This window comes from Budorcas taxicolor, chromosome 2 (assembly GCF_023091745.1).
Source record: "Budorcas taxicolor isolate Tak-1 chromosome 2, Takin1.1, whole genome shotgun sequence".
Classification (NCBI taxonomy): Eukaryota; Metazoa; Chordata; class Mammalia; order Artiodactyla; family Bovidae; genus Budorcas; species Budorcas taxicolor.
The window spans coordinates 169,180,474-169,468,831 of NC_068911.1; the positions used below are offsets into that span (position 1 = coordinate 169,180,474).

General features: G+C 42.8%; 6 protein-coding genes, 1 long non-coding RNA gene, 9 other non-coding genes and 2 pseudogenes across 35 annotated transcripts; 9 read left to right on the forward strand and 9 right to left on the reverse strand.

Moving 5' to 3' along the window:
• Positions 1 to 12,054: 12,054 nt before the first annotated feature.
• On the reverse strand, positions 12,055 to 12,187 carry LOC128044066 (U11 spliceosomal RNA). Its single transcript, XR_008199044.1, has one exon. It is a non-coding gene; the product is annotated as a U11 spliceosomal RNA (small nuclear RNA).
• A 601-nt stretch (positions 12,188 to 12,788) lies between these two features.
• Positions 12,789 to 42,927, forward strand: TAF12 (TATA-box binding protein associated factor 12). 5 transcript variants are annotated; one of them, XR_008201216.1, is made up of 8 exons: positions 15,935 to 16,087; positions 27,348 to 27,432; positions 28,114 to 28,365; positions 29,971 to 30,048; positions 34,066 to 34,180; positions 37,578 to 37,666; positions 41,640 to 41,938; positions 42,796 to 42,927. XR_008201216.1 is itself a non-coding variant. In XM_052659409.1 (8 exons), the coding sequence occupies exons 3-8, from the start codon at positions 27,361 to 27,363 to the stop codon at positions 41,673 to 41,675; spliced, it is 642 nt and encodes a 213-aa protein (XP_052515369.1). In that variant the 5' UTR covers positions 15,935 to 16,087; positions 20,430 to 20,575; positions 27,348 to 27,360; the 3' UTR covers positions 41,676 to 42,778. The 5 variants fall into 5 exon arrangements, 4 of the variants coding, with proteins under 4 accessions (XP_052515376.1, XP_052515369.1, XP_052515361.1 ...); XM_052659409.1 differs by lacking the exon at positions 42,796 to 42,927 and adding an exon at positions 20,430 to 20,575 and having other exon boundaries at positions 41,640 to 42,778; XM_052659401.1 differs by lacking the exon at positions 42,796 to 42,927 and adding an exon at positions 20,430 to 20,551 and having other exon boundaries at positions 41,640 to 42,778.
• Positions 42,928 to 49,754: 6,827 nt separating this feature from the next.
• Positions 49,755 to 51,045, reverse strand: RAB42 (RAB42, member RAS oncogene family). Its single transcript, XM_052636275.1, has 2 exons — positions 50,807 to 51,045; positions 49,755 to 50,178 (listed from the first exon to the last, which is right to left on the reverse strand). The coding sequence occupies exons 1-2, from the start codon at positions 51,043 to 51,045 to the stop codon at positions 49,755 to 49,757; spliced, it is 663 nt and encodes a 220-aa protein (XP_052492235.1).
• Positions 51,046 to 56,622: 5,577 nt separating this feature from the next.
• Positions 56,623 to 59,471, forward strand: LOC128043252 (uncharacterized). Its single transcript, XR_008198939.1, has 5 exons — positions 56,623 to 56,930; positions 57,372 to 57,416; positions 58,334 to 58,418; positions 58,749 to 58,797; positions 59,358 to 59,471. It is a non-coding gene; the product is annotated as an uncharacterized LOC128043252 (long non-coding RNA).
• On the forward strand, positions 57,494 to 57,628 carry LOC128044047 (small nucleolar RNA SNORA16B/SNORA16A family). Its single transcript, XR_008199027.1, has one exon. It is a non-coding gene; the product is annotated as a small nucleolar RNA SNORA16B/SNORA16A family (small nucleolar RNA).
• Positions 58,101 to 58,231, forward strand: LOC128044056 (small nucleolar RNA SNORA44). The gene has a single exon (XR_008199035.1). It is a non-coding gene; the product is annotated as a small nucleolar RNA SNORA44 (small nucleolar RNA).
• Positions 58,446 to 58,571, forward strand: LOC128044063 (small nucleolar RNA SNORA61). The gene has a single exon (XR_008199042.1). It is a non-coding gene; the product is annotated as a small nucleolar RNA SNORA61 (small nucleolar RNA).
• Positions 59,213 to 59,286, forward strand: LOC128044075 (small nucleolar RNA SNORD99). The gene has a single exon (XR_008199053.1). It is a non-coding gene; the product is annotated as a small nucleolar RNA SNORD99 (small nucleolar RNA).
• A 1,444-nt stretch (positions 59,472 to 60,915) lies between the features above and the next one.
• Positions 60,916 to 82,760, reverse strand: TRNAU1AP (tRNA selenocysteine 1 associated protein 1). 3 transcript variants are annotated; one of them, XM_052662762.1, is made up of 9 exons: positions 82,628 to 82,719; positions 81,893 to 81,990; positions 75,897 to 75,996; positions 75,233 to 75,285; positions 72,813 to 72,944; positions 71,181 to 71,300; positions 68,126 to 68,288; positions 67,887 to 67,920; positions 60,916 to 61,160 (listed from the first exon to the last, which is right to left on the reverse strand). In XM_052662762.1, exons 1-9 carry the CDS (start codon positions 82,652 to 82,654, stop codon positions 61,024 to 61,026), a joined length of 864 nt encoding a protein of 287 aa, XP_052518722.1. In that variant the 5' UTR covers positions 82,655 to 82,719; the 3' UTR covers positions 60,916 to 61,023. The 3 variants fall into 3 exon arrangements, with proteins under 3 accessions (XP_052518722.1, XP_052518727.1, XP_052518733.1); XM_052662767.1 differs by lacking the exon at positions 81,893 to 81,990 and having other exon boundaries at positions 82,628 to 82,760; XM_052662773.1 differs by lacking the exon at positions 71,181 to 71,300.
• Positions 82,761 to 87,176: 4,416 nt separating this feature from the next.
• On the reverse strand, positions 87,177 to 118,289 carry RCC1 (regulator of chromosome condensation 1). Of its 11 annotated transcripts, XM_052658168.1 has the most exons (15): positions 118,158 to 118,234; positions 117,405 to 117,441; positions 116,371 to 116,549; positions 105,915 to 106,044; positions 100,984 to 101,134; positions 95,448 to 95,529; positions 94,800 to 94,907; positions 93,374 to 93,561; positions 93,016 to 93,195; positions 92,104 to 92,200; positions 91,869 to 91,991; positions 90,565 to 90,720; positions 90,148 to 90,267; positions 89,790 to 89,942; positions 87,177 to 88,637 (listed from the first exon to the last, which is right to left on the reverse strand). In XM_052658168.1, exons 6-15 carry the CDS (start codon positions 95,518 to 95,520, stop codon positions 88,459 to 88,461), a joined length of 1,377 nt encoding a protein of 458 aa, XP_052514128.1. In that variant the 5' UTR covers positions 95,521 to 95,529; positions 100,984 to 101,134; positions 105,915 to 106,044; positions 116,371 to 116,549; positions 117,405 to 117,441; positions 118,158 to 118,234; the 3' UTR covers positions 87,177 to 88,458. The 11 variants fall into 11 exon arrangements, with proteins under 11 accessions (XP_052514128.1, XP_052514138.1, XP_052514103.1 ...); XM_052658178.1 differs by lacking the exon at positions 105,915 to 106,044; XM_052658143.1 differs by lacking the exons at positions 100,984 to 101,134; positions 105,915 to 106,044 and having other exon boundaries at positions 118,211 to 118,289.
• Positions 101,670 to 101,742, reverse strand: TRNAG-UCC (transfer RNA glycine (anticodon UCC)). Its single transcript has one exon. It is a non-coding gene; the product is annotated as a tRNA-Gly (tRNA).
• On the reverse strand, positions 116,627 to 116,830 carry LOC128044031 (small nucleolar RNA SNORA73 family). The gene has a single exon (XR_008199016.1). It is a non-coding gene; the product is annotated as a small nucleolar RNA SNORA73 family (small nucleolar RNA).
• Positions 117,520 to 117,723, reverse strand: LOC128044033 (small nucleolar RNA SNORA73 family). Its single transcript, XR_008199017.1, has one exon. It is a non-coding gene; the product is annotated as a small nucleolar RNA SNORA73 family (small nucleolar RNA).
• A 4,792-nt stretch (positions 118,290 to 123,081) lies between the features above and the next one.
• PHACTR4 (phosphatase and actin regulator 4) lies at positions 123,082 to 228,686 on the reverse strand. Of its 3 annotated transcripts, none has more exons than XM_052654904.1 (15): positions 228,595 to 228,686; positions 204,782 to 204,835; positions 158,142 to 158,165; positions 157,056 to 157,226; positions 155,962 to 156,042; positions 150,879 to 151,043; positions 149,773 to 150,168; positions 145,605 to 146,199; positions 144,071 to 144,258; positions 143,151 to 143,304; positions 133,137 to 133,192; positions 132,628 to 132,689; positions 131,192 to 131,329; positions 130,518 to 130,594; positions 123,082 to 125,346 (listed from the first exon to the last, which is right to left on the reverse strand). In XM_052654904.1, exons 2-15 carry the CDS (start codon positions 204,795 to 204,797, stop codon positions 125,331 to 125,333), a joined length of 2,139 nt encoding a protein of 712 aa, XP_052510864.1. In that variant the 5' UTR covers positions 204,798 to 204,835; positions 228,595 to 228,686; the 3' UTR covers positions 123,082 to 125,330. The 3 variants fall into 3 exon arrangements, with proteins under 3 accessions (XP_052510864.1, XP_052510872.1, XP_052510855.1); XM_052654912.1 differs by having other exon boundaries at positions 158,138 to 158,165; positions 228,595 to 228,680; XM_052654895.1 differs by lacking the exons at positions 158,142 to 158,165; positions 204,782 to 204,835; positions 228,595 to 228,686 and adding an exon at positions 172,313 to 172,400.
• Positions 207,466 to 213,067, forward strand: LOC128061371 (60S ribosomal protein L23a-like; annotated as a pseudogene).
• A 12,738-nt stretch (positions 228,687 to 241,424) lies between the features above and the next one.
• LOC128043819 (60S ribosomal protein L18a-like) lies at positions 241,425 to 241,953 on the forward strand (annotated as a pseudogene).
• A 16,948-nt stretch (positions 241,954 to 258,901) lies between these two features.
• Positions 258,902 to 259,010, forward strand: LOC128044069 (small nucleolar RNA SNORA40). Its single transcript, XR_008199047.1, has one exon. It is a non-coding gene; the product is annotated as a small nucleolar RNA SNORA40 (small nucleolar RNA).
• Positions 259,011 to 264,726: 5,716 nt separating this feature from the next.
• On the reverse strand, positions 264,727 to 270,713 carry MED18 (mediator complex subunit 18). 2 transcript variants are annotated; one of them, XM_052635572.1, is made up of 3 exons: positions 270,547 to 270,713; positions 269,613 to 269,691; positions 264,727 to 266,635 (listed from the first exon to the last, which is right to left on the reverse strand). In XM_052635572.1, exons 2-3 carry the CDS (start codon positions 269,683 to 269,685, stop codon positions 266,082 to 266,084), a joined length of 627 nt encoding a protein of 208 aa, XP_052491532.1. In that variant the 5' UTR covers positions 269,686 to 269,691; positions 270,547 to 270,713; the 3' UTR covers positions 264,727 to 266,081. The 2 variants fall into 2 exon arrangements, with proteins under 2 accessions (XP_052491532.1, XP_052491531.1); XM_052635571.1 differs by having other exon boundaries at positions 269,613 to 269,757.
• Positions 270,714 to 288,358: the final 17,645 nt, after the last annotated feature.

A 288,358-nucleotide genomic window follows, 5' to 3' on the forward strand; every position in this document is an offset into this window, starting at 1 on the left:
TTCAGAGACAGAATTGTAAACATACAAAGCAGTACAGTGTGATAGGTGTTATGGTAGAGATACAAACAAATCCCTGCACAATTCCTGAAAGGCTTCAAAGATGAGGGGGTATTTGCACCTGGTCTTAAAGGATGACTAGGAGTTCATCGAGGAGAAGGCAATGGCACCCCACTCCAGTACTTTGCCTGGAGAATCCCGTGGATGGAGGAGCCTGGTGGGCTGCAGTCCATGGGGTCGCTAAGAGTCGGACACGACTGAGCGACTTCACTCTCACTTTTCACTTTCCTGCATTGGAGAAGGCAATGGCAACCCACTCCAGTGTTCTTGCCTGGAGAATCCCAGGGATGGGGGAGCCTGGTGGCTGCCGTCTATGGGGTCGCACAGAGTCGGACACGACTGAAGTGACTTAGCAGCAGCAGGAGTTCATCGAGGGGAAAAGTGAGGCAGAACATTCCAAAAAGAACAAGTGAGTGTGAAGAGGGAGGCTCAGAATCAGATGGTCCTCATAAAGAGTAAAGAGGTATTCTACAAGGAGTGGGGACCCACTGGAGGTTTAAGTCCTCTCTGGCTGTACTGCTAACACCCAGCCCCAGCCCACAGGACTTACCTGGACCACTGAAGTAATTCCTAGTACTCAGCAACCCTGTCCACCCACCTTCTAAATGTTATCTACCCGAGGTACCTAGAGAGAGTAATCTTTTAAAGAAACAAAGTAGGTGATTTCTGTGTTTAAAAACCCTTTAGTAGCTTCCCTTTGCACTTAGAATAAAAACCCCGACCCCTCACTAGGACCACCATGTGTGATCTTCTTCCTGCCCTCCTCTGCCCTCACTCCCTGTGCCCCGGATACCGTATGTGTGCCTGGAACCCCCGCACAGGCCCTTGTCACTGGCTCTTCTCTCTCCCTGGGAAGCTCTTCCCTCAGGTTTTCAGGGTTCGCTCATCGTTCATTCCTCACAGGCCTTCCCTGGCTCCCAACCTTAAAGCAGGGCCCCCAGCCACAGTCTTCTCTATCTCTGTTGCTCCCCTTTCCATCAGGGCACTGGTCAGGTTCATTTGGAAGACGCTTCAGGGCACCACATCTGAGAGAGCTCCTATATCCATGTCCTAGTTATTGTCTCCCAACCTCCAGCTGATTTTCATAGCAGTCTCCACAACATGAAACCCTCTGGATTATATCTTGACCTATTTTGTGTCAATCTATTGAGTATGGTACATGGCAAATGTTTTTTGATTAAATGACTGAATAATCAGAAAAAAAAAAGATAAGATATAGACTGGAGAGGAGAAAGACCAGGACAAGGAAACTTATGTGAGGGAGACTAGGATCATCTTACTAGGGATCCTCCCCACAAGACAGAGAGATAGGCCTCATGCAGGACAGAGTTCATGGCTCTGGACACAGTTCCAGTCGGAACAACAAGTCTTAGTGACCAAGAGAATGTGAAAATGAGAGAAAGGGATGAGGCTATTCCCCAAGTAAAAGAATGAAGTAGGAAGAGTTGTGATTGAGAGAAAGTGGAAATGATAAGTCTACTTGAGCTTCTTCAGTCTGTGATATTTGAGGGGCATCTAAATGAAAGCCTCCAGGAGGAAGTTGGATTGACTTGTCCTGAGGCAAGAATCCAGGGCTAGATTTGAAGACGTGTCAATTAGATGGACGGAAGAGGCCAAGAGTGAATGGGTCACCTAGGGAGAGTGTTCAGGGAAGAAGGAAGGAACCTAGAGGCCCAAACCTGGGCAACATTAAGCCCTGAGGAAACTAAAGGAACCAACTGAAAGTGGTCAGCATGATTAGCTCCCTGGACAGAAGAGAGCAAAGCCCAGAGAGCAGGCAGGGAGCTTCCAGAAGAAGGGGATGGCACTAGCCATGCCAGATAATGCAGAGAGCTCAGGCTAGGGAAAAAAAAGGTCACTGGATGTGGCAACTAAGAGGTCATTGTTGATCCTTCAGGGATGGGGTCACCTCTGAGGTTAGGAAGGAGGCCAGATTCTAGTGGCTCAAATGGTAAGTGGGAGGAGAATTAGCAGAAACAGTGAGTAGAGACAATATTTTTTGACCAAAAAAATATTTTTTTGACTCGTGGTTTTTTTTATTGTAGTAAGAACACTTAACATGAGATCTACTCTCCTAACAGGTTTTTAGGTGTGCAATACAATATTGTTATCTGTAGGCACAATGTTGTACGGCATATCTCTAGCATTTATTCATCTTTTCTTCATCTGTTCTATATATATACTTTTTCATTTATCATTTTTTATCGGAGTATGATTGGTTTACAATGTAGTGTTCGTTTCTGCTGTACAACAACAACAAAAGTTTTTAACAAAAAGGAGGAACTAAGATATAAAGGACCAAGATAATTATTTTAGGAGGAGAGGGACTTCCCTGGTGGTCCAGTGGTTAGGACTCTGAGCTTCCACTGCAGGGGCCCCAGGTTCCACCTCTGGTCGAGGAACTAAGATCCTGCAAGTCTCTGTGGGGCCAAGATATAAAATAAATAATAATGATACATTAATAGGAGAAAAAGTCATGTGAGGGTCTTCCTTTTTTATTTTTTCACTTATTTTTCCTGTAATCCCATTTCACTGCAGAAAATTGTAAAATACATAATAGGATGGAGAGGGTCTTCCCTGGTGGTTCAGTGGTTAAGAGTTTGCCTGCCAGGTTTGATCCCTGGTCTGGAAAGTTTCCCATGTGCCTTGGGGCAACTAAGCCCATGCACCTAGACTACTGAAGCCTGTGTGCTCTGGAGCCAGTGCTCTGTAAGAACAGAAGCCACTGCAATGAGAAGCCCAAGCACCGAAACTCGGGAGTAGCCCCCACTTGCTGCAACTAGAGAAAGGCTGAGCTCAGCGAAAAAGACCTATCGTGGTCAAAATAAATAAAGAAATAAAAATAAAAGGATGGGGAAGCAGGGGAAAAAACCCACTTATTTAACATGGAATATATTTCCTTCCAATCTGTTTTCTATGCATTTTTTCCTTATCATGAAGAAATATCTTGAACATGCAATCCATGTTATACTTCTTTTTCCCTTAAACACTGTTTCCTAAGCATTGAAGAGAATAATTTTTCTTCTCCTCCTTCTCCCCCACCCCTCCCCACCCCACCCCATCTCCTTTCCTTCCCTTCTTCTTTTAAATATGAGACATACTTGAATGACCAGTCTGGCTCTATCCTTCCCTATAGCATTCTCGGGTCTCTCTGATTTCTAAGCAGACAATTTTGTTTGGGAGATAATTCTGTTCATTTTGATTGAATAAAAAAGCCAAACAGTGCAAGGGCCAAACATAACTTTGGGGGAAGCTGGCAAGGTGAGGAGAGGACCCCATCTGGGATGTTCAAGGCACTTAGGCCCCCCTGGTTAGATTGTAGGTATGAGCTGGACATAGGCCCACCATGGCTGCATGGTTTGAAAACAAGGGAGCCTGAGGGGTAGTGGTATCAGGCCTGCTGAGACCTTGGTCTAAGCATGTTAGATCTATATAGCCTCCAAGGTCCTGTTATTAACCCAGTGTAACGTGAGAGGTTAAGAACTTTCCCACATTCAGGGAATTCCCTGGTGGTCCAATCATTAGGACTCTAAGTTTTCACTGCCGAGAGCCCAGGTTCAGTCCCTAGTTCAAACTAAGATTCTATGCAAGCTACACAGCTAAAAAAAAGAAAAACAACAAAAAAAACTTTCTTAAATTCATACATCTATTTATTGGCCAGCTTGTATTTGAACTTAGGCAGTTGATTCCAGAGCCCATGCTCCTAGTTATCCCACCAGGGAACTTCTACCCCTGGTCACATATAAAATCACTCGGGGTGGTCTTATAAAATACCCATACCAGAGCCCCATCCCAGATGAATTTGACTGGAATCTGTGAGGGTGGAGTCTGGCCATGAATATTTTCTAAAATGGCCTTCAATGACTCTAGGGAACAGCCAGGTGGAAAAACCACAGCTCTGCTGGCAATTGACTATGTCTATTCCAAGCCCAGTAACAACAGCAGCAGCATGAATAACAACAGCTAAAGTTTACTAAGTACCAGCCCATTTAAACACGTGGTATTAATGTACTTGGAAGGTACTAGTAGGGTCCCCATTTTATAGATAGGAAAACCAAGGTCACATAGTTGGTATGCAGTAGAACCAGAATCTGGGCTCCTGACTTCAGGCTGTGCTATGGCCTAACCAAGATGATTTCCTGAGACTAGCTGCTGAGAGGATTGAAGGGAAAAGAAACTAACATTTCTTGAGCCCTTCCTCTGTGTGCAGTGTACTAGAAGTTTTTCCATAGATAAAATTCCAGGTAGGGATTTTCCTTTCCAGGTAGGGAGTGATATCCCCTTTTCTCAGCAGAGGCAAAACAGGCTCAGTGAAATTAAGGGGCACAACCTCAGGTTACAAGTGCAAGAAGTTGCAGAGCTGCCACTCCCAGTGGGTCTGTCCAAAGTGCAAGCTCTATTCACTTATTTGGAGTAACTAAAATCATCAAAATCACAGAGACAAAAAATGGAATAGTGGTTAGCAGGGACCGGGGTAAAGGGAGTATTTGAGAAGCTAGTGTATATAATGGGTACAGAATTTCAGTTGAGGATGGTGCAAAAGTTCTAGGAATGGTTGTTGGTGATGATAAACAATGACATGAATGTACTTAATGCCTCTGAACTATACACTTCAACATGGCAAATTTTATGTTAAGTATATTTTTATAATAATTTTAAAAGTTGAAATGAATAAATAAAATAATTAAATAAAAGACAGTGAAGAGCAAGGTTTTGGGCATGCCTATGATGTCCCTGGCCCTGGGCAGGAAGCTGGCTGCCAGCTGAGGGAACTTAGGCTGTACCAGGCATAACAGTGCCCAAGCCAAGTGCCTGGTAGAGAGCACGTGCTCATAAGTGTAGTTCCTGGGACTTACCTGGTGGCCCAGTGGTTAAGACTCCAAGCTTCCATTGCAGGAGGCGCAGATTCAATCCCTGGTTGGGGAACTAAGATCCTGCATGCCACACAGCATAGCCCAAAATAATAATAATAATAAGTATAGCTACAGATGGGGAGACTTAGGCCCAGAGAGGGTCTTAACTGTAGCTATTGGAAGGATTGATGCTGAAGCTGAAACTCCGATACTTTGGCCACCTGATTCAAAGAGGCAGTTCATTGGAAAAGACCCTGATGCTGGTAAAGATTGAAGGCAGGAGGAGAAGGGGACGACAGAAGATGAGATGGTTGGATGGCATCACCAACTCAATGGACAGGAGTTTGAGCAAGCTCCAGGAGGTGGTGAAGGGCTGGGAAGCCTGGTATGCTGTGGTCCATGGGGTCACAGAGTCAGACACTACTGAGCAACTAATGGACAACGACTGGGCTCTGTTATGAAAGGCAGGTGGGTGGTGCCAGTTGGAGTATTAAAAATAATACCAGCTGGCAGTTGAGTGCTTATTTCATTCCAGACACGATTCCCAGTCCCTCTGTGAGTGTGGATTACCTCATCTACTCTTCACAACCCCTGCTGTGAGGAGGGTACCATTATTGTGTTCCTTTTACAGAGGAGGAGACTGAGGCTGAGACAGAAATTGACTCAAGGTCACAGAGCCAGCAGGACTTGAATCTTGTCGTCTCTGACTCCAAAACCAGCAAGTTAGCCTTTTGCTTGGGTGGTGGTAGTGGACATTAGGGGTGGGTGGGGCTGGTGTAGGGGAGGAGATGATTCACTTGACTGTATCTGGATTCATCACAGAGTTTTTTCTTTTGCACCCACGGGAAGAACTTCCTCTTTTTCTGATTCAGTCCCCATATCGGCTTCTGAGAATGTGATGCAGAGGATGGGGAGTTAGAAGCAAAAGTACAGGCAGTCTTTAGTAAACAAAGATTTTTTTGAGTACTCTCTATGTAGCAGGCAATGGTCCAGGGGCTAGGAGTCCTGCAGTGAATAAAATAGATTTTTGTCTCTATTCTCATAGAGATTCTATTGCGTAGTGCATATGTTGGGGGTAGGTGGGTAGAAAGATAGGGGAAGTTGGGAAGAAAGGAGGGAAGTGGATATAGACAAAGGGCAGGATATGCCAGGGCTATGAAGGAGATGTGCCAGAGAGAGATTAAGAGAGAATATGACTGAGGAGGGGACCTAACTAGACATAGTTAAGTGAACAGGGAAGGCTGGCTCAGGAGCTAAGGCCTGGAGGATGAGAAGATCCCAGCTGAAGATCCGGAAGTAGAGTGTTTCAGGATTCTGTGGGGAACCAGCAGAGGCAAAAGCCATGAGATCCTCACATGTTGGAGGAACTTGGAGAAGGCCAGTCAGGCTGGAGCAGAGAAACAGAAAGAAGTCAAGACAAGATCCCAGTGCCAATACATGTAAGGTCTTGTAGACCTGGATGAGGAGTTAAAGGTTAATTCTACGTGACAGGAAGGCTACTGGAGGAGTTAAGAATGAAGACTAGAAGGCAGCATGACAGGAAGTCAAAAGACCACTAGGAGATTCAGGTTGTAATAGAACAGGTGATGGTGATGGTTCAGATCAAGTGGGGATTCAGAGAGGAGGTGGTCTTAGAGGAGTCTCTGGGAAGTGACTAAGTGATGGAGGTGTCATTTGCAGAGGTGGAAGAGACAAGAGAAGAAGCAGGCTTGATGGGGGGATGGGAATCTAAGGGGAAGTGGGGATAGAAATTATGAAATAATTGCAGAGTTACCTGTCCATGCAGCTGGAGACAGTGTTCTGGGCTGGAAGTAGATATCAGAGAGGAGGGACCAGAGGCTATCCTTCTAGGGACCCATAGGTCATACCTCTTCACAGATGGATAACATAGGGTCCAGAGGATATCTGAAGTTTTTGCTTAAAATTGTTTATCAACATTTACAAATCCACAGATATCAAATAAAAGGTTTTCTGCCTCCTTTTCTAAATTGGTTGCTCTGGGCACACTGGACTCTTCCCCATGTACTAGGAAGGCCATAGCAGGCTGGTAGGGGAGCCCACTACTCCTCCAGATTGAACATAAACTCTTCAGCTGATCCTACCACAGTAGGCCTGCCGCAGATTCCACTCAAAGCCTGGTCCTGGCAGTCCTAGAGTTTCAGTTTCTGGCATAGGCAGGAGGTGACACCATAGAAGAGGAAAAAGTTGGTCTGGGACACAGTATATAGTTTCTCCCATTCTGTAGTGGTTATTGATAGTGGTTGTGTGTATGTTAGTCACTCAGTCTTATCCAATTCTTTGCAACCCCATGGACTATAGCCCACCAGGCTCCTCTGTTCCATGGAATTCTTCAGGCAAGAATACAGGAGTGGGTAGCCATTCCTTTCTCCAAGGGATCTTCCTGATCCAGGATTCTAACCCCACTCTCCTGCAAGTGCAGGCAGATTCTTAACTGGGTGCTGCTGCTGCTGCGTCACTTCAGTCGTGTCCGACTCTGTGCGACCCCACAGACGGCAGCCCACCAGCCTCCCCCGTCCCTGGGATTCTCCAGGCAAGAACACTGGAGTGGGTTGCCATTTCCTTCTCCAATGCATGAAAGTAAAAGTGAAAGTCGCTCAGTCGTGTCCAACTCTCTGCGACCCCCGAACTGCAGCCTTCCAGGCTCCTCCGTCCATGGGATTTTCCAGGCAAGAGTACTGGAGTGGGGTGCTGTTGCCATCTCCGTTTACTGGGTGAGCCACCAGGAAAGCCCATCAATAGCGATTATTGATGCACAAAGGTTGTAAATTCTAATGAAGTCCAGTTTACTTATGTTTTCTTTTGTTGCCTGTACTTTTGATTTCATATTTAAGAAATCATTACCAAACCCAATGTCATAATACTTTCCTATTTTCTTTTAAGCACTTTTTAGTTTTAGCTCTTAAATTTAGATCTTTGATTTATTTTTTCTATGTGGTTTAAGGTAAGAGTTCAGCTTCATTCTTTTGCATGTGGCTATCCAGTTTTCCGAACACTATTTGCTGAAAAGACCATCATTTCACTATTGAATGGTCTTGGCATTCCTATCAAAAATCATTTGAGGCCATGATTTATTTCTGCACTCTCTATTCTATTCCATTGGTCTACATGTGTGTTTTTACACCAGTACCACAATATTTTTACTTACTTTGCTTTGTAGTAAGTTTTGAAATCAGGAAGTGTAGTCCTCCAACTTTGTTCTTCTTCAAGAGTGTTTTTGATACTCAGAGTCCTTTGAGATTCCAAACAAATTTTAGGATGGGTTTTTCTATTTCTGCAAAATATGTCATTGAGATTTTTACAGGATTTTTTGCATTGAATCCACACACTACTTTGGATAGTATTGGCATCTTAATAAGATTGTGAACATGGACGACCTTTCCATTTGTTTCTGCCTTCTTGAATTTCTTTCAACAATGTTTTGTAGTTTTCATGAACAAGTTACACTCCTCCTTGGTTAAGTTTCTCCTCCTTGGTTAAATTTCCTAAGTATCATACAAACATTCCTAAGTATTTTTTTCTATTATTTTTAAAAATATTTTTCTAATATTATTTTTTAATATTATTGTAAATGGAATTATTTCTTAATTTTCTTTTCAGTTAGTGTATAGAATACAATTTTTGTGTGACCTTCATTTCTTATCAGTGGTCACTGATTGCAACATTGGAGATACAGATCAATAGGGGAGCTCAGGAATAAGATTTGGTTGGTTTCAAGAGAGAAGCCATGCTGGCATGTGCCTACCTGAAGGATGGAAACTTCCTCCTCTCTTCCGACAAACTGTACTTCCCTGGTGACTCAGATGGTAAAGAATCTGCTTGCAATGTTGGAGACCTGGGTTTTATCCCTGGTTTGGGAAGATCCCCTGGAACAGGGAAAGGCTACCCACTCCAGTATTCTGGCCTGGAGAATTCCATGGATTGTATGGAGTCATGCAAAGAGTTGGACATGACTGAGAAACTTTCACTTTCACTTCTCTGACAAACTGACACCCTTTCCCCCTCCATCATTCAAAATACCAAAACTTCATAGCTTCTCAAAATCCATATCCCTGAACCACCTCCCCTCCCATCACCCACCTGCAGTAAACCCATCCTGTTGTGAGTCTATGATATGATTAGAAGTAAGTCTATTGGGGGTGGGTCAAGGAGGGCCTCCCTGAGGAAGTGACATTTGAACTGACACAAAGAATGAGGAGGAATTAGTCACTTTGGGAAAATTTGAGAGGAAGACAGGCTGCTGAAAAAGAGAAAATTTAGTTTTATTAAAATACAATTTACATAAAACTTACCCATTTTAAGTGTACAATTTAATGATTTTAGGAAACTCATAGATTTATGCAGCATAATTTACTTGTAGAACATTTCCTTCATGGCAGAAACATGCCTCATGCCCATTTGTAGTCAGTCCCTGCTCTCAACTCCAGTCCCAGGCAATCACTAACCTACTTTCTGTCCCTATAGCTTTGCTTCTTCTGGACATCTTGGGTAAAAGGAATCATATAATATATGGTCTTTACTGACTGGCTTCTTTGTGAATCTGATTTTCTTTTTCTTTTTCTTTATTTTATTTTATTTTTCATCATTTGTATTCCAGTGACTGTGCATCCTCATCATTTCTCTAATCTTTTCATCTACCCCATATTTTCTGAGAACTAACTGGAAAATATAGAGAAATAAAAGGAAAAAAGCTTCACTCTCCCAGTAAATCTTCCATCTGTAATAGATTCCATTCTGGTTGACATTTTTCTTGGATATTACTCTGTGAAGTCAGAGCAAGTTTCCTTTCAGAAGATCTGGACTCATCTCTTGACCCTGCTATTTTCTAGCTCTGTGTTGGACACCTTTCAGAGCTTCTGTTTTCTCATTCATTAAGTGAGCAAAACAATACAACCAGCCCTCTGTATCCCTGGGTTTTGCATTCCCAGATTCAACCAACCACTGATTTAAAAAACAGAAGAAACCCATAAAGTTCCAAAAGGCAAAACTTGATTTTGCTGCCAGCCTGCAGCTATTTTACAAGCATTTACCTTGTTTTAGGTATTGTAAATAATCTAGAAGTGATTTTAAATATACCTGGAGGATGTGCAGAGGTTACATGCAAGTATGGTAAAGAATCAGCCTGCCAAGGCAGGAGACACAGATTCCATCCCTGGTTGGGGAAGATCCCCTCCCTGGAGGAGGAAATGGCAACCCACTCCAGTCTTCTTGCCTGGAGAATTCCATGGATAGAAGAGCCTGGCGGACTACAGTCCGTGGGGTTGCAAAGAGTTGGAGACGACTGAGCACACTATGCCATTTTATATATGGTACTTGAACATCTGCGGATTTTTTGTATCCAAGGGGGGATCCTGGATCCAACTATCCCACTCCCAACTTGTGCGCTGATTTGGAGTGTGCTACAGATATGCAGATGACACCACCCTTATGCCAGAAAGTGAAGAGGAACTAAAAAGCCTCTTGATGAAAGTGAAAGTGAAGAGTGAAAAAGTTGGCTTAAAGCTCAACATTCAGAAAATGAAGATCATGGCATCTGGTCCCATCACTTCATGGGAAATAGATGGGGAAACAGTGGAAACAGTATCAGACTTTATTTTTGGGGGCTCCAAAATCACTGCAGATGGTGACTGCAGCCATGAAATTAAAAGACGCTTGCTCCTTGGAAGAAAAGTTATGACCAACCTAGATAGCATATTCAAAAGCAGAGACATTACTTTGCCAACAAAAGTCTGTCTAGTCAAGGCTATGGTTTTTCCAGTAGTCACGTATGGATGTGAGAGTTGGACTGTGAAGAAAGTTGAGCGCCGAAGAATTGATGCGTTTGAACTGTGGTGTTGGAGAAGACTCTTGAGAGTCCCTTGGACTGCAAGGAGATCCAACCAGTCTATTCTGAAGGAGATCAACCCTGGCATTTCTTTGGAAGGAATGATGCTGAAGCTGAAACTCCAGTACTTTGGCCACCTCATGCGAAGAGTTGACTCACTGGAAAATACTCTGATGCTGGGAGGGATTGTGGGCGGGAGGAGAAGGGGACGACAGAGGATGAGATGGTTGGATGGCATCACTGACTCGATGGAGGTGAGTCTGACTGAACTCCGGGAGTTGGTGATGGCCAGGGAGGCCTGGCGAGCTGCGATTCATGGGGTCGCAAAAAGTCGGACATGACTGAGCGACTGAACTGAACTGAACAGTGTGCTTAGTGGCTCGTATCCGACTCTTTGAGACCCATGAACTGCAGCCGGCCAGGCTTCTCTGTCCATGGGGATTCTCCAGGCAAGAATACTGGAAGGGGTTGACATGCCCACCTCCAGATCTTCCCAACCCGGGGGTCGAACCCAGGTCTCCGGCATTGCAGGCAGATTCTTTACGTCTGGGCTTCCAGGGGTTTGGAGGGACCATCCTATATTGCAGAACACTTAACACATTTGTTGTTAGAATGAATGGAATGAATCTTTGTAGCAAAACCGCTTTCTTTCTTTTTTGTCGCACAAGGCAGCATGCAGGATCCTAGTTCTCGGACCACCTGCGCCCCCTGCAGCGGCAGCCCTGCATATAAAACACTGGACCGCCAGAGAATTTCCCTCTTTAACATAATTTAACATATGAGATGAATTTTTTGAAGGTTTTACACTTTTGTGTCTCTTAATGAGCTGCTCTGCGAAAACGTTGTTATCAGCAGTAAGAGTGCTAACTTACCTGGTGTTTTAAAGCAGTGATTCTTCTTAAAGGACAGAAATTACAGAAAGAACATCAACACAAATTTAGAAACTGATAATGTATACATGTAGTAGTAAGAAAATAACTTTTACAAAATAAGCTTCGCATTATGATTCTGTTACCCTCGTAAGCAAAAAATCCAAGAAAACTGTAGACATTTCTTCCGGCTGCGTGGCCCAGCGGAAAAATACGTCACTTACTCTCCTAACTCGCGAAAATGAAAAAAATCATAACCTAGCTCTTGAAAGTATATTGGTTCACTTCACACAACTTTTTACTTAAAAATCGAAGTTTTTGAAGGGCGAGATACGTAACATTCACAGCAGAAAACAAAACAAAACAAAAAAGCACCCGGTCAGAAAAGAACACAACAATTAATTTCAATTTCTGCTTTATAAACTCCGTAAGTAGGGGCGCCAGGACCAACGATCACCAGCTGCCCCAATAGCAAAAATTATGCTTCCGAAATCTCTTGATGTCGATTCCGCACGTAGAACAAACGAGCTGCCCTACGTGTGCCACTCACGACAGAAGCCCTTTTTGTTTTGCGAGTTTCCACAGCAGGGTGGCAGTGTCGGCAAACCCCTTTTACGATAAAGGTGAAAATAAAGTCGATGCAGTTTTCCATTCAGAGTTTCCAAAGTTGAGGATGTAACGGCAGACCCTTCTGAAAGGGAGAGAAGTCTTCATAAGGAGACTCTATCATCTGTCTTTGGATTTTTATTTAAAATAAAAGCCGAGACTTGAGTCGTATGCAAATATGCGCCGTGCTTGCTGGGAAGGTGCCTGCGGGTGCTTAGGGAGGCGTAGGGGAGGGGTTTGTAGGAAGGAGCGTGATTCTCTACTGCGCGTGAGCTGCGCAGCGAGACTGACTTTCCGGTAGATACACGTACCTATCTGGGGAAGACTCAAATCTCACCCTATTAAAATTGGAAATGCACAACTTGTGCTACTCCTAGGCGTTCACCCCGAAGCGGCCACAGGAGCACTGGAGGCGTCGGATCACTGTAAGATCAAAACACTGGGAGCAATTTAATCTTCACCTACGCAGCAACGGAACAGCAGAATGTGGTGGATTTATAAAGTGGAATGCCAACTGCTGCACTTCCAAGGAGTAAATTGGACATCAAAATACACAGATTGATAAAAGCAGTAGAATAAGGTACAGCGTGATACCATTAACGTAAGCAAACAAAAACTACTGTGCTTTATCAACAAATATTTTAAAACTGAGTGAAAAATGTGTTGCATAGGGTATCGCATGATGTCATTGACGTAATAAAAAGCACACGTGTGCATACAAAACCCAGTGCTTTATTTTTTATGGCTACATATTTGTATTAAAACATATTAATGATTAACGCTGGAAAGGAGGAAAAGAGTCTGGGCACAGACACACAAAACTTTAGATTTACTTATAATGTTTTGTTAAAAACCCATAACGATTATTTTATTATGTATTTTGTCACTTGTGCAATTAAGACTATTTTAAAAATATAGTCCTTGCTTTCTGTAATTTCTCTGACATTTCTTAAAGTCAGGTTTGCGTGCTAAGTTGCTTCAGTCTTTCTGGCTCTGCGACCCCATGGATTGCAGCCCGCCAGGCTCCTCTGTCTATGGGATTCTCCTGGCAAGGACACTTGAGTGGGTTGCCATGCACTCCTCCAGGGTTTCTTCCCCACCCAGGGATCGGAACCGGGTCTCCTGTGTCTCCTGTACTGCAGGCATATTCTTTACCGCTGAGCCACAGAGGGGGAGCCCTAAGGTTAGGTTCATTGAGGTATAATTTATATACAGTAAATTCACCTTTTTTATCATACGTTCTATGCGTTTTAACAAACTCATATAGACATGAATCTGTTATCACAATCAGTATTTTCATCACCCCAAAAAGTCCCTTTGTCCCTTTTTCTAGTCAACCCCTCCTCCCATCCCCAATCCTGGCAACCTCTTTTCTGGCCCTGTAGTTTTGTGTTTTCCAGAAAGGCATAAAATTGGAATCATTCATGTATATTTCATTTTTTTAATACAAAAAAGAAATTGGAAAGAAATTGACATAGTACAGAAAAGTGAGAATTGATACTGTACAGAAGTGTGAGAATGGTTTTCCCAAACTACTATTAACAGTTTTGTGTTTATCTTGCCTCCTACCCAGAGGGGTGCAGTCACTGTGGAAAACAGTATAGAGGTTTCTCAAAAAACTAAAAATAGAACTATCATAAAACCCAGCAATTCCATTCCTGGGTATGTATCCGAAAAAAACAATAATTTGAAAAGATCCATGCACCAAGATGTTCATAGCAGCATTATTTGCAATAGCCAAGATATGGATACAACTTAAGTGTCCATTAACAGATTAATGGATTATATATATATATATATATATATATATATTACCCAGCCATTAGAAAAAGAATGAAATTTTACCATTTGCAGCAACTTGGATGAACTTGGAGGGCATTATGCTAAGTGAAATAAGTCAGAGAAAGACAAATATTGTATGATATCACTTATATGGGGAATCTAAAAGATACAACAAACTAATGAATATAACAAAAAAGAAGCAGGTTCATAGATTTAGAGAACAAGCTAGTGGTTACTAATGGGGAGAGGGGAGGGTCGATATAGGGGTAGGGAGGTGGGAAGTACAAACTACTAGGTGTAAGAGAGGCTAGAGAATGTATTGTACAACATGGGAGATATATAGCCAATATTTTGTAATAACTAAATGGAGTGTAACCTTTAAAACTGTATAAAAAATAAAATTAAAAAGAATAATTAAGACCCAGAAAAAAAGTAAACTGGGTCTTAAAAGGACAGAGTGCAAAAACAAAAATGGAATGCCAGACCCTTAGGAAAATGAAGAGAGCAGTGGCAGAGAAATTAGACTAGTACCATAGCTTGGCGCCTAATGCTGAAGCCGCCTGAAATCTGTGAATCTAGATCTGCGGCACGGTTACCGGTGGATTGGGAGTTTGGTGGGATGCGTTTGGCAATATACAAAGACAGGGAGAACAAGTTGCTGTACCATTCCTGGTGGGAGGCAGCTTTTCATGCTGACAGTATTGCTGCTCACTAAGCTATCACAGCACTTTGTACACTACTTTTTGTCTGTGGATTCTCGTCCATCTTAGTTTGGGGACCTGGGCTCTAGGAGGGACTCGGGCTGGAAGGCACTCAGGCTGGAATAAGGTCTTCTTTACAACTCTAGCATCTAGCAGGAATTCAGCAGTTCTCACCAAGCATTTGAAGCATCTAGCAGGAATTTAGCAGTTCTCACCAAGCATTTGACATTTATTTGATAGATGAAGTAACCGAAAGCGTCAGTTCTAGTGATTAGACACTTCAGGCTTCAGGGTGAGAATTCTGAGTTCCAGTTGTGCCTCTGCACTTATTAGTTAGAATTTGGTTAATCTCTCACAGGTTTCCTTTATTTTCTTCTGGATGCGTCCGGCAGGACGCGGATCTTACTTCCCCTACCAGGGATAGTATCCGCGCCCCCTGCAGTGAGAGCGCGGAGTCTTACCCACTGGACCACAAGGTAAGTCCCTCTCACAAGTTTCTTTAAATCGTTAAATGACTTAGCGACGGTAAGGTGTTTATAAAAAGTTCCTGGTGAATAGTAAGCGCTCAGTTGTTATTAACTGCCAAACCACAGCCATAAACCATTCTTCTTTGTCGCGTTTCTCCGGTTGACGTCCAATAAGTAGGTATCTTTGGAGTGTTGGTCCCAGGAGATACTACTGTCCTCAATTCAGTTTCAGTTCAGTGGCTCAGTCGTGTCCGACTCTTTGCGACCCCATGGACTGCAGCACGCCAGGCCTCCCTTGTCCATCACCAACTCCCGGAGTATACTCAAACTCCTGTCCATTGAGTCGGTGATGCCATCCAACCATCTCATCCTCTGACGTCCCCTTCTCCTCCCGCCTTCAATTACTGTCCTCACGGCACGACAAAGACAACCACCAAAAATGCCGACCTCTAAGCCATCCGATGGCGTCAATTACCGGTCTTGCTAGCAATATATACAAGCTATTCTGGGGAGAAACAATAAGGTCAGGGTTAGTAACTCCGGGATACAAGGCGCATAGCTCGCTCAGACTACCAGTCAGTCACAAACAGGAAAAACCCCAACCACCAAAACCCCAACCCCAGAGCTACCCGGCAACATCACCACCACGTGTCTGAAGGCAGTCCGCGCCTGCGCAACCAGGCGCGCGCCCGCCGGCCGGAAGAGCCGCGCGTTTCCGGGTTGGAGGCGGGGAGCGGTGCCGGAAGTACTCGGGGAGGGCCGAGCAGTCGGACAGGCTGCTGAGACGAACGCTTCACTGGGGCAGTCTCCGCATATCATGGGGAGATAGACGCTGCTGCCTGTGAGTCTTGGGCCCTGGCAGTTGAGGAAGAAGAGCGGGAAGAAGGAGTCAGGACCCAGACCCACAGTGGTCAGTATTTGAAGAGCCAGGTTGTGGAGGAGACGGGGCTGTGTGAGAAATCAGGCTCTTGGGACGGGACTGAGGGGCTCGGGGCTCGGAGAAGATACGGCTGTGGGGACCTGGGCTCCAGATGCGACATAGGGAAAGGGAACGGATGTGAGTTACCCGGCATCCGAGGGAAAGCGGGCTGAGAGGGCCAGACAGGATTGTGAGGACCCACGCTCCTTAGAGGAGAGGGTCGGAAGAGAACGGGGCGTGAAGACACTGTCTCCTAAGAGGTAAAAGCGGAGCTGTAAGGACTTGGGCTGCTGAGCGATAGAAGCAGGACATTGAAGACCCATGTTTCTAAGGAAGGATTCAGAAACGGGGCAGCGAAGACTTCGGTTCCTGAGAGACAGGAGTAGTAAGAGGACACGGGTTTGGGAAGAACAGGAGCGGGCAGTGAAGACGGACTTCTGTGGGGACGGGATCGGGGCTTGGAGACTCCGAAGTATCTGCGGGAACAGGGCTGTAAGGACCCGAACTCCTAAAAGCGAAGAGGATAAGGGGCCGTGGCTGTGAGGAAATGAGCCTCTTAGTAAAAGGGAGAGTTCGGAAAAGATACAGGGATCCACTTTTTCTCCTCGTAGTCTCTGAACCGAGAGTGGTAAAGGATGTATTCAGGGGAAGATAACGACTCCTTCGCGCTGCCTGCTTGACCTTTTGGCAGGCTTCTCTTGTGTCGGATGCAATCTAGGAAGCCCACTTGCAAGCATCTTCTTTTTCAGCTTCGTTCTGGTAAAGCACCTGGTGTAAAGTTGAAGCAGTTATATACTTATTAAGTGCTTTAAATCCCATTCTACTCAACTGAGCGCAGATCTCTCAATCTCAAAAAATGAGGATGGTGGAGATGAAAGGACCAGGAAAGATAATCTTTTTTAAAACTCATATTTTACATATAAGGAAGCTAACATCCAAAAAAGATTACAGTGAGGCCACGACTGATTAGATCATGATTTTGACACAGTACCCTGCTCTGCATAGCAGGTAGGAGATGCTTATGGTTAATATTACTTGAAGATATATTTCTAGAATCTTTGCTCTAACTTCAAACTCAAGAGGGAAGTTTTACAGATTCTAGTATTTTATTTTGAGTCTTCTTACTGTATTGACATTGATAAAATGAGTGTCACATGTTAGGAAACCTTTAAATGAAGCCCCTTCCCCCTCAAAAATATAGTAATTTAGAAAGTCAGGGATAAGTAAATTGTGTCCTTTCTTTTTAACATAAATATTTAGTGAAGATGGCTGCTTTTAGATAAGGATGGTGGGGATACTAGAACCAGTTACTTTGGTTCTTCAGTAATACCTTTTGCTGAAACTTAGAGTAAGTTTACAGTCCCACAAGTTAAATATTGTTAATTCCATTGTACAGATATATGAAATCAGTGCAGGGAGTGAAGTGCCTTGCCTGAAATCATTTGCTACTAAGTGACCCAGCCCCAGTCAAATCCAGTTATGTGTTTTTCTAATATTTTTTTCTGTTTCTCTGAGTGGATTCCTCACCATGTTTCAGTTTGCTCTTCAGCAAAATGGAATAGTTATACAAAGCCTAGCATTGAATAAAAGCTCTCCCACCTCCTCCAGACTCCTCTTAATATCAAGTACTGTAACTTATTAGGATATTTAAGCAGTGTGCTTTTGAGGGGAACTAAATTCCTGTGTTTTAAAGAAGCACAGATATTCAAGATAGAAAAATGGGACCTGTATAGAACTATCCTCACAGTGGAGTAAGACATATTAATTTTAAATTTAGGAGGCTAAGAAAGACCAGTGTGAAGAACAAGGACTTAAATTGGAGTAACTACAGTTATTGTAATATGAATTAGATGATTGAGAAAACCAGAATAACTTAGTTCCCAGTGGGTTTGCCTATACTGTTTTCAAATGCCTATATTGAATGCAAGTGATCAAAACTTACACCAAATTATGAGGTAAAGCATGACCATACTGCCATTTCAAAATACCTGATGATTTAATTCATGATAGTCTACTCCTGAGTTATCATTCTCATCTACATTTGCAAATTGTATTACTTATTTCACTCATTTGTGGCTCTAGCATTGATTGAGTTATTAGAATAGGATTTCTAAGTAAGTATCTGATCAGAAAACCATTGTGTTAGAGCAGATATGAACATAGAACATATTACTTTTGACCCAAAGTACTTGAGAGGCAACACATTGGCAGTGTTGATAACCTGCTCTGTGAAACAAGTGTGTTGAAGACAAACTTTTAAATCTATACACATGGACTTAATTTTAAATCTTATACTACTTGTTAGAGCTGGAGGAGACTTTAGATTTTGCCTGGTCCTTTTCTAATTATAGGAGTAGAAACTCTGGGCAAAGGCAGCTCACATAACTCGGTGGCATAACTATGGTGGCACCTAGCCCAACTGACTTGCATCTTCCCTGTGTCACAGTACCTTTCATCAGCCTCCTGCTGACCATTTGCCACAACTTTTTTTTTAATCCACTTTTCTTTTTTAAATGTCTGTAGTAATAAGAGTAATTATGGGATGCCACTAATACATAGCAGGATGGGTGAAACATTTTAGGCTTAATATACTGACTTTTATAATTAAAATGTAAAAGAGGAGAGCATATATAATACACTAGCAAACATTTTAAATTGTACTTACCAGTGCCACACATTCTTCTAAGTGTTTTAGAGTACATAAACTCAGTGAATGGTCACAGCAATCCCATGGGGTATACCTTATGATTAACTCCATTTTCTAGATGAGGAAATTGAGACATAAAGAGATTAGGTAAGCTGCTCAAGGACATAAAGCTAATAAGTGGCAGAGTAGGTGCTTGAACCCAGAAACTGCCACAAGAGTCCATCCCTTGACTGCTGTACTGTAGTGCTTTCCTGCTAATTCAAAATTGCCTAAAAAAAAAAAAACCTGAACAGGATCAAACTAGTCAAAAAACAAGTAGAAAAAAAATCCCACATTTCTGTTGCTCTCAGATCTTACAGACTGCAGTAAAATGGATTCTTTGTGGTTTATTTAGGCTGGAAACCATGAGCTTGTTTAGATGCATCTAGAAACCAGTGAGAAGAGAAACAGTCAGGTAGAAAACTCAAATCATTAAGTCATGTACCACAGTGATAAGGCTTTTATGCCATCAGGCTGGTAGCCCCTTTCAGTTTGGGGTTTCTTGTTTGTTTGGATCTTAGTTCTCTGACCAGGGATTAAACTTGTGTTCCTTGCAGTGGAATCGTGGCGTTCTAATCACTGGACTGGCAAGGAATTCCCTACTTAGTATTTGTTTAAATAATAAATTCCTAAATATTTCAGAGGTAAAAGGATTTTAAAGCCAATCCAGGCACATGATTTCCACATAGTAGGGGCTAGTAAACAGTTTGCTATTATAATTGTTCTCCTCTCAAACTGTCCTACAGTGAATACCTCTGTTTTTAATCCATAGTACATTCCTACCTCTTGGCATGCTAAGAAAATGAGTTAGAGATTTGAGTAGCCCAAAAGCAACCATAGTACGTTACATAATGGAATTCAGGTTATTTACGGTCACTTCATTCCATTGTGCTTGACCAGCGTCATCTACAATTGAGCTAATGAAAGTTGTCAGCAAACGGATAATTTGGACCATTTTGATCACGTCATGATTTTTTGAAATTTTATTTTAAAATTTACACACAGTAAAGTTCACTTTTCAGGTTACAGTTCTGTGAGTTGAAACAAGTGTGTACTGTCAATGTAAGCACCATAACACTCAAGTTACATAACAGGTCCAGCACCTTCCAGATTTCCTTCATGCTGCTCTTTTGTAGTCAGACTTTCCCCAGTGTCAAACCCCTGGCAATCACTGATCTGTTCTCCATCCATGTATAGCTTTGCCTTTTCCGGACCCTTACAGGAAGTAGCCTTTGGAATCTTGATCCTTTCATTTAGCTGAATGCACTGGCGATTATCCATGTTCTTTGTATTAGTAGTTCTTCCTTTCTGTCGCTGAATTGTATTCCATTGTATGGATATACATAGTTCATTTATCCATTCTCCAGGTGAAAGATTGCTTTCAGTTTTTGGCAATTATGGATAATGTTGCTATAAAACATTCACATACTGAGTTTTGTGTGACTAAAAGTTTTCGTTTGTCTAGGGTAAATAGTTAGCAGTGGATTGCTGGGTCATATAGTAAGTATCCAATTTTATAATAAACTGCCAAACCATTTACCAAAGAGACTGTACCATTTTACAGTCACACCATAGATGAATGAGGGTTCCAGTTGCTCCAAATCCTCTCTAGCACTTGTCTATTTTTAATTTTAATTATTTTAATAGGTGCTTGCTACTGCTGCTGTTGCTGCTAAGACACTTCAGTTGTGTCCGACTCTGTGCGACCCCATAGATGGCAGCCCACCAGGCTCCTCTGTCCCCGGGATTCTCCAGGCAAGAATACTGGAGTAGGTTGCCATTTCCTTCTCCAAGTAGGTGCTTTCTGTTATCTTGTAGTGGCTTTGGAGCTTCCCAGGTGGCGCAGTGGTAAAGAGTCCACCTGCCAATACAGGAGACACAAGAAACCCAGGTTCGATCCCTGGGTTGGGAAGGTCCCCTAGAGTAGGAAATGGCCACCCACTCCAGTATTCTTGCCTGGAAAATTGCATGGATGGAGGAACCTGGTGGCCTGTATAGTCCGTGGGGTCGCAACGAGTTGGACATGACTGAGCACATAGCAGCTTTATTTTGCATTTCCGTAATGAGTAATGATACTGAGTGTTTTTTCATGTGTTTATTTGCCATCTGCTTGTCTTTGGTGAAGGATCTGTTCAGATCTTTTGCCTTTTTTTTAATTGAGTTGTTTTCTTATTGAATCTTGAGAGTCCTTTGTATATCCTGGATACAAATTGTTTGCAGATACATGATTTGTAAATATTTTTTCTTAGTCTGAAACTTGTCTTTATTTTCATTTGCAGAGCAGAAGTTTTACATTGTGACTAAGCCCATTTATCAATTTTTTCTTTTGTGGATTGTGCTTTTGGTGTTGTGTCTAAGAACTCTGCTTGACCCAAAGTTAGGGAGATTTTCTTCTATGTTTTCTAGAAGTTTTATAGTTTTACATTTTTACTTTTAAGTCTGTGATCAGTTTTGAATATATTTTGTATAAGGTATGAGATAAAGGTCAAGATTAATTTTTGTTGCTACTGCTATATTTTTTGTTAGGTTTTAAAAACGGGTCAGTATTACCTATTTCTTCAGAGGAAACAAACCAAACAGTAGTTTATTTTAATTTTTTATAGGTTACGTATGCACATATTACAGAATTTAGGGTATATAATGAAAGATAAGTATCACACCTTGGTTCCATGGTGTGGAACTGCCATGGATACTACCATTCCCCTATCCCCCTCAAGACAACCATCGCTATCAGTTTCTTATGTATCTTTCCAGGAATAATTTATACATTTATAATTATGTGTCTTTTAAAACAAGTGATAACAAATTATCCTCACTGTTCTGTACCTTGCATTTTCAATGTACAGTGTATCTTGCAGGTCATTTCATGAACTTCCTTGCTTTTTAGAAACCAGTTTATTGAGACAGTCACATATTATACAATTCACCAATTTAAAGTGACTTCCCTGGTGGTCCATGGCTAAGATTCCATGTTCCCAATGCAGGGGGCAGGAGTTCAACACCTGGTTGGGAAACTAAGATTCCACATGCCATGGGGCACAGCCAAAAAAAGAAAAAGTATACACGTCAGTGTTTTGGTTTCTTTGTTTATTTGGTTGTACCGGGTCTTAGTTATAGCACGGGGATCTTTGATCTTCATTGTGGCATTCAAGATCTTTAGTTGAGGCAGGGGGGATATTTTTTTTAAGTTGTGACATGTGGAATCTAGTTCCCTGAGTAGGGATTGAAGCTGAGCCCTGGAGTCTTAGCTACTGGAGCACCAGGGAAGTCCCTAGTCCAGTGTTTTATGGTACATAGAGGGCTGTGCAACCATCACCACAATCTACTCTAGATTATTTTTGTCACTCCTAAAACAAACTGCATAACATTAGAAGTCAGTCCCTGTCCGTCTCCCCACTCCCTAGCTCTAGCAACCACTACAGTATAGATTGGTCTATTCTGGACATTTCATATAAATGGAATCATACAATATATAATCTTTTGTGAGTGGTTTCACTTAGATAATATTTTCATGCCTCATTTTTTTTTCAGTGTATTCCATTATATAGTTATATTCTAGTGTGTTTAACTATCACTTTGATAGACATTTAGGTTGAAATTGCTTGTATGTATAGTATTCTAGTCACATACAAATTCATCTGTAATATAAATTGCTAAAAATAGAACCATGGGATCAAAACAATATATACTTTTCTTATTTTGATAGATAGTCCAAGTAGCTCTCTATAGAGATCTCTAATTTTCATTCCCCCCACTCCAGCAACTTATGAAATGATTATTTCTCCATAAAATTTTCAAACACAGTATGTATACTAAAACTTTGTCATCATTGCCAAATGGCAAATAAATAGTACCTTGTAGTTTTAATTTGTATTTTTATTATAAATGAGAATAAGGATCATTTCATTGTTTTAAGAACCATTTGAATTTCTTTTGTGCTGTTATGTTTCTTCATAGTATTTATTTTGGACAGTTAGTTCTTACTGGTTTGCAGTTATTTTTTATATATAAAAGAAATTAATCCTTTGATGCATCTTGCATATATTTTTGCTAGTTTGTCTTTTGTCCTTTAACTTCATTTGTTACATTTATTGCCATGCAGACATTTTTATTTTTGTGTGATTGAACATATTAGTCTCTCTTATGGTTCCTGAGCTATAGCTCCTGAGCTTTCATTTCTTTAAAAGGATATTATTTACTCTTGAAAATATTGTTTTTCCAATTTTTAAAATTGAGATATCTTAGATTTATATAACATTATAAAAGATAATACAGAGCACCCTTTGCACCACCAGTTTTCTCTACTGATAACATTTTGCAAAACTTGAGTAATATGACCATCAGGATATCAACATTGATACAACCAATCTTATTCAGATTTCCCCAGTTTTACCTGTACTTGTTTGCTTATATGTATATATGTACTACGTACTACACAATTTCATCACTTTTTATAGGTTAATTTACCCATCATCACTATCAAGATATTGAACAGTTCCATCACAAGGGCTCTTCGTTGCCTCTTTATAACCACATCTCCCTCCCTCCCACCCAGTCCCTGACAACCTCACTAATCTGTCCTCTGTTGGTAAAATTTTGTTATTTCAAAGATGTTATATAAATGGAACTATACAGTGTGTACTCTTTGAATTGGCTTTTCCCCAGCATAATTCTCTGGAAGTTCATCCAAGTTGTGCATATCAGTAGTTGATTCCTTTTTCTTGCTGAGTAGTATTCCATGGTATCGCTATACCACAGTTCGTTTAATGATTCCCCTATTAAAGGACATCTGAATTGACTGCAGTTTTTGATTATTGCATGTACGTCTCCTATGAGCATTCATGTACAGGTTTTGGTGTAAACATAAGTTTTCATTTTGCTAGGATAAATGCCTAGGATTGCAGTTGCTGGGTCATATAGTAGTTGCGTGGTTTTTTGTTTTTGTTTTTCCATATTCACTTTGTTGAGGTATAATTTTCATTCAATAAAATGTATACCTTGTAAGCATATAGTTCTGTGAGTTTTGATAAATGTAGCAGCTGTGTAAGCATTCCCCCACTTCAGATATTGAAGGTTTACATCACCTTGAAAACTTCTACCCTGCCCTGCTGCAGTCAGTCTCTGCCTCATCTATCATTAGAGACTTGTGTTTAGATCATTAGATACTAAAATTTCACATAAATGGGATCATAGTATGCATTATTTTGAGACTGGCTTTTTTTCCCACCAAAATATTTTGATTCATTCCTATTGTTTTCTGTATTAGTGATTTTTTCTTTTTCCATTTTTAAATAAACTCTTAGAGCAGTTTTATTTATTTATCTAGGAGGTCCTACCTGGAGAAGGCAGCAATGGCACCCCACTCCAGTGCTCTTGCCTGGAAAATCCCATGGACGGAGGAGCCTGGTAGGCTGCAGTCCATGGGGTCGCTAAGAGTCAGACACAACTGAGCGACTTCATTTTCACTTTTCACTTTCATGCATTGGAGAAGGAAATGGCAACCCACTCCAGTGTTCTTGCCTGGAGAATCCCAGGGATGGGGGAGCCTGGTGGGCTGCCGTCTATGGGTCGCACAGAGTCGGACACGACTGAAGCGACTTAGCAGCAGCAGGAGGTCCTACCGGGATAGCAATTTTAGATTTATAGAATAATTGAGAAGATAGTACAGAACTCCCATATACCCTGCACCCAGTTACTATAATAATGCACTTCATTATTAATATCTTACATTAGTATAGTATATTCATTACAACTAATCAACCAATTTTGATACATCATTATTAGCTGAAGTCCATGGTTTATTCAGTTCTTCGTTTTTCCACTTAGTCTTCTTGTCTTTTTAGGCTCCTCTGTGACAGTATATATTTAGATTTTTAAGAAATTGTTTTACAGAATGGCTATACCATTTATATTCCCACTAGCAATATGTGAGTGATCCAGTTTCTCTGCATCCTCATTAGCACTTGGTGTCACTATTTTTTATTTTAGTTATTCTGATAATTGTGTAGTTATATCTCATTATAGTTTTAATTTGCCTTTCTTTAATGACTAATGTTGATTGAATGACTTTCAATTTGCTTACTTGCTCTCTGCTTATCCTCCTTTGTGTAATGTCTGGTGTGACTTTTGTCCATTTTCCAGTTGAATTACTTTTTTTAACTACTGAGTTTTGAGAGTTTATATAATGCATTCTAGATACTAGTCTTTTGTTGGATCTATAGTTTTTAAATATTTTCTCCTAGTCTGTAGCTTGTCTTTCCATCTTTTCTACATGGGCTTTCACTGAGGAAACTTTTAATATTTGATGAGGGCTAATTTATCAGTTTTCCCTTTTATTGATCATGCCTTTGGTGTCATGTCTGAGAATGCTTTGCCTAGCTAGAGCCCAAAAATGTTCTTTTTTTTTTTAATTTTGTAGTTATACATTTTACATATATTTGATCCACTTTGAGTTAGTTTTTGTATAAAATGTAAAGTTTAGGTTTCAGAATATTCTTTAAAGATATTCTGTATTTTATCTGTGATTTGATATTTAATATCTGATCCATCTGGAATGGAGGAGCATATGAAAGGGAAAATGTATAACACCCCCCAGTGCAAATTGGTCAACTATTTAAATTTTAAATATGAAACTAGATGTTTTCCAGATATACTCAGTCATACACCACCATTTATTCAATAATGTCTTTTCTCTATTGATACATGCTATGAACATGAGTATATAGCTTTGTGTGTGAACATAAGTTTTCTGTTTTCTGAGATAAATGCCTAGGAGTGTAATCTTTTACCTATTTGCAGGAGGGGTTGGTTTATTGTCCCTAATTGTGGCATAATTTAAAATGCACAGATCTTAAATATTCAGTGTGATGAGCTTGACAGGTGTATAAGCCCTTGAAATCATCACCCACCCAGGTATGTTCTGGTGCTTTAAATTCAACCAAATAAAGGAACGGTCTAGGAAACTCAGAGCAGTGCCAGTCTGGAAATGGGTGTCTGGTTATCATCTGCTTTGTTTGTTTTGTTTTAACGGAAGAAGTAGCTCACTGACCCAGAATTTTTTAAAGTTAGAAGTATCATTTGTTTCTCAACCGAATCAGTGGGAATGGTAAATTTCAGTCTTCTCTAAGAAACTTTGATTTTTCTTGCGTTACACAGATTCCGCTTATTTCATTAAGGCAGTTTATATTATTAGTAGCCATCAGAGCTATTCCTTAAGATTAATTTCTATATGATTATTCATATTTGGTACTGTGTAGATAGCTTTTTTTCCTTAATCTCCAGCTTCTTTTTTTTTTTAAATATTTATTTATTTGGCTGCACCAGTTCTTAGTTGTGGCATGTACAATCTCATTCCCCAACCAGGGTTCAAACCCATGCCCCTTGCACTGGAGCATGGAATCTTAGCCATTGGACCACCAGGGAAGTCCCTATCTCCAAGTTCTTAATAGGGGAATTTCCATTATTCAGAAATACAAAAAAGTTCTTCCACTTACTTTGAGCAATACTCAGTGCTATTTGGGAAGTAAGTCTGTTGAATGTTGGGGGGATGTTATTTGAGGACAGAGTATGTTCATACTGATAATCTTCAATAAAGCTTTATCATAGAACTTGCTCTGGGAAAATAGTTTGTTTTTTTATAACATTAGGAGTTTTTACCATTTAACAACCTTTTTTTCCCCTGATTCTTTCTTTGGTAACATTTGTGAGTAAGGGAGAAGGAAGCATGGACCATGTGTTTTTTTTTTAAAAGTAATCTTTATGTTATGCTACTCCCCTCAGCCAACTCTTGGCCAACAAAGTTTCTCTTGATCATTTAACTAGTTGCTTTTATTAAGAGTAAACCAGCAGATGATTTCTGCCATTAGAGAGTTAAACAATTTGTTGGAGAGGAGCTTAGCAATAGGAGCAAGAATAGAATAGATGAAGATACTCATTTAGGCGGCTGCTGCTGCTGCTGCTAAGTCACTTCAGTCATGTCCGACTCTGTGAGACCCCATAAATGGAAGCCCACCAGACTCCCCTGTCCCTGGGATTCTCCAGGCAAGAACACTGGAGTGGGTTGCCATTTCCTTCTCCAATGCATGAAAGTGAAAAGTGAAAGTGAAGTCGCTTAGTCGTGTCCGACTCATAGCGACTCCATGGACTGCAACCTATCAGGCTCCTCCATCCATGGGATTTTCCAGGCAAGAGTACTGGAGTGAGGTGCCATTGCCTTCTGCATTTAGGTTGCTAAGCTTTATCAAGTTCTGAAAACTTTGCCATGATTCTTGCAGGTTCAAATCTGTAATTTTGGCCAATAAAGTGTTTCATATGCTGCTAGTTTATCCGTAACAGTAGAGCATTCATTTTTTGGAAGAGTCTTAATGTTACTGTTGTTATCATTAATTAATTTTAAAAGTTATATATGAAAGAGATGGAGATGTTTTTCTTGGTGCACAGTAGGAATAAGGAAATGTTTCTCTGCATCCAGTTTGCCTGCATCCAGGTCTTTGAAGGCATGCAGGCCATGCAACTGAAATGATTCTGTGACAAGGGTGGTGCTTGACGCCAGTTATTCATTTACAGGTAGCTTTTGAAAATGGCTGCCTCTCATTTCACCGGGCTCACAGCCGTTGCTGATGTAATTAAAGATCTAGACACTCAGATAGCTGTAAGTAAGCTCCTTGAGGTCACCGTGGGCAGAAATTCTTGAATGTGCTTCTGATCTTGATGACACCAAAGCTGAGGTCCACCGAGTCAACTTCATGGCTCTAAAATTTAGAAGTCTTGGCTATTCCAGGCTAGGGACTCTGCATGTATTTAAAGATTGCTAACACTCAGAGAAAATTTGCCCTTGATGACAGAGAAGAGCTTACTTTTAACAGTTGCTAAATTTATCGTGTTTATCAGGCCCTGGCATAGATTTAAGCATGTTTGAAATACTGAAATGAACTAATCTGTTTTTTGAAGTTTTGTGACTAAGTTTCAAGTATGTGATTGTGCCATGGTTTATTTGAATTTAGCCTTATTTGATGTTCAAAAATAATGCATGTACTACTTAACCAAGTATTCTGTTTTTACAAAGTCTTCAAAAATGTCTTGCTCATTCTAGTTTATTTATGTCCATAAGATTCCTCATTTCATTTAATTTCTTATTTCACTTGTGTGGACTATTTAGCTTTTCCAAAAGAGATGGTTTCTAAATATCAGGTGAGAGCAGTGAACATTCTTCATTCCATTTTGAATGTGCAGGTGTCAAATGAAGACCCTTCAAAGTCCAACAGACCTCATAGAAAACTCATCCTTTATTACATGTCTTTCCTGAATTAATTCTTTTGTTTTTCTTCCACAGTTGATTGGCCTTGGTCCTCATAGCTCCAAAAAGAAACAAGATCTTGATAAGCTCTATGAGCTGAAGTCCAAAGCAAGACAGATTATGAACCAGTTTGGTCCCTCAGCCCTAATCAACCTGTCCAATTTCTCATCAATAAAACCGGAACCAGCTAGCACCCCTCCACAAGGCTCCATGGCCAATAGCACTGCAGTGGTAAAGATCCCAGGCACTCCTGGGACAGGAGGGCGTCTCAGCCCTGAAAACAATCAGGTATCATCCTCTTTTTGTTCTCTGCGGGCACTTCTTACCTGTTCTTTAAAGCAGTGATACTTTGAGAGATGTCCATCTCAGATGCTGCCTCTTCCTCTCAGACTTCTTAAGTTCTTTATCGATATATCATGTACATTTATCAATTTTTACTTTGTGGAATATATGTGTGTATACATATATATGTATATATATGTATACACACATGCATGCATTAATACAATACCTTGCCTATGACAGGTTTTTATATATTTATATATAAATATATGCTATATAATTGTTAAGCAAAATAAAATAGGTAAATAATTAATGGCTTCGTTATTCATTATTCCTGTAATAAAAGTACTGTTGCTTCTAGTCTTTTCTCCTTCTAGTTCATCTAGCTGCTACCATTATTCATTTTCTGCAATGATTCTATAATCTGACCCCCTCTTTTTACCCATGATCCTGATTCTGTCCTCCAAGGCCATAAAAAATAAGTATAATCTCTGACTTGGGCCTTGTAGGCTGAGTAGAACAGGATGAGGAGACAGTAGTTCAAGAGAATGAGGGAGGGACTAGCAGCGGTGAATGGGAAGGGTTAGGCAGATAGGAGATTGATTACCATACTGAGTGTGGAGTTGGAGAAGAGCAGAAATTAAAATTGTATAGGTGGGATTACAGCAGAACATACTGGGCCTATGTTAGTTTCCATTGGAACTTTTAGTCAATAAACAATCTTTGCAAATATTCAATGAGGCATTAAAATAACATAAAGTATCTTAGGGGGATTAACTTGACAGTAAGGGGACAAGAAAGGTAAGAAAGGGGGCAGACTTCTGAGAGGAAGTCTGAGACTCTTACAGTAAGTCACGATATGTGGTAAAGAATTAAACAATAATGGTAGAATGGATAGATCTGAGACATTATTAACAAATATTTATTTTTTAAATTGTATTCTTTTTTCCTATTTCAATGTTATACAGGCTTTTCATGAAATTTTAGAAAAAGAGAGAGTAAATAGTCTGTAATTCTACTACTACCCCAAAGTAACTGTGGGTAAACATTTTAGTGTATTGATTCTTCTTTAGTGGCATATACATGTGATATAATTTTTCCTTTATGAAAAAGGGGATTATAGTTGTACATACTTATACAAATATTCAGTTAAACAGAAAGGAACACATGTTCCTAGCCATCGAGGAGCTTTTAGCTATTAAATCAGAAAACAAGGAAAGAAACCCAATGATGGAAGGGTACACAGGGTATGACAGAGGCCGAAGGAGGAGGTGGTTGCTTTTACCTGGGTAGCCTAGGAAAGCACAGAAAGAAGGCTCTGTGAGCTGGGCAGGTGGGAAGAAGGGTAGACGAGCTTGTCCAAAGGCAGCAGAGGAGCTATACAACTTGTGGTGGTCAGAAAATTGGTAATTAATACAGAGTTTCCTAAAACTGTTTGACAGATGTTGGCCTCTCCTCCAGGCTGCTCTTTCTGCCTTTCCCTAGGCTGTTCTTGTCTCTAGAATATAGTCTTCCAGTAGTAGCTCCAGGTAGGCCAAACTGAGAATTCTTTGGAAAGTAGAAATCAAACCCAGTAAATTGGCTGAAAACTATTCTCCCAATTAACTTTAGGTATTGACCAAGAAGAAGTTACAGGACTTAGTAAGAGAAGTGGATCCTAATGAGCAATTGGATGAAGATGTGGAGGAGGTAAGGTGGGATTGGGTACTCCAGAGACTGTGTCCCTGAGAAGTCGTACAGAATAGCCGTTAACAGCACAGACTCTAGAGGCAGACATATCTGAATCTGAGACTTGGCTCTGTGGGTGTGTTAGTGAAGCTTTCTGAAACTCAGCTTCCTCCCGTGTTGGTAAGGTATGACATTATTTATCTACAGGGTTATTCAGGGTTTTTATGAGGGTCCGGTAGAATAACTTACACAAATCACCTTAGAGAAGGTTTAGCACTTATACCTAACAACACTGCTATTTTTGCCTATCAGAAAGGGTGTAGTCTGCTGCTCATAGGCAGTTACTTTCAACAGTTTAAACTGTTTCTTCTATTTCTTCGCTTTTTTAATTAATTTTTTTTTGCCCACACTGTTGGGGCCCGTGGGATTTTAGTTCCCTGACCAGGGATTGAACCCATGCCCTCTGCATTGGAAGTGCTGAGCCTTAACCACTGGACCATCAGGGAAGTCCCCATTCCACTGAATTTCTGAGTAATATACTTAAACAGATATTCTTTGATTCATTAATTTTCTAATAGTTGTAAACTTACTGTTATGGTAGACGAGAATTTCTTAAACCACTCACATACATGCCATACATGCTTTCCTTTCTCTCATTTTTCCAGTATCGTTTTGTCACAATTTTTGCATAGCCCAGAAATCAGTATTTACATTATTCTGGCTATTTGTTTACTCATCACCAGTGAGCCAAGTCATGCCTATGACTACCTTTCTTTTTTGGTATAACTTATCTTCTTGAAGTAGATAATTGACCCTTTTTAGTTACTTACTTTTCTTTGTGTCTTTTTTATTCAGCTTCCACTATTAGCTATCTTATACCCCATCAACATTATTTTCCAAATGGAAAAATACTTGATTTGGGTTTTCTCCCTCTGGGAGAAACCTCCATCCTCTTCTAGTTTGATTTATTTTAATCCACTTATACAGACCCCTCCCCTTCCTTTTGCTCTTTTTCTGTTGGATGTCTTGTCTCCTAAATCCCACATCCTCTTATTTTACTCCCTCATTTTGTTAGACTAGATTTTTTTTTTGTTACTTCCTATGAAAGGCTAGATGATAGGTAAAATGTTTGAAAATATCTGCAGTCTAACCTCACACTTCATTTTTAGTTTGGCTGAATTTAGAATTCTATTTGGAAATTATTTTTTTCCTGTTAGTGATGAAGGCATTGCTCCATTGTCTTCTGAAATTTAAGAAACCTTAGGCTATTCTGGTCCCAGTTCTTCTAGGGTCCAAATTTTGTCCTGTTCTGAGTTTTCATATGAGCCTTATATGTATCTTTTTTCTTTTGTTGTGCTGTGTTCTTACAGGCTTCTTTTAGACACTTGCGTGCCTCAATTCAAAGATGATATTGTTTTGTTTTTTTTTTCCTTTTCTGAGGAATATGTAATGATAGAGAAAGGAACTGCAGGTTGCAAAAACAGTATAATTCCACTGTTACTTTTATGTTTTTTTTATCTGGAGGGAAAATATTTGTCCTCACTATGTGAGTTCGGTTTTTTAGATAGCAGCTTTATTGAAATAAAATTCATGTAACACACAGTTCACGCATTTTAAATGTACACAGTTCATTGGTTTTTAGTATATTCACAGAATTGTACAGTTATCAACATAATCTTAGAACATTGTCATCACCCCTAAAAGGAGCAGTCACTTCATTTTCCCACAACCCCCACAACCCTTGGCAACCACTAAACTACTTTCTGTCTCTGTAGATTTGTTTATTTTGGACATTTCAAATAACTGGAATCATATAATAATTGGTCTTATATGACTAGTATCTTTCACTTAACATAATGTTTTTTAAATTCATCCTGTTGTAACAAGTATCAATACTTCATTTCTTTTTATGACTGAATAATGATAGTCCATTGTATGGGTATCCACGTTTTGTTTTTCCATTTATCTGTTGATGGACATTTGGATTATTTCCACTTTTTGGCTATTATCACTAATATTGCTATGAACATTCATGTACAGGTTTTTTGTTTTTTCTTTCCTTTCTTTTTTTGAAATCATGTACAGTTTTTTCTGTGGACATACTTTTTCATTTCTTTTGGATATATACCTAAGACTGAAATTGATGAGTCATATGGTAACTGTGTTTTTCCTTTGAGGAATTTCCTGTTTTTATAAAGTGTTCCATCCTTTGACATTTCCACCAGCTGTTATGAGGGTTCCATTTTTTTAATCTTAGGTTTTTGATAATTTCTTCTCTATTATTGTTCTTTCTTTCTGGAATGACAGTTGTCCGTGTAACTTAGTAGTTCCATGGCTGTGAACAAGTTAGTCTCCATGAATCTTAGCATCTTCCTCTATAAGCTTAGGGTAAAATCCATGCCCCATTTTTTTTTCCCACAGGATTATTATAACAGTAATAGTTGGATGTTGGATCTTCTGCATTGATCCTTAGTTTTGGGGTTTTTTAAAAAAATCTTTTCTAGTGTTCATTTCTTTGCAATTCTAAGCTTTTCTTGCTGGAGAGATTTTCCTCAATTTATCTTCTAAATTTTAACTTTTTTTAATAAAAAATTTAATTTCCATGAACTTTTTCTTGTTGACTGTTTTTTTTCCCCTTAAGCCATTCTGTTCTTATTTTATGATTGTTAGGGTCATCTTCTATTTTTCTTTTTGAAGATATTAATTATGTTGTTTGACATTTTCTTCTTTTCCCTGTATTGTCTGTTTCCTCTGGGTCCCCCTAATCCCCCTTTTGTTTGTTTATTTTCTTTTTAGTTTTGGAGATTTTCTTCAGATGTCTAGTAATCCTGGTATGTGTTGGGAAAAGTTGCTTGGCTGCTTTTGAAGATGAGGATTGGAAGTCTGTTCTGTTTATAGACATCTAACAATTCTTCAGTTTTTAGTTCCATATCTCAGTCAAGTCTTCTGTGGTTAATGATAGCTCCAAATCCTGGCTCTGCCAGATCAGTTCAGTTCTCATTGGTGTCCCCTCTACAGGCATTTGTGTTATACCTTCTGTCTGCTAGGTCAGTTCCCACTCTTTCTTTGTTACCTCTTTTCCAAAATTTGCTGTAAAAGTTTATTGGAATCTCTTGCCCATTAAGGTTTTCTCTCTTTTTCTTGTTGTCTTTGTGGATTTATATGTCTCCCCACCCCCACCCTTTTCTTGTTTTACTGGGTTAGGGAAGGAGAGGTCATTTTTGGAGTTGACTTACCATGTTTAATCATTTGAAATCTTAATTTTAGATAGTTTGGTTCCATAGGAAAGATAGCAATATATTAATGGTCTAGCAGAAAAAGTAATGTTTATAACTATGGTTGTAATTTTATTTTATTTTTTTTCCAGAGGAAGACATAAGGAAGGTATTCACTAATCAAAATTTCAGTTTTTTTTAATTGTAGATTTTTAACTTCAGAATTCTGATTTTGCTCTTTACATAGTCTACAAATAATGGATAATGAAGTGGAAAGAATCCAGGATTTGGACTTAGAACATTGAGCTCGAATCCTGCTTCCGCTGCTTAGTAGTTACGTGGCTATAAATAAGTTAGTCTCCATGAATCTTAGCATCCTCCTCTACAGAATTAGGATAAAATCTAGGCCCCATTTTTCCCCCCCATGGGATTATTATAAGGACTCAGTGAGATAATGGAAATAAAAATGCTTAAGAGAATATGAAGGATTTAATGAGAAAATGAGGATTTAATGATTCACTTTTATGTTCCTCGCTAATTCAGAAGAAGATATAGAGGGGGTAGGGCTTGGGCTGGTGGACTGCTGCTAGGTAGAAAGTACAGAAAATGCATCCTCAGAAAGGTGTGAATTTCTCTCAACCTGGTTAACGAGTAGGTATGTTTCTCTTGTCCTCACTCCTCCTTACCTTCACTCAAATGCTGATTCCCGGCCTTGTAATAGACAGTCTGACTAGATATGTGATTCAAGCAAATATAGGTGTCTCCACAACAGGAGCCTACCCTGCCATGCCATGGTTACTCTCCCCCATCGTTCTTCCCCCAGATGCTGCTGCAGATTGCTGATGATTTTATTGAGAGTGTGGTGACAGCTGCCTGCCAGCTTGCTCGGCATCGCAAGTCCAGCACCCTGGAGGTGAAAGATGTCCAGTTGCATCTAGGTATGCGGTCTCGTTTCTCTCTGAGGTATCCACACTGTTGCTCCTTCAGGAACCTTCCTGCCAGGATCAGACTTTAGGGCTCTGGGATTTATATATTCATTCAATAGTAACATTAAACAGGAAAGAGAAATCCATCCATGGTATGGGGCATGAGCCCTGCATTGGGTTTGCCACTTTCTAACTGTACCACCTTATCCTTTCCACTTACTTTTTCTTAAAGTCGATTTCCTCATTTGTGAAATAGGGATCATAATATCATCCTTACAGGGTCATTGTGAGGATTATAGATAATGTTTGTAAAGTGACTGGCACAAAATAATGAGCTCAGTAAATGTAGCTATTCTATGTCCACCATTCATATAATGGTATTTTCCTTCCAGTTTTTAGTTTATTGAAGTATTTTTCCCAAGAACATTTTATCCCTAATGCACATATAATTTTGTATTCTGCTTTTCTACTTAATAGACACTAAATTTGAGCTTCGATTTTTCTGGGAGACACTCATCTAACATTGATAATCATAATCACTTGGAAATGAGTAAGCCACCCCCATCCCCATCCCCTGCTGCATTGGTTGCAGTATGATCAAAAGAAAGGGAACAATCTGTGACTACAAAGTCAGGCCAAAAGAATGAGGCACAATGACTAAGGGATTCAGTGCAGATCAGCCCATGACTGAACGGCTTCCTTCTCGGTGTTAGGGAGCTACTGCTCAGAAGGTGCTGGTACTGGGGGTGGAATAAATGACACACTTCTGGTTAACATGGCTGGCATTATTAGCAGAAGACTTTGCATCATACTTTTGCATCATACTTTGGCCACCTGATGCAAAGAATTGACTCACTGGAAAAGACCCTGATGCTGGGAAAGATTGAAGGCAGGGGGAGAAGGGGACGACAGAGGATGAGGTGGTTAGATGACATCACCGACTCAATGGACATGAGTTTGAGCAAGCTCCAGGAGTTGATGATGGACAGGGAAGCCTGGCATGCTGCAGTCCCTGGGGTCGCAAAGAGTCAGACACGACTGAGTGACTGAACTGAACTGAAAAGCAGAAGACAGATATTTCGATTACCTGTTACTGTATAACGAACATGGCAGAAACAGCATGGCTTTTGTCAACTAGCCTCTGAAGACACATTGCATTGCATGTGCACGTGCTAAGTCACTTCAGTTGTGTCCAACTCTTTGTGACCCCATGGACTATAGCCTGCCAGGCTCCTCTGTCCATGGGATCCTCCAGGCATGAATACTGGAGTGGGTTGCCATGCCCTTCTCCAGGAGATCTTCCCGACCCAGGGATCGAACCAGCATCTCTTACATCTCCTGCATTAGCGGGCAGGTGCTTTACCACTAGTGCCACCTGGGAAGCTGAATTCTGTTCTATGAGGCAATCACAAAGACCTGTCCGGGTTCAAGGGGAGGGATCACAGACTCCACTTCGTGATAGAAGACATACTTTAAAACCACCACAACACAAATGCATAGAGACCAAAAGTACAATGGTGGTTACCAGAGGCTAGGAGGATGGAGCAATGGAAGTTATTGTTTAATGTGTACAGAGTTTAGGTTTGGATGGATGGATGAAGAAGTTTTAGAGGTGGATAATGGTAATGGTTGTGTGAATGTGCTTACTGCCGCTGAGCTGTACACCGAAAAATGGTTAATTTTATGTGTATTTTATCATACCCTCCCCCCCAAAAAATCCTACAGTTTCTATTACTTTCAGAGTTTAACATTCCTGTTTGTAAAAGTATTTTGTATTTTGATTGTTGAAAATAAAATTGGAATGTCAGTTTCTTCATTAAGGGTAAGAAATAATTATCACAGACATGAATACTTGAAATTCTGTATGACCAGAATAGCTTCTTATCAGGGGGCCTAATGGAACCTGAATCAGAAGGAAGATTGCTGGGAGGCATGGGATCAGAGCATGGGAAGTTAGGGAACCTGGTGTTAACCATCTGGGTCAGCTGTGCACACCTCCTCCTAGCCCTAGCAAGGATAAGTTTGCCAGTGGGGCTGTAAACCTTGATGGCTTTCTTTTGGATAGGCTGGGATGGATACTGCCAGTGTTTGCTTCTCACCCAGCTATTTCCTATACTTGAATGGTTAGATAACCTCACCTTCTGATTGACATGGTCTTCATTTCTTTATTTTTTTTCCATTAAATATATTTATCTGTAGAATATACATTCATACTAATTCATTATCTTTAGGTTTAAATGAATGTAAATATTCAGGGTTACTAAACTCATTAATTTAGGTATCTTCTAACTAGTTGTACTTGAATATATATTAAATATGGACTCCTTTTGAGTAGAGAGTTATTCCCTAAATAATCTTATATGTGTGATTTTTTTACATTTGATGTAGTTAAAGTGCAGTACACTTTTATTTGTAGATTGAGGGGTCCATGTAGTTATGCCAGTTTCTGACAAAGGAGAATAATCAAATGTCTGCCCTCTGGTAACTTGGAGTAGCAGTTCTACAGGTATGGTCATCCAGTGGCAAAAGGTCCTGGAGCTGTGGCGTGGACATACCTGTATCAGTATCTGTATTTCTGTGTGTTTATCTCAGGCTCTGGGATTGCAGTATGCCACTGAGGGCTCTCAACCACCCTATCAGGTGGTTATTTCTGTTGTTATTATTCAGTCACCAAATCGTGTCCAACTCTTTACTTCCCTCTGGATTGCAGCACACCAGGCCTCCCTGTCCTCCACCATCTCCTGGAGTCTGCCTAATTTCATGTCCATTGAATCAGTGATGTCAACCAACCATCTCATCTTCTGTCGCCCTCTTCTCTTTCTGTCTTCAGTCTTTCCCAGCATCAGGGTCTTTTCCGATGAGTAGGCTCTTCACCTCAGGTGGCCAAAGTGTTGGAGCTTCAGCTTCAGCATCAGTCTTTCCAATGAGTATTTCTGTTGTTACTACCATATAAAAGGTCAAGAAACCAAGACCCAGCATTATATTGCTCCACAGCGAAGCAGCAGAGCTAGGACCTGGCTCTTCACTCCAGATTGCTAAGAGTGTCTTTCCGTTCCTACTCCTCCTTTAGGTTTGAGAGGAGTTGCCTTGAGCATAAGGGTAAGATGATTGAAGAAACAAGTAACTTTCCTGGAAAGCTACATAGAAAACCTTAGGGCTTCACACTCAAAATTTTGACTCATCTACCTCCTTTTTCCTTGCAAGAAGGTCAGACAGTGTCCTCTAAAACCTTTAAGGCACCGTATGCAGTTACCTATTTGGGTCCCGTAGAGCTGCTCTTCAGAGTTACTGTTTATTAGTACAGTGAATTGCCCAGGTTAGTCCTCCCTAACCCTTGTCTGAGAGTCACACTGCACCCAGACACTCTCTTCCTGGTCCCCTTATCTCTGTGTGGGCTTCTTCCTTACAGAACGCCAGTGGAACATGTGGATCCCAGGGTTTGGCTCTGAAGAAATCCGACCCTACAAAAAAGCTTGCACCACAGAAGCTCACAAACAGGTGAGAAGCCTTCAGAGTCCCAAGGCTGCCACAGCTGATTCCTTGAGTTGTGTCTCAGAGAGAAGGCACACAGCTACTGTCTGCAGCTGGGAATGACTGCAGTGTCATTTCCCCCAAATGTCAGAGAGGGCAGGAGGCAGCAAGGCTCCATGGTACATCAGACATGTTTTTCCTTGGTACTTTGCTGTTTTCATGTGGGGTCTGTTGTTTCCCTCAACTCTGATGAGAGGAAAAACTGAGTGTCTCTGGGTGTTGCTTAAAGTTGATTCTAGGTTCTTCTAACATGGGTGGAACTTGCCCCCACCACATCTCATTAATGAAATCTTTCACTGTTGCTGATTTGAACATCATCCAGGACCCCCTGACTAAAGGGCAGTTTAAGGAAACAAGTATGCTATACTTACGCCAGGAGGTAGCACCCACGCTGCTCTGGCAGGCATTCTGGCCTCTACCCCAGCTTAACCTTTGTTCTCTGTCCCTCTTACTGCAGAACTGAGGGGTCAGTAAGAGAATCTGTCTCCACTTTTGCTGGAGAACAAGCTGTCCCAGTCACTAGTCAGTGTCATAGCAATATTGGCCTCCATTTGACAAGTCTTAATTTAACTGGCTACTCTGATTTGAAAGTGGGCTCTTTGCAAGCTTTAGATGGCCACCGTTGGGCAGTTCTGACTGAGTGTACCTTGCTTTTCCATAGCTTAGGATCTCTGGGTGGGTATGTTTACAAAGCTCACAAAGGAAGCTCTATAAGAAGACTGCTAATAGCCTAAGTCATACCTGAATGGTGTAGCGGTTTTCCCTACTTTCCTCAATTTGAGTCTGAATTTGGTAATAAGGAGTTCATGATGTGAGCCACAGTCAGCTCCTGGTCTTGTTTTTGTTGGCTGTATAGAGCTTCTCCATCTTTGGCTGCAAAGAATATAATCAATCTGATTTCGGTTGTTGACCATTTGGTGATGTCCTAGATAGAGTACCTGATGAACTATGGAATGAGGTTCGTGACATTGTACAGGAGACAGGGATCAAGACCATCCCCATGGAAAAGAAATGTGAAAAAGCAAAATGGCTGTCTGGAGAGGCCTTACAAATATCTGTGAAAAGAAGAGAGGCGAAAAGCAAAGGAGAAACGGAAAGATATAAGCATCTGAATGCAGAGTTCCAAAGAATAGCAAGAAGAGATAAAGCCTTCTTCAGCGATCAGTGCAAAGAAATAGAGGAAAACAACAGAATGGGAAAGACTAGAGATCTCTTCAAGAACATTAGAGATACCAAGGGAACATTTCATGCAAAGATGGGCTCGATAAAGGACAGAAATGGTATGGACCTAACAGAAGCAGAAGATATTAAGAAGAGGTGGCAAGAATACGTGGAAGAACTGTACAAAAAAGATCTTCACGATCCAGATAATCATGATGATGTGATCACTCATCTAGAGCCAGACATCTTGGAATGTGAAGTCAAGTGGGCCTTAGAAAGCATCACTACAAACAAAGCTAGTGGAGGTGATGGAATTCCAGTTGAGCTGTTTCAAATCCTGAAAGCTGATGCTGTGAAAGTGTTGCACTCAATATGCCAGCAAATTTGGAAAACTCAGCAGTGGCCACAGGACTGGAAAAGGTCTGTTTTCATTCCAATTCCAAAGAAAGGCAATGCCAAAGAATGGCAATGCCAAAGAATGCTCAAACTACCGCACAATTGCACTCATCTCACATGCTAGTAAAGTAATGCTCAAAATTCTCCAAGCCAGGCTTCAGCAATACGTGAACCTTGAACTCCCTGATGTTCAAGCTGGTTTTAGAAAAGGCAGAGGAACCACAGATCAAATTGCCAACATCTGCTGGATCATCGAAAAAGCAAGAGAGTTCCAGAAAAACATCTATTTCTGCTTTATTGACTATGCCAAAGCCTTTGACTGTGTGGATCACAATAAACTGTGGAAAATTCTGAAAGAGATGGGAATACCAGACCACCTAACCTGCCTCTTGAGAAATCTGTATGCAGGTCAGGAAGCAACAGTAAGAGCTGGACATGGAACAACAGACTGGTTCCAAATAGGAAAAGGAGTACATCAAGGCTGTATATTGTCACCCTGCTTATTTAACTTATATGCAGAGTACATCATGAGAAACGCTGGACTGGAAGAAGCACAAGCTGGAATCAAGATTGCCGGGAGAAATATCAATAACCTCAGATATGCAGATGACACCACCCTTATGGCAGAAAGTGAAGAGGAACTAAAAAGCCTCTTGATGAAAGTGAACAAGGAGAGTGAAAAAGTTGGCTTAAAGCTCAACATTCAGAAAACAAAGATCATGGCATCCGGTCCCATCACTTCATGGGAAATAGATAGGGAAACAGTAGAAACAGTGTCAGACTCTTTGGGGGGACTCCAAATCACTGCAGATGGTGACTGCAGCCATGAAATTAAAAGACGCTTACTCCTTGGAAGAAAAGTGATGACCAACCTAGATAGTATATTCAAAAGCAAAGACATTACTTTGCTGACTAAGGTCCGTCTAGTCAAGGCTATGGTTTTTCCTGTGGTCATGTATGGATGTGAGAGTTGGACTGTGAAGAAAGCTGAGTGCCGAAGAATCGATGCTTTTGAACTGTGGTGTTGGAGAAGACTCTTGAGAGTCCCGTGGACTGCAAGGAGATCCAACCAGTCCATTCTGAAGGAGATCAACCCTGGCATTTCTTTGGAAGGAATGATGCTAAAGCTGAAGCTCCAGTACTTTGGCCACCTCATGCGAAGAGTTGACTCATTGGAAAAGACTCTGATGCTGGGAAGTATTGAGGGCAGGAGGAGAAGGGGACGACCGAGGATGAGATGGCTGGATGGCATCACGGACTCGATGGACGTGAGTCTGAGTGAACTCCGGGAGATGGTGATGGACAGGGAGGCCTGGTGTGCTGCGATTCATGGGGTCGCAAAGAGTCGGACACGATTGAGCGACTGAACTGAATAGCCTAAGTGCAATATTGTTCAGAAGGGAGTCCCTCAAGGCAGTGGACAGTCAGTTTGGTTCTGCTATCAAATTGTCCACTTTTAGCCCTATTTATTTATCAGTCAGCAAATATCAGTACCCCACTCCAGTACTCTTCCCTGGAAAATTCCATGGATGGAGGAGCCTGGTGGGCTGCAGTCCATGGGGTCAGACACAACTACAACTAAGAGTCGGACACGACTGAGCGACTTCACTTTCACTCTTCACTTACATGCATTGGAGAAGGAAATGGCAACCCACTCCAGTGTTCTTGCCTGGAGAATCCCAGGGACGGGGGAGCCTGGTGGGCTGCCGTCTATGTGGTCGCACAGAGTTGGACACGACTGAAGTGACTTAGCAGCAGCAGCAGCAAATATAATGTTAAAACGATCTCTTAGTCAAAAAGAGTGAGCAAAGCAAGTCGTTAATTTGGCCAGTGGCTGGTAATAGGAAGATTTGAAACCCATGATCTGAATGTTGCCAGATGGGTTATGGTGGAAATTACTAGAGTCAGTTTCCTCCATAGCAGGTCATCAAGTGTGAAATATCAGCTCCCTTTGTGTGTTGGCAACAGGCTCAAAACAGAGGCCTCTTCCCTATTTTTCCATCATCAGGAAAAGAGATTGGTGAGGGGGAGTAAGCCTAGAAAACATGTATTTTGACAGCCTGTCCCTTTAAATCCCCAAAAGGCAAGAAATGTCAGCTTCTGCTTTTAACATATTTTTTTTTTTTTGCCATCCCACTAGCGTAGGGCTCTTTGAGTCTTTCGGTCAATGAAATGGGTCTACTGGCCAATATAAACATCTTTTAGGGCCCCGCAGACTGCACTTTAGTTAGAAGGAGTCTGCTGAGCTGCCCTGTGCCTGTAAGTTCCTGAGGACTCCAGCCTCAGGAGTGGCGTAGACCATGCTGCCTGGTAACCACACATGGATTTCCTGGAAAGTTCCTCACTCTAACCTGTGTCATTGCTTATTTCTCTCTCCTTTCAGAGAATGGCGTTGATCCGGAAAACAACCAAGAAATAACGCATGGAAAGCTCAGGGGATGGACAGCAATGTATTCGGAGATACTTGAGCTGAGACCTCAGCCATCTCATCCTTGGATTTTTTTTTTTAATGCTTTACAGAGAAGCATATATTTTTTATTAACAGTGCAGCAATATCTATAATGACTGAGAGGATCTGCCAAAAGAATAAAGCCTCCTACCCCAACTTCCAGTCCTTGTTCCCTGCCATCTCAAAGAAGAGCAGTGTATCTTCCAGAGAAGATTTTATTTGTGGTTTATTATGTAAGTGATTGAATAGGGGACAAAGCATTATGGTCTTGTTTGGTGAGAGAGTATTAATATTAGCAGGATTTGTAGAGGTTTCTGTTCCCTTCTCCCTCTCCCTTCTCCCTGTACTTTGTAATGTCAGTGTTTATATGAATATGACTTTCATTTGCTTTTCCAGAATAAAGAAGTTATTAATCGAAACAAACAGGGTACATGGCTTACAGCCTTTGAAATGCCAGAGAAGGATAAGCAAGGCTAAATGTAGGCCTTTAGTCAGCAGATGGCAGCACTATTATTCATTTCTATGATGGAGGAAAAAACCCAGGGATTTTTCCATTATTTTACTCCAAGGAAGACCTTACCATCAGCAGGACTTTCAGTCTAGTCTCTGCCATAACAATCAAGCAGGGTGACCTTTTCTTATCAGCCCCAAACTGAAGAGGCATCCTGATTTGGGGAAATTGTTTTTGATCTGCTTTTCTGGAACTTCTGGAGTTCATCCTTGATGCTGAGAAAAGATAGCAATAGACTTGGGGGAAGGCCTTTCCGTGCAGGCTTCTGTCTGTTTGTAGTTGTGGAGATCCTAGTATTTTCACCATCATACAGAGGAAACCAGGTGCTTTGAGACCTCAGGGTCATGACCTTCAGTGGCACCTAGCATCATCCTGTTCTGTGCCTGGCAGAGACCTTTGTGGATCATGAAGTTTCCAGGAGCTTCAGGGAGCGTGGCTGCCCACCCAGGGGCCACCAGCATGGACACATCCCCCTTGCCCTGCTTTGGGTCTCTGCCTTCTGAGACTTGGTCTGTGGTGGGACCCTGCTTTTCACTCCCTCCCACCTTGAGTTTGGCCCCATGACCCCTCTCTTTACAGCTTATAGATCTCCTGAGTGAGCAGCTTAAAGTCTGTGCCGGATGTCACCGTTGCTTTTGGCTGAGGTCTCAACATAATAAACACCCAAAGAGGCAGCCAGCTTCTCGCCTTCCTCCATCACCTGTCGCTCAGTCATCACTCTTGTGGCCTCCCACCAGGCAGAGGATGTTGAAGGGTTGTGCTTTCTCCAGAATCTCCTGATGCTGCTGGGGGACACTCAAAGGATGTTCTGTTGGTGATTACCAAGCTACCAAAAGCCTTCCACCAAGTTCCTGCAGTAGGAGCGAGTCACTGGCCTCGGCAGCCAAGAAGGAATCCAGAATTAGTTTTGAATCTTCCATTGAGGACAGAAGAGGGTAGGGAATCCAGGCAGTTTAATGGCAAGAGCTGGGTTGAGTCAGAAGACCTCAGTTCTTGATCAGCTGCGTGACAGGTGAGTGCATTCCTCCAGCTGAGACATCTTGTCCTGTGTGCTTCCTGAGAGGCTTGTTCATCCAGCGAGTGTTTATAAGCTGTGCCCCTGCCTATGCCAGGCATAGCCAATGGTGATGAATGAACACAGGGAGCGTTCTTTCCACCAAGGGAAAGGGAACCTGCCTCTGTGACGAGAACAACAAAGCAGAGGCTCCCAGGGTCAGGGGAGAGCGTCTGAGCAGCTGAGCTGTAATCTAAGGGATCCATAGGAAGGCAGGGCCACTTTAAAGGAGAGAGCGCTGCACATTTGCCAACCACAGTGCAGTGTGAAGTGAGATGGGCCAGGTCATGTGGTGTCTTGTAGGCCTCAGAAAAGTGGGCTTTACCCAGAAAGCAGGAACCATTGAAGGATTTTAGGCAGAAAATGGTCAGATTGGTATTTTGAAAAGATCACTCTGGCCAGACAGTGGAGGGGATAAGAAAACATTTGTAGAAGCAGAGGTTCATAAGAACGTTGTTGCCTGGACTGAGGTGGCTGTAACAAGTGGAGAGAAGGGAGATTTGGCAGCTGTTTAAGTGGTGCACGCATGGGCCTTGGTGACTGGATGTGGGGAGAGAGGTGTCACCAGGTATCTATAAGGGATCTCCTAACTCGGTGTCTGGGGCAGCTTAGCCTGGGTGCAAGGCCTTCCACCGCACTAGCTAAGTAACCAGGCCCGTCCGATTCCCAGAGCCCTGCACACTGCGCACACAGATGACTTCATACGTGCTGAGCAGCCCAGGGAGTGTGGAGCAGGGCTGACGAATTTGAGAGCTCCGGAGAGAACTTAGGTGCCATGTGCTGTGCCGAGCACCTTCTGTGAATAGGCTTGTTTCCCCAACAAGCATGAAGAAAAAGTGTTAAGCACTTCGCAATAATCTCATTTAACCCCATTGTTCAATGAGGCAACTGAACTTTAGAGAGTTTAAGTAATCTGCTCAAGATCACACAGGTGGTGGTGATGGTGCTAAGGTTTCAACCAGGTCCCTCTTGACTCCAGAACCTGCTCCCCTGACTGTGCCCTAAACTCCCCAAGTCCTAGCGGGGGACAGAGGGGAGTGACAGCGCATCCAAAGGCCTGGAGGTGTGAAGAAGTCACCTCGTCAGCGTGGCTGAAGCATAAGGTGCTATGTCAGGAGAGAATGGTCAGAGGTGAGCAGAGTAAGCCTGGGGGTGGACAGCCCTCAGGCCTAGTGGTGGGGTCCAGTGCCCATGTTTGGAGTCTGCCATGTGTGTGTCTTACAGGGGTTTGGGAGGGTGTGGGGAGTCCAGCTGGCTGACCCTGAGCTTCCCACCCCTCTTCAGCCTGAGCATCACCTCTGTCAGCTGTGGAGCATTTTAGGGCTGTGGGAAAGATCCCATCTGACAAGATTCTGATGCTAGTGAAAGTCGCTCAGTCGTGCCCGACTCTGCGACCCCATGGACTTGTCCAGAATCCTGGAGAATACTGTTCCCTTCTCTAGGGGATCTTCCCGACCCAGAGATTAAACCCAGGTCTCCCACATTACAGGCAGATTCTTCACCAGCTGAGCCACCAGGGAAGCCCTCTGATGATAACTTCAGGCATATAAACAAAAAGTTTGAATCTACCAAAAGGCAGCTGTAGGGGGTGGTCACAAAAATGGGTGAGTTTTGAGGACCTAGAAGGCACCATTTGGGATCAAGCAGCCATCCTGGAGAGGGTCCCTCCTGCATGGGGTCAAGCAGGGAGGAGGAGGGCAGCACTGGACTGAGGTGTCACAGTTCCCTATAGTTGGGAAAGTTCCCCACAGTCCCCCAGTTTTTTAGTCCTTTGTTTTCCAGGTAAAGGCCCCTTCCCTTCTTTGTTTAAAAAATTTGGCTGTGCTGGGTCTTTGTTGAGGCACATGGGCTTCTCTAGATGCGCCACACGGGCTTAGCTGCCCGTGGCCTGTGGGATCTTAGTTTCCCAGCTAGGGATTGAATCCTGTTTTGGAAGGCAGATTCTTAATCACGGGACCACCAGGGGAGTCCCACCCCTTCCCTTTCTGATGGGTGGACTCTCCCCTCAAGGGTGGGTGGTACAGAAGGCAGAGCAGGGGCTGAGCCCAGGACCTTTCCTGGCCAGCTAGACCCTAGGCTCTGCCTCCACAAAACTCTCAAGAGAAGGCCACCTCCACTGCCTGGGTGACGCCCTTGGCAAAGATGCCCTCCCTGCAGGCCCCATGTGCTGACCCCTTTCTGCCCTCTGCTGACCTGAGTCCCAGAGCACTCAGGTCTATGCGGGCTGTGGTGTGAGGCTTACCTCTCTCAACACTGGGACTCCTGCGGGACACGTCCCTGCCAGGGGTCCTAGAGAGATCCTCCCATATCTGTCACCCACCAGGGCCAGGATCTAAGAATAACTTTCATAAAGAAAAGAGGAAAACAGGATGGGCTTGGTGCTATTTGTTGAAGCCGAGTTATGAGTAGAAGAAGTTCTTCACACTACTTTATACTAGTTTCTTTATTCTTGGTTATGTTTCATATTTTCCCGAATGGTTTTTGAAAGCCCAGTCAGTGTTCCCCTGCCCGAGAGCTTCCTCAAGGGAATCAGCCCGGTCTTGAAGAGCTGCCCTCTAGTGGGCCAAAAAGGTACAGCAGAGCCTGAAATCTGCCAGGAGGAGAGCCGTTCCAATAAGTGCCCTGAAGGCTCAGGGAAAGAAATAGGTTAGGCTGGACTAAGCTTTGATGGGTGAACGGAGTTTTGTCAGAGATGGAGGAGGGACATTCCAAGCAAGGGAATCACACACGAAAGACCCAGAGTGGGCTTGTTGGCCGAAGTAAGCTAACATTTATTAAGTGTTAAGTAACCTAACACTTAATCCATGTCATAATTAATCCTCTAACAAAACTGTGAGGTAAGAATCATTCTCATTTTACCATGAAGAAACTGAGGCTCAGAGGTAGAGGAAAGATCTCCCCAGAAGGCTCCGGTTCCAGCCTGTGCAGAGTGGGTCGGACAAACCTTCCCTCTTCATCTGCCAGGTTTCAGTGGCTCCCAGAATAGGCAGGGTCTTAAGAAAGGGTCTCCTGGGTGGCAGACCTTCGGTTCTGTTCCTTCTGAAGGGCACAGGGGATTCAGGCCTGGGTTGCAAGGTTTTCAGATGAGGAAGCAACTCATGGAAAGGCTTGGAGGCCAAGTAGCCTGTGGGCAGCCCAACCCATCTCTCTGCAAGGGATCAGGACCTTTAAGAACTTTGTTAGCATCTGGAATTCTTATTTCCCTAAAGTATGTACTTCGGCAGTCTCTGTTCCCTAATAGTCACAAGAGCAAAACCCTCGGGAAGAAGCGGGCTTCCACCTTCTGAACTCCTAGTGCCTAGTGAGGAGCACTGCCTTTGATTTGTTATTTGATCCTTTCTAGAACTTGTTAGTATTGTCCCCATCTTACAGATGAGTCCACTGAGGCTTAGATGAAATGAGTTCCCCAGGGTCCCACAGTTGTATATAGCAGAGCTGAGATTCAAACCCAGGTTTGACCAAAAGCCTGCCCTATTTTTGGCAGCTGGGATAATGCAATGGTTAAGAGGAGGCCATATTATTCTGAGTGTTGCAGGCTGATCAGAGAACACAAGGAGGGAGGAAAGTGCTAGGGTCTTCCAAGCAAAGGGGACAGCATGTGCGAACCCCGGGGCTGTAGGCGGTTGGGGAGCTGGGCAAAGCAGGCAAAGCAGGTGGAGATGCCGTAGGACCAGATTAGATTGAACTTGGGGGAAAGGGTTTGGATTTTACCCTGCAGGCAATGGGGAGCCAGGGAAGGATTCTAGGAGAGAAGCAGCCAGGTCAAATCTGCATTTTAAAAAGATCCCCTGGGGCAGTGTGGATGCTAAGTCACGCCCAACAGGCCTGAGACCCTCAAGATGGGTGATACAATCTGCACTAAAGATTGGGGCTGGGGTTGCTGCACTGAGATAGCAATGGCAAACTGCTTGGCAAATGGTACTTAAGAAGTGCCCAGTCAGAGCTGGACACTGTTCGTTCTGCCTAGATCTCTGCTTTTAGCTTGGTTCTTCCTCCTCATCTAGGTTCTCAAATCAAAGGCCATCTCCTGAGAGAGGCCTTCCTTGACCGTGTGCTCTAAAGGAGCCGCCATCACCCTCAGGCCTGTCTCCCGGACCTGTGGTCTTTACAGCACTTAGAGCTAGGACTCATTTAGTCCCACTTACTAGTCTTTTCTCTTCCACCAGAATGTCAGCCCGAGGACTGCTCTTCTGTCCTGTTCCCTGCTGTATCCCTGGAGCCCAGATCAGAGTAGATGCTCATTTTAAGACATTTTTGATGAAGGAATGATAATAACTCTAAAGCAAATAATTTCCCTCTCCTGCCTACCCTTTCTTATCTGCGAAATGAGGATAGTCATGCCAACCTTGCAAGATGTTCAGAAGAATGAGTGATGTTTTAAAAAGAGAACGCAGGGAGGAAGTAGAGCGCAGAGAGGTCCCTCCTGGCCCAGGTGCCACGGCGAGGAAGCTAAAAATCACCCCAAGAAAAAACTTCCCAAGACCCCTAGGAAAGAGGGGTTTTCAGTGACAGGTTACTGAGGAGGAATCTGAGACTCAGTGAGGTAGAGTAACTGGCCCCAGGTCACAAAGTGAGTAGGGTGGCTGTGCTATTTTTGCTATGGCAACTGCCCTGCCCTGCCCATGCCCGCTGGCACAATGAGACCGCCCAGATATCCCCTTTACACCTGCTGTGTTGCCTGTTCAGTTGCCATGTCCAACTCATTGCGACCCCATGGACTGCAGCACGTCAGGCTTCCCTGTCCGTCACTGTCTCCCGGAGCTTGCCCAAGTTTGTGTCCATTGAGTCAGTGATACCATCCAGCCATCTCACCCTCTGTCACCCTCTTCTGCCTTCAGTGACGTGTAAAGATTCCTCTCTCCATAAAGCCTTCCTTCATTGCCACTGGATATTTTGTGCCTAGCAGCTTCTGTGGCAGGTTAAGTTCCCCAGCAGCCAGATTCTGAGAACAAAATCAGTGTGCAGACTTTTATTTTTTTTAGTATTTGTTTGGCTGCACCGGCTCTTAGTTGCAGCAGGCAGGATCTTCAGTCTTCATTGCAGCATGTGAGATCTTTAGTTCCAGCATGAGGGTAATTGTTCCCTGAGCAGGGATTGAACCCAGGCCCCCTGCACTGGGCACTCAGAGTCTTAGCCCCTGGATCATGAAAGAAGTCCCCTAGACTTTTATATATAATTTTTTTTTCCACGCCATGCAGACTGTGGGATCTCAGTTCCCCAACCAGGGATTGAACCTGGGCTCTTGGCTTTGAGATCACAATATTAACCACTGGACCGCCAGGGAATTCCAAGGGTGCAGACTTTTTTCCCCCCTTGTATTTTGTGCAGACCTTTATTAGGAAATTCTTTCTTAAAAAAAATATTTACTTGGCTGCACCGAGTCTTAACTGTGGCACTCAGGATCTTCGATCTTTATTGCAGCATGTGGGATCTAGTTCCCTGAGCAGGGATCGAAACCAGAAGCTCAGAAGCTCAGCGTCTTAGCCACTGAACCACCAGGGAAGTCCCTATTAGGAGATTCTTGAGATCAATACCTGCTTGTGGGGGAGGAAGGGAAGAAAGCAGGATTGAGCAGGAGGATTTAGCTGTGATGCTGTCCTAACAGTGGCCTCGACCCCATGGAGAATGATGAAGATGGGTGTTTCCTTCAGAGGTGAGGCAAGAAGGCCAGGCCTTTGAACACTCCCCCCGCCCCCACCAGAGCTGATACATTGATGCTGGACTGTGGGCTGCCCCAGATGAGCAGGCAGTTCCCAGAGAGAGCAGCCTGGGCTTCGCCACCACATAGCACTTCCAGCAGCTAGGAGCTTTGATGGGGAGGAGGGTATGGGTTCTTCAGCCCTGAGGGGAGATTTTGGTGGCTAACCAACAGTGTCCACCATGCGCCCAGCCAGAGAGCTGTTCATATTCATCCCTGCCTCTCTGATCCGTGGCCTTGGAGTAGGAGCACTGGGCAGCAATCCGAGTTTTAGGACACACTTTCTCATCCAAGCCTGAAGACCTGGCTCAGCCTGAGAGCCCCTGCCCCCCTCCTCGCCTGTGTAGCAGCGTCCACACGCTGAGCAGCTCAGCGTCTGAGCCCAGGAACACTACCTGAAATGGCCGCATCCTAGCTAAGAGAGGAAAGATCAGCAGCGATGACAGTTCTTGCTTTTCGATTCTCACCATGTGGGAGTCTCTGGCTCTGGCTGAGCACAGCGCATCCATGTTCTCAGTCATGCCCACAACCCCCCGTGAATGGGGTCTCTTATGAGCTCCTCTGCCCACAGAGCAAACAGGCTCCAGGACAGGAAGCTGCACACCTGGCCTCTTAGACCTTTCTGGTAGAAAAGGGGCTGAGCTCTGAGACCCCAAAATCCAGGAGGCATGACTGCCAGGATATGGTTTGTAATAACTGTCTGAATAGATTCTGCCATTTGGCCTCCAGAGAGATACGAACACTCCCCACCCCACCAGCACTGCTTTAACCCTTTCCCTCCTAGAGTCAGCACCTGCATGGGCCCGGGTGCTGCATTCTGCTGGGCTGCCTGGAGACCTGGGTGTTCTGGATGAGCCGCACACCCCCCCAGTCCTCCTCCAGTTTGATGGCCCCCTGCCACAAGGCCTGCTGGATGGTGTTGGCAAGGGTGTCGAAGGCCAGGTCCACATTGCAGTTACTTTTGGTGGAGGTCTCCATAAAGCCCATGCCCAAGGAGGCAGCCAGCTCCTCCGCCTCCTGGGTTGAGACACAACGGGCACTCTGCAGGTCACTCTTGTGGCCAACCAGCAGGAAGATCGCCTTGTCCGGGCCCTGAGTGGCCATGACCTCCTGATGCCAGTCTCGAATGTGTTCAAAGGACTTCCTGTTTGTCACATCAAAGACCAGCAGGACACCCACCACATTCCGGTAAAAGGACCTGGTGATGCACCTAATGGTGAAGGGAGTAACATGGGAGAGGGTTATGCCTTCAACACACCCGGTCCTGCGTCCTCCTCCATCCAGGGACTGCCTCACACCCCCATTTCAGCTCATATCACACCACTCTCTGCTTCCCTCTTCCCTGGTCTGTGTCTCTCCCAAGTTACTATGTGTTCCTCAGTCAGGGAGCAGGTTGATTCCCATACTCTCCTGACCATTCCTGGAGAAAACCTGATGTTTTCCTGACCGCAGGTTTCCCCATTTCTCTCCCTGGCAAACTCCTACGCATCCGTCACAGCCAACACAAATTTCTCTTCTTTCCACCTCTCCCTGACACCTCCCTCTGTGCTTCTGTGGGCCCTCTCAGCACCCAGGTCATTCATCCCTCTAGGTTTCAATGTCGAATATTCCACCGGCAGGGCCAGGTCTCAGGCATCCAGCTCAGGGGCTGTTATTTGTAGGATGAATGACTCAAGCGTGAAGGACCCGGGCCCAGGGCAGGGACCCCCAGATCTCTACTTGGGCCACTGAGGGCGGCGACTCTGAAGGATCCCCATGGTCACCCCGCCCCAACCAGAGACCCCTCACCCCAAACCCTTCTCGTCCCTCCCCCGGCCCACCTTCCACCCACCGCGCACCTGAAGCGCTCCTGGCCCGCCGTGTCCCAGAGCTGCAGCTTGACGCGCGGCCCAGCCTGAAGCTGCACAGTGCGGGTGTAGAACTCGACGCCCACCGTGGGCGCCGACTCGAGCTCCAGCTCGGGCTCGGGGATCCCGGGCGCGCCCCTCATGTAGCACCGCAGCAGCGACGTCTTTCCCACGGCCGCGTCCCCCAGCAGCGCGATCCGAAACTGATAGCGGCAGACCCCCGCCTCCATGGCCAGCGTCTCGCCTCCCGAGGCCTGGCGGCCAACTGTGCGACCCCGCCCCCGCCCCGCAGCCACGCCCCCGCCCCGTCTCTGGGCCCCGCCCCCTGCCTCCAGGCGGCCCCAGAAACGCCCAGACCTGGGCCTGGAGAACCTGGGGCGTCTTCAGCAACGCCGAACCGGACGCCGAGGAAGCCACCCGGCCCGGTGGAAACATCTGGACAGGTCACTTACTCGCTCCGAGCCTCAGTTTTCTCCTCTGTAAAATGGAGATAGTAATCTACTTCAAGGAAGAAGAGATTAAACTAGATAATGTGGGGAGGAGGGCTACAGAGGACAGATCACCACACCCAACGTGCACTGGCCTGAGGCTAACAGCGCCAGAGCAACCACTTCGTTCACTCTTTGGGGTGGTTTCCCTCTGCAGCCCCAACTCTCTTTTAGTCCCCCCGTTGCACCCGTGCTGCTGGACCTGGAGAAAGTTGACGGTTTATAGATGCGCTTTTCTCACCCAGATGCCCCTTCCCTGGAGCCCTACTGGCCCTGGCCTAGCGCTTCCGGCTCAGTGTTCAGGTTCAACGGTTCAGCAGGCCCCACTGCTTCCCCGCTGCCTGCCTGTACTGGGCCCCAGGGTCCAGAGAGAGACTTGGACACAGTCAGGTAGAGGGGGCAGGGTAGTCAGATAACTGCAATTCCAGAGAGAGTACAATTGGCTTGTGGACTGGACAGCTAATGTTTATGAGGTGAGATGGTCAGTTTCTTATGCTTTGGGACAGCAACCCTCTGAGAAGGCTATAGTGTGCCCATTTTAGGGCTCAGGAGACCGAGGCTCAGATGTGTGGCTTGTCACACAACTGACATGTGTGGCTTACGCTTGATGCCACAGAAGGGGACTGGAAAGCAAGTTCCCAAAGGACCAGGACAAAGTGGGTTAGGGGCAAGGGTAAGGCAGATGCTCCGGCATCCAAGATCTCCACTCTTTCCAGTCTGCTCTTGAGAACACCCAGGACGTTAAGACTCAAGGTTGGTCCCAAATAGCTTGAATGCTGGTTTAATCCCACTAACCCACAGTGGGTGGATGTTGCAGTTTAACAGGTTGGCAGTAGGAAGCAGTTCTCACTAAGGCAAACCATCGTATCATCACATTTCCTCCTTACACAACCTTGTGAGTGGAGGTTAGTCTGCCCGGCTTTTTACAGACGAGTAACACAGTTAAGTAAGCAGCCCAAGATCACCCAGCACAGAAGACAGAGTAGCGGCCGAATTTGTTTCTGGCTGGACAATCTGGGGACCTGGGAAGGCCCAGGTTTCCTAAGTAAATCAGTGAGAAGCCATTTTGTTAAGCCTCCTAGTAATTCTGCCCTTCAGTCACTGCACTAGCCTGAAGGGGCCCAAGTCTCTGCTCACCCCTACTCCAGGAGAGAAAGGAAAATCAGGTGGGGTGTGTGTGTTGGGGGAGGAATCCTCCCTGCCAGTTCTGTCCAAACCAGGAGAGTCTGCCCCAGTGCCACCTGCCCCTCTGAGGTTTCCATTAGGATGTTCTCATCACCTTGCCCTGTTCAACTGGAAAAACAATTTCTGCATCAGGCCTGTGCAGAACCGTCTCCCCCCATTCCACCCTCTCCCTTCTTTACCCACCACTGTTGATCCAGCCGCGCGGAACATCTTTCCTCTTATCAGCCCAATGCCAAGAACACTCCCCTTCTGCTCTTCAAAGGGTAACTAACCCCAATTTTAGGCCTCAGGTTAGATCTACGTCTTCAAGAAGCCCCTCATTGACTGGGTAGTGAGGTCACAGGCCCTTTTGTCCTTTGTGATGTCTGTCTCCCTTCTAGGCTCAGGCCCCTTGAGGAGAAGGACCAGTGGCTGTATCCTCAGTGCTTGGCTAGTAAATATTTATGGTTGTATGAATGAATAAAAGTAGATGTGCTATTCATTTATTCATTCACTCATTATTCACTCAAATACCACAAACAGAGTTGGACTCAGGGAGCCATGGGGTCAGAAAAGACCTCTTGGAAAAGCTGAAGCTGAAGCTGGATCTCCAAGGATAGTGGGAGCTGGGGAGGTAAGCGAGGAAGGGTACTCAGGCAGGGGCAGTGGGTGAAGGCAGAGAGGCATGGAACAGCTTGAAAGGGAGTTTGAAACCAGACATCCCAGAAGCCTTTGTAGTCAGCATGTGGGCAGAGTGCACTGTCAGCATCAGACTCCTGACCTTCCTCTCTTAGAAGTGCCTGCTGTGGGCTGGAGTCACATGTCTGCCCCTGACTGCACCTGGCACTGGAATCCAGTTGTCAGCTGACTTTGTCATAGACTGCCTATGTGACTCCCCAAGGGGCGAGTCGTTTCTCCTCCCCAGCCCTGCTTCCCTTCTGCAAAGTGAGACAAATCATGGCGTCCACCTCACAGGGTAGTTCTGGGGTAACTGTGTGTCACTGCTGCTGCTGCTGCTGCTAAGTTGCTTCAGTCGTGTCCGACTCTGTGCGACCCCACAGATGGCAGCCTACTAGGCTCCTCCGTCTCTGGGATTCTCCAGGCAAGAACACTGGAGTGGGTTGCCATTTCCTTCTCCAATGCATGAAAGTGAAAAGTGAAACTGAAGTCGTTCAGTCGTGCCCGACTCTTAGTGACCCCATGGACTGCAGCCTGCCAGGTTCCTCCGTCCATGGGATTTTCCAGGCAAGAGAATTAGAGTGGGGTGCGATTGCCTTCTCCACTGTGTGTCACAGCAGGTGCATATTTGCATTAGACAGATCTTAGTGTTTTCTTTTTCCTTTGTTTTATTTTGTAATTAATGAATCTTCTTATTGGAATATAATTGCTTGACAATGTTGTGTTTCTGCTGTAGAACACAGCGCGTCAGCTCTGTGCACACATCTATCCCCCCCTCCCCATCTCACCCTCTAGGTCATCACAGAGCAACCGTCTGAGCTCCCTGTGCTACACAGCAGGTTCCCAGTGGCTCTCAGATCTCAGTTTTATTTCTTTAATTTTTAAAATTTATTTATTTATTGGCTGCTCTGGGTCTTTGTTGCTGCTTGGGCTTTCTCTGGTTTCTGGGAGCGGGGGCTACTCTTCATTGCAGTGTGCGGGCTTCTCATTGGAGTGGCTTCTCTTGTTGTTCACCATGGGTGCTAGGACGTGTGGACTTCAGCGGTTGTGCCACGGGGGATGCCACTAGCATCTAGCTGCCACTAGCTGCTCTGCTGCGTGTGGGATCCTCCTAGACCAGGGATCAGGTAATGAAAGCAAAGAGGAGGAGGAGCCAAATCACCTGTGGCTTCAGAGGCCACTGTGGGGGCTGAGCTTTATTCCAAATGTGTTGAGAAGTCAGTGATTGTGAGGCAGGTGAATTACATGATCTGAACTTTCTCTTGCTTACTTTTTTGTTTTTAGCATCTTTATTAAAATGTAATTGATAGAGTAAACTGCACATATTAAAAATGTACAATATTCATTTGACATAAGTGTACATCCTCAAAGCCACAATTAAGATAATGAATATCTATTATTCTCAAACATTTCTCCATGTCCTTCTTTAATTCTTGTCTCCTGACCTCCTCTCCCAGACAACCACCAATCTGCTTTCTGCCACTAAAGATTCGTTTGTATTTTCTAGAATTTTTATCATACAGCATATAGTCTGGCTTCTTTCACTCAACATGATATATTTCACTGGATTAATATACCACAATTTGTTTATCCAATCCCTGTTGAAGGACATCTGTGTCATGTTCAGTCTTTGGCTATTAGAAATACAACTGCTATGAACATTCATATTCAAGTCTTTGTGTGGATGTATGCTTTTCATTTCTCTTGGGAAATACCTCGTACGGCAACCGTTGGGTCAGATAGTAGGTGCATTTGTACTTATTTAAAAACTGCAAAATCGTTTTCCAAAGTGGTTGCACCATTTTACAGTCCTGAATATTGTATGAAATTTCCACGTGCTCTACTTTTCCGTCATTGCTTGATATTGTCAATCTTTTTAACTTTTAGCCCTTCCACGTGTTTGTAGTGTTATGATATTGAGTGTCATTCATGTGTTTATTTGCCATCTGTTTATCTTCTCTGGTGAGGTGTCTTTCAAATTTTGTGCCCCCCCCTTTTCCTCCTTTTAAAAATGGAGTGATTTTACTTTTTACTGTTGAGTTTTAAGAGCCATTTATTTACTTATAGGTTTCTCATTGCGGTGACTTCTCTTGTTGCACAGCACAGGTTCCAGCTCAGGCTTCAGTAGCTGCAGCACATGGGTTCCATAGGTGTGGCTCACACAGGTTTCAGAGCACAGGCTCAGTAGTTGTGGCCCACAGGCCTAGCTTTCCAGCGTCATGGGGGATCGTCCTGGAGCAGGGACGGAATCCGTGTTCCCCGCACTGGCAGGCAGATTCCTAACCACTGGACCACCAGGGTAGTTCCTTCAGAGTTCTTTATGTTCTAGATGCAAGGCCCCTATTCAGTGCATGTTTTGGAACTCTCCCAATTTATCTCTTATTAAAATATATTTGAAATTAAAAAAAAATTTATTTGGCTGCCTGAATCTTGGGCTTCTCAGGTGGCTCAGTGCTAAAGAACCCATTTGCCAATGCAGGAGATGCAGGAGACAGGGGTTCAACCCTGGAGGAGCAAATAGCAACCCACTCTAGTATTCGTGCCTGGAAAACCCCATGGACAGAGGAGCCTGGGTCAGAGCTGGCTGAGCGTGGACGCCTGGGTATTAGCTGCCACAGGTGGGATCTTTAGTTGCAGCATGTGGGATCTAGTTCCTTGACCAGGGATGGAAACTGGGGCCCCTGCATTGAGACCTCAGAGTCCCACTAATTTTTTTGTTGTTGTTGTTGATGCTTATTCATTCTATGGATAAAACCTGTACATGGTACAGTGATTATACGAGTGTGGCGTATGAGGTGAACTTCCACATTTCAGGTCTTAACTCGCTTGCTATCTGCGTAAGCCATTTCTGTTTCCTTATCTGTGAAAGAGGCAAAATTGTAATTCCCATACACAGGGTTATTTTGAGAACTAGCTGAGATAATCGAGCATAATGTACTTAGTAAGCACTCAGTAGTTTTTTTTTTTTTTTTTTTTATCTATTAGCCGAAGAGAGAAGCCCAAACAAAGAATGCATTCTTCTAATGAATTCTGTAATCAGTCACCTCTTCCTTTCGGAAAGGAAGCCCGCCCTCAGATCCCTCCGCCGAAGTCCTGCTCAGTCTTTGTTCCTCGACGTGCTCCCAGGCGGTTTGAACCAAAGCCCTGGCTCAGCTCACTGGGTTAAAGGTTAACTTCCCGATTTTGAAAGTCGGTGATATTTATGAGCTCCGTCCTGGGTTACTGGATGTTCACTGAGTGCTGAATGATGGCGGAGGAATCTCTTCGGATCCTGAAGAAACCACTTACACAAGCTTCCTCCAACCGAGTGAAAACGGTCTCACACAGCACACGATTGGGACTGCGAATCAGACACCCGGCCGCTCGCCAGAGGCGAACGAACTACAACTCCCCTCATTCCGCGCGGCGCGCTGCTCCAATCGCCAGGCACAGCTGCCAGGGGCGGGGCCTATATAAACCCCGTCCCGGCTCAGAAGCGTCCTTTTACCCGGCAGCCGCGCGCCGGTCGTGTTGTGTGTCTTGGGTTCTCTGTCTGCGGTGGTCCACTCCCATCCTCCGCCATACCCGGCCTTAGCCTGGCTGCCACGGGCGCCGCACCTGCCGGGGCTGCCTCTAGAGGCGGCGGGATGTTGAGCACGGCATGGAGGATCCAGGCCTACTGGCCTAGTCGGGCCGAGATCTGGAAGGCCGCGTGGTTCTCGGGCGCCGTGGAAGAAGCCGGACCCTGTATGGGCCACGCCCTGCTCCTGCCGCGGCCCTCGCGGCCGTGTGCTCCGGTGTGACGGGTGAGTAACTGGGGCAGTTACTCATGGGCAGTCGGGTGTACGGCGTTTCTGGGACTGAAGTGGCTTAAGTTAGGGGAGACCATGTGCTGGGGTCAGCCAGACCTTGAATAGGCCTGTGACAGTTGCTCCTTGACCTTGGGCATGTTAACTTGCCTACCTTCTCCTAAATTATCTGGCTGCACAACATATGATAAGGAAGTCACCCTGATGGGTATAAGGACAAGGTCTTCTGGTGGACGGGCTATAGTCATTCAGATCCTATTTTGAATCCCAAGGTTGTCACTTTCTCCATTGATAGAGGACTTTGGCAAGTAAGCAGTCTAAATCTGATGTAAGACGGGGTTGATAAAACGATCCTGTGAAGATAAAATGAGACAAACCACTGGCACATAGTAAAAGAAGGTGGTGATCACAACCTATAGGATGTCTGTTCTCTTTTAGTTTCCAGAATGTTCCAGTAGATGAGTCCTGACGCACAGGATTTAGGTGAGTCTGAGGGCTGCAGTGTTGGGTCTGCCCTGTGACCTAGATCCCCGCGGGCCACCCCCCACCCCCACCCCCGCCATGGCCCTTATCGAAGCTGCAGCAGCTTCCATATAGCTGCTGTGGTCAAAAAGGAGCCCAAAGTGACAGTTTTCCTTGACGGTCGCCGTTCTGTTTGCTGTAACTGATCTGCAACATTTCAGGAAAAGACAGTTCCCATTGTACTTGGCATTTCTCAGGTACAACCAGAGACCTTTATTGGAACTGACAACGTTTTCAGAGGCCACCAGAAATGTTCCATTGATGGGGTCTATCATGCAAGAATAAGGCTTTTGAGAAGTGGCTTGCAGAGGCCAAGAACCAGTATGAAGATGCAGATATGGGTGGGTTAGATACCTATGCTGGGGAAATCCTGGGGCAAGTGGTGCAGATTGTGGCCTTGCTTTGGGTCTTTACCCTGAAAAGCTTAAGGCATCAGTCCAAAGGCAAGTCAAAAACCTTGGTTCTGAAAACCAGATGAATGGAACGAATAGGTCATTCAGGACAATGCCGTTCTCATTTCGGTTGTGCCAGAAGATTCTAGGATTGAACTTTCTGGTGAGTGAAGAGGACAGTGATGGAACACAAGCCTCAGGACCTGGTAGGTTCTCTAAAGATGTAACTTGGGAGCCACCTGGTGGGTCAGTACAGCATGTTTCCAAGGGCTGTGGCTTGTCGTGGCCATGGGATCTCCAACTGCATGCGAGAGCAACGTGGAGAGACTTTGACAGCACAGGTCAGCATAATACCTGCAGCTGCCACTCGCCTCTCCTATATCTCTCAGGATTTTGGCTGGAAGTCTTCCACTTGAATCCGTGTTTCCATCAAAAATCGCATTCTGTGTAGAGGATTTTGGTTAGAGCTTCCACACTCTTTTGCAGGTGGCCCCATTTTTTAACTGGCAGTGCCTGATACTGAAGTAACTGAAAATACCAGCTTGTTGCTGGAGCCGTGCTTTAGAATAAGGTAAAGTTGGGTATTGGAGACAGCCTGACCCTCCAGTTCCCTTTCCCATCGGATCTAAACCCTGGTCCTGGTGGTCGTAAGAGGAGGAATAGTAGTACTGAAACTGGGCTCGTAGTGTGTGCTGTAGAGCATGTGGGCTAGTTTCGGACAAGGTTTGAGTTCTCTTGGAACTTGTTTTCTCCACCCGTTAAAATGGGATAATCTTAGGCTTAAAGGGAGACTATGTGAAACTGGCAGTTGGTATAGTAAATGCTGGCTAATATTTTTGTATTGGGGAGGGATATACCAATAGCTTTCTTGCCTCCTGATTGGTATTTTTCTCCCCCTAAGACCTGTTGCCAGTAAAGCTATCTTCATCTGTGTGGATCTACAGAGTTGGGTGAGTTGAATGGCTAACTGAAGCTTTATCACAACTTCCCATTTGTGCTTAGCTTGTTGAGACTCTAAGCAGTGTGGCCAATAGCTACTCAGTGTGTAAAAGTCCTGTATTTATAATGTATCATTTACGTCTGGCTTTCCTTGGAAGCTGTATTTATTGGCTATTCATAACCAGATGACAAAAAATGTTTACTTTGTGACTTGGGTCTGCTAGACTTTGCCTGCACTAAGGCCAAGAGCACCTCCAGAGTACAGTGTAGCAGCGCGAAGTCTTCACGTTGACACTTGAGGGCTGACTGCTGCTTATGCTCAGTGGTTTTAGGTAACCATGGAGTCACCCACCCCTGCTTTGAGAGGGGGAGACGACTGGGAAGAAACAGGCAGTTCTGTCTAGCTTGGTATTTTTTCACGCTGTGACTGGTCTAGGATGACACCTAATCTGAGTGGACTTCTGTGGATGATAAATGCGGATATGGGACTGAGACCAGCTCTTAGGAAAACCTGGAGGGGCACTGATTCATTGGGGTGTTACTAACACACTGGCTTATACTTCCTTTTCAGGAGAGAAAAAGGCAAATGAAGAGACAGGGGGCGCTTTCAGGTGGAAACAGCGGTTTTGTTTTGGTGATGCTGCTACCTGGCATATAAATGACCAATAAAAGACTCACAGATGGATGTTTGTGTCAGTCTCCTGATGTTTTCAATTTATTGCTTATTCTCATTTAAATATTGCATAAGACCCAGGATGAATTAAGAGTCTCAATCTCTGAAGATTGATCTCAGAAAGTGATAAAATGGATCAGTTTATAACTGCAATTATATTACTCTTGCTGAGTGAGAATTCAAGCTGAGCCCAAGGTTGCTGCTTAATGATCTTTGAAGGGTACATACTTTGCCACCCCTCAGGTCTACACAAAACTAGGGAAGTGATTCTTGGCATAATTCCAGGCATTTCAGGAGGGCCCTGGTAAAAGGGATTTCCTATTTGGAAAATACATCAAGATCTGGTTTGGCGATGGTTGATAACATTTCCTATATGTAAATAAGACTCATGCATTTAGTTTAATATAGTTTATGCACTTACTTTAGTTTTAACATTTTCTTAAGAGGTGGGATTGGCACATACATGGCACCATCTTGTACCTAAAACAGTCTAGGCCTTTTTGGTCTAGAATAAGCTGGCTGGAAACTGGTTTGCTCAGACAGTAAAGTGTCTGCCTACAGTGCCAGAGACCCGGGTTCGATCCCTGAGTCAGGAAGATCCCTTGGCGAAGGAAATGGCAACCCACTCCAGTATTCTGGCCTGGAAAATTCCATGGACTGTAGCCTACCAGGCTCCTCAGTCTCAGTCCATGGGGTCGCTAAGAGTTGGAGAGGACTGAGAGACTTCACTTTCAAGCTGGCTCCAACAATTCTACCTTCCCAGGTGGCACAGTGGTAAGAGAATCTGCCTGCTAATACCAGAGGTGCTTAGATGTCTGGGTGGGGCAAATCCCCTGAAAGAGGAAATGGCAATCTGTTCCTGTATTGCCTGAATTTTCATGGACAGAGAAGCATGAACACTTTGACTACTCAGATTGAAAACTGAAATTGGAAGTCGCCTGTGGACTGGCTTGCCAGGCCCCACTGTCTATGGGATTTCCTAGGCAAGAGTACTGGAGTGGGTTGCCATTTCGTTCTCTAGAGGATCTTCGCAACCTAGGGATCGAACCCGGGTCTCCAGCATTTTAGGCAGTCGCTTTACTGTCTGAGCCACCATTCAACCATACAATGGGCCCTGAAATTTACCCCCCAATTCAAATAATGAATTCCTAGCCACCAGGTTTGAAGCAAATTTGTAGGGGGAAAGGAAACCTGAAAAGTAACTGCCCACCATGTGACACTATCCCAGCAGGTAACCACAACCTTAAATGTGAAATTTCCTAAGAAGTTGGCTTAGTAACTTAGGACCCACCTTTGTTCTTAATCATTATGTCCAGGAGTGTAGGTGACATTATCTGGATAAATGAGATTACTGTTCAAAGATGAACCTCATTCAACCCTCTTCCAACTGGTCTCTGGGTTTTCAAACTCAAATGAAGGCAGCAGTGTTAGAGGAAAAATATAATTGCAGGAACGGTTGATTACTAAAATCTTTATGAAACATTTCAAAAAACTCTTGCAGCAACTTTAAAAAAGGAGTCTCTTCTCTCCTCACAAGTCCATTCTGGCTTGTCCCTTGTCCTGGCTATATCATGGCAGGGATCTCTGAAGACACTGTGTCCAGAGGCTGCCAATGACAGTCCATCAGCGCATCGTACAGCTCCTCGCTCTGCTCCATGAACTCCTTGTTGGCCTCGGTCACATCCAGCTGCGGCATGGGGTCTGGAAGAGAAGCAAGGGTGGCTTCAGGGGTGCAGCACTCGGCAGACACGGGACTCGGTGCCCTTCTCCCTTGCCGGGGCTGCCAGCCCTGCTGCCTCTGCAGGGTTTGTGAGGATGAGAGCAGGGCAGGGGACAGTCCACGCTCAAACAGGACAGGGTCCATTTGCTTGTGGAGGCTTTCAGGAGTAAATGCTACAGCCCCCCATGACTCATCCATGGCTGGCTGAATCCAAGGAGGTGAAGGAATGGGAGGTAGAGAAGGCTGACTACAGGTTACATGTGGATTTATGACTGAGGCTGCACAGGAGGCCCTAAGCCCTAGTTAATCAAGAAAAGAAAGTAGAAAGTGAAGTCGTGTCCAACTCTTTGTGACCCCATGGACTGTAGCCTGCCAGGCTCCTCCGTGGGATCTCCCAGGCAAGAACACTGGAGTGGGTTGCCATTTCCTTCTCCAGGGGATCTTCCCGACCCAGGGATTGAACCCGGGTCTCCCGCACTGCAGGGAGACTCCTATGGGCTTACTTGGTGGCTCCAATAGGAAAGTTAATCAAGCGTCTAACTCTAACTTTACAGAATGTAACATGTAATTAGTACTCAAGTAGTTTTGGCTGTCATTCCATGTTTATTAAACACTACACATACCTGTAACTGTCACATGTCTCAGATTTTCTGGTGTGGTCCTTTTTTGAAATTTGGGTTTGGGAACCCTGATCAAGATTACTAAATCCAGAACAATGAATGTCTAATGAAAGAGCTAGAGTCAAGTACACAAGCTGAAACACCAAGCTCTGTATTGAAAAAAAATTTTTTTTTCTTGATTGCAATAGTGGTATTTGTTCACCAGAAATCGTGACAAAATACCGAACAGCTTCCTTTTAAACCCCTAACAAGTAAACTATTCTTAGAAGGGAATATTACTGAGCACTGAAAATGAACCTCGGTTGCATCCAACTTGGATGAATCTCACAAATAAAATACTGAATGAAAGAAGCAAGACAGTATACACAGCACAGCATTAAAATTCAAAAACAGGCAAAACTAAACCCTGCTATTTAGGGGTGTATAGTTACGTGATAAACCTATAAAGAGAAGGAAGTTTTGTCACTACAAAACTCAGAACAGTAGGGACTTCCCTGGTGGTCCAGTGGGTACGACTCTGCACTCCCAAGCCTTTGATTGTGTAGATTACAACAAACAGGAAAATTCTTCAAGAGATGGGAATACCAGACCACCTGACCTGCCTCCTGAGAAATCTGTATGCAGGTTCAGGAAGCAAGAGTTAGAACCGGACATGGAGCAGACTGGTTCCAAATTGGGAAAGAAGTACGTCAAGGCTGTATATTGTCACCCTGCTTATTTAACTTCTAAAGCACAAGCTGGAATCAAGATTGCCGGGACAAATATCAATAACCTCAGACATGCAGATGACACCACCCTTATGGCAGAAAGTGAAGAGGAACTAAAAAGCCTCTTGAAAATGAAAGAGGAGAGTGAAAAAGTTGGCTTAAAACACAACATTCAAGAAACTAAGAGCATGGCATCTGGTCCCATCACTTCATGGCAAATAGATGGGGAAACAATGGAAGCAGTGACAGACTTTCTTTTCTTGGCTCCAAAATCACTGCAGATGGTGACTGCAGCCACGAAATCAAAAGATGCTTGCTCCTTGGAAGAAAGGCTATGACCAACCTACACAACCTATTAAAAGGCAGAGACATTACTTTGCTGACAAAGGCCCGTCTAGTCAAAGCAATGGTTTTTCCAGTATGGCTCAGATGGTAAAGCGTCTGTCTACAATGCGGGAGACCTGGGTTCAATCCCTGGGTTGGGAAGATCCCCTGGAGAAGGAAACGGCAATCCACTCCAGTACTATTGCCTGGAAAATCCCGTGGACAGAGGAGCCTGGTGGGCTACAGTCCATGGGGTAGCAAAGAGTCGGACACAACTGAGCGACTTCACTATGTATGGATGTGAGAGTTGGACTATAAAGAAAGCTGAGCACCAAAGAATTGATGCTTTTAAACTGTGGTGCTGGAGAAGACTCAAGACTCCTTTGGACTGCAAGGAGATCAAACCAGTCAGTCCTAAAGGAAATCAGTCCTGAACATTCATTGGAAGGACTGATGCTGAAGCTCCAATACTTCAGCCACCTGATGCGAAGAACTGCCTCATTGGAAAAGACCCTGATGCTGGGCAAGACTGAAGGCAGGAGAAGGGGACAACAGAGGATGAGATGGTTGGATGGCATCACCAACTCGATGGACACGAGTTTGAGCAAGCTCTGGGAGTTGGTGAAGGACAGAGAAGCCTGGCATGCTGCAGTCTATGGGGTCACAAAGAGTTGGACACAACTGAGTGACTCAACTGAACTCCCAATGCAGGGGGCCCTGGTTTGATCCCTGGTCAGGGAACTAGATTCCACATGGCACAACTAAAGATTGTGCATGCTGCAACTGCCACCACTAAAACCTGGTGCAGCCAAATAAATAAGACCCCATGAACTGCAGCACCTCAGGCTTCCCTGTCCTTCACCATCCCCCTGAGATTGCTCAAGCTCATGTCTATTGAGCTTGCCAACCAACCATCTCATCCCCGGCTGCCCACTTCTGCTCTCAATATTTCCCAGCATCAGGGTCTTTTTCAATGTGTTGGCTCTTATTAGGTGGCTAAAGTACTGGAGCTTCAGCATCAGTCCTGCCAATGGGTATTCAGGGCTGATTTCCTTTAGGACTGACTGGTTTGATTTCCTGGCTGTCTAAGGGACTCTCAATAGTCTTCTCCAGCACCACAGTTTGAAAATATCAATTCTTCGGCATTCTGCCTTCTTTTTGGTCCAACTCTCACATTCGTCCATGACTACTGGAAAAACCATGGCTTTGACTATATAGACCTTTGTTAGCAAAGTGCCATCTTTGCTTTTTAACACACTGCGTAGGTTTGTCATAGCTTTCCTTCCAAGAAGCAATCATTTAATTTCATGGCTGTGGTCACCATCCACAGTGATTTTAGAGCCAAAGAAGAGGAAATCTGTCACTGATTCCACTTTTTCCCCTTCTATTTGCCATGAAGTGGCAATCTGCTATCAAAGCCACTATGATAGCCAAAATGACAAATTGTAACTGTTGGTGAGAATGTGGAGAAACGGAAATGCTCCAAGCATTTTTGGACAGGTCTGGCCATTTCTCAAATGGTTAAACAGAGTTTATTATATGATCCAGCAATACACTCCCAGGTATACAGTGAAGAGTACTGAAAACTTGTCCCTGAAAACTTTTCTATGTCCACACAAAAACTTACACACGTATGTTCATAACATTATTTATAACAATGAAAGTGGACACAATCCAAATGTCCATCAACTAGATAGATATCCACAGAATGGAATATTATTCAACCATAAAAAGAAAGGAATGACACATGCTGTAACACAGAGGAATCAGAAGTCAAGTCAGAGAGGTCATTCACAAAAGACCACATCTCATACATGACTCCATTTATTTAGAATGTTCAGGATACGTAAATCCAAAGGAGGTGAGTGGTTGCCAGGGACAGGATATTGGAGTGACTGCTAGTGGCTTCACAGGATTCTTCACTGGAATTAAACAGGGGTAATGGCTGCACAACTTTGTGGCTATTTTTAAAAACTACTGTACACTTTAAAAGGGTGAATTTTATGTTATGTGAGTTACACCCTCCAAAATAAAAACCAAAAAACCTAACCGAGTTCTTACTGTATATCCTATTGTATTTCAGGAATTTTTTCACTGAGAAATTTTTCTATGTCAATATTCTTAGAAAAAGACATGATTTAATAAAACAAAAAAATCTAATTAAAATCTTATCAATATTTAATAAATCTATCATTAGATATTTGTCTGTATTGATTATCATTGTGGGATAAAATCTTTCAGGTAAAATTGATTTCATGCATATGAACATTTTAAGAATTCTTTGTAGAAAGACTGTATATTTTAATTTGTATTTAAGTACTAGTATTAGCAGTATGATAGTTACATTTTGTGTCAACTTGGTCAGGGTAGTGGTGACCAGTTGTTTGGTGAAACACTAGTCTAGATATTTTGTAGATGTGATTCACATCTACAAATCAGTTGACTTTAAGTAAAGGTGATTATTCTCAATAATGTGGGTGGGCCTTAACCAATCAATTAAAGGCCTTAAACTGAGGATTCTCAAAGTAGGAATTCTACCTCTAGGTGCTAATATAGAAATCCTGCCTGAGCCTCCAGCTTGCTGAAGCACATCACAGATTATAAATACATATATCCTTTCGGCTCTATTGCTCTGGAGAATCTTGACTAACACAAATAGTATATGCTTAAATTATTTTCTCTTGTGGTTTATAGGCCATTTGAGCTTCTTTTGTAAACTGTTTCCAACTTTTTCAGGTACTCGATAGAAATCAGCCAGTTAGTGCTGAATCAACCAATCAGAGGTGAATCTTTCACATAAGTACTGTGCCCATTGCTACAACCAGAGGAATCTCTCTTGTAATTCTAATCTAAATTATGAGTTGAAGTTTTGAGGATGTACAGCAGCTCCATATGGGAACTCTAGGAAAGCAGAGCATGGCCAGTCTGGCCACTCCATTCAGTGTTGGTAATGGCATATGGGAACAGATTAGCAAAAGGCTCCAGCAAGGGCAAGCATTTCTGCTGCTGCTGCGTTTTGTTTTGGGTGTTTCTGGCCGCGCCACGCAGCTCTAGGGATCTCAGTTGACCAGGGACTGAACCTGGGCCATGGTGGTGAAGCACCCAGCACTGGACCGCCAGGGAATTCCCAAGGACAGGTATTTGGGTGTGTAGAAGTGTATGGACGCACAGACAGTACAGCACCCTTCCTCACTTGGATGACAGGGCCTGGAAGATGGCCTGCTGAACCCAGGGTACAGATGAAGAATGACAATCCCTCCTGGGCCCTGTCTCTGTGGCGATTAGGTTAAAATGAGAGGCATTAGAGACTTCCCTGGTGGTCCAGTGGTTAGGACTCCATGCTTTCACTGCCAAAGGTGTGGGCTCATCCCCGATTGGGGAACTAAGATCTGACCACCAAAAAAAATAAAAAAAAAAGAGGGAGGCATTATAACTGTGGTAAAGAGCCTGAAGTCTAGGGCAAGACCGCAGGGCTCTAAGACGGTCTACCTCTCGCTGCGATGTTGCAACTAAGCTGACCTTGAACACGAAATTTAATTTGTTTCCTCTCCTGTAAAATCAAGATAATTATGGTACTTAGCTCAAAACCATTGTGAACACCAAGTGAGTTAATACCTGTATATGTGCTTAGTGTATACTCACACAGTGAAACTTGTTGGCTGTTAACTATTTAAGCTTCAGTTTTCTTTTCTGTAGAATGGGATTTATAAAAATACCTATTCATCGAAGTGCTGATAGGCAGCAGTGCCTGCAAAACTATTATAGCAGTGTTGGCTGTAATAAAGGATGATGAAGAAATAGAAAAACTCTAAGGAGTCACACACAAATATGATTATAATCAGGATAATTTCTCTAAAAAGGAGGCAAAAAAAGGCAAGAGACTAAGGCTAGAAAGACAGGGACTCCAGGTTGAGCCCTGCTCCTAACTCACTGTGTGATGAGAAGACCACGCGGACCTCCAGCTCACCATCCCTCTACTGGAGCTGTGTCTGCCCAGCCCACCCCTACGGTCGCTGCTGCCAGAATCAGATGACAACACGGTCAGTGTAGTGCTTTAAAACGCTATGAAGTTTGTTCCATGGCTACGGATGATGTTTCCTTTAAAGGATATTTTGCTTACAGATGACATTTTCCCTATGACCTTCTCTTGAAGAATAATTCTTAAAACAGACTTAAGATTTTAAACTTGGAGTCTTTTTGTACCTTAAAATAAAGCTTTATTTACTTAGAAATCGATGTTTATTTTACATCTTTAAACCTTAAACCTAACATTCTGTTCAGAAATATGTTGAAAAAAATTTAAAAAAAATTTTTTAAATAATTTTTTCAAACCTTAGACTCCTTTAAAAGTATAAATATCTCATTTGAAAAAATATTTGTCTGAAGGTCAGCAATTACTTTGGTTTTACTTTTTCTCTGTTAAATTCAATAAAAAATCACAACAAACATGTTTAATTTTAAATAAGCAATACTGGCTATTACCATGCAGCAAAACTGGGAGGTGATTTTAGTTTCTTCCTTATACTTTACTGTATTTGCCAAACCTTCAATCGTAACTATTACTTGAAAGTGAGGAAAATAGGTAATTTAAGATACATGGGGGGAGCTCCTTGGCGGTCCAGTGGTTAAGAATCTGCCTTCTAATGTAGGGGTCTCCGGTTCAGTCCCTGGTCAGGGAACTAGGATTCCGTATGCTGCAGGGCTGCTAAGCCCGCAGGTGACAAACAGCGAGCCTGCACGCTCCAGAGCCTGTGCCCTGCAACTAGAGAAAGACTGCTGGGCTCAGCAACAAAGACTCAGCGTAGCCCATAAAAAGTATGGAAAAAAATTAAAACGTGAAATTAAAAATTATTTTACAGGAATCTGACAACCTGTGCAACAAATATAAGGCAATGGAGTCTTTGGTTCAGACCTACATCTTGGGGTAGACCACCACAAGTCCAGGGAACCTCGGGAGCCCTCTTTCGTCTGTTGCTCCCTGGTGTGACTTGGGATCCGCACTCCCCACTCAGGTAACATTCACATCTTACACTGAGTGAAGGGAGTCCTTTCTTACCTTCCAATGCATCATCTCCGACTTCTTCATACGTCTGCCAAGAGACCAGAGAGGTGGGTGAGAAGCACGGTGAAAGCCTGGCCCATGACTAGGATGGCTTGTTTTTAACAAGAGGAATTAACCTGCTTCATCTTTCCCTGTCTTTCTGAAGCACAAGCTCCTATCCTTAACCACCCCACCCTGGAGACTCACCCAAGTCTCTAGAGGATGTGGGGCCAGACTGGCCAAGTCATGGTTACCTGCATGGTGCTCTGGGTGTAGCCGTACTGGGGATAACTGTAGCTGTAGCTGCCTGTGTTCTGGTCATAGCCCCACTGGGCGTAGTAGTTCTGGTACTGCTGGTAATACTGGTTGTAGCTGTAACTGTACATTTGACTATATTCCACTGGCTTCACACGGCTCCTTAAAGAAAAAAGGAAAAACAAACAAATGAGCAAACATTTCCATAACACTATATGACCGGGACTGTTCTAAGTGCTTTACACAGACTAACTCGTTTAATCCCCACAATGGTGCTATACAGTAAATATATAATTAATCCTATTTCACAGATGAGAAAACTGAGGTACAGAGAGATTACATCATTTGTCCAAAGTCACATAGTGAGTAAGAGATTCAAACCCAGGCAGTCTGATCCCAGAACCCAGCTTTATATAGGAGCTTTGGGGAATTTCCTGGTGGTCCAGTGGTTGGGACTCTGCACTTTAAGTTCCACGGGCCCAGGTTCAATCCCTGATCGGGGCACTGGGATCCTGTGGGCCACACAGCATGGCCAAATTAAAAAAAAAAAAAAGGCACTTCCAATGGTTAGGTTTGTCTCCCTTACAAACTTTATTAGTACTGACTTTTCCCCTTCTCAAGATCTTGGGGGGCTGTTTTTCTGCCAGCCACAAAGGCTCAGATTAACATGGCCTGGATAATCTGGATTTAGAATGATCCAAGGAGCATTTTCAAATTATAAAATATCTTATCACCTTTTCCCTGCAAAAACATAAGGTAAGTGTTTCAGGAGCCTGGAACTGTAGTCAGAGACGTCATTTGTGGAGTAGGTACTTGGGATTTGTGTCCATTCTTTTTTATATATGGTCTCCTTCTTTAAGTCCTGCACAGTTCTACGACAGAACTATTATTTATTATTCCCTCTGTAAATATGAGAACATAGCCTCTGAGCGGTTAAGTGATTCACCCAAGACTACACAGAGGACTGGAGCCAAACTTTAACTCCAAGGCTTGCACCCCAACCACAACACGGTTCATCAGGCACCTGCCCTGCAGACTCAAGTCTCCTATCTGTCTCCCCCTTCGTGCATTCACCAACCAGGGCTGAGGCCCAAGGTCAACAGAAAGCTTTCTTCTCTGATTCCACAGCTACCCCAGCCACTGCTAACCAAAGACAGAATGTCAAGCCTGCAAAAGATCCACTGCTTTCAAAACCTTAAAAAACCACAGGTGACGAGCTCTTCCCAGGTTCCTCGTGTGCTCAGTGTCGGCTTGGTGAGGACTCAGCCTGAGCAGTTAGGCCGCATTTGACTGCTTTCGCATCACCTCCCGATTGGGCGGCTCGATGAAGTCTGATGGCAGAGATTTCCTCTCCCTGCCCACTGCCAGGCTGAAAACTGCTCATGTTTGCCTCCGTGACCCTACCCTCCTGACCCATGCGTCCAAGGAGTCTACCACCCTCACGACATGCTCAGGTCACTGAAGGCACAGGGTCTGGGTCTACACATTTCTGTTTCTCCACACTTGGCTTACAAGTCTGACTCTCCAAGGAAACTCAGATCACTCAATTCTTAGTGCATGAGGGTACCTCCCCAGAGGCAGGCATCAATGCTGACAACAATGCTCAATGAAGAAACAGATGTAACAATATAACGGCTCTGCAGAAGGGACTTTGTTTTTCTTGTTTATAGCTACAACTTCAAAGTCTAGGGCGGGGCTGTGGTTGCAGGGACTCAGTTATCATTGACTGAATAAATGAGGACACAGCAGAAACCACCAAAAGAGTAAACATCAGAAGAACTGCCAGACGGAATATGCAATCAAAAGAATATTCCACAGCTATTAAAAATGTTGTAATGACGACAATTATGCAACTGTATGGCAAAGTGAGTGTGTATACTGAGTAAACTGGGGAAGAACAAGAGTGAACATTGTTATTGTAATTAAAAATGAAGAAGCAATGAATCTACCACATGTAAACTGACCCGTATGCACGCAGTGTGTGTGTCTACATCAGTATCTACATTTATACAGAACAGAAGCTTATGGAAAAGCCTGAAAAGGAACCCAGAAAGTATAAGCAGTCATCTAGAGTAATAAGGAACTTCTTTCTTTTCAATGTTTTCTTTAATGTTTTTACATATACTGTAGAGTTTAGAACAAATAACATTTGGAGGGGAGAATCGCTGAGGCTAAACTGCAAAGAGCCTCCAAATTTTTTGCTGTCTTAAAAAACACGGCCATCTGGAAGTTCTGCCCAAAGAGTGTAACCACTTATATAATTTAACACGAAGTTTCTCAGCCTTTGTAAAACTGACTTTTGGGTGGCAGAGGAGAGCATTCTTTGTTCCGGGAGCTGTCCTGTGCACTGCAGGATGTTTAGTAGCATACCTGGCCTGTGCTCATTAGATTCCAGAGGCTCCCCTCTCTCAGTATGGGATGTGACAATAAAATTTATCTTTAGGTGTTGCCAATGTCCTCAAGTTGAGAACCACTGCTTGGGCCAAAGGATGGAAGATTCTATGCAGAGAAAAACTGTCTTATATCTGAGTATAAAACATGCTTGGATATGCATGGGAAGAAGGGTTTTCTGCCCAGAGTGACAGGTACAATAGTGATGTATATAATATTCTATCCTGCTTATATCATTATTTTTCTTTTGGCCACAAGGCATGGCTTGTGGCAATTTCTTGTATCATATTCCCTAAATCATTAATTCTTAGCCACTCCCATAGCAAGGGGCACTCCTAAGAGGTTTGTATGTTTCAACAGCAGCTCTACTGGGCAAAGAGCACACAAACTAAGTTTGCAGAGCCCAACTGCTTTTCCAGCATCGCTATGGCGATTCTTAACGTGCCTGCCTCCCCGAGTCATAGCTCTCTCCTCAGCTGTAAGCTTCTGCAGGGGCAACAGTGATGCTGGCTCATCTCCAGCACTCAGCCTGGCAAATACTGGGCACTCATTACTTGTGGCCTGCACTGAGTCTCCTGGCAGCCTCCCAATCAGCAAGTGGATGCCCTGATTATCAGCAACCGACAAGGCATGTCTCGGTTCCCACGCCAGCGCAGGACTCACGCTTTGGGGATGGCCACGCTCAGCCGCACTGGTTTAGACCCCAGTCCTATGGCTCCCTGGCACTCTGTCAGGGCTCGCTTCTGTTCCAGCTCATCAGTGAATTTCACAAAACCATAACCCCTGCAGGAAAAAGACACACACGCACTATTTAGATCACAAATGTGATGCAGGTAAAACCAAAGAACGGAAAAGAAGCTGAGAAGGGAGAGAGCGCCCATCAAACCACATGGGCAGGCCTGAGCACCCCATGAAACAGAGGGGTGTCACAGAGCAGTGTGAGACCCCAGCACTGGAGGATCCCACTTTCAGTTCACCAGCCTCCTCCATGCCATCCTGATGTGGCTTCTCCCCAAACAGGAGCTTCCTTCCCAATCTACTGGAAAGTATTATTATTATTATAGTAGAAGCAATAGTAGTAACAGTCACAGAAGGCCAAATATTTACGGAGCCTGCCCTGCATGCCAGGTGCTACCCAAGGCACTGGGACTCAGCAGTCACAAGCAGACAAGGTTCCAGCTTTCCTGAACTCATATCCCACTTGGGGATAAATGAATGACAGTTAACATTTAATGACCATTTATTATTTCCCAGGCACTATGCTGAGTATTTTCCCAGTTATCTCAATAAACTGTCCAACAACTTGATGAAGGGATTATCCACATCTTATTGAAGGCAAAATCAAACTTCAAAGACATTTAATGACTTGCCCGAAGTCATACCAGAAGGAGAATTCAAAGTCCAAGCCCATAACTACTACTCAGATCAAAAAGGAATCTTTCCCGACATGTATGGTATGATCTCACTTATGTGTGGAATCTAAAGTATGATATAAATGAACTTACTTACAAAACAGAAAGAGACTCACAGACACAGGCAACATGGTTATCAAAGGTGCAAGAGGGTAGAAAAGGGATAAATTAGGAGGAGTTTGAGATTAGCAGATATAAACTACTACAGATAAACGAGGTCCTACTGTACAGCATGCTGCTGCTAAGTTGCTTCAGTCATGTCCGACTCTGTGCGACCCCATAGACAGCAGCCCACTAGGCTCCTCTGTCCCTGGGATTCTCCAGGCAAGAATACTGGAGTGGGTTGCCATTTCCTTCTCCAATGCATGAAAGTGAAGTCGCTCAGTCGTTGCCGACTCTTAGCGACCCCATGGACTGTAGCCTACCAGGCTCCTCCGTCCATGGGATTTTCCAGGCAAGAGTACTGGAGTGGGTTGCATATGGAACCATATATATTCAATATCCTGTAATAAACGATAACGGAGGAAAAAAATATATATATAAACCCTTCTTAAGGTCTTTCCACTGTTAAAGTAAAAATAATAAATAAAAAAGGAAATACCTATAAAGCATTCTCTATTGATTTAATACATCATTTCATCCTCACACCAACTCCCATAAGATGCAGATACCATTTCACAGATGAGGAAACAGGGGCAGAGGTTCAGGTAACTTGTCTGCTGCATAATCCCTGGGCAGTATTGAGGCTGGGATTTGCACCAGGCGGTTTGGCTCCAGAGCCTGAGCCTTCACCACCATGGAACACGGCCTCGTTATCACACCCTCAGCTATGAGATACATGCTGCAGCCAACAGGGTAGGCATCAAGAAGAGTAAGGCCTTACTTAGACACGCCTGTCTGGTCCAAAACCACCTTGCCTCCCCGGCAGGAGGGGTAGACTTTGACGAAGAACTCATACAGCATGCCATCGTCCACATCTGGGGTCAGATCCCCCACAAAGAGGGAGTATTCAGGGCTGAGAAGAGAAAACGAGATTCAGACACAAAGGAGAAAACTTCTGTTCTTGTGAGCTCTCTTGGCCCATTCTAGATAAACCTCTTCTGTGCCGCATCAGAGAACAACACATCTGATGGGTCCTTAACCTAGTCCTAATTTGTTTCCTTTGGCAGTCCTGGTAGAAGAGTTTCGGAAGGAGTCTCCTGCCCCAAGCCCCTCACCCACTGAATAAAGCCTATCTGGCTTCAAGCTTTACATGAGTGCAGACCAGGGGCCAAGTCAGAGATGCTCAAAAGATAAAGCCAGAGATTCTGCATTCACTGCATACTTTTAATCCAAACGGTGAAAAGTACAGGGAGCATGAGAACTGAACCTTCACCCCTGGAGATGGGCTAACATGAAATCCCTCAGCTTTCAGGACAGGGCCAGCAAAATCTTCTGTGAGGCCGCACAGTAACTATTGGAGGCTCTGGGGCACCTCTGATTTCTGTTGTCTTTTGTCTGTTTCCACAATCCTTAAAAAATGCAAGGGGGGCCAGGGGTCCTTCCCTGGTGGCCCAGTAGTTAAGTCACTTAAGTAGTTAAGGTAGTCCACTTTCATTGCAGGGGGCATAGAATCGATTCCTGGTCAGGAAGCTAAGACCCCACAAGCAGAGCAGCATGGCCAAGTAAACAAATGAATAGTTTAAAATATAGAGCAAATTTCCTGGCGGTCCAGTGGTTACGACTCTGTACTCTTACTGCCGACGGCCTGGGTTTAATCCTGGTTGGGTAACTAGGATCCTGCAAACCGTGAGGCACCGCCAAAAAAAGAAAAAAGTAAAAAAACATTTTTAGCTTTCAGGTAATGACAAAATTAGGTCAGTTTGCCAACCCCCGTAATAGAACAATAAACTCATTATTATTTTATTTCGGGTATGATACATATTTCTTGCATAAGATCAGAATATATAAAAGGACAAAGAAAAATAAAATACCAATAACCCAACTCAAAGGGAATCACCATGAACACCTTGATATGCATTTTTGTCCTTTTGCTTTAGCGTCTTCCTTTGAATTTACAACAATTGGATACAACTCATTTATTTTGTTTCTAGCATTTTTTTCACTTACAGGATCTCACCAACATCTTGACATGTGAGTATTCTGCTACAACATGACACCTTAATGGATTCACAATATTCCAAAAAATGGACATATTGTAACTTAACAATATGTCCCACTTTCCTATTATTAGATTACTTGGATTTCCCCCCAATTTTGCCCATTATATGTAGTATCTCAATGAACATTTTCTTTTTTAAAAAAACTTCTACTGTAGTTGATACACAATGTTGTGCTAACTTTAGGTGTACAGCAAAGTGAATCAGTTTATACATACACACACATCCATTCTTTAATATTCTTTTCCCATACAAGCTATTACAGGGTATCAAGTAGGGCTCCCTATGCTATACGGTAGGTCCTAATTAGTCATCTATTTTATATACACTAGTGTGTACAAGTCACTCCCAACTTCCCAATTTATTCACTGCGTCCCCTTATCCCCTGGTAACCATAAGTTTGTTTTCTACATCTGTGGCTCTATTTCTGTTTTATAAGTAAGTTCTTTTTTACGATTCCACATATAAGTGATATTACATGATATCAACGAACATTTTCAAGGCTAATCTTTACACATGCGTGCTAGGTCACTTCAGTCGTGTCTGACTCTGTGTGATTCTATGGACTGTGTAGCCCACCAGGCTTCTAAGTCCATGGGATTCTCCAGGCAAGAATATTGGAGTGGGTTGCCACGCCCTCCTCCAGATCTTCCCAACCCAGGGATCAAACCTACGTCTCTTATGTCTCCTGCATTGGCAGGCGGGTTCCTTACCACTAGTGCCACTTAGGAATAATCTTTACACATATCCATGAATAAATACTGAAAAGCAGAATTATGGGTTCAAAGGGTATAAATCTATCTAAAGCTTTTGATACACTGTTCTCCAGCTTTCAAAGCAATCTGAAATGCTCGATCCATTTATGTTGCTATAGCAACTCTTACTGAATAAAATGTCATTACCATGGGCAGTCACGGGACAAGGAGAGGGAGCAAATACAGAGAAGACAAGGGCCTTGACATGAGCAAACTGGAAGCATCCCCAACAGGGATGGGAGGGCTTGGCCTTCAGGAGGGAAGCAAACTGGGGCCAAACTCAGCTCCCCATCCTCCTCTCTGGCAGTGACCAGCGCAGTGAACACATCTTGTCTCTATTTAGATATTTCCCAGGACGTGAAGCTACCTTGTGGCTACTCTCTACTTACCTGTTATCTGGCTGTTTCCCATAAGTGGCGTAATTCAGTTTAAAACGCTTTGCCTGAAAATTTAAAAACAAACAAACTAAAACAGAGAAAGGTGTTTCAAGAATCAACAATTTTTGGAAAAAAACTGAAATAAATTACCTTGGCCAAAACATCTCCCCCTCTCTAAGCCTCAGCCTTTTCTCCTGTTTAAAAGGAGGGGGATGCACGGATGACCGCTAAGGGCACTGCCAGCTCCATGGTTCTATGAGCCCAGGTGTGCCAGCGTGGTGCAGCTGTAAGCTAAGTAACTGTGGGAAGAGCAGAATGCAACTCTCTTGAAACGTGTCCTCACAGCTGCCAGCCTGTTCTACTTTGTCAATCAAGCAAGAGGTCTAGAGGTTCAAGTCTTCTGTGAAGGGAGGCAGCGGTGCAGAGTGGAAAGGGCACGGGTTTTAGAGGCAACCAATCTTCGGTCTGCATCCTGGCTCTGCCACTTACTACCTGTGTTGCCTTGGGCAAGTTATTCCATCTCCCTGAGCTTCAGTTTCCTGGTCTGTCAAAGATAACAATGTCTACTGTTTAGGGTTGTTATAGGATTAAATAAAATATATGGTAGGGATTCAACAAATGACAGTTATCCATGGTAACAAAAATGGCAACATTATCATTATCTAAGTGTCCTTACAGGTGTGGCTCCTGGAAGGGGCTTCCCATTGATTTTATGCAAACACTTCTCAGCTGTGGCCAAATCTGCGAATTCTACAAAGCAGTAGCCAGCCGGGATCCTGGAGAGAAAACAGAAAAAAGGAATGGTTAAAGATCGGATACCCAGGACTTTGACAGTGATTGTGTGGCTAAGACTCTGAGCTCCCAGTGCAGGGGGCCTGGGTTCCATCCCTGGTCAGACAGCTAGATCCTATATGCCACAACTAAGTATTTGTATGCAGCAACTGAAACCAGGTACAGCCAAATAAATAAATATTTTTAAAAAAGGAGGGGTATGGGAAGGTTCAAGAGGGAGGAGAGACAGGATATATGTTTAATTATGGTTGATTCGAGTTGTTGTATGGCAGAAACCAACACAACACTGTAAAGCAATTTTCCTCCTATTAAAAAATAAAAGAGTAATTCAAGCTTTCACAGACAGACAGACACACACGCACACACAAGATGTGATACCTAGATGAGAGACTGAGTCTGAGCTGGAGGGCAGGAAAAAGTGTTTTTCTCATGACAGCCCATATTATTTTTGTTCCACGCTGTACTCCAGTTCAGAATTTATAGACCTGAGTATAAGTACTGCCAATCCAGGCCAGTACCAGACTCATTTAGTAAGTCATTTATTCATGTACTGTATCGCCTATGAAGAACTCTTGCCAGAAAGGTTTCCTGGGACTTCCCTGGTGGTCCAGTGGCTAAGACTCCAAGCTCCCAAGCAGGGGGCGTGGGTTCCATCCCTAGGCAGGGAACTAGATCCCACCTGCCGCAACTAAGAGTTCGAATGCCACAACTAAAGATCCTGCACAATTGAAGACTGAAGATCTCGTGTGCCCTAAGTCCCAGCACAGCCGAGAAAAAAAAATTCCTATGCAACCCAAGCAAACTTGCAGATCTAATGTCTAGCTTACAGGAAATATGAGGAACAGAACAAATAAAACACTACGACAAGGAAACAAATAAATCAAGAATGTAGGACCAGAGTCCAGAATGTAGAACCTAATGTAAGACAATCTTACCTCTTCAAAAAGTCATTATTCTGAGAAAAGAAAGAAGTGGGCATTTCTACATTAAAAAGAGACAAATGCAATACAGGATCTGATCTCTGACTGGATCCTAATTCATTAAAAAACAATACTCAAATATTTAGAATGTCATAATGCCTATAATTTACTTCCATGTGGTTCAGCAAAAAGAAAACATCGATCTACTTAAATCTCTATAGACACTTAGATAAGGAGAATATAGCAACATATTAACAATTTTTGAAATTAGGTGGTTACATGAGTGTACATTGTACTCTTTGTAAATTTAAATTTTTCATCATTTATAAAGTTTTTTTGATAACCTACCACCAGCCAGGCAGATAGAGTTGAAGAACATGGCACCTGACCTTAAGAAACTTAAAATCTAGTTGGACAAAGTAAATCCACGGACCAGACCTAATTGGGGGGATATGTGTGAGATTCTTGGTGGTCTACTTTTAAAGCATTACTAAGGGACAGAAGGGACTTTATTTTTCTGGGCTCCAAAAATCACTGCAAATGGTGATTGCAGCCATGAAAGTAAAAGACGCTTACTCCTTGGAAGGAAAGTTATGACCAACCTAGACAGCATATTAAAAAGCACAGACATTAATTTGTCAACAAAGGTCCATCTAGTCAAGGCTATGGTTTTTCCAGTAGTCATGTATGGATGTGAAAGTTGGACTATGAAGAAAGCTGAGTGCCGAAAAATTGATGCTTTTGAACTGTGGTGTTGGAGAAGACTCTGGAGAGTCCCTTGGACTGCAAGGAGATCAAACCAGCCCATCCTAAAGGAGATTGGTCCTGGGTGTTCATTGGAAGGACTGATGTTGAAGCTGAAACTCCAATACTCTGGCCACCTGATGCAGAGAGCTGACTCATTTGAAAAGATCCTGATGCTGGGAAAGATTGAGGGCAGGAGAAGGGGATGACAGAGGATGAGATGGCTGGATGGCACCACTGACTCAATGGACACGGGTTTGGGTCAACTCCGAGAGTTGGTGATGGACAGGCAGGCCTGGCATGCTGCGGTTCATGGCGTCGCAAAGAGTCGGACACGACTGAGCGACTGAACTGAAATGAAGGGACATAAGTAGGTAGATGTGGCTAGATCCTCTGATATTCCTTCCTTCTAAGAGATTTATACTGACAACAGTTTTCCTTAACAGCATTCTTAAATCTATCACCAGTGAAAGAAATCAGACTTTTCTGGAACTATGATACTCAATTCAAATAACCTTATGGACACGAAGCCAAAAGGTATGGGCAAGGGAAGTACCAGAGCCCAGGGATCTAAGAACACAGTCTATGAGCTCCATAAATGTTAATGCTTAGAAGAACGGTGGAGCAAATCTGTGTTTTCTGTCTTGTGTGTGCTAGAATTTAAGCCAATGTAAAGACCACCACCAGTAAGAGCTGACTGTTACTGAGCAGTCACTACAGGCCAAGCACTATGCTCGCCAATTCACATGCCCCACCTCATCTAATTCTCACAGAAAAACTCCATGAGGGAAGCAAACTACTGCTCCCATTTAGATATGGAGACTGAGACTCAGGATTATACAAGATGCCTTAAACTACACAGCTGGTATTTGCCAAAGGCTGGACTTGAGTTCAGGATAATCTGACTATATTCTTTCCCCAGCAGTTTACTATGAAAAATTCCAAACATAAAAATTAAAAGAGCTGCCATAGCAAACACCTTTATATATATACACACACACCTACCACTTTTTAAAAAATATTTACTTTACCAAGTGATAATCCATCCATCCACATCCTTACCAATTTATCATCCTTTTTTGTTTTTGTTGATTTTTTTTAATAATGAAAGTATAACATTTACAGGAGACGGAAAATACAGGTATCATCCTTATTTTCTGTTACATTTCAAAGTAAGTTGCAGATATTGGTACATTTTTCTCAATTATTTTAACATGCTTATTATTAACTAGAGTTCAATTACTGTGTACAGTTTTTTCCTTTTAAGTTACATGCAATGAAATGCACAAATTCTTCTAGATACTGAGTTATTTCCACCACAGATTAATTTTGTGTATTTTAGAACTGACTCAGTGGAAAGATCCTGATGCTGGCAAAGAATGAAGGCAAAAGGAAAAGAGGGTGGCACAGGTTAAGATGGCTAGATAGCATCACCAACTCAAACAACATGAACTTAACCAAATTCTGGAAATTGTATGTCATATACTGTATACGTATACCATACATATACATAAACTGTATGTGTATGTATACCAGTCATATACTCTATGACTATACAAGTATTTATATATTTACCTATTCAGATACCTGGACTGCAGTTTGGGGCCATTGTCCAACATGCTATGGGGCTTCCCAGGTGGCACAGTGGTAAAGAATCCACCTGCCAATGCAGGAGATGCAAGAGATATGGGTTCAATCCTGGGCCTGGAAGATCCCCTCAAGTAGGAAATGGCAACCCACTCCTATATTCTTGTCGGGAAAATACCGTAGGCAGAGAAGCCACCAAGAGTCAGACACAACTGAGGGACTGAGCTCGTATGCATGCACACGCACACGCACAAAATGTGCTATACGTATTCAAGTCCTTTTCATGGTAGTTACACACTTTCATTTCTCTTGAGTAAATACCTAGGACTAGACTTGCTAAGGAGAAGGCAATGGCACCCCACTCCAGTACTCTTGCCTGGAAAATCCCATGGATGGAAGACCTGGTGGTTTGCAGTCCGTGGGGTCGCTAAGAGTCGGACACGACTGAGCGACTTCCCTTTCACTTTTCTTTTTCGTGCACTGGAGAAGGAAATGGCAACCCACTCCAGTGTTCTTGCCTGGAGAATCCCAGGGATGGAGTCGCACAGATTCAGACACGACTGAAGCGACTTAGCAGCAGCAGCAGACTTGCTAAGGCAGATGTATTGAAGATGTATGGACTTTCCTGGTGGTCCAGTGGTTAAGAATCCACCTACTGATGCAGGGGACACGGGTTCCATCCCTGTTCAGGGAAGATCCCACATGCCTCAGAGCAATTAAGCCCATGTGCCACAACTACTGTAGCCCACTTGAGCAGAGCCCCTGCTCTGCAATGAGAAGCCACTGCAATGAGAAGCCTGAGCGCTAGAGAGCAGCCCCCACCCACAGCAACTAGAGAAAGCCTGTGCTCAGCAACAAAGACCCAGCGCAGCCAAATATCAAGGTTTGTTTTTTTTTTTTTGAAAGGAAAAAAATTAAAAAGATACTGCCAGATACTTGTCCCCAGTGGTTGTAACATTTTCTAGTCCCACCAGTGATGGAAGAGATGTGGTTACTCCACATGCAACTGTATTCTTTTTCTTTGCTGAATTAAAAAAATTGTTGTTAAGGATTACATTACATTGGAAAAGGTTATGGCAACTCACTCTAGTATTCATCCCTGGAGAATCCCACAGACAGAGGAGACTGGTGGGCTAGTCCATGGGATTGTAGAGTCAGGCACGGCTGAGCACACACAGTTACATAAAATGTTATCATTTTAACCATTTTTTAACTGTACAGTTCTGTGGTATTAAGTATTTTGCAACCAATCACTACATTCTTAAGCACTATGCTTTATTGTGCATGACTTTTTCTTGGGTCTTACTCTTTCCCTGTATTTTGTTCCTTGTTTTAAATTCACATTTATTTATCTTACAGTATTCTCACAAAGCACTTCAAAGTCTTTGTCATATGAGGCAGAGTGCACATGTAATATGTATGTCGGTGCCACCATAAAAAACAGCTAGGGTTTAGTAATCAGTGGTGGCTATTTCTTGTTTAGTCGCTAAGTCATGTCCTACTCTTTTGTGACCCCATGGATTATAGCCCGCCAGGCTCCTCTGTTCATGGGATTTCCCAGGCATATGGGAGTTGGTTGCCATTTCCTATTCCAGGGGATAGTCCTGACCCAGGGATTGAACCCAAGTCTCCTGCATTGGCAGGAAGATTCTTTACCACCCAGTCACCAGGGAAGCCCAAAGGCAGGAAAGGATGATTCCAATTCTTAATAAAGATTAAAATGTGAGAACCTATGTCAGTGTTTTGGAAAGTATTACAGAATGTATTTTCATGCCAGTAGCTGATTTATCAGGGTTTTCTGTCTATAAGAAAGTACCTGTTTACCAAACAGCCAAAGACTAGGCCGCACTTCATATCTCCCATCATTTTTCAACTGACTGATGCTTTAGCAAGCTGCTTTAGTACTCCGCAGAGTAGATACTCACTAAACACTGTCTTTTTTTTTCTCTATGTGAAAGTATTCTTCACATTTTGTTTTGTGTAAGTATTTACTGTCCCATTCCTCTATTAGAATGTAGTAAAATCCATGAGAAGAAGGACTATTTCTGGGTTATTTCAGCCATGTGTCCAGGAAATCTAGAACAGTAGCACATAAGTTAGTGTTTCACATGAGAGTTAAGGGTACTCATGAACTTGGAGAACACAGCTGAATTAGAGTCCTGGCTTCTCATTTAAAAGCTGTGTAAATTTAAGACAGCTATTAAGCTTCTCTAATAACAATACTTAGCTCAGAGGTTTTTGTGATTTTAAAGTGCTTATTACCTAGCAGATCATAATCTATTTATATTTACCAAGCATATACCATATGCCAGACATTGTGGTAAACCTTGACCATGAATTAATGGCACTTAATCCTCACCAGGGCTCTATGAGGTAGGTGCTTTCATTATGCCTATTTTTACAGACAGGAGGGAGAGATTAAGTCAATTGCTCAAAGTCACACACAGCACACAAGAGCTTTCAAACCCAGACTGGCTCAAGTCATCTGTACACCACCAAATGTTAACATCATTATGACAACTATTACTAGGGGTCAAAGCCCTGACCCTCCGCGATGTTAACCTTCTCTTGAATGACACACGCAGCGCGATCTATAAAGCAGAACGAGGACTGAAGTAAGAGGACAAACCCAGTGAGGCGGTTTCGGATAATTTTGACGCTCATCACTGTCTCCCCCATGGTAGCAAAGGCTCTGGAGATGAAGTTCTCATCCATGTAGGGCTCCAGCTGCGTAAACACAAGAGCAGAGCGGGTCGGGCCACATCCAGACTCCTCGTTTGCCGGATCCGGAGCCCCTCCGCCCTCAGCCCGGGGTGGGCTGCACGCTGCTGGCGGGCGGGAGTGGGGTTGGGGGTGTGGGGGAAGAGGTTTCCATGCGCAGAATGACCTGAACCCCCGCGTTCCCGGTCCCTCGCCTTCTTTAAATGTGCTCCTTTGTAGAAGCCGCCCCCGTGGGATGGAGGAATCCACCCCTCCAGTCCCAGAACCAGGGGCGCTCTTCAACCCTTAGGATTCCTCCCATTCTATCCGTCCCCAAACCCTCCTTTTCCCCTCCGCGAACCCAGGCGGGGCCCCCAAGACCCCTCCCGCTCCGAGTCAGCCCCCTTCACCTACACGCTGGGACTCACTTGGGCGTCACCTAAGAGAACTGCCCCTCTCCAAGCACTTTGAGGACCCGTCCCCTCAGTCTTGGCCCCCCCGGCACCTAAATAACTGGGACTCGCGCCGGCGTCGCCTAAAAGAACTTCCCTCCCCATTCACGTCCACCCTTTTGGAGATTCGAGGGCCCTCCCCACTCGGCCCCTTTCTTCCTCGCGACGCTAACATTCCTGCGCCACAGACCCGGGAAGCCGCCCTCACTCACGTCGCCCATCCACAGGCTGGCCGCCATGCCCGCGGCCCCGCAGGGACTCTGTGGGCCCCCGGAGCTGGCGCGGACGCGGGAGCCGCGGAACCGGGACCTCCACGGAGCATGCGCCTCCACCGCCTTCTGCGCATGCTCCGCAGCTCGGCGCACCGGACCGCGCCCGCGTGCCGCTCCGGGTCTTTCCGGCTCCCGGCGGGCAGGTCCCAAGACTGGAGCCCGCGGGAGGGGGCGGGGCAGGCCCTGCCCTGCGCTGGGCTGTGGGTGGAGCTGGTGCCTAGCTTTCTCGGGTTTCTATTTAAACTCACACGTACAGATAAAATTACAGAATTTTACGCTCCTTGTAAAAAAAAAAAAAGCAAATATAAAAACTTTTTTTTTTTCCTTCAAGTAAAAGATCTCCTTTGGGAGTCTGGGCGATTCAGTTCCACTCACTCAGGCAAATTACTGACTGGTCCGCTCCAGCCACCCCTTCACACTGCATTTCCCAGTTTGCAAGAGATTTTTGTTGACTGCTGCGCTGGGATTCTTCCATCATTCCCTGGGGAGCAGGGAGGGCAGAATTACAGCGAGTGTAAATTGGGGCAACTGTGTCATCTCAAACCAATCAGTCTCTTAAGTCTTGTCACTTTCTGGCGTCTCACTTCTACACTAATCCAAACCACCAGTTCTAACCTGTCCCCAAACAGTGACCTGCCACAGAAGGCTCTCAGTAAACACCATTTCTAGATAATCCTGACAATTTGACTGCTAATCTGAGTGTCCCAGGCCTTCACCTCAGTTTAATACCCATTTCCTAGAATGTGAAACTTCTATGAGAATTGTCATCTCCAGGTGTGAAAATCACTCCAAGTGCTTGAGGACCCATTCCTGAGGCTCCTTCTGGGCTGATGGGCCACTTCAGCCCTTCCTTGACAGTATACAAATCCCAAACTTGGGGTGTTTGGACCCAAAGACAAGCACTGGTGGATCCAGCCTTAGATCCAATCACAAGTTGCCAAATTTCCAGTTTTATTCTGTTCACTTCCACAGTAGTGTAGTGTTTAGGTGCTCTGACTATAGATATGAACAAATAGAGCCCAAATCCCAGCCCTCCTCACTATTTTGGGAAACAGCAGCACTTCGTTCCCCTGCTGGCTCAGTGGTAAGGAATCCACTGGCCAGTGCAGGAGACACAGGTTCCATCTGTATATGTGGAAGATTCCCTGGAGAAGGAAATGGCAACCCTCTCCAGTGTTCTTGCCTGGGAAATACCACGGAAGGAGGAACCTGGCGGGCTATAGTCCAAAGGGTCGAAGAGTCAAACTCGAGTTAGCAACTAACCACAACAACAAATAGCAGTGCTTACCTTGTGGCAACCCACTCCAGTACTCTTGCCTGGAAAATCCCACGGACTGAGGAGCCTGGTAGGCTATAGTCTATGGGGTCGCAAAGAGTCGGACACGACTGAGACTTCACTTCACTTCACCTTGTGCCATGTTTTGCTTGGCCAAGCAGTGTGGCATGTGGGATCTCAATTCCCAGACCAGGGATCAGACCCATGCCCCCTGCATTGGAATCGTCTTCACCACTGGCCCACCCGTGAAGTCCCAAACTGTGTTTGTTGTGAGGAGAAAATGACAAGTTGGAAAAACATTTGGCCTAATGCCTGGCTTCTAATAAGTCCTCCAACACGGCAGTTGGAGGCCTTTGAATTATAACTGATAAATAGTACTATCTGCCAAACCCTGTGCTTTTTGCTTACTATTTTTAAATTTCATTTTACATGTGGAAAATTTTTACATATTTAATTTAGAATGTAAGTTTTATCAGACAGGATTCCTTCTTTGCTGTTTCTAATCAAATTTCCACAAGAATGTTGGGGATATGTTAGACATCTTTGTTGGCAAAGTAATGTCTCTGCTTTTTAATATGCTGTCTAGGTTGGTCATAGCTTTTCTTCCAAGGAGCAAGTGTCTTTTAATTTCACCAACAAAGGTCCATATAGTTAAAACTCTGGTTTTTCCAGTAGTCATGTATGGATGAGTTGGACCATAAGGCTAAGTGCCGAAGAATCAATGCTTTTGAACTGTGGTGCTGGAGAAGACTCTGGAGAGTCCCTTGGACGGCAAGATCAAACCAGTCAGTCCTAAAGGAAATCAGTCCTGAATATTCATTGCAAGGACTGATGCACCTGATGCAAAGAACTGACTCACTGGAAAAGACCGTGATGCTAGGAGAGCTTGAAGGCAGAAGGGGACAGAGGATGAGATGGTTGGATGGCATCAAGGACTTGATGGACATGAATTTGAGCAAGCTCCAGGGGTTGGTAATAGACAGGGAAGCCTGGTGTGCTGCAGTCCATACGGTTGCAGTCAGACACAACTGAGCGACTGAACTGAGACAACGGAAAAAAAATTAATTTTATGTCAAACAATAGACAGCTGTCCCTTACCCTACCTATCCCTTATCCCAACCTTTTCCCTAAAATATGTGTATTTCTGAATAATGTACTTTTAAAGATGATTTGATTTTTGATTGTCCTGGGTCCTCAGTGCTGCGCCGGCTTTCCTCTAGTTGTGGAGTGGAGGCTACACTCTAATTGCAGCACACAGGCTTCTCCCTGTGGCAGCTTCTCTTGCTGTGGAGCACAGGCCCTACCTGGGGCACGAGGGCTTCAGTAGTTGGGGCCACTAGACTCTAGAGCACAGGCCTGATAGTTGTGGTGGGGGCTTAGTTGCTCTGCAATACGAGGGATCAAACCGGTGTCTCCTGCATTGGCAGGCAGGTTCTTTACCACTGAGCCACCAGGGAAGCCCTCAATAATATAATTTCTATTCATTTGTAGTTTCAGATATTTCAGGGACGTCCCCTCAGACATACACTTTTCCGTCTTCTGATTACAATTTGTTAAACCATTGAACAGCTACATTATTATGACTGTAAATAGTATTTACAGCTGAGCCATATGTGGTGATTATATTTGTTTTGGGGTAACCAATCCAGGTTGGAGGACGATAGGGGAAAGGTAAAACTTAAGAGTACTTGACATGTTTGAACGTAAAAAAGGAGATTCAAAAAAAAAAAAAAAAGGAGATTCACACTTCCGATAGACTATGACATTGAATTACTGAACAATATTTATACCAAAAAAGTGAGCATGTGAAAAACAAGGCAATTATGAACCACGAGGAATTTTGAAATGTGCAACAGTTGTAATAGCAAAGGCTTGTGGAGCCTTTACTTTGTGCCTGATACTTTTCTAATATACATAAAGCACCTACAGAGAGCTTTATAACTGTTACATACAATACATATCAGGGCTTCCCTAATAGCTCAGTTGATAAAGCATCCACCTGCAATGCAGGATACCCCAGCTCAATTCCTGGGTTGGGAAGATCTGATGCAGAAGGGATAGGCTACCCACTCCAGTATTCTTGGGCTTCCCTTGTGGCTCAGCTGATAAAGAATCCACCTGCAATGTGGGAAAACTGGGTTTGATCCCTGGGTTGGGAAGATCCCCTGGAGAAGGGAAAGGCTACCCACTCCAGTATTCTGGCCTGGAGAATCCCATAGACTGTATTGCCTGTGGGGTTGCAAAGAGTCGGAGACTGAGTGACTTCCACTACAATACAAGGAAAAGAAAGGCAGCTAGATCTCCAATTAGTCTCTTGAACTCCCAGGGACATTTTCCTGAGGGACAGCAATTCCAACTTCACAAGGCTGATGTGAGGATGAAATGAGCTCTTATTGTATGCAACGTGCTCAGTACAGTGCCTGGCCCATTTAAGTCTCAACCCACAAGAGTTGTTTCTAAGGAGAGAGTACTTTCAATCTGCTGTATGTCAAAAGGGAAAGCTTCAATAAATCTAATGGACTTTTCTGGGGGGCAGGGGAGGGAAGAGCAGACACACTCTGCCTCTTTACAATGAAAATATTAAAGTCGAAAGTTGTGATTTTTTCCCTTCTAAGAAGTCAATTTCTAATCAGGATAGGACCTGCATTGAAACTAAAAGTTTGAGGAAAAAACAATCACAGAAAACATTTTAAGTTATTTCACATCATATTCATTTTTCCAAGAATAGCTGACATCAAGAATCCTCCTGGTACTAATAAAACTTCCCTGCTGTACATATATAGATTTCCTATATTAGCATTGTCCACTGTGACTTTCTGCAATCATAGAAATGTTCTATAAATTTCGGTATTTGCATAGCCCCCAAACCATAGGCACTAGCTGCTTTTGACTACTGAGGACTTGCAATGTGGCTAATAAAATTGAGGAAGTTCATTTTACACTTTTACAAATTTAAAATTAAATCTAAATAGCCACAAGTAGCTACTGACCACCATACTGGACAGGTCAGCTCTATGTGATTTGGTTGCTCAAATGCCTGTGAAAATCTACATCATTATGCGTAAGTTGTTACTGTGCAATTAATCATGTTTAATCAGTTACACTAGCTTTTGAAATGATACATCATTAAACTTAGTATATTTCTAGAGATGTATTGTACTCAAAAATCTTGGTTTCAAATTAGGATATTAAAAAGATCCATTCCATGTCTCACATACTGTACAATATAATTTTGTAAAAATCCAGTGATTCTTGAAACATAAATACCTAACAAAAACCAATCGACTCATTTTGATTTGTCTAGAACAGACATTGTTCCATACAAAAAACAAAAACAAAACAACAAATAACAAAAAATGAACAGCTGGCACATACCAGGACTTCTTGACATCACTGAAGTCCTAGTCTTCCCCAGGTCTACAGGCATGGGGTCATTCTGCCCTTCCCAACACAGCAGGTGCTCCCTTAAAAAAGCAGGGAGTGTGTAGAAAATAAGTGGCCTGTTTTATAAAACTCTAAATTTATTCAAAGTATTAAAAGACTTCACTCTCCCCTCCAAAATACTTTACATTAAAAAAAAAGAAAATCAAAACCCTTTCCTGTTTTTTCAGCCACTGTACAAGCTGCTGTTTCCCTTTCTGGGGACCAGACTCTACCCCTCCAACCCTCTTCCCCTCCCTCCTTTCACTCTCAATATTGCTGTAAGTTTGTTTATAAAGCCCTCCTTTCCCTCTCCCCACAAGTCCTGCCCTGCAGGCACAGCTGCCTTTCCAGATTTCAGGCCCTTGGCTGCAGGTGAGGCAGGATGGATGGGGGAGACTGCAGACAAGGCCTGAAGGACAGAATGCTTTGTGCTTCTGGGAGAAAGGTGGATTAGCTTTTTTCTTGATCAAGCGGAGGAGCCCTGTTTTTCTTTTTGGCCCATGGGCACCTGTTCAGGGCCAAATATTTGGCCTGGGGTTGCCCACGGCTGGGTAGCCCTGCCCCTTCTCCAGTTTTCCCCAGGCATAAGTCCATGACAGCTGGGTCTGACGACTGTACCATGTGTCCGCCTGTGGGTTGTGAAGGACGGGAAGAGTGGCATAGGACTAGAGCGGGGCTTGATGGAGCCCGACTTCTCAGCGTATATGGGCACCAAACACGCAGGGGAGGAAGTTTTGGTTTTGGAGAGGCAAAACCAGGGTCAGCCAGTACCATGGGAAGTAGGGATGAGGGGGAAGGTCTGACCATATGGCTGTGGGGTGAGCAATGTTCCTTCTGATAAAAACCCCTCCCCTCTCTTCCATCTATCCCACCCTCATCCTGTAAGTCCCAGGATGATTCCAGAAAAGAAGGGGACACAAAAGGGAGAAGGGTTCTGTTCTGCTGATGAGGAAAAGGCAGGAGGTGACAGAGTACTCGGGGCTGGGAGAGGGCTGCTGGAACACGTAGTCGTCACGGCTTCCCTGTTCCAAGAGGGAGGTTGTGGGGGCCAGGAACCAGGCCCTCAGAGGCTTCACCAGCTCTGTTCCTTGTCCTTGACTAGTAAGACTGTGTGCTGGCCCCCGCTGGACACAGTTAAGACCACACGGTTCTCCAGCTGTTTGCCTGTCATCTCCACGGGGCTCCAGGCATCTTCGTCCTGTCCCGTGCCCAGTTGGTAGTTGGTGCCCATGCCCCAGGCAAAAACACGACCTACAGGGGAGAGAAACAAGGGAGATCCTGTCTCTAGGATCCCCAGCCCCAGCTTTCTGCAGGGTGAGAAGCCTGGTGCATGGGGGTACCTTCTGGGGTTGGCCTGAGGCAGCCTGGCAATGTCCCAGCCTCCGGGGAGTTCAGAGAAGCTGGGAGGAGGCAAGGAGATGATGGACAAAAAAGAGCTTTGTCAACCAGAGACCACAGCCCTTATGCATTGACAAAGACTTCTCCCTGTTCCCAGGCAGAGCTTTCAAGGCCTGACAATGACTGGTCGGTCATTCCCCAAACCCCTACATCACCTCCATTCCCTGAACCACCTGCCTTTGAGACTATTCTGGATGTTCTCCTTTTCTTACCATCAAGGACTAAACCTTCAAGGTACAGTACACCCCACTTCCTCTTTCCAGACAGTCCGGATCAAGCGCCTCTGCCAGCCTGCTTTCTCAAGGCCTCCAAGTCTGCTCCCTCAGGCTTTGGCGACCACTTGTCCACACCCTCCTCTGCTGTGCCTGCCAGGACCCCAACTACTGAGCTTTCTTTCTCCTGATGATATTTTAAGTACAACTCCCTGGGAAGCCGGCAGTTACTAGTTTGTATAAAAAAGGGTCACCGAGGTATAAATGTAAAGGCATGCCTGTGTTAGGAGTCTGGAGACCAGGGTTTCAGTCCTTCTCCCTGTCCTTGCCTGTGTGTTCAGCTGCATCTGACTCTTCATGACTCCATGGACTGTGACCGCCAGGCTCCTCTGTCCATGGGATTTTCCAGGCAAGAATACTGGAGTACATTGCCATTTCCTCCTCCAGGGGATCTTCCCAACCCAGGGATCAAACCCACAATTCCTGTATCTCCTGCACTGGCAGGTAGATTCTTTATCACTGGGCCACCCGGGAAGCCTTGCCTATCTGGGCCTCAGTAATTGATATATCCCCTTGGCTCAAACACATTAAAATAATTTTAATAATGTGTTTACCCACTTTATGTCATCGAAGCCAGAACTTCTAACAATCAGGACAAAAATAACGTCATCACAAATACTGCTCTCCACATCTCAGTTCCACAGAATGGTGGGCAACAGAACCTGCTAGGCACTCTGGTAAGAATCATGAACCCCAGACCCCAACCGGACCGACTGTGGGCAGTCCCACTCACCATCCTTGGTCACAGCATACCCTACAGAGGCTCCACAAGCCACTGAGGAGACCGTGGGCAGCCTGGAAATCAGGGTGGGTACGCTCTTCTCCTCAGCACCTTCCCCAAGGCCCAGCCGCCCATACTCAGCCCGGCCCAGGCTGTATGCTTTTCCTGTGGGAGGAAGGAGAAAGATGAAGAATAGCAGGCCCCCACTGAACCCCCAGGTGCTGGCAGGTGGGGTGACCCTCATGGACCCACAGTTAGCCCAATCCATGGAGCAGGCCCAGGTTTCAAGCACTGTTGTTTACGGAGTAGGGCCAGGCCTGTGCCCAGGGAACACTCCACCCCCACCCCAGAGACAGGTCTAGACCCCTACCTTCTGAATCCATGCAGACTGTGTGGTGCTGGCCCCCAGAGAAGCCCACCCAGGACTTGGTGGAGTTCTTGAAGGATGTTAGGTTCTGAGGTATAAAACAGGATTCTGTGCCTTGGGTTCCTGGGAGGGGCGGGGGGAAGGTCAGGATGGGGCTGTCGGGGTGACACCGTCCAAGGAATTGCCTTCTTCATCCCTTCCCTCATCATATCCACTCATCACAACTACAGAAAGCCGCAGTGCAGCAACGAAGACTCAGCACAACCAAAAATAAATAAATAAATATTCAAAACAACAACAACTGAGGCTCTGAGAGGTTAGGTGAGCCCCATACGGAGGGGGCACAATGAATGAGTGGTGGAGGCAGGACTGCAACCCAAGTCACTCTGGGCTACGCTGGATGATGGGCTTGGGGCTCACCAAGTTGATGGTAGTTGGAGAGGCCGAAGCCATATACATGGCCCTCAGAGGAGATGGCGAAGGTGAAGTAGGCACCGCAGAAGGCATCCTGGAATCTGACATGGCCCCGGCTTCCCCTGGATTTCAGCATCACACACTTGGGGACCAGGAGTCGTTCTGCAGGCAGAGAGAAGGTCAGGGCCAGCGGCACACACACGGCCTCTCCTCTCTGCCCCACTGTGTCTCCTTTACTGCTGAAGCCCTCACAGGGAGCCTATGCAGGGACTCTTCTCCGTAGAATACAGAAGAGGCGACTGAGGCGAACAGAGGCCAGGTGCCTCACTCAGACCCCCAAGCCACAGAGGTAACATTTATATGGAACTTGCTGTGTGTCAGACAGCCTTCTATATGAACTCTGTTCACTTCACAACAACCCAGTGAGGCAGGTAGTTTAGAGATGAGGAAACTGTCTGGGGGCCCATGGCCAGGAAGGGGTAGAGCCAAGATTCAACTCTGTGGTAGTCTGGGGATTCCTTAACTATCACTGCAGGTCCACCCGATGCAAGCCTGAACACAAGAGAATCCCTTCTGCCTTTGACCTTCAGCAGGGGGTGGCTTGCCAACTTGTCCCACCACAGGAACCTAAGCTACCTACTGTCAGGGAAATTAAAATGGAGGTAGTCTTGTTCAGGCTTCAGAAGCAGGAGAACAGGCCTCTGACTGACATCTGACCTTGCCTGGACCCTGCTTGGACTACATGCCTACTTGTGAACACACCAACTGTTACCAGTAAGTCAAGTGGCACTTAAGAAAGGGAGTGGGTCTTGGAATTTCTTAAACCCCTGGAAGTCTGGCCAACGCCCTGAGGTCAGACGAAATCTTATGACACACAGGTGAAACCAACAGCATTTTGCTTGTGTGTGATGAGTGGTTTCTTTTGTTAACAAATCCTTTGAACCTAAACTGAAACTAAATCATCAAAACACCTACCAAGGGGCTTCCCTGGTGGCTCAGTGGTAAAGAATCTGCCTGCCAGTACAGGAAGCTTGGATTCAAAAGATCCCACAGGCCGTAAGCTCATGAGCCACAACTATTGAGCCTGTGGTCTAGAGCCTGGGAGCCACAACTACTGAGCCCATGAGCTATGACTACTGAAGCCTGTGTGCCCTAGACCCTGTGCTCTGCAACGAGAGAAGCCACTGTAATGAGAAGCTGGGTACCACGACTAGAGAGTAGCCCCCGCTTGCCACAACTAGAGAAAAAGCCCATGTGGCAATCAAGACCTAGCACAGACAAAAATAAATAAAAAACAAACAAACACCTACCAAGGCCCTGACGGCCACCACGATTGGCAAATAATTCAGGTACGCGGCCCAGTTGGCCCTGCTCCCCGGAGCCCAAAGTATAGAGGTCGCCATCAACTGTCAGCATCACCAAGTGGTCGTTTCCTGAGGGTGAGAGGAAAGCAGGGGATGCAGGGCTTGTCTGTAAGGCCCAAGGCTGGGCCAGACCCAGAAAAAGGTCCTCCAACTCCTGCCCAGAGTGAGAACCCAGACTCACCTGAGGCCACCTTCACGACGGGCATACTCAGCTGCACCTGCACGGGCACCATGCTCTTTTTCATGGGTTCCAAGAGCCCGATCACACCATTATTGTCCTGGAAGGGAGGGGCGGGTCAGTTTTCAGCCAGCTCTGCCTGTCTCATACCAGCCAGATCCAGCCTTGTAGGCACCCCCAGAGCTGCGTGGTGAAGGGCACTGGTGCCAGGTGAGGATGGAGAGGTGGACAGGAGCCAGGCCACACAGTGAGATACTCATGAGTGAAATCATATGTGCTCTGTGATTTGCATTAAAATATAACAAAGGAGTTGGGGAACAGAAGGGAGTAAAAATCGAACAAGTTTGGTCATAAGCTGATAATTGTTCAGGCAAGTAAATAAAAGTTCAAAATAGCATTCTGATTACTTTTACATGTTTGAAATTCTCCCATCAAAAAGTGTTAAAAGAGCTCCAATGAGGAAATATCAGATTCCTTTATTTCTGACATTTTCAAAATAAACTGAATAACAAAGTGCCAAAACAATTTTAATGCTGAATCTGCTGTTTAAACCACACTCTCCAGTCTTGAAAATTCTGAGATATGCCTCTGAGAAGTGTGGAAGGAGACTGGGATGGGGAGGGGGGAGGTTAAAAGGGAGGAGATGGGTCAGCAGGCTTCTTGGCTCAGCCGAAGACCAAAGGTATCCCTGAGCCACTCCTTTTCCACGACACACAAAATCATAACATCAGATTCACAGGAGCAGTCAGTAGCGTGCACAGGCCTGATGAAGAACCAGAAATCTGGGTCTGGGTCCAAGCTCTTCCCAGGGTCTCAATCTCTCCACAAGTACAACATGGGCATGGAGCTGGGGTCCCACCAGCTGTACTTAATTCTGCTCACAGCTCCACAGCCATCCTCCAGACCCAGTCTTACCCGGAAGGAGCCCCAGAGGAAGACACGGCCATCCTCGGTGAGGGCTGCTGTGTGACTGTCTCCTGCTGACACCTGTACCACCTTCTCTTGCAGGTCCACTTTCCCAGGGACCATCTCTGAGCCCTCCACTGACGTATCCCTTCCCAGAGCACCCTCGTCATTGCAGCCGAAGGAGTAGACCTGTGCAGAGGATGCCCCCCGTTAGTGCGAGGTCTGGCCTCTCAGTATGTTCTAGTCTAGGCCACTCCCTGCTTATCTAGCCAGCTTCATCTCTACAGGGTAATGCATATGGTTCAGAGCTCCTTCCCCAAGGACCCCAGTCCCAGGTCCTGTCCCATCTGGTGCCACCCTGACCTACCTGGCCACTTTTGCTTAGGCACACAGTGTGCATGCCCCCAGCCTCAGCCTGCACGATGTCTTCTGGAATGGACACTAGGGCCGGCTTCTTCCTCTCCATCACATTCTCGCCCAGCCCTAGCTGGCCCACGTCGCCCTGGCCCAGTGTCAGCACCATACCTGGTTCTGTGCCGTGGGACCTATGGGAGACTGAGGGGTAAAGAAGATAGCCCCTGAGCGTGCAGGATGACAAGAGAGAGGAGAGGTCGCTGCACAGGCTGTGGGATAACACAGACCTGGGTTCAAATCCGTGCCCAGCCACAAAACATTAGTCAGACCGCTCCAAGCCTAAACATCATCATCTGTGAAACGAGGGTAAGAGAAGTACCTATCTCATAGAATGTTCGTGAAGATTAAAAACTGAGCACATTAGGGACTTCCCTGGTGGTCCAGTGGTTAAGACTTTGCCTTCCAATAGAGGGGTGTGTAGGTTCAATCCCTGGAGGGGGAACTAAGATCCAACATGCCTCATGCCCAAAAAACCAAAACACAAAACAAGCAATACTGAAACAAATTCAATGAAGACTTTAAAATATGACTCACATAAAAAGAATTTTAATTTTAAATTAAAAACCAAAAAACTCCAGCACATTTTTTTTTTTATCTGTATTTATTTATTTGGCTATGCTCAGTCCTAGTGCAACATGCAGGCTCCTTAGTTGTGGCCTGTGGGATCTAGTTCCCTGATCAGGAATGGAGCACGGAGTCTTAGCCACTGGACTACCAGGAAAGCGCCCACTTAAGCACATTATTAATATGAGTGGAAGGAAATGGCAATAATACACTTGATACAGAGAAGAAAATTCAGGTGGGGAGGAGAAGTGGGGCACAAGATAGCTTTTCTGATTAGCTGTTCTTGGTCAGGAACCAACTAACAGAGAGGGCATAATAACATCCAACACTGCTTATTCTACGAATGTTAAATTGACTTGCAGCCCCCCACATTATGCTACAGGTCTTCCATTTCAGGCTCCCATTTTATAGAAAAGGAGAACAGAGCCTCAGAGAGTGTCATAAGAGCTAATAACGAGTAAAGTTTGCAGCGAAACCAAACCGAGGAGGCCTACACGGTCAGAGCATAGTCCCTAGTCTCCATCCTCAGGCTGTGACTTAACCACTGGACATGGGCACACTGACCCCCCTCTCCACTTCTTTTGGGGAGCAGACACGCAGCAAAAGAGGAAAGGGAGGAGTAAGAGACCGCACAGGCATTTGCAAAGAGGTACGCGCCAATCAGAGTGCGGCGCTGGGCCATCTGCTGGCCAACAGGGGGCGGGGCCGCCAAGGCCCCGGAGAGCCAATGGCGTCCAGCCCCTCCCCCCGGGGGTGTGGCCACGGCTGCCAGGACTGCTGCGGCTGCGCAGAGGGCACTCTGGGCAGGCAGCCACCTGGTTGGGCCTTCTGGTCAGGAGGGCACAGCCCGCAGGCACCTTGGCAGGAGCGGGCGCCTGGAACACGGCGGGAGGCAACGGCCCTCACTGCCTGGTTACGAGGGTCTGCAAAAGACAGACACTGTCTGAGTGTGGGTCCACACTCCCCCCACCCTCCCAGACTAGAGGGGGGGCTCTCCTCCCTGACTCCCTCTAGGGTCCCCGCAGGGAGGAGACCAAACGCACTTGTCTCAAGTGCTAACCAGGAAACAAGCTCATTTTCCCCATGGCAGCCCGGTGAGGTTGCCCGTTTTATGAACGGGGTAGTCTAAGTTCAGTGAGGTTAGCGATCTGCCACAGCTATACAGCTAGAGAGTGGCAGAGCGAGGATGTGAACCAGTCCGGAGGTCAATGGTCTTAACTAGGCATTACTGCCTAGGGCAAAGCCGTAGGGCCTAGTTTTTCACCTGTATCTGAGGGCTTTTAAGCAAGTCTCTGCCCCTTTATCATTCCCAGAGGGTGGGAATCAGTGAGCTACAGGAGACCCTCCAGCTGGGTGGAGTTCCTGGACTTCCTGGCCCCTTGGCTTCAAATCTCAGGGAGGAAGGAGCCTGGTACCAGATTCTGGGGATGACAAGAGGCCATCCATACTGAGGGCCAACTTACCTTTCACCTTCTTGCTTTTGGGGAGGGCATCTTCTGGGGGAGACCTTCTCTTAGCTACACGCTTGGGTGGCATCTTCTTGTCCTGAAAAACCCAGGCAAAGACTCCATGTCAGAAATGGCTCTATTCAGGCAATATTTATCAAAAACCCTAAAAAAGTGAAAAGAAATGCCTAGAAATTCCACTTCTCGGAATTTACCTGAGAAGAACCAAATAATAAATAAACCCAAAGATTAAGTTCCACTAATATTCTCTACTGTATTCTTCGTAACATTAAAAAAACAAAAACAACAAAAAATGGAGCAACCCATGTACTTAGGAGTAGGGGATTGGCTAAATAATACGTGGCATACTGATAATAAAACAGTACGAAGCCATTAAAAGTGATGTTTTCAGAGATTTATTTACTGAATCATTGCCAAGTAACATAAGCAGATTGAAAAACAGGCCATCATCCTACTTGTGGAAAAGAAAAATCATACATATATAAAAATATGTGGAAGGAAATACATTCAATATTAATAATGGTAACCTCTGGAAAATGTGATTATGGACAAATTTTACTTCTTTCTTTATATCTTAATCTAAGATACAAACAGCATGACATGTATTTTTAAATTTTATTATTAAAAAATTAATGTAAAATAATTAACCTCCAATTAAAATAAATAAATTTATATTAAAAAATTAAAAATAAACAAATAATTAAAACACTGAAGAACATTCAATGAACATCACAACTACTCCCAACCCCAACATAACCATAGTAACTCTGGTAATACATTACTGTTATAATCACACCACACAAACACACATTCACAGCTATTTTCATTAAATAAAACCAAACCACACCATTTTCTCAGTCCAGTCGTTAGGAATCTACCTACCAATGCAGGGGACACAGGTTCGATCCCTGGTCTGGGAAGACTCCACATGCTGTGAGGCAACTAAGCCATGCGCCACAACTACCCTGCCTGCATGCCCTAGAGCCCACATTCACAACGAGAAGCCACTGCAATAAGCCCATGCAGCGCAACAGTGTAGCCCAGACTCACTGCAACTAGAGAAAGCCTGTAAGCAGTAATGCCAAAATTTAAATAAATTAAAAAAACAAAACCATTTGTGCCCTGTGATCCAAAATGCCACCACTCCTAGGAGGAACCTGGCTTTCCTTTAAACCCATCCAACAAGAGATAAACACTGTATATACACTCATACTAACATAGAAACACCCGGTATTACAAAGGGGGAAAGGAAATCACCTCTGGGTGACACGAAGGGTTGTGGCAGCTCACACGATCCAGGGCAGCTGAGCCGTCAGTGCTGACTGCCTCCTTACTTCAACTAACTGCTGTTGCCTTCTCAAGGCCACTGAGAACAGACACTCTGCCCTAGTGTCTCAATTTCAACCCAGCCCAAATTGGGTCAAAAGCCCTTTTTCCTCCACATAAGCAGTTTCTGAAATAAATCTTTATTGAGCCCTGGTTTTTAAGGTTATGAAAGACAGCTGTCTAAGCCTTAAGGCTCCCAAACTCTGTGATCCCTCTGGAATAGAGAGCAGGGCCCAGGCAATTTGCAGCTATCCAGATGCAAAAGCGGTAGAGCAAGTAGTGGTTAAGAGGAGCCAGGCTATGTACTCAGCTACTTTCTGGCTGTTTGACCTTGGACAAAGTTACTTAGTCTCTTCACCATTCAGTTTCCTCCTCAGTAAAATGGGGATAGTAATTACTCAAAATCGCTATGGATGGTGAGTGCTGCCATGAAATAAAAGACCCTGATGCTGAGAAAGATTGAAAGTAAAAGGAGAAGGGGGTGGCAGAGGATGAGATGGTTAGATAGCATCACTGACTCAGTTCAATTCAGTCGCTCAGTTGTGTCCAACTCTTTACAACCCCATGGACTGCAGCACACCAGGCTTCCCTGTCTATCACCAACTCCTGGAGCTTACTCAAACTCATGTCCATCAAGTCAGTGATGCCATCCAACCAACCATCTCACCCTCCGTCATCCCCTTCTCCTCCCGCATACAATCTTTCCCAGCGTACAATCTTTCCCAGCACCAGGGTCTTTTCAAATGAGTCAGCTCTTCACATCAGGTGGCCAAAGTATTAAGAGTTTCAGCTTTAACATCAGTCCTCCCAATGAATATTCAGGACTGATTTCCTTTAGGATGGACTGGCTGGATCTCCTTGCAGTCTAAGGGACTCTCAAGAGTCATCTCCAACACCACAGTTCAAAAGTATCAACTCTTCGGCGATCAGCTTTCTTTACAGTCCAACTCTCAATCCATATGTGACTACTGGAAAAACCATAGCCTTGACTAGATGGACCTTTGTTGGCAAAGTAATGTCTCTGCTTTTTAATATGCTGTCTAGGTTGGTCATAACTTTTCTTCCAAGGAGTGTCTTTTAATTTCATGGCTGCAGTCACCATCTGCAATGATTTTGGAGCCCCCAAAAATAAAGTCTGCCACTGTTTCCACATCTATTTGCCATGAAGTGATGGGACCAGATGCCATGATCTTAGTTTTTCTGAATGTTGAGCTTTAAGCCAACTTGTTCACTCTCCTCTTTCACTTTCATCAAGAGGCTCTTTAGTTCTTCTTCGCTTTCTGCCGTAAGGGTGGTGTCACTGACTCAAAGGACATGAATTTCAGCAAAGTCCGAGAGATAGTGGAGGACAGAGGAGCCTGGCGTGCTGCAGTCCATGGGGCTGCAAAGAGACATGACTGAGCAACTGAACAACAATAGTATCTACACATTGTTATGACTGTGACTAAATGAGCTAATACTGTAAAAGTAATTACAGGGTGGTTTGATCTCTAGGTCGGGAAGATCACCTGGAGGACAGCGTGGCAACCCACTCCAGTATTCTGGCCTGGAGAATCCCATGGACAGAGGAGCCCAGCGGGCTACAGTCCATAGGGTCGCAAAGAGTCAGACATGACTGAAGCGACTTAGCATGCACACATACAATTACAGGGTAGGGTAGGGGCTCAATAAATCAATGCTGGTGTTTAAACATCTAGGGTCTGTTCCAGGTAATGCTTAGGCACAGCTGATCTAATCTAACCACCTTTCCTCCATTTTATAGAAAAGGGATAGAGACTTTAACCAAGGCTATAAATGGCAAGAGAATTCTAAGAACCCTTCTCTGGAGCCTCTCTAGCTCCCTGTTCCGAGGTATATGTACACGAGGTCAATGGCCTGGAACCTCCAGGCACATTTCTGCTGGCTGACCTGGGGGAGGAGAACAAAGTGCCGAAGACAAGGAAGCAGCCAAAGGCCTAGAATGCCCCACGGCTGTGTGGGCTGAGCCTCTGCAGGCTGAGCTTCTACAGGCTGAGACTGGCCCAGTTTTGACTTTGTTGAGGTGGCAGTTCTGTGTTTTACCCAACTTTTATTCTCCCAGGGTGGCACTCCTCCCCTCCAACCAGCCTCTGAGACCCCTCTTCCCTCACTAGAAATGCGCCTTCACTGGGATCAGTTCAGTTGCGCAGTCGTGTCCAACTCTTTGTGACCCCATGGACTGCAGCATGCCAGGCTTCCCTGTCCATCACCAACTCCCAGAGCTTACTCAAACTCATGTCCATCGAGTCAGTGATGCCATCCAACCATCTCATCCTTTGTCATCCCCTTCTCCTGCCCTCAATCTTTGCTAGCATGAGGGTCTTTTCCAACGAGTCAGTTCTTTGCATCAGGGATAGAGCTGTGGTTTGCTCAACCCTGCTTGTGCGACCATGTTTGGCCTCTCTGGCTGTTCTAGCCTCTCTGAATTGTGTGTATCCTCATGTAAAGGGATGTAATGACCACTTCGAGGGCTGCTGTCCAGACGGAATGAAATGTCTGTGAAGGGTTTTGCAGTGCCAAGCACATGGTACGTAGCAGCATGGACTCAATCCTTCCATGAATGCTTATTACCACTGCTTGGCTCTGGACCAGGGGTAGCAAGGAAAAAGGCAACTAACCGTCTCCCTGCTCTCACGGAGCTTACAGACAGAAATACATACACACACAGAGAGAGTATTATTACAGACAGTGTGGTGTGATGAATAGGCAAGGTGATATAGTAGGAATATTCTAGGGACACAACAATGTAAATGTATTTAATGCCACTGAACCATGTACAGTTAAAAAAGGCTACAATGGTAAATTTTATGTTATGTATAGTTTATCACACACACAAAAAAAGAGAGAGTAACTGGGATAGGGGAGGAGATATAGGTCAGATAGGTGACATCTGGGCTAAGACTTGAAATACTACGCAGAGAAAGCCAGCAGGGGAAGGCCTGGACAAAAGCATGTGACGTGCTCAGGAACCTGGGGAGGCCAGCAGGGCTGCAGCTGGACAGTGATGGATCAGAGGCACAAGGGGAGCAGGGGCCGGGTCGTACAAGGCCTAGTAGGGAAAACAGACAAGCCTTAAGAAGACTATCTCATTAACGATTGTTCTGGAAGGGAATGGAAGAGGAGGCGATTGCAAGCATCCAAATGAGAGAAGTTGGTGACATGATTTGGTCTGAGGCAACAAAGAAAAATACACAATTTAGGAGACAGGCTTGCTTTGCCAGTGGATTAGATGTAGGGAATGAGGGTGGGGGAGGAACCCAGATTGACTATTTCATCCTAAAAAATCCAGGGGATCCTGGGCAGGGCCCCTTTAATCCCCCTATGAACTTGGTCCAACACAAGGACTCCTAGCCTTTGGCTTAAGTAACTAGGTAGATGGTAGACTTCCACTTACCAAGAAGACTGGGGGACAAACAGGGAGGAGAGACTGAGAGGTTTTTGTCAAGTGTGAAGTGTGCAGGAACCGATCAAGAAGGGGTATTAAGGTGGCAGAGCTGGATGGGTTAAGGAGTGTGGGATACACCAGGGACCCACTCGTTCCAGTAAACAGCTCATAACCCTTGGCCAGGTTGGCACTGGTTCACTGGGTCTGGGGCCCTGTCCGGCCAAAGGCATATTTCCCCTTCAGCTCATCAGAATGACCTGCAGCTGTCAGCTCTGCTGGGGAGGGGGACTGAGAAGGAGCTCGGAAAAGTACTCACAACAAGAAGCGGAAAAAACAAACAAACAGGAAACAGAATGGTATCAGCACATCGGTGCTGCTGTTGGGTTGATCTATGGGAAAGGCCTGGAGTGGAGATCAGAAAAACAAAGGCTATAGGAGGTATTCAGTGTCATGGATCATTAACTAAAAAAAAATGATTCGACCACTCATGATCTTTTCAAAAAGACCTCCAGGGTCTGGTACTGACACAACTTCTGGGGTCATCTTATCTGTCACACCCTCCCTTCTCACAATCTTAGACTGCTCCCTCTTCTCTCCATACCAGTGCATCTCCATCCCACACCAGCCCTATCCTACTGCAAGAACTTCTATCCAAAGTTGCCTCCATTGGTACACTACCTCGGATCCCTCTCTCAATCCTAAAGGAATCACCCTCTCCAAGAAATGAGGACAGAGTTTGGATCATAATTATTTAACCAATCTGCTCCTTCAGATGAGTCTCTTTGGGGCACTGGCCACACCTACCTTCTAACAACCTTTAACTTCTCACAACAAGCTGAAGAGGGCTCTGTCACTCTTATTTAACAGCTGAGGGAACTGGGGCGCAGACAAGTAGATTTACTTGCTTAAGTTGGCACAGCCGGAAAGGAGAGCCAGGAATGGAATCCAGGTATATCTGAAAATTAAAAGCAAAAGAACGGTTGGCTAAAGGCAGGTCATGATCCAGGCAGCGATCACGGCAGTCTGGACAGGGCTCCCCAGGATCCCCTATGAACCTGGCCAAAGGCAAGGAGCAGAGGGTGGGAGCCTGCTGAAAGGGACAAGACGGTGGGTGAGCGCCAAGGGGAGACACGGAAGCAGTGAGGGCCTGGGAGAGTGGGCCGGAAGCGCAACAGATCTGCTGAAGCACGCGTGGAAGGACCACAAGCACAGCTCCACGCCAAGGTGCAGAGCGCACTGGCTTTTAAGTCCAGCCCACCTGAGTCCCCTTTGAACTTGAGAGTCTTCGTCTCTCAAAGGGAGGACTCCAGGCACTGCAGTGTCTATGAACCATCCCGGAGGCAATGCGGGGGATGAGAGGGCACCTTCTAAAAGGTGGAGCCCTGCACCCATGACCCACATGCATGTTTTCTACCGCACAAATCAGCCCTTTGGACAGACTTCCTCTCTAACCACTCTGGGTTTTATTTATTTATTTTAATTTCTCTTAGTTCCTTGACCAGGGATTGAACCTGTGTCCTCTACAGTGGAAATGTGGTGTCTTAACCACTGGACCACCAGGGAAGTCCCTGGGTGTGTTTTCTTAAGTAGACATCGAGAGTCTGGGCTGGGTATAGGTCCTAGTCTTTTGTCACCACCCCTCACTCCCCAACAGACAAACCCAGCTCCCATCTTCAAGGAGTTCAGTCTGGAAGAAAACAGATACAATCTCAATAAGTCAGATACAGAGTCAACTTCCACTAACAGGCTCCTAAGGTGAAGAACTGATGCTTTCCAATTATGGTGCTGAAGAAGACCCTCGAGAGTCCTGTGGACTGCAAGGAAATCAAACCAGTCAATCCTAAAGGAGATCAACCCTGAATATTCATTGGAAGGACTGATGCTGAAGCTGAAGCTCCAATACTTTGGGCACCGATGCAAAGAGCCAGCTCACTGGAAAAGACTCTTGGGAGAGACTGGGAAAGATTGAAGGCAAAAGGAGAAGGGGGCAGCAGAGGATGAGATGGTTAGAGAGCAACACCAACACAATGGAAATTAATGTGAGCAACCTCTGGGAGATGGCGAGGACAGAGAAGCTTGGCATGCTGCAATCCATGGAGTTACAGAGTCAGACATGACTTAGAGACTGAACAACAACATGTGCCAGTCAATCCTGGAATACTCGCATCCTGCCCTCAGAGGTGTGATCATCCTGGTATTCTCAGGGGAAGGGGGCCCAGGCCACACAGAAGTGGGGTGACAGCCCAGGTCTGCTGACCACGCCCCACCAGGACCAGAGCATCCCCCATCCCCACTTCTCCCTGGGCCTGTTTTTCCATTTGGTAGACTAGACAGTTTACCAGGGCCCTCGTGTTCCTGCTATGACCCCCTGTGACCTCATCTCTGCAAAGGGAGACAGAGCCCTCTCCAACCACAGCAGCTGTCCCCACCCAGCCACCCCAGTGTCAGGAGGCAAACACTTGCCAGACAGATGCAAGGGCTGAAGAATCTCTTTGTGAGGGAAGGGAGGAGAGAGGCTCTGTTTGTCTGTCAACAAACACTGGGGGAGCAACTCCTTCCTGCCTGATGTCAGGCATTGAGCTGGTAGACCTCACACAAGAGCTCCTTACCAGGATCCCCCGTCAATACAGAGGGGGTGGTGGTGGTTTAAGTCGCTAAGTCGTGTCCGACTCTTGGTGACCCCATGGACTGTAGCCTGCCAGACTCCTCTGTCCATGGGATTTTCCAGGCAAGAATACTGGAGTGGGTTGCCCTTTCCTTCTCCAGGGGATCTTGCCCATCCAGGGATCAAACCTGGGTCTCCTCCATCACAGGCAGATTCTTAACCAACGGAGCTACCAGGGAAGCCCAAAAATACAGAGGGGAGCCTAGGCTTAAGTGCATTCATTCTCCCCAGCAGAATGAGGCTACACCTTACCCCAGGTGTTAGAACCACAGCTTTACAGGATATTAGTAACTCTCTTATCTTCATCTTACAGGTAAGGACAAGGCCCAGGGGGATTAGATGGATGGCCCAGGGGTAGCCAACTAGGCAGTTGCAAAGCTGAACAGGATTCCTGCTCTTGGGATGGCTTCCCAACAAGAGCATGGAGAAATCCTAGTTTACCTTTCCAGACTCCACTCTGATGCCCTTCTTGGGTAAAACCGTCGCTGCCTTCTGTGCCCCACCCAGCACTTGCTCTCCAGACCTTTGGAGACCCAGCCCCTGCTCGATCATCTTGCTCTTCCTCTCCTGGTACCCTGTGTGCCAATCAGACTTAAACACCGTGGTACCTCTGATGACAACACTCACCCACACCTTCCTGTATTTGCACGTGCTGTGTTCCCTGCCTGGATCGCCAGAAGCCCTCCACCCTCGGTCAGCCTGAATAACTCCTCTGTTCTTTCAAAACCCTGGCCAAGAGTCACCTCGGCTGGAAAGCCATCACTCATCCTCCTGCCCAGGCTTGGGTGAACATCCGAGATCCCCACCCACACTCCCTACACTCGACTTCTGCTATAGGCACTCAAGTCACACTTGGAGCACCTTGGTTAATATCCGCCAGGAGTAGCGAGCGTCCCGGCTCCATGGGCACACCTTGGGGATCACCCTGGACAGTAATTGTGGCCCCACATGGGCCTCCCCAGGGGAGGCAGGGAGCTCGATCAAGGCCTCCCGGGGCCCTTTCACCATTTTCCCCAGCCCTGCACGCGCGGCACGGAGGAGACTGCCAGCGATTAATCTGCTGACAGATGAGTTGATGTGGAGTTCCCGGCACACCTCTCCCACTGGTCAACAGTCGTGGCGGTGCCTGTTGACGCTGAGATTTCACTCCCTACGCAGACCCTCGGCAGCCTACCCTCGAGCTCCTCGAGCCGACCCTTGCCGGGCGGGATTCCCACCCCGCTCCGCAAACCACACTCTCCAAACCAGTGCTGGACGTTTAAAAATCACTTTCCCGCTCCGGAAATGCTGCACCGCCCGGGCGGCCGCCCCGGTCCGGGAGGCGCGCGGCTCTACGCATCGCGGGCGCCGAGGTCACCGCGGCCGCGCGCAAAACCCCAGCCGGCCGCGCTCGGGCCGTTTGAATCTCCCGCCCCCGCGGGCGGCGCGGGCCGGGCACGCGAGGCGCCGCGGCGGAGGGGCCGCGCGGTCCTCTCTCCGGCGAGGCGGGGCCCGGGCGGGCGGGCTGGCTCCCGGGCGCCCCGCGGGGCCGCAGACCCGCGCGCCCGCACCCGCGCCTCCCAGCCGCGCTGGCTTCACGTGGGGCCGGCGCCGCGCCACACGGACGCGCGCGGGCAGCCGCCCCGGCCCGTCGCCGCCCGCCGGCGCTCCCGGGCTGTGCCCGCCCCGCGCGCCGCCCTCCGCCCAGACCCTCCGTGCGTGACTGGCGCGACCTACCTCGCTGCAGGTCTGCCACAAGGAACTCCTCCGCTCGCCGGCCCGGCCCGAACTGCCCCAGAGCATGCGCTCTGCGGGCCTCCGGCCCCGACCCCGGGCCAGAAAAGAAAACAAAGAGCCCGGCGCCCCCTGGCGGCCGCCCCGGGAGGTGCCGGTGGCGCGACCCGGCTAAGGCGCTCGCCACCAGGCTCTTTCCGCACCGGCCCGGGGTTACAGAACGGGTGTGTGTCTTGAAGGCCCTAAATTGGAAGAGTGGACTGACAACCAGAAAGACTGCTTGAAATCAGGGTTTGCCTGGGGAAAAAATATGGTATGGAAGGGACTGTACGGATAAAAGAGACACTGATCGTCCCTGCTCTCAAGGGGCTTTCCGTCAGAGAAAGATGAGAAGTCAGACTGTCAGCAACTACTCAGGGCTGTGACAAGGGCTGTTGTGACAAGGGTGCGCATAGGGTTATGTAGCTCAGCCGGGACTTAAGGAAGGTTTTCCAGGTTAAGCCCAAGAGGGTAGGGCATCCTAGGAGAAGCATCCTTGCGAGGACAGGGAGCGATAAAAGCCTCTGGTGGGTTGGGGAAACTGCCCAAGTCTGACTGGGGGCACAGGGTGCCGTGGGAGGGACTTAGCGGTTTAGTGTAAGGAGACCGCCTCTATCCTGGGGAAATGGGGAACTCTGGAAGGGATCTGAGCACATGAGTGACAGATTTTTGTTTAGAGAATAGGCTTGGGTGGAGGGGAAACCAAGAGTGAGGCAGTGAGGCCAGATAAGAAAGAAGAGGGTGTGAACTGAGGTTGGGAGCTAGCTAGGTAAGCTAGCTGCTTACCCTTCCCTTGTTAACATGCTCCTTGTTCAGGATGGATTCAGGCAGTTCTTCAGTATTTCAAGTTTCCTGTGGTCACCTTTCAGGCCTTTTCATTGTGTCTGGGGGTCTCCCAGGTCAAAGGAGTGACCTCTGCAGCAGGGTGTTTTCTCCATTTCATGTACTCTTGACTCTGAAAGTCATGCTATCATTCCTGAACTCTAGATGGACTCTTTTGATGAGTGTTTGAAGTGAAAGTGCTAGTCGCTCAGTTGTGTCCAACTCTTGGTGACCCCATGAACTGTAGTCCACCAGGCTCCTCTGTCCCTGGGATTTCTCAGGCAAGAATACTGGAGTGGGTTGCCATTTCCTCCTCCAGGGTATCTTCCCAACCCAGGGATTGAACCCAGGTCTCCTACATTGCAGGCAGATGATTTTTTTTTTTTTTTTTTTTACCATCTGAACCACCAGGGAAGCTCCGGATGAGTCTTTACCAGCTGAATTTCTTCCATACAGAGTCCACCCCAAAGCACGCCCCATTTTCAAGGTTTCTTACCTCCTCAAGTTTACTTCTGCCTCCATCACGGACTCCCCTTTTGGATGATATGCTGTGAAATTCCTCCAAGTTTTAACCCTGGGATCTCTGTCTCTGCTGTCTTCCTCCAAGATCTTATTCATTCACATAGCTTGATGTAATTATGAAGATAAGTATTGTTACCTATTTTGTCAAACCTCTAACTTGAACTTCAGACACACATCCATCCATTTGTTCCTCACAAAACTCTTGACAGTTGGAAAATGAAAAAAAATGCGGTTCAAAGACGTTAAGCAAGTTGTCTGCGGTCTTGATACAAGTGGATGGACTTCAGAAATCTTGTTCGGGGCTGAGCCACCACCTTTTAACTGAGAGGACAGCCCATCTGGTCTGGTACTGACCTCTATGCTGGGTTTTAGTCTTATGGCTCTATGCAGAAGACTCAATACACCAAATAAGACTCATTTTCCATGGATCAAGATCCCCCACCCTCACCCTTCATCCTTCAAGCCAAGGTTAAAAGTTTCTCAAACTTCAATATCTTTTCTGGTTCTTCCCTCTCCTCTCCATGTTTTATTTTTGCCTCTCTGGTCTAAAGCAGCACCTCCTGGCCTTCATTTCATTCCATCAAGATCCCCAAGTTAGTCTCCCTAAATCATGACTATGAGACTTTGACTTGCTTAAAAATCTGTAGAGATTCACATATTTCTTTTTTTCTTAACTTTTTATTTTGTATTAGAATATAGCTGATTAGCAATGTTTGACAGTTTCAAGTGAACAGGGAGGGGACTCAGCCATATATATACATGTATCCATTCTCCCCCAAACTCCATAACACTCTCCCCATAACACTGAGTTATGTGGCAGAATTCCCTGTGCTACACAGGAGGACCTTGTTGGTTACCCATCTTAAATATAGCAGTGTGTACATGTTCATCCCAGACTCCCTAGCTATCCCTTCCCCCCATCCTTCTCCCCAGCATCCATAAGCTCATTTTCTAAGTGTGAAGACTGACACATCTCTTCAGTGCTGTGCTAGGAGCACCAAATGCCCCAAGCTGTTGTTTTCCCGTCTCCCCCTTGGCTTCTGCACTGTCCTCTCAACGTGCCCATGTTCACTCCTGCTTCCTCACCTTTCTCACCTTTTCTTTCCTGTCTAGCTGAATTCTTGATGTGTATATATATATCTGATTTTTACATATATAGCAAATATATATATTTAAGGCTAAATTTTATTTGCCATCTCCATGAAGCCTTCTTTGGCCCCATTTATCTTCTTTGAACATAAATATTAATTTTTCACGCTATTATTGTTGTATTTTATTTACTGAACATAAACCATAGTAAGGAGGACAGTCGATTGAATCTGACCTAGAAATGACATAGATGATAGAATTAGAAGTGAATATTAAAAGTTATTCTAACTGTATTCCATATGTCCAAAAGTTAAGTAGAGACATGGAAGATATAAAGATCCAAAGTGAACTTCTTGATAATATCTAAGATGATAAACATAGTGGATGGCATTAATAATAGATTAGCTATTGGAAAAGCAGTGATTAGTAAACCTCATGCATAGCAAAAGAAACAATCCAAAATGAAACAGAAAAAATTTTAAGTGAAAAGAGTATGAGTGAACTATGGAATAACTTTAATAAGTGGCCTGCTCTGCAGGTAACTGGAGACCCTGAAAATAAGGAGGAACTGGGAATAGAAAATATGTGAAGAAGGGACTTCCCTGGCGGTCCAGTGGCTGGAATTCCATGCTCCCATTGCAGGAGGCCAGGGTTCAATCCCTGGTCAGGAAACTAAGATCCCTCACGCCACAACTAAGAACCCACACAGCCAAATAAATAAAATGCTTTTTGTTTCTTAAAATATATGAAGAAATAATGGCTAAAAAACTGTTCGAAACATAAACCTATAAACTATAAGGCAACAGACGTGTGATAAAAAATAAACGTGGTCTGGAGGCTTCCCTGGTGGTCCAGTGGGTAAGAATCCACCTTGCAATGCGAGGGATGGCGGTTCGATCCCTGGTCCGGGAAGATCCCACATGCAGTGGAGCAACTTAGCCTGTGCACCACAGCTACTAAGCCTGTGCTCTAGAGCCCACGAGCCTCGACTACTGAAGCCTATGTGCCCCAGAGCCTGTGCCCCATGAGAGAAGCCACCGCAATGAGAAGCCCTCGAGCTGCAGCAAAAAGTAGCCCCCGCTAGCCGCAACTAGAGAAAGGCTGAGTGCAGCAATGAAGAGCCACCACAGACAGAATGAACTAAAATAAAAATGAACGTGGTTTGAGCACTCCAAATACAAGACAGAGACTGTCATAATGAATAGGAAAAGCGAGACCCGACCACACACTGCCTGCAAGAAATACACATTCAACAGAAACACAGCTGACCCTTGAACAAGTTTTGAACTGCACAGGTCCACTTACACTCAGACTTTTTTCAATAAATATGAACTATGTACTATAGTACCACACAATCAGAGGTTGGTTAAACTCCAAGTTGCAGAATCACAGATATGGAGGGCCAAACCAGGAGCACCCCATTGTTGTTCAAGGGTCAACTCTACACAAATAGAAAAGTAAAAAGACAGAAAAAGAGACTCTGGTAATACTAGGCAAAAGAAAGCTGGAGCAGCTATATTAATAGCAAAGTAAATTTCAGAGCAGAGTATTATTGAAATAAAGACGGTATTTGAGTCAGTTGTAGTGAGGTGGATGAACCTAGAGTCTGTTATAGACAGTGAAGTAAGTCAGAGAAAAACAAGTATCGTATTTAAATGCATATATATGGAATCTGGAAAAGTGATACTGGTGAACCTATCTGCAGGGCAGGAATAGAGGTGCAGACATAGAGACTAGACTTGGGGACACAGCGGGGGAGGTGGGGAGGAACTGAGAGAGGAGCATTGAAACCTATACATTGTTGTTGTTGTTTAGTTGCCAAGTCTTTTGCAACTCCATGGACTGTAGCCTGCCAGGCTCCTCTGGCCATGGGACTTCCCAGGCAAGAATACTAGAGTGGGTTGCCATTTCCTCCTCCAGGGGATCTTCCCAACCCAGGGATAGAACCTACATCTCTTCCTTCTCCTGCACTGGCAGGCGGATTCTTTATCATTTCCATTACTTGGGAATTACCACATGTAAAATAGATAGCTAGTGGGAAGTTGCTGTATAACACAGGGAGCTCAACCTGGTTCTCTGTGACAACTTAGAGGGGTGGGTTTGGGTGAGGGCGGGGCATGAGAGGGAGGTTCAAGAGAGCAGGGACATATGTATACTTATAGCTGATTCACATTGTTGTATGACAAACCAACTCAACGTTGTAAAGCAATTATCCTCCAATTAAAAATTTTTAAAAAGAAGGTACTTTCACTATGGTAAAGGAGAAAATCAAAATGCACAATCCTAAATATATGCAACTAATAACAGAGGTCCCAAATACATGTAGCAAAAACTGATAGAACTTCTAGAGAAAATAGACAAATCCACAAAGACAGGTGGACATTTCAGTACCTTACTCTCAATATTACTGATAGGTAGGAAGAAAATCAGCCAGGATAGACTTGAACAACACTTTCAATGGATTTGAACTGATTGACATTTACAGAATACATCATCTTTCACATTCCACCTCGATTTCTTCAGACAGTAACATACTCATGCCTTCTGAGTGCACATGAAACAATTCCCAATATACTGGGTTATAGAAAAAGTCTTGTTAAATTTAAAAAATTCAGTCAAACAAAGTATATAATCAGGCTACAATGGAAAGTAGAAACCAATAAATGAAAGATCTTTGAAAACCTCCCAATTATTTAAAAATACACTTTTGGAATTCCCTGGGGTCTAGTGGTTAGGACTCAGCATTTTCACTGCCATGGCCTGGGTTCAGTCCCTGGTGGGAAATTGCAAGCCCTGTGGTATGGCCTGAATAAACAAAAATATAAACAATAAACATGTACTTTTAAGTAGCCCACAGATCAAAGAAGAAATCAAAACAGAATTTGAGAGTATTTTGAACTGAATTAAATGAAAAGAGAACTTAGCAGAACTTGTGGGATACTGTTGTTTTTCACTTATGGGATATTGTCAGAGCAGTATTTAGGGGAAACTCATAGCACTAAATGCCTGTCCTAGAAAAAAAGGAAAGGTCTAAAATTAATTACCTCAGCTTCTACCTTAGGAAACTAGGAAACAGAAGAAAGACCATAATAAAGATCAAAACAGAAATCAATGAAATAGAACACAGAAAAACAAAGTCATCAACCAGTGTTTGCTATGTGCCAAACATCCCATTCTTTGAGGATAACTCAACTAGTAGGTTTGGATAAGGAAATGGCAACCCACTCCAGTGTTCCAGGTTAGATGGACATCAAGTAAAAAGTAATCACATTAGAATGATAATAATGTTATCATGATGTAATGCTCAAGGTGCCCACCCTCCCTTCAAGAGAGGCTGTTCTGGGTCCTTAGGGGAAAGGGAGGTAAGGATGGTGGTTGAGTTCAGACTCCAAAGATGCAAACCTTTATCTAAAGATGTGTGACTTTGGGCAACTAATCTAGCCTTGATTATCTTCCTTTTCTATACATGGACATAAAAAAGAGTCCTTGCATGTATAGGGCTGTTTTAAGGCTTAGAGAATGCCTAGCACTTGGCAAATCGTCATCGAATGTCAGATATCTTCATAAAGATACAGGTTCTAGGACTTCCTTGGCAGTACAGTGGTTAAGGCTCCACCCTTCCACTCCATGGGGGCCTGGATTTGATCCCTGGTTGGGGAACTAAGATCCCATCCATCAGAGGGAAAGATGTACACAAAGACAGAAAGTGGTAAAAGACAGAGGTTAATAGCCAGGAAGGGCTCTCACTCCCTAGCAAACTGCACTCAAGTCTGTCTCAGTTCAGTTCAGTTGCTCAGTGTCCGACTCTTTGTGACCCCATGGATTGTAGTACATCAGGCCTCCCTGTTCATTGACAACTCCTGGAGTTTACTCAAACTCATGCCCATTGAGTTGATGTCATCCAACCATCTCATCCTCTGTCATCCGCTTCTCCTCCTGCCTTCAATCTTTCCCAGCATCAGGGTCTTTTCAAATGAGTCAGTTCTTCACATCAGGTGACCAAAGTATTGGACTTTCAGCTTCAGCATCAATCCTTCCAATGAATATTCAGGACTGATTTCCTTTAGGATGGATTGGTTGGATCTCCTTGCAGTCCAAGGGACTCTCAAGAGTCATCTCCAACACCACAGTTCAAAAGCATCAATTCTTCGGCTCTCAGCTTTCTTTATGGTCCAACTCTCACATCCACACATGACTGCTGGAAAAACCATAGCTTTGACTAGACGGACCTTTGTTGGCAAAGTAATGTCTATCTAAGTATTGATATTTTTCAGAGTCAAGTAGACCCAGGCACATGGCAGATTTACACCTCGTTACAACTGAGACATTTAATGGTGTAGTGGGTACTAATTAGCTGAATACAAAGGGTGAAAACAGCTAAAATTTCCAAAGGCATGGTATGATGTAGTTTGAGTACAGGTTCTGCAGTCAACTTTCTTGCTCAGATGCATGCTTTGCCACTTACTGGCTATGTCAGTTGGGTAAGTTCCTCAACTCCAAGTTCAGTCTCCACTGCAAAATGGGCAAACACTGTACCTACTTTACAGGGGTGCATGGAGTATTAGATGAAGTAATGCACATACCTTACCACACTGCCTTGTTCAAAGTTAGTAGTATACCTTGATACAGTTTTGGAGATGGGTTTAAACCCTGGCTCTGCTATTTCCTAGTTAGCTGATCTTGGAGGGTACTAATCGCCCTTTCTCTCCTGGATAGGTAGAGTTCCGAGCAAAACAAGAGCTTGATTTAGTAGGTAATTTACCTTTGGTGCTAAGACTTTATTCAATAAAACTGAATGGATCAACTGGTGTGGTCACTCACATAGAGCCAGACATCCTGCAGTGTGAAGTCAAGTTGGGCCTTGTGAAGTGAAGTCGCTCAGTCGTGTCCGACTCTGCGACCCCATGGACTGTAGCCTACCAGGCTCCTCTGTCCATGGGATTTTCCAGGCAATAGTACTGGAGTGGATTGCCGTTTCCTTCTCCAGGGGATCTTCCCAACCCAGGGATGAAACCCGGGTCTCCCAGATTGTAGACAGACGCTTAACCATCTGAGCCACCAGGGAAATCCTAAGGAAGTTGGCCCTTAGGAAGCATTACTATGAACAAAGCTAGAGATGATGGAATTCCAGCTGAGCTATTTCAAATCCTTAAAGACTATGCTGTTAAAGTGCTGCACTCAAACAGCACTTCAGAGCACTTTATGAAGTCCCTAGTTGTTTGAAGTCAGAGAATTTTCCTACAGGTTCGTTGTACTTAACAGACTAAGTTTTCTACAAACATTAACACTAATTCTCCTTACAAATCCAAGAAGTCGGTACTTTCAGTGTCCCCATGATTCCCAGGTGGTGCAGTTGGTAAAGAATCCGCCTGTCAATGTAGGAGACATGGGTTTGAGCTCTGGGTTGGAAGATCCCCTGGAGAAGGAAATGGCAACCCACTTCAGTATTCTTGCTTGGGAAATTTGATGGACAGAGGAGCTGCTTGGCGGGGTACAGCCCATGCGGTCAGTCAGATACAATTGAGCATGCATGCATACATTCTATGCAAGAGCACATGGATTGAGGCAGAAAGAAGTTAAGCAGCTTGCCCAAGGTCACAGGGACTACAAGTGGTATCAGGATTCAAATTCAGGCAGTCTCAGTTTAACAACAACTGATATGACTATCAAGGCATATATGCAGAAAAAAGCCAGAAGAACCTGTTTTAGTCTACGGGTAGGTGTGTTGCAACCTGAAGTTTAGCAGAAAGGGTGTGACCTAGAATACTCCTGACAGTTTGCTTGAGTGAAAAGCCCCTAATGTTGGGAAAGACTGAAGGCAGAAGGGGATGACAGAGGATGAGATGGTTCGATGGCATCACCGACTTGATGGACAGGAAGTTTGAGCAAGCTCCAGATGGTAAAGTGCAGGGAAGCCTGGTGTGCTGCAGTCCATGGGATTGCAGAGTTGGACACGACTGAGAGACTGGTTTGACACTTGGATACTGGGAAGAAATCCCACCTAGAACCTGACCCTACCCTGATAATTTATACTAAAAACACCATTCAGATTTATTGTGCATCTACCACTCAAAAGCATTTATGTGGGAACGAGGCCTATATGCAGGTCAGGAAGCAAGTTAGAACTGGACATGGAACAACAGACTGGTTCCAAATAGGAAAAGGAGTACATCAAGGCTGTATATTGTCACTCTGCTTATTTAACTTAGATGCAGAGTACATCATGAGAAACACTGGGCTGGAAGAAGCACAAGCTGGAATCAAGATTGATGGGAGAAATATCAATAATCTCAGATATGCAGATGACACCACCCTTATGGCAGAAAGTGAAGAGGAACTAAAAAGCCTCTTGATGAAAGTGAAAGAGAAGTGAAAAAGTTGGCTTAAAGCTCAACATTCAGAAAATGAAGATCTGGTCCCATCACTTCATGGCAAACAGATGAGGAAACAATGGAAAACAGTGTAAGACTTTTATTTTTCTGGGCTCCAAAATCACTGCAGATGGTGACTGCAGCCATGAAATTAAAAGACGCTTTCTCCTTGGAGGGAAAGTTATGACCAACCTAGATAGCATATTCAAAAGCAGAGACATTACTCTTTGCCACCAAATGCCCATCTAGTCAAGACTATGGTTTTTCTAGTGGTCATGTATGGATGAGTCGTGACTATGAAGAAAGCTGAGCGCTGAAAAATTCTTTTGAACTGCAGTGTTGGAGAAGACTCTTGAGAGTCCCTTGGACTGCAAGGAGATCCAACCAGTCCATTCTAAATATCAGTCCTGGGTGTTCTTTGGAAGGACTGATGCTAAAGCTTAAACTCCAATACTTTGGCCACCTCATGCGAAGAGATGTCTTCCCTGGTGGCTCAGAGGTTAAAGCGTCTGCCTCCAATGCAGACCTGGGTTCGATCCCTGGGTCGGGAAGATCCACTCCAGTATTCTTGCCTGGAGAATCCCATGGCCAGAGGAGCCTGGTAGGCTACAGTCCACGGGGTCGCAGAGTTGGACACAACTGAGCTACTTCATCTTTCACCTTGGGAGGCATTGGGGGCAGAAGGGGACGACAGAGGATGAGATGGCATCACCAACTCAATGGACATGAGTTTGAGTGAACTCTGGGAGTTGGTGACAGACAGGGAGGCCTGGCTGCAATTCATGGGGTTGTGAAGTCGGAAACCGAGCGACTGAACTGAACTGCAGCCAAAATGTGAACTGGACACAGGGCCAACCCTGGGGAAACAGGACCAGTCTACTTCCTAGTTGTGGATTTATTTCCCTCTTCCCGGGTTTCCCCATAAAAGCAGTCAGATTAATACCCACCCCCTGGGGCTGTGATTAACATATGCCAAGTACTTAGAATCTGAGTTCAGGCACATGTGCTGCTACTTATTTAGGCAGTAACTTGTATAAGTAAGTGAAGTTGCTCAGTTGTGTCCGACTCTTTGCCACCCCATGGACTGTAGCTTTCCAGGCTCCTCTGTCCTTGGGATTTTCCAGGCAATAGTACTGGAGTGGATTGCAGTTTCCTTCTCCAGGGGATCTTCCCAACCCAGGTCTCTCACATTATAGACAGATGCTTTACCGTCTGAGCCACCACAGCTAGCCATAAAGCAACCCAACAGGCTGAGGATGAGTTGGTTAGACAGCATCACCATCTTAATGGACAAGAACTTGAGCCAATGGAAGACAGTGGATGACAGAGGAACCTACGGAGCCAGTCCCAGACAGGACCTATTCTTTTAGCCTCTTGGCACTGAATCTGAGTATTTGTTTGTGCCACAGCCCACCAAGTTAAAAAAATTCCCTTATACCTGACCCAATGGCTTCTAAACAAGGTATTCCACCTCCACATCTTGTGAAATTCCCTATTTATGGCTGCACTGAAGATAGACTCTACCTTCCAAATGGCTCCCCAATAGTCCCCATCCTTCAGGGTCTCATGACTTTCCCTTAATGCTGCAGCCTGTAAAAGGGCTTCACAAAGTTCTACTGTGACTTAAGCACACCCCCTTGACAAAGGAGCAGACCTCTCAACACCTGTAAATTTAGAAAAGTATAAATCTATAAAACTTACAGACTAGGTTAAACACTGTGTGCTTCCCAGGTGGCGCGGTGGTAAAGAATCTGCTTGCCAATGTAGGAGACACAAGAGACATAGGTTCTATCCCTGGGTTAAGATCCACTGTAATAGGAAATGGTAACCTCTTTTCCTGCCTGGATAACTAGATGGGCTGAGGGGCCCAGCAGGCTACTGTCCATGGGGTAGTGAAGAGTCCACAACTTAGTGACAGACCATCACCTTTGAATTCTCAACCCAGTAAGAAAAAAAAAAGACCAACTCCAGCTTTTATCGAGGTCCACGTTGTCAAAGCCAGTTTTTCCAGTATTCACGTAAACCATAAAAAAGATGCCTTCAAACTGTGGTCCTGCAGGTGAGATGGAGAGTCCCTTGGCCAGCAAGATCAAACCAGTCAATGTTACAGGTTATCAACTCTGAATATTCATTTGAAAGACTGATGCTGAAGCTCCAATACAGTAGCCACATGGAAAAAAACCTTGATGCCGGCAAAGACTGAAGGCAGAGATCAAATGGACAGCATCACCAACACAATGGACCTAAGTTTGAGCAAACTCTGGGAGACAGTGGAGGACAGAGGAAGCCTCGTGTGCTACAGTCCACGGGGGTCCTAAAGAATTGGACAGGACTTGGTAACTGAACAGTGAATGCATTTCCCAATAGTAGTTGTACACAAATGCCAAAATTTAACAGAAGAGCTCAAGACCTTCAGCTACAGCAAAACCTACCAGGATTGACAGAACACTCACACAGAATTCCCTGGCTGCTTTCACCGAAGGGAATCTGGGTTTGATCCTTAGTTAAGGCACTAAGATTCTACCAGCACAATGATGTGACAAAAACATAACAAAACCCCCCAAAGACCACACAAATACATAGTCATCTTTATTTAAGTTCACGATTACATTAGAAATTGATGGATTTCTCTCAGACATGCAGATTCTCATGGGCACCTACTTTCCAGTTTTAAGACCGACAGATAAAGAGGCCAGTATCCTAGTGTTGTAACATCAAGTTTTCACCAGATAGGAAACCTGAAAAGGTCTCCTTCCAGGTCACTATGCTCTAAGACCTGCCCATACGGTCTCTGACATTTCTTGTAAATTTCAGTAAGTGCCTGGGCAACAAGAACACTAGAACTCATGGGTTTTAAGGTGCAGTTCCAGGGGTTAAATATCTTACCTATACACTTCCAAATCTCCCAGGCTTATGTTCAATGAATATATTACTCATTTTACTTGGTGTTTCAGAAGGTAAAGAATCTACCTGCAATGCAGTAGGATCTAGGTTCAATCCCTGGGTCAGGAAGATCCCCATGGAGAAAGGAATGGGTTCCACTCCAGTAGTTTTGCCTGGAGAATTAATTTTTACTTTACTAATTTCCCTGTCAAAGAAAGACTCCAAAGCATTGCTAACTGCAAAGCTGGTAAGGCTCCTCTTCTCTCCTGAAAATGATATTAAACGAAAAAAAGATTAGATTCATTTGTACAATCTTAGTTCCCCTTTAAAATTTTTGTATACTGGATGTTTCCTGCATGGTTTGTCTCCTCAGTCATTGTCCAGAGGACTCTGAGAAGCTGTAGGAATATGCAGGCGCAGACTCAAGGCCCGGCTTCATCTCCAACGCTGTGGAAAGGGACTGTACATCACTGGGCAGAGCCCTATGCTCCCGTACGCCACCTGGACAGAGCCCGGGGAGAGTGACCTCCCGGGGTATCCACGTTGGAATATCTGAACAGTGTCAGAATACTAAACCCAAGTTAGCCTATCCACTCAGCTAACACAATGTGCTATACAGTACCATGAAATTGGTTATATTGTAATGCCATGTAATAAGTCTACAACGCTTCTCACAGAAAGGTTGGTATGTAGCAGACTTACTGTACCACTACTGAAGAGATTACACTTCCCTTCACCTTCATCCCTTCACACCTACACTTCAACCAAGTCAAAGTCCACAGGATTATAAACTGCTTCACACAAACTCCAAGTTCTTGTTAGCTATTGACTATTTTATAGTTTATCTATTAGTTACTTTCATAAGTATGCTGTAGTATATGCCCAATTTCATTTCTAATATCATAGACCCGAATCCTTAGTTCTCCCAGTCTGAGCAGATACACACATTACACAGCTCACGCATGAAAACGTTGCGGACGTTGGTTTTATCACTTTGTCAAAATTAGTCCATTTGTTATAAAAATCTCCTCTATCACGAATATTAAAGACGTGAAAATCAATTTTGTGGAACCAAATTAGCAAACACCGATAGGCGGAAAGCAATTCGTAGATCTACTCACCTCAAATCCAGTTGTATTCGGAATCCCAAACAAAATGCTGCAAAAGAGGGAAAACCTTAACCCAATTGCACAGCAAAACAGGTTAAAACAAAGATCCAGACAGATTGCTCTACAGAGCTGTTTCCTGCATGGTTTTTCTCCCCAGTCATTGTCCACAGGACTCTGAGAAGACGTAGGAATATGCAGGCGCAGACTCAAGGCCCGGCTTTATCTCCAACGTTGTGGAAAGGGACTGTACATCACCGGGCAGAGCCCTATGCTCCCGTACGCCACCTGGACAGAGCCCGGGGAGAGTGACCTCCCGGGTTATCCACGTTGGTCTAAACACTTTTAAGTAGCAAATGCAAGCAGTTAAGGACCAATAAGTCTATCATACAAAATTATACAAAATTAAACATTACCCCCAAAGAAAAAAAGAAGTGGCAGCTAAGCCGTTTCTAAATTAGTGAATCAAACAAAATGCCCTGTCTGCAACTCTAGTTGAAGACGCTAACACGCCAGGAGGCGGCATAATGGCGCATTAGGAAACAAGGGCGCCGCGCACTTAAGCTTTTCGGCGTGGAGGACGGCAGTCCTACAGGCCCTCGAGTTCCGTCGCCAGCACTCCTTATTAGCTACAGCCAAGAACGGAGGCGCGCGAGGCCTCTCCGACCCACCCCACGCCATTTTTTGCGAGTAGTTGTAGTTGGCACGAACGCCGAGGATTCGGAATCATTCTAAATAGTACGGTTCCCACAGAAAAGGCAGACTGACCGGATCCCATAACAGATGAAGCGCCCACGAAGCAAGGAGTTGGTCCCACTCACCTGGAAACAGGAACGGAGGACGAGAGTCTCTCCCGAAAAGACCCCAGAGACGCAAGGCATCGGTATTTATAGCTCCTGGAGCCAGCGGAAGTCAAGAAATGTCTATTGCGCCTGCGCCGCGACATGCGCAGTTAGAGAATTAGAATTTCGCTAAGGGTTCTGGGAACCCACTGCAGGTTAACGCCCCTAACCTGTCTCAGGGGCATCTCGCGATACTAGAGTCTTCCCGCAGTACCTTGAAGGAGCGTGCAGGTTACAGCAAGTGCGTGTTTTTAAAGGTTTAGGCGGATAGTTAGTAGTAGTAGGTCAGTCGCTCAGTCGTGTACAACTCTTTGCGACCCCATGGACTGCAGGACACCAGGCTTCCCTGTCCATCACGAACTCCCGGAGCTTACTCAAATTTATGTCCATCTCATCGATGATGCCATCCAACCGTCTCATCCTCTATCATCCCCTTCTCCTCCTGCCTTCAGTCTTTCCCAGCATCAGGGTCTTTTCCCAGTGAGTCAGTTCTTCACATCAGGTGATCAAAGTATTGGAACTTCATCTTCAGCATCAGTCCTTCCAATGGATATTCAGGGTTGATTTCCTTTAGGATTGACAGGTTTGATCTCCTTGCAGTCCAAGGGACTCGCTAGAGCCTTCTCGAACACCACAGTCCAAAAGCATCAATTCTTCAGCGGTCAGCTTTCTTTATGGTCCAACTCTCACACCTATACATGATTACTGGAAGAGCCATAACTTTGCCTGGAGGGGCCTTTGTCCGCAAGTTAATGTCTCTGCTTTTTAATATGCCGTCTATGTTTGTCATAGCTTTTCTTACAAGGAGCAAGCATCTTTTAATTTCATGGCTGCAGTCACCATCCGCAGTGATTTTGGAGCCCAGGAAAATAAAGTCTGTCACTGTTTCCATTTTTCTTCATCTGTTTGCCATGAAGAGATGGGACTGGATGCCATGATCTTCGTTTTTTGAATGTCGAGTTTTAAGCCAACTTTTTTCACTCTTATCTTTCACTTTTATCAAGAGGCTCTTAGTTCCTCTGCTTTCTGCCATAAGGGTGTTGTCATATGCATATGACATATATGCATATGAGTTTATTGATATTTCTCCTGGCAATCTTGGTTCCAGCTTGTGCTTCATCCGGCCTGGCATTTTTCATGATGTACTCTGCATATAAGTTAAAGAAGCAGGGTGACAGTATGCATCCTTGACGTACTCCTTTCTCAATTTGGAACCGGTGTGTTGTTCCCTGTCTGGTTCTAACTGTTGCTTCTTGACCTGCATACAGATTTCTCAGGAGGCAGGTAAGTGAGTGAAAATCGCTCAGCTGTGTCTGACTCTTTGTGATCCCATGGACTATAGAGTTCATGGAATTCTCCAGGCCAGAATACTGGAGTAGCCTTTTCCTTCTCCGCGGGATCTTCCCAACCCAGGGATTGAACCCAGGTCTCCCACATTGCAGGCGAATTCTTTACTAGCTGAGCCACCAGGGAACCCCACTCTTGAAGAATTTTCCACAGTTTGTTGTGATCCACACAGTCAAAGGTTTAGTGTAGTCAGCAAAGCAGATCTTTTTTTTTTTTCTGGAAGTCTCTAGCTTTTTTTATAATCCAGTGGATGCTGGCTATTTGATTTCTGGTTCGTCTGCCTTTACTAAATCATCTGGAAGTTCACATACTGTTGAAGCTTAGCTTGGAGAATTTTGAGCATTACTTTGTAAAACAATGCCACTCTTCTCTATTTCTTAAAATAGTTATTTTTAATACAAATATATTATCAATTAATGTAATGGATTATTATTTTGAAATGTATCATAAATTTTTAAATCATAAATATTTTAAATTTTCTCAGTTTTTAGTACAGTAAGTATCAATAGATATCACCTACAGATACAACAGTTCTTAGGGGTTTTGAGTTAATGTTGTAAATTATGAAGGGGTCACAAAACAAAAAGGTTTGAGAACTAGTAGTTTAGAGGAAGAAAGACAAATAATTCGACTTTTCTGGTGATATTATGAGTATTCAGTTGCCTTTCAATCACTCATTCAATATTTCCATAGTGAGTATGACAATTTGCTAGACATTGTGCTAGACACTGGAAATTGAGATGAACCACTTTTTCTGTCCTTGAGAACTCAGAGTGGAGGAAACAGACATGACAGCAAATTATCCTACTACTTGATAAGTGATGTATGGCATAAATACGGTATTCTGAGGATAGAGCAATTGAAAAATTGGCTAAAGGCTGAGAGGGTTTTCCTGGGGAGTTAAAATTTGAGCTAAAACTGGAAGGAATAGTAGAAGAATGTGTTAAGTCACTCAGTCATGTTCAACTCTTTGAGACCCCATGGACTGTAGCCTGCCAGGCTCCTCTGTCCATGGAATTCTCAGGCAAGAATACTGGAGTGGACTGGCATTCCCTTCTCTGGGGGATCTTCCCGACCCAGGGACTGAACCCAGGTCTCCTGCATTGCAGGCCTACTCTTTACCATCTGAGCCATTCTTTACCAGCTGAGCGCTTCCTTTGTGGTTCAGCTGCTCAAGAATCTGCCTGCAACGTGAGAGACCTGGGTCTGATCCCTGGGTTGGGAAGATCCCCTGAAGAAGGGAAAGGCTATCCACTCCAGTATTCTGGCCTGGAGAATTCCATGGATGGTATAGTCCATGGGGTTGCAAAGAGTCAGACACGACTGAGTGATTTTCACGTCACTTCACTTCACTTACAAGCTGAGCCACAAGGGAAGCCCAGAAATACTGGAGTGGGTAGCCTATCCCTTCTCCAGCAGATCTTCTCTTCCTAGGAACTGAACTAGGGTCTCCTCCATTGCAGGCAGATTCTTAGTAGAATAGCAGGTTGTAGAACAGTAGAAGGGTGAAGGGCGAATAATGACAGCATTTTTGGCTGAGGAACTGGCGGGTCTGTGGTCTCCCAGGAAGGGTAAGGGGTCAGCTTAATTAGGAACATCAAAAGGAGAACTGCCTGGACTTCTCATGAGCATGAGTGGTCAAGAGCTGAATACAAAATATCTTGTAGTCCAAGCAAAGTTTAAATTTTATCCTGTAGGTATCTAAGGGGCAGTAAGGTTTTTTTTTTTTTTAATTTACAAAAAATTTCTGACTGTGCTGGGCCTTCATTGTTAGGCTCAGGCTTTCTCTACTTGGGTGAGCACGGGCTATTCTCTAGTTGTGGTGCACAGGTTCTAGGGTGCTCAGGCTTCAGTAGTTGTGGCACACAGGCTTAGTTGTTCCCAGGTAGGCAGAATCTTCCTGGACCAGGGATTGAACCCATGTTCCTTGCACTGGCAGGCTATATCGTAACCACTGGACCACCAGGGAAGTCCTAGGGGCTAATAAGTTTTGAAATAAAAGGACTGCTATGACTATCTTTGCGTTTTAGAACGGTAACTCTAGTGGCAATATTGGAGGATGGATTGGGTTATAAAGTCCCGTTAAATTATCCTGGCTTCCAACTTGAGTGGTAAATAAGGCAAGAGGAGGTAAAGGAACTGAGACATTTCTGGGGTAGAGAATTCTGCAAGGTAAGAGAGAAACTTGCAAATATAGTAATACCAAAGTTTCACATTTGGGATGCTGCACATATTATGATCTCTAATTCTGATAATTGATAAAGTAGGCAAGGTCCACACATGAGGTGCATGTTTTTGTTAACCTCATTTTTTATGGAGTTGTGAACTGCTACAAACACTTCTAGAGACAACACATGACTTCAAGAAGGTAATGGCAGTTTGAGGTCTCTTTGGAGGACTAGTAGAAGGAAGATATGGGAGCAGGTGGAGCCCAATGACTCGAGCAGTTCTGACTCATGGTTTCTCTTAACCCTAGGTAAAGGGTGGTATGCTAATCAAGACCAGCCTCTGAAGTGAAAAGTACAAAGTGAGTCATTGGTGGGGCCACCTGGATTGAAACTGGGCTGCTTGCCAGAGTGGAATACATGAGCTACAAACTGTCATATTTTTGTGATGTCAGTCTAAGGCCTAATTATATCTGGTCCATATACAGTAAGTCCCTTTAGGGACAATTGGTCAGAATGCACTTGCTCTTCCCTGAATATATGTAAAGGATGATTACATAATTTGCTTTGACTTTGGGGAGGTAACTTCACCTCTGAAGTTCTTCACTGGTTAAATGAGTGTATTTTTACTTACCTCCCAGACTAGGTGGAATTAATAACACCTAGAGGTACATAGTGTAGGGTTCACAGTTGGCTTTCAACTCTGAAGCTTATTCCTTTTCTACAGTTTATACAGACATTCACAAACATTACTGACCTTCATCTCTGGCTGTGTTTAATATTCTTACTATAACTTTTCTCCCTCATTTACTTCTCATTTAGGATGTTGAGAAAGCAATGGCAACCCACTCCAGTACTCTTGCCTGGAAAATCCCATGGGCAGAGGAGCCTGGTAGGCTGCGGTCCATGGGGTCGCTAAGAGTTGGACACGACTGAGCGACTTCCCTTTCACTTTTCACTTTCATGCATTGGAGAAGGAAATGGCAACCCACTCCAGTGTTCTTGCCTGGAGAATCCCAGGGACGGGGGAGCCTGCAGGGCTGCCGTCTATGGGGTTGCCCAGAGTCGGACACGACTGAAGCGACTTAGCAGCAGCAGCAGCAGTATTTTAGGGACTTCCCTTCCCCCCCCTTTTCAGCTGTGCTGTGCAGCATGCAGGATCTTAGTTCCTTGAGCAGGATCAAACCTGTGCCCCTGCTTTGGGAGCATGGAAGTCTACACCATTAGACTGCCAGGGAAGTCTCTGAGGAATCATTTTTAACCTACCTTAAAACTTCTGGAATGAGGTAGAACATAAAAAAGAAATACTACATACCAAAATAATATAATTTGTCCTTTTTAATTCTAAAATACATTAATAATTAATATTGATAGGAAGACTGATATACAATGCAATTATTTATTTTACAAGGAGCTTCTGTACATCAGGGAAGCATCTTGAAGTACAACAGATTTCTATTTCTTCTTTACATTATGATTGTGAATTGTTACTTACATGGAAGGAGAACATAAAATCCACTTTATATATATATATAAACACCTGAAAGGACTTGACTCCCAAAGTATCTTGTTTCAAAAGAACATGAGTGAGATGAAAGATGAATTAGATTCCTTGGTGGCACATAGGAAGCAAACAAGTAGCTCAGGAAATCTAATCCTGTTTCAAGCTTGGCACATTAAGGGAAAGGAAGGGAGTGAATGGGGTGTGAAAAGTGTCATTTGAAGCCACAGAGGATGCTGGCAAAAGTCAAGTAGTCTCCAAACCAACAAGGTAGAAAGGTTAGAAGAAGTTAACGCTTCATGTGTGGTCACCTTATATACAGACCTCTAACAACTTCATAGAAATCATCTCTTTATCTTCCCTCAGTCATCCCAAACGTCAAGGAGCTCCAGGAGATGTAAGCCCAGTGTATCTCCATAGCCATAAAGCACTTGACAGTTACTGAGAAATCCAAACACCTCCCTATTCCCCATACAGAGAGAAGATACTACCTTTTAAGGTCACTTTAGCTTTGTTTTGACCTGATATTCTGATTCTTCAGCAAACCTTACATGGATGCAAAAGGAGGAACAAAGAAAAATCTACTGAAAGAGCACAGACAGGACAAGGACTGGCAGAAAAAGTCAGAAGAAATCTATAAAACAGCCACAATTTTCTGAACATGCAGGGGAAAAAGCCACATTCATCAGTTTAATAGAAACTTTTTTTCCCTTCTACTTAGAATGGGTAGGAATTAGAGGGACATAGTAAGGCATGTGGTTTTCAACAAAAATTCAAAGAAAGCAACTGAATCGTCTGCTTCAGGAAATCATATTAATATATATTACACATATAAAAGGGTGTGGGGGCTGAGCCAATGCCCAGGCACCAACTGCACTGGCTGCAGCTTGGAAGAGGAGGGCTGAGTGAGGTGGAAGCTGCCAGACAGGGTGAGCAGGAGAGTCAGTGTTGGGAGTTAAGAGGAAGAGCACGGCAGGACAGGGTGAACAGTACTGAGGAGCAGAGAGGAGCAGTGGGTCATGATTTCGCCCCTCCCACCTGCTTCTCTCTCCAAGGACCTTTTTTTGTCTAGTCCCCACACCCCCAGGACCTTGTTGTGATTCTGGCTGGAATTGTGGGGGCTGACAGCACACGAGTGCTCCCGCAGAGTTGCAACTCTGTTTTAGGGGAGAGAATGCATCTGTTGGTTAGAATGATTTAGAGTTATCATCTGGTACAACAAAAATACAACAGTCTAAACAACTCGCGCCATGAGTCAGTTTTCTACCAAGTTGGCCTTAATGTAAAGGCCCTTTTTGTTTTGTTTTGTTTTGTTCTTATATATAGAAAATATATATGCTGTCTCATTTTCCCAACTTGGAATCTAGTTGCAGCTCAAGACTGTTTAACAGACAGGAAAACAGTTAAGCTCCCATCATTTCTTCATGATTTAAAAAAAAAAAAAAAAATCAGAATGACTTGTGCCAAAAGAAGAACATGTCAGATCCTGAGCTTCTCCCGGGCTGGGTTGCCTGAAGAGGACTGTATTGCTGTGGTACCAAAAGTACAGTGAAGTGCTTTTAGCTGACATGCCAGTGTGAAATGAAGGCTTCTCCCTGGAGATGGGGGCCCCTTTTCCTAGAAGGTTGGGGGCGTCCAGCAGGTTTCCCCCCTCACCATCTGGATGTGATGGCTAGAATTTAGCATCTATACAGGTGGGTCTCACAATAGGACAGGGCTGGTAAGGCCAATGGTGCAAACTGTGCCTTAGCACAGGCAGTCATCGTGGGTGAGGTTCAGCCAGTAAAACTTGGAACCTGCAAGTGACCCAGAACATTGAGGCTGGTGAGGGAAGACCCCTCAGGTATGCTGCAATATTACAAGGTTCAAAAGCACTGACGAAGTGTTCAGTTTTGCCCAAGGCAGCACATGAGAATCCATTCCAGTGAAATGCTACATTCATCGAAGTGCTGTTCACCCCAGAACTGTAGCCCAGAGGACTCAATTCTGGCTGTGCTGGCAAGTGCTGAAGTTCCCTCCGTGTCTCTCTGCACATTGAAGCAGCCCTGTGTTGGGGGGTTGTTAGATCCTCTCTCAAACTTCAGCATCACGGACGGTGGTAGCTAAAACAGATGATCAAAAAGAGCCAAGTTACCAGATGCTGTAGACTACTTTGCCATGACAGTTGACTCTTGAACAACCGGGTCTAACAACTGCGCAAGTCCAGTCTTATGTACATTTTTTTCAGTAGTAAATACCACAGAACAGGATGTAGCGGAAATGGAACCACAGATACAGAGGAGCCATGTATAGGGAGAGCAGCTATAAATCATATGTGGATTTTCAGCTGAACTGCTTAGAGGGTTGTGGGCACCCCAACTTCTGCACTGTTCACAGGTCAACTGTATTATCTTAAAAGTAATGAAATGCTCTGTTCTAATTTTAAAAAAACTACCTCTCCTCCACTCTAACCTTACCTGACATTTCTGTAGCATCTGATACTCCTGACCATCTTCTTTTCTTCTTGAAACTTCTTTTGACTTCTGTAACACTATTGTTTTCCCTAGTTTTCCTTCTTTTTCAACTGCTTTTCCTCAACCTGCTTTCCTGATTCATTTTCTTCTGTCCATTATTTACATATAAAGCACTTTTCTCCTTAAGAACCACTATCTTTTCTCATAAATTTGAATCTTGATATCTTCTTTTTCTCCCTGGACTCTAGGCTGAATAGCCAACTGTTTTCTAGGCAGCTCCCTTCAATGTGTCACAGGCTCAACGTATATCATTGACTTTCTAGTTTGTTCACTGTCTGTCTTCTTCTTTTAGAATAAAAGCTCCTTAAGGACAGGGACTTTACCTTATTCTCTGCTATATCCCAAGCATCTAGCACTGTATCTATCATGTAGTAGGTGCTGAATAAATATTTTCTGAATAAATTGTCCTAAACTGTTCACTGAATTCCTTATAGACTAACCAGTCCTCAAAAGTCATGTTAGAAATTGAAGAGTCATTTCAATTACTTCCTTTAAATTTGTCCCTGGAATCAACAGAGTGCCAAATCTGGTTGATTCTATGCGTGAAATGTCTTTCAAATTTATCTTCCCTGGTTTGCACTAGCAGCATGCTGAGTCTATTTCAGTTGCTTCCTAACTGGTCTCCTTGCTGCTGGTCTTTTCATTCTTCCAAATCCCCTTCCAAACTTCCACCAGGGTTTGTTCCCAAATACACGAACCCCAGAGGTGCCAACATCCTCACCTAAGAGTCAAAGCTCTCCAGAACCTGACCGTAATCCATCTTGCTAGTCTCACCTTTACCATGCTGCCCCCATCTGTCCTCTGCTCCAGCTCCATGTTCTGTTACAAAGAGCACACATTTTCCTGCCTCTCAAAGTCCCACTGTAGCTGGCAGGTTTGCTTACAATCTTCCTTCCTTCCTTTTAATAAAACATTTATGGTGGGGCTAGGACTTCATTGCTGTGCATGGGCTTTCTCTAGTTGTGGTCAGCAGGGGGCTTCTCACTGCAGTGCCTTCTATTATTGCAGAACACAGGCTCTAAGAGCTTGGGCTTAGTGACTGTGGCACCAGGCTTGGTTGCCCTGGCGGCACATAGAATCTTCCAAGACTGGGGATCAAACCTGTATCCCCTATATTGGCAGGTGGATGCTTAACAACTGGACCACCAGGGAAGTCCCCTTCCTTCCTTCTGGTGCAAATAAGTTCTCTTACATAATGTAAGATGTAGCTTAAACGTCACCTTCTTTATGACTTTCTTGCTCACTATGGTACTTCAAAACTCACTATGGTACTTTACTACTACTAAAAATAGCTAATACTGACAAGACCTTCTAGAACTAACACCCCCCAAAAATGTCCTTTTCATTATAGGGGACTGGAATGCAAAAGTAAGAAGTCAAGAAACACCTGGAGTAACAGGCAAATTTGGCCTCGGAGTACAGAATGAAGCAGGGTAAGGCTAATAGAGTTCTGCCAAGAGAACGCACTGGTCATAGCAAACACCCTCTTCCAACACAAGAGAAGAGTCTACACATGGACATCACCAGATGGTCGACACCAAAATCAGATTGATTAGATTCTTTGCAGCCAAAGATGGAGAAGCTCTATACAGTCAGCAAAAACAAGACCAGGAGCTGACTGTGGCTCAGATCATGAACTCCTTATTGCGAAATTCAGACTTAAATTGAAGAAAGTGGGGAAGACCACTAGATCATTCAGGTATGACCTAAACCAAATCCCTTATGATTATACAGTGGAAGTGAGAAATAGATTTAAGGGACCAGACATGATAGACAGAGTGCCTGATAAACTATGGACGGAGGTTCGTGACATTGTACAGGAGATAGGGATCAAGACCATCCACAAGAAAAAGAAATGCAAAAAAGCAAAATGGCTGTCTGAGGAGGCCTTACAAATAGCTGTGAAAAGAAGGGAAGCAAAAAGCAAAGGAGAAAAGGAAAGATATACCCATTTGAATGCAGAGTTCCAAAGAATAGCAAGGAGAGATAAGAATGCCTTCCTCAACGATCAATGCAAAGAAAGAGAGAACAATAGAATGGGAAAGGCTAGAGATATCTTCAAGAAAATCAGAGATACCAAGGGAACATTTCATGCAAAGATGGGCTCAATAAAGGACAGAAATGGTAGGGATCTAACAGAAGCAAAAGATATTAAGAAGAGGTGGCAAGAATACACATAAGAACAGTACAAAAAGATCTTCACGACCCAGATAATCACAATGGTGTGATCACTCACCTAGAGCCAGACATCCTGGAATGTGAAGTCAAGTGGGCCTTAGGAAGCGTCACTAAGAACAAAGCTAGTGGAGGTGACTGAATTCCTATTGAGCTATTTCAAATCCTGAAAGATGATGCTGTGAAAGTGCTGCACTCAATATGCCAGCAAATTGGGAAAACTCAGCAGTGGCCACAGGACTGGAAAAGGTCAGTTTTCATTCGAATTCCAAAGAAAGGCAATGCCAAAGAATGCTCAAACTACCACACAATGGCACTCATCTCACACTCTAGTAAAGTAATGCTCAAAATTCTCCAAGCCAGGCTTCAGCAATACGTGAACCGTGAACTTCCTGATGTTCAAGCTGATTTTAGAAAAGGCAGAGGAGCCAGAGATCAAATTGCCAACATCCGCTTGATCACTGAAAAAGCAAAAGAGAGCCAGAAAAACATGTATTTCTGCTTTATTGACTATGCCAAAGCCTTTGACTGTGTGGATCACAATAAACTGGAAAATTCTGAAGAGATGGGAATACCAGACCACCCGACCTGCCTCTTGAGAAATCTGTATGAAGGTCAGGAAGCAACAGTTAGAACTGGACATGGAATGACAGACTGGTTCCAAATAGGAAAAAGGAGTACGTCAAGGCTGTATATTGTCACCCTGTTTATTTAACTTTAGATGCAGAGTACATCATGAGAAACGCTGGGCTGGAAGAAGCACAAGCTGGAATCAAGATTGCCGGGAGAAATATCAATAACCTCAGATATGCAGATGACACCACCCTTTTGGCAGAAAATGAAGAACTGAAAAGCCTCTTGATGAAAGTGAAAGTGGAGAGTGAAAAAGTTGGCTTAAAGCTCAACGTGCAGAAAACTAAGATCACGGCATCTGGTCCCATCCCTGCATGGGAAATAGATGGGGAAACAGTGGAAACAGTGGCTGACTTTATTTTTTTGGCCTCCAAAATCACTGTGGATGGTGACTGCAGCCATGAAATTAAAAGACGCTTGCTCCTTGGAAGCAAAGTTATGTCCAACCTAGACAGCGTACTGAAAAGCAGAGACGTTACTTTGTCAACAGAGGTCCGTCTAGTCAAGGCTGTAGTTTTTCCAGTGGTCATGTATGCATGTGAGAGTTGGACTATAAAGAAAGCTGAGCACTGAAGAATTGATGCTTTTGAACTGTGGTGTTGGAGAAGACTCTTGAGAATCCCTTGGACTGCAAGGAGATCCAACCAGTCCATCTAAAGGAGATCACTCCTGGGTGTTCACTGGAAGGACTGATGTTGAAGCTGAAACTCCAATACTTTTGGCCACCTGATGCGAAGAGCTGATTCATCTGAAAAGACCCTGATGCTGGAAGGGATTGGGAGCAGGAGGAGAAGGGGATAACAGAGGTTGAGATGGTGGGATGGCATCACCGATTCAATGGACATGGGTTTGGGTGGACTCCTGGAGTTGGTGATGGACAGGGAGGCCTGGCGTGCTGCGGTTTACAGGGTCACAAAGAGTCGGACACAACTGAGTGACTGAACTGAACTGAAGTGAATACTGACACAGGCAGGAAATGGTGGAGTTGGGACATGAAACTCGACAGATTCAGCCCTCAGAATGGCTAAGGCATTTATCATATTGACTGTACGGAGTGGTACACAGATCTCTTCCCAGCTTAGACTAATAATCTCCTTACTGACAAGTATGGCTTGTTATTGAGGTCATACTACAGTGCCCTGAATGGCACAACTGTTGTTCAAAGAAACTGCCTTCTCTAATTCTGTACAAAAAAATTATGTAGTTAAAACAACCATTTGTTCTGTATTTTGATTGAAAAATGTTTAATATTTTGTCTCCCAACTTTGGTTGTTCCTTCTTTTTATAGAAAACTGTAATTGTCATCATACCTTCTTTCATTTAGCCTCTGCTTATAAATGTTTTGAGAGTCACCTAGGTACTTCTACAGATTCCATTCGTGGCTACCTGAGTCTTTAGGTATGGGCTGGGGCCTTAATCACAACAGTAATTCCAAATCAAAACGCTTCTTGGCTGCTTTGTGGTTTTTTTCATGATGTTTATACACTAAACTGGTAAGATCAACTGTGCTAGAAAGGACTGAAACCAGAGGGGGCAGGTTCCTTTCCAGCTTAGCAACCATTCCATATCCATAACCTGGGACAGTGAGGTGCAGAAAAGAGAACACCCAACTGCTTTTAGTCATTCATTGCTTTTCCCACATCCTGGTCATGCAAGTCAAGCACCTTACTTAACCCTTTTGAGTCTTATTTCCTCATTAATAAAATGGGGATATGAACACACCTGGTATGTTTACTGCAAGTAATAAGTAAGATATAAAATACATAAAACACCATACGCCGTAAGGCATGAACTATGCCTCTTAGTTCTCATCTCTCTCTTAATATAGTCTGTGCAATTAACACCGAGTGTTGTTCTTTTAACTGTGTCTTTAGAATCCTTTCAAGCTGAACAACTCTGCCTCATTTGCTTTTTGGTGGAGTTCTGCTTAGCTTCCAGTATTTAGGTCTTACCGTGTAAAATGTTTACTCTCCTCATGAACTTCCATCTCTGAGCTTTTAAACTCATTCAATTCTTTCCTTATGGCAGCCTGCAGAGTAGAATCAAAAATGTTTCAGCATCTTCTGCCTGCTACAACAGCAACAGCATGCTTTGTCATCTGATCTCTACTGTGCTTAACTCTGACCAGGCAACCCAGAAGGGAGGGAGGAAGTCAGGTGAACACAGAGTTCTGTGTGTGGCTCTGAGTCTGATGCACATTGCCTTCCTGACAACCTTTGTCTCATAATAAACCTGAAATCTCCAGTTAAAACCCTTGAAAAGCTCAAAAGAGAGACTGTAGCTTTTACAGTTTCTGCAGCATGTAAAAATGCTTTCCCTGTTATAAAAGTGAAATATGGGTAATTACTAAAATATACTACCCAAACTCCCTCCAATGAAACATAACTCCTGTTAAAAAATATGCTTTATTTCCTTGCAGCTTTTTGTACCCTGCAATACAGCAGGGATTTTCTCTTCTCTAAAGTTTTGGTGAAGAAGTCCATGTTTTAGTTTGTACTTCCTGGTATTTTGTATCATAATTAGATATTTAACACTATACAAGAAGTAGAAATTTTGTTTATGGTTCCCCATTCTAGTTGATGTCTTGTATCCTTGAGATAAAGAGAGACAGACAAATGACAGATACCTTGTCAGCAGGGGTCAGTTTGGTCCAAGGTTTGTCAGCTCGCCGGTCATAGTCGTGAGCATCTGTTACTTCCACGTACTCATTAAACCTCAGAATCTTCCTGGCAAGTAGTTCAGCCACAGTTGGCCTTTGACTGAGCTGAAAGAAATGGAGGCCCTCAGTTCACTATGCCAGGAGTCAGGCATCAATCATGCATTCAAACTGCCTCTAATCCAGAGCTTCAACTTTCACTCCACAACAGAATCACCTTGGGACCTTTAAACACTACTGATCTCTGGGTCCACCCTCAGATTCTGGGTATCAGGAATTTGTTTTTTTAAACTCCATGATGCACAGCCAATTGAGAACAAAGAATTGCTATTAAACCAGTATAGCCAGTGCTTCTCAAACTTTAACAGGCATACAAACCATCTGGGGATGTGGTTAAAGTGTAGATTCTGACTAAGCATATTTGGGGTGGGGCCTGAGATTCTGTAGCTCTTGCAAATCCCAGGTGATGCCAGTGCTGCTGGTCCGTGGACCACATGTTGGGTAGCAAAAGGGTCCAGGCTACAAATTCATATCTAATACACTAGAAGGTGAACACACTGAATATGAAAGCAATATCTATTAATGATTGACATTAAGGGTGAATTTCCTTTCAACATGAGTAAATGCCAAGATACCAGATTCTGTAACAAATTAAGATTTAAGGGTGAACAATCAGTTAACCTGCTCAATCTGAAGCCTTTAAATCCTGTGATGGCCTTTAGCCACCCGCAATCTATCAAGGATAATTCGTCTGGTCCTGGGGAAAGGGAGAAATAGGAAAAATCAGGAGGAGAATATCTAGTTCCCTCGCTTTCCTGAGGATTCCTGTACATTTAAAAAAATATCTACAGGACTCAGGCCAAGTCTAAGAATCTACAGGAGGTAATTACCAACTAATACTGAGGGAGGCAAAGGAAAAATGGCTCACTCCCAGAGTTTAAGGGCTAAACAAGCCTGCAAGAGAAATGGTTCTACCCTGACTGATTTGGGACCAGTGAGAAATCTTACTCGGTTTTTCACACTTTTCAGGTGTAACTAAGGATCAATTCAGCTGTTTCTCTCATTAGAATATGACCAGTTTGCCTTGAAAAATCAAACACTACACACTCTTCCTGTTACTGTTTCCATACTCCCACAGGTTTTAGTTGATACCAAAATTCCAGGTCTACTAAAGAAAAGGTCAAAACGTGTGCAAATATTTACTGAACACCTTCCTGTGCCAGGCTTTCTTTAAACAGTTAAAATGAAAAAAAGTTCTTATAATGCTGTATTGTTTTCTAGATTTTCATCATGTGTTGTATTTTCACCGAAATCTATGGCAATTCAAGTCAAATTCATTTCTTTCCAGTCAAACAGGTCACTCACATACCAGACACAGACTGAGACTGAAGACTCGGGGGGCATACCTTTCTGGTGAGCCGACGCTTAATTTCTCGTTTTTCTGCTTGACGATCAGCTTCGTTTTTAGCTACAGTTGATAGCCAGAAACAAAGAATATTACTTCAGAATGGCCATCGGCATATCAAACTTTTCAGTGATTACACACAGATAATTCTTACAGGCTCCGAGTCAGAATAAATACTAACTTTGGGACTCAAGACAATTTTCTTGTCAACTGGTGTAGTCAAACATTGGGTCGGCCAAATGCCCAAGGCAGGTGCAGGATACTATGAGAATATTAAAATACAGTTTTCTGGAGCATTCCAGTACATAAAACAATATCATAATGATTTTCTATAAAGGAAGCTTGGGGAACTATGTTCCTTCAGGGGAAAAAATTATGAATACTCCTTCCTTGGCTGGAATACTCTCTGCTCTGCCCTTGTTGAAAAATGCTTCTCTTCTCTGTTATGTATATTAAGTCAGAAATACACAAAGAAACTCTACACAACTTCACTCCCATATCTGGACTCACGCTGTAGTATGTTCCGTTGTTCTAGTTCTTCTGGTGTTGGTCTCTGACTCAGTCGTCTAAAAAGGAGATAAATAAGAGTTTTGTCTATGTTAAACCACCCAATCCTGTTTATACAGATCTGTTTTGGTCTTAGTTTATGTTAGCCCCTACACTAGAAAGAAATCAAAAAATTTTCAGAGTCTTGATATTTCATTTGGTTAACTGATTGTTTATGAACATTTTTCACACTCAAAGTGTTAATACATACATTACAATGTAAAAAGGGACTGTACCAGCAAACAGGAGACTAGTTTTGATGCCAGCAAGTTCTGTCACCACAAAAAAGCTTAGTTAGACTCTGAGTGTACTCATGTGTAAAATGAACATTTGGACTGCTTTTGTGACTCCCAAACAGGTCTGCTCCTTCAGCACATGGGTTAACACAGATCCTCAAAGATATTAATAAAGATGCTGATTTTGAGGACTGAGATTTTATATTAGTATGTGTGTACATATACATATGTAAATATTTTTGATGCTTCCCATATGACTCTGATTCCCCTCTTTTTACTTATTTAAACTTTTACTTTTTGGCTATGCCTTGTAGCATGTGGGATTTTAGTTCCCCAACCAGGACCCCAACCTGTATCCCTTGCATTGGAAGCATGGAGTCTTAACCACTGGATCACCAGGGAAGCCCCTCTCTTTTTTAAATTTTTATTTTGAAGCACTACTTTTTATTATTTATTTCCTTTTGCCTGTGCTGGGTCTTCATTGCTGTGGGCAGGGGCTTCTCACTGCGGTGGTTTCTCTTGCTGGGGAGTATGGGCTCTAGGATACAAAGGCTCAGTAGATGTGGCCCATGGGCTTAGTTGCCCTGAGGCATGTGAGGCCTTAATTCCCTGACTGGTGAACCTGTGTACCCTCCCCTGGCAGGAAGATTCTTATCAATCGGTCCACCAGGGAAGTCTTTCTTTTGATTTTTAAACCAGTGGTTTAGGAACCACTGGAATTTAAACTTGTCTCTTTTGGAGTTATATTCTGTAAAACCTATGATTTCAATTTTGGTCCTCTCGGAAATATTGATGAAATTTCTTATTTTATTCCCAGATCTGAGATGTTATTCACCAATGAAAACTTGTCACTTCTAGAATCAGAAAGTTCTTCAATTCTTACTCTTAATGTATAATTCTCAACAGTATCTAATTATGTGCTGCTGCTGCTAAGTCAATTCAGTCGTATCTGACTCTGTGTGAGCCCATAGACGGCAGCCCACCAGCTGCCTCGTCCCTGGGATTCTCTAGGCCAAGAACACTGGAGTGGGTTGCCATTTCCTTCTCCAATGCATGAAAGTGAAAAGTGAAAGTGAAGTCGCTCAGTCGTGTCTGACTCTTCACAACCCCATGGACTGCAGCCTACCAGGCTCCTCCGTCCATGGGATTTTCCAGGCAAGAGTACTGGAGTGGGGTGCCATCGCCTTCTCTGAATTATGTGCTAGTAATGGTATGGACCTAACAGAGGCAGAAGATATTAAGAAGAGGTGGCAAGAATACACAGAAGAACAGTACAAAAAAGATCTTCACGACCCAGATGATCACGATGGTGTGATCACTCATCTAGAGCCAAACATCCTGGAATGTGAAGTCAAGTGGGCCTTAGAAAGCATCACTACGAACAAATCAAATTGCCAACATCCGCTGGATCATGGAAAAAGCAAGAGTTCCAGAAAAACATCTATTTCTGCTTTCTTGACTATGCCAAAACCTTTGACTGTGTGGATCACAATAAACTGTGGAAAATTCTGAAGAGATGGGAATACCAGACCACCTGACCTGCCTCTTGAGAAATCTGTATGCAGGTCAGGAAGCAACAGTTAGAACTAGACATGGAACAACAGACTGATTTCAGATAGGAAAAGGAGTACGTCAAGGCTGTATATTGTCACCCTGCTTATTTAACTTATATGCAGAGTATATTATGAGAAACGCTGGACTGGAAGAAACACAAGCTGGAATCAAGATTGCCGGGAGAAATATCAATAACCTCAGATATGCAGATGACACCACCCTTATGGCAGAAAGTGAAGAGGAACTAAAAAGCCTCTTGATGAAAGTGAAAGAAGAGAGCGAAAAAGTTGGCTTAAAGCTCAACATTCAGAAAACGAAGATCATGGCATCCGGTCCCATCACTTCATGGGAAATAGATGGGGAAACAGTGGAAACAGTGTCAGACTTTTTTTGAGGGGGCTCCAAAATCACTGCAGATGGTGATTGCAGCCATGAAATTAAAAGACGCTTACTCCCTGGAAGGAGAGTTATGACCAACCTAGATAGCATTTTCAAAAGCAGAGACATTACTTTGCTGACTAAGGTCCGTCTAGTCAAGGCTATGGTTTTTCCTGTGGTCATGTATGGATATGAGAGTTGGACTGTGAAGAAGGCTGAACGCCAAAGAATTGATGCTTTTGAACTGTGGTATTGGAGAAGACTCTTGAGAGTCCCTTGGACTCCAGGGAGATCCAACCAATCCATTCTGAAGGAGATCAGCCCTGGAATTTCTTTGGAAGGAATGATGCTAAAGCTGAAACTCCAGTACTTTGGCCACCTCATGCGAAGAGTTGACTCATTGGAAAAGACTCTGATGCTGGGAGGGATTGGGGGCAGAAGGAGAAGGGGACGACCGAGGATGAGATAGCTGGATGGCATCACTGACTCGATGGACGTGAATCTGAGTGAACTCCAGGAGTTGGTGATGGACAGGGAGGCCTGGCGTGCTGCGATTCATGGGGTTGCAAAGAGTCAGAGACGACTGAGAGACTGAACTGAACTGAACTCTTTAGTTGCATGGAAAACTCCCAGGCCCATTTTTTATACAATTTACAATTATCTGCATTTCAGAGTTTTTCTTGTCTCTCTGAACAAGACCATCTTTTTTCAACAAGTATTAAAAGACACAACACCACAGCTTTACTAAGGTATAAATGACATACAATAAATTGCATGATTTGATTTGATATCCTGACATATGTATGTACCTGCAATATCATCATTACAATCAAGGGAAGGAGCACATCCATCACCCTTGCAATGATTCCCAGGGCTGCTGTAACAAGTCACCACAGAGTGGATGGCTTATAACAGGTGCTCACTCTCTCTCAGCTCTGGAGGCCGGAGCCCAGAGCCCAGGCGTCGTCAGGCTGGCCCCTTCCGCAGGCTCCCTGCCTCTCTCCCGGCTCTGGAGGCTGGAGCCCAGAGCCCAGGCGTGGTCAGGCTGGCCCCCTCCGCAGGCTCCCTGCCCCTCTCCTGGCTCTGGAGCCCAGAGCCCAGGTGCTGTCAGGCTGGCCCCTTCCGCAGGCTCCCTGCCTCTACCCCGGCTCTGGAGGCCGGAGCCCAGAGCCCAGGCGTCGTCAGGCTGGCCCCTTCCGCAGGCTCCCTGCCTCTCTCCCGGCTCTGGGGCTCAGAGCCCAGGTGCTGTCAGGCTGGCCCCCTCCGCAGGCTCCCTGCCCCTCTCCCGGCTCTGGAGCCCAGAGCCCAGGTGCTGTCAGGCTGGCCCCTTCCGCAGGCTCCCTGCCTCTACCCCGGCTCTGGAGGCCGGAGCCCAGAGCCCAGGCGTGGTCAGGCTGGCCCCTTCCGCAGGCTCCCTGCCTCTCCCCCGGCTCTGGAGCCCAGAGCCCAGGCGTGGTCAGGCTGGCCCCCTCCGCAGGCTCCCTGCCCCTCTCCCGGCTCTGGAGCCCAGAGCCCAGGTGCTGTCAGGCTGGCCCCTTCCGCAGGCTCCCTGCCTCTACCCCGGCTCTGGAGGCCGGAGCCCAGAGCCCAGGCGTGGTCAGGCTGGCCCCTTCTGCAGGCTCCCTGCCTCTCCCCCGGCTCTGGAGCCCAGAGCCCAGGCGTGGTCAGGCTGGCCCCTTCCGCAGGCTCCCTGCCTCTCCCGGCTCTGGGGCTCTTCGGCTTTCAGATGCATCGCCCTAGCTTCTGCGCTAGTCTCCTCGCATTCGCCCTAGCATTCGCCCTACGTGTGTCTGAGTCTCTGCGTCCCAATTTCCCTCCCCTTATGAGGACACGAGTCGCTGGATCAGAGCCTACCCTAACTAATCTAGGATGTTGTTATTTTTCACTCGCTAAGTCATGTCCAACTGTATGCAACCCCATGGACGGCAGCATGCCAGGCTCCGCTGTATTTCACTTTCTTCCCAGAGTTTGCCCAAATTCCTGTCCACTGAGTTGGTGATGCTTTCTATCCATTTCATCCTCTGTCGCCCCCTTCTCGGGCCTTCAATCTTTCCCAGCATCAGGATCTTTTCCAGTGAGTTGGCTCTTCACATCAGATGGCCAATGTACTGGAGCTTCAGCTTCAGCATCAGTCCTTCCAATGAGTATTCAGGGTTGATTTCCTTTAGGATTGACCTGGTTTGATCTTGCAGCCCAAGAGACTCTTGAGAGTCTCAATTCAAAATCATCCATTCTTCAGTGCTCAGCCTTCTGTATGGCTGCACTCTTATTGTGTACATGATCACTGTTTAAAACCATAGCTTTGACTATACGGACACTTTGTTGTCAGTAAAGTGATGTCTCTGCTTTTTAATGTGCTGTCTAGGTTTGTCATAGCTTTCCTTTCAAAGAGCAAGCATCTTTTAATTTCATGGCTGCAGTCACCACCCACAGTGATTTTGGAGACCAAGAAAACCAGTATGACTTCAACTTAAACTGATTATATCTACATAGACCCCCTATCCAAATAAGGTCACATTCATAGGTACCATCTTTCCAGGCAGAGCAGTGGTAAAGAATCATCTGCAATGAAGGAGTCATGGAGTCATGGGTTTGATCTCTGGGTTGGGAAGATCCTCTAGAGGAGGAAATGGCACCCCACTCCAGTACTCTTGCTTGGAAAATCCCATGGACAGGGGAGCCTGGTGGGCTACAGTCCATGGGGTGGCAAAGAGTCAGACACAGCAGAGCAGGTATGTACCACACGTACCAGAGATCAGGATTCATTTTGGGAGGTACAACTCTACCTACTATGACCTTCCTGACAAAGTCTCACTTCCTTTGTAATCACTACCTCCCTGCCTCCAGGCAAACACTCATCTGCTCTATTTACTCTCAACCCTCCTGCCCCCAGGCAAACAATGACCTGTTTTATGTACAGTTTCCATTTTCTAAAATTTTATATAAGACTATAGAGTATGCACTCTTTTTGTCTATTTTTTTTCACTCAGGATAATTACTGAGATCCATGTAAGCAAAGGCATTATTAGTAGTTCATTCCTATTTACTGCACTGTAGTATTCCATCATTCCTTTCCATTTCACATTACGCTCAAAATCCTTCAAGCTAGGCTTCACCAGTACATGAACCGGGATTTAGAAAAGGCAGAAGAACCAGAGCTCAAACTGCCAGCATTCGCTGAATCATAGATAAAGCAAGGGAGTTCCACAAAAACATCCACTTCTTCACAGGGGCTTCCCTGGTGGCTCAGGCGGTAAAGACTCTGCCTCACATGCTGGGAGACCCGGGTTTAATCCCTGGGTCGGGAAGATCCCCTGGGAAAGAAAATGGCAACACACTCCAGTATTCTTGCCTGGAGAATCCTATGGACAGAGGAGCCTGGCGGGCTACAGTCCATGGGGTCGCAAAGAGTCGAACACGACTGAGTGACTGACACTCACTTTTCTACTTCACTGACTAGGCTAAAGCCTCTGACTGTGTGGATCATAACAAATTGGAAAATTCTTAGAGATGGGAATACCAGACTACCTTACCTATCTCTTGAGAAACCAGTATGCGAGTTAAAAAGCAACAGAACCAGACATGGAACAACTGACTGGTTCAAAATTGGGAAAGGAGTACGTTAAGGCTGTATATTATCACCCTGCTTATATAACTTACATGCAGAGTACATCATATGAAACGCTGGACTTGATGAATCATAAGCTGGAATCAATACTGTTGGGAGAAATACCAAAAACTTCCAATATGCAGATGATACGATTCTAATGGCAGAAGGTGAAGAGGCACTGAACAGCCTCTTGATGAGGGTGAAAGAGGAGAGTGAAAAAGCTGGTTTAAAACTCAACATTCAAAAAACTAAGATCAAAGCATCTAGTCCCATCACTTCATGGCAAATAGAAGGGGAAAAAGTGGAAACAGTGACAGATTTTATTTTCTTAGGCTCCAAAATCACTGTGGACGGTGACTGCAGCCATGAAATTAAAAGATGCTTGCTCCTTGGAAGGAAATCTATGAGAAACCTAGAGACTGTATTAAAAAGCAGAGACATTACGTTGCTGACAAAGATCCGTCTAGTGAAAGCTATGGTTTTTCTAGTAATATATTGATGTGAGAGCTGGGCCATAAAGAAGGCTGAGCACTGAAGAACTGATCCTTTTGAACTGTGGTGCTGTAGAAGACATTTTTTTTTTTCAGCATTTTCATTTATTTGGCTGCTGCTGCTGCTAAGTTGCTTCAGTCGTGTCCGACTCTGTGCGACCCCATTGACGGCAGCCCACCAAGCTTCCTCGTCCCTGGGATTCTCCAGGCAAGAACACTGGAGTGGGTTGCCATTTCCTTCTCAGGGATCTAGTTCCCTGACCAGGGATCAAAGCCAGGCCCCCTGCTCTGGGAGCAGAGAATTTTAGCGACTGGACCACCAGGGAGGTCCCTAGAGCACACTCGTGAGAGTCCCTTGGGCTGCAAGGAGATCAATCTAGTCCATCCTAAAGGAAATCAATCCTGAATATTCACTGGAAGGAGTAATGCTAAAGGTGAAGCTCCAATACTTTGGCTACCTGATATGAGGAGCTGACTCACTGGAAAAGACCCTGATGCTGGGAAAGACTGAAGGCAGGAGGAGCAGGGGCTGACGCGGGATGGGATGGTTGGATGGCATCACTGACTCAATGGATGCGAGTTTGAGCAAAGTCCAGGAGATAGTGGAGGACAGGGAAGCCTGGTGTGCCAAGGGGTCACAAAGAGTCAGGCACAACTGAGCGACCAAACAACAAATGACTAATGATGTTGAACATCTTTCCATATTCTTACTTGTCATCTGTGTATCTTTTTTCATGATGTGTCTTTTAAAGTCTTCTGCTTCCCCCACCTTTCTGTTTCTAAATTTAAAAAAATATATTCTTATTTATTTTTGGCTGAGCTGGGTCTTTGTTGCTGCATGTGGGCTTTCTCTAGTTGTGGTGAGTGGGGACTGCTCTCTAGTTGTGGTGTGCAAACTTCTCGTTGCTGTGGCTTCTCTTGTGGAGCATGGGCTCTAGGGTTTGCGGGCTCTGTAGCTGTGTTGCACGGACTTAGTTCCCCTGGGGCATGTGGAAAAAGTAGCTTTCAGAGAACAAAAAATTTTGATGAAGTGCAATTTATCAATGTTTTTGTCTTAAGAATCATGCTTTGAGATCATATCTAAGAAAATTTTGTCTAAACCATATTGTTCTATATGAGTGAGTCTCTTCCTGGGCTCCCTCTTCTGTTCCATTGATTTCTTTGTTCATCCTCCTTATGTCAATTTCATAGTGTTTAGGTAACTTTAGCTTTATAATATGTCTTAAAATAAGACAGTGTTAGTCCTCCAATCCTGTTCTTTTTCATAGTTGCTTTATATTTCTGACAACTGTAGAATCAGTTTGTCAGTTAAAGTCCACTAAGGGGCATTTTGATTGGAACTGCATTAAATCTGATGTCTTGATAATACTGGGACTTGTGATCCATGAAAATGTTATTTCTCTCCATATATTTAGGTTTTCTTTACTTTTTTTTTTTTGGTTTTCTTTACTTTCTTTACCATTATTTTATATTTTACAATGCACAGGTCTTACATAATCTTTCATCAGGTTTATCCACAATATTTAAAGGTTTTTTATGGTATTGTAAATTGTTATTATAAATCTTAGTCTCTCATATTTCTTCATTTCAATTTCAGACTATTCATGGCCAATGTTCAACAAGCTCTTCTAAAACTATTACGACCTGGGAAAAAACACTCAACGATGAGCAATGTAATAAAGCAAAAAGGAATCTATTATCAAAGATTGCCATTTTTGGATAAAATGTACAATGTGTCAGGAATATAGTCAATAATAATGTAGTATCTTTGTATTGAGACAGATGGTAACTAGATTCATTGTGGTGAGCATTTTGCGATGTACAGAAATATTAAACCACTATGCTGTGTACCAGGAACTAACATAGTATTGTTACTGGAGAAGGAAATGGCAACCCACTCCAGTGTTCTTGCCTGGAGAATCCCAGGGACGGGGGAGCCTAGTGGGCTGCCGTCTATGGGGTCGCGTAGAGTCGGACACGACTGAAGTGACTTAGGATGCTGTGTACCAGGAACTAACATAGTATTGTAGGTCAACTATACTCCCAAAACCAAACAAATTCATGGAAAAAGAGATCAGATTTGTGGTTACCAGAGGCAGGGGGTGGGAGAGAGGGAAGGAACTGGATGAAGGTGGTCAAAAGGTATAAACTTTTAGTTATAAAATAAATACTAGGGAGGTAATATACAATGTGATTAATTAATATCTGTTATATATATATATATCAAAATCATTAAGAGAGTAAGTCCTAAGAGTTCTCATCACAAGGAAAAAATATTTTTCCTATTTCTTTTATTGTGTATCTATAGATGATGGATATTCATTAAACTTCTTGTGATAATCATTTTATGATGTATGTAAGTCAAATCATTATGCTCATTAACATAAATCATTATGTTAAACTTATATAGTGCTGTATGCCAAATATGTCTCAATAAAATTAAAAAGAAAAAACTCCCCATTTTTAACTAATCGCTAATCTTGATGACCTCTTGGTAATACTCAGAGAGCCACAGGTCTGCATTAAGATTGCCATCTTGGCCAACAGCAGAGCCTGGTGTCTGAGGTAGGAGAGGAGAATGTATTTTAATGAACAGGCATCCTTATTTAAATATTTTTAAGGACTATGCCAAGAGTTCCACCTTTTTTTCCTTACTCTACCTAGAGAAACATCTGAGGTAGGCAAACACTTGTCTGTATACCTGGGCTCTACTTGTAGTACATATGCAGGAAGCTGGCTTGCATTCAGTTTCTCTATGCTTTTGGTCCCAGCGACTTGAAAAATACATTAATACTAACACTTTGAAAGGAGGCAGTTACATGGAACATGTGAAATAGATACAATGGAAATTGTGGGTGTGATATTTAACTGGGCTGGGACCTCAGGGCTGAACAACAGGATAAATGCCAGAAAAGCCTTGCTGTCCTAGGGACCACCTGAATTCTTAGAAACTAAAATTAAAAAAACAACACTTATGTCTATCTTGGGGCTTCCCTGGTGGCTGAGTAAAGAATACACCTGTCAATGCAGAAGATGTGGATTCCATCCCTGAGTCAGGAAGATCCGTTGGAGAAGGAAACGGCAACCCACTCCGGTATTCTTGCCTGGGAAATCCATGGACAGAGGAGTCTGGCAGGCTACAATCCACGAGGTCACAAAGGAGTCGGACGTGACTCAGTGACTAAACAACAGCAGCAGCATGTCTATCTTATGGTGTAAATCTATGGCAGCCATCTAGTTCCTTAATTTCCAAATTCATTGAAGATACCCATCTGTGTACAACATGTACTTTTTTTTTTAACTATGCTTTTTTTTTTAACTAACTTAAAAAAAAAAGTTTCTAAAATTAAGAAAAAAAAGGATATATGAATGCTCCACCACCAAGTAAGTCTCTAAGACATTCTCCAGGCCAGAATACTGGATTGGTTAGCCTTTCCCTTCTCCAGGGGCTCTTTTGAACCCAGGGATTGAACCCAGGTCTCCCAGGTTGCCTGCGTTGCAGGCAGATTCTTTACCAGCTGAGCCACAAGGAAAGTGCAAGAATACTGGAGTGGGGAGCCCAGTCCTTCTCTAGGGGATCTTCCCCACTCAGGAACTGAACCAGTGTCTCCTGCATTGCAGGCAGATTCTTTACCAACTGAGCTATCAGGGAAGCCCATATATACTGGCATAATCAAATCAAATCAATATATTCTAAGAAAAGGCCTACCTGATCAGTGTGTTCCCAATCTGGTGCCGGATTTCATTCCACTCCTCTTTGCTTTTTCGAGGCCAAGAATTCATGTTTATTTCTGGTTCACTAGGTTTGTGGTTCAACTTCATGGCCAGCGTGTCTTTCCTCTTCACTTTGTTGGCCAGAGCACCTTTGCACAAGAGAAAGAAAAACATGTAGAAGCTTCAGGCTCAACCTTACCTGGAGCTAGGTAAGGATCTGAACAAACATTATCAGAATCCCAGCTTTCTAATTGGCCTCCAATGAGTCACCTAACATAGAGGTGGGGGTAAAGCTAACGATATCTAAAAATCTTTGCAGCAGATGGACTCAGGTGGGTTAACTATACCTTTTCCCTTCTACCAGTTCTCTCTCTACATTTTCTTCTTAGTAAGAAGAGGAGGGATGATCTAAGCAGGGGACAGCCTCTGAATTACAACAGAGAGGCATTCGAACTAACACACCTCAGATGGTTCTCCTCCTAAAATTGCTTTCCATTTTCAGAAATCAGGATTCTATTATTTGCAGATGGGTATATATGAACATTTTTTTTTCCTTTGCCCCATGAACATAGTTAAGTTTATAAGGCTGAAGCGGAGTATCACTTTTATCTTTTCCACAAAGCCCAAACACCAACTTTCCTTTACTCCACATTCTTTAATACCATCAAGATAAACATTTTTAAAATCAAAACTAAACACATAAAAACCTGATTGATTCAATCTATTGGGCTCCCTCTCACTGGCTTGTATGATGGGAACAGCAAGGACAAGTGTCTTTCCCAGAGGCTTCCAACAGCAGTCAGCCAAACGACTGGGTGGGAGAGGGTGTCTGCATCCATGCATCTCACAATTGCTAAGACCACACATAGCTGTATCTGTAAGAGAGCCTCCTTTCTCTTTCTCTCCCCTTCTTACTATGATGGCTTTCATCTTCATCCTCTTCATCTCGGTACTGAATGGGACCTTCTGAATCAGTGTCACTCTCTTTCCCTTCTTCTTCCTCCTGCAGACACTGCGGTAGTTTAGGAACGACTGAGGTAGATGCTACATCTTCATCGAATGCAAATATGTGGCTTTGCTCCTCCTCTTCTTCATCGTCTGGACTAACAAATTAACATAATTACATTTCCCTTTCAGAGACATAAAGAGTAACTGATTTGCAAGTCAAAGTATTAAATAACTGAAAAAGTTCATGAATGAAATAATTTATAGTTCTTTTCCTTATTTTTTCCAATTTGCTAAGAAACTTTTTAGCAGCTATTAATCTGAAGGGCTCTGGGTTCAAATCCCAGAGCTACAACTTATTTACTAGATTGTAAGTGACCTAATTTTTCTGTAAATGGGGATGATACCTACCTTGTTGGCTTGTTGTGAGAATGAAATAGACAAATTCTAGAATGCACTAGTGTCTGGCACACAGGGCCTTGATGATCTATATATGAGAGGCAAGTCTGCTTTGGTCTGATTAAATGAGAAGACTACACAGCATCTAACACAGTACTTGGCTCATGGAAGATACTCAATAAAAATATTGAACCCATTTCTTAAACCAAGGAAGCAAAGAGAAGTAAAGATGAAAACTAACTTTTCCCTTTACATTCTGGAGGCATAAAACTATGACTTAACCTACTTCAAATTCCTAAACTGTCTCTTTCCAGGATATGAAATAAATAAGACCAGGAAGAACAAGAAATTATGGCAGAACAAATAAAAAGGAGGATACTGAAACAGCTCTACAACAATTCTTCTGGTAAGACAAGTTTCCAGCTTGCCAAGAAATGTTACTCTTCAGTCACAATTTGTCTGAATTTTAAAAAGACAAAGTAGGAATAAGTACCGATGCTACTTTGAACAGACTGGGTAGGGACAGATGAACTAGAGAAAAGATGAGCAGTTCCAGTCTATGGAGCTGGAATACTGAGCCATCTTTCAGAGCTCCCTTCTTTTTCTTTAGGTTTCTCTCTGCCCTCTCTACCAAGATTATATGCCAGGCACTCGAGCTTTCAGATTTGCCTAACTGCATTCTCACAAGCTTATGAGGTGGGTATTATTCCTGTTTACAGGTTGGACAACTCAAGAGCAGGAAGGTAAAGTGACACACACTACTGTAAGCTCGTAATAAGAGGCAGAGCTGGGATGGGAACCCAGAGCTATCTTGCTCCAGGGTCAGCGTTCTTCAGCACCATGTTACACTACTTCCTCTATATGACATAAAAATGCACAGTGGCTTTAATTTTGAAGTAGAGAAGTTTGTAATTTCTGTATCATGGAAATTTCTGCCATGGAAACAATGTTATTGAAATCAGGAGGGTAAAAGTCCAAATTCAAGAATGTGTCTTATTTGTTGAGTACTCTTAAGTTCGTTCACATTTTCTCTATAAGTAATTTTTTCCAACAAAGGCTAGCTAGAGTAAAGAGGGAACAAGAAGCAAGCTTGAAAGGCACTCACACTTTTAGCATTTCAATAGTGATGGGAAGTGACCTGGTCCGACCCAGGGTACTGCTGTCCTCAGAAAAGTTGTCACTGTTCTCGAAGAGCAACGAATGAGCTCTATGAGAGCCCTCCAAGGGAGGAGTCATGGGAAGTGGGCTGGTCAGGGCCTGCTGGATTCGGATGTGCAGCGGGACTGGGGGCAGCCTAGGGGGTACCTGGGGCTCCCCGAAGCTGTGGTCCAACATCCTCTTGGGTACTTCCCTTTTCTGGCTTTCCTGCTGGGGAATCTCCTGGGGTAGGTCTAAGGAAGGTGGAAACTCAATTTCTGGCACAACTTGAAAAGTCTTAGCAGGGAATGGAGGGGACCGAGGGGGTTCTGGAGGTATATGAGCAGGCAGTGGGGATGAGGAGCAGGCAGTCTGCAGGGGTTCAGAGCCCACAGAGCACACGCTCTTCTCTCTCTGATCGCTCGGTGCTTTTGTGGCGGTGGTGGCGGCAGCAGCAGACTCTGAGGTGGGTACCAAGGCTGATGGAATGCCTCTCTTCGGTGGTAAAGGTGGGGATGGCTTTGATAACAACGTACCACTGTTTATTGCTTGGGACAGTTCAGCTGGAAGAGAGAAAGCAGTACCTCAATTTAAGATGGTTTTACAGTGCTTTGAGGGGCCAGCCCAGGACCTAGAATTAGAGCTGAGTTCAGTCTTCATCTTCCGTGCTAATTATATCATTTTATGGCTTTGCCATTCTCTACCTCATCATGAAACAAAAAATTAATATTTAAATATGTAGAAGATCCAATAGACATATAAAGGTGTAAGAAGACCACTACCTTAATACTCTAATGAGAAATTTCTCACTTTTTTAATAGCAGACATGACAACTTTTTATGACTTGATCTTGGTGTAGATAAAGTTAATATAAAAAGAAACAACAACAAAAAAAAGTGGCTAATAAGTTCTTTTGTCTAACAACACTTCATATTCTTATACAAGAGATCATCTTTACCATCTTACAGAAGGAAAAACTGTGGCCCCAAAAGTTAGGTGGCTTGCCCAAGATCACACTACAAACTGGTAAGGACTCAGCTAGTTCCCAGGACTCAATCTTAGGAGGTTCCATCCTCTGGGCTCCCTGACTTTGTTTTCCACTAGTAGCCACACCTCTTCCTGTCCTTTGCGTCCAATCTGCTGTCTCCACTTTTCAGTACACACGGGGTCCTTGATGACAGGCCGTGCCTTGTCTCCATCAGTATATTCACAGGGGCACAGTGCCTGGCACACAGTGGTCCTCAACACATGCTTATTAGATGAGAGGCCCCTTCCCTGTACCATGGCAGTATATATCCTTATGTGACCCCCCCAAGCCCACACGTCTCAGGTGTCGATTGAGCGAAATCCCTTTTAGAAAGCCAAATGGCTTTTAAGAAGTGGATCGTCACGTCACAAAAGGTCAACCTGGCAGAATAATTTAATAGCAGTTCTCTCTCTCTCTCTTTTTTAACTTTCTAAACAGTAGTTCTCTTGGTCACCAACCTCCGACCCTTGACCCAAACCCCTCACTTTGGTCTCACCAATTGTTTACAAAGGTTTTATATGTCTTACCTAGACAGCAACACCTCAAGTTTCCCTAAAATAAAAAAATTTAATTGCTCTAAATCCCATTCCATTGGCAGCATTCAAAGTAAAAGTCTAGCTAATATGATAATGTTTTAATGTTATTCTTCATAAGTAAAATTTTAAAAGGTTATTTCTAGAAAAATACTACATATACTTATAAAAAAGGATTCAAAAAAAGGAAATTTTAGGATCAATGAAAGAGATATATTCTGGTAGATTGGATTTTTGCTGGCTGGCTAAAAATTGTTGCTGTTCAGTTGCTGGAAATGGCTAAAAACAGTGGTTAGCTATTCCATCTACAACAAAATCCAACCCTGACAAGATCAAATCTGAGTATTTTAACAACTGAATTGATAAAGTAAGTTATCTTTAGTGATTTAAGGGAAACACTTACCTGAAAAGGAAAGGACCTCTGGTACACACACTGTGATAATGGCATTTGGCATGGGAAAGCTGCAAAATGTTCACTGGAGGGGTTACAACTCCCTTCATCAGCTATTTATGGAGGTCCTTCCTTAGTCTCAATACTCCTAACCACTCCTTAGTCCTAATTCTATCATGCCTGTTAGTAGACACAGCAATATCTAAATACTGGTTTCCAAATGTTTGTGTTTCATGGACCAACATTATTAAAAGGACACTCTCAACCAATCTCAGGTTGTTAATCTTTACATTTTAATTATTTTCAACCACGGGTTTTTTTGGCCATGCTGCATTGCTTTTGAGATCTTAGTTCCCCGACCAGGGATTGAACCCAGGCCCCCAGCAGTGGAAGCATGGACCTAATCACTAGACCATAAGGGAATTCCCTCAACTAAGCCTTGATATTCAGTAAACCACTCATTAGTATAACCCTTTCATGAAAGACATGGCCTTTTAACACCAAATAATCAAGAAGATCCATAATTTCAGAATAAAGGGTAAATTTTTTTTTTTTGGCCATGTCCTGCAGTCCGTGGGATCTCAGTTTCTTGACCATGAATCGAACCCAGGCCATAGCAGTGAAAGCCTGGAATCTTAACCATTAGGCCAACAGGGAACTCCCTAAAGAATAGTTCTTTAAATCTATTTAACTTTAATAAAAACTCTGTGAACTATCCTATTTTTCTCTTTCAGCTGAGGACTGCTCATGGACTGCTGGACTCATGGACCCTCAGTCACAGGGCCTATTGCTTTGGGCTATTCACCTGAGGCCAAGAGTGGCCTCTATAGTTTAGCCCAGGACACAGTACAGACAGCAGTGGTTCCTGATGTGTGCTTCCCATATACAGAGCATCAGCAGCATCTGCGAACTCATCAGAAATGTAAATTCTCAGGCACTACCCCACACTTACTGAATCAGAAACTCTAAGGGCAGAGCCCAGCACTCTGTGTTTTAACAAGCCCTCCAGGTGACCACAATGAGAACCCCTAGATAAACAACAGTTCGAAAACACAAATGTACAGAGGCCTGCACTCCAGAGTTGAAAGGCCTGTATTTGGTTTCTATCTCTCACTAACTGCAACCCTGAGTCAATCACAACTTCTTCACTTTCTTATTGCCCTAACTGTACACTAGATAAAACAGATAAAACTTCACATGGAGGTTTTGAAAATAAGTGTATAAAAGTTCCTTGATCCTCAGAGATAAGTCAACATGGCACTATCCATCCAAGGTGGTGATAATAATAATAACTTCCATCCTGTTTTTCTCAAGCTACTCCAACCTGTTATACTCGCAATGAATTCTAAGCCCGTTTTTCAAGGTTCTAGTCACTCCACCTAATTTGGTTAATTAGCCATTTAATGAGCATACTTTTTATTTCTTCATTCAATCATTAACAAAAACTTTAAGCAGTACTAAACCTAATATCATTTTTCTTGAGAAACTACTTTTTTCTTCTCCTCCCTTTCTTGAAAATTCCTCTAAATTTACATAAGGAAAGCCAATCTAAATATAATTCCTGTACATATAAAAAACTTACTAAACCAATAAAAAGTTACTATCTTCCCTGCTTTAATTCTTCTACCACTCATTTTATTACGAGTAGCATCCTTAACTCTCCCAAGACAAAACGTGATTTTATCAGGACAGTTTAACTAGCTTTGCAGTTCCCCATGAACATGCTATGCTAGATACTGAACCACAAGCTACACAGGCACCTCTACAATCATCATTTTATCTACTGGGTTTATGTTGAAGGAAGGCATGCATTGGCAGTTGAAAGTGGGTTTAAAAAACACACAAAAAACAAACCCTCTCACCATGTAGGTCAAACCCACTGTCGTCTGTTCATATGTCTTGTCCCTCAACTATAAACAGCAGTTCAGAAACACTGCTTTAGGAAAAATAAATATTAATCTCCTAAACCTTGAACCTAATTTCAGTGATATCTGACCCCACTCTGTTTCCATTCATAGCCATCTGTCTCATTTTCAAGACTTTTTTCTATACTGAGGGCATTCAAAGGGACAAGCTATGGAGAACTCCCTCACAGACCAAATCAATATTGTACCAATTATCCAATAAGACCACCATCTAAAACCAAACCAAACCCCAAACTTTGGGAAGCTAAAGACTTACGTACCAATGACAGGGTTGCTGTTTCTGTGAGTTGGTTTCGGGGGTGGAATAGGGGGCTGCTTGGCAGGGCCTGTGTGAGTAAGGCTCAGGGTAGCAGTGGTGTGAGTGCTGGCAGGAGCAGCGGGCAGAGTCCTGGGTGCTTGGGAAGGGGGGCCAGAGGAATGGACAGTTTTTGCTGGGTTCATGCCAGCCATGGTAGCAGCAGGTGTTGTGGTGATGGCAGAGGTGGAGGTGGACGAGCTGGGTCTTGCCGAGCTGCCCGAGGAAGTGGCATCCTTTGCTTGCCCTTCATTTGCTTCTTGAGAAGCGGACAAGTGTCTTTTAGGGGGAAGTAAAGGCTGTTTGGGTATACTCTCAGGAACGAACTCTGCTTCAGAATGAGGCTGGCTTCCACTGGAGCCTGTGAAATAATAGATGGGATTTAAAAGGAAAGAGAGTTACAAGACAGGCTGAAAAAGGTAACACACCTACTGCTTGTGGTCAACTCCATCTATTATTTAATGTACAGGTTGGTTTACAAAGTTTCCCAACCTCACACACTTTAGGTATGTAACACTTTCTCAATCAGTAACAGAGGCTTGTTATGATAGTGATTTTTCACACGAGAGCCAGGCAACTGGACACAGAGTCCCTTGGGTGAAGGAGGAGGGATGTTTAGCCTGAAAAATCCCACACACATCTGTTATTTAATAGCCTCTTCCCAGCTGGCTCAGACGGTAAAGAATCTGCCTGCAATACGGGAGACCTGCGTTTGATCTCTGGGTCGGGAAGGTCCTCTGGAGAAGGAAATGGCAACCCACTCCAGTATTCTTGCCTGGAGAAATCCATGGACAGAGGAGCCTGGCAGGCTACGGACCATGGGGTTGCAAAGAGTTTGACATGACTGAACAACTAACACACCTCAGTCCTTGAGAATCACAAATTTAGGTATTTTGTAAATATAAGAATGAGGGGAGAAATTCTATTTCAAGCACTAACTAGTTGAAGAATTGCTAGAGGGAAACAGAAGTCCCTCTGGGTTTTACTTCTCCCCTGGCTCCAGCAATCCCCTGAGATAAATGAGAATGACTGGTCCATGGCTCTTAAACTAAAAAATTCAGAGTTAATTACCTAGTCGCTTCTTCGGCTCCTCTTCTGGAACAGGCTTCCTAAGACTTGCTATTCTTCCCGACTCTTCCTCTATCTGGACTGGGCTAGAAGATCTGGTGCTCCCTATAAGGGTGGTGTGGCCATTCTTTAATGTGGCATGGCTCAGCTTCCCTGGATCCTCACCACCTGCAAGGTCCAAAAGAAAGAGCAAACTGGTGGACTGGTGTTGTCAGGCAGGGAGAGGAGTCGGCAATTTCTAACCTTTCTTACCCCCTTTATCCAACCCTCTTCCTGTTTTAGCTTATTATCGAGATCTAAATTATTTGGATTTACAGTAGTAATGAAAATAAGTAATTCCTTTCTCCAATAAACATTTGATTGTCTATTATGTGCTTTGCTACATGAAGAAGACAGATTCATTATACACAGGTAATCACTAGGTTAAATGTTAAGAGCTATAATGAATAAAGAAGGTAGGAATGAAGAAACAATTCTCCTGGGGGTGGCAATGGGGTTAGAAAAGCTTCACAGAAAGTGGTAGCTAAAATGGGTCTTAAAGGGGGAGCAGTAGCCTACCACTCGATGACAAGATAAGGAAAGACAGGTAGGAAGAAAGAACAGCATGTATGAAGGTATGAGATTATCTGACATGTTTGGGAACTGACAACTAGTTTGGCCTGGTAGGAGAACAGATGCCCAGAAGAAAACATTAACAGGAATGAAAACACAAGCAAGAACAGAGAATGGAAAAGTAAGCAAGAGCCAGGCTATGACGGGTACCAAACACCAGGTAAAGGAGTCCGGACTGAATCCTGTAGGTAACAGGAAGCCAAAGAATTCAAGTAGGAGAGAGATATAATCTGCTCTGTCTTCTAGAAGATTAACTCTGAGAAGGATGAGAAGGATGCATTAGGCAGTGATTGGAACGGGAAAGCTAATAATGAGCAGAAGCCAGGTGAGAAATAGCAGAGGTGCCTGAGGGCATCAGGAGTGGACAGCAAGAGGGAGAACTGATAGACAGATCAAAGGTAAACATAACATACATGACGGATTCCTATAAGCTAAATGGCAGGAATGATCACCGGGCTGCAGGCTTTGCGATGACCACTGATCGCTATTACACTTGTAGGTTAAGAACTTTTCATGGAACAATTACACAAATGTTCCCGGTTACTGCTGAGGTTACCTAGACTCCTTTGGAGGAGAGAACTGAAAAACTGAGGTTGGAGTCTGAAAACTGTCTCACCTCCTAGTGTCATGGGAACTGGAACTAATTACTCTCCAGTTAACTCTCTTCATTTTTCATAGGGGGATACTCCTTGTAGATTCCTGCACCCCAACCCAGCATTTCCTACTAAGAAATTAGACGGTATCATTCTTTACACAGTCTCAATAACAGGTGGAGCTTGGGTTAAAAATAGTGAAAAAAAAGTCAAATGAGTACTGAATGAAAATGTACTTCTAAAGTGAAAGTATTCTGACAAGTTTTTTTTTTTTTTTTAACTTTACAACAGAGGAGGGGGCAAGATGACAACAGCTATGCAAATATAGTAAGTTACTACTCATGTTAATACAGCTCAGCTTTAACAAAAAACAGGGCTTTCTAGAATGTAAAGCAATGAATCACTTCAAAGCCTACAAAGACCCCTACTTTTGAAAAACACATAGTCAAAGTTTAAGACACATTATTAACTAGTTTCTACTCAGCACATACCAGCAAAAGTGATCAGTCATTTCTCAAGTTACTTAATCAGGACTGTCTACTTTGAAGTAAAATTTCTTATATTTAATGCAAAGGGTCTGTGCTGAATGCTAATGGAGTAGAATACAAATATTAATAGAATCTGGCCTGAACATCTATGAGTGCTTTGCAACCCCCAACTCAGAAAGTCCATGATATATTTTATAATACAGTCAAGTCAGAACCATAATCAAGCCAAAAGCCATTTCTGAGTATGAAAAGAATTGCAAGGTTCAAATACTGCTTTTAACCTAAACTGGAGATCCATAAGCAGGCTGTAAGGCCCATCTCAGCTTCTTCTTACAGAATAAAGCTTAGGTCAGTTCTCTGGTTAGCATAGGGGCATCTTGTCCAATGGTTACAATTCCCTTATCAATTAGACCTTCAAGCTTGCTTCTAGGCTAAAAATAACTTGGATCAAAAGCCAGTAGGAAGCATATAGCAAAATTGACTGAGTAAAGGTGAAAAACAAGAAGGAAGTAACGTATGGGGTTTGGCGAGTGAGCAAGAAAGGTCAGAGACAGGAGAGGGCATGGGGTAAGGAATAGTTATTATCAAAAAAGCAATGGCCAAAGGTGCTGTAAAAGAGGCATTATAATTGTAGTTACCCACCTAAATACCTAGAAGATTTTGTGTCCTACTGTAAAAAACAAATAGACTCATGAAAAAACAAGTTATACATGCTCATTACTCACCATGCAGAAAATTTAGAAAAACAGAAAGAAAAAATCTTTTATACTCCCATTCTAACATCCAGAAATAACTAATGCTAATAATATTTTAGTATATTTCCTTCAAGTTTGTTTTCTCTGCTTAGTTTTTATATAGTTGAGATAATAAATACATAATTTAATTAAAATTTGCAAATAAGCAACACAATCACATGGTTCAAAACCTAGAGTATAATATTCCATCAGTTTGGTTCCTTTCTCCCACCAACCAATGAATATGATATATTTTTAAAACTTCGCTTTCAGATTTTGTCTTTCGCAAAGTAGCTCTAATGAAGAGAAATGAAATGCAACCAGTGTATTATAGTCTTCACTTTTCTGATAAGCTGCTTCATATAAGTCACACAATGGAGAAAGTTCTGACATTATTAAGCCAGCAGTGAGTGTTGAAATACCAAAGCATGATCTTCATGACAGACTAACAAGAAAGATTAGGGCAGCAGCAGGGGCGTGGAGATGTAGTTGATAAAAAAAGAAAAGAAAATGACACAGCTCTATAGCTAGCACAAAGCTGAGGATGTACAAACAGAAAGAGAATGCTTGCCCCAAGGATCCTTCACCAACCACTAAACTGCAATTCTAGAGTTAAAGACCACAGCCAGATAAGGAAGGCACTTTGGAGGGAAGATTGAAGGAAGTTTGTTTCCCGCCCCCCCCAGTAAGAAAATAGACTTTAATATAGAAAATTAGGAGGTAATTATTGGAAGAAATAAAATCATTTTACATTTACCCCTTAAGTTGAGATTCTTAAAAAAAAAAAAATCAATTATCCTTTTTATGTTTTATTTAATATTTTTTCTTCATTAGATATTTTCATTCCCACAAAAAATATATGCCCACTTATATGCAATAACAGAGAAGGCAATGGCACCTCACTCCAGTACTCTTGCCTGGAAAATCCCATGGACAGAGTAGCCTGGTAGGCTGCGGTCCATGACGTCGCTAAGAGTCGAACATGACTGAGGGACTTCACTTTCACTTTTCACTTTCATGCATTGGAGGAGGAAATGGCAACCCACTCCAGTGTTCTCGCCTGGAGAATCCCAGGGACAGAGGAGCCTAGTAGGAGGCCGTCTCTGGGGTCGCACAGAGTCGGACACAACTGAAGCGACTTAGCAGCAGCATGTGCAATAAAGGGGTGTGGAGTGGGAGGTACAATTGTGGGGTATAAGATAGGCTCAAGGATATATTGTACAACAAGGGGAATATAGCCAATATTTTGAAATAACTCTAAACCTTTAAAATTATATTCAAAAAGGTTTCTTTAAATAAATAAAATATAGATGGTATGGCATTGAATTTTATAGAAATATCTTAATCATTATTTAGTATTTTTCATTGTCAAGTTTAACACCAGTAGAGAAAACGGTACAAAATAGAAATGTAAATTTCAAAAACATGTTACCAGGAAAACACTTGAGTGAGCATCATGGACATTAAGAAATATTATAAAATGTTTCTCCTTCCCCCACAAAACAATTACTCTTCTAACTCTTAGATAATCCTTTCTTTGTGTTTTTATTATAGTTTAACCATATAACCATATATTTTCAAACACTGTTCTTTCTTTATACTTACAGAAATAATACAATATATATTCTTTCATGACTGACTTCAATTGCTCAGTATTACTGATGAAATTCACATTAAAGGAAGTAGGTATAGTTTGTATTGCCATATAATATTTCATCTTATCAATGTATATCCCAAGTTACTTATATATTTTACTACTGAGGACATTTGGCTTGTTTCTAGTTTTGCTCTGTTAATAAACATTGCGGCTATGAGCGTATTTATATATATTTCCTGATACACGTGTATACATATGTTTTTGTTCCATATATACCAAAGACTGTACACAGGTTTTGGAGAAAGCAACGGCAACCCACTCCAGCACTCTTGCCTGGCAAATCCCATGGACTGAGGAGCCTGGTAGGCTGCAGTCCACGGGGTTGCTAAGAGTCGGACACGGCTGAGCAACTTCACTTTCACTTTTCACTTTTATGCACTGGAGAAGGAAATGGCAACCCACTCGTGTTCTTGCCTGGAGAATCCGAGGGACGGGGGAGCCTGGTGGGCTGCCGTCTATGAGGTCGCACAGAGTCGGACATGACTGAAGTGACTTAGCAGCAGCAGCAGTACATAGGTTTACATATTTCCAGCTTTTGTAGATTACGTTAAACTATTTTTCAATGTGATCATTCCACTTTAACACTTATAACAATAGTTGTATGTAAACTCCACTTATTTCATACCCTCATCAGTTCTTGTTCTTGGTCATTTGGTTAATTTTAGGTTTTCTAGTTTATGCGTAGAGCTCTTTTATTTTGGTTTTAATTTGCATCTCTTAATTACTAATGAAGTAAGAAACCCACCTTTTTCTCTGTTTATTGGGCATCTGTATGTACTCTTCAGTGAACTGTCTGTTCAGTGCTTTTGCCGACTTTCCTACTGATTGCCTTTTCTTTTTTAATCAAAGTTTTAAAAATATATATGCTAGATGCTGAAAGTTTTTTAAAGTCCCCTCCCCTCTCAACAACAGCAATAATAAAGAAAATTCAAATGCCTAGTCAGAACCAAAGACCAAGTGTACAGAGACAGGCATATGCTATTTGAGTGTATGCATACTTACCCTGCTCAGAGTCTTCCAACAGAACCCCTCTTTTAACCAGCTCTTCTCTCGGTTTTCGCATAGATATTTTTCTCTCTAAAACTAACATTAAATTAGAAAACAATACTCAGAAATGTGCGGACAAAAGTCAACACCTTAGGTAAAAGAACACAGTGGTTCAATTTCTATTCTTAGGAAAGAAAAGAATACAAAACCAACCTTCAAATTTTAAAACTTAATTTCTCTGGCATCCTGTGCTTTTGGGAAAATATCATTTCCAAAAGGAACTACACAAGTTCAGCTTTACAGCCCGCCCCCCCCCCCCCCCCTTTTTTTCACGCCATGAGGCTTATGGAACCTTAGTTCCCTGACCAAGGATTGAACTCTGGCCTTCGGCAGTGAGGGGGGGGAATCCTAACCACTGGACTGCCAGGGAGTGCCTTCCTTTTTTTTAAGAATTATTTGTTTATTTGGCTACACAGGGCTCAGTTGCTCTGTGGCAAGTGGGATCTTAATTCCCCAACCAGGGATGGAACCCGAGTCCTCTGCATTCCTTCCTTTTTTATGGGAATTTCAATAATGAGATATTATGGACGAACTTTTTCTGGGAGGAAGTAGCCAGAATAGGAAAAAAGAAGCATCTTAGGGCTTCCCTGGTGGTCCAGTGGTTAAGAATCTGTCTGCCAATGCAGGAAAAATGGGTTTGATTCCTGGTCTGGGAAGATCCCACATGCCACAAGGCAACTAAGTGCGTGTGCCACCGCTGAGACCAGGGTCTGGAGGCTATGCTCCCCAACAGGAGAAGCCACTGCAGTGAGAAGCCTGCGCACGGCAACTAGAGAAACCCCACAAACAGCAATGAAGACCCAGTGCGGCCAAAAAAAAAAAGCATCTTAGACTTGCTGTAGTTCAGGAGCTCCATTCACCACTCAATTGATAAACATTAATTCCATCAAAATACTCAGTGAGTGACTACTTGGTTTTTTAATTCTAAAAGATTCAATTTCCTATTGAAATAGGGGGTTATAGAAAATTGGGAAGAGAATGAAAAAGTTAGGTACTTCCAATGGGGAACTCTTTGACTCAGAACATATACATCAATTTTACCATCTCACCTTCTGATGTCTCTTTGAATTTATCACTTTTTTTTTTCCGCCATTTCCAGGGCTTGAAGATCTTGCCAAAGCCCGAGAACTTGCTCTTCCTTTTGGTAGGAGGCGTTATGTCTCCTGCTTCCACGCAGTCCATGACCATGCCTAGGTCTGCACTGGGCTGACCTATTTCTTCTGTTGCATGAGAGGGAGAGAGGGAAGAGGATAGCCAATTTATTATTTCAACATAATCTTGAAAACGTCCCTTCCCCTCTCTTCCTGTGGTAGTTGGAAAGGATCAGAGCAATGATGAACAATCATGCAGACAGACTCCTTGACATCACATGGACACCAGACATCAAAATCCATAACAGATAAATTACTAAGGGGAAAAAGAACCAAATGGAGCTGACACATCATCTGAGGACAAAAATTCAATGAGATGATCATAATCAGCTCAGATGTCTTAAAGGCACATGCACACACAAATGTGAATCTCTTCCTAATATGCATGAGATCTTGCCTCATTGTAGGCTTCTTAGCATGGGGGAAGGCCAGTTAACAATACTCTCTCTTGTGTCACTGAAGCAGAGAATTCCATCATCGGTGAGTGAGTCATTTTCTCTGTTAAACACTGCCCTCTCCCTGCTCTCCTTTCTCAGGACATAAACAGTCAGGGAGGGGATAACACTTTCTTGTGTATGTTATCAGATTATTTTCTCCCTTTGCAAAAAAGACCTTAGGTCATTTGGGAGTACTAGAAGGGACTTTTGGGGTGGGACAGGGGTGTTAGAGATGCTTCAAAACAAAGGAAAAATTTCAAGTAGAGATGAGAGTTCAGTTTGCTTATCATAAGATTGCTTTAGGGACAAAACTGATTCTAAAGATTTGACAAGAAGCATAACTGACATGATAAATGTGCAGGACTGAAATGAAAGGCCATGAGTCCCTCATAATGACCATACATGCAGGGTTTAGTGAGTGAGCTTTAGTGGCAGAGAAAGAAGCAGCCAAGACTGGGCCAAGAATAATAATAATAATAAAAAGCAGGAAGGCAACAACAAAAAAAAAGCAGGAAGGCAACACAATACAACTTTGCACTCCACCTACTGTCCCAGGGCTCTTTGGAGAAGTCTAGAGGAGAAGAAAAAAAAGAGTCATGTGGAATAACAATCCTGGAATTCAAGTGGGGCCTTGACTTTGCAGAAATACATCAAGGGCCACATACTATATAGTCACATGTAATAAGTTAACATATTTATTGTAAATAACCTCACATTTGAAGCAAATAATGCATTTGGAGGTGGGGAGAAACAAAGGAGCATAATATAGGCACTAAAAAACCACTTAATAGATATTTTTTCACAAGAGAAAACACACAATCAACCAAGCATTAATTTTTTTTAAGAAACACATGCCAATTCAATCTTTTTTCAGTTGGTAGGTGTTGAGTCTAGGGAAGTCTGTTGATAAAGGTCAGATTTACACAATCGTAATTAGAATGATTGCAGTGATGGCTGCTGTTACATTATTTTGCCTAAACTGACAAGGGCAAAACAGGGGCCCGGTTCCTGAAGTGCAAGGGATGAAAAGGACACCACTGACGTCTTTACTTGAGGGCATCTTGGGTCTCGACTATTCTAATTCTTTACATGAAATGCAATAGAATATAACACTGGATCATATTTTTTCAAGGTTGGTTGCTCCTGTCCTGGGACAGACCACCAAGAGTAGCACTAGCGTGAACACGTGGTACTGCTTTTAAGAGTGAGTGCTTTAACTAAGACAGTATTCTATCAATTACGGAATGTCAGTGAGACCTGAAGACACTGCAGAGCATCCATTATATAATATTTAACATATGTTTATGATAACGCTTTCAGGAATGGGGCTAAGTAAAATAAGCTGTTCTTTCTCAAATATTAGCCTTCCTTACTGAGGCAGGGATAGACTGAAACTTTAAATCTCTTGCTAACCCACCCAATGATTGAACTTCACTCAGTTCCAAAAGACACACAGGAAAATGCCTGTTTGGTTAAAAGTTATAGAGAAGATAATATAAAAAACCAAAAACCAAGCCAAGACAAAAAACCCTCAAACTAACAATGTGAAAGTAAAAATTCTAAGTGCTATGTGATGCTTTTACAAAGAAAAATAGCCAAAAAACTTATAGAAATCTTAGGCAGTAACAAAATCACAGAAAGTTGTCTGTAAAGTCTTAAAATGAAAATACATCCAATGTAGCCTGCTTCCACTATCTTTTTGATACCTTACCACCTTCTTGGCAAATAGATGGGGAAAAATGGCAGATTTTATTTTCTTGAGCTCCAAAATCACTGCAGATGGTGACTGCAATCATGAAATGAAAAGATGCTTATTCCTTGGAAGAAAGGCTATGACAAACCTTAACAGCATATTAAAAAGCAGAGACATCACTTTGTGACAAAGGTCAGTATAGTCAAAGCTATGGTTTTTCCAGAAGTCATATATGGGTGTGAGAGTTGGACCATAAAGAAGGCTGAGCACCAAAGAACTGATGCTTTTGAACTGTGGTGTTGGAAAGACTCTTGAGAGTCCCTTGGACAGCAAGGAGATCCAACCGGTCCATCCTAAAGGAAATCAACCCTGAATATTATTGGAAGGACTGATGCTGAAGCTCCAATACTTTGAACACCTGATACGAAGAGTCAGCGCATTGGAAAAGATCCTGATGCCGGGAAAGATTGTACACGGGAAGAGAAGGAGGTGACAGAGGATGAGATGGTGGGATGGCATCACTGGCTCAATGGCCATGAGTTTGAGCAAACTCTAGGAGATAAAGGACAGGGAAGCCTGGTGTGCTGCAGTCCAAGGGGTGACAGAGTCAGACACAACAACTGGACAACAAGAAATCGCCTTCTAAAGTAGGACTTAGTTTATCTGTTTTAGTTCTTCATTACATTGAACAATATGTATCCCTTTTCTTATACATTCAAAACAACAAAATCATGATATCCTTTCAAACATATTTATGCCTGCTAACATATGAGCTCAAAGTAAGTTCCATTTATATTAAGTCACAGTGTATCTGGAAAATACCAACAGCTTATGATAAAAAGGAATGCATCTGCCATCCAGTCACTGAATACAAAAAGCAAAGACAGCAGTTTTTCCTTTGATGCTTTATGCAAATGTGCTTAATCTTTACATCCATAAAACTTTCAGAAGCGGGTATGCCTCTTGCATCATGCAGTGAGCCTCAGCCACACCCAGTCCTAACCCAGTTATTATTCTCCTCAATTCATTCATATTCTCACATTCTCCTTTCCATATTTTCACATTCTCCCTTCTCTCCTCTCCTCACTGTCATGACAAACAGAACATTATTTCCGTGACTCCCAAAGCTGTTCAAATACTTGGAATCAGTTCAGTTGCCTTTTCAAAACATGGAATCTGCAGGAGGTGGGCCATAGAAATCTGTTTTCAAAAAATTTCCCAGGTGATTCTTTAGATCAGTCAGGTTGCTAAATTTAAATCCAGGTACTATCTGGAAAGCTTTAGCATGTTAAGAGAGACAGAGGCAGACATTATCTGCACGTAACCTAATTCTTTGTTGAAGAAAAATAAACCAGAAAATCATGGCACCATTCTAGTTTCTGACTCAGGTAAATTATTCCTACAGAAGAATTGGGAGGATCTTCCCTGTGAGTTTCCTGGACTCAGATAGAATTTAAATTATAAATAAATAAAAAGTTTACATTAATTTTTCCCCTAGATTTTAAAGAGAATTAGTCATTTATTATTAATTTTTTTAGAGACTAGCCACTTATTATTGTTTTTTTTCCTTTTTCTTCTCTAGATTTATAACATACTATGTTCCATGTGTACTTGGGAATATAGTGTATTAGTGTATCAGTTAGTGACTGTAGTGGTCTATATAAGCCAGTTATGTCAGGTTGGCTTATCATGTTATACAAATCATTAATAAATATTCCTTTTGATATGTTGTCAGCTTGTTCTATCAGTTACTGAGAGAGGTATATTGTTATTTATACCTATTAAGGTGGATCTGTCTCTTTACTTTTATTAATTCTTGCTTTATATACTTTAAAGCTGTATCTTCCTGTTGAATTGACCCTTTTATCATTATGAAATTCTCTAAATTGCTCTAATAACATCCTTGCTTTGTTTTTCTCTCTAGTTTAAAACTGTTGTCTTTTAGAGTGTTCAGTCCATTTATACCTAATGCTTTTACACACAGCTGGCGGTTAGAGGTCTACCATTTTGCTGTTTATTTTCCATTTGTCTCATTTGTTCTGTGCATCCTTGACTTGTAGTCTACATTTAAGTTAGTACTTTCACAACATATAAAACAAGGCAAGAACTTTACATTTCAACTCCATTATTCGTGTTGTCATATTTTACTTATACATACATATAACAATCAGCCACAGAACACATTATTGTGGTTTTAACAAATACTACTCTTTTGTATTTCCTGCATACTTGCTTTTTCAGATATTCTTCATTTCTTCCTGCAATTCTCTGCTTCCAAGTAGAATAATTTTATTCCATTTATTTTGAAGGATATTTTTACTGGGTATAGTAGTTTCAGTTGGGGACTGAGTTTTTAAATTTATTTCAGGACTTTATACATGTAATTTCATTGGTTTTCTCTCCCCCCTCCCCCCCACCATTGGACTGCTTTTTGTTGTATGTTTCATTCTTTGGATACTGTCTATCAAAATATATAAAGGGTACAAATAGTAAAGCTAGGTATCTTATTAGAGCTTCCTTATAAACTAATTTGAGCTTCCCAGGTGGCTCAGTGGTAAAGAATCCTCCTGCTAATGCAGGAGATGCAGGAGGCTTTGGTTTGATACTTGGGTTGGGAAGATCCCCTGGAGGAGGAAATGGCAACCCACTCCAGTATTCCTGCTGGGATAATCTCATAGACAGAGGAGGCTGGTGGGCTACAGTCCAGGGGGTTGCAAGGAATCGGACACAACTGAGAGACTTAGCACATAAACTAATTTGCCACCCACTTACAATGACTTCAAATTTCAACAGGTACTTCATCAGTCCTTTGTTCATTTCTGTTAGAAGTCATTACTTTGGCAGCATTTTACAATAGCCAGGACATGGAAGCAACCTAGATGTCCATCAACAGATGAATGGATAAAGAAAAACAAGAATGGATAAAGAAAAACAAATATCGTATATTAATGTGTATATATGGAATCTAGAAAAATGGTACTGATGAAACTATCTGCAGGGAAGGAATTAAGATGCACGTAGAGAACAGACTTGTGGACAGAGAAGGAGAAGGTGGGACGAACTGAGAAGGTCGCACTGACACATATATACTATCGTATGTAAAACAGATGGCTGGGGGGAAGTTGCTATGTAACACAGGGAAACCAGCCTGATGCTCTGTGATGACCTAGAGGGGTGGGATGGTTGGAAGAGAGGGAGGTTCAAGAGGTTCAATCAAAACTAATGATTTGCATTAGTTTTATGGCAAAAAACAACACAACATTGTAAAGCAATTTTCCTCCAATTAAAAAATAAATTTTAAAAATGAACTTATTCCTTTGTACTTAAATTGGATATAGCAATCAATTTTTATGATTTAGATCATTATTGTACACTATTTTTACATTGGATTATAGATTTTTCTTTCTTATTTATGAATCATATCCTGTGTTTGGAGTCTTCACTAACTGTTGTTCATCTTATTTCTTTACATCTTGTTTCAGGACCTTCCTGGCAATCCAGTAGTTAAGACTCTGCACTTCCAGGGAAGGGGGCGTGGGTTTGAACCCTGATAGGGGAACTAAGATCCCACGTGCCACTGTGGCACAGCTGAAAAAAAAAAAAAAAGATTCTGCTTCAAGCTGAAACAGATTCTTCATGTTGTTGATAAGATATGTGGGAGAGAGGACTCTGAAGTCACACTCTTAGGCATTTCTAGAGGAGACTAGTTTGAGAGTGCTCTAGAAACTCAACTTTTAGCCATTATTCAAAAGTAACACCTATAACTGATTAAAATGAAGTATTGATAAAGTTATTCCCATGTACTCTTTGCCTGCTGAAAGAAATAAACTCTGAATCAAGGGAATCTTTCTCATGCATGAAAGATTTCAGAAAAAGAAGAAAGAGAAGCAGATTAATCATTCTTAATGAAAAGGGAAAGGGCTAAATCATCTCGTTTCCCCAAAAATCAACTACACTGACACCAAAGGGAATTCACAAAAACTTCATTCCATCAAATGTCCTACATATGAAGAGTAGGATCTTTAAGTAATTAAATGGTAGTAAGAGGTAGCCCAGAGAAGGCAATGACACCCCACTCTAGTCCTCTTGCCTGGAAAATCCCATGGATGGAGGAGCCTGGTAGGCTGCAGTCCATGGGGTTGCTAAGAATCGGACACAACGGAGCGACTTCACTTTCACTTTTCACTTTCATGCATTGGAGAAGGAAATGGCAACCCACTCCAGGGTTCTTGCCTGGAGAATCCCAGGGACGGGGGAGCCTGGTGGGTTGCCATCTATGGGGTTGCACAGAGTTGAACACGACTGAAGTGACTTAGCAGCAGCAGCAGCAAGAGGTAGCCAGTCAAGCCTTCCCTACTTACATTCAAGAATATTCCCAAGAAGGGAAGGTAGCTGACTGAAAGTAGACTTATAATAACATTCTTTGGAAAGACCTACTCAGCCATCTGCCTAAATCCAACTTTGAAGAGTATGAAACAGGTATTAGCCTCCCATTATCAAACTCCATTTGGGCATATATTCTTCTTTAAAAAACAAAAACAAAAACTAACAAAGTATTATTTAGAACTAGAGGGACCAGGATCAAAAAGCTTAAGTTCTCATTAACATTCACACAAAAATCTAGTAGACTCAGCTTTGGAAGATGGAAGCTGCCTAAAGATATTATTTCTGACAGTGTTATTTAGAGTGGTATATAACTGTGAATATCTTAATGTATAACAATGGGTATATAAATAAACTTAAAATTTTATATAAAACTATATAATTATTAAAACTAGGTTTCTAGAGTAATTAATAATTCAAGGTTAAAAATGGTATATATTTATTTACATTTACATTATTTACATATTACATTATCTAAACTATACTACACATTAAAAAGGAGAATGGATGGAACTAGTCTAAAATGTTACCATAATTTGATGGTAGGATTATGGGATATTTGCTTTTCTCCTTTCTAGCTTCTTATATTTTTTTTGTGTGTGTTTTTCCTTTACAATGAACATGGATGGCTTTTATAATTGGAATAAAAACAAATTCACTTTGAAAGTGGGAGCCCATGACAGTTAATAAAGTCCAGCATATACATAAATACACAATGGAAAACAACTCTTCCTAAACAATGGAAGTGAAGTTGCTCAGTCGTGTCTGACTCTTTGTGACCCCATGGACTGTAGCCTAACAGGCTCTTCTGTCCATGGGATTTTCCAGGCAATAGTACTGGAGTGGATTGCCATTTCCTTCTCCAGGGGATCTTCCCAACCCAGGGATTGAACCCAGGTCTCCCGCATTGTAGACAGACACTTTACTGTCTGAGCCACCAGGAAGTCCTAAAAAGCTTTATATTTTTGTGTTATTGATGTTATGCTACATCAATCATGTTAATATAATTTTCATTAATTCACTTCAATTAAAAACCAACTGTCTACAGAAAACTAGGTTCCTATAAAAATGAATTATTTCCCACATAAAAAAACTATTAAGCAAATTAAACCACTCAAGGCCATTTTCTTTGGTATCTGGAATAGTGATACATGAAGCTAGAGAACAAAGTTAATGGTAATCTAAATTCACCAGGTGTAAGCTTTTCAGCTGTGGAACGAAGCATTTTAAAGTATGCACAAATCCTTGATGGGGGTGGTTGATTAGATCTAATTGAAGCCACTAATCTCTGTAGCATTCTTGAATCCATTAAAACTGTTCAGGTTTCTTACTATGAATTTTTGTCTGACATGAAGAAAATTCAATTGCACCACTTAGAAAACTGCAAAAGAGAGAAAGAAAAACTGATGGATGAATAAATGATACAACAAAAAGTATAATTCAGATGTCTAGAAACTATTTTTAAAAATTTTAATGATACAATTACACCTCAAATATTGTTTCTGTACTCCTAAATAAAGGACTTAGAGCATGAGTTTGAAACCACTCATAAGCAAATTCGCACATCAACCAAACATTTGTTCTCAACAACTCTGATTTTACAACCATCTCCCTCCTATTGTCAATTTCACAGAAGAAATACAGGAGTCACATTCGGGTATCTCATTGTTTAAATTAATTACGGAACTTAAAATGTATTTATGGTCTCATTCTGTTTTCCATGAGAGCCAAAAGAAGGTGGTTTCCCTCCTTGTTTCCCTTTGTTTGCCAGAAAACAGGGTGTAGAATGCTGCTTATAGTTTTATGGTTGTGTGTTCCAAAGAAGTCACGTACCTGCAGGCCACTAGGAAAGCTGTGGAGGTTCTGGTGCTTTCTAGAGCGGGTGGAGGTTAGGAGTGCAAGATACCTAACTAAATTACAGTCTGGAGTTTGAAGCTTCAGTAGTATCTTGAAACTGTGCCCCAGTGTTTAAACTACTTACTTCCTCCTTCAACTTGTAGTACCTCACATTTCATCGACTTCTTTTTGTAAATTTAACTAATTAAATTATGCATTCTCTTTGGCTGTGCTAGGTCTTTGTTGCTGCGTGCTAGCTTTCTCTAGGTGCGGTAAGTAGGGGCTACTCTCTAGTTGCTGTACATTGTGGGCTTTTTCACTGCAGCGGCTTCTCCTGTTGTGGAGCACAAGCTCTAGGTGCATGAGCTTCAGGAGTTGTAGCCAACGGGCTCAGCAGTTGAGGCTCGCGGGCCCTAGAGTGTGCAGGCTTCAGTAGTTGTGGCGCACAGGCTTAGCTGCTCTATAGCACGTGGGATCCTCTCGGATCAGGGATTGAATCTGTGTCCCCTACACTGCAAAGCACATTCTTAACCAATGGGCCACGAGCGAAGTCCTAGACTTATTTCTTATGTATTATGTAGAGTTCTAGCAGTTTCCTTTTCAACCCTCAGTTTTTTCCTGGTTGGTATTTAACTCAATGTTTTCAGTTCAGGCTCAGTTGATCCAGGTGAATTTCTGAGGTGATTTTTAAATAAATGTATAGTATTATTAAAAAATTACTTAGTACTTTTCATCTTCAGATAAAGTATTCATTGACTAGTTGCTGTGGATACATATTATACCTACATTACTTGCTAGAGATAAAGGATAAAACAGGGTTAAACAGTAAGCCTAGTTCATTTTAGAATCGGATTTACAACCAATTCTTGGTCATCCAAGTTGGAAGCCAAGTTAAGGCACAGGCAACTGCAGTTGACAGATAACTTAGTTTTCAAGACAGTCTTCTTTATTCACTAGGTTTAGTAATAAGCAACAAACTTACTGGGACTATCTTAGTTCGAGCTCTATTTCTTATACCTTATTGAGTTTTAAAAAATGTATAGAATTTAAAGTGTATAAAATTCTCCTTTTACCCACAAAGCTTTTAATAATCAGTTCTTGTCCAAAACTTAAAAATACATAGCTTTGTGCAATGAAATACACACACTCCATTATCAAGAGGCACCAATTATCTTTTTTTTAAGTTCAAGGAATACAGCATAATGATCTGATTTACATATATAGTGACCAATTACTTTTATAATCTCATGATTCTGTTTAATTTCCTTTTATGCCCATCTAACAGCATTTTAACAGCATTAGAACTCTGTAAATGGAGAACACTAATTTATGGTACTTACACTATTGTACTTGCTTTTGCCTTCGAAAAGAGGATTATTATTGGATTTTAAAAACTGTTTTAGAAAACTGCAACAAAATTACAGAAGGCAAAACTTGCCACTAATGAACAAAGCAGGCTTTGTCTGCAAGAGGTCCATAACTTCCCTTGGAAATACTGCATAGTTCTGACCTTTGGGAAATAGAATTGGGAAAGCACTCAAGAAGACAGCTCTTTTCTGTACCTTTCTCTGTACCTGCAGGTAAATTAGGTCTGAGATTCCAGCTCTAGGAAAACAGTTCTTTGACCATAATTGCACCAAGAAATTATGGTGCTTTACTCTGGCAAATTGGATGTGTGTAATTTTTTGATAAAAGTTGCAACTTGAAAGTTTTTATAGTGAGGTGCAAGATAATATATTCTCTCATGGAAAAAAACTTTAAACCTCTCAAAATTAACCAGCAAGTAGAAAGAAGGAATACATTATTGTGACAATGGGCCATTCAGAAAATAATTTTTGATTGGTATTCTACATTCAATAACAACAGAAAATCCTTTAAGGAGTTCATGACAGACCCCTACACTTTCTCCTGATTCTTGCATCACATGAAGAAAGTAATCCTGTTCCTTCTTTCTCAGAAGCATTTATTTTTAGGTCTAGATAGGTATGAGAGACGTCTGATAATTCTGATGACCAAGTAGTGACAAGTGTTCTTTCAAGTCTCATGAAGAAGTCTATTTTTAATTAGTCCATCTATTATTCATTTCTATGTTAATACTGTTACATAACTATATTAAAATTTGTCTATCTACCAATCTCCTGACATTGCTTCCAAATAACATATTATTTCTAAAGCACCTTTCCCCAAACCACTCCTATTTTCATGTCTAAGAACCAACAACAACAAATTTAAGAGCAAAATGAATCAAATACTGATGGAAAAGGAATGAAGGGAAAATATGACAATATAATATCTTTTGATTCAGTATATCCTTATACATCAATAACCTCAGATATGCAGATGACACCACCCTTACGGCAGAAAGTGAGGAGGAACTAAAAAGCCTCTTGATGAAAGTGAAAGAGGAGAGCGAAAAAGTTGGCTTAAAAGCTCAACATTCAGAAAACGAAGATCATGGCATCTGGTCCCATCACTTCATGGGAAATAGATGGGGACAGTGAAAACAGTGTCAGTGCCTTTATTTTGGGGGGCTCCAAAATCACTGCAGATGGTGACTGCAGCCATGAAATTAAAAGACGCTTACTCCTTGGAAGAAAAGTTATGACCAACCTAGATAGCATATTGAAAAGTAGAGACATTACTTTGCCGACTAAGGTCCGTCTAGTCAAGGCTGTGGTTTTTCCAGTGGTCATGTATGGATGTGAGAGTTGGACTGTGAAGAAAGCTGAGCGCCAAAAAATTGATGCTTTTGAACTGTGGTGTTGGAGAAGACTCTTGTGAGTCCCTTGGACTGCAAGGAGATCCAACCAGTCCATTCTGAAGGAGTTCAGCCCTGGGATTTCTTTGGAAGGAATGATGCTAAAGCTGAAACTCCAGTACTTTGACCACCTCATGAGAAGAGTTGACTCACTGGAAAAGACTCTGATGCTGGGAGGGATTGGGGGCAGGAGGAGAAGGGGACGACAGAGGATGAGATGGCTGGATGGCATCACTGACTTGATGGACACGAGTCTGAGTGAACTCTGGGAGTTGGTGATGGACGGGAGGCCTGGCATGCTGCGATTCATGGTGTTGCAGAGTCAGACACAACTGACTGAACTGAACTGAACTGATCCTTATACAGAGGAAAAGTGGCAAGGGGGAGAGGGCAATTAGTGAGTGAAAGGTACATGTTGGGGCCAAAAAAAAAAAAAGAGCTAGACAGGGGGAATGGAAAGGCAGAAAGAGAAGGGCAGCTCTAGACTAAATGGCTGGGTAGAATTTATTAAAATTCTTTCTGCCTAATTTAGGGATATGTGATAATTAGCTGTTTGTTTTAATATGATAACATAGTAAAGGATTCCAGTGAACGTAGAAATAGCTTTTACATTGATTGAGAATTACAGAGTATTATTTGAAAGTTTTATCTCAGTAATTTTTATTTTTGGCCACAGAGCATGGCTTACAGGATCTTAGTTCCTTAACCAGTGATCGAATCCACGCCTACCCTGCAGTGGGAGCATGGAGTCTTAACCACTGGGCTGCCAGGGAAGCCCCTATCTCAGTAAACCTACAGACCTCTCCTATAGATATATTTCATTTTAGGATTTTTTTTAATATGAACTGCTGAGGAAAACTGTTTATTTCCTTGAATGGACATCACAGCATAAATTCTTAATCTGCAGAGTAAGAATTCAAATTCTCTACTGGCTCACCTGTTGTTAGAGAGAACCTACAGTAAAAATACTTGTTTTTACATAACATCTCATAAATGTGCATGTGAGTTCTCCTGCAAAGTTATTTATTTGAAAGCAGACTCTTCTTGGTTAACACCTCAATACTTCCATTATAAGCCATGGGCAGCTAACAACCTTAAAAAATGGAATATGTCTTAGACAAATTTTAAAATATGTAAAACTTTTACTTTTAATATTTTGCATTCTTTTAAGATTTACTTGTTTGTTTGTTTTTGGCTGTGCTGGGTCTTTGTTGCTGCGCAGGCTTTTCTCCCGTTGCAGCAAGCAGGGGCCACTCTAGCTGTGGTACTTGAGGTACTTGGGCTTCTCATTGTGGTGGCTTTTCTTGCTGGGGAGCATGGGGGCTCTAGGCGCTCGAGCTTCAGAAACTGCAGCTCCTGGGCTCTACAGCGCAGGCTCAACAGTTGTGGTGCATGGGCTTAGTTGCTCTGTGGAATGCGGGGTCTTCCTGGATCAGGGATTGAAGCTGTGTTTCCTGCATCGGCAGGCAGATTCTTTACCAATGAGCCACCAGGGAAGCCCAATATTATAAATTCTTAACTAGAAAGTAAACTTCTTAAAGGCACAGACAGGAATTATACCCATAGAGTCTGCCACATTCACAGTGCCTTGAAAATAATAAGATATCAATATATTCATCTGTTTATTTTTGCATCATTTGGCTTGCCAAACCCAGTACCATCAAGTTTGAAGCTTAAAACTAACTACTGTATTACAGGCCGAGAACTTTGAACAAATGACTTAGCTCTTAATTTACTTTCTACATTTATCTTTCCAAAGATTCTGGTAAAATATTCTTACCAGACACCTACCCACTGAAATGCTTTTAAAATTTCATGAAGAAACTGTTTGGTAAAAGACTTTATAGTAATGGTATAGTCCTCAAAGTCATCAATGTTGAGCCTTCAAGACCTGGTCCTGATTTGCTCAAATAGAATACATCCTGAATTCTAAATGACAGAATTATAAATGACAAAATTAAGTCTGTCCATGAAAATAGCTTGTCGTTACCTTTGAATTACATAGATAATAGGAAATAAAATCCAAAAATTAAACTCAGAATATAAAAGCCTTAGTTAGGTACCCGAGAGATCGCTATTTCTTCCTCATAGGTCTTTTTTTTTTCCGGCCGCACTGTGCGTCTTGTAGGATCTCAGTTCAAGAACCAGGGATTAAACCCAGATAATAGCAGTGAAAACTCAGAACCGTAGCCACTAGGCCACCAGGGAAATCCCTACTTCAGAAATCTTTTATTAGGGTTGTTGGTAGGCAGAAAAACTGATCAATGATGAGGCCTACTTTTTTTATAGGCAGAAAAGATTATGAATTTTATCTACTGAGATGAAATTTTTTGTCTAGTATTAGATGTTAAATGAGCATTCTGCATAAATATCACCACTCATTAGTAAGTTGTACCTGCTTACCCATCTTGCTTTTCAAAGACCTTTCATTTCCATCTCATAGATAAATGCCTAGCATGATTTACATCCTGATTTATTAACAAAGAACTATCTTTGTAGTAGAAACCACAGGAAAATTTAGTGGCCCAAAAGGGAATTGACTAAATTCTGGAGAGTGGTTACCTCTGGGAGCAAAGAAGCAAAATGCTATCATAAGGGAATGTGGGCATAGAGAGAGGGGATGGGGGAAATATCTCCATTTTTAATTTTATCTCTTAAGATAAGTAGAAGCCCCAGAGGATCTTTTATATTTTCCTCTATACCCTTTTCTACCTATAAAATATTTCATTAAGAAAAAAAAGTGAGCTACTGAATCGATATGGATTCAGCCCTGGTGATCAAAGTAAAGTCAGTCAAGTTCTGATTTCAGTTCTAAAAATCTGTGGCTGAATCGCTTACTTTGCAACTGATGTGCCCAAGTTTCAATAAAACATGAAAATTATTTTGTAGGAATTTCATCTGGCAAGTTCTCAGGGGAAAACACACCTCTAGAAATGAAATTACATTAAATCACAAGACATATTTGGGAGTGTTACCTGTGTTCCCACACTTCATGGCTTTCTTTAAAGTCACTAACATTTTTTATTTCTGGGGGAAAAAAAAGTAGCCTGGGACTGAACATATTTTATGGTGCTTCATAAATCAAAGAGAAGGTATAAGAAGGTATAAACCTTTTTTTAAAAAAGTATAATGTCAAGAAATGATTCACAGGTTTTCCCCCACTCTGTTTACATTTAACAACCCTTTAATGAATATCCACTTAAATCTATTTTTTCCACCTTTCCATCTTCATCTTATATAAAACTGCACAATGTTAGGAAAACGAGTCTCAGTGACAGTGAACTTCCATTTCACTTATATTCTTTGAAACTGGCTACACTTACAATGATCAGCCTGGTCTCCAGCTATTTCTGAGACAATAACACTTCAAATGCATAGCGCTGACTTCAGAAATATTTATACCAAGTGTTGCCTTATGAGAAACGGAAACACCAGCACAATGGAAGAAGCTTGAGACTTATCTGGAAAATGTACAACTGAGTCTAAAACATTAACTTAAATCTTAAAAATGGTCCTGTTGGGAATTCCCCAGCAGTCCAGTGGTTAGGATTCTGTGCTTCCACTGTAGGGGGCACAGTGGAACTGGTTCGGGAACTAAGATCCCTCATGCCATGGCCAGAAAAACAAATCAAACCAAAACAAAACATGTCCTGTTTACAGAAGTCAACAATTCTAGTTCTATACCACTGTATATATCAACAGTTCAAGTCCTGTAAAACAGCAGTAAAATACCACTGATTTCTAAACAACCATGAGTTCTTATAGCACTTATTTTCTGCAAGGGTAAGAAATTAACAGATGATTTCCTAGCAATATTATCTTAAAAGTCCAAAAGGATCAAGTAAAACAAAACTATGAGTTGTAAATTAATATAATTGAATGAAAAATTAACATATTTTTCTTCATTTATTCTTCACAAAGTGATTAAACATCCTGAAGTTAAAAACATCAAAATCCTCACACTCAAATTCCTATAAAATATTCAACTTCACCTGTAAACCTGCCTTGCCTCTGTCAAGAGTTTGTTTTATTGCCTTCTATTACTCACCAACTCCATCTGGATTTACCGGTCTGGAGATGTCAGCTTGCCCCATGATTATGTTGTCTGAAGTGTCTCACAACAGCAAATTGTCCCGGACCAAAGCAAACTTTTCTTAAATGATAAATCCACATAAGGAGGGGTCGTGCACTCCTCTCTCAGTGTCACCGCCAGACATCAGAACACGGCACCAGGTCAGTTAATCTGCGGGAGTTTCTGTTTCCCTGTATCCCGCCCGGACCAGGCACTGGTGGTTCTCACAAATATGTCTTCACGCTGGCTCTCTTCACACAGGAATGCCTGTCATTCCAGAGTGCACACTGTGAAGAGCTCCAGGGCAGGAAGGGGAGGAGACTGCCAACCACATTCTAGTTGCTGAGAGGCACAGCCCTGAAAGTCCACACCTACTTTTTCTGACACTGAGCTGGGTTACAACTTTCCAGACTCCCAGTCACGAAGCGAGACTACCAAAGACTTCAATTTAATTTTAATTTAATCACACAAAAAACATCAGGGTTATGCATAAGCAGGCTGATGGGAGCAGAAGTCCATTCAAAGGTATGTTCTAGACACAGGCTTGCCTCAAAATCAGACCATTCTGACTCTTTACTGCTTGCCCTAAAACTGTATCTCCTACCTGTGAGAGCATACTCAGAGCAGAATGAGATTTGTGTACTGGGAATTAATAACATTAGAGACAATATTTTAGAACTAAGTAGACTTTTTCTAAAAATAAAAAGAAATATATCTGAAAATCTGGCTCACTAAAATAGTAAAACTGAAATAAACATTTGTAAGATATTATGTAATACTTCAGGTTTCCCTAGTGACTCAATGGTGAAGAATCCACCTGTCAATGCAGAAGATGTGGGTTTGATCTCTGGGTTGAGAAGATCTCTTGGAGAAGGCAACTCACTCCAGTATTCTTGCCTGGAAAATCCCAGGACAGAGGAGCCTGGAGGGCTTAAAGTTCATGGGGTCGCAAAAGAGTCAGACATGACTTAGCAACTGAAAAACAACAACTTGTAGTATTTTTCTTCCTGTTTAAATTCAATAATAATATTGAGGAATCAAGATTGCTGGGAGAAATATCAATAACCTCAGATATGCAGATGACACCACCCTTACGGCAGAAAGTGAAGAGGAACTAAAAAGCCTCTTGATGAAAGTGAAAGAGGAGAGCGAAAAAGTTGGCTTAAAAGCTCAACATTCAGAAAACGAAGATCATGGCATCTGGTCCCATCACTTCATGGAAAATAGATGGGGAAACAGTGAAAACAGTGTCAGTGCCTTTATTTTTTTGGGCTCCAAAATCACTGCAGATGGTGACTGCAGCCATGAAATTAAAAGACGCTTACTTCTTGGAAGGAAAGTTATGACCAATCTAGATAGCATATTAAAAAGCAGAGACATTACTTTGCCAACAAAGGTCCGTCTAGTCAAGGCTATGGTTTTTCCAGTGGTCATGTATGGGTGTGAGAGTTGGATTGCGAAGAAAGCTGAGCGCCAAAGAATTGATGCTTTTGAACTGTGGTGTTGGTGAAGACTCTTGAGAGTCCCTTGGACTGCAAGAAGATCCAACCAGTCCATTCTAAAGGAGATCAGCCCTGGGATTTCTTTGGAAGGAATGATGCTAAAGCTGAAACTCCAGTACTTTGACCACCTCATGCAAAGAGTTGACTCACTGGAAAAGACTCTGATGCTGGGAGGGATTAAAGGTGGAGGAGAAGGGGACGACAGAGGATGAGATGGCTGGATGGCATCACTGACTTGATGGATATGAGTTTGAGTAAACTCTGGGAGTTGGTGATGGACAGGGAGGCCTGGCGTGCTGCGATTCATGGGGTCACAAAGAGTCGGACACGACTGAGTGACTGAACTGAATAATTTTGAGCACTATATTAAGGAGCTTTACCTGTCTATATCCTTTAATTATCACCACAACTAAACAGGAATTGTGAAGAATATATTATTTATCTTATTATCAGATAAGAATACTAAAGCTAGTGAGGTCAAATCCTGTGTTTGTCAAAGCCCTAATATTCCTTTAACAAAAGACAGCTACCCCTGAAAATGAGCTTTTAGCTTAAATCTTTGTTCTGCAAACTCAGATTCCAGGAAGATTTCTAGTATTTGGATTTTTCCCTTTGCCTTTCATTAGCACTGCTCTTCTTTCCCCATTATCTTATCTCTATTATCTGGTTGTTTTTTTTTTTTAATTTTGTGGCCATGCTTCCTAGCATGAGGATCTTAGTCCCCCCACCAGGGATTGAACCTATGCCCCCGTGGTGGAAATGTGGTGTCTTATCCACTGGACCTTCAAGAAATTCCCTCTATTATCTGCTCTTGATTAAATAGCAAAGGTAAGGAATAAGAGGCTGCCCTCGTAGCTCAATTGGTAAAAGAATCTGCCTGCAATGCAGGAGACCTGGGTTTGATTCCTGGGTTAGAGAAGATCTCCTAGAGAAGGATATGACAACCCACTCCAGCATTCTTGCCTGGAAAATCCCATGAACAGAGGAGTCTGGCAGACTACAGTCCCTGGGGTTGCAAGAGTTGGACACAACTCAGTGACTAAACCACCACCAAGGAATAAGAAAATGACAATGCTAAGGCATCAGGAAGAAAAAATGTGTACACTTGGACAAAAACTAGTTGTTAGTAATAGTAGTAAAAAAAAATATGATATTGACCTTTAAAATTGGAAAGAATTAAAGGAAAAATACATTGAAATTTTACATTGAAAGAATGCTCCAACCTAAGAAATGTCAAATACCTTCAAAGCTGGCCCTTACACTTATTAGCCTAAAAGAACACCATGTGCAACAGCACCTCTGCTACTGGAAACCGCAGAAGGAAGAGGTGGGAAAACATTCCCCAGCACCTAGCAGACGCTCAACATATCATCGTTATCATCCCCATGAAGAAAACACAGTATATGGTTTAAGAAGATGAGCTTTGGAGGCAGACTACCATTTTAATTCCAGCTCTATTACAGGGTGTGAACACTAGGCAAGTTACTTCATCTCCCTGGGCCTCAGTTACCTAATCTGTAAAGTGGGCATAACAATACTTAGCAGTACAAGGCAGTAGTAAGGATTAAATGACACAAACAGAAATAAAGCACTTTATAATGTGTCTGGCTCATGGGAAGCTCTCAGTAAATGCAAGCAATACTCATCATTGTTGTTACAGTGAAAAAACAAGTCAAAAAAGGAGAGCTTAGGCCAGAAAACCCAGCCATTACCAAAAAGTTCGTCAGAAACGGAAGAGGATGACATTTCTGTACCATGAATCCAGAGAGCAAACTGGAAGAAGCAGGCCAAGGAGAAAGTCTGAACACAATCAGGGTTGGTGCACAGAAACATTAAGCAGATGGAACAGCCCAGACGTGTGGACTATCATGAATTAGTTCAAAACAGGCACATTAAACACACACACACATACACAGAGCCTGGAAACTGTACTACAGAATCTAGTTCATGCTGACAGAACCATACAAGAACAGAACAGACAGGGAGTTTCTAAATGGCCCAGTGATTAAGAATCTACCTGGCAATGCAGGGGACATGGGCTCAATCCCTGGGTCAGGGAAGATCTCACATGCCACAGAGCAACAAAGCCCGCAGGCTGCAAATACTGAGTTTGTGCTCTAGGGCTCCACAAGAGAAGCCGCTGCAGTGAGGAGCCCAAGCACCTCAGGAAGAGTACCCCTCGCCCACCTCAACTAGAGAAATCCTGTATGCAGCAACAAAAACCCAGCATAGCCAAAAATAATTTTTTTTAAAAAGAGTAGAACAGATAGATTTAAGGATCCTTATCTCATATGGCTACTGTTTACCATCTGCCAAATTTAAATGCCCAGCTTGACTTGGCTCACTGCTAATCTTGGGTATTTGAAAATAGTAATAAATCCAAGGCCTCCTAGGTGGCTCAGGGATCAAGAATCTGCCTGCCAGTGCCGGAGCTTCAGGAGACTCGGATTTGATTCCTGGATTGGGAAGATCTCCTAGAGGAGGAAATGGCAACCCACTCCAGTATTCTTGTGGGGATAGCCCCATGGACAGAGCAGACTGGAGGGCTACAGTCCATGGGGTCGCCAAGAGTCAGACATGACTGAGTGACTGAGCATGCATGCACAATAAACAAAAGATTAAATAAAGAATCTTAGTGATCATCTGACTCAATCTCCTACTCTCTATAAAAGAAAGACTGAAGGTTCAAGAGGTTAAATGCTTTCAGAGACAGCACTAAAACCCAAGTCTCCTGATTCTAACTCCAGGACTCACTTTGGTTCTTGTAAAAATGGCTAAGGATATATTTATTTCCTAAAGATAGAGTCGTTTCCCAAGGGAATCCATACTCTACAACAATCACAAATCTCTCAGAAATTCTAATTCTGTCACCTATGTACCAAACCAGATTGGGAAAGGAGTACGTCAAAGCTGTATATTGTCACCCTGCTTATTTAACTTATATGTAGAGTACATCATGCAAAATGCCGGGCTGGATGAAGCACAAGCTGGAATCAAGATCGCCAGCAGAAATATCAATAACTTCAGATATGCAGATGACACCACCCTTGAGGCAGAAAGCGAAGAGGAACTAGAGAATCTATTGATGAAAGTGAAAGAGGAGAGTGAAAAAGTTGGCTTAAAACTCAACATTCAAAAAGCAAAGATGATGGCAGCTGCTCCCATCACTTCATGGCAAATAGATGGGGAAACAATGGAAGCAGTGACAGACTTTATTTTCTTGGTCTCCAAAATCACTATGGATGGTGACTGCAGCCATGAAAGTAAAAGACGCTTGCTCCTTGGGAGAAAAGCTTTGAAAAACCTAGACAGCATATTAAAAAGCAGAGACATTACTTTGCTGACAAAGGTCTGTCTAGTCAAAGCTATGGTCTGGTTTTTCCAGTAGTCATGTATGGATTTGAGAGTTGGACCATAAAGAAAGCCGAGTACCAAAGAAATGATGTTTTTGAAATGTGGTGTTGGAGAAGACTCTTGAGAGTCCCTTGGACAGCAAGGAGATCAAACCAGTCCATCCTAAAGGAAATAAACCCTGAATATTCATTGGCAGGACTGAGGCTAAAGCTGATACTCCAGTACTTGGGCCACCTGATGGGAAGAACTGACTTACTGGAAAAGACCCTGATGCTAGGAAAGATTGAAGGCAGGAGGAGAAGGGGACAACAGAGGATGAGATGGTTGGATGGCATCACTGACTCACTGGACACGAGTTTGAGCAAGCTCCGGGAGTTGGTGATGCACAGGGAAGCCTGGCCTGCTGCAGTCAGTGATGTTGCAAAGAGTCGAACACAACTGAGCGACTGTATTGAACTGATGTACCAAACCAAAAAATGTTCCCTAACCAGCATGTCTCAGTTTCATTCTAACAATCAATATTTATGTTAAGGTTTTTTTTTTTTTTTTTTAATGTGGACCCTTTTTAAAGTCTTTATTGAATTTGTTACAATATTGATTTTATGCTTTGGTTTTGTGGTGGTGAGGCATGTGGGATCCCAGCTCCTTGACCAGGGATCAAACCTGTACCCCTTGCATTGGAAAGCAAAGTCTTAATCCCTAGAGAGATAGAGAGTCTTCAATATTTACTCTGTAACAACAAAAGTAGACAAGTGGGGAGAGGGGAAGATACTGGCCCCCTGATGGCTTTAAAACTTAACAATAAGGCCTTGAGTTCATTCTAGCTTTCCATGCATTATATTTTAGAAATACAAAGGCAACTCTCACTTCAACTTTGTAGAAGTAGACAACTCTCTCTTAAGAGTCACCTAATAAGCTTCTCTTGTAGTTCAGTTGGTAAAGAATCTGCCTGCAGTGCAGGAGACCTGGGTTCGATCCCTGCGTTGGGAAGATCTCCTGGAGAAGGAAATAGCAACCCACTCAAGTATCCTTGCATGGAAAATTTTCATGGACAGAGGAGCCTGGTGGGCTGCAGTCCATGGGGTCGCAAAGAGTGGGGTACGACTGAGCGACTAACACTTACTTACTTAATAAGATACTTTTAGAATACTTTTCTTCCACAGATTATTGCCTCAAGGAATGGGACAGGTTGTTGACTTAAATTTGTGAATCTCTTCCAATTTTACTTAGGGAAAGAGCAAAAGAGGCCTTATGAAGTTTAGTACACAAAGGCATCTCAGCTACAGTTTAGATTTGAGTGTGTGCACACTGTCACTCAGTCGCATCCAACTCTTTGCAACCCCATGGACTGTCGCCCTCAGTTCCTCTGCCCATGAGATTTCCCAGGCAAGAATACTGGAGTGGGCTGCCATTTCCTCCTCCAGGGGATCTTCCTGACCCAGAAATAGAACCTGTGTCTCCTGCATTGTCAGGCGGATTCTTTACCACTGAGCCACCTCGGAAACCCCACAGCTTAGATTTACAGAGAAACTGAAGCCCTCTAACCAGTCTCACTTTATTGAAGAACTGTTTCTAAGCAAACAAGGGTGAGCGCTCAAAACCTTTAGTGACGTTTACAACAGGTTCAATTCCTGCTGGCCAGCACATCAGACAATAATGTGACAACATGCTTTATATTTTCAACAGTTTACAAGATCAATCAAAAAGGTGTAATGCTTCCACATAAATTCGATTACCTAGGAGAGTGAGCTTTTCACTATTTCAATCACATTTCCCTCAGCTTAATTCAGTATATCACTTTCTTTAGTTTGAGATGTCTCAAGAAGGAACTTCAGTGAGAGACTGGGAAGAAAATCACTTTCCTCTGGGAAAGGTTCACGGAGAGAAATTAACAGCTCAAACAGACACATATTCAAATGAAAGACTAATTTTCAACTTCTGGATATATAATTGAGGGAGGGAGCAGCTTTCTATTCTTATCCCACCACCTAATTCTATCTACTCTGGCTGGCTCTGAACAGGACATCAGTTCAGGTCAGTTGCTCAGTCATGTCCAACTCTTCGAGACCCCATGGACTGCAGCACGCCAGGCCTCCCTGTCCATCACCAGCTGCAGGAGTTTACCCAAACCTATGTCCATTGGGTCGGTGATTCCATCCAACCACCTCATCCTCTGTCGTCCCCTTCTCTCGCCTTCAATCTTTCCCAGCATCAGGGTCTTTTCAAATGAGTCAGCTCTTCACATCAGGTGGCCAAAGTATTGGAGTTTCAGCTTCAAACATCAGTCTGAACAGGAGATAACATCCTACAATAACCTATATCTCAAATTCCAAGTGGAAATTAGAAAGCTCTGCGAGTTACTTGTAAACTTGTTTCATTGTCTCATCTATTTGTATAAACCTCTCCCTTGGTTTGGAATTTCTTTTCCTTATCCACCTAGGGAGCTCCTACTCATCCTTTAAGAATTGGTTCAAATGTTGCTTCCACTATTACAAGCCTTTTCTTAGTTCCTCAAGCAGAATTCAAACAAAGACTTACTGATCACTGATTATGTGCCCAGCAATGTGTTGGAACTAAGAACAATAGTTTTTTGTCCTTAAGGTGCTTACAGTTCAAAGAAATAGGATCTACAATAGAGCATGATAAGTACCTAGGTGCTACACAAACACATACTAGCGGATGTGGAGGTATCTAATTTCTCCTCAGTGATCAGAGAAAATATCGTGAATTAAGTGATTTCTAAAATCTGAGTCAGTCATAGAAGTAACAGAGGTGAGAAAAATATCAAGGCAGCAAGAGATAACACTGGAAGAGTAAAGAGCCAACTACGACTGATCATGCCAGATATATCACCCTAAATTTGCCAACAAAGGTCTGTATAGTTAAAACTATGGTTTCTCCAGTTGTCATGTATGGATTTGAGAGTTGGACCATAAAGAAGGCTGAGTGCCAAAGAATGGATGCTTTCTAAGTGTGGTGCTGAAGAAGACTCTTGAGAGTCCCTTGGATAGTAAGGAGATCAAACCAGTCAATCCTAAAGGAAATCAACCCTGAATATTCACTGGAAGGACTGATGCTGAAGCTAAAGCTCCAATACTTTGGCCACCTGACCTGAAGAGCTGACTCACTGGAAAAGATCCTGATGCTGGGAAAGACTGAGGGCAGGAGGAAAAGGGGTTGACAGAGGATGCGATGGCTGGATGGTTTCACCAACTCAATGGACATAGTTTGAGCAAATTCCAGGAGGTAGTGAAGGACAGGGAAGCCTGGTACGCTGCAGTCCATGAGGTTGCAAAGAATGAGAAACAACTTAGCAACTGAACAACTACCACAAAAGACAAACTGCAATGATCTTCAGACTTCTCTACTGAGCAGGAACCATGATGTATTTATACTGAAACCCTCAATGCCTGGCACAACTTAGTGCACAGTAGACATGCAAAAAGTATTTATTAATCTTCAGTACAATGGAAGAAACAGCATTCCTCAACTTTAAGCTTTGCTCATTGAATGAAAAGTTCATTAGGTCTTTTCTATAAGATGGCTCTGCTGCTGCTGCTGCTAATTCGCTTCAGTCGTGTCCGACTCTGTGCAACCCCATAGACGGCAGCCCACCAGGCTCCCCTGTCCCCAGGATTCTCCAGGCAAGAACACTGGAGTGGGTTGCCATTTCCTTCTCCAATGCATGAAAGTGAAAAGTGAAAGTGAAGTCGCTCAGTCCTGTCCGACTCCTAGCGACCCCATGGACTGCAGCCCACCAGGCTCCTCCATCCATGGGATTTTCCAGGCAAGAGTACTGGAGTAGGGGTGCCATTGCCTTCTCCAAGATGGCTCTAGTAGCACTCAGTTGTCTTTAACTTCACTGGAAACAATTTTGTTGGCTTGCACTGTGACAGCTGTTAAATCAGTATGCATTACAAAAATCAGAATTGGTGAATTTTTGTGTAGCCATTTTAATATTAAAAATGGAATAAAAAACAATATTTTAACATATTACGCTTTATTATTTCAAGAAAGGTAAAAATGTAACTGAAATGCAAAAAGAGATTTGTGCAGTGTATGTAGAAAGTGCTGTGACTGACTGAATGTGTCAAAAGTGGTTTGGGAAGTTTTGTGCTGGAGATTTCTCCTTGGACAATGTTCCAAGGTCAGGTAGACGAGTTGAAGTTGTCAGCAATCAAACTGAGATGTGACTTGAGAACAATTAATGCTATACCAGGTGAAGGATACCTGACATACTCAAAATATCCAAATCAAGCACTGAAAAGTCATTTGCACCAGCTTGATTATGTCAATCAATTTGACATTTGGGTTCCACAGAAGTTAAACAAACAAAAAAAAACCTTCTTGATTGTATTTTGGCATGTGATTATCTACTTAAATGTAATGAAAATGTTCCCTTTTTAAAACAAATGAGGAGGGGTGATGAAAAGTGAATACTGCACAACAATGTAGAATGGAAGAGATCGTGGGGCAAGTGAAATGAACCACCATCACCCACACTGAAGGCTGGTCTTTTTCCAAAGAAGGTGATGCTGCGTATATAATGAGATTGACAGGGAGTCCTCTATTATGAGCTCCTTCCAGAAGACCAAACGATTAACTACGACAAGTACTGCTCCCAATCAGATCAAATGAAAGTAGCACTCGATGAAAAGCATCTGGAATTAAATCAACAGAAAACGCACAATCTTCCATCAGAATAACGCAAGACCATGTTTCTTTGATGACTAGGCAAAAATTATTACAGCTTAGCTGGGAAGTTCTGATTTATCTAGACATTGCACCTTCGGACATCCATTTATACCAATCTTTACAAAATTCTCTAAATGGAAAAAATTTCAGTTCCCTGGAAGACTGTAAAAGGCACCTGGAAAAGTTCTTTGCTCAGAAAGACAAAAAGTTTGGAGAAGATGGAATTATAAGGTTGCCTGAAAAATAGCAGAAGGCAGTGGAACAAAATGGTGCACATGTTGTTCAATAAAGTTCTTGGTGAAAATGAGAAATGTGTCTTTTAGTTTCACCTTAAAACCAAAGGTACTTTTGGCCAACCCCATAGTAACAAAAGGCAGTTAAGGTGAAAAGTTTCACAGATGTAGTATGAAATAAATATAAAGACCACAGACTAATCCATCATTCTAAACAATCTTGAGAATTGCTGTGAAACTCTCAATTCCATGGGGGAGGAAAATGGCATCTTAGGATGGTTTTTGAGAATTTACTGCTTTGCAAGTGGTAACAACTTTCAAAGAAGACACACGTGTCAGGTATTGTTTACATAGATCCTCATATAATCACAACTGCTAGGCTCACGCAGAAAGCACATCTACTTCAAGTGAACTAACTGAAAGAACAGGCTGAAAGACATATGCTAAAGTTAAGGGGTACTGCCATCCTTGACTCCCAGTAACACTGCTTTCTTTCTGTGGCTCACTCATTGGAGGCAAAAAATGAACACCCCGGCCACCTATTCTACATCAAATATGGCAACTGTTGTCCCTTGCCTGCTCCCACTTCCAGAAGGCTGCATGGCTTACCAGAGAGAAAAGCAAGGTTTTGGAATTATATATATGTAACTGTGGAAAATTTCAGCTTTTCCATTTACTGATTAAGAGACTCTGAACAAGTTACTCAACTTACATGATATAGAGATAATTACACAGAGTTTTTGTGAGGATTAAATAAGAGAAATTTCTAAATTACAGTCTGATGATCGAAGGTGCTTAATATATTTGGCTTCTTCTTGCCCCACTTAAGATTCTTTACATATTTCAATGACCCCACAATGTTTACATTTAAGCATCACAGTTTCTTATAAAATGGGAGAGGTTCTGACGTGCTTCTACATCACCAAGGCTATATATATGACGTGAAGAAATGTAATGTTTACAAGCCTACAGTATGTTGGACTGTGTTTATGGGAAAAAGAAACTGAAATTATGCCAGCAGGACTGCTTTCAGATCCATGGAACAAAAGACCTCAGGCTAGGGAATGGGAGCTATTGAAATTCTTTTTGTTTTCTCTTAAAGCTTTTTTTTTTTTCAAAGACAGTAAGTACTTAAGGGTGCCCTAGTGGTCAGAAGATGTTTCTAGATTTGAGGAGTTAGTTATAAAAATTATAGTGAACAGAAAGTTTCAGTTAAGAAAGACAAAGGGTTTTTCTGCCTAGGTAGACTAGGTAGGTCTTCACAGCACAGTAGAGTCAGCGGGAAAGGTAAGCCTAGATGAAAATGAGAATTAGCTGAATGGAAATGAGCGGATGTGGAAAAAAATAATTGAGCAAAAAGATTCACAGGTTGTGTGGATGAGGGAAAAAGGGAAATGAGAAGAGGATAAAAATGACATTGATGAAACTTTAACCCACTATGTGACATCAGGTATTTGGATCAAATTATTGCCAAGCTTCCTTCGAGTTCTGAAATTCTACAGCAGAGTTAAAAATGACTTAACCAATTCAGTGTTCTGTTTCAAATAATGGTCCCAAGAAATGTTTTATTACAGAGAACAGTGGCCATGGTGCACTGAATATAGCTAACCCAACTCAATGCTTGCCACAGAATGCAAAGTAAGTGCTTAATGAATTGGGGAATTATTATTGGGAAGCCACAAGCCTCATTTATTCATCCCACAAATATTTCCTGAGCACCTCTAAAGTATTAGGTATTGTTCTAGGTGTTGGAAACACTGCACTAGATATAAAGAGGGAAAAATCCATGCCTTCTTTCTAGTGTGTTTGATGGTTATAACGGCTATAAAAAAAATTATTCCGGGAAAGGAAATAGGATGGGCTGAGAGAGAGGGAATAAATTATAAAGAGTGCAAGCAGAAGGGCCTCATTGGGAAGATGATATGTAAACAGAGACCTTTGCAACACATTCTTCAAGCAATGTACTAAAAATAAATATTAATTGCAGCTATGGTTTTTCCAGTGGTCATGTATGGATGTGAGAGTTGGACTATAAAGAAAGCTGAGCACCAAAGAACTGATGCTTTTGAACTGCGGTGTTGGAGAAGACTCTTGAGAGTCCCTTGGACTGCAAGGAGATCCAATCAGTCCATCGTAAAGGAGATCAGTCCTGGGTGTTCATTGGAAGGACTGATGTTGAAGCTGGAACTCCAATACATTGGCCACCTGATGCGAAGAACTGACTCATTTGAAAAGACCCTGATGCTGGGAAAGATTGAGGGCAGGAGGAGAAGGGGACAACAGAGGATGTGATGGTTGGATGGCATCATCAACTCAATGGACATGGGTTTGGGTGAACTCCGGGAGTTGGTGATGGACAGGCAGGCCTGGCGTGCTGCGGTTCATGGGGTTGCAAAGAGTCGGACACGACCAAGCAACTGAACTGAACTGAACTGAACTGAACTGAATGACTGGTCAGTGAAGTAAGGGTTATCAAATGGGCTGGTCAGTTCTCAAATACTTAAAAGATGTGCTAACACTGCGGTCCCTCTTACATATGATTATTTACCTACATTAATATTAATACATTTATATTAAACACAATTTGCAGTTCAGTTTCTCAACTGTATTACCCACATTTCACACACGACTACCACACTGGCCAGTGCAGATCTAGAAGGTTTCTATCACTGCACAAAGTTCTATCAGACAGGGTGAACCCGAAGGATTCTTATAGCACACTTCTAAGTCTTCCACTAACACCCAAACAGAGTATTTCATCAGCATGTGGTATCTATTTTCCATGCCACCAACTACTAAACATCAAGTACTAAAGGCAGTATACGCTGAAGAAACATTGACAGTTTTAAAAAGTTTCCTTTTATTCAGTTACAAACTACTGAGCTATTTATACTCACAATCTTTGATACTCCTCCTTTAACAGCTGAATTACTGTTTCCTTTCCTAGTAACACACAAGTAAAGCCTTTGACTGTTAATAACAACTTAAAGCCTAAAGAAGGATGGTTTTATCTCAGTGTAAAGATCTATGTAGAATTATATCCATTTGCTATTGCTTGAAAATCAGCAACCTCCATCTTACTGAACATCCATTTAATATTCTTTCTACTCCAAATAGTACTTTTTTCATGTAGTTATAGTGAAAGTGATTGAGAAATCTCATCTTAAAGACAAAAATACTTCATAAAACCACACAAAATCCATAAAAACTAAGTCCCAAATGGCCTCCACTAAGGAACCTGGAGGTATCAATGTGTAGAAACTAACCAGTCAGAAATTAAGGAGCTGCCCATCACAGGGTTTTTGACACACTGGATGTTCTCCAGTAAAGTGGCATTCATTGCTGATGACTCAGAGAGATGACTCTGAGCCAGTATCACTTCTCTCCTTCCTTCTCTCTCTTTCATAACTCTAACTTCTTTGGCCTTCAGTTTCATTTTAAGGCAGTGACAGAGAAATCTAATTACCAATACTCAGCCACATATCCAGTGGAAATATAATTCATGCCTGATGATAGCTATAACATTAGTAACAGTTATTCAGAAATTTCCAACAGGAAATCTCCTTAAACATTCTTTTCCGGTACATGTGCAGGAGAATACATACTTCATCTTCTACTAAATAAAAATTCTGAGTAATGAACACCTGGTTACACCATGAGTCAACAGTAATTCCGCAAAAGAACCAAGGGTGACTACACAAATGGTGTTTCTATCAAATTTGCTCCATGAAGTAATTCAGTGTACTTTATTCTGTTTTCTATGTTAAGAGATATCCATCTCTTTTATACCATTCTCTTCCCTCAAAACTCTCAAACTTTAACAACCACAGAACCTAGGAGGTGAGGCACTGGAGGAAAAATTGGTTATATTTATAATTTCTAAATTCAAAGAGAAGAAGTGTTTTGGATTACACATACCTTTGCTTCTAAATCTTATTTTTTTTAAAGTAACAGTGAAACATATTAACACTTTAGGGAAACAATGCATGAAGTCAGAGGAAGTAGGAACAAACTAAACTGTCCCTTCCCTCATCAGACAAAGCAATGAGACCAATCCTAGTTTTGTAGTTGTTAAGTTGCTAAGTCTCGTTTGACTCCCTGCAGACCCCATGGACTGCGGCACGCCTGGCTTCCCTAATCCTTCACTATCTTCTGCAATTTGCTCAAACTCATGCTCACTGAATTGGTGATGCCATCCAACCATGTCATCCTCTGTTGCCTCCTTTTCTTCCTGCTCTCGATCTTTCCCAGCATCAAGGTCTTTTCCAGTAAGTCAGCTCTTCACATCAGGTGGCCAAACTACTGAAGCTTCAGCTTCAGCATCAGTCCTTCCAATGAATATTCAGGGTTGATTTCCTTTAGGATTGACTGGTTTGATCTCTTTGCTGTCCAAGAGACTTTCAAGGTTATTCTTCAGCACCACACTTCAAAAGCATCAGTTTTTCAGCACTCAGCCTTCTTTATGGTCCAACTCTCAAATCCATACATGACTACTGGAAAAACTACAGCTTTGACTATATGGACCTTTGTCAGCAAAGTGATTTCTCTGCTTTTTAATACACTCTCTAGGATAGCTTTTCTCCCAAGGAGTAAGTGTCTTTTAATTTCATGGCTACAGTCACTGTCCACAGTGATTCTGGAGCCCAAGAAAACAAAATCCACCACAGTTTCCACTTCTCCCCCATCTATTTGCCATGAATTGATATGACCGGATGCCATGATCTTCATTTTTTGAATGTTGAATTTTAAGCCAACTCTTTTACTCTCCTTTTTCACCCTCATCAAAAGGCTCTTTAGTTCCTCTTTGCTTTCTCTCTTTAGAGCAGTATCGTCTGCATATCTGAGTCTGTTCATATTTTTCTTGGCAATCTTAATTCCAGCTTGTGATTCATCTAGCCTGGCATTTCTCACGATGTATTCTGCATATAAGTTAAATAAGCAGGGGGACAATATATAGCCTTGTCACACTCCTTTCCCAATTTCAAACCAGTCTGTTGTTCCATGTCCAGTTCTAACTGCTGCTTCTTGTCCTGCATACAGGTGTCTCAGCAGACAGGTCAGGTGGCCTGGTATTCCCATCTCTTTAAGAATTTTCCAGTTTGTTGTAACCCACACAGTCAAAGGCTTCTGCATAGTCAGTGAAGCAGATGTTTTTCTTTACAATTCCCTTGCTTTTTCTATGATCCAGTGGATGTTAGCAATTTGATCTCTGGTTCCTCTGCCTTTTCTAAAACCAGCTTGTACATCTGGAAGTTCTTGGTTCACGTACTGCTGAAGCCTGGCCTGAAGGATTTTGAACATTACCTTGCTAGCGTGTGAGATGAGCACAACTGTACACTAGTCTGAGCATTCTTTGGCATTGCCTTTCTTTGGGGTTGGAATGAAAACTGACTTTTTCCAGTCCTGTGGCCACTGCTGAGTTTTTCAAATTTTTTGGCATATTGAGTGCAGCACTTGAATAGCATCATCTTTTAGGATTTAAAATTCCTCAGCTGGAATTCCATCCCCTGCACTAGCTTTGTTTGTAGTAATGCTTCCTAAGTCCCACTTGACTTCACACTCCAGGATGTCTGACTCTAGGTGAGTGACCATACCACTGTGGTTATCTGGGTCATTAAGACCTTTTTTGTACAATTCTTCTGTGTATTCTTGCCAATCTCTTCTGATTCTGTTAGGTCCTTGTCATTCCTCTCCTTGGTTGTGCCCATCTTTGCATGAAATGTTCCTTTGGTATCTCTAATTTTCTTGAAGAGATCTCTAGTCCTTCCCATTCTTTTGTTCTCCTCTGTTTCTTTGCATTGTTCACTTAGGAAGGCTTTCTTATCTCTCCTGGATATTCTCTGGAACTCTGCATTCAGTTGAGCATATCTTTCCCTTTCTTCTTGGCCTTTCACTTCTCTTCTTTTCTCAGCTATTTGTAAGGCCTCCTCAGACAACCACTTTGGCTTCTTGTTTAACCTTTCCTAGTTTAACCTTTCTGAAAAGCTAATCTTTATTAGGGCTACTACCAAGTCTATAAAAATGAAGTCACCAAATAAAATCTTTCAAGAGGCAAATTTGATTATTGTTTTTCATCCTAAAAATAAAATAATGTCTTTTGTTGAAAAAGCCCTAAATCAAACAAGATCCAATTAGCTGTTGGATCTATAAGTACTTTACTCATTTTCACCTTGTTCCCAGACCTAGGCACCAAGAGCCTTCAGAATACCACCTATCCTAAAACCCAATTGCCAATAACCAAATCTGCTGTGTTAATTTGTAGCAAATGAAAAAGCAAAAAGATAAAATGATTCTTCTGGGATTTATTCACTTGGGCCAAAAATCTTCTATATCCTTAAAAAAATCTTACAAATCTTCCCAGTCTGGCAGAATTTGTGGATCACAGGGTTCGAAAGTGACATCTTTTATGTGTGTTTGGGACACTAATAATTTCCCTCTTACCTGCCTCAGTTTTGTCCCATTCTGATCTAGTCTCAACAGCGGTGCCACCATGACCTTTATAAAAACACAAATCTGATAGGGTTCTTCACAGTTCATAAACAATACTTCGATGCCTGGCCCAATGCCTTTTCTTTTAGATTATATATTGGTCTTTCTCTGTCTTACTTGCCTCAGTATGAAAATCTCCAGGTCCGTCCACGTTGCTGCCCCAGCACCTCATCTTTCTACCTAAGCTTTTCTCTCACCACTCTCCTATGGCTGCTGTTGTTAGTCCTGTTCCAAATCAGGTGGAATTCCTAAACTATGACATATTTGCCCAGGTCTTCCTACCCATGCATTTGCTGTTCTAGCTGCCTAAAATGTCCTTTCCATCTGTTTCTTGATCTGGCTAACTCCCACTCCTACCAAATTCAGCTTATGTACCACTTCTTCTAGGAAGCCTTCCATGAACATCTACCTTTCTGTACTTTAGACTGAATTATGCACCATTCTTCTGTGCTTTAAAGTCACTTTGTATGTACTTCTACATACAGGGGTAGGTATAAATCATTTTTGTTATAATTATCCACATATTTGTCTTACATTCTCTGAAAGCAGAAATTGTCTATATATTCTCAGCAAGTAACATACTTCTCAGGACACAGCAGGCATTCGATAAATTTTTTTTTTTTAATGGAGGGGGGCAAAGGGAAAAGTAAGATCTTTCACTAGGTTAGCCTCTAAGTGTCCCTTTCAGGTTATGGAGTATTTGTGTTGGGAAACATGCCAGGCCTGTAGGTACTGAACATATAATAATCACTGAACAGTTCCATGACAAACAGAAAAGAAAAAGACATAATTGAGATTATCTTGCTAGCTTGGTTATACATTACATGTTATTATAAATTCACTTCCATAGACATAGCAACACAATCTTTTCATTATTGTTGTTTTTAGATTTATAAAAAAACATTTTTTAAAAAAGCTCAGCTTTTCTTCTAGTTCCTAAGAGAAACACAAGAACTAAAGTAGCCATGCCGTGTCCTGCTAAGTCGCTTCAGTCATGTGACCCTGTGGACTGTAGCCTGCCAGGTTCCTCTGTCCATGGGATTCACCAGGCAAGAATACTGGAGTGGGCTGAAAGAAGCACTACCAGTTTCTAATCACTCAAAGCCGATTTCTGGTCTTTTCTTCTTCTCCCCTTCATTCCTGTTCCCTGGTTTCTGATCATTTCACTAAATGGGGCTTCCCAGGTGGTGCTAGTGGTAGAGAATCTGCCTGGGAATGCAGGAGATGCAAGAGACATGGGTTTGACCCCTGGGTGGGGAACAAACAGCAACCCCCTGAGCACATCTGGCTTCCTGACCTCTGTGCTTTTCTGCTGTGCTCACTGCTGCTGCTCAGATAGTACACGTTTCCATCAAAAAAAAAAAAAAATCAAAACATAAATTATACTACACAAAATGGTGAACATATGAACATCTCTAACAAAAGATTTGATGAAAAAGAAAGCTAAAACTCAGGGAAGATAAATTAAGTTCAACTTCTTTGCATTCCTTCTCCCCATTCTCTCAGAATAACAATAACTAGCATTAATTGAGCATGTATTATAATGCCAGGGACTATTCTAAGCACTGAGTTTTGTCCAACTCTTACAACAAGCCTATAAGAAGGATAACATTTATTATCCCCATTTAATAGTTGAGGAAACTGAGTCACCCAGGGGTAAACTTGTCCAAGGAGTTCAAAGCTAAAAAATGGCAAAGCTAGGCTTCATATCTAAGTAATCTTCATTACTAAACAGACTTTGAATTCACACAATACCTCCTAGGTGTCAGATAAGAACATTTATTTTTAACCTTAGAAAAACTTTAGGAGGTAGTACTTTAACAAAAGTAAAATTCAGATACAGAAGAGTTATATCAATTGCCCAAAATGACAATGTTAAATTTAAAAACACCAAAAATTAATTCCCTCAGCTTATTTCTGATATTTTCCAGTATGACACCAATAAGAATGATGTTTTGTATTTCAAAATCAATTATAAAGGGATTTGTTAGAAAATAAGTGAAAGGTCTACAATAAAGAAAAGTTGATTACATGGGAAAGAACCATTTCTACTACTCCTCAAACCAAATCTAGAACAAAAATACTTCAGTCCTAGTATTTCATGAGAAATACAAATTTTACCACCATGTACTGTCTACCCATACTACCTAACATACTTAGGAAGCCCCTAGTTTTTCCTGTTTTGCCATGTTCACCAATTTTTCCTGTTAGAGTCAAGACAAAACCAACAAGACAAACTTTCTTTAAAACTCTCATCACTTCTAAAGTGTTCAAAGAACACAGGTATAGAAAAGGCAATGTTAATGCTATAAAGCAAGCTTTGTTTTAACAATTTCCTTAGGTACAAGTTGAAAAATGTGGCACGAAATTTCAATAACAATTATTTTTATCTATATAAAAACATTCATGCATTCTGTGTAGCATTAATAGTTTTAATCTCTTTGAGTGCTGAAACTGTATTTTATTGTTTTTTTCTCCCCCTTCAGGGCAGCTAGGGTAATGTGTCTAAGAAAATTTATTAAATGAATTAATGAATCATTCAGCCAAGCAATCAACCATCCATCTACTTTTCCTCCTTTTGATTGGCTAGGGTATGTTGTAAGTATGACAATAAATCATCAAGCAAAACTACGTGGACGTCATTGTTAAACATTAAGCTACTGGCCCTGGATGCATTATGAGGTTATAACTAGAAGTAACAAGCACACCGCAAAGTGCTTCACCCCAGCCAAGAATGTCCTTCCTTTGCTGCCACTTTTCTCTTTTACTATAATTCTTAAGGGTTCTTGCTACTCAAGCGCTTTGATTATTAAGCTCTGGACTGAAAAGGCAAAGAACGGGGTGGGGATTGAAGGTGCGGCAAAATGGACAAAACGAAGCAGGCAGATCCATCTGCTTTACAGCATTTAAGTTCTTTTCAGAGATCAAAGAAGAAAAACAAAATATACAATCATCAAAAGAAACCTGAATATGAAGTTTTAAGATGTTTAAACAGTCAAGTAAAATGTAGTATTTATTTAAACTTATGCAGTGAAACAAAGGAAAACTATAGCTACAGACTGAAATCTGATATGATGTCACCCTGGCCAGCAATGGATACACACTAGTATGATGAGGAAAAAACAAAACACCAGTCTTCAATGAGGAATTGAAGGCCATTAACACCATCCACAAGACAGTCCATTATACTACTATCCCCTTCTTTTAATGGAAGCCTCCGATATGGGGTGTGTATGTGTGTGCACATGTGTGTGCGTTCTGGACTCCAATGATGTTTCAAATTGCAGTCTTGTAAAACCTATCCTGTCTTTGAGTCAAGTCAAGGCTCTATCATGAAAGGCCATTTTTAATATGATAGAACTCTAGAGGCCCAAGAAGCCAACCATTGAGGTTGTTTTGAAACTAATGGTCCCCTGCCTAATGCGAAATGTTCATACTAGCTTTACTTTCAACTTTTAAATCTCACTGATCATATGTAATCTGAATTTGAAGTAAAGTTGAGATTTTTTTTTTGCCATGCCACGTGGCTTGTGGAATCTTAGTATCCAATCGTGGATTAAACCCATGCCCCCTGCAGTGGAAGCATGGAGTCTTAACCACTAGACCCCCAGGAAAGTCCCACTTATCACTGACTATTAAACCATAAAAATGTCAAGAACTTTAAAGTTTTCTTTAGTAAAAGCAATACACACTTTTAAATGGAAATATGCTAATACACTGCGCTGTGCACACTGCTCTTTATCAAGGTAAACAGTTAGGGAGAGTAAGGCATATTCTCTTAGATCTTAAAATGACTATGATAATAAATACAATGTAGAACTGGTGTAAAAACTGACAGACAGTTCAACAGAACAGACTATATGATCCAAAAAACACACTTGAGACCTTTTAAAACTTAGCTTGAGCAAAATGGCATCATAAATCAATAAAAAGGGCAGACTAACAGTATTTCTTATTAAGATCATTCATAGGTATTTTATAATTTTAGTTGTAAATACTTTCAAATACCCTTGGTTTTTAAGATATTTATTCTACATACATGAAAAAATTTTAATGATTCATTTTTGAACGTTTAAGTTGCATTTAGTCAGCCATTTTACTGAACTTTTTTTCAGTTGATTCTTTGGGGACTGTTTTTCTAAAGGGAGAATAATATTAGCCAGTAAGTATATACTTATTCTGTTCATTATTGGAACCATATCTCTAATGATTGCTCATCTTACTGTACCAAGAACCCCCAAAATAATGTTAAACAAAGTAACAGTGGGCGTTCTTTTCTTGTTCTTGCTCTAGCAGACATTTCTTCAGTATTTCTTGGTAACTGCAGTAGTGTCTCTTGGTTTCACATAGCTGTTCTTTATTAAAGGGTTATATAAGCACATTGTAAAAGAAAAAATGAACTAAAAGGATATATACAACATTTATGTTATAGGTTGTCACTGAACTGTAGTGGTAAAAGATTAGATCTAATTTTTATAAAACATGTCCTAATGTGAAGCAACGGTTAGAACTGGACATGGAACAACAGACTGGTTCCAAATAGGAAAAGGAGTATGTCAAGGCTGTCTATTGTCACCCTGCTTATTTAACTTATATGCAGAGTACATCATGAGAAACACTGGGCTGGAAGAAGCACAAGCTGGAATCAAGATTGCCAGGAGAAATACCAATAACCTCAGATATGCAGATGACACCACCCTTATGGCAGAAAGTGAAGAGGAACTAAAAAGCCTCTTGATGAAAGTGAAAGAGGAGAGTGAAAAAGTTGGCTTAAAGCTCAACATTCAGAAAACGAAGATCATGGCATCTGGTCCCATCACTTCATGGGAAATAGATGGGGAAACAGTGTCAAACTTTATTTTTTTGGGCTCCAAAATCACTGCAGATGGTGACTGCAGCCATGAAATTAAGACGCTTACTCCTTGGAAGGAAAGTTATGACCAACCTAGATAACATATTAAAGAGCAGGGACATTACTTTGCCAACAAAGGTCCATCTAATCAAGGCTATGGTTTTTCCAGTGGTAGTGCATGGATGTGAAAGTTGGACTGTGAAGAAAGCTGAGTGCCAAAGAATTGATGCTTTTGAACTGTGGTGTTGGAGAAGACTCTTGCAAGTCTCTTGGACTGCAATGAGATCCAACCAGTCCATTCTAAAGGAGATCAGTCCTGGGTGTTCATTGGAAGGACTGATGCTGAAGCTGAAACTCCAATACTTTGGCCACCTCATGCGAAGAGTTGACTCACTGGAAAAGACCCTGATGCTGGGAGGGACTGGGGGCAGGAGGAGAAGGGGACGACAGAGGATGAGATGGCTGGATGGAATCACTGACTTGATGGACATGAGTTTGAGTGAACTCTGGGAGTTGGTGATGGACAGGGAGGCCTGGCATGCTGTGATTCATGGGGTTGCAGAGTTGGACACAACTGAGCGAATGAACTGAACTGAATGTTACCAATTTTAAAATCAACTGAGTAAAAAAAAAAAAGAAAAAGGAAAAAATTGAGTGAAAAATGTGCTTGCTATTTTTTTAAAATTTTATTTCTTTGTTTAGCTGTGCCAGGTCTTAGTTGCTGTGCGTGGGAGCTTTCCCTGCAGCATGTGGGATCCAGTTCCCCAGCCAGGGATTGAACCTGTGCACTGGGAGCATGGAGTCTTAACCACTGGGCCACCAGCAAAGTCCCTAAAGGGGTGTATGATCTATCTTCTTCTCTACTGTGGTTGATATAGCATTATAACTATCTGCTTCTTCAAAATATGAATGAAACTGTCCATGAAACCCACTGTGTTTTACCTTTTTTATCATGCCTATTAGTCTATATGGGATTTTCAAATATTGAGTCACTTTGGCAAATTGTATTTCCCTAGAAAATTACCTATTTCATCAGGAATTTATTAATAACGATGTCAAAGTATTCAGGGGACAATGAAGAGTATTTTCAACTTCACACCATATCCAAAAATTAACTCAAAAAGAACCATTGACCTAAATGTAAAACCCGAAACTATAAAACATTTTGAAGGAAAAACAAAAATACCTTTCTAATCTTGAGTTAAATAAAGATTTCTTAGAAGACAAGGAACAGTAACCTTAAAAAAACCCAGAAAACTGGACTTCATCAAAGTAAAACATCTGCTAATAAGAGAAACCACAGGCTGGGAAAAAATATTTGTAATAACACTTATAAAGAATTTATATGTGAGCCATGTAAAAAACATTCACAACTCAAAAAAACAAGCCAATTTTTAAAAAGACCAAAATTTGAACAGATATTTCATCAAAGAAAAGATATGAATGGCAAATAAATATATGAAAAGTTACTCAATATTATTACTCATGAGGGAACTGCATATTAAACTCACAATGAGATACCACTATACACCTATTAATTATTAGACTGGCCACAATCCAAAACACTGACAGCACCAAATGCTGGTAAAGGTGTGGAGCAACAGGAACTCTCATTCACTGCTGATGGGAATGCCAAATGGTACAGCCACTCAGGAAGACAATATGGGGTATTCTATTTCTTTATTTCGGTGGTGCTGGGTCTTTGTTGCTGTGCACAGGCTTTCTCTAGATCTGGCAACCATAGGCTCCTCTCTAATTGCAGTGCACAGGCTTCCCATAGTGCTGGCTTCTCTTACTGAGGGACACAGGCTCTGCGGTGCAGGGGCTTCGGCAGTTGTGACACACCGGTTTAGTTACCCCATGGCACATGGAATCTTCCCGGACCAGGGATTGAACCCCTGTCCCCTGCACTGGCAGGTGGATTCTTTACCACTGGCCTACCACGGAAGTCCTGGGAGTTTCTTTAAAAAGCTAAACATACTCTTACACATTTTAAGTACGGTACCTCTGGGTATTTACCCAAAGAACTGAAAACTAATGTCCATACAAAACCTACACACAGAATGCCCTGGTGGTCCAGCGGCTAAGACTCCGAGCTCCCAGCGCAGGGGGCCCATGTTCAATCCCTGGTCAGGGAACTAGACCCCACGTGCTGCAATTAAAACATCCTGCACTCTGCAACCAAAGAACCCATGTGCCACAACGAGGACCCGGCAAAGTCAAAACCTACACACAGATGTTTATACCAACTTTATTCATAACTGCCGTAACTTGGAAGCAAAGTGATGCACTTCATTAGGTAAAAGGATAAATAAGTCACAATACATCCACACAAAGGAATATTTTTTAGTGCTAAAAAGGAAAGAGCTACCAAGTCACGAAAAGACACTGGAGGAGCCATAATCGCATACCACTAGACGACAGAAGTCAATCTGAGAAACCATGTATGAAAAAGCTACTGCATGATTCCAGTGTTATCACATTCTGGAAAAGGTATGAAAGGAATGAACTACTGATACACGCAACAATATCTATGAATCTTGACAGCTTTATGCTAAGCGGGAACACCAGACAAAGGCTACATATTGTATAATTCTGATTATAAAAGGTAAGCAGGGGACTTTTGGCAGTGAAGGAAATACTCTACATCATGATTGTGGTGGTAGTTACACGATTTTATGTTTGTCAAACAGCACTATTACATACTTTAAAAGGTAATTTTACTGCATATAAAATTTATTCTCTTTGTTTTATATATCTTAATTTTTAACAGAGAAATACAAAGAAGGAACTAAAATGCCAATAACCCTTCAATCCAGATAAAATCCTTTTCTATGTTAAAAAACAAGATACATTCGCAAACCATACAGGAATATACAAAATGTTAACTGAAAACCATCCATCCTTCCTATCCTCCCCCCTCTTTTTTTTTTGCCATGCTGCGTAGTCTGGGGGAATCTTAGTGCCCTGATCAGGGATTGAACCCCAGCCCATGGTAGTGAAAGCTCTAAGTCTTAACCACTGGACGCTGGGGAATTCCCACTATCCCTCCCTTTTAATTTTCATTCTTATAATCATTGCCTATGTAGTGTCCAAGACACACTGATAAAGTGCTCAGAATGCAGAAATAAATTCAGATGGAAAATCACCTACACATTCAGTCCTCCTACTACACTTTCTATACTTTTCTAGGGAGTAAGCGGTGGCCAGTAGTGATGAAAAGTGGTGAGAGGATATGGGAGGTGGTCCAGAAAGTCAGCATCACTACTTTTCGGCTGGCCTTACTACAGAGATGGCTCTTTTTCTACTGACAGAAAAAATAGGGCATCTATGTTATTAACATCCATAGTGTTCTACTACAAACTTAGGTTCTCTGTACTCTATTTCCCTTAAGTTCATCAAATCTATTTCATGCTGAAAATTTAAAACCACTATAAGAAATACAGATAAATATTATTACGCAGTGGGATAGAACAGTAAAAAGATCTTGCCCTCCATAAGTTTATACTCTTATCAGGAAATAATATGACAGAAGATATTTAATTTTATAATAATGCTATATTAAATTTCTACTGAACACCACAGGAGGAAAAAAAAAACAGAATTAATGTCATTTTTGGCATTGTTTAATTCCAGAGGCATTTACCTCCTACACCTTAAGAATATCAAAACTAATTGAGTTCGTATTTTGTCCTTCATTCTTAAAGAGAAGGGAGGAAAGGACTGTGTTATTAGCACATTTTGAGCTTCAAGTGGTTAACAACATGATATTACAAAAAATGTTCCCATTAACTTAAGTGAAACGCATTAGTCTTGAGCATGGCTCCTCAACAAATGTCCTTGAAAGGTTAGGAATACCCCCTTTAAAACATAATAATAATTTATAAATTCAGATTTAGAATAGGAATAACTGACTTTAAGTTTGTTTAGGATATGGCTTCTGTTTTCTGCTTCAAAAAACTGATTCTCATATTTCCTATATGATACAAATTCTAATCAAAAGGAGCTGCTGCTGCTAAGTCACTTTAGTCGTGTCTGACTCTGTGGGACCCCACAGACGGCAGCCCACCAGGCTCCCCCATCCCTGGGATTCTCCAGGCAAGAACACTGGAGTGGGTTGCCATTTCCTTCTCCAATGCATGAAAGTGAAAAGTGAAAGTGAAGTCACTCAGTCCTGTCCGACTCTTAGCGACCCCATGGACTGCAGCCTTCCAGGCTCCTCCATCCATGGGATTTTCCAGGCAAGAGTACTGGAGTGGGGTGCCATTGCCTTCTCCAATCAAAAGGAGCTATTACCTTGTAAATCTGTTCAATCTGTTCCCTGAATAACATACACACGAATGAAAGCTTTTGAAACTAGCTTTAAACTCAGGCTTCACACCAACAATCTTTCTCATTAAATAATTATTTCATCCAACACAACCAAAAACTTTTTTCAACGAACTGTGCTCACTTCTGTGGAAAGGAGGGTATACAGAAACTTAATGAAGTTGTTAGAAAATTTAAAACATTTTGAGAAGTCAATTTAGTATACACAGTTCCTCTCCTCCTGGGTCTGCTATTAGAAGAATGACTGCTAACCCATAAACATTTGCGAAGGGAGGAAGAAAGAAAGCAGAAGCAGCAATAAGCCATTTTAAAAAAGCAGTGGGGTAAGAAGCATCACATTAGCTCAAACTATACACATGTCTTCTCTGGACTCTTCCTTCCTCCAGCACTTATATATAGTATAGCCCTTACTTAAAAAAAAAAAAAAACCTCTAGTAGCTTAAACCAATATAAGTTGACAGTTAATACTTTCACTGTATTCTACCACAGGTCCCTTTGAAAGAAAAGGGAATAAAATAAGGAGATTTAGGGTAAAAGCTGTTTGATTCCTTTATTACCTTCCCCATTCCATGATCCTGAATGTCTGTCCCATATGAATTCTGGCAGAACTCTGGAGACTTGTTTTCTGGAAGGGATAAAACTAAATGGTCTCTGGACTCGGGGACTCAAAAGGTGGTTGATGATGGGAATAGCGCATGGAAAACACAGGGCAATTGAGCGAACATAATGAATACTGATTACAGCAACCCTCCCAGTCACCCCTCACCATCCAGTGCTGAGAGGACTCCACCCCCGAACCCTTTTACTGATAAAAAGAGATATTCCTCAACAATCAACTGAGCTAGATAGCTCAGCTGGTAAAGAATCCGCCTGCGATGCAGGAGATCCCAGTTGGATTCCTGAGAAGGGAAGATCCCCTGCAGAAGGGAAAGGCTACCCACTCCAGTATTCTGGCCTGGAGAATCCCATGGACTGTATAGTCCATGGGGTTGCAAAGAGTTGGACACAACTGAGTGATTTTCATTTTCACTTTCTTCAACAATAGGGACAAGAAGCTCACCCTACAGTAAGGCCCAAAGGCGACCAGCCTATGCACTTAGAGCTAATTTAAAGCTCACTCACCACTCTTAATCATAAGCATACAGCTAATTATTACTGGACGTCAGAAGAAAACTCCTACATGAGATCAAAACAAAGGAAAGGAACTTTGGAGGAAAAGAACCTATGCAGAGCAAAGTAAATCTATTGAAAACAATAAAGAATATTATGACAGAAATATTCAGAGCATAAAAGAAATCTCCTAGAAATTAAAAACATAATAGTATAAAAGAAAAATTTAATAGAATATAAAGAAGAAATCTTACAAGAGCTAGAGAAAAAAAGACATGAAAACTAGAGAACTATTTCATGAGGTCCATCACCGAGCAGTTATTGGCGATCAATAAAGAGGAAGACATGGGATTTAGGAAACAAAAGAGTCAATACAGGAAAGAAACAGAGTTCCCAGGTGAATAAGGATACCCCAGGATGACAGCTGTGTATCACACACAGGGACACATGTCCATATTGGAGCAGTGTGCCCCAACAGACATACTGAAGGCTGTCATACCAACATCTCTGCTGCCGTTTATTCTCCTTTGTAAAGAAGATAATGCTCAGGTGAGCTGGTCTTGACTAAATGCTGGTGAATTTCTTCTCAAAATACTGAGCTTCCTGATGAGATCAGAAGACTCATTTCATCCTATACAAGTATTCTTTAACCTATTCCTAAAAGCTGCAGGTCGCAGAAGGAAATAGCAAGCCAGTATTCTTGCCTGGAGAATCCCAGGGATGGAGGAGCCTGGTGGGCTGCCATCTGTGGGATAGCACAGAGTTGGACATGACTGAAGCAACTTAGCAGCAGCAGTACCAAAAGCTGTAGGCAGGTGCAGGTCATGATCAACTTAGGAGAGACCACAGAGTTGCTCACTCCCTCTGACCATTATTCTTCTGCCAAGTGTCCAAGATTGAAGCCCTGCCCAAAACAATTTCCAGGACTAAGTCTTGACTCTGTCCATGACTTCCACAGAAGGGACGCTGTGAAAATTAGGAATCTGAAGCAAGTGTGGCCCACTGATGCCTGGGGGTCCCCAAGATCCTTTTAGGACCCAAGAGGTACAATGATCTACTTAATAATACTAAGGAATGAGTTGCATTTTTCACTGTGCTGACACTTGTACTGAGGGTACAAAAGCAAAGGCAAGCAAAACTGCTGGTACCTTCACACAAATCAAGGCAGTGGCACCAAACTCTAGTAGGATGCAGAATCTTCACCACTGTATAGTTATAGTTAAAAATAATGAAAATTTAAGAAATAAAATCCTTGATAGTTTGTAAAAGCTATTATTAGTTTTTCCGAGATGGCAATGGCACTCCACTCCAGTACTCTTGCCTGGAAAATCCCATGGGCGGAGGAGCCTGGTGGGCTGCGGTCCATGGCGTTGCGAGGAGTCAGACACAACTGAGTGACTTCACTTTCACTTTTCACTTTCATGCCTTGGAGAAGGAAATGGCAACCCACTCCAGTGTTCTTGCCTGGAGAATCCCAGGGACGGGGGAGCCTGGTAGGCTGCCGTCTATAGGGTCGCACAGAGTCGGACACGACTAAAGTGACTTAGCAGCATTATTAGTTTTAATAAATCTCAAGCCTTCTATATGTCTTTTTACTGCTTTGCATGATGAAATGATAAATACAATGGTCACCTTCACAAAAGGCACTTGTATAATTGAATTTCAAGCCGAACTAGTCATTTTTTTCATGAAATACCATTTTTATTGGAAAGATTACATGAAAAACTATGTTGTTTAAGCTTAGATGCTGCACAGATATTTTCTTAAAAATGAATGAAATCTGTCACTCTAAGTAAAACTGACAGTACTTGTTGCCAGTGAGATACATCAAGCTTTCAAGAGAAAATCTGAATTTTGGAAAACATACCTACTAGAGTGAGCTTGCCAACTTCCCAATACCTAAAGACTTTGCACGGAGACCAGTGGTGGTATTAACAAATGTAATTTTAAAATATAATAAACTGTGTAAACATCTGTCCATGTAAGTAAAAAATGTCCTAGAGGCCTTAGGTCTGTCCCACTAAATCTCTCACTTTAATTTTCAGAATGCAACAAATAATTCTTTTTCAATGTATCTACATAACTGTTAGTTAATCTAACTGTGGCAAAATTCTCAACCATCTTTTAAAGGCTCCATCTTCTTAGAAACAAACTCATTTTGCATTCAGAATTCTTATTCTCTATTAATGGCACTGAGTAGACCGTAACCAGTAAACCAAATTCTTATCATATGTACATTTTGTGAGCAATTAAAAAACTCTACAAACTATTCTATAAAAATAAGCTCAAGGATATACTGTACAATGCAGGGAACATAACCAAATTAAATTAAAAAAACAAAAAAATAAAAGGGGAAAAAAATCCTCTCACTAGCACAGAAGACAAACCTTTTCTCATATTAGTGATCAAAAGCACATATTAATTTATATTTCAACTGACTAGTAGCCAACTATAACTTTCATAGCAACTTCCCCTTTGGAATTCTCTAGTAAATTTAAGTTATTGTTGTTTAGTTGCTAAGCCATGTCTGACTCTTTTGTGACCTTGATGGACTATAGGCTCCTCTCTCCAGGGGATTTCCCAGGCAAGAATACTGGAGTGGATTGCCATTTCCTTCACCAGGGAATCTTCCTGACCCAGGGATCGAACCTGTGTCTCCTGCATTGGCAGGCGGAGTCTTTACCGCTAAGTCACCAAGGGAGCCCAAATTTAAGTTACATTTAATTTTAAGTTGAATTTAATTAGCTTAATAGTAAGTTTACTCAGATTAAAGTCTATTTATGATATGCTTAAATTAGGTGAGGTAAAGAGGTCACTTAAAGAGGAAAAAAAAATATTCCCCATAAAAGCCTTTGGAATTGTCATATGTTACACTAGATTATCATACGGACATGTTCTTTAGGACTTGTCACCAGGCAACTATTAACATATCAACTCAATTTAGCAAACTGTTCATAAATAACGCCCCAGAAGCTACAAATTTATGAATAAAATACTAACTGCCCTCTAGTGTTCAAACTAAGAATTTCACCGATGAGCTACATGTAATGTACACCTCAGAGTGAAAAAAAGCCAAAGCCCTAAAGAAGCCATTTAGGGTCGTTAAAATCAGAGGAGAAATTCTGATTTGACAAGGTTTAAAACAGCAGTCTTTTCAAAACAAGACAACAGCTATTAATCTGAGCGGTCTGATTACTTAATTGCACCAGGAGCCCAAAGAGCCTAATTTCAGTCATCTATGGTAACTGTGGGCTTCCCTGGTGGCCCCGCGGTAAAGAACCCACCTGCCAATGCAGAGCACGCAGGGTCGGGAAGAGCCCCTGGAGAAGGAAATGGCAACCCACTCCAGTATTCTCACCAGGGAAATCCCATGGACAGAGGAGCCTACAGTCCATGGGGTTGCAAAAGAGTCAGACACAACAGTGAAGTTTTGCTTCACTATGTGTGAATAGAATAGAAACTTGGAACACTTTAACTATACTATTTCAAGTTATGTGCTTTCCAGATGGTGCCAGTGGTAAAGAATCCGCCTGCCAATGCAGGAGACATTAGAGATGCAGGTTCAATCCCTGGGTTGGGAAGATCCCCTGGAGGAGGGCATGGCATCCCATTCTGGTATTCCTGCCTAGAGAATTCCCATGGACAGAGGAGCCTGCTGGGTTACAGTCCATGGGTCGAAAAGAGTCGGACACGACTGAAGTTAACTGAGCACACACTTCAAAAGTTACTCTGCCATAAAATGAGATTCAGATTTTTCCCATTTGGTGAAGAATCACAAAATGTTCAAATCAAAACCTGCCTCTAGCAGGCTGAGGTTAATCAAGGAAAACTGTCTCTGGTTGCTTTTTGTTCTACTGATGAGTATTTTATTCTAATTTATTTTTTATTATTTACCTTCGGGTGTGCTGGCTCTTAGTTGCAGTCTCAGGCTCCTGGTTGTGGTGTGTGGGCTCCAGAGCGCGAGGGCTCAGTAGCTGCAGTGTGCAGGCTTAGCTGTAAGCTTCCAGGCACACAGGATCTTAGTTCCCCAAGGACCAGGGATCAAATCCAAGTTGCCTGCACTGGAAGCCAGATTCTTAACCACTGACTACCAGTGGTGCATATTTTAAGTGGAAAGTACTTCCTAACTAGTCTTCCCAGTGTATAGTTTGGATTTGTTTTTTTTCTTTTTTGGCTGTTATACTTTTAATGGAGGGAGGTATAATATTCATCAGTGTGCAAGAATGTTTTACATACTCATTAGCATACTGATTAATGTAAATTTAGGGATATACAATGTGTTAAACCCAAAAAACTGTATCTGCACTCTGTAACTACGGAGCCCGTGCACCACAACCAAGATCCCACTCGCTCACCACAACTAAGACCCAATGCAGGCAAATAAATAAATAAATATTTTTAAAATAAATAAATAAAACTACAAAGTTGCCTGCAACCTAAGATAATGGAAAGGCTCCTTTTACAGTTTTTACCCATCATCTTTACTTTTAAATTTCTCAACGGTATCTGGGAGAAGTAAAAAGGAATAGAAGGCTCATTTCAGCTATGCCTCAAGAATTCTAATGAAGCTGTATGGCAATGACACTGGAACTATGACGTTTCCCCCAGAGGGCTTTCTAGATGACCACAACACAAACTTCTAAAAGTACTTCCAGTAACATGTAGGCAAGTGGTGGCTTAATATTTAAAAGCCTGGAAAACAGCTAAGGTGTCTCATCCTAGAGAATTATAAAGCATGGTAGTAATACCATTTCTCTCCTACAGAGACACTTTTTAAAGCATGGAGGTAACCTTAAGGATACTAAAGAGACATCAATAGTTTTCATAAAGCTTAAATAAACAACTCAAGGCACAAATGTTCAAAATGGTCCACTAATTATCCCAGACAGTACCTCTCTTTGTTTTCAATAGGAAAACAGAGTTGAGTACACAGTGACTGACTTTTTAATCAAAAAGGTAAATATAAAACCTTTGTGTTTCTAGATTTATATGCTCTTAGGTGGTGCTAGTGGTAAAGAACCCACCTTGCAATGCAGGAAACTTAAAAGATGCGGGTTTGATCCCTGGGTGGGAAAGATCCCCTGGAGAAGGGCACGGCAACCCACTCCAGTATTCTTGCCTACAGAATCCTATGGAAAGAGGAACCCAGCGGGCTACAGTCCATAGAACTGCAAAGAGTTGGATACGATTGAAGTGATTTGGCTAGTCACTAGTTGCTAGTTACAGAATTTAAAACTTATTTTAATTTGTCAAATGGTTCTTTGCTTTATTTGAAGTAACTAACATTCTAGGGCACCTAGATCTCAAAGTCTGAGTGCCTCACAGCAATGTCAGAATTATTTTTTATAATACAAAAATGTTATATGCCTTTTCACTCTCATCAGCTCCAAACTGTACAGTTAGTTCTCCAAACTGCCGGGTATGTGACAACAAAATAGATTAAATGCAGGAAGCCAATACATGAATTCAGCTGTCTTCTATTAAACTAGACACTAAAGAGATTTGCAAAAATATAAAACAATGCCACTCTTCTTGTTAATCTTTTTTATTTGGGGGGCTATTTTTCATTAAGATTTTTTATTTATGTAACATATGAATGGTTTATTAATGTTATTTTTAAATGAATTAATATTCTAAAAAGTCTCTATTTTAATTTTTAATATAGTAAATATCAATAGATATATGTTATACAAAAAAAACTCTATGGGGCCCTCAATTATACATAAGAGTATAAACGAATGCTGAGGTTAAAAAGTTTGAGAACTGATAGAGAGTTTAGCACAATAAACATGAAAAAAAATCAATTTACTCTCAAAGCTTTAATGGAGGTAAGGATAAAACACAAAGATCATTTACTAAGAAAAATGCAGTTGATACTTACCAAATGGATCTTCCATGCCACTATTAACCAGTTTAGGAAGGTGACAAATAGTTTCTAAAGAGAGAAAAAGGCAAATGATATACTTAAAACATAATATCCATCACCTTTTATATTCCTTAAAAAATAAACCCAATTAAGTTACATTGATTATAGTTTAAACTGGGATTTAGTTTAAGGGAGTTGAGATACACACATATAAAAATATCATAAAACATTCAAGGCTAATTTTCATTGTAAAATATACATCATCCTCAGTTTCCTCAAATAAGTTCCCTTTCCAATCTCCATCCTGAATATTACCAGAGTGTAAGGGAAAAAGGCAAGTTAAGAAAAAATTTTTAGGAAGGGGGACAAAGAGAAAAAGGGAGGGGTGAGGAGGGGGAGAAGGAAGAGAGGGAGGAATAGAGAGCAGCGGGAAAAGGCCAAGCTTCTTTTTAAAGATTATTTATTTATTTGTGTCTGCTTGATGGGCTTCTCTCTAGTTGCGGTGTGCAGGCTTCTCACTGCGGTGGCTTCTCTAGTAGCAGAGCCCAGGCTTTAGAGTGTGGGCTCCATAGTTGCGGCACACAAGCTTAGTACCCTCACAGCACATGGAATCCTCCAGGTCCCCTGCATTGCAGGCAGACTCTCAACCACTCCACAACCAGGGAAGTCCAAAAGTAAAGCGTTTTATGCAAAAAACAAACAAACAAATAAACCCCACAGAACTCACACAAATATCTGGGAAAGAATATGAGGATATCATAGAACGAAGGAATTGGTTTTGCCTGAAGAAAGTAGAAAGTAGTTTAGTAAGTTAAGAATGCTCAAATTTGAAAACAAAACAAAAAAAGTTTTGAAAAAAGTTGAGTAAGTATAGATATTCAACATCCCTCACCCTTAATCAAAACAAGGACCAAATCTGCTCAATCTTGCTTTTTCTCTCTTTCCTAGCTTTGATCCCAAGAGTACTTATTAGTTAACAATTTGAATACTACAGTCTGCTTTTAAGTGAATACAACTAACAGTTGGGGCCAGCAGTGATCTGAGAAAATTAGGAGTGTGACAGGGTTTTGGAGTTGAATCACTCACAGACTAGCTGGCACTGAGGACCCACTCAGTGGTAGGTGTAACAGAAATAATCCCTTGCACAAGGTGCTGGTCCAGTTAAACTTTCACTAGTAGTGAAGACTGATGATCTATCTGTGGACAGGATGCTCTAGTTGATTGGATTTATGAGGCACCTGAAGAGTAAGAGGGAAATAATAATTATAATGATAATGTAATTGAATTGCTGACAAAGGTCCATCTAGTCAAAGCTATGGTTTTTCCAATAGTCATGTACAGAAGTGAGAGTTGGACCATAAAGAAAGCTGAGCACCGAAGAACTGATGCTTTTGAACTGTGGTGTTGGAGAAGACTCTTGAGAGTCCCTTGGACTGCAAGGAGATCAAACCAGTTAATCCTAAAGGAAAGCAACCCCGAATATTCACTGGAAGGACTGATGCTGAAGCTCCAATACTTCACCCACCTGATGCAAGGAACTGACTCATTTGAAAAGACCTTGATGCTGGGAAAGACTAAAGGCAGGAGAAGAAGGGGATGATAGAGGATGAGGTGGTTAGATGGCATCACCAACTTGATGGACATGAGCTTAAACAAGCTCCGGGAGTTGGTGAGGGACAGGGAGGCCTGGTGTGCTGCAGGCCATGGGTTCGCAAAGAGTTGGACATGACTGAGCGACTAATTGCACTGAACTAAATCGAATGGCTATTGCTAAACTCTACTGATGCTCTAGAAAAAGACAACAAAAAGCTGAGTGATTAACAGTCAACTGAAAGTCAAACATGGGGAATTCGCTGGTGGTCTAGCTCAGCCGATAAAGAATCTGCCTGCAATGCGGGAGACCTGGGTTCAATCCCTAGGTTGGGAAGATCCCTGGAGAAAGGAATGACTACCCGTTCCAGTCTGAGAATTCCACAGACAGAGGAGCGACTTTCACTTTCCAGCACGGCCTTGGTTCAAGTCCTGGTTGGGGAGCTAAACTCCCATAAGTCCTGTTCAGTTCAATTCAGTTCAGTCACTCAGTTGTGTCCGACTCTTTGCAACCCCATGCACTGCAGCACGCCAGGCCTCCCTGTCCATCACCAATTCCCAGAGTTTACTCAAAGTCCTATGGTGTTCCCTAAATAAAGAAATAAGTAAGCAAAAAGAAATAAGAAAATCAAATATGAAGGCCACAGGACCTTTTACAAAGAAGCTCTTTTCTGTGGCAGCAGGAGGAGAGAAGCTAGAAACCAGGCCCAGGAGTTAATCAACTGGTGCTGTGTAGCCCAGCACCACAGAAGGTTAACTCTCGGCCAAGGGAGGTATGCTATGCCAACATCAGGGTCCTGACTGGGAAAGAGTGAGACTCTAACACAAGAGATGGAGACAGTGGAGTTGATCCCCCTCCAAAATTTTGAATGTGAAAGTGTCCCCAGAAAGAAAAGGCACCCATCATCCCTATACGATCTGGCCCTCTCCCCTCACCGGAAGATAACACAGAGGCCTTCCCACCCTGCCCAGTAAACAATGTCTCCTCAGCACCTGCCACCTCCATGCCTCCTAGGTAGGAGGCCTTTAACTTGCAGTAGGTCACAACGTAACCGAGTCCAGATGTGCTATGCCTGATAAGGTCTGAAAGGAACTATAACCCAAGGGCGATGCAAGACTTAGCCAACATGTACCCAACAGCGGCCAGGTGAGAGTGAATGTGAATTCTGAGGGGGCTTGAACGTGAGAACCAGAACATAAGGTTCCTGATCACTCTCCGAAGATAGACGATCTAACACCCTGGCAAAAATCTCAGAATATGGTATGAACTTACCACTAGGATGGTTCCTAAAAGCTGGAAAAGCCATGGTCCATGATAAAAAGCAACGTCAAAACTGCACAGGCAGACAGAGGAGGAAGGGATTAAAAGGCTCACATAGTGAAGCTGGCTTGCTGAAATGGTCAGAAAATTCATCCAAGTATTATGTTACTTGAAGTTTCAAAGCTGTTCTCTGTAAGAGTTTGGTACAAAACTAATGCCACTGATAGCAATGGTGATGACACGATCCTAAAACAAAGGAGACCAGGCTGTGGTACTTAATGTTTGAAGCCAGGTGGACACAATTACTATAAAGATCACCAAAGTCAGGGTGGCAGTCAAAGGGATCTGACTCACAGATTTATGGAGATAGTTAATAAAGCCCGATATCACTTGAAGCAAAACAGACTAGCAGCTAATAAGAGTACTTCTCTATCTGTCACGTCAAAAGAAATCAGGGATGGAAGATCAGGATGCTGAGGGCAGTTGCCTCAATTAAAAAAAAAAAATCAGAATCAGTGCCCAATTGCTGAACCTGAACCAGTTTCAGATTCTGACCCCTATGACTGAAGCAGGCCAGGTACCCAAGAGAAAAGAACTTGTAACACCAAAGCAAGTATAAAAATTCCCTAAGAAACCTATGGCCTAAGAGTAGTGTTAGTTGCTCAGTTGTGTCCAACTCTTTGTGACCCCACAGAATGTAGCCCGTCAGGCTCTGTCCATGGGATTCTCCAGGCAAGACTACTGGAGGGAGTTGCCATTCCCTTCTCCAATGGCCTAAGAGACCCATATGCTATAGGTCTCAGGGACTCCACTCAGGAGGTTTCTACATTTGAAGTTTAATGCTCTGCAGTCACTGTATTGGCTTTCCTGATAGTTCCGTTGGTAAAGAATCTGCCTGCAATGCAGGAGACCCGGGCTTGATCCCTGAGTTGGAAGATCCTCTGGAGAAGGGAATGGCAATCCACTTCAGTATTCTTGCCTGGAGAATCTCATGAACAGAGCAGCCTGCTGGGCTACAGTCCGTGGGGTCACAAAGAGTTGGACACAACTGAGCGACTAACACACTTTGTCACTGTCTTAAAATCCTTAATAATTTTATCTATGAATTTCCGTTCCATAGTGAAATCTGATAGTGAAAATGAAGCATGTGCTCAGTTCACACTCAGTCCACCTCTTCCTGTCTTTCCAGGAGGGGTCTCTTGGCCCCTCCCTCTGGCCCCACCTGGCTATCCTTTCCCTGCTCAGGCTAGGAGTGCTATGGCACTTCTGATGGGCAGTTTCTCTTGACCATTCTCGATCCAGGAGTACCCAGCACACAAATAATGCTGTCAGCTCTGTCTATGGTGATTTACTCAGGCAACTGTAAACTGCATAAACAGGAATGCTAACTTTCTAAGGGAAGGCTGACATCAACATCTGGAGTCTGGAAGTATCATCACGCACTTACGAGGACCAGGAAATAAACGAGTCCTGCCTAAGATCCAGTTCACAATGGGCCCGCAGGGTGTGTGGACCCCCTGGTGGTCATTTCCCTGGACCCCAAATGTATACTAAAATAGACATGCTTGGAAATTAGTTAGTCCTTGGTCTAAGGGGTAAGAGTTATTATACTGGGAAAGGTCAAGTGGAAGAAAGCCTCTAAAAGTGGGTGCCCCATCCCACTTTCCAAGATAATACATATAAAAGAAGACAAAATTGTATTCTGGGGGCAAGGGAGGGGAGATGACAGCAATTAGTGCTGTACTCCTACAGGATGCAGGATTTACCATGTGGGTTCTGCAGGAACCAGACACATCCTGCAGGAAGGTAGGAGATTATCACAAAATCTAATAGTAGGCACAACTGCAGCTGCCATGCCAGATGCGGTATCGTTGCTAGAGCCGACTAACACAGCCACAAGCAAAGTAAGCAGACAAACATGGAAGGATTAACTCTTTTTCTCTTACTCCTCCCAAGGAGGTAGGATCAAAAACAATTCACATGGAATGGATTACACCATACTTTTACAGGACTATGTCAATTTTGCCACCATCTCATATAGTCCAGTCCTATGATACTATGGATTTCCTAAAAAAAATCACACTGACCTACTATATTAATGGTGGTGGTAGTTTAGTCTCTAAGTTGTGCCCGACTCTAAGTTGTGCGACCGCGTGGACTGTAGCCCATCAGGCTCCTCTGTCCATGGGATTTCCCAGGCAAAAATACTGGAGTGGGTTGCTACTTCCTTCTCCAGGGGATCTTCCTAACCGAGGGGTCAAACCTATGTCTCCTGCACTGGCAGGTGGATTCTTTACCTGCCGAGTCGATCAGCACAGAATGAGCTCTCAATGCATGAGAAGCTCTGTCCAGGCCGGGTGAAGTGGGGGCAGGGACTAGCAAAGCTGAGGCCCAGCCCTGCCTTCAGAATCCAGTTGTTCTGCAGGAGAGTTCATTAATCAGCAGATATAGAACACCTGGAGATGTGATACCAAGTTGACCATTCATCCAGAATCATCCGCCATGACCTAGATTCTATGAGATATACCAAGTCGTAAGGTTGGGTGGGTCCAGCCTTTAGGTGAAGGTGATACATCCAGTATCATGCACAAGTAGGACCAGAAGTCATGAGCATGAGCAGACAGCCAAACCCTGGTATCATCTACCACTGCTGCAAAGTGTCCCTGCCTTAGTATATACCTTTGGCCACTGGGGGGCCCTCATAGCCAGCTGACAAAGGAAAAGCTCTCCCCTTCACAGATGGTGCAACAGAGTCCAACTCAAAACTGGACAGTGGCTGCACTACAGTCTCATCAGGACGTGGCGCTGAAAGGCAGTGCCCAATGGGCGGAGCTTTAGACAGCAGCTTTGCCAACAAAGGTCCATCTAGTCAAGGCTATGGTTTTTCCAGTGGTCACGTATTGATGTGAGAGTTGGACTATAAAGAAAGCTGAGTGTCGAAGAATTGATGCTTTTGAACTGTGGTGTTGGAGAAGACTCTTGAGAGTCCCTTGGACTGCAAGGAGATCCAACCAGTCCATCCTAAAGGAGATCAGTCCTGGGTGTTCATTGGCGGGACTGATGTTGAAGCTGAAACTCCAATCCTTTGGCCACCTGATGCGAAGAGCTGACTCATTTGAAAAGACCTTGATGCTGGGAAAGATTGAGGGCAGGAGGAGAAGGGGACGACAGAGGATGAGATGGTTGTATGGCATCACCGACTCAATGGACATGGGTTTGGGTGAACTCCGGGAGTTTGTGATGGACAAGGAGGCCTGGCGTGCTGCAGTGCACGGGGTTGCAAAGAGTTGGACACGACTGAGTGACTGAACTGAACTCTGGAAGAAACAGAGATATTTTCTGGGTGTACATTTGCCTTTCCTCCAGGGAACACTACATGAGAGTTACTGAAATGTTTAATGTACCAGTAAGCATCATCCCAAGGCTTCCTAGGCTCAGCGGTAAAGAATTATTTATTATCAAACCTTGTTTATTATCAAACCCCAAGACCCACCTGGGATCCCTGAAACTCTGAGTTCTGCAGAGTTAAAGATCTAGGTCATCAAAAAAAGGAGTACTTCCACAGGAGACAAAAAGAGTCCCAAGAGGCTATAAGCTATGGCTATTGCCTGGGCATTGTGGAGTCCTTGCATCCAGGGATCACCAGGCAAGAAGAGGAACTACCATCTTGACAGGGGTAACTAAACCTCCTTATCAGAAAGAAGGTTGTTCTTCCACACCACAAAGGAAACAGTGAACATGTATTTAGAATCCAGATGATCCACTTGGGTGCCTACTGGTATTCCTTTCCCAATTCTGATAGTATGGTAAACAGACAAGCTGGAAAACTAATCTGAGAAAAGCATGTATGTAACCAGTGGTTCAGATTCCTCAGGAATGAGGGTTTGGGTCCTACCACCAAGTAAAGTCATTGAGACTGGCAGAGATGATAGCTGAGGGCAAGGGGAATCTGAAATGGAGAGTGGAAGGAAGTAAAAATTACCAGTTGTAACCCTGAGACAGTTGCGGCAGCAGGAGATAAAGTACTAACCTTTCTAAGTATTCCCCAGGAAGAGGCCCTCTAGCTACACTCCCAACATATACAAAGTAGATGAGATTAATGAAAATGAAAACACAAAATACCAAACTTTACAGGCTACAGCTAGAGAGAGCAGTACTTTTGTTTGTGTGCTCAGTTGTTCAGTGCTTAGAGGGAAATTTATAGCTGTAGGAAGAAAAACAAAATAAACCAAAAGGAAGGAAATAATAAGAATTACAGTGGAAATCAGTGAAATAGAAAATACAAAAATTAGCTCAAAATAGGACGTCCCTGGTAGTCCAGGGGCTAAGACTCCAAGCTCCCAATGCAGGGAACCTGGGTTCAATTCCTGGTCACAGAACAAGATCCCACATGCCACAACTAAAGAACCCACATACTGCAACAGAGATCAAAGATCCTGCATGACACACCTGAGACTGGGCACAGCCCAATAAATAAACATAATAAAACAGAAAAAATTGACCTGTGCCTATATATAGTAGGTACTTAATAACTGTTGAGCTAAGCAAGTGACTATTAAGAGCCAATTACATGCTAAGTACCACGCCAGATAGTATACAAAGGAGAGTAAATTTAACTTTAACCTTAAAAGCAATACCAGTAGAGAAAAACAGATGGTCAGATTAAGCAGAAAGTATTAATACAATATATGTATAATAATGGAAATACAGGTAGCGAAGAAGAGAGTCTTCCCTTTCTAACCAGGTGAGAAATAGGGCTCTACTTCTACATAATGCTAAAGCTCACCTCACTCCTTGATTTTAGTTTCAAAACAAAACTCAAGGCAGATTTTAGCTAGCAAGAGGTCAAACTTGATCAAAATGAGTAGTATCTAAAAATATTATCAAGATGATGAAGCCACTATATATTAGCAGAGAAGGGACAATTTAAAATATTATTTCCATTTATTTCTTGGACTTGACTAAAAAGCTAACCATTAGAGGAATAAACAAGATTAAGAAACAGTGGCCTTTTCATGAAGATGGCGCCGAAGCCAAAGCAAAGGCTTTGAAGGCCAAGAGAGCAATGTCAAAAGGTGTCCACAGCCACACACACACACACACACGAAAGATCCAGACCAAAACTCTGCGGCTCAGGAGGCAGCCCAAATATCCTCGGAAGAGCGCCCCTAGGAGAAACAAATTTGACCACTATGCCATCATCAGATTCTCCCTCGCCACCGAGTCAGCCATGAAGAGAACAGAAGACAACACCACACTGGTGTTCGCTGTGGATGTCAGGGCCAACAAGCACCAAACTGAACAGCTGCGAGAAGCCCTATGACACTGACGTGGCTCAAGCCAGCACCCTGATCAGGCCTGACAGAGGGAAGAAGGCGTACGTTCAACTGGCTCCTGGCTATGACGCTTTGGATGTTGCCTACGAAACTGGGCTCATCTATCTAAACTGAGTCCAACTGGCTAATTCCAAATACAAAAGTTTTCACCATAAAAAAAAGAAACAGTGTATCAACTGCTCTTCTAGTCAGTCAGCCAGTCAGTTCAGTCTCAGTCGTGTCCCACTCTTCGCCACTCTATGAATCGCAGCACGCCAGGCCTCCCTGTCCATCACCAACTCCCGGAGTGATCTACAATTGTTCAGACAGACGCTACTACTTAACACAAGGAGTTAACACTGTAATCTACATGTACCTTTATTATCTGACACCACAGAATCTACCCTTTTGATTGGTAAACTTTTCGTTTCTTAAAATTACTTTCTTTGCTATTTCTCGATTATTCTTGTTAATACTACACAGAAATTTGGTAGCTACAAATAGTCAGTTCATAAGAACTTCATTTGTTTTTGCTTTTTTGGGAAAACGGAATGTTATAAAGAGATATAGATAAATTAAAAATGTAAATAGGATTTTGCAGAAATAAAAAACACTGAAAATTTTAAAATAGAGATTAACAATCACACTCTCAGTAAAACAGTTTCACAAATGTCTTTTAAAAGGTCTGTTCAGGGACTTCCCTGGCAGTCCAGTGATTAAGAATCTGCCTTGCAATCCAGGGGGCTTAGGTTCAATCCCTGGTCAGGGAACTTCCACATGTCCCATGGTGTGGTCAAGAAAAAAAAAGATCCCACATGCCTTAGAGCAACTAAGCCTGCACGGCATGAGAGAGTCCATGAGCCACAACTAAAGATTCCATTTGCTGCAACTAAGACCCAACGCAGCCAAATAAAATAAATATTGAAAAAAGAATAAAATTAGAAGGTGTGTTTAGTAAAAGTTATACTTGCAAAAAGATTACTTAATTTTAAACACATATAATGAACATCTAACATTAATTAAGGGTAAAGACAAAAATGAAACTAATTTTCCATTTCAAGAAAAACTGTGACCTCCTCCTCCTGGTTAAACAGTCCTCTGTCACACTAACCAGCATGAATCAGCTTTGAAATAGAGGTGCGGCCTACTGATAAGCAAAAGTACTCTCAGGAAATATATTAGTGAGTTATACAGGACAGGCCTCAGCAAAGGCAATTCATCATCACTGACCATGACAAAATCTGCACCTAGAAAAACGTAGCATGGTTTCTTCCTGTCGTTATATATATATACCACATTATGAGAAAAAATCCCCCAGAACAAAACGTATTTTTAAAAAGCTACAGTACTCAGTGACATGTCAAATCTTTCCAAAAAACAATTTTGGCAGTAAACATTAACTCTGATGAAAATACTATTTATAAAATCTCCAAAAATAATTTAACCCCAAACTAAACATGTAAAGAAATTAAATTTCATATTTGTTGTCAACTCAACCTTTTAAAATAGCTATGTGATTGACATACATGAACAGATAAATGGGAATGAAGAGAAGGAATTCACTGAAGAAATAAAAATGGTTAATAAAAATGAAAATACATTCAGCCTGATTGCTAATAAGGAAAATGCCAATGTAAAGTGAGTTTTATTTTGATTTTTCTTGCCTATCAGAATGGCTAAAAATTTGAGACTTCCTTGCTGATACAGTGGATAAGAATCCACCTAACAATGCAGGGGACATGGGTTCGATCCCTGGTTGGGAAGATTCTACGTGCCGAGGGGTAACTAAGCCCACATGCCACAGTTACTGAAGCCTGCACACCCCAGGGCCTGAGAGCCACAAGCAATGAGCCCCTGTGCGGCAACTACTGAAGCCCAAGGGCCCAGAGCCTGTGTACCGCAACCAGAGAAAGCCTGCATATAGCAACAAAGACCCAGTGCAGCCACAAATAAATAAATGCATAAAAAAACAGAATAAAATATTTAGTTTCAGGGGAAGAGAAAGGAGAAGAGGAAAGGCACTGATGAAAGGGTATAAGATGAGTACGTTCTGGAGACCTAAAGTACAGCGTGATGACTATAGTTAATAACAAAGTACTGCATACTTGAAATCTGCTAAGAGTAGATCTGTGAAGCATTACATATTTTTAAATATCATATATTAATGGACATATAGGGAATTTAGAAAACCGGTACCAACAATACTACGTGCAGGGCAGCAAAGGACACAGAGACATAAAGAACAGGCTTTTGAACTCAGTGGGAGAAGGAGAGGGTGGGATGATTTGAGAGAACAGCACTGAAACATACTCACTGCCATATACAAAACAGACAGCTGCTGCTGAGTCGCTTCAGTCGTGTCCAACTCTGTGTGACCCCATAGACGGCAGCCCACCAGGCTCCCCTATCCCTGGGATTCTCCAGGCAAGAACATTGGAGTGGGTTGCCATTGCCTTCTCCAATGCATGAAAGTGAAAAGTGAAAGTGAAGTCACTCAGTTGTGTCCGACTCTTAGCGACCCCATGGACTGCAGCCTACCAGGCTCCTCCGTCCGTGGGATTTTCCAGGCAAGGTTATATATGATGCAGGGAACCCAAAGTCGGTGCTCTGTGACAATCTGGAGGGATGTGGCGGGGAGGGAGGTGAGAGGAGGTTTCAGGAGGGAGGGGACACACGTATGCCTATGGCCAATTCATGTTGCTGTATGGCAAAAACCATCACAATATTGTAATTATCCTCTAATTAAAATAAATAAATAAAATTAAGGAGTTCCCTGCTGGCCCAGTGGTTAGAATTCCAGGCTTTCACTGCTGTGGCCTGGTTTCAATCCCTGGCGGGAAAACTACCACAAACTGTGCAGCACGGCCAAAAAAAGGAAATAAAAAAAAATTTAAACAATGAAACTCTATATAAATGTTCGTATCTGCTGATCCAGTGATTTCACTCTTTTTTTACATTTATTTTTATTGCAGTATAGTTGAATTACAATGCTGTATTACTGCTATACAGCAAAGTGACTCAGCTATATATACATACATACACATACATTATTTTTCATATTCTTTTCCACTATGGTTTATCATAGGATATTGAATGTAGCAGTAATTTCATTTTAAAAGAAGAAAGTAACATGTGCAAAACCTGTGGGGCAGCATTAAGCCTAATGGTTAAATAATTTGAAACCAACAACAAAGGAATCCTTAGCTCAGTTGTTAACTTTGGGGGAGGCGGGGGCATGACACATGGCTTGCAGGACCTTAGTTTCCCCACCAGGGATAGAACCTGGGCTGATGGCAGGGAAAGTGCCAAGTCCTAATCACTAGACCACCAGGGAATCCCCCTTAGTTCAGTTTATTTTCATAAACAGTCACTGTTTGGTGGGGAGAATAAAGAGGTAAATAAGCTACAGAGGGAAAAGTGCCCTGCGGAGACATGGACAAAGTGCTCTGGGATCACTCAAGGTAAAGATGAATCATTAACCTTTTCTGCCAATTTCTGACACTGTATTTCCAACCCAAGTACAAAGAAGAGAGCAGGCAGCTGGGTAGACAGAATCCAGTATTTTGGTTATCTGCCAGATGAGACTTGCAGGGTCATGGTGGGCTAAGACAGCTCTCTATAAGAGATGAAGCTGAGTTCCATCAGAATCAGCCATCTACAAAGGAAACAAACAAACTAAGCATGTTAAGTTCTGTCAGATAATCATAAAATTGCTATTTATCCTTCAAACACAGTCAAGGGCTATTTTAAAAATACTCCTGGAAATGTGGCTAACAAGCTCACATCTGAGAGAATAAATACAGAGAATATTTAACAATGGAGGCTGTTTTATTAAGTCACAGATTTCATTCAAAATAAAATCTGATTTTAAACGTACACTTGAAAAAAATCCAGTAACATCACATACTACAAATAAATTTCTAAATTCAATGCACTGACAGTACGTACCCTGAGAGGTTTGTCTTACTTACCACTAGTACCCTGGAACTGAAGGATGCCCTCTAAACCAGAGTTCACTCCCTTGTACAGCACTGATCACAGTATTAATCCTTTTCCTTGCCAGGTATAATCATATCTTTTCTCATATTTACTAAACACTCTACAGTTTTACAAAGACCTCTCACATCATCCTGATACTTTTGAAGAAATGGTTACTAGCTCCATTTTATAAATGAGGAAACTAAAGCTTAGCTGACTTGGATATTCACATCTAGGAAGTGATGGAGCTGAAATTAGGATCCAGGTTTTCAGACTCCAAAGGTAGTAAATACATTACTTTGAATAAATGTCAGGACTTTCAGACTGTAAAAACAAACATCTGGTACTTTAAATATAACAGAGAAGTTAAACTGAAAACGAAGCTTGAATCTGAAAGCTGTGTGGTTTCAACCACCTCTTCCCTAAAAAAAAAAATCAATCACTAGACACACTTCCTCTCTTAAAACTCCTTGGAATACCATAGAAGTCCTAGAATTTGAGAAATCAACTAATCCAGACCCTTACAGAGATGAGAAAATTGAAGCACAAGACATGTGACTTGCTCTGAGTCTCCCATTACAACATAGTGTGTCTTCTTCTCAGGCCCACACCAATAGAATTCAAAAACATCTGAGAATTGGTGGAGACAGAATGGATAGCTGACTGGGTAATCTGTCCAACCTCAGTAGGGCCCTGAGGTTCGACGGCCCTTTTGCTCATCTGCTCATCTCTGGTGGCTCCCTTACTTTTTCCATGACTGCTACTCCAAACTTTTAACACTCTTTGGAGTGGCTTGCTTCAGGGTCAGAGGCACTGACTGCAGCAACGCATGTAGGAGACCTTTTGAAGGAGGTCGCCATTATCTCCATTACCTCCACCACAGTTTGGCCTCAGGTCAAGCAATAGAGAAATAACACAGCTTCGCCCATCAACAGAAAATCGGATTAAAGATTTACTGAACATGGCCCCGCGCATCAGAACAAGACCCGGTTTCCCTCTCAGTCAGTCTCTCCCATCAGGAAGCTTCCATAAGCCTCTGACCCTTCTCCATCAGAGGGAAGACAGAATGAAAACCACAATCACAGAAAACTAACCAATCTGATCACATGGACCACAGCCTTGTCTAGCTCAAAGAAACTATGAGCTATGCTGTATAGGGCCACCCAAGACAGACAGGTTATAGCAGAGAGTTCTGACAAAACATGGTCCACTGGAGAAGGGAATGGCAAACCACTTCAGTATTCTTGTCTTGAGAACCCCATGAACAGAATGAAAAGGCAAAAAGGTATGACACTGAAAGATGAACTCCCCAGGTTGGTAGGTGCCCAATACGATACTCAAGAAGAGTGGAGAAATAACTCCAGAAACAGTGAAGAGACGGAGCCAAAGCAAAACCAACATCCAGCTGTGGATGTGATTGGTGATGGAAGTAAAGTCTGATGCTGTAAAAAGCAATATTGCATAGGAACCTGGAATGTTAGGTCCATGAATCAAGGCAAATTGGAAATGGTCAAACAGGAGATGGCAAGAGTGAACATCGACATTCTAGGAATCAGTGAACTAAAATGGACTGGAATGGGTGAATTTAACTCAGATGACCATTATATCTACTACTGTGGGCAGGAATCCCTTAGAAGAAATGGAGTAGCCACAACAGTCAACAACTGTCCAAAATGCAGTACTTGGATGCAATCTCAAAAACGACAGAATGATCTCTGTTCATTTCCAAGGCAAACCATTCAATATCACAGTAATCCAAGTCTATGCCCTGAACAGTAATGCTGAAGAAGCTGAAGTTGAATGGTTCTATGAAGACCCACAAGACCTTCTAGAACTAACATCCAAAAAAGATGTCCTCCTCATTATAGGGGAATGGAATGCAAAAGTAGGAAGTCAAGAGCTACCTGGAGTAACAGGCAAATTTGGCCTTGGAGTACAAGATGAAGCAGGTCAAAGGCTAACAGAGTTTTGCCAAGAGAACGCACTGGTCATAGCAAACACCCTCTTCCAACAACACAAGAGAAGACTCTACACATGGACATCACCAGATGGTCAATACCAAATTAGATTGTTTATATTCTTTGCAGCCAAAGATGGAGAAGCTCTATATAGTCAGAAAAAAAAGACCAGGAACTGACTGTGGCTCAGATCATGAACTCCTTACTGCTAAATTCAGACTTAAATTGAACAAAGTAGGGAAAACCACTAGACCATTCAGGTATGACCTAAATCAAATCCTTTACAATTATACAATGGAAGTGAGAAATAGATTCAAGGGATTAGATCTGATAGACAGACTGTCTGAAGAACTATAGATGGAAGTTCGTGACACTGTACAGGAGGCAGTGATCAAGACCATCCCCAAGAAAAAGATATGCAAAAAGGCAAAATGGTTGTCTGACAAGGCCTTACAAATAGCTGAGAAAAGAAGAGAAGCTAAAGGCAAAGGAGAAAAGGAAAGATACACCTATTTGAATGCAGAGTTCCAAAGAATAGCAAGCAGAGATAAGAAAGCCCTTCTCAGTGATCAATGCAAAGAAACAGAGGAAAATAATAGAATGGGAAAGACTAGAGATCTCTTCAAGAAAGTTAGAGATACCAAGGGAACAGTTCATGCAAAATTGAGCACAATAGAGGACAGAAATTGGTGTGGACTTAACAGAAGCAGAAGATTTTAAGAAGATGTCGCAAGAATACACAGAAGAACTATCCAAAAACAACTTCATGACCCAGATAACCACAATGGTGTGATCACTCACCTAGAGCCAGACATCCTGGAATGTGAAGTCAAATGGGCCTTAGGAAGCATTACTATGAACAAAGCTAGTGGAGGTGATGGAGTTCCAGTTGAGCTATTTCAAATACTAAAAGATAATGCTATTAAACTGCTGCACTCAATAAGCCAGCAAATCTGGAAAACTCAGCAGTGGCCACAGGACTAGAAAAGGTCAGTTTTCATTCCAATCCCAAAGAAAGGCAATGCCAAAGAATGCTCAAACTACCACACAATTGCACTCATCTCACAAGCTAGCAAACTAACGCTCAAAATTCTCCAAGCCAGGCTTCAACAGTGTAAACCGTGAACTTCCAGCAGTACGTGAACTATGAACTTCCAGATGTTCAAGCTGGATTCAGAAAAGGCAGAGGAACCAGAGATCAAACTTCTAACATCCACTGGATCATAGAAACAGCAAGAGAGTTTCAGAAAAACATCTACTTTTGCTTTACTGACTATACCAAAGCCTTAGACTGTGTGGATCACAACAAACTGGAAAATTCTGAAAGAGATGGGAATACCAGCCCACCTGATCTGCCTCCTGAGAAATGTGTATGCAGGTCAAGAAGCAACTTAGAACTAGACATGGAACAAAAGACTGATTCCAAATCAGGAAAGGACTACGTCAAGGCTGTATATTGTCACTCTGCTTATTTAACTTATATGCAGAGTACATCATGCAAAATGCCAGGCTGGATGAAGCACAAGCTGGAATCAAGATTGCCAGAAGAAATACCAATAACCTCAGATACGTAGATGACACCACCCTCATGGCAGAAAGGGAAGAACTAAAGAGCCTCTTGATGAAAGTGAAAGAAGAGAGTGAAAAAGTTGGCTTAAAGCTCAACATTCAGAAAACTAAGATCATGGCATCCAGTCTCCCATCACTTCATGGCAAATAGATGGGGAAACAATGGAAACAGTGACAGACTTTATTTTGGGGGGCTCCAAAATCACTGCAGATGGTGACTGCAGCCATGAAATTAAAAGATGCTTGCTCCTTGGAAGAAAAGCTATGACCAACCTAAACAGAGTGTTAAAAAGCAGAGACATTACTTTGCTGACAAAGGTCCGTCTAGTCAAAACTATAGTTTTCCCAGGAGTCATGTATGGACGTGAGAGTTGAACCATAAAGAAGGCTGAGCATCGAAGAATTGATGCTTTTGAACTGTGGTGTTGGAGAAGACCCTTGAGAGTCCCTTGGACTGCAAGGAGATCCAACCAGTCCATCCTAAAGGAAATCAATCCTGAATATTCATTGGAAGGACTGATGCTGAAGCTGAAACTCCAATACTTTGGCCACCTGATGCAAAGAAAAGACTCTGATGCTGGGAAAGATTGAAGGTGGGAGGAGAAGGGGACGACAGAGGATGAGATAGTTGGATGGCATCACCAACTTGATGGACGTTTGTTTGAGTGGCTCCAAGAGTTAGTGATGGACAGGGAAGCCTTGCGTGTTGCAGTCCATGGGGTCACAAAGAGCTGGACACAACTGAGTGACTGAACTGAACTGGAGTTCTCTAGCCCACTCTATCCTTTGATCATTCTCCAGATAACTTAATTCATTCATTCAGAAAGGAAAATATTAAAAAATAAAAAATCATAAAGCATTAACAGACCCTATAAAGGTAGAAATTATTAAACTTTGAAGTCAAATATATATCTAGGTTCCAGATTTCTTCAGTTCCATAAAGATGTCTTGGGAAATTTAATCTCTCTGAGCCATACCTCCCTTCAGCTGTCAAATGGGAATATCCAACCAAGCTATGGGCTTCCCAGATGGCGCCTGTGGGAAAGAACCCACCTGTCAATGCAGGAGACACAAGAGACATGGGCTCCTTCTCTGAGTCAGGAAGATCCCTTGGAGGAGAGCATGACAACCTACTCTAGTATTCTTGCCTAGAGAATCCCATGGACAGAGGAGCCTGGAGGGCTACAGTCCACATGGTCACAAAGAGTCAGATGTAACTTAGCACTCAGGCAAGCAATAGAATTTTTGTAAAATTAAATGTAATAGCACACAGAAAAGTACCTAGATCACTGTCTGGGAACAAAACAGGCTGATGGGAAGACTCTCCTGGCAGTCCAGTGGTTAAGACTTTTTCTTCCAGTGTAGGGAGTCCAGGTTCAATCCCTGGTTGGGGAGATGAGATCCCAGGTGTCTCTCAGCCAAAAAAAAAAAAAAAAAAGAACCAAAAACAGAAACAATTTTGTAATGAATTAAAAATCAGCTGTCGGTAACTTACTCCAAATTCAACTTCCACCTTGATGATTTCCAAATATATCTTCTTCCATCCCTTCTTCATGTTTCCTTTTCAAGGATCACCTCTCTATGAGCTTCGATTTTATCTCCTCCCAAGGTTTCTCTATTCTCTTCCTTTTTCTTGTGCGTAGAACTTCAATACCTGCTTCTCTGCTGGCTCCTTTTCCTTTCTTTAAACATGTCAAGTCTCTCTCATCCTTTAAAATCAAAACAAAACAAACAAAAAAAATAAAAGCCCTCAATCCTACCTCCTATTTAGCACTTATTCTAAATATACTCCTAAACCCTCTAACCTATCCTGAAAATAGCAAACAATTACCTGTCAAAACAGATCAGATTATATGAATTTCCTGCTAATAAACTTTTGATGGTTTTCAGTTCAGTTCAGTCGCTCAGTCGTGTCCAACTCTTTGCGACCCCATGAATCGCAGCACGCCAGGCCTCCCTGTCCATCACCATCTCCCGGAGTTCACTCAGACTCACGTCCATCGAGTCCGTGATGCCATCCAGCCATCTCATCCTCGGTCGTCCCCTTCTCCTCCTGCCCCCAATCCCTCCCAGCATCAGAGTCTTTTCCAATGAGTCAACTCTTCGCATGAGGTGGCCAAAGTACTGGAGCTTCAGCTTTAGCATCATTCCTTCCAAAGAAATCCCAGGGTTGATCTCCTTCAGAATGGACTGGTTGGACCTCCTTTGATGGTTTAGCAGTTCCTTAATCATAAAGGCTAGCGTCATTTTTTGGCCAAGCCTTTGCACGATTTGCAGGATCTTAGTTCCCTGTCTAGAGATTGAACCCAGGTCACAGCACTGAAAGTGCTAAACCCTAATCACTGAGCTTCCAGGGAACTCCCATAGCCTGAAGTCTTCAACAAGCATTCAGAATCTTTCTCAGCATCCAGCCATCAACTGTTCCTTTCACCAGCCATTGCACTTTTCAACTGCTCAGTCCCACTGGTCCAGAGATCCCTAAGAACTGCATAACTTTCTAGAATGATGTGCATATGCTTGCTCATATGCATTTTTCTGGGATGAAAAATCTATTGCTATTTTCAAATTTTCTAGATGGGGAGGGGTATCTGAATCAAAAAAAAAAAAAAAAAAAAGTAAAAACCAACTGTAATTACCTTTAGGCATATCAGACACACACCTTATACTTTAGCATCTCCATTCCTATGCTCAAACTGCCCCCTCTGGCTGGAATAACTTTAACAGTAACTGTTATTAATCCCTCCAGAACAACTGCAAAAAAAAAAAAATTACTTCCTCTCTAATGCCTTCTTTCACTGTCTAGCAGAACAAAATCATTCAGTTCCTTATCTTATCAATATAGGGCTTCCCTCATGGCTCACCCCTATTTAACACTCACCAGACTATTAGGTGTTGTAATGCTGTAAGCTTTAGGCAGAAGCTGTATACCTTCACATCTTTGTTCAGCCGGAACATAACCTCAGTCCAAGCACATGATGGGCAAAACAAAAATATCTGCTGAGTAAAAGATCCATTTTGGCACTCAACTGTTGTCTATTTTTGTTACTCATTCACTCATTCACCAAACACTTATGAAGTTCCAATGCAAGACCTAAGCTGTGTGCTAAGCAGTAAGGATGCAGACTAGGGCATGGCACCTGACATTAAGACAGTTATTAATAACTGTAACAATACAGAATAATAATGGTCTTATTTGATAGTGCTGTTTAAAAACGCCTACATGAAGGGTTATGGTAGCCCTGTGTGAAGATGTGTCTAACAGCCACAGAAGGTTTACCAATGGGACATCAGGTTCTCTCAGAACAGAGAATCAGCCATTCTGTCTTTTCTTTACAAACAACTTTCCCCCAGTGTCCCTTTTCCTTTTCTAATAGTAGTAACAATAACTTACCACAGGAATGTGGAAAGGTACAATGTAACCAAATTTTTATCCTACTTGATTCTGGAAACAATTCAAGCTAGGTAGAATAGGAATCATTACACCTATGGTAAAGATGAGAAAACTAAAGATCAAAGAGCTTACTGCTCAAAACTGCACACTAAATAAGAGAGGATTTATTTAATATTTATTTACAGTCTTACGACGAAATTCTCACCACCACCACCACCACACCCCCGCCCAATCCACCCGAAATCAGCTTGTAAGCCCCAAAGAAAAAAGATTTTTGTTATCATTGCTTTCTTCTCAGGCACTACAAAAAAGCTTAAAACACAACAGGCTCTCAATAAATATTCATTGACTGAATTAATTTGAAACAGAGTAGACCAACAACAAAAAACACAAGGTAAAAAACTCCTTTCCATTATGATGGTTTAATAAAAGAGATTTAAAACAGGCTTCTACTAGTTAGAAAGGCTAGACTAACTGTATTGACTCAATTCCACTGGCATGTAATACATTTTATCTAAGAAGAATTTAAGGAGGTGAAGTAGGTTTCTATTTCTGATGTCACATTCATGGCATGTACTGACATAAACCCAAGGCTTAAACTGCAAGTCTGAAACTGATCAAAAGTTTTTACTAGGAGCAAAAACTGAGAAAGCACTTTCTTGAGTCCTGACTCTGACTAGAAAAATATCTGAATGTCAGTCTTTCTTCAATAGCCAAAGCTGCTGTAAATATGTTCTCCAACATACTTCTTAATATGTCTTTAAGCAAAGATTAGTCAAAACCTTTTAGTAAATAAAACTTTGAATAACCATTAGTCAAAACCACAGCTCAATAACTCACCATCCTTCCCCAACTCCAGGGCCCCATAAAACTGCCATTCTGCCTAGGCACAAGGATCCCGGCAGACCATAAGACAAGGTGACAGAAGCAAGGTTCAGCATGTCTTTTCAGCGTGACATTGTGATTCTAGAAACTCCAGCTCCTTATAAACCAGGTGCTCCAATTGAAAATATTTCCATTATTTTTCTCCAATATTTAAACTTCAGCAAATCACAAGCTGTTGGTGGTGTTATGATAAATAACTGCAGTAAGTGTGAGGTAATGCTAAAGAATGCTCAAACTACCGCACAATTGCACTCATCTCACATGCTAGTGAAGTAATGCTCAAAATTCTCCAAGCCAGGCTTCAGCAATATGTGAACCGTGAACTTCCAGATGTTCAAGCTGGTTTTAGAAAAGGCAGAGGAACCAGAGATCAAATTGCCAACATCTGCTGGATCATGGAAAAAGCAAGAGAGTTCCAGAAAAACATGTATTTCTGCTTTCTTGACTATGCCAAAGCCTTTGACTGTGTGGATCACAATAAACTGTGGAAAATTCTGAAAGAGATGCGAATACCAGACCACTTGACCGGCCTCTTGAGAAATCTGTATGCAGGTCAGGAAGCAACAGTTAGAACTGGACATGGAACAACAGACTGGTGGTTCCAAATAGGAAAAGGAGTACATCAAGGCTGTATACTGTCACCCTGCTTATTTAACTTATATGCAGAGTACATCATGAGAAACGCTGGGCTGGAAGAAGCACGGGCTGGAAGAAGCACAAGCTGGGATCAAGATTGCCAGCAGAAATATCAATAACCTCAGATATGCAGATGACACCACCCTTATGGCAGAAAGTGAAGAGGAGCTAAAGAGCCTCTTGATGAAAGTGAAAGAAGAGAGTGAAAAAGTTGGCTTAAAGCTCAACATTCAGAAAACTAAGATCATGGCATCTGGTCCCATCACTTCATGGGAAATGGATGGGGAAACAGTGGAAAAACTGTGGCTGACTTTATTTTTCTGGGCTCCAAAATCACTGCAGATGGTGAATGCAGCCATGAAATTAAAAGATGCTTGTTCCTTGGAAGGAAAGTTATGACTAACCTAGACAGCATATTAAAAAGCAGAGACATTACTTTGCCAACAAAGGTCCGTCTAGTCAAGGCTATGGTTTTTTCAGTGGTCACGTATGGGTGTGAGAGTTGGACTGCGAAGAAAGCTGAGCGCCGAAGAATTGATGCTTTTGAACTGTGGTGTTGGAGAAGACTCTTGAGAGTCCCTTGGACTGTAAGGAGATCCAACCAGTCCATCCTAAAGGAGATCAGCCATGGGTGTTCATTGGTGGGACTGATGTTGAAGCTGAAACTCCAATACTTTGGCCACCTGATGCGGAGAGCTGACTCATATCTGAAAAGACCCTGATGCTGGGAAAGATTGAGGGCAGGAGGAGAAGGGAATGACAGAGGATGAGATGGTTGGATGGCATCACCTACACAATGGACATGGGTTTGGGTGGACTCTGGGAGTTGGTGAAGGACAAGGAGGCCTGGCATAGTGCGGTTCATGGGATTGCAAAGAGTCAGACACGACTGAGTGACTGAACTGAACTGAATGTATGATAGAGTATTGGATCTGGAGTAAGGTTCACTTGACTGTATCCTACCCAGGTTAACTGTGTGACCTCCAGCAAGTCACTTAATGTTTCAGAGGCTGTAAACCTAACACTTTATAGCTATAAAATGAGAGAACCACCATCTTGAAGTGAGAATTCAATCATATAATGTAGGTTTTTCCTGGTGGTACAGTTGATAAGAATCTGCCTGCCAACACAAGGGACACGGGTTCGATCCCTGGTCTGGGAAGATTCTATATAGCTCGGAGCAACAAAGCCTACAACCCATGCTCTGCAACAAGAAAAGCCACTGCAATGAGAAACTGTCACATTGTAACGAAGAATAGCCCCTGCAGCAAAGCTAAAAAACAAAAAAATACATATATATATAATGTATATGAACTGCTTTTAAAAAACAGCACTGTATGAATCCCCTGGCAATCCAGTCATTAGGACTCTGTACTTCCACTGCAGGGGGCATGGGTTTGAGCCCTCGTGAAGTGAAGTCACTCAGTTGTGTCCAACTCTTTGCGACCCCATGGACTGTAGCCTACCAGGCTCCTCTGTCCATGGGATTTTCCAGGCAATAGTCCTGGAGTGGATTGCCATTTCCTTCTCCAGGGGATCTTCCCAACCCAGGAATTGAACCTGGGTCTCCCAAATTGTAGACAGACGCTTTACCGTCTGAGCCACCAGGAGCCCTGGTAGGGGAATTAATCTTGCAAGCCAGGTGGTGAGGCTTCAAAAAAGGCACTGATAGCACTGTCATGTTTGAACAAATAATTAACAGTCAAGTTCTAGAGTAATTCTGTGGATGCTTCTTCAAAGCAGAGTCAGAAAAACAAATCCCCACTCATTGACAGATTAGAAATCGAACATTTCCTATTTCCAGTAGTCAGGTATGGATAAGTTGGGCCATAAAGAAGGTTAAGCTCGGAAGAATTCATGCTTTCAAACTGGGGTGCTGGAGGAGACTATTGAGAGTACCTTGGACAGCAAGGAGATCAAACCAATCAATCTTAAAGGAAATCAACCCTGAATATTCATTGGAAGGACTGATGCTGAAGCTGAAGATGCAATACTCTGGCCACCTGATGCGAAGAGCCAACTCATTGGAAAAGACCCTGACGCTGGGAAAGACTGAAGGCAGGAGGAGAAGGGGACGACAGAGGATGAGATGGTTGGATAACACCACCAACTCAATGGACATGAATTTGAGCAAACTCCGGAAAACAGTAAACGACAGGAAAGCCTGGCGTGCTGCAGTCCAAGGGGTCGCAAAGAGTCCAACCAAGTGGATTTAGCCACTGAACAACAACAAACCCCTACACAATATCAGTAACACAATTTGGGATTCTCAGCGGTAAATCACTTCTATTGTGAGTTAGCTTTCTAGAAGCCACTAGGTTTTTGGTTTCTCTATAAAGCAAGTCCTTCTACTAATGGACGTCTGCTTTCAACTTTTGTTTTAAGCAGAAGTAAAACATGGATTTGAGGGGAATAGGGGGCGACTGGATGAACTACTGCAGACATTTTTTTTGCGTGCTGTGATGAAGAGGCTGCTCGTTGCCCTAGAAATCACTTTCTCTTCTCCGAGATTCTAGAGGTATGTGAACTACCATTCTGGCCATTCACATAGATTCTGTAATTTCCTCGATCACAGCCGCGACCCATACAGACAGAGCAGCAAATCCGATCCTTTCCCGGTTTCTCTGGGAGCGGGGCTCGCTTCTTTCCCATAGGCCCATCCCCCTATCGAGAAAAATGCCTGGAGATTAGTGTCGTGAAGCCACCCGGGGCTGACGTTTAAGAGTTGGACAATAAACTCGAGGTTTTCGGCAGAAACTCCGTCTGCCTCGCCTGTGCTCCGAAGCCTTCGAGCTGCCCAGCTGGGACGCAGAAGTATGAGGGAGGGCAGGTTTGAAAAATGGACTTCGACCCGATCTGGTTACAGTGACCGGATTCCCAGGGACCGGCCCCCGTCAGGGAATGGCCCGGCGGACTCCCCCGAGGAGGTGACTCCACGCCCGGGCACAAAGGGGCGCAAAGTTGCCGAGACAAAAGGGCCCCGCCAAGTCGGTGGGCGGAGAGGGCAAGCCCGCGCGGGGCGCGCCGCAGGCGGAGAAGCCACGGGGAACGGTTGTGGGAGGGCGGAGGAGGAGGCGGCGGCCATCGCCCGCCCCGCCCTGGCTCGAAGCGACCCCAGCCCGGCCGTTACCCTGGCCCGCACCGCAAGCCCCTCGCGGAGCCGAGAGCGCGGCCCGAGCCTACCGAGCACCCGCAGGGCGACCCTGCGCACTTCCCGCTCACTTTCCTTTACTCGCCGAACTCACCCGGGGCGCCGCCGCCGCCTCCTCAGCCTCCACAGCAGTTTCCCCCGGAAATCCTACCTGGCCTGCCGGCCGCCAGGCTGCAGCCACAGGCTTCGGCCCCCAGGAGGGGGGAAAGGCAGCGGGCGGGACAGCGAGGGGTAGGAAGTGCCGCCGCGGGGGCTCATGGGACTTGTAGTCTCCGAGAGGAGCCGGCCACGGCGGGGGCCGGACAAAATGGCGGGAACCTCTCTCTCACCTCTGGGCGGGTCGTTCCCGCACGGCGTCTCGCAGCCTGCCCCGCACTTTTCCTGGTCCGGAGGAGGACAAAGGTATTTGGACTTGGAAGGAGAGTTCAATACTGGGCTCCAGGGAGTGCTCAGGGTGCAGGTGTGCTGTTACAGAAATCTGTGTCCAGCCTCGGTCCGGCTGAATTTCAATTATGAAGTGAAGTCGCCAGCTCTGCGACCCCATGGACTGTAGCCTACCAGGTTCCTCCTTCCATGGGATTTTCCAGGCAGGAATAATCTTCCCAGAGTGGTGGCGCGGGGTGAGGGGTGGGGGGGCGCATGTGAAGCAAAACTATTGAGGGTCAATTTGAAATGCAGTACACTTAAAAGCAAGTTATGCTCAATTTTTGTGCATAAGGAAGAAACCCAGGATTCATTTTTATTATCTCCTTCAGCCGCTTAAGTTCAGTCATCCCAGTTCCTTATCAGTTTTCCCACTACTATCTAGGGGAACGCACCAGCACCTTTCCAAATGTCTTTAGTTTCAGGCCTCCAGGCAGTCGACACCCTTCAAACACCTTCCTTCCCACTGCCAGAGGATCTTTCTAAATGCCAAGCCCATTGTGTCACAAAGAAGTTAGACCTAAATGTAAAACTCTGAGCTACAAAACTTCTAGGAGAAAATTCGTGTGACTTTCAAACACACAATAAAGGAGACAAACTGATAAACTGCACATCATCAGAATTAACACTTCTGCTCTTTAAAACACGGTTATGAAAATGAAAAGGCAAGCCAAAGACCTGGGTGAAATGGTAGCAAAACCTATAGCTAACAAAGGACTAGTATCTACAACACACAAAGAACTCTTTCAACTCAAGACAAACAGCCTAGTTAAAAACGAAAAAAAGATTTGACAGAGACACTTTATCAAAGATGATAAATGGATGGCAGATAAATGCATAAAAGATGTTAAGGAAATGCAAATTAAGACCACAGTAAGGTAACATTACACACCCACTGAAATGGCTAACATTTAAAAAACTGGCAGTTATCAAGTGTTAGCAAGACTGTAGCGCAACGGGAATTCTCATTCATTGCTGGTGGGATTGTAAGATGATACAGCCAGTCTGAGAAACAGTCTGGCAGTTTCTTTAAAAATTAAATATACATCTACCATATGGCCCAACCATTTACCTACGTTAGGTATTTACGCAAGAAAATGAAAGCGTACATCTGCAGAAAGACTTGCAGGTGAATGTTCACAGCAGCTTTATTTGTAACTAGCCAAAGACTGGAAAGAACTCAAATGTCCTACAGAAGGTAAATGGAAGGACTTCCCTGGTGGTCCAGTGGCTAAGACTCCATGCACCCAGTGCAGAGGATCCTGGTTCAATCCCCAGTCAGGGAACTAGATCTAACATGTTATAGCTAAGAGTTCTCATCTGCAACTGAAAGATTCTGAGTGCCACAACTAAGACGAGGCACAGCCAAGTAAATACATGTATATTTTAAAGTAAATGGGCATTTCCCCGATGGTACAGTGAATAAGAATCTCCCTGCCAAGGCAGGGGAAAGGGGTTCGATCCCTGGTCTGGGAAGATTCCATATGCTGCAGAGCAACTAAACCTGGATGCCACAACTACTGAGCCTTCATCCTGCAGCTACTGAAGTCTGTGAGCCTAGAGCCTGCTCGCAGCAACAAGAGACAGCCTTGTAATGCGAAGCCCTCGCACCGTAACTGGAGAGTACCTCGCTTTTCTGCAACAGAGAAAAGCCAGCACAGCAACAGACTCAGCACAACCAAAACATAAATAAATAAATTTATAATTAAAAAGTAAATGAATATTTATACAAGGGAATACTCTTCAGTAATAAAAAGGAATGAGCTACTAATACATATGATTTAATGGTGAATCAATTACTGAGTGAAAGAAGTCAGACATAAGAGAGTATATCTGATATGGTTACAATTACATAAATTCTAGGAATTATCCTGAAAAAAAGCAGAATAAGTGGTTGCCTGGGGTCAAAGAAGCAGGAGCACAACAGGGTGGGATAATAAAGGAACTGAGGAAACTTTTGGGGTGACAGGTGTTGACGGAAAAAAAATGCCCAACATAAAAGTTGACAGTAATGTTTTATTTGGTGGATAAAACTGAAGACTTAACCCTGTGACACAATATCTCAGATAACTGTGAGAGACTGTTCTGAAGCGGCAAGGAGGGAGCCAGGATATGCAGGAGTTTTTGCAACGAAGACTGAGTAGTGGGAACATCAAAAGGTTCAGTTCAGTTCAATTCAGTTCAGTCGCTCAGTTGTGCCCAACTCTTTGCAACCCCATGGGCTGCAGCACCCCAGGCTTCCCTGTCCATCACCAACTCCTGGAGCTTACTCAAACTCATGTCCATCGAGTCAGTGATGCCATCCAACCATCTCATCGTCTGTTGTCCCCTTCTCCTCCTGCCTTCAATCTTTTCCAGCATCAGGGTCTTTTCTAATAAGTCAGTTCTTCGCATCAGGTGGTCAAAGTATTGGAGCTTCAGCTTCAGCCCTTCCAATGAATATTCAGGACTGATTTCTTTTAGGATTGAGTGGTTTGATCTCCTTGCTGTCCAAATGACTCTCAAGAGTCTTCTGCAACACCACAGGTCAAAAGCATCAATTCTCCCATGCTCTGCTTTCTTTATGGTTCAACTTTCACATCCATACATGACTACTGGTAAAAAACATAGCTTTGACTAGATGAACCTTTATTTGCAGAGTAATGTCTCTGCTTTTTAGTATGCTATCTAGGTTGGTCATAACTTTTCTTCCAGTGAGCAAGAGTCTTTTAATTTCATGGCAGCAGTCACCATCTGCAGTAATTTTGGAGCCCAAGGAAAGAAAGTCTATCACTGTTTCCGTTGTTTCCCCATCTATTTGCCATGAAGTGATAGGAATGGGTGCCATGATCTTAGTTTTCTGAATGTTGAGTTTTAAGCCAACTTTTTCACTCTCCTCTTTCACTTTCATCAAGAGGCTCTTTAGTTCCTCTGCTTTCTGCCATAAGGGTGGTGTCATCTGCATATCTGAGGTTATTGATATTTCTCCTGGCAATCTTGATTCCAGCTTGTGCTTCATCCAGTCCAGCATTTCACATGATTTACTCTGCATATAAGTTAAGTAAGGTGACAATATACAGCCTTGACGTACTCCTTTCCCAATTGCAACCGGTCCGTTATTCCATGTCCGGTTCCGTTGCTTCTTGACTTGCATACAGATTTCTCAGGAGGCAGGTCAGGTGGTCTGGTATTCCCATCTCCTTAAAAATTTTTCACAGTTTGTGGTGATCCACACAGTCAAAGGCTTTATCGTAGTCAATGAAATAATCAAGATTACTGTTAATTAAAGAAAACCAGATGTCCCAGGGAATTTAGTGGCTTTCTACATATGAGAAGATGAAAGAGTTTGGACCCACTGAAATCATTTCTTTGATCAGCACTTCAGGTTTCTAGGTCTAGCATCCTGTGCTTTCTCATCCCGAGTTGCCTCAGGGTGCTAGATGGCTGGCGGACATCCTTTCTCTATCTTGTGTTCCCTCGGGGCTCACCATCCAGGAGACTTGATGGCAGCGACATCCTTTGTTTACTGATATGGCAGGCAATAGTTTTCATTCACACAGGTGTGTTAACTTTCTTGATTGTGGTTATGGTTTCAAAGGTATATGATGAATTTTAAATAAACCAAAACTGGGAATTCTGACTCTGGGGCTTTCACTGTCTAGGGTGCAGGTTCAATCACTGGTGAAGAAGCTGAGATCCTGTAAGCCTCACAGTGTTGGGGGGCGGGGGTGGTGATAAAACAACTCATCAAACTGCGTGCTTTAAATATATGCTGTTTATTGTTTGCCAATTATATGCCATTAAACCTGAAAAATAATATAATAAAAAATTGTTTTAAAAAAAGGAAAACTTCAGTGGCTTCCCAGTACCCTAGGACAAAAGCAAAAGTCAGGAGATGTGGATTCAATCCCTAGGTTGGAAGATCCCCTGGAGAAGGAAATGGCGACCCACTCCAGTATTCTTGCCTGGGAAATCCCGTGGACAGAGGAGCCTAGCCGGCTACAGTCTGTGGGATCACAAAGAGTCGGACGTGACTGAGTGACTAAGCGTACACAATAATGGTGGTAACAGTAATAGTAATAATGAAACTGCTCCTTTTTCTTGAACATCTGCCAAGAACCAGCTATTTTACGTATGTCTTAATTAGAATTTCCCCCAGAAAACCGAACCCAAGACAACGGCTAGTTGCTGATAATTTAATTGGAACATGACCTCAAGGATTTAATGTAAAAATAAACAGTAAAATAGGGAGAAGAAGAAAAGTCAACACAAAAATTGATTACCAAGATGTTCACTGCTGCGGGTGCCTGGGGCTAGATCCTACCAATGTCATCTGAGGATTTCCTAGAAAGCTTCTCAGTGTAGTCAACCTGAGCACTGTCACAAAGAAGCATTTATCCATTGACTCCCATCCCCCTTTGGTTAGGATGGCCCAAGGGCATCAGCTTTCCTCCCACTTCCAGGTAGGCTCCCACCAGTGTCTTATGTCCTGGTTTAGGGAAAGTTCCAGAACAGATTGCAGAAGGAGCCAGGAGAGTTGAAGCCCCCGCCCAACTGTTTTCTGCAGTTTCAGCTAGAATCTAAGGTCAGACTGAGATGACAGGAGGCAAAAGAGGTCCCACACCATCTGTTGCAAGACTCAGATTTGCCCATTCTCTACATTCGAATCCATTGTATCATCTCATCTTCAGTCATAGCTGGCTACAATCTCACTGATGCTCATTATTCTTTGCAAAATGTACATTGTTCCATATGCCTTTTGTGCCCTTTAACACACTATACTCAACTATATGGATGAGTCTCACAAATAATATTAAATGAAAGAAGCCAGGCCAAGTAGTGTATACTTGTACAATTTCACAAATAAAAAACAAAGCAGGCAAAAATAGTCTGTTGAAAGCTGGGATAGCAGCTACCTTTCCAAGTGGAAAGGAGAGGGGATTTTCTAAATGCTGATGATATTCTGGGTTTTGATCTGTGTGCTGGTTACATGTGTATATTCAGTTTATCAAAATTAATAGGATGTATATGCTTTTCTGCACACATATACTTCTGATAAAATTTTTAAGTGGGAGGTGGCCCAAGCAAGTCCTCTCCTGTCTTCTGAGTGATGAACTAACAGTAAAGACTATTTCCAACTATTAGCATTTCTGGATTTGGGGCTTTGGGACACTATTGGAGCATAATATTAATTTAATGGCACAACCTTTGGCAACAGAGAGCTGTTGCGTCACTTTCTATTTGGGTGCCATTGGCCAAGTTATTTAAACCTAGAAAGATTCAATCTCTACACTCCTGTTTCTATTCAGATCAAATAAATTCTTTTAAAAAGAATTCAGTTTCCTCATTTAAACATAATACTAACAGTACCTAATATATAGGTTGGTGTGAGAATTAAAGTAACATATATAAGGTACTCAGCACAATACCTGGTTAAAATAAGAATATCTATTTATTATTACACAGTACCAGCTCAAAAAAAAATGTTATGATGAGTAATATTAGTTTTCATCTTTCTATTTTTTTTAAGCTTCCAATTTTTCAGCAGGGAACACTGACTCAGGCTGCAGGTACAAGCTTGATCATTGTAGCACTGTTAGAAATAAAGAAAAAAAGTGGAGACAATCTAAATATCCATCTACCTGGAGAATGGGCAAGTTAGTTGTGATCTATTTGTAATCCAGAATACATCAAAACAGTTAAAATGAATAATCTAAAGCCAGTGGTTATCAATATGGATAAAACAAAATATTGAGGGGGAAAAAAACTGTAGAAGGATAGATACATCTTGATACCTTGTGTATAAAATTTTTAAATGTGCCAAACAACATTGTGTATTGTTTGTGTTCACATATACATTGTCAAAATACAAAACTGTATGTATAAATAAAATATTCAGGTAAGTGATTATTTTTTTAAACTCTGTTCTACCAACTTAAAAATTTTTTTTATTCATTTATTTTTGGCTGTGCTGGGTCTTCATTGATTGAATGGGCTCTCTCTAGTTTCGCAGAGCAGGGGCTACTCTCTAGTTGCAGTACTCAAGCCTCTCGTTCTCTTCAGAGGACAGGCTGTAGAGCACGTAGCCATTCATAGTTCCGGCACATGGGCCGTCGTTGTGATGTGTGGGCTTAGCAGCCCTGAGGCATGTGGGATCTTCCCAGACCAGGGACTGAACCTATGTCCCCTGCATTGGCAGGCAGATTCTTAACCGCTGGACCTCCAGAGAAGCCCTGGAAAGTGATTACTTCTTGATGAGAAAGGAAAGAGGGAGGTGAAAGGAAGGATACTTTGGGGCTTAAAACATGTCTCTGATTTTTTTTTTTCCCTTGGAAAAACTGCAAGGAAATAAGGCAAAACGCTAAAATTTAACAAAGTTGATGAAGGGTACTTGAGTGTTACATAAAAGGCTGATGTTTCAGCCTGCCTGAAATATTTCTCTATTAAAAAAAAAAAATGCTTAACTATTCAAAAGAATGAAATAATGGCATTTGAAGCAACATGGATGGATCCAGAGATTATTATCTTGAGTGAAGCCAGTCACAATATCATGTGATGTTGCGTACGTATGGAATCTTAAAAAAAAGAAACAGACTCAGAGACTTAAGAGAATGACTTTATGGTTACAAGAGGGGAAGGAGGGCAGAGAGGGAGAGATTAGGAGTTTAGGCTTGACGTGTCACACACTGCTATCTTTAAAATAGGTAACGGGAATTCCCTGGTGGTCCAGTGAACTCCAAGCTTCCACTGCAGGAGGTGCACATTCAATCCCTGGTTGGAGAACTAAGCTCCTGCAAACTCCCACAAAGGCGCAGCCAAAAATAATAAATAAATACTACATACATATAGAGAGATACACACACACACATACATATATACATGTTGTGTCCGACTCTTCGTGACCTCATGGACTGCAGCACGCCAGGTTTCCCTATCCCTCCCCTCTCAGAGTTTGCCCAAGTTCATGCCCATTAAATCAGTGGTGCCATCCAACCATTTCATCCTGTTGCCTCTTCTCCGCCTGCCTTCAATTTTTCCCAGCATCATAGTTGGCTCTTTGCATCAGGTGGCCAAAGTATTGGAGTTTCAGCCTCAGCATCAGTCCTTCCAATGAGTGTTCAAGGTTGATTTCCTTTAGGATTGACTGATTTGATCTCCTTGCTGTCCAAGGAGATCCATATATACATACACACATAAAACAGATAACCAACAAAGACCGATGGTATAGCTATTTACAAAAAAGCTGTTAATTAAAACAAAAACAAAAAAACATGGACTTCCTGCGTGGTTCAGTGGAAGACTGTGCTCCCAATGCAGAGGGCCCGGGTTCAGTTCCTGGTTGGGGAACTAGATCCCACATGCTGCAACTAAGACCAAGTGCAATCAAATAAAAATAAATAAATTTAATTATTTTTTAGAAAAGCAACATGGGAGCAGATGACTGTGCAAAATACTTTAAAAAAACCATTTCTGGTAAGGAAAAACTATTTATTTATATCAATAAGTGCTGTTATGTCCACTTGAAATCAATGACTTTGGTGAGGAGGTGAAGTACGAGGTTTTGTCTTATTTCGTTCTTTCAGTTCAGTTCAGTTCAGTCTCAGTCGTGTCCGACTCTTTGCGACCCCATGAATCGCAGCACGCCAGGCCTCCCTGTCCATCACCAACTCCCAGAGTTCACTCAAACGTCCATCAAGTCGGTGATGCCATCCAGCCATCTCATCCTCTCTCGTCCCCTTCTCCTCCTGCCCTCGATCCCTCCCAGCATCAGAGTCTTTTCCAGTAAGTCAACTCTTCGCATGTGGTGGCCAAAGTATTGGAGTTTCAGCTTTAGCATCAGTCCTTCCAAAGAAATCCCAGGGCTGATCTCCTTTAGAATGGACTGGTTGGATCTCCGTGCAGTCCAAGGGACTCTCAAGAGTCTTCTCCAGCACCACAGTTCAAAAGCATCAATTCTTCAGCACTCAGCTTTCTTCACAGTCCAACTTTCACATCCATGCACTACCACTGGAAAAACCATAGCCTTGACTAGACGGACCTTTGTTGGCAAAGTAATGTCTCTGCTTTTCAATATGCTATCTAGGTTGGTCATAACTTTCCTTCCAAGGAGTAAGCGTCTTTTAATTTCATGGCTGCAATCACCATCTGCAGTGATTTTGGAGCCCAGAAAAATAAAGTCTGACACTGTTTCCACTGTTTCCCCATCTATTTTCCATGAAGTGATGGGACCAGATGCCATGATCTTAGTTTTCTGAATGTTGAACTTTAAGCCAACTTTTTCACTCTCCTCTTTCGCTTTCATCAAGAGGCTTTTTAGTTCCTCTTCACTTTCTGCCATAAGGGTGGTGTCATCTGCATATCTGAGGTTATTGATATTTCTCCCAGCAGTCTTGATTCCAGCTTGTGCTTCTTCCAGCCCAGCGTTTCTCATGATGTACTCTGCATAGAAGTTAAATAAGCAGGGTGACAATACACAGCCTTGGCATACTCCTTTTCCTATTTGGAACCAGTCTGTTGTTCCATGTCCAGTTCTAACTGTTGCTTCCTGACCTGCATACAGGTTCCTCAAGAGGCAGGTCAGGTGGTCTGGTATTCCCATCTCTTTCAGAATTTTCCACAGTTTATTGTGATCCACACAGTCAAAGGCTTTGGCATAGTCAAGAAAGCAGAAATAGATGTTTTTCTGGAACTCTCTTGCTTTTTCCATGATCCAGCAGATGTTGGCAATTTGATCTCTGGTTCCTCTGCCTTTTCTAAAACCAGCTTGAACATCTGGAAGTTCATGGTTCACGTATTGTTGAAGCCTGGCTTGGAGAATTTGGAGCATTACTTTACTAGCGTGTGAGATGAGTGCAATTGTGCGGTAGTTTGAGCATTCTTTGGCATTGCCTTTCTTTGGAATTGGAATGAAAACTGACCTTTTCCAGTCCTGTGGCCACTGCTGAGTTTTCCAAATTTGCTGGCATATTGAGTGCAGCACTTTCACAGCATCATCTTCCAGGATTTGAAATAGCTCAACTGGAATTCCATCACCTCCACTAGCTTTGTTCGTAGTGATGCTTTCTAAGGCCCACTTGACTTCACATTCCAGGATGTCTGGCTCTAGGTGAGTGATCACACCATCATGATTATCTTGGTCATGAAGATCTTTTTTGTACAGTTCTGTGTATTCTTGCCATCTCTTCTTAATATCTTCTGCTTCTGTTAGGTCCATACCATTTCTGTCCTTTATTGAGCCCATCTTTGCATGAAATGTTCCCTTGGTATCTCTGATTCTCTTGAAGAGATCTCTAGTCTTTCCCATTCTGTTGTTTTCCTCTATTTCTTTGCATTGATCGCTGAGGAAGGCTTTGTTTAAAAACATACAATAAATTTCACGCACTTCGGTGTTCAGCTCTATGAGTCAAACACATATTTCTGTGTTTCCACTACCATAATAATCTAATTATAAACTGTCGGTCACCCTAAAAGTTTCCTTTGTGCTGTCTTTTGTGGTCAACACCTTCTTCTCACCGAGCCTGTGGCTTCTATTGATTTGTTTCCTGTTCCTATGATTTGGGTTTTCCAGAAAAGATTCTCTGAGGTGGGAAAATAGTGTGATTTGAATGTGATAGAGAAACTGACTCAATCTATAATGTGTACTCTTTTGTGCTATTGAATTTTTCCTTAAATGTACACATTACTATGCCTTAAAAATAGCAGCAAAATAAGATTTTTGTAAAAGAAAAAGCTAAGATCTCAGAAGGGGATGACAGAGGATGAGATGGTTGGATGGCATCACCGACTCAATGGATGTGAGTTTGAGTAAGCTCCGGGAGTTGGTGATGGACAGGGAAACCTGGCGTGCTGCAGTCCATGGGGTCGCCAAGAGTTGGACACGACTGAGCGACTGAACCTAATTGAACTGAAGATCTCAGAAAGTGTTGGGGACCACTGAAACCAGTTCCACCTAACACAGTTTAAACTCCCCACAGGGCAGAATGACTTCAGCTTAGTTTCAGATCCTGAGATCTTTTCCTTCACAAACTATGAAAGGCTCCCAAAGCCTGGTAGTTCTTAATGGGCTGAGAACCAAGTCCAATTAACTGGCAAAGAATTTACTGGGCCAATCAGAGAACAATATGCAAATGAATGAACACTATAAAACCTCACCTTTGCTTTGGACATTGCAGAATTGAGGCTGTGAATGTTGCTGCCCCCTACCGGCCACATCTCTCAACAGCAGGTTCATGGAACTAACTCATATGATCCCACTTCAATTAAAACCTCTGTGGGACCCTGGATTAGAGAAACAGGACTTATAATAAATTTTTTTTTTTGAGAAACAGGACTTATAATAAATTTACTCTTTGCTGGTCAGATCACTATTCTGCCACAAACATAAGCTGGTAATTATTGTTCAGTCACTAAGTCGTGTCCAACTCTTTGCGACCCACCGGACTGCAGCATGCCAGGCTTCCCTGTTCTTTTTCACTGTCTCCCAGAGTTTTCCCAAACTCATGTCCATTGAGTTGGTCATGCCATCCAATTGTTCATCCTCTGTTGTCCCATTCTCCTGCTTCCCTTAATCTGTCAAAGTATCAGGATCTTTTCCAATGAGTCAGCTCTTCACATCAGGTGGCCAAATTTATAGGAGCTTCAGCTTCAGCATCTGTCCTTCCAACGAATATTCAGGGTTGATTTCCTTTAGGACTGACTGATTTGATCTCCCTACTGTCCATTATATCTACTACTGTGGGCAAGAATCCATTAGAAGAAATGGAGTAGCCCTCATAGTCAACAAAAGCAATCGAAATGCAGTACTCAGAGATGACAGAGTGATCTCAGTTCGTTTCCAAGGCAAACCATTCAATATCTCAGCAACCGAAGTCTATGTCCCAATCACTAATGTTGAAGAAGTTGAAGATGAAAGATTCTATGAAGACCTACAAGATCTTTTAGAACTAACACTAAAAAAATAAAGATGTCGTTTTCATCACAGGGGACTGGAATGCAAAAGTGGGAAGTCAAGAGCTACCTGAAGTAACAGGCAAGTTTGACCTTGGAGTACAAAATGAAGCAGGGCAAAGATTAACAAGAGTTTTGCCAAGAGAATGCACTGATCATAGAAAACACCCTCTTCCAACAACACAAGAGACTACTCTACACATGGACATCTGCAGATAGTCAATACCAAAATCAGATTGATTATATTCTTTGCAGCCAAAGATGGAGAAGCTCTATACAGTCAGCAAAAACAAGACCAGGAGCTGACTGTGGCTCAGATCATAAACTCCTTATTGCCAAATTCAGACTTATATTGAAGAAAGTATGGAAAACAACTAGACCATTCAGGTATGACCTAAATCAAATCCCTTATGATTATACAGTGGAAGTGAGAAATAGATTCAAGGGATTAGATCTGATAGACACAGTACCTGAAGAACTTTGGAGGTTTGAAACATTGTTCAGGAGGTGGTGATCAAAACCATCCACAAGAAAAAGAGATGTGAAGGGCAGAAGAGTTTTCTGAGGAGGCCTTAAAAATAGCTGAGAAAAGAAGACAAACTAAAGGCAAAGGAAAAAAGGAAAGATATGCCCATCTGAGTGCAGAGTTCCAAAGAATAGCAAGGAGAGATAAGACAGCCTTCCTCAGTGACCAATGCAAAGAAATAGAGGAAAACAATAGAATGGGAAAGGCTAGAGATCTCTTCAAGAAAATTAGAGATACCAAGGGAACATTTCATGCAAAGATGGGTACAATAAAGGACAGAAATGGTATGGACCTAACAGAAGCAGAAGATATTAAGAGGAGGTGGCAAAAATACACAGAAGAACTATACAAAAAGGATCTTCACAACCCAGATAACAATGATGGTGTTACTGTTATTGTCACCTAGAGCCAGACATCTGACTTCTTGGAGTGTGAAGTCAAATGGCCTTAGCAAGCATGAGTGCCAACAAAGCTAGTGGAGGTGATGGAATTTCAGCTGAACTATTTCAAATCCTAAAAGATGATGCTGTGAAAGTGCTACACTCAATATGCCAGCAAATTTAAAAAACTCAGCAGTGGCCAAAGGACTGGAAAAGGTCAGTTTTCATTCCAATTCCAAAGAATGTTGAAACTGTCACACAGTTGCACTCATTTCACGTGCTAGTTAAGTAATGCTTAAAACTCTCCAAGCAAGGCTTCAACATTATGTGAACCGAGAACTTCAAGATGTTCAAACTGGATTTAGAAAAGGCAGAGGAATCAGAGATCAAGTTGCTAACATCTATTGGATCATTGAAAAAGCAAGAGAATTCCAGAAAAAACATCTACTTCTGCTTTATTGACTACACCAAAGCCTTTGACTGTGTGGATCACAACAAACTGTGGAAAATTCTGAAAAAGATGGGAATACCAGACCACCTGACCTGCCTCTTGAGAAACCTGTATGCAGGTCAGGAAGCAACAGTTAGAACCAGACATGGAACAACATATTGGTTCAAAATTGAGAAAGGAGCCTTTTCGATGGTTGCGGCGGTTGTGGGTAGAGCGCCATGAAGGTCTCAGGGACGCTTCGAGAGCATAAGGTGGTGGGGCGCTGTCTGCTGACCCCCAAATGCCGCATGCTTCCCTTCTATGGCATGAGAATTTTTGTGCCTAATCATGTTGTTGCCAACTCCCGCTTCTGGTACTTTGTTCTCAGTTGAGGAAGATGAAGAAATCCTCTAGGGAAATCGTCTACTGTGGACAGGTGTTCGAGAAATCTCCTCTGCAAGAGAAGAACTTCGGCATCTGGCTACGCTATGACTCCCGCAGCGGCACCCACAACATGTACCGGCAGTACCGGTCCTTGACCACCGCCGGCGCCGGCCCCCAGTGCTACCGAGACATGGGCGCCCGGCACCGAGCCCGGCCCACTCAATCCAGATCATGAAGGTGGAGGAGATCGCAGCCGGAAAGCGCCGCCGACCAGCGGTCAAGCAGCTCCACGACTCCAACATCAAGTTCCCAGCGCCCCACTGCGTCCTCCGTGGCCAGCACAAGCCACGCTTCACCACCAAGAGGCCCAACACCTTCTTTTAGGTGCAGGCCCTCTGTCCCCGGGGCTGCCCCAATAAAACTTAGTGGGAAAACCGAAAAAAAAAAAAAATGGGAAAAGAGTACATCAAGGCTGTATATTGTCACTCTGCTTATTTAACTTAGATGCAGAGTACATCATGTGAAATGAAAGGCTGGATGAAGCACAAGCTGGAATCAAGATTGCCAGGTGAAGTATCAATAACCTCAGATATGCAGATGACACCATCCTTATGGCAGAAAGTGAAGAGGAACTAAAGAGCCTCTTGATGAAAGTGAAAGAGGAGAGTGAAAAAGCTGGCTTAAAACTCAGCAGTCAAAAACGAAGATCATGGCATTCAGTCCCATCACTTCATGGCAAATAGATGGGGAAACAGTGGAAACAGTGGCTGACTTTATTTTTCTGGGCTCCAAAATCACTGCAGATGGTGACTGCAGCCATGAAATTAAGACGCTTGCTCCTTGGATGAAAAGCTATGACCAACGTAAACAGAGTATTAAAAAGCAGAGACATTTCTTTGCCGACAAAGGTCCGTCTAGTCAAAACTATGGTTTTTCCAATAGTCATGTATGGATGTGAGAGTTGAACCATAAAGAAGGCTGAGTGTCGAAAACTGATGCTTTTGAACTGTGGTGTTGGAGAAGACTCTTGAGAGTCCTTTGGACTGCAAGGAAATCAAACCTGTCAATCTAAAGGAAATCAACCCTGAATACTCATTGGAAGGACTGATGCTGAAACTGAAGCTCCAATACTTTGGCCACCTGATGCAAATAGCCGACTCATTAGAAAAGACCCTGATGCTAGGAAAGATTGAAGGCGGGAGGAGAAGGGGATGGCAGAGGATGAGATGGTTGGATGGTATCACTGACTCAATGGACATGAGTTTGAGCCAGCTCCAGGAGATGGTAAAGGACAGGGAAGCCTGGCATGCTGCAGTCCATGGGGTCGCAAAGAGCTGGACATGACTGAGCAACTGAACAACAACAGCAAAGCACAATGCCTGGCACATAGTGAGCATGCAGCCAATATTAATAGCTGTTAGGCAAATCTTCAGGCTTCCTACATGGCAACAGTGGTAAAGAACATGCCTGCCAATGCACGAGACACAAGAAACCCAGCTTCCATCCCTTGGTCAGGAAGATCCCGTGGAGAAGGGCCTGGCAACCCCACTCCAGTATTCTTGCCTGGAGAAACCCGTTGACAGAGGAGCTTGGAGGGCTGCAGTCCAGGGGGTCACAAAGAGTCAACTTAGCACACATGCAGGCAAGCCTTCAGAAGCCTCTCCCGTTCTAAACTGACAAATTGTCCATTACACACTGTAGTGCAGTGAAAAGACTTTTAACACTTGGCTCCACCGCTTATGACCTTGAGCAAAAGTATCTTAACCTCTTTGAACTCTATTGACCTCACAAGTGGTTTCGAATGTTACCTGACATCATTTATGCAAAGCACCAACCACAGTACCTGGCATGCAGTAAACAGTGGTAATTACCACAGGAAGAATTACCAAGTACAGCCAAAGGTTGAACAGCTCTTGTTGCAAACAAGCAGGTCACAGGTGGTCACTATTCTGTATATATTTTGGGCTAGCCCTCAGTGTTTTACAATTTTTAAGTTATTTGCCAGCATTAGAAACAGAAATTTCACATGTAAGCCCAGATTCTTCTATTTTTTAATGTGAAGCTCTGACTAGGTGTCACACCAGATCTATAAGGAAGATGGCAAATAGCAGTTGTTGTTCAGTCGCTCAGTTATGTCCGACTCTTTGTGACCCCATGGACTGCAGCACAACAGTCTTCCCTGCCCTTCACCATCTCCATGTAGCATATAGCAGGGAAACCTAATTTCCTGCAAAGGAGCCAAGTAATCGCTGAAGAAGTGATGTTAAAGCCGAGACATGAAAGTTAAGTAGGAGTTAACTTGATAAAGACAGTGGGGACGATGTTCCCAGCAAAGGGACTGGCAGGTCTAAAGACCCTGATTCAGGGACATTAGTGCCTCCAGGACACTTCAGGGAAGCCTGGCTGGAGCACAGAGGAGGGGAAGGTGGGAAGATGAGACTCCAGTTGACACTTTATGGATTTTGGACTTTATTGTGGGGTTGAATATAGTTCAAGGCTGGAAGCTGGGCAGTAGCCAATCGGTGTAACAAACTGATGGGGCTAGACAGGGTCAGAATGGATTAGAGTCAAGGGTCGGGACTGAGCAGATGAGAAAGCAGAGCAGTGCGAGGAGCCCCACCTAGAAACTCTGGGCAGACGCAGGATAGAGTGTCAGGTGTGGTCTTGCAAAGGGCAGACTTTACAAGGACCAAGCTAAGCTGGACACCAGGGTGAATTTCCTATGTTCATTTTCAAAGTGAAAAAAATGAGAAAAATAAAGATTTGGACAAGGACATATAACCAACGAGACACAGAACTAGATTCACAACACCTACCTCTGACTTGCTGCTTATCTCACTGTATTAATTTTCTCAAGGTGAATAATCTCAGTACCAATACTGTGTTGTTGATAATAATATAGGTCCTTTATCAAGAGCTTGCTAAATGGTAGGCTCTGTGTTTATGTGCATTATCATTCTCATTATTTCATTTAGTTAACAGCTATAGTCCACCCAAAACAGTATGTACCAGGGGACTGTTGGGCACTGGAGACACAGGAGTGAATGAGACAGACACATGCCTATCCTGTGGGAGTTCACCATCCGGAAAGGAGCTGAGTAGTTGAGGTAATGACAACGGGTAATTGGCAGGCATTGTAGGGAGAGTCTAACAGTGAGCCTGTCGTACCGTGGGCAGCTGGGAAGGCTTTCTGGGAGAAGTGACAGTTGAGCTGAAAAGGCAGGAGTGAAACTCAGAGGAAGATTTTTCCAGGAACAGAGAACAGCACATGGAAGTCACTATTGTTGCCATAACCTGATGAGACAAGTGCTGTGGTTATCCCCTTCTCACAGATGAAGAAACTGAGGTTCTAAGAGAGATGAAGTAGCTGCCCCACTAGACAGTGCTGGAGCCAGGGTATAAGCCTGGACCTGCCTGGACCAAGGCTCATTCTCTTCGCTGCTAAACTGGATATTTCTCTTAGTCGGTCTGTTCCTTCTAAGGGTCATGTGAGTGAAGTGGAATATTAACTGAGGTGCCTGCAATACAAGAAGTTGAAATCATGTCTTACAAACTATGCAAGCATGTCTGTGTCAGGGTTGGCTGTCTGTTTGGGAATGACAGCTATTCAGTGACACAGCTCCTGTGCTAACATCTGAATAGATGTTCAGTTCAGCTGAATATGATTCAACAGCCTTTTATTGAGTGCCTACTATGCGCTAGGAAGGGTGCCAGGCATTGTCAGAGTTACAGAGATGATGAGAAAAGTGCCCAGGTGCTAGGCTAAAGATCATGTCTGTTGTTGAGTCGCTAAGTCATGTCCGACTCTTTTATGATCCCATGTTAATCACTAACAGATTTTAAAAGTTAAACAACAAAGCCATAAATAACCCTGGCAGCTAAAAACCATAGATAATGTCATAATAGCTACCAAGTTTTGAGACCTTAATGAAAATAAAACTGATCATGAAATCGTAGCTAAAAACTAAAAGCCCATTCTGTGAGATTAGGTTGAGGACTTGGCATGTATTATCTCCTTTAACCCATGTTCATTCTATAAAGTTAATATCACACTGTCAATGGTACTAATATGACCCATTTTATAGATGAGGAAACTGAGCTTCAGAGGTTTTTGCTTGAGATTGCAGGGCTTCCCAGATGGCATACTGTTAAAAGACTCTTCTTGCTAATGCAAGAGACACAAGAGATAAGAGTTCAGTCCCTGGGTTAGGAAGATCCCCTGGAGAAGGAAATGACAACCCATGCCAGTAATCTTGCTTGGAAAATTCCATGGACAGAGGAGCCTGGCAGACTACAGTCCATGGGGTTGCAAAGAGCTAGTAAATAGAAGAACTATAATTCAAACCCAGATCTGCCTGACTCCAAAACCTGGACTCTAGAGCATTGCACCACACCATCTTTGCAAGAAGAGTCAGTTTGTGAAAACCCAGAGGAATGTATGATCTGCATTTGGCCAGGCACACATCCAGACAGGAGAAATAAATATCAGTGCTCTAAAAACCCTCCAGGGGAGTAAAGAACCAGAGGAAAAAAATAAAACAAGATGTCTAATCATTTAATGACTAGTTAATCCCTAAATGGAGAAGGCAATGGCAACCCACTCCAGTGTTCTTGCCTGGAGAATCCCAGGGACGGAGGAGCCCGGTGGGCTGCAGTCTATGGGGGTAGCAAAGAGTCTGACACGACTGAAGCGACTTAGCAGCTGCAGTAATCCCTAAATGGAGAGCCCACCTCAAATATTTATACTGTCCTTTTTGTCACTTAATTCTACTTAAACTGGCCCCTAGAAGTATCTTTAATTAGTAGCTAAAGCCTAGAATTTTTGGTATCAAGATATACCTCTTTGAGTTTTTATTTAATTAATTATTTAATTAATTAATTTGGCTCTGCCTGGTCACAGTTGTGGCTCTCAAGATCTTCAATATTCTTTGTCGCATGAGGGGTCTAGTTCCCTAACCAGGGATCAAACCCAGGCCTCTTGCATTTGGAGCTTGGAGTCTCAGCCAATGGACCACTAGGAAAGTCGCACCTCCTTTAATTCTTGTTTTACATTTATATGGGAAAGAAAAGAAACTATTTCATAAAAATCAGTATTAAGCAAATAAGAGAACCTCATTAATGGCGAGCTAGATGACTCACAATCTGGAATCAAGATTGCCAGGAGAAATGTCAACAACCTCAGATATGCAGATGATAACTCTTTAATGGCAGAAAGTGAAGAGGGACTAAAGAGCCTCTTGATGAAGAGTGAGTGTTAGCTGCTCAGTCATGTCCAACTCTTTTGAGTTCCCATGGATTGTAGCCCACCAGGCTCCTCTGTCCATGGAATTCTCCAGGCAAGAATTCCAGAGTGGATTGCCATTCCCTTCTCCAGCAGATCTTCCTGACCCATGGATCAAACCTGTGTCTCCTGCATTGCAAGCAGATTCTTTGCTGTCTGAGCTGAAGAGGAAAAGAGGTGAGTGCAAAAGATGGCTTAAAACTCGACATTCAAAAAATGAAGATCATGGCATTCAGTTCCATCAGTTCATGGCAAATAGGGAAACAATCGAAACAGTGACAGATTTTATTTTCATGGGCTCCAAAAATCACTGTGAACAGTGACTTCAGCTACAAAATTAAAAGATGCTTGCTCCTTGGAAGAAAAGCTCTAACAAATCTGCTGCTGCTAAGTCACTTCAGTCATGTCCGACTCTGTGCAACCCCATAGACAGCAGCCCACCAGGCTCCCCCGTCCCTGGGATTTTCCAGGCAAGAGTACTGGAGTGGGGTGCCATTGCCTTCTCCGCTAACAAATCTAGACAGTGTATTAAAAAGCAAAGACATCATTTTGCCGACAAAGATCCATCTATTCAAAGCTATGTTTTTTCCAGTAGTCATGTACGGATGTGAAAGATGGACCGTAAAGAAGGCTGAGCACCAAAGAATTGATGCTTTCAAACTTTGGTGCCTGAGAAGACTCTTGAGAGTCTCTTGGACCAGTCAGTCATAAAGGAAATCAACCCTGAATATTCATTGGAAGGACTGATGCTGAAGCTGGAGCTCCAATACTTTGGCCGCCTGGTGTAAAGGGCTGACTCATTGGAAAAGATCCTCATGCTGGGAAAGATTGAAGGTAGGAGGAGAAAGGGCCAACAGAGGATGAGATGGTTGGATGGCATCATCAATTCAATGGGCATGAGTTTGAGCAAACTCCGGGAGATGGTGAAGGACAGGGAAGCCTGGTGAGTCGGACATGACTGAAAATAACAATAGTTAAGGATGTGGGTACAAACTGTGCTATGCTTTGCAAACTGGGGGAAGAACGTCCCTTGCAGTAGGCAGCCATCTGTCGTGGGACATGAACATCCTGTCTCTGTGATTATCTGTGGCTGTGGGCAGGGAGGTATCCAGCCTCATTCCAGATGTTCAGATACTGCCAGAAGTGAAATCTATGTAGCTAAGGAAGTGCCCAGAATTGCCTCTGTGACACATGGATCAGGAAGATCATTGTTGTGTTCAAACATATGACGTTTACCCTGTTGTGTTCAAACATATGGACGCTTGCATTTCCATCTGCTTATTTACCCTTTGTCCTAACATAAAAAAGGCGTGAAATAAAACTAATGCTTACTTTATGCCACTTTGAATATGCTATGTTATTGTCTCTTTAACAGTTCATTTAATACTGTAAAATGAGTTCAAAGAGGTAGAACACACAACAGCCTCTATCACAGCAACTGTAACAAGTTACTTATTACAACTATTGTGTTAGTAGAAAAGTAAAATGAGAGCTTGCATTTATTGAGTGCACACTATGTGCCAGGCACTGTACAGAGCACTTCTCATAATTGTCTTTTTTTAAGCATAAAGTATTTTTATTTGATTTTAAATATTAATTGAAATATAGCTGATTTACAATGCTGTGTGAGTTTCTGCTGTACAACAAAGTGAATCATATATATATGTATTAATATCAACACTTTTTTTTAGATTCTTTCCCCATATATATAGGTCATTACAGAGTATCGAATAGAGTTCTCTGTGCTATACAGTAGGTCCTTATTTGTTGTCTGTTTTATATATAGTAGTATGTATATGTCATTCCCAATTTCCCAGCTTATCCCTCCCCCTCCCTTACCCTCTGGTATCTGTATTTCTATATCTGTAACTGTTTCTGTTTTGTATTTAAGTTCATTTGTACCCTCTTTTAGATTTCATGTATATTATATGACATTTGTCTTTCTCTGACTTACTTCACTCAGTATGAGAATTTCTAAGTCCATCCATGTTGCTGCAAATGGCATTATTTTGTTCTTTTTATGGCTAAGTAATATTCCATTGTGTACTTTATCTATTGTCTTCTCTATCCATTCATCTGTCAATGGACATTTAGGTGGCTTCCATGTCTTGGCGATTGTAAATAGTGCTGCTATGAACACTGGGGTGCAAGTATCTTTTCCAATTATGGTTTTCTCTGGATATATGTCCAGGAGTGGGATTGCTGGATCATTGTGTGTGTGTGTGTGTTACTTGCTCAGTCATGTCCAACTCTTCGCAACTCCCTGGACTGTAATCCACCAGGCTCCTCTATCCGTGGAATTCTCCAGGCAAGAATACTGGAGTGGGTAGTCATTTCCTTCTTCAGGAGATCTTCCCCACTCAGGGATAGAGCCTGGTTCTCCTGCATTGCAGGCAGATTCTTTACTGTCTGAGCCACCAGGGAAGCCCTTGCTGGATCATATCATAGCTCTGTTTTTAGTTTTTTAAGGAACCTCCATACTGTTCTCCATAGTGGCTGCACTAATTTACATTCCTAGAGTTCTCTTTTCTCCACACCCTCTCCAGCATTTATTGTTTGTAGATTTTTTTATAATGGCCATTTACAGCAGTGTGAGGTGATACCTCATTGTAGTTTTGATTTGCATTTCTCTAAAAAGTAGTGAAGCTATGACAAACCTAGACAGTGTATTAAAAAGCAGAGACATTACTTTGCCGACAAAGGTCTATCTAGTCAAAGCTATGGTTTTTCCAGTAGTCATATATGGATGTGAGAGTTGGACCATAAAGAAAGCTGAGTGCCGAAGAATTGATGCTCTTGAACAGTGGTGTTGGAGAAGACTCTTGAGAGTCCCTTGGATCGCAAGGAGATCAAACCTGTCAATCCTAAAGGAAATCAACCCTGAATATTCATTGGCAGGACTGATGCTGAAGTTGAAACTCCAATACTTTGGCCACCTGATACGAAGAGCCAACTCATTGGAAAAGACCCTGATGCTGGGAGAGATTGAAGGCAGGAAGAGAAGGGCGTGACAGAGGATGAGATGGTTGGATGGTATCACCGACTCAATGGACTTGAGTTTGAGCCAGCTCTGGGAGATGATGAAGGACAGGGAGGCCTGGTGTGCTACGAACCACTGGGTTTGCAAAGAGTCAGAAATGAATGAGCAACTGAACGACAGTGATTAGTGATGTTGAGCATCTTTTCATGTGTCTCTTGGCCATCTGTATGTCTTCTTTGGAAAAGTATATATTTAGATCAACTGCCCATTTTTTGATTGGGTTGTTTTTTTAAATTTTGTGTTGCATGAGATGTTTGTATATTTTGTAGATTAATCAATCCCTAATTGGTTCCTTTGTTTGCAAGTGTTTTCTCCCATTCTGAGAGTTCTCTTTTTGTTTTGCTTATGGTTTCCTTTGTTATGCAAAAGCTTTTAAGTTTAATTAGGCCCCATTTATTTATTTTTGTTCTTATTTTCATTACTCTATGAGGTGGATCAAAAAAGATCGTGTTGCCATTTATGTCAAAGAATGTTCGGCCTATGTTTTCCTCTAAGAGTTTTATAATATCTGGCCTTACATTTAGGTCTTTAATCTCATACATTATTTCATGTAATCTTCAGAACAACCCTATGGTCTAAGAACTATCACCTATTTTACAGAAAAAGAAACAGACATTGAGGAGGTTAAGCAACTTCCCGAGGTCACACAGAGAACAAGTAGCCTCTGAGGCAGACAGGTCCTCAAGGCTCTCTGAGAGACTAATACCACATTTAGACATCAGGCTTCTCTTCCCCATGCAAGCTTTTCTCTTTTTCCTCATCAATATAGACACCTGATTCCCCTCCCCAGTTGTGGTTGCTGTTCAATCACTAAGTCCTCTCTGACTCTTTGAGACCCCATGGACTGCAGCAAGCCAGGCTTCCCTGTCTCACTCTCTCCAGGAGTTTGCTCAAATTCATGTCCACCGAATCGACGATGCCATCCAACCATCTCATCCTCTGTTGCCCTCTTCTTCTCCTGCCCCCAATCTTTCCCAGCATTAGGGTCTTTTCCAGTGTGTTGGCTCTTCGCATCAAGTAGCCAAAGTATCGGAGCTTCAGCTTCAGCATCAGTCCTTCCAGTGAACATTTAGGGTTGATTTCCTTTAAGACTGACAGGTTTGATCTCCTTGCTGTCCAAGCAATAAGAGAAAGTACCTTATAGCAACTGAGCCTTGAGAGGATATTTTTGCAGTCAGGCAGCCTAGGCTAAAATCCATTTCTACCTCTCACAGCTGTGACCTTGGCTGTATTTCTCCGTGAGCCCCAGTTTCCTTATCAGTAAAACAAGGATAATAATGTCTATCTCAGAAGATTGTTGAAGTGTTTAAGACGTGACAGTTTTTAATTTTTTACTTTTTAAAAAATATTTTAAAAATTTATTTCTGTATTTATTTTTAAATGTTTTGGGCTGTTCTGAGACTTCATTGCCGCCCACAAGCTTTCTCTAGTTGTGGTTCTAAGGGGCTACTCTCTAGTTGCCGGGTTCGGGCTTCCCGCTGTGGTGATTTCTCTTGTCACAGAGTGAAGGCTCAGTAGTTGTGGCCCATGGGCTTAGCTGCTCTGCGGCATGTGGACTCTTCCCTGATCAGAGATGGAGCTGGTGTTCCCTGCATTGCAAGGCAGAGTCCTAACCTCTGGACCACCAGGGAAGCCCCTTTCAAAAATATTTATTTATTTGGCTGCATTGGGCCTTAGTTGTCTTATGTGGGATCTTTCATTGCTGTGCACGGATTCTCTAATTGCTGGCTTATTTGCTTTGTGGTATGTGGGATCTTAGTTCCCTAGCCAGCGACAGAACCTGAGTTCCTTGCATTGCAAGACAGATTCTTAACCACTGGACAACCAAGGAAGTCCCTTGTAGGTTTTTAGTACAGAGATCAGAGCATAGTAATTGCTTAATAAACAGTAACTCTGATTATTACCTGTCAGCCACCAACCTTATCAGGTACATCTAATAAGGACTGAATTTCAGGAGTGGACCCAGCTTAAGGTCAGACTGGGGCCCAAAACAATATTATGCCTGATTCTTTAAAAACATAGGATGCCTTATGTGTACAAATGAAAATTGTTAACTTCAAGTTGTCATCACCTTGGGGACAGTGCACTTATTCCAGGGACACTTCCACTCTCCAAAACATTTTGGGGATACCCAGTTCAGAAATGGCTTCAGGTTCTATGACACATTCTTTTGAATATTGTCATCAATAGCAAATCTTTACCCTCTGTAAAGATAAATTCAATGTTTGAAATAATCAGAAGTTGGTGAATAAGTAGGGTACAGGGGAAGATGAAGTAAGACTAATTTTCTAATATGGCTTTTACATGGATTTTGTCCTTTTATTTTATTTTTGGTCATGTGACTTGATGAATCTTAGTTTTTCCTCCAGAGACTGAACCCGAACCCTCAGCAGTAGAAGTGCAGAGTCCTAACCACTGGACAACCAGGGAATTCCCAAGGATTTTATCCATTTAAAATACACTAGTTTTTCTTATCCTTCAATTAAAAAATAAATTAATTAAAAAAAATAGTTTTTCAAAGATAAAAGCAAATGAAGTCCAATTAAATTAAAACAAGAAAGAAAATTACCCATAGCTTACAACACATGCATGTTAAGCTGACTCAGTTGTGTCTAATTCTTTGTGACCCCATGGACTGTAGTCCGCCAGGCTCCTCTGTTCATGGGATACTCCAGGCAAGAATACTGGAGTGGGTTGCCATGTTCTCCTCCAGGGAATCTTCCTAACCATGGATTGAACCCACATCTCTTAAGTTTCCTGCATTAGCAAGCAGATTCTTCACCATGAGTGCCACCTACAACTGCTATCATTTTGGTGCATTTTTTAATATCTTTCCTTAATACACAATTTTAAAAATAGAAGTAAAAGTGTATATACAATTTGTAAAATGCTAACCTGATTTAAATTATGTCATGAACATATTTTTATGTTGCTGTAGTCTTTGTAATATTTTTAACGGCTGCATAATATTTCATCAAATAGACATGGCAGAATTTACTTAACCACTTCTCTTCTGTTGAACATGTAGGTTGTTGTTTCAAATGTTTTATTATGAAATATATGTAATTTCCCCCCAATTTTTTCTTATTTCTTCAGCTTAGATTACTGGAAGAGGGATGTTGGATCAAAGGGTATGAGAATTTAATGATTCTTTTGTTTTTTAAAATTTATTTTTAATTGAAGGATAATTGCTTTACAATACTGTGTTGGTTTTTGCCATATATCAACATGAATCAGCATAGGTATGCATTTGTCCCCTTCCTCTTGGCCCTCCCTCCCACCTCCCACCCCATGCCACACTCTAAGTTGTCACAGAGCACCTATTTGAGCTCCCTGAGTCATACAGCAAATTCCCACTGGCTATCTATTTTACATACGGTGGTGTATACGTTTCCCAGTGGCTCTTGATATTTACTTCCAAATTGTTTTCCAATAGGTTTTCACTGGGGCTTCCTCGGTGGCTCAGCTGTAAAGAATCTGCCTGCAATGCAAGAGACATGGGTTTGATCCATGTGTCAGGAAGATCCCCTGGAGGAGGGCATGGCAACCCGCTCCAGTGTTCTTTCCTGAAGAATGCCATGGACAGAGGAGCCTGGTGGGCTACATACAGTCTATAGGGTCACAAAGAGTTGGATGCTCCTGAGCACGCATGCACACAGGTTTTCACTCATTTATAATGCCACTGGAAATATTAGAATATCCATTTCACTGCATCTAAAACAAGAACTTGGTAGCACAATTTTAGTAAATTAGGAACTAGAAAAATATTTCCTTGGGAACTAATTTTAAAGTCAGCTGCGGGGCTTCCCTGGCAATCCAGCAGTTAAGACTCTCCACTGTCAGTGCAGGGAGCACAAAACTTAAGATCTCCTCATATGCTGCATGGTGTGGCCAAATAAATAAATAAAATAAAATTGGTTTGACTTCTCTCTCTCCCTCCCCAAATCAAAAAATATATATATTTGAAAAAAATTTACAAAAACATGTAAATAAGTGTGTAGTTTCTCAAAATTAGTACTTTGAAGGGAATCACTTGTTTAGATGTTTGTCTTCTGATATTTTTGTTTTTTTAAAAAATTAACCTCATCACTTCACATTCACACCTCCAAAGAAAAACACAGGAGCAATTATAGTCAACCTGACAAAAACACTGGTGTGATGACTCATATCCTGTCCACTTGAGTTTGGCGCTGGCGCTATACTGCTGGGCCCGACACTGCTGGGAGCCTGCCGTTGCCTAAAGGCTTCTGGGGGTGGGATTGTCTCTGCTTTGAAAGAGGAGGGATCACCTTTTAAAGTGAGTGGAGAAGACTGGCTTTACCCTCTTATCACAATTACACCAGCTAAAAAGGGCCCAGACAGGTGGAAAATTCCAGATACCCGTTGCTGCTGCTGCTGCTGCTGCTGCTAAGTTGCTTCAGTCGTGTCCGACTCTGTGCTACCCCATAGACGGAAGCCCACCAGGCTCCCCTGTCCCTGGGATTCTCCAGGCAAGAACACTGGAGTGGGTTGCCATTTCCTTCTCCAATGCATGAAAGTGAAAAGTGAAAGTGACGTCGCTCAGTCCTGTCCGACTCTTAGCGACCCCATGGACTGCAGCCTACCAGGCTCCTCCGTCCATGGGATTTTCCAGGCAAGAGTACTGGAGTGGGGTGCCATTGCCTTCTCCGCAGATACCCGTTACTCCCCTACTAAAGCAATGATCTTTTTGTTTTGTTTTTAATTATGATAACTTTTCAGTTACATAAGAAACCTACATTAATTGTAAATGTATAAACAAGACAGGCAAAAACAATAAAAAGTACAGCGTATTTCCCAATTCTGAGCAAAAACCATCCAGATTTTGACATATGTGCCCTCACACCATCTTCTCTAAGGCACATTTTATCAAAACCATCATGCCTCGTGTGCTCAGTCCCTCCGTCGTGCCCAGCTCTTTGCGACCCCATGGACTGTGGCCCGCCAGGCTCCTCTGTCCATGGAATTCTCTAGGCAAGAATATCGGAGCGGTTTGCGATTTCCTTCTCCAGGGGATCTTCCCGACCCAGAGATCAAGCCTGTGGCTCTTGCTTCTCTTGCATTGGCAGGCAGGTTCTTTATCTCTGAGCCACCTGGAAAGCTCAAGGAGACTGAGGCAGAGAAGTAATTTGCCTAAGGTCACAAAGTTTATAAGTTAACTAACTGGAATATTTTTTCCATGTTGTTAAGTTCATTTCCACACAACTTTATGAATGGCTGCACGGTATCTCACTCTGTGGATGAAGTAGCATTTAATTGTTCCACTTCCTTTTATGAGACATCTAGATTATTTCCATTTTTCAGTGTTATACACATCACTAAGATACTTACTATGTGACCTTTGTGCACATCCTTGATTATTTCCTTTTAGGCTAAATGCCCACAAGAAGAGTTGTGTTGATTTTTATTTCCCTCAAAGAGATGTTCCTTTCTCTATGTTTTTCATGATCTTAAATATTGTAAATTTTACCACTATCGCCTACAGCAATATTTTAAAATTCATTTTACCAGTTCTGAGAAATGAATTCCAGTGCTAAAGGGTGAGTCATTTCTCCAAAGTAAAAGAGCCAGGGCCTCATATCTCCCCCCTTTCCATGCTGTCTTGCTTTTTACAGGTGCTGAACTTCATGGCTTATCCACTTGTTCACTGGCCAGGAATGAGGAGTGTTAACCTGGGACAAACCAATTTATGCAGGCAAGATTCTTTTGGTCTATGAGTCAGCATTCACTCATTCAGTAAATATTTGAATAGTTACTTCATGAGTAGTACTAAGCAGAGGTTATGGGGTTCACAGGAAAAAAAATTTAGAACATGCTAAACAAAACATTTAGCACATTATACACAATAATTGCTCGAGAAATCAATATTTATGCCAGGCACTGTGCTAATTGCCCAAGGAGTGTATTATCTCCTTTAATTCCTACACCAGCCTGCAGAATTGGGTTCTTTTTTTAATATTTATTTTTATTTATTTATTTGGCTGCACTGGGTCTCAATTGTGGCATGTGGGATCTAGTTCCCTGACTGAGATTGAACCTGTGCCCCTTGTATTAGAAGTCATTCTTAACCAGTGGACAGCCAGGAAATTCCTGGGGATCTTTTATTATTCCCATTTTGCAGATAAGAAAACTGAGGCCTAGAGAGGTTTACCCAGATTGAGCAACATGTATGTGGTGTTCAGATTTGAACTGAAGACTCCAGAGTCTGTGCTCTTAACTATTACGCTGTACTACAAAACACAGTTTCTCCCCTTAAGACTCATGTAATCTTAACAATGCTAAAACTGAAAACAGCTAACTTACATGCCAAGCACTCTGCTAGGCCTTTATGCTTATCGATCATTTAATTGATATGACAGCTCTATGAAATAGATACTATTGTAATTATACTTGTTTTATAGATGAGAAGATAGACATTCTGAAAGTTTAAAGAACTTGCATGAGATACAAATAACCACTAAATGGTAGTACTAGAAGCCAAGATAGACCAAAGCATTTCTAGGGCTTGCCTAGTGGCTCAGTGGTAAAGAAGCAGCCCGCTGATATAGGAGACACGGGTTCGATTCCTGGCCCAGGAGGATCCTGTATGCTGTGGAGCAACTAAACCTGTGCACCACAACTACTAAGCCTGTGCACTAGAGCCCAGGAACCACAACAAGAGAAGCCACCACAACCACAACACTCTGCACCACGATGAAGCGTAACTAGACCCCTGCTAACTAGAAAGCCCATGCAGCAACAAAGTGCCTCCCCAAAAAAAACAACCCAAAGAATTACTGTATAGGGAATGTGATGAATGCAAATCAAGTGATGCTACTCAGCTGTCATCAAATGTCAGAAGTCACAGGAAGGAAGCTTCATGACCTTCTTGTGTTCCAGGAATGATCACAGAATGACAGAAAGGGAAAATCCTGTCTGCTTGTGAGGCTTGGTGTTGAAAGCCTTCACACAGGTTATTTCATTATATCCTCTACGTGATGAAGATGTCAAATTTCCTCACTTTGACAGATGGGGAAATGGATTCGCTAGAAAGTGATGCAATATGTCCAAGGTCACACAGCTGGTAAATGGCAGGGCTAGAACTGGAACCTATTTTGTCTCTCAGGCCTGAGCCCTTAACCACTATGTTACCTGCTTTCTATTATTTGATCTTGCTTTTTGGTTGTGTGGGAGTCACATAGCCAGAGATGAATGGAAAAGTCAAAGGTAAATGGATATTAAGGAAGATAATGTATAACCAAGAGTATTCAAGAACATTCAAGCAAAAGGAAGCAAATCTGCTTGGTCAGTGCTACAGATTCATTTGTTTTGGGAAGGAGCCCCTTGTTTGCATACCTTTGATGACTACATGAACTGTACAAATGTCTGTTTCTACCATTGTAATGGGAGCTATTAAAAACAGGGACTGTATCTTAGACACTGTAAGCCAGTGTCTAGCATTATTGCTTATTCACTAAGTCCTGTTCGACTCTTTTGTGACCCCATGAACTGTAGCCCACCAGGCTCCTCTGTCCATGGGCCATTCCAGGCAAGAGTACTGGAGTGGGTTGCCATTTCCTTCTAAAGGGATCTTCCCAGCCCAGGGATCAAACCCACATCTCCTGTGTCTCCTACATTGGCAGGCAGATTTTGCCACCTGAATGGCAGGCAAACTTCTCTTGCCACAAGGCAAAGCCTAAGGAGTTTATCGAGAAAAACACTAAACTCTATTCAAGGATATAAGAAGACCTGGATCAATGTCATGATCCAGATAACCTCAGCTGTGTAAAGATTTCATTCATTTAACAAATATTCAGAGTGACTATCACAGGCCAGATATTGTTCTGGGTACTAGGGGTACAGCAGAGAACAAAAGAGAGCACCTATCTTCACGAATCTTGTATTTTTAGTAGGGAAGCAGTGATTAGATAATCTAAAGTTGGATAGTAATAAATGCTATGATAATGATTAAATAAAAGAAAGAAGGGGTAATGGGTAGTGAGTGTGCTACTTAATTTAGGATGGTTGTGGGGGTGCTTATCAACGTTTTAGCGGAGACCTGAAAGAGATGAAGGAAGTCTGCCACATTGAATTCTGGCGAGAGAACACTCCATGCAAATGTCAGTTCTCCTGCCTGAGAGAAAAAAAAGTCTATGAAAGCTAAGTCTATTTTCAGAGGGAAATAACAGTAGGGAGACCTGCTCTACTGGTAGAACTGGCTCTACCACGAAGCCACAGTCATAAAAATATTGTGTTGACACTGAAACAGAGAAAATGATCAATGGAATGGAATGGAGAGCCTAGGAATGGGAGCTTAACGTGATAAAAGTGACATCATGAAACACTGGAACGATTGTTTTTCCCTTGGTAATAGAAAAATGAATTTACTATGTAGAGAAAAAAGCTGAATTTTTCCCTAAATGTGCAAATTAAAACTATAAAGCTATTACGAGACAGTACAGGAAAATCTTTGTTACCCAGGTATAAATAAAGACTTCCAAAATGACTCCAAATTCTAAGGTCAAAATTTAGGACATCTACTAAATTAATGACATAACAAATTTGCATGAAGGTTGCAGACTGGGAGAAGGTATCTGCAGTGTTTAAACAAGGAGGGACTTCCCTGGTAGTCCAGTGGTTAAGACACCACCCTCTCGATGCATGGGGCCCAGGTTCAGTCCCTGGTCAGAGAACTAGATCCTGCACGTGGCAGCAAAGATTGAAAATCCAGTGTGAGGCAGCTAAGACCCAGAGCAGCCAAATAAATAAATAAATGTTAATAAACAAGGAATAATGTCTAGAATATACAATCACTACAAATCAACAAGACAAGAAATCAAATAGAAAAACAAGCAAAGGATATATAAATACCTTAGTATTTTTTCACATACTAAGCATACAGAAAAATGAAAGTGTCAACTTTAATTATAATCAGAGAATACAAATCAAAACACCTAAGAACTCCCACTTTAACCGCTACCAGACTAGCAAAAATCAATAGCACTTGTGTTTTGTTTTTTTTTGTTTAATCTGTGGACAAAGACAGGTGAGAAAAGAAATCCTCTTCTGCAGCCCAGAAGTCTTTGTTTAGTATGAGTTTTGAGACAGATAAGAAGGATCATGATACCTGAAAGAGATTCAAGTGGTGGAAGTATTGATAAACACAAAGGTTGCTTCCAGGACTATAGATTCGATCATTTAAAAGCTTAAGATATGCAGGAAATTACCAACTACAATGATTTAGTACTCTAAATTTAATATTGACATGAAACAAAGATGGCTTCCTTTTTTAGGCTTTTATTTTGAGGGTATGAACTTTAAAAGTGAATTACCATACCCCAGTGATCTGTACTAGTCTTTTTTTTTTTTAAGAGCTTTAGTTATTTATGTATTTTTGGCTGTGCCGGGTCTTTCTCTGGTTGTGGAGAACAGGGCTTACTCTCTAGTTTCAGTGCCCGAGCTTCTCACTGCAGTGGCTTCTCTTGCTGCAGAGTACAAGCTCTAGGGCTCCAGGGCTTCAGTAGTTGGGGTCCCTGGGCTCCACGGCACAGGCTTAAAAGTTGAGGCACATGGGCTTAGTTGCTCTGCGGCATGTGGGATCTTTCTGGATCAGGGATTGAACTCGTGTATCCTGCATTGGCAGGCAGATTCTTTACCACTGAGCCATCAAGGAAGTCCCACCTGTACTGTTCTGAGGTGTGATAGCTTAAGAGTAATCTGATTTGAACTTAATGCATGTTTGCTGCTGCTGCTGTTAGCAGTCGTGTCCGACTCTGTGCGACCCCATAAATGGCAGCCCACCAGGCTCCCCTATCCCTGGGATTCTCCAGGCAAGAACACTGGAGTGGGTTGCCATTTCCTTCTCCAATGCATGAAAGTGAAAAGTGAAAGTGAAGTCGCTCAGTCCTGTCCAACTCTTAGCGACCCCATGGACTGCAGCCTACCAGGCTCCTCCGTCCATGGGATTTTCCAGGCAAGAATACTGGAGTGGGGTGCCACTGCCTTCTCCGAATGCATGTTTCAGTTCAGTTCAGTTCAGTCACTCAGTCGTGTCCAACTCTTTGCGACCCCATGAATCGCAGCCTACCAGGCTCCTCCGTCCATGGGATTTTCCAAGCAAGAATACTGGAGTGGGGTGCCACTGCCTTCTCCGAATGCATGTTTCAGTTCAGTTCAGTTCAGTCGCTCAGTCGTGTCCAACTCTTTGCGACCCCATGAATCGCAGCACGCCAGGCCTCCCTGTCCATCACCAGCTCCCAGAGTTCACTCAGACTTGTGTCCATCGAGTCAGTGATGCCATCCAGCCATCTCATCCTCGGTCGTCCCCTTCTCCTCCTGCCCTCAATCCTTCCCAGCATCAGAGTCTTTTCCAATGAGTCAACTCTTCGCATGAGGTGGCCAAAGTACTGGAGTTTCAGCTTTAGCATCATTCCTTCCAAAGAAATCCCAGGGCTGATCTTCAGAATGGACTGGTTGGATCTCCTTGCAGTCCAAGGGACTCTCAAGAGTCTTCTCCAACATCACAGTTCAAAAGCATCAATTCTTCGGCACTCAGCCTTCTTCACAGTCCAACTCTCACATCCATACATGACCACAGGAAAAACCATAGCCTTGACTAGACGGACCTTAGTCGGCAAAGTAATGTCTGCTTTTGAATATACTATCTAGGTTGGTCCTACCTTTTCTTCCAAGGAGTAAGCATCTTTTAATTTCATGGCTGCAGTCACCATCTGCAGTGATTTTGGAGCCCCCAAAAATAAAGTCTGACACTGTTTCCCCATCTATTTCCCATGAAGTGATGGGACCGGATGCCATGATCTTCGTTTTCTGAATGTTGAGCCTTAAGCCAACTTTTTCACTCTCCACTTTCACTTTCATCAAGAGGCTTTTTAGCTCCTCTTCACTTTCTGCCATAAGGGTGGTGTCATCTGCATATCTGAGGTTATTGATATTTCTCCCAGCAGTCTTGATTCCAGCTTGTGTTTCTTCCAGCCCAGCGTTTCTCATGATGTACTCTGCATAGAAGTTAAATAAGCAGGGTGACAATATACAGCCTTGATGTACTCCTTTTCCTATTTGGAACCAGTCTGTTGTTCCATGTCCAGTTCTAACTGTTGCTTCCTGACCTGCATACAGATTTCTCAAGAGGCAGGTCAGGTGGTCTGGTATTCCCATCTCTTTCAGAATTTTCCACAGTTTATCATGATCCATCAGTCAAAGGCTTTGGCATAGTCAATAAAGCAGAAATAGATGTTTTTTCTGGAACTCTCTTGCTTTTTCCATGATCCAGCGGATGTTGGCAATTTGATCTCTGGTTCTTCTGCCTTTTCTAAAACCAGCTTGATGTCTAAAATTCAGAACCAGGCAGATCCATCTCCTCTGACCCTAAACATAGTCCATAGCTAATTGCTTGAGGAAATTGAATCTCCAAGACCACAGCTGGGGAATTTTGAAGTGTGTCCCTATTTCACTGAATACCAAAGAAGCCCAACTGAAAAACTGTGGACTGAGCAAAAATTCTTTTTGAAAGGGTTATCTTGAACAGTATGACTCAAATGGAGGAATTAAGGTGATTGGCATTGAAAAGGCATCAGAATGTAAAATTACTTAAAAATTTATTGATAAGTAATTTTGCTTGTTACATATTTTAAAAATCTTTACACTTAAATAAAATACTGGCAAAAGTTAGAAAAATGGTAACACTGAAGATTGGTGAGGATGTGGTTATTAAGATTTCTTGTGTACTGTGATAGTAATGTAAATAGCACAGCATTCTGAAAAGCAACCTGATAATTTTTGGCAAAATTGAGCATTCCCAATTACATAGTGTAGGGGAATTACTCATGTCAATATACAAACTTGCTTATTTTTGCAATTTTAATAGAGACAGAGTGTTGACGGCAATCTAGGTTTCTATCATCAGAAGAGTGAATGAGTGCAAATGTGGTAGACGCACAGTACTTCCGTGCCTGGATTTTGAAGCTAGACTGTTCAAGTTCCAATGCAGGCTCCAACCTTACAGTGGAAGTAAAGATTTGAGTTATCTGCGCCTCATTCTTATCTACAAAATGGGAGCAAAAATATCATAGGGTTGTTGGGAGAAGTATATGATTTGAAACATTTAAAGCATCTGAAACACAGTGAAGCATTGTTGTTCAGTCGCTGTCATGTCCACCTCTGCAACCCCACGGACTGCAGCACGCCAGGCTCCCCTGTCCTTCACTATCTCCCAGGGTTTGCTCAGATTCATGTCCATTGAGTCAGTGATGCTATCAAACCATCTCATCTTCTGCTCCCCTTCTCCTTTGCTGTCACTCTTCCCCAGCATCAGGGTCTTTCCCAGTGAGTCGGCTCTTCGCATCAGGTGGCCAAAATATCAGAAGCTTCAGCTTCATCATCAATCCTTCCAGTGAATATCCAGGGTTGATTTCCTTTAGGATTGACTAGTTTGATCTCCTTGCAGTCCAAGGGACTCTCAAGAGTCTTCTCCAGCACCAGAATTCGAAGGCATCGATTCTTCAGTGCTCAACTTTCTTTATGGTCCAACTCACATCCATACATGACTACTAGAAAAACCATAGCTTTGACTATATGGACCTTTGTTGGCTAAGTTAAGCATTATTTAAGTACTAATATTACTGGTAATATGAAAGCCTATGCAAGTTTGAAGTTGTAAGTTAGGTTTACATATAGCAACAAGAGAATATCACAAAAGCAATAATAACTTTAAAAAGAAGAGGAACATTTATTGCACATCACTTATGTGAATATGCTTACATAACTACACAGTTTATAAAACAAGCATCAGAGACATACATTGAACATATATGAATGGGTGCCTATAGTAAAGAGTTGAGTTTAGGAATAAAGTAGATGACTACAAAATAAGAATTTTGCTTGAATTATCTTGCTAATATGTTATGAAAGGAGGAACAAGATTTACTCATGCAACTGAAGCAACAGTTAGAATTGGACATGGAACATGGACTGGTTTCAAATTGGGAAAAGGGTACATCAAGGCTGTATATTGTCACTCTGCTTATTTAACTTATATGCAGAGTACATCATGCGGAATGCCAGGCTGGATGAAGCACAAGCTGGAATCAAGATTGCTGGGAAAAATATCAATTACCTCAGATATGCAGATAACACCACTCTTATGGCAGAAAGTGAAGAGGAACTGAAGAGCCTCTTGATGAAAGGGAAACAGGAGAGTGAAAAAATTGGCTTAAAACTCAACATTCAGAAAACTGAGACCATGGCATCGGGTCCCATCACGTCATGGCAAATAGATGGAGAAACAATGGAAATAGTGAGAAACTTTATTTTCCTGGGCTCCAAAATCACTGCAGATGGTGACTGAAGTCATGAAATTACAAGATGTTTGCTCCTTGGAAGAAAAGCTATGACAAACCTAGACAGCATATTAAAAAGCAGAGACATTACTTTGCCAACAAAGGTCCATCTAGTCAAGGCTATGGTTTTTCCAGTAGTCATGTATGGATGTGAGAGCTGGACCATAAAGCAAGCTGAGGGCCAAAGAATTGATGCTTTTAAATTGTGGTTTTAGAGAAGACTCTTGAGAGTCCCTTGGACTGCAAGGAGATCAAACCTGTCAATCCTAAAGGAAATCAGTCCTGAATACTCATTGGAAGGACTGATGCTGAAGCTGAAGCTCCCAATGCTTTGGCCGTCTGATGGGAAGAACTGACTCATTGGAAAAGACCCTGATGCTGGGAGAGATTGAAGGCAGGAGAAGGGGACAACAGAGGATGAGATGGTTGGATGGCATCACCGGCTTGATGAACATGAGTTTCAGAAAGCTCCAGGAGTTAGTGAAGGACAGGGAAGCCTGGCAAGCTGCAGTCCCTGGGGTCACAGAGTCAGACACAACTGAGCAACTGAACTGATAGAACTGAAGCCAGTAAAAGCTATGTTGAAAATATGCAAGGTTAAGTCAAGACGAGGATCCCAGTTCAGTTCAGTTCAGTTCAGTTCAGTTGCTCAGTCGTATCCGACTCTTTGCGACCCCATGAATCGCAGCACGCCAGGCCTCCCTGTCCATCACCAGCTCCCAGAGTTCACTCAGACTCACGACCATCGAGTCTGTGATGCCATCCAGCCATCTCATCCTCTGTTGTCCCCTTCTGCTCCTGTCCCCAATCCCTCCCAGCATCAGAGTCTTTTCCAATGAGTCAACTCTTCCCATGAGGTGGCCAAAGTACTGGAGTTTCAGCTTTAGCATCATTCCTTCCAAAGAAATCCCAGGGCTGATCTCCTTTAGAATGGACTGGTTGGATCTCCTTGCACCTGAGAAATAACCACCTAACCAACTTGGAAGTTATCCTATTCTTGATTTTACCCTTAAATCAGGTAATATCATCCTTACCATTTAAGTCAACTTTGGATAGGTTTTCTTGAGTATTCATATAATCTTTCAAGTGGTAAACTGAGGTCCAACGAGAATTATGATTTGTCAAATGTTGGTCAACTGGGGTGTTATCTAAGTGGAAGGTTCCAGAAGAAAATGAAAAATTTGAGTGACCTACAATTTTTAGCAAGCCAAACTGTCTCCAGTGTATTAAAAACTCTACAGGGATTAAAATAACCCACATTTATCTCACTTAGAACTGTTTTAAAAAATTCATTAAGTCAAGTGATAAATGGAAAATTATATAAAAGCTCTTTACAAATAAAGATGAACCATGAAGAAAAGGAAATTCATGTAAGGAAAAAATGTCCAATAAACACAAAAATTCAAATCTCACTGATCGTTTTTTTTTTTTTTTTTAATTAAAACCAGTCACCATTTAACATCAAATGGGAAAAATGTGTTATCATGGTCACACCCAGTTTTGGCAACTGTGTTGGAAACCTCATTTACAACTGGTAGGAGTGGAAATTGAAACATTTCTGGAAGGCATTTGGCAATGCATGGCAGAAGACTTAAAACAGTGTGTACTCTCTGGCCCAGCAGTTCCCTAGAATTTATCCTAAAGAATGATCACACATGACAAAAAATATCTAATTAAAAGTACTAGCAACACCGGATAGTTTATAAAAGCAAAAACATGGGATCTAACTAAAAATCCCAAAGTAGAGGAAACAATTAAGTTTTGGAAAATCCTAATGATAGGATACAAATAATGATTACAATTATCAATATTTAAATACAAACTCTGCTCATTTGTAGCTGAATTGCTCAGGGAAAGCTAATTACTCTCTTTGCACCTCAGTTTCCCTGCAAAATACAGGTCGTTGTGAGGGTTAAGTTAATAAACATACCTAAAGCACTTAGGATAACACTGACACATAATAAGAATTCAATAAAAACTTTTTTTAAGCAGAGGAACACTGTAGCCTAATATCCTAGAAAAATGTTACTGATTTTCAAAAATGATTATAAGCCAGTATATACACAATATTTTTCTAAAATATATCTCATATATATACATTTCTAAAAATAAAGCCTAGAAGGATATAAAACAGAATAGAAACTATACATCTCAGGACTTCCCTGGTGGTCCAGTGGTTAGGAAACTGCTTCTACTACAGGGGGCAGGGGTTTGAGCCCTGGTTTGGGAACTAAGTTCCTGCATGCCATGCATGAGGCACACCAAAAAACACACAAAACCCAGCACATCTCCTTAAATAACAGGATTATACATTATCTTCCTTATTTGTGTCTGTATTTAATTTTTTCCACAACAAACACGTGCTACCCGTACAAAAGGTAAAAGCTATCTATAATTTACCAAATTTAAAACAAAACACTGTCATATTATTTGCTCCAGTTGGTGATGAGTCCATCCCAAATTAGTAGGGTAGTACGGTAAAGAATCAGAATGGGAGACATTTCTCCTCACGCTTTTATTACTGCACAATACAAACTTGGTCTCTATTTTACAAACCTTATACATAAAAAGTTTTCTTCCCGAAAGCTACTTTAGTCCAGTTTCCCTTCTTCCTGCAGAAGGATGATCTAGATTCTCCACGTTATTCTTAGCATTTAAGTTAGAAAGCCTGTCACAAAAGTGAACTGGCCATATGAGGAAACCAGTGCAAAAACAACTGAGTTCTCACTGGCTTCCATCCTGAGGGAAGAATGCATGGCTGGCAGTGGTGAAATGGGGCAGTTATAACATCTTTTCTTATAACAGCTGAGGACAAGCCCCAGTGGACAGACTGTCTTAGTCACATGAGCCTTTTGGCGTCTATTTTCTCGAGGTGAACCAGAGGTTTCAGCTGCTCTGCAAAGTTCCTCATGTCATCAGAGACCATGTCCTGCCCAGCCGGTGCAACAATGCTTAGTTCCACGAGATAGGACAGTGACAAGGCCTCAGTGTTGTCTGTGTTCCCTGGCACCAGGATGCGGAAGATCTTGTATACCACGATCTTCATGATGCCTTTCCGGAACAAGTGTCCCCTGGCAACAAACTCGTGGTCCATGCGAAAGCCCATTTCCATGAGGAAGTCAGTGAGGTTCTCAGATGTTGCAATGTCTACGCAGTTACGCACCAGGGCATGGCGGTTCTTGTCTCCCATCTCTGGCTGTCCCAGGTAGCGAAGATGCCAGGGTGCCCCTGCCCTATCCAGAGAGCGTCGGGCCCTTAGAACAAATGGACTGGCCTGCTGGCCCTTAAGGAGGAATACCATCTCGTGGTCAACAAAAGTCTCGGGTTCCATGTTGTCACATAAACCACGAAGGCGGTGGATGAGGCTTTCCAAGCTGTGATCTAAAACACTTCCTGAAGAAGGAAAAAAGCACTATTGAGTTCCATCTTTCATTTTGGGTAATGGAATTAGCAAGAGACTGAAAAAACTTAAATGAAAAACCAAAATAATTTAGTGTAGTTTTTTGTAAACCATAGGCCCAATATATGAGATTGTAGGAGGTTACACTGCCAAGATATTATGTTAATCTCTTTTCAATTTTTTGTACTGTTTTATTTGGTACTAGAAGTTAGGCCTTGTTTAGTAATGCTAACCTCTAGCAGACTCTGGGGTTTAACAGGCAACAGTATCTACCTAGAATAATTATTTTATTCCATTCTATTATAAAATAATATATATTATTTTATATAAGACAAAAAATACTAAATAAAACAGCATGTGTGTGTGTTAGTTGCTCAGTCGTGTCTGACTCTGCAACCCCATGGACTGTAGCCTGCCAAGCTCCTCTGTCCATGGGATTTTGCAGGCAAGAATACTAGAGTGGGTGGCCATTTTCTTCTCCAATAGAATAGTGTATTTCCCTGCAATCTCTTTTCACTTTCCCGCTTTATTTTTCTTTAGCTTATCACCTCAACTCTTTAGTCATCTTTTAACATATCAGTATATTGACTTTTTAATCATTTTTCTTTCTCTACTGCTGATACTCCAATGTGAGGAACATATTCCTTTATTGACTGAATCTGTTAAAGTAAATAAAAATATACTACTATAACTATAGTAAATATTGGCAGTGGTACTCAAATGACTAAATTTTTGGAAAAGCAACAGAGTGGGTCCCAGTTATCAAAGGACAGAAGATCACAAGAGTAGGGAGTAGGTCCTACATTCAGAACAGTGTCAGACATGTGTTTTTTCATTCTTCAAACATTTAAGGAGCTTTGTTAAGTGCTGGTTCATATACTTACACTTACTGAATGGCACCATGCTAAGAAGTAGGGGGCCTGGCCTGCCCAGAGATTATAGTTTAGTGGGGGAAATGAAAAAAATAAGTAAACCAATAAACAAGAGATAAACGGGGTGTGGAATAGAGAGCAACCAGTATGGGTGGAGAAGAGGAGACCTCTTTGAGGGCTTGGAACAGTCAGAGAAGATCTCTAAGGGAATGACAACTGAGTTGAGGCCTGAGGAATAAATATGAGATGGCTATGTGAAGGGCTGGAACAAAGTATAGACGCCGGGGGATCAGAGGTAGCAAAGAGCTTGGGGAATCCAAAGAAATGAAAGGATCTCAGTGTGGCTGAAGTATGGTAAGCAAGTTGGAAGATGATCATGAAATGAGCATTTGGGATGGGCCAAAGCAGGCAGGACTTATGTGTCGCCCATGCTAAAGGCTGTATTTTATTGTAAGGCCACTGGGCAGTTATTAGCTCCACGCTTTATTCTCCATGCAACAAGGAAAGATATGACTGGATTTACATTTTAAAAAGATCATTCTAGGAAAATTGGTATGGATGCTTCAACCAGATAGGGTCACATGAAAAAAAGTGGCAATGAGGGGAGGCGGGTCCAAGTTAAAAAAGGCTTAAGAGACACGGTTTTCATATGTAATGCATGAGATGATATTATGCCCTGGATCAAAACACAAGATGGAGGAAACTTCTGAATATGAATTCTATATTAGATGATATTAGAAATATACTATGACTCTTTCAGGTAATAATGATAGTATTGGGGTTATTAAGGAAAATACGCTTGCTTTTTTAGAGATGAATACTGAAAGTGTTTGGGGGTAAAATGTTATGAGATCTGAATCTGTCTTCAAAAACGGCAAAAGGAAAAAGACAAAGCAAATACGGCAAAAGGTCAGAAACGGACATCGAGATGACTAGATCTAGAAATCTAGGCTGACTGTTCACAGGAGTTCCCTGGTCATCCAGTGGTTAGGACTTGGTGCTCCCAATGCAGGGGACCCAGGTTTCATCCCTGGTTCAGGAGCTAAGGTCCTGCATGCCATGCTGCTGCTGCTGCTAAGTCGCTTCAGTTGTGTCCGACTCTGTGCGACCCCATAGACTCTATTTTCTTTTCTCTGAGATTGATTCCTGAATGCATGGCTTAAGCAACTGATGACTGACAGCGGCACTTACTAAGATGGAAAAGACTGAAGTAGAGGCAGCTTGAGGAGTGCAATTAACTATTTTATTTTGTCCATTGTAAGTTACTAAACAGATGATCTGAATTAAAGTCTAAATTCTTCCACTAAAGATTAAATGACCTCCAGAAAATCATAACCCTCCCTGGTCTTGAGTTTTCTCATCTGGGAAAGTTACTTCACTTCTATTTCCTGATCTAGAAGATGGAACTAATAATGGTATCATAACATTACCATATGATCTATTAATCTCACTTCTGGGCATTCACTCCTAAAGAATTCAAAGCAGGATCTTGAAGAGGTATGTGCACACTCATGTTCACTGAGCGTTATCTATGATAACCATTTGGGTAGAAGCAATCCAAATATCTGACAGAGAAATGAATAAAGAAAATATGGTATGTACATACAGTGGAACATTATTCAGATTTTTAAAAGGAGATTCTCTCACATGCTAAAGGGTTAATGTTGAGAATATTATACTAAGTGAAATAAGCCAGTCATAAAAAGACAAATACTGAATGCTTCCACTCCTATGAGGTTATCTAACGTTGTCAAAATTAGAAACATCAAGTAGAAAGGTTGTTGCCAAGGCCTAGGGCAAGGGGAAAGGAGGAATTAGTGTTTAACAGGAATAGAATTTCAATTCTGCAAGATGAAAAAGTTCTAGAAATTAGCTATACAACAATGTGAAATACTTAACATTACTGAACTGTATGCTTAAAAATGTTTAATATGGTAAACTTAATGTTACGTATTTGTGACCATAATTAAAAGTAAATTGGGGAATAAAAGGGTGCCAGAAATTATGCAGGTAGCTTTTATATAACAGCCTCTCATCTCCATGGAAAGCGGAACAGAAAACAGGAAAACAGGTAATTCAAGCTCCCTAGTTCACTTACCCTGCAGCAGGTACTCCATCATGTTAATGGTGCCCCCGGTGACAGGCATCATGGTGACTGGAGGTGCCTCCATGTTTATCTGTTTAAAGTTGAAAACGACAGAACTAGATTTGGAATCCCCAGTCAGGTAACGCACAGGATACACCTGGAGAAGAGTTATACTTGTTAATACATGGGAGAGGCAGAGAGAGACCAGATCTGCTTGGGTCATTGGCCTGGAGATGAAAATTCATTCATCCACTCATTCAAAAGTTCTTTAGTAACTGCTATAGGCCAGTTTCAGGTGATCCAGAAATACACAAAGGAGGCCTGATCAAGGAGTTACAGCATAATCTTTCAGTCTCAAGGTCTGAAACCCTTCAATGGTTTTCTGTGCACCCTAGGACTCAATGTCTTTCTTCTAAAATGAGGCCATGATATTAACCCCCAAGTCTTTGTGGCTCAGATGACATAATGGACCTGCAACTAAAGACTGAAAAGTGACTTAAGGACTCTTGTATGCCCTTCAATTTATAGATGAGGATGTTGAGGCTTGGAGAGGAGCCTAAGGACACACAATAGGTCGGTTGCAGAACCTAGACCAGACTAAAATCTAGGCGTTCCACCTCTCTAAAAACCTTTTAAAGAGATTGAAGCGAAAGCACGAAGTTCTTTCCATTGATGCTTTGTGTTAGTCGTTCAGTCGTGTCCGACTCTTTGTGACCCCATCGACTTAGGCCTGGCTTCTCTATCCATGGGGCTTTCCAGGCAAGGATACTGGAGTGGGTTGCCATTTCCTTCTCCAGGGGAATCTTCCCAATACAGGGATCAAACCCGGGTCTCCTGCATTGCAGGCGGATGCTTTACCGTCTGAGTTTACTAGGGAAGCCCCAATGATGCTTTAGGGCCTCCTAAACCCAGCATCAAAACGTGCCCACTTATACCAAAAACACACCTCCGAGCGCGTTCCAGCCTCTTCCAGGAAAGCGGGGGACCGTATTCACCCGAACACCTCCGAGCTTTCGAGCAACAATCACCACCCCCAGCCCTAAACTTGAAAACCCCTAGGCAATGCAACACTTCTCTCGCCTCTTCCCACGTCTGACAAAAACCTTTCGTCGCGCAAACCTCGACACCGCCACTCTGCGACGTAAGGGTGCCGAGAGGACAAAAAAAGTCTCTTCCGCTGTACGGCAAGCAGGGGCGCATGCGCAAACTGCGATGCTGCACGGAAGATGGCGGCCTCCTTAGGAGGGGTCCTTTGGGAGATTCAGGCGGCATTGCCGTCATAGGCCGTGTTCCAGGAAAATATTTTTTTCAACTGTGAAGACCTGGACGTGTTTTTGTCCAGGAAATCTCTTGGACCTGAAAGGACAAAGAGACCCTGGGGAAGAGAGCTTCAGAAAAAGAGGAGAGATTGTCGTAAAACAGAAACTTATTTTGAGTGGGTATCTGATGATAGAACTTCCCGGTTGCTCAGCGGTAAAGAATCTGCCTGCAGGAGACACAGAAGCCTCTGGTTGGATCCCTGGGTCGGGAGGATCCCCTGGAGGAGGGCATGGCAACCCACTCCAGTATTCTTGCCTAGAGAATCCCATGGACAGAGTGGCTGGCTACAGTCCAATGACTGGCTACAGTCGATAGGGTCCAATAGTCCCGCAGGACTGAAGCGACTGAGTACGCACGCAGCAAACTGTTCAGAACCGTGAGGGAGCTCAGCAATACATTTAATATTTGTTCACTCTTCTGTGTTTGTTTTACTTCAATACAAAAATATTGGGAGATAAATTCGATGAGTACTGCTTATGTGGCAAGGACATAAAGTCCAGGAAAAGAGTGAGCTGGAATAACGTGACTGAAGCCCTCTCTTGGAGCGAAAAATTTAAAGGGCACCAAAACACTCAGTAATAAATTTTTAAAAATTTAATGCAGGGTGTGCGAGCCAAGTAAGCGACGCAGACGCATCTTCGAACAGCCCGAGGTTCACTCAGAACAGCTCCCGCTCCAAAGGAAGCGCTGCGCTTGGAGACTTTTGGTCCTCATCTGGCCCCTCCCTCCGGCCGGCGTGCGCGGCCCCGCGGGGCCGGGGTGGGGCCCACCTGCGCCTCCTGGGGGGCGTGCAACCAGCCGCAGTGGGACTCAGTCTCCTAACCACCGCCGCCGCCGCACCTTACATCAGTTTGGCTTCTGATGTTTTCATTTCCCTTGCTGAGGTGCTGCTTCTGGGTTAAAGTCATCTTATTGCCTGTCCATTTGTAGACAGGACAAGGTCGCTCGAATAGATCAGGAGTCGAGTTCAGAGTGGGCTTCCCTGGTGGCTCAGATGGTAAAGCGTCTGATCCCCTGGAGAAGGAAATGGCAACCCACTCCAGTACTTTTGCCTGGAAAATTCCATGGCCGGAGGAGCCTGGCAGGCTACAGTCTATGGGATCGCAAAGAGTCGGACACGACTGAGCAACTTCACTCACTCTGGCTCAGAGTAGGTCAAAAGTACACACATGTTGGGAGTGGGGATCAAAACAGAAGGAGGGTTGCCAAGTACAGCCAGGACTAGGTGTTCACCATGTATGCTTAATAAAGGCCAGAATCTCATCTGTCTCTGGTGGGAAGGTCTGTTGGTTTCACTGGATCAAATTCAACCGGATCAGAACCAGTTTCATGGAATAAAACACTGGACTTCGGTGGCCACTGTTCCCATCAAGAAAGGATGGTCGCGTTTGGAAGTAAACATGTTGGAGAGCTGTAAACACCACAAACCTAAATACAGGTCACAAGGCTGAAACTGGGTCTAATTAGACCTGAAACCAAGGAAAAGAATTCGGCTTCTCTAGCTGGCTCTCCTATGAACTTTTGATGGTTTACTGCAGCTGGATTACAGGCACTTCCGAAGGTACTGAGTCCTGTGGTGAGTCTTCCAGGCAGTTCTGGATAAGAGGCACTTTCCAGACTTCAAGACGGCAGAAGAAAAGTGCAAGAGTCAACTTTGAGTCAAGCTCAAAGGTAGTAGATCCAGGGACTGACAGATTAACCTACAAAAGTGACAAGAACAGTGGGAAAAACTAGCTGTTCTGCCCCAGGGGTGAGGGAAAATGTCTCAAATCGCAAACACTTACATCTATGATGCCCCAACAGACTTTCTCGATTTTCAATCAAATCATGACAAAGACACCAGAGGCATAGATTCTTCATTTGAGAAGGCCAGTTGGAGGATAAGGTACTGAGAACTGTGGAAAAACACCCTTTATCCTTTGATTTGCTAAAGAAAACACCAGTTACAGGAAGAAGAGAGAAGAACTGCAGACAGGTGAGGTGCCCTTCAGGTTCAAGGTGCACCCATTGCCTTAATTTGTCATCATTAATCTGTCAGAGAAGAAGGTGAAGAATACAACCAAGCCTGAAGGCCCAGATTCGGAATCAACAGCTGGAGGAAGAACTAAAACAGCAGAAAGCAGCAGCTTGCTTCAAGGGTGGTCCAAACACCACTATCTACCTCAAGCCCTTTTGTAGGGAAAGAGTAAATTAGCCAAGAAGGCATGGTCAGGCCCTCTCTCTCTTGCCCCACATTTTGTAAGTAATGATTATGTAACATCTGAGCTCATTTATAGCACTGCTCATGGGCATCAGGAGGTACTCGCTTGGCCAAGGGCTACTGTTTTTCCCTAAGCATATGTGAGCTTTACCTGGAAAGCCCTGGCGGGCTATATTATGGGTATGTGACGTTATGGCTGTTACTACGGCTGCTGATCAGCCAGGAGAAAGACTGCATTATGTTACATTATGGCTGTGTTATGGCCACCTTCTGGTTAGGTTAGGTTATGTGATGTTATGGCTGCTGCTGTGTCAGCCAGGAGAGAATAAAGGTGTCTGCAGTTCCTACTGCTCCTTGCATCTTCTTCCAGCCTCTTAGCTCGTGTCTTGCCTACTCTGGATTCAAAGAATAGTGCGGCACAGTGAGACAGAGGCTGTAGCTCACCAGGCTCCTCTATCCATGGAATTTTCCAGGCAAGAATACTGGAGGGGGTTGCCGTTTCCTACTCTAGGGGATCTTTCTGACCCAGGAATTGAACTCGTGTCTCCTGTGTCTTCTATACTGGCAGGCAGATTCTTTACCACTGAGCCCACCTGGGAAGTCCCTGCTAACCATCGGACTGCCAGGGAATTCCCTTTCTAAACAGTTTTAATGACATTTACTCAAATTTTAGCTGGCATTTCAGAAGCGGCATTAAAAAAAAAGAATGAGTAAGAAATGGGTGGACAATATGGCAATATGGTAAAACTTGGACAAAAGCTCAGGAGTTATAGGGGTGGGTTTCTGTATAAGGATGTGAGGCCTGGCACTTAGAATGGAGCTTGCTTCTGTCTTCTGTCGCTACCCAGCTGTGCAGCCTTGGGCAATTCACTTCCCCTCTCTGAGCCTCAGCTTCCTTTGTTATAAAATAGAGTTAAAAATAGTACTTTCTGAAGCGGGGGAGGTTGTAAAAACAAAATGAGATGTTTATGAAACACAGCATAGAGCCTGGCTTATTGTAAGCAATCAATAAATGATAGCTATTATTATTACACTTTATATCTCTCATTTGAGCAAACACATTCTATCTTAATGAATATATTTTGTGCATGTCTCATCCCCCAAAGTCAGAGAAGGCAATGGCACCCCACTCCAGTACTCTTGCCTGGAAAATCCCATGGATGGAGGAGCCTGGTGGGCCAGACACGACTGAGCGACTTCCCTTTAACTTTTCACTTTCATGCGTTGGAGAAGGAAATGGCAACCCACTCCAGTGTTCTTGCCTGGAGAATCCCAGGGACAGGGGAGCCTGGTGGGCTGCCGTCTATGGGGTCGCACAGAGTTGGACACGACTAAAGTGGCTTAGCAACAGCAGCATCCCCCAAAGTAGATTATAAACATCTTGAAGGGAGGAATCATGTATTTCCTTTTATATATTTGTGTCTTAGACAGCTCAGGCTGCTGTAACAAAATATAAATGAAATGGCTTATGAACAACAGAAATTTATTTTACATAGTTCTGGAGGGTGGACATCTGAGCTTAGGGTTCCAACATGATTGGGTTCTGATGAGCGCCCTCTTAAGGTTGCAGCTTGCCAGCCTCTCCTTGTAGCCTTACATGGTGAAGACCAGAGAAAACTCCCTCTGAACTCTCATTAAGGGCACTAATCCCATTCACAGGGGCCCCCTTTCCTCTTGACCTCTTCTAACCCTAGCCATTTCTCAAAGGCCCTTGCTCCTAATACTGTCACACTGGTAGTAATATTTCACCAATACCAGAAGTATTTCATTGGTAGGAGGGTTTCACCATAAGGATTTGGTGAGGGGGGACACAAACATTCTGTCTACAACAGTGTACTTTATAGGTAGTGGATGTTCAAAAATGTTGAACACATCAAAATGACTACCAATTATTGAACAGTTGCTATATACAACTTTACACTGTATGTGTGTAACTATGTCAAATACCTCCCAAAGGTAGCTATTACCATCTCCATTTTACAGAGGAGGAAAAAGAGGTTCAGAGAGGTGAAGTGACTTGCCCGAAGCCGAATCGCCAGCAAATGGCAGGACTCAGATTCAAAATCAGTTCTTTCACTTATAAACCTATCTCTTTAGCATGCCTCCCTCTGAATTCATGGGCTCTTTCTCCACAGTGAATTTCCTCAATTATTGCAATAAATGGCACCAAAGAAGGAGAAAACGTCATACATTAATGCTTCCTAGCCCATCGCTAGACTGGGCTCCAAGGAGTAAGACTAGCTCTTGGCCAGTCTTCATCAGAACAGCAGACCATCAACATGGATTGCAGGGCACACTTACCCATACACAATTCCTTCATCAGTTTTCTAGAATAGCCTGATATAAATTGACAGATCTATCTCTCTGTTATCTGAAATGCTAGGATATCAACCTTAGTGTTACAAACTAGTTAATTTCCCTAGGAAAAGCTGCTTCCTGTGCACAGTCCTCAGGGAAATGTATAACTGCTCTTTTCAGCCTAGTTGTTTCCACCATCCTTATAAGTTCATGCCACTTCTCAGAGTAAAAACCAAAGTTCTCACTATGTCTACACGGTCTGCCCTCATCACCTGTTACCTCTCTGACCATTTCCATCTGTGTCTGCCCCCGCTCCATTCACTCAGCTCCAATCACACTGTTCTCACTGGTCTTACTTGAACATGTCATGGAGGCTCCCATCTTAACTGTGGTACAGTCAATCTGGAGCGCTCCTTTTCTACTGAACTGCAGGATTCACTCCCTTGTTTCCTTTTGGTCTCCTCTCACATCTTTACTAGGCATGCCTTCCCTGAGCACCCATTTCAAATTGTAATCCACTATCCACCCTGTATTCCCTCATACCCTGTTGTATTTTTCTTCACAGGACATTTGACTAGGTGATATACTGCCTATTTACCAATTATTTGTTTATTTTCTCCCTCCCCATTAAAATCACAAGTTCCATGAAAGCAGAGTTTTATTTACTACAGTATTCCCAGCTCCCAGAATGATGCCTGGCATAGTGCATAAACTTAATAAATACTACTTTTTTTGAGAGAATGATTTGAAGAGAACAGAGGTTACTAGACACTTTTCTTGGTCTCCTAAATTTAGTCCGCCCTGAATTCAGCAGGAGAACCTAAGTCCTTAAATTCCAAACAGGAAACACTGCATCTTTCTTCTAGGTATGTGTTGTCTAATATGACAGCAGTGAACCACATGTGGTTATTAACCACTTGAAAAGTGCCTAGTTCAAACTGATTTAAGCTCCCAGTGTAAGATACACATTGGACTTTGAAGACTTACTATGAACTATATCGATAATTTTATATATTGATTACATGTTGAAATGATATTTTGGATATTTAGTGTTTAATAAAATAACATGATTAAATTTAATTTCACTTGTTTCTCATTTTTTACAGTGTGGCTAGAATATTAAAAATTGCATATGTGACTCACATTCTATTCCTATTGGACAGCACTGCTGTAGGATCTAGATTTGAAGATATGGATTTAAAGCCTGACTGATCTAGGTTTGAATCTTGGCTACTGTTTACATGGCCTTAGGCAAGTTATTTACATTCCTAGGCCTTCAGCAGTGCCTGGCACATACTGTGTTTTGTAGGTATGCAATGAATCAGAGCTATCATTAGGAGAATGGTTTAGGAACTGCGGAATGTTTAATTTGGAAAAGACTTGAAAGGGTGGAAATAACATCTGTCCTCAAATATATAAAGTTATAACTAATCTAGCAAGGAAAGAGTATAGAGAAAGAGGAAGGAAATAGCTTACTTTTATTGAGCATCAGATGCCAGATACTTTGTACTCATATATCTAATTTAAACCTCACAACGATGGTAATTTAATCCACTTAATAAATAAGCTAACAGAAACTAAGTTATTTGCTAATAACTGGTAGAGTCAAGGTTAAAACCCAGATCTGTCTGCCTTCAGATATTTTGCTTACTGTTCTGAGCCACTCTGCATCCTAAGAAAAATTTATTTTGTGTAGTTCCAGAGGAAAGGACTAGAAATGATGGGAAAAAATTATAGACAGATTTTGGCTCCATGTAAGGAACAATTGGTCACAGTGATGATGTCTAGTAATGAAGAGGACTGCTTGGATAAGTAAATTCCTTTCCAGTGGAAATATTGAAGCCGAGATTACGGTAGAAAGAATTCTTGCCTGGAGTGGGAGATTGAACGCTTACATTGCTTTGATTCTTGGACAATAGCCACTGTTAAGCCACAGCATTTACATAAAAAGTTTTAGGCAGTTGAGAAACACCTCCATAAACAAGCACATATGTATTAAAAGGCAAAGTCTGATAAACATGGACACAAAGTACATCTTAGAGTTGAAAAAATAAGGTAGTTGAAACTTATGATATCATAATTCATGGAGAACACCTAGCTTTAGTAATTCTTCGCCTCTGGATTTTTTTTCTATTATGAAAACACCGACATCATAATTAATAGTAACCATCATGAGCAAAACACCCAATGACAAATAATAAATAATACAATTCTGGCTCTAAAGGTGTTTGGTTTGCAGAGAGACAGGTAAAACACCCCAGGTTATTTTGTGCCTAGTACTCCTCATTGGCTGCTGACTCAAGAGTTCACCTTCTTACCCCACCCTCGTGTGACAGGCAGCATCAGCCAATTCAACCTCTTAATCTTAAGGCAGGGACCTAAGAAAGTCTGTTGCAGAAGCGTAATTGGCCTATTTACTTGCTGCTTTCCACTTAGCTCGGCCAACCCAACCCCAGCCTCTGGTTGACCAGGTGTCAAGGTGCCTCAGGGGATAGGCTATAATAGTTAATGTATGACACATATCCATAAAAGATTAAAGATTAGCTCTGTTTTAGCTGAACTGTAACTGTCTGTTTGGGTTTCTCCCCTCTTAGGTCTGTGTGGGGAAGTCAGTGTTGTTTTCTATCTGAGGATAATTAACCCACTGGGTCTCAGATTTCCTAGACAGAGGCCCCTTCAGTGCGGGCTTACTGTGTACTGTACCAGACTCTGGGGTAAGCACTTTCAGTGAATCCAGATCACTCATTTACTCCCCACACCCACTTTCTGAAGCAGGTGGTGTTCTTCCAGTCTCATAGCTGCAGGAATTGTGAGTCTGCCATGTGGTATCTTTGGAAGTAAGAGTTTGTTTCAGATCCCCTAAGATTTCATCGTCATTAACCCCTTCTTTGGGTTGGAGGATTATACACTATCAACTCAAACCATTCCTGTAGGGCACTCCGCATATAGCCCAGAGGAGCTCAAGAAACCCAGGGGGGCTCCACGGAGAAGAAGAAGGGCCAGGGTCAACACACTAGTGCTTAGCACTTAAGATAGATCCTGAAGTCAAGCTACTTGGGTTAAAATTCTATCACTGTCTAGCCATGTAAGCTTGGGCAACTGGCTTTGCCTCTGTGAAGCTCATGTTCTCCTCTCTCCAGTGGCGACATGCTAGTGCTTCCCTTTAAGGTTGTTATGAGGACTGACTGATACATTTGGCACATCGCAAGTATCAATAGTAGTTTTAACTATTCTCATTTCGATTTCAGGAGTTGGATTCTATTCAATGTGGGTTACAAACAAACAAACATGGGTCATATCTGGACCCAGCTGCATACTGGTGTGTGGCCTTGAACTGGTCACTTAATTTCTCTGAGTTTGTTTCTTAACCTGTAAAAGAGGGAAATGACCCACTTGACAGGACTGCTATGAAGAGTACATTATGGGACATACAATGTGTTGAGCATGTAATGGGTGTTTGCAGACAGTGCCTTCAAGTAGCTTGGTTGTGGAGGCAGGGCAAAAACATTAAAAAGAGAACCAATAAAAATAAAATTTTAAGGAAATCATGTACGAATGCATATATGTGGAATCTGAAAAAAAAGTGGTATAGATGATCTTATTTCCAAAGCAGAAGTAGAGACACAGATATAGAGAACAATCAATGGCTACCAAGGGGGGAAGGGGATGCGATGAACTGGGAGATTGGAATTGACTTGTATACACTATTGATACCATGTATAAAATAGATAATGAATGAAAACCTAGGGTATATCGCAAGGAACTCAGCTCAGGGCTCTGTGGTGATCTAAATGAGAAGGCAATCCAAAAAAAAAACAAAGGATATATATGTATGTATGACTGATTCACTCTGTTGTACAGTGGAAACTAACACAACATTGTAAAGCAACTATACTGCAATTAAAATTTGTTTTAAAAGTTTTAAAAAATTTAAGGAGAATGACATGTCCTTATACAAATAGAGCAAGGCAAGCTGTGGCATAAAGTTTAGTCAGTATAAATTGTGTGCCTGCTTCAGGCCAACCATTGTACTAGGCTCTTAAAATACAAGAATAAGCAAGACCAGCAGAAACTAACACAACATTATAAAGCAACTATACCCCAATAAAAATTTTAAAGAAAGAGCAAGACAACCTAAATCCCTTCCCTGACAGGCCTACATTTTAGAGATCAAACATTACATACCATTAAAATGGTTACAAAGGAAATAATGTGAAAAACGCATATGATGTCAATTTTAAAAAGCCAGAAAATCCTACGTATGATGTGATTTTAGCTATACAGCCTCCAAAGCATCTCTGCACAGAGGAAAAAAACCTCTAATACCAACAATAATTGATTTTGGTTAATGAGACCAGAGATTATTTTTCTTCTATTTGTCTCTGTTTTTCAAATTTTGATGAGCATGTGTTACCTAAAAAGCTTAAAGCAAGCCACATGTTCATCAAGAGGTAAATGGATAAACAAGATGGGATATATTCATCCAACACAATAGTATTCAGCAATAAAAAGAAGAACAGAGTACTGACATATGCAACAAGATCTGTTCGGTTCAATCGCTCAGTTGTGTCTGACTCTTTGTGACCCCATGAATCGCAGCACGCCAGGCCTCCCTGTCCATCACCAGCTCCCGGAGTTCACTCAGACTCATGTCCATCGAGTCCGTGATGCCATCCAGCCATCTCATCCTCAGTCGTCCCCTTCTCCTCCTGCCCCCAATCCCTCCCAGCATCAGAGTCTTTTCCAATGAGTCAACTCTTTGCATGAGGTGGCCAAAGTACTGGAGTTTCAGCTTCAGCATCATTCCCTCCAAAGAACATCCAGGACTGATCTCCTTCAGAATGGACTGGTTGGATCTCCTTGCAGTCCAAGGGACTCTCAAGAGTCTTCTCCAACACCACAGTTCAAAAGCATCAATTCTTCGGTGCTCAGCTTTCTTCACAGTCCAACTCTCACATCCACACATGACCACTGGAAAAACCATGGCCTTGACTAGACGGACCTTTGTTGGCAAAGTAATGTCTCTGCTTTTGAATATACTATCTCGGTTGGTCATAACTTTTCTTCCAAGGAGTAAGCATCTTTTAATTTCATGGCTACAGTCACCATCTGCAGTGATTTTGGAGCCCAAAAAATAAAGTCTGACACTGTTTCTACTGTTTCCCCATCTATTTCCCATGAAGTGATGGGACCAGATGCCATGATCTTAGTTTTTTGAATGTTGAGCTTTAAGCCAACTTTTTCACTCTCCACTTTCACTTTCATCAAGAGGCTCTTTAGCTCCTCTTCACTTTCTGCCATAAGGGTGGTGTCATCTGCATATCTGAGGTTATTGGTATTTCTCCTGGCAATCTTGATTCCAGCTTGTGTTTCTTCCAGTCCAGCATTTCTCATGATGTACTCTGCATAGAAGTTAAATAAGCAGGGTGACAATATACAGCCTTGACGTACTGCTTTTCCTATTTGGAATCAGTCTGTTGTTCCATGTCCAGTTCTAACTGTTGCTTCCTGACCTGCATACAGATTTCTCAAGAGGCAGGTCAGGTGGTCTGGTATTCCCATCTCTTTCAGAATTTTCCACAGCTTATTGTGATCCACACAGTCAAAGGCTTTGGCATAGTCAATAAAGCAGAAATAGATGTTTTTCTGGAACGCTCTTGCTTTTTCCATGATCCAGTGGATGTTGGCAATTTGATCTCTGGTTCCTCTACCTTTTCTAACACCAGCTTGAACATCAGGAAGTTCACGGTTCACATATTGCTAAAGCCTGGCTTGGAGAATTTTGAGCATTACTTTACTAGCATGTGAGATGAGTGCAATTGGTACATAATAAATACTGGTTAAAAAAAAAAACAGTAAAGAGAGAATTAATGCCATGAGGAAGCTAGAAGAGTGAATAGAAGGTTAAACCCAGTAAAAACTACAGAAATCCAGGAGAAGCCCTGTGGAAGATAAGGCCCTCAGAGATGGCAGGACAGGTGTGTGACCTTTATGAGATCCCCACAGGTGGGAAGGAAGTGAGACTGGATATCAGGAGAGGTGAACTGATAAGGAATCATATTTCACTGCTCTTAGGGTTCTGGCCTCCCTTCCCTTGGGGGAAGGAGTGAGACTGTGGCAATGACGAAAATCACGGTGGAAGAGAAAAGCTGAAAATAAATGAAGGAGGTAGTTGGCACAGGGTTCTCAGTAATGACCAAGTCAACCAGGGAGCTAATTGTCTTTCCTGTGACTGGCCAGTATTGTTGATTGATTGATTGTCCTTTATGAATAGAATGGTATCAGTCAGCAATTACACACCAAGAACCCATAGAAAGTCCCACCTTGGCATTATTCGGGGATGCAAAATGGTGCAAGACTCAGGCCCTGCTCCCACCACAGTGGGAATAAGATTACTAGTAAATGACTCCTAAAGTGAAGTTCACCAAGTGCTTTTCATTCGTTTCAGTCCATTCTCCCACCATCAAGGATAAGAGGTAAGAGGAGGAGATGTGCGGCAAAGGACAAAGAGACAGACACACCCCACCCATGCTGAGATGTCAACTCCACCTCCTATAAGCCGGATGATCTCAGGTGGTGACATCCTCTCCTATGGCCATTGTGAGGATGAAAGGACATGTACATGACACACCTAGCACCGTGGTATGTAACCCAGTAACTGGGTTACTGGTACTGCGGCCATCCCAATTTTATGGATGTGGACATGGCTCAGTGGAAGCCATAAGAAAAACAAAACGTAAGAAAGAGCTGAGACTTTCTGAGAAATCTCCAGGTTGGAAGAATCTTCACTACTGTTGCCCGCTCTTCCCCTAGAGTGGGCTATTTAGGAAATAGAGACCATGCCCGAGGGGTGACTTAGGGAAAGACCTGTTGACATGAAAGCACAGGACCATAGACTTAACGATTACCAACTCTGGGAATTCCCTGGCTGGCCAGTCATTAGGATTTGATGCTTTCACTGCCAGGTCCCAGGTTCAATCCCTGGTTGGGGAACTATGGTCCCTCCTGCAAGCCACCAGTAGACATGATCAACTCCCTCTCCCCCACCCCACAGAATAGACAGGGAAGCCAAGGCCCACAAGCAGAAGGGACTTGCCTAAATGACTCAGCATAGAATGGCAAGCCCTGAACCATGGCCAGACTTTACTCTTGCACCTTCCTTCTGAACCCAAGTTCTCTAGTCATACAGGCTTGGGGTCGACTCTCGACCCTGTGTAAACTGGCTATGGGGTGTAACATCTCTGACGCTCAGTGTCTACACTGGTAAAATTAAACATCCCACTGGCTTACTATAAATATTAAATTACATGGTGCATGTGGAGTGTGCAACAATTTAAACATGCGTATATTTCCCATTTTACAGAGGAGGAAACGAGGCTTGTTGAAACTTCCCTTGGCTCAGGATTGTATCCACGGTCAAAGAGTGAGCCTAGAAGACATTGAAGAAATTTCTGGATGAGGACTGGATGGACACGGGCTGAGACAAGCTCTCTTGGCCCTGTCAGTGGGAACTGCCTTTCTGCCCAGGAACTCAAGATGATGCTAGCCATCCACAGTGACCTTCCCTGCCTCTGTGGCCTCCGTGCATAAACAGGTTGTGAAACAACCCGGGTGGTGACTCAGCCTGGGGGCCTGTTCTGCTGGTCCGTGCAGGTAGGCTGGGGCTGTTTGGTTGAGCTCTGAAAGGACGTCGCGTCTGACAAACATGTTGCTTGTCAAAGCCTTGACGGGAGTGCCAAGCACAGACTGTGAACTCTGGTCCCTGAGGCATCACAGATGACTGAACAGGGCTTCTTGAGATGTAGACAAGATCTCTGGGTTGTTATTCTGGTCTAACAACCACCCAGGGCCAATGTCATGAAGAGGGGAACATGTTAGAAGCTGGGGCGCCTCCATTTCTCAAGAGGCAGCTTGATGTAGTGGCTAGGGTCTGAGCTTTCGGTGTCCACATTATACAGAACTGAGTTCAGATTCTGATCCTGTTTGCTATCGTCCTCGTGACCTTGGGCAGGTGGCTTACCCATGCTAGGTTTCAATGTCCATATTCTGCATAAAGCCCACCTCGCAAAATTGTCTTTTCAAGATAAAAGATGTAAGTTTCCTGAAGCATAGAAAACTTTCTATACATTGTTATTAGAATCCTGTACCCAAATCTCTTTCTCCACTCTGGACTGGAATTGCCTCCCCATCCCCTCAGCTAAGGGTTTACATTATGGTGGTCCTTTCCCACTCAGACAGAAGTGGTGAAAAAGTCATCAGTGTCACTGTCACAGATACAGGCCCAAGGGCAGCTGTACCATTGCCTCTGTATTGATTAATTATATGAAATTAAAAGATGCTTGCTCCTTGGAAGAAAAACTATGACAAACCTCAACAGCATATTAAAAAGCCAAGAGATCACTTTGCTGACAAAGGTCCATCTAGTCAAAGCTATGGTTTTTCCAGTAATCATGTACGTATGTGAGAGTTCAACCATAAAGAGGGCTGAGCACTGAAGAATGGATGCTTCTGAATTGTGGTCCTGGAGAAGACTCTTGAGAGTCCCTTGGACAGCAAGGAGATCGAACCAGTCAATCCTAAAGGAAATCAACCCTGAATATTCTTTGGAAGGACTGATGCTGGAGCTGAAGCTCTAATACTTTGGCCACCTGATGCGAAGAGCCAACTCATTGGAAAAGACCCTGATGCTGGGGAAGACTGGAGGCAGGAGGAGAAGCGGGTAACAGAGGATGAGACGATTGGATGGCATTACTAACTCAATGGACATGAGTGTGAGCACATTCTGGGAGACAGTGAAGGATAGGGAAGCCTGGTGTGCTGCAGTTCATTGAGTTGCAAAGAGTCAGATATGACTTAGCAACTGAACAACAATTGATTACTGGATTTATTTCCTAATATTAGAAGAGAAAGAGACATTTTTAACCAAGGGATGTGGTGGGCTGAAAACTGTCCCCCAAACCGTCCAGATCCTGATCTCTGGAACCTGTGAATATTACCTCATATGGCCAAAGAGACTTTGGAGATGTAATTAAGTTAAGGATATTGAGATGGAGAGATTACCCAGGTATGCCTTAAATGTAATCACAGGTATCCTTAGAAGAGGGAGATAGAGGAATATTTGACTGCAGAAGAGCAGTAGGCAATGTGATGGCAAAAGCAGATAGGAGTAATGTGATAGCAAGTCAAAGAATGCAAGCTGCCACCAGAAGCCGAAAGAGGCAAGGAATGAATTCTTCCCTGCAGCCTCCAGGAGAAATCAGCTCTGCCAAACTTGGATTTTTGCCCCGAGCATGCATGTGTGCTCAGTTGATTCAGTCGTGTCTCATTCTTTGCAACCCATGGACTGTAGCCCACCAGGCTCCTCTGTCCATAGGATTCTCCAGGCAAGAACACTGGAGTGGGTTGCCATGCCCTCCTCCAGGGGATTTTCCTGATCCGGGGATCAAACATGCATCCCTTGTGTCTCCTGCATTGGCAGGCATGTTGTTTACCACCACCGCCACCTGGAAGGCCCCTTTTAGCCCCATAAGATTCATCATTTCTGCCTTCTGGCCCCCGGGACTGTAAGAGTATATTTCTGTTGTTTTAAGGTACTATGTTTCAGATCATTTGTTACAAAAGAAATAGAAAACTGATCCAAGGCTGTGACTGTCTTACTAATTATAAAAATCAATACTTGTGGCACTTGAATCTTCCTGCCAATGCAGGAGACACAGGTTTGATTCCTGATCCAGGAAGATCCCACATGCCTCTGGGATCTAAGTCCGTGCTCTGCAACTACTGAGGCCATGCTCTAGAGCCTGGGACTGCAACTACAGAAGCTCTTGTGCCCTAGAACCCATGCTCTGCACCAAGAGAAGCCGCCACAATGAGATGCCCGAGCACAGCGACTAGAGTGAAGCCTAGGCAGCAACAAAGATCCGAAAAATAAATAACATAATATTTTATAATTATATACAGAAAATAAAATATATAGATATATTGAAATAAATAAGTAAACTTTTTATTTAAAATAATTTTTTTTTAATAAAAAGGAATAAAATATTGTCACATGCTACAATGTGAATCAACCTTGAAAACATGCTGAGTGAAGGAAGCGGATCACAAGAGGACTATGTATTGTATGGTACCATTTGCATGAAATAAACAAAATAGACACATTTAGAAGGACAAAAAGTATATCAGTGGTTGCCCAGGACTGGCAGGATATGAGGGTTGAGGGGTGATGGCTAAGAGATGATGCAGTGATTTTTGGGGGGGGGGAATGAAAATGTTCTAAAATTTATTGTGATGATGATTGCGCAACTGTGAACATGCTAAAAACGTTTGAATTGTACACTCATAGGGTATGTGAGGAGAAGGCAATGGCACCCCACTCCAGTACTCTTGCCTGGAAAATCCCATGGGTGGAGGAGCCTGGTGGGCTGCAGTCCATGGGGTCACTAAGAGTCGGGCACAGCTGAGCGACTTCACTTTCGCTTTTCATTTTCATGCATTGGAGAAGGAAATGGCAACCCACATCAGTGTTCTTGCCTGGAGAATCCCAGAGACAGAGGACCCTAGTGGGCTGCTGTCTATGGGGTCGCACAGAGTCGGACACGAGTGAAGCAACTTAGCAGCAGTAGCAGCAGCAGGGTATGTGAATTGTATCTCAATAAAGTTGTTCAAAATAATACTAAGAGGGGACTTCCCTGGCGGTCCAGTCATCGAGAATTTGCCTTCCAATGCAGGGAATGTGGATTTGAGCCCTGGCTGGAGAACTAAGATCCCACATGCCATGGTGAGAGAGCCCAGGTGCCACGACAAAGATCGAGAGCAGCCAAAATTAAAAAGGAAAATACCAAGAGCTTACACTGAACTCTGGCCAGACACTGTGCTATAGTTTAGGAGCCTTCTCACTTAATACTGGAATAGTAATAATACAGTAAATAACCTTAGCACTGGCTATATGCCAGGCACTATTTTTAAAGCATTTTACAGAGATAAATTCCTTCAAACCTCGTTCAGTTCAATTCAGTTCAGTCGCTTAGTCGTGTCCGACTCTTTGCGACCCCACTCGTATCAACCCAATAAGGTAGATTACCCCATTCTGAGATAAGAAGACTGAGGTACCGAGAAGCTGAGTAATTTGCCCAAGGTCAAACTGCTTGTAAGTGGTGGAACCAGGATTTCATCCCAAGTCACAGACTCCTGAGCCAGAGATCTTAAAAGATTTTGTTTGCCTGCAATCATGCTGGCACCAGGGGACTGGTCCCTAGACTGGCTGATTGGATCTAAGGAACCTTACCATTTCTTAGCGCTAATCCTTTGCACTGATCAGCTGTACTTCCTGTATCTTCATAACTGAGTCCCCATTTTAGTTTAAAACTTAGCAGATTTCTGTTACTTACACTTGAAAGGACCCTGATTCAGAAAATGGCAAATTACACCCACACCAGGGCAGAGCAGGGGCTTCTTGTGAACTTGTGAGCCCAGAGCATGTTCTACAGACCCGAGCACCTGGGGGTCCCCAAAGACCACGTGCTGGAGAAGACAAAGTGCTTCAGCCCCTCCCAGACCAGCAGCTCAGTAGCCTATGTGTTCCAATGTGTAAAGGTCCTGTGAATATTGCTTTTAATTAAAAAATAACTTATACTGTTTTTTTTTAATAGTGTATTTAATTTAGTGTATTACTAAAATTCATTTACAGGCAATAGAATAAGTATTATATTAAAATCCTGGCCTCCGAACTCTGGAAAAGAGTTTGCCAGTTTTTTAAAAACTAAGCACAAAACTATCATACAAACCAGCAATTAAGAACTTTTGTTTTTATCCCAGAGAAACAAAGACTTGTGTTAAGACAAAGCCCTGTACATGAATGTTTAGAGCAGCTGTATTAAGTGAGTGAAAGTGACTCCGTCGTGTCTAACTCTGCTACTCCATGGACTATACAGTCCATGGAATTGGCCAGGCCAGAATACTGGAGTAGGTAGCCGTTCCCTTCTTCAGGGGATCTTCCCAACCCGAGGATAGCACGTGGGTCTCCCACCTTGCAGGTGGATTCTTTACCAGCTGAGCTACCAGGAAAGCCCCCCAGTTTTATTTGTAGTAGCTAAAAACTGGAAACATCCCAGATGTCCTTAAATAGGTGAACAGTTAAACTACGTTGTATCTATGGAATACCACTCAGCTTAGAGAACTACTCAACAGTGAAAGGAAAGAAAAGAAAATACTGATACACGCAATGACCTTGATGGAATTTCAGAGAATTATGCTAAGCAGGGAAAAACTGATCTCAGAAGGTTACACTTGGTACAATTCATTTGTATAACATTCTTGAAATGACAAAATTATAGAAATGGACAGACTTCAGTGGTGGTCCAGCGTTTGAGACTCCAAGCTCCCAATGAGGGTGTGGTTTCAGTCTCCGGTCTGAAACTTTTTGGCCACCCACTAAGATCCTGCTTGGGTGGCCAAAAAAAAAGTATAGAAATTAAGATCAGGTTATTTACGCCAAGGGTTAAGGAGGGGATGGAGGCAAGAGGGAACTGGATGTGGCTATAAAAGGGCAATGTGAGGAATCCTTGTGGTGATGGAATATTCTGTGTCTTGATTGTATCAGCAGTGATAGTGTGCTATAGTTTTGCAAGATGTTACTATTGTGAGAAATTGGGTAAAGGGTACATAGAATCTTTTTGCATAGCTTAAAACTGCATGTCTATAATTGTCTGAAAATTAAAAGTTTAATTTGATCTGGCTTTAAAAAAATATTTTTATTTATTTATTTGGCTTGGTTGTGGCATGTGGGATCTAGTTCTCTGACCAGGGATTGAACCTGGGCACTCTGCATGGGGAGCGTAGAGTCTTAGCCAATAGACTAGCAGGGAAGTCCTTGTTTCGTTTTGTTTTTAAGAAAAGTTTTAATTAAAAAAATCCTGGGTGCTATATTCAAATCACGCCT

Bases quoted from the DNA above. Each gene is read 5' to 3' on its own strand.
- MED18 (XM_052635572.1), bottom strand. From the start codon at position 269,685: ATGGAGGCACCTCCAGTCACCATGATGCCTGTCACCGGGGGCACCATT. The intron at 266,636-269,612 runs GTAAGTGAACTA...TTCCTTCTTCAG, and splicing joins GATGGAGTACCTGCTGCAGG to GAAGTGTTTTAGATCACAGC.
- RCC1 (XM_052658143.1), bottom strand. From the start codon at position 116,421: ATGGGGATCTTCCTGACCCAGGGATTGAACCTAGATCCTACTGCATTG. The intron at 91,992-92,103 runs GTGAGTCTGGGT...TCTCACCCTCAG, and splicing joins CGTCGTGAAGGTGGCCTCAG to GAAACGACCACTTGGTGATG. The intron at 90,721-91,868 runs GTAGGTGTTTGT...CTCTGCCTGCAG, and splicing joins TGGTGGCCGTCAGGGCCTTG to AACGACTCCTGGTCCCCAAG.
- PHACTR4 (XM_052654895.1), bottom strand. From the start codon at position 172,358: ATGGGGCAAGCTGACATCTCCAGACCGGTAAATCCAGATGGAGTTG. The intron at 150,169-150,878 runs GTAATTAACTCT...ATTATTTCACAG, and splicing joins GGAGCCGAAGAAGCGACTAG to GCTCCAGTGGAAGCCAGCCT. The intron at 144,259-145,604 runs GTGAGTGCCTTT...TTAATTTGTTAG, and splicing joins ACTATTGAAATGCTAAAAGT to TCCAGACGATGAAGAAGAGG.
- TRNAU1AP (XM_052662762.1), bottom strand. From the start codon at position 82,654: ATGGCGGCCAGCCTGTGGATGGGCGAC. The intron at 75,286-75,896 runs GTAAGGACACTT...TTAAATTTTCAG, and splicing joins CCCTTCCAGGAGCCACACCT to GCAAAGCGTTTTAAACTGAA. The intron at 68,289-71,180 runs GTGAGTCCTGCG...TTTTTCTTTAAG, and splicing joins AGCGTGGCCATCCCCAAAGC to GAGCCGTGTGAAGCCAGTGG.
- RAB42 (XM_052636275.1), bottom strand. From the start codon at position 51,045: ATGGAGGCGGGGGTCTGCCGCTATCAGTTTCGGATCGCGCTGCTGGGG. The intron at 50,179-50,806 runs GTGCGCGGTGGG...CTTCACCATTAG, and splicing joins GCGGGCCAGGAGCGCTTCAG to GTGCATCACCAGGTCCTTTT.
- TAF12 (XM_052659416.1), top strand. From the start codon at position 27,361: ATGGCTGCCTCTCATTTCACCGGGCTCACAGCCGTTGCTGATGTAATT. The intron at 27,433-28,113 runs GTAAGTAAGCTC...TTTCTTCCACAG, and splicing joins ATCTAGACACTCAGATAGCT to TTGATTGGCCTTGGTCCTCA. The intron at 37,667-41,639 runs GTGAGAAGCCTT...CTCTCCTTTCAG, and splicing joins CCACAGAAGCTCACAAACAG to AGAATGGCGTTGATCCGGAA.